General features: G+C 45.8%; 3 protein-coding genes and 1 long non-coding RNA gene across 4 annotated transcripts; 1 reads left to right on the top strand and 3 right to left on the bottom strand.

Moving 5' to 3' along the window:
- Positions 1 to 38265: 38265 nt before the first annotated feature.
- Smim20 (small integral membrane protein 20) lies at positions 38266 to 48243 on the bottom strand. Its single transcript, XM_021260208.2, has 3 exons — positions 48026 to 48243; positions 39684 to 39740; positions 38266 to 38922 (listed from the first exon to the last, which is right to left on the bottom strand). Exons 1-3 carry the CDS (start codon positions 48132 to 48134, stop codon positions 38885 to 38887), a joined length of 204 nt encoding a protein of 67 aa, XP_021115867.1. The 5' UTR covers positions 48135 to 48243; the 3' UTR covers positions 38266 to 38884.
- A 19742-nt stretch (positions 48244 to 67985) lies between these two features.
- LOC110349679 (uncharacterized) lies at positions 67986 to 99793 on the bottom strand. The gene is made up of 4 exons (XR_002395838.2): positions 99653 to 99793; positions 77613 to 77808; positions 70933 to 71011; positions 67986 to 68657 (listed from the first exon to the last, which is right to left on the bottom strand). It is a non-coding gene; the product is annotated as an uncharacterized LOC110349679 (long non-coding RNA).
- On the top strand, positions 98887 to 200758 carry Sel1l3 (SEL1L family member 3). Its single transcript, XM_004847190.2, has 24 exons — positions 98887 to 99066; positions 110794 to 111364; positions 123501 to 123627; positions 125234 to 125355; positions 126049 to 126164; positions 129520 to 129578; positions 138314 to 138446; positions 140061 to 140193; positions 141793 to 141933; positions 153502 to 153713; positions 155399 to 155578; positions 164595 to 164714; positions 166499 to 166639; positions 170288 to 170350; positions 173562 to 173738; positions 175926 to 176053; positions 178959 to 179042; positions 184861 to 184951; positions 185082 to 185166; positions 186228 to 186337; positions 191186 to 191313; positions 191900 to 192002; positions 192085 to 192157; positions 199662 to 200758. Exons 1-24 carry the CDS (start codon positions 98902 to 98904, stop codon positions 199799 to 199801), a joined length of 3402 nt encoding a protein of 1133 aa, XP_004847247.1. The 5' UTR covers positions 98887 to 98901; the 3' UTR covers positions 199802 to 200758.
- A 40858-nt stretch (positions 200759 to 241616) lies between these two features.
- Slc34a2 (solute carrier family 34 member 2) lies at positions 241617 to 262374 on the bottom strand. The gene is made up of 13 exons (XM_004847191.4): positions 262093 to 262374; positions 255217 to 255331; positions 254996 to 255130; positions 254096 to 254224; positions 252757 to 252900; positions 251249 to 251360; positions 249020 to 249215; positions 248208 to 248303; positions 247357 to 247477; positions 245898 to 246065; positions 244885 to 245001; positions 244668 to 244792; positions 241617 to 243096 (listed from the first exon to the last, which is right to left on the bottom strand). Exons 2-13 carry the CDS (start codon positions 255326 to 255328, stop codon positions 242470 to 242472), a joined length of 2082 nt encoding a protein of 693 aa, XP_004847248.1. The 5' UTR covers positions 255329 to 255331; positions 262093 to 262374; the 3' UTR covers positions 241617 to 242469.
- Positions 262375 to 288358: the final 25984 nt, after the last annotated feature.

The following is a 288358-nucleotide window of genomic DNA, read 5'->3' as shown; positions in this document are numbered from 1 at the left end:
TTAGGGCGGTGTCAAACCAGTCACTCACATGGAATGGTGTAGTAATCACAAGCCTTCAATCCTAGCATCACACATTTCAGATTTAGTTACCTTTGAAAAAGACTGCCTGAGGCATTGGGGGACATCTACACACAAGCCACAGCACTGGTCCTCCCTCCAGTACTGTCTTCTACTGCATGCAGCAGGTGGCCAAGCCTGGGGCTTCAATATCCAGGTTACTTCCTCCCACCTTCCCCACTCACACTTCCTCTCCTTGTCCCCTGGGCTCCCAGCCCCTCCATCTCTCCCTACTTCTGCTTGGTAGCCAAGCTCAGAACTGCATGCCCTGCCCTAGACCCAGTGCTTAGCTCTCAGGAGGGCTCATCTCTCCTTTCCCCACGTGACAGTGGACATGTTCCACATTATGTTCTTGTCCACCTGCAGTGGTGAGCAAGCACATAAAGTCCCAAAGACTGTACAGTCAGAATTCCAGTTTCCTGTGCCTAGAAGTGGGGTGCAAGAGTTGGCAAAGCGTTCCTGATGGGGAATCCCTGAGTGAATGATCAGGGGCAGAAGGCTTTGCTCCTGACCATCAAGAAAATAAAAAATAATCTATTACTGTCAACAAAAAGTAGAGAATTTGCTCAGCCATCATTTCTCTGAGGACATTTCCTGGGAGTCCATCACAGTCTTACTCTTCTTGTTTCTAAGAAGGTAAGAAAACTGGCTTAGCAAACATAGTGGCTATCAGGAAATGTTAGAAAATCTGTAGAAGGAAAGGAAGTAGAGTCAAGATGACACAAGACAACGTGTGCTTTGTGAGACAGAAAAGACTAAAGGGTCTGCATTTGTACACATGCACACACAAAAAGCACTAAAAGAACTGCATTTGGAGAAGACTGTTCCCACCAAATGAGAGAAGACAGCCACCAGCTAGACAACGGGGCAAAAATAGTCTACATCTCGAAGCAGAGCTGTGGTGAGTGTGAAGACTCCTAGAATGGAAAGAGGGAAGCACCCCAAGCTCTGTTAGGTTTCATCCAAGGGGAAGCTGAAAAGCCAGAGCCTAACCAGAACTTAGGCTCAGTGAAGCAGGGGAATAAGGCCCCCAGGTTCTTAAAGTCAGACATGAGGCCCAAGAGGCCTAAGAAGTGTGACTGGGTGCTGGGTCAATTCTTTTCACTCAAGAAAACTATTTTAGCTGGAAGAATTGCTCCCTGAGGCACACTGCATGCCCTGCTTCTTTGACCATGACAGAGCAAAGTCATCTCCAGGTGGCCCCAGTAACCAGAGACTCTCACCATGAGCTGGGGTCTACGCAGGAGTCGTCTCTTAGTGACAGCACACTGAAAGGACAGGAATGTCCCAGATTCTGGGGGCTAATTCTGCCGCCCATACTCCATGGACCCAGAAGGGCATGGGGCTGAGGAGGACCTTTGAGGCCAGGGACGGTCAGCACAGCCCAGCAGTTTTCATGGCCTCAGGAAGGCTCTGTGTCACTGCAACATTTGCTCAGCATCTGCAGAGCCAGGCAGGCAGCTGTGCTCAGTACACCACACCCTGGGATGTGAAACTGGGACTTGGTCCAGAAGGAGGCTCTGTGTGGGTGGGTGAGTGGGGCCACCGCATTGCCCAAGGTCAAGTCCTGGGCCAGGGCTTTTCAGTTGCCAAGCCCATCTTGGGGTTCAGGAATGCACAGGGACCTCACCCTGCAGGAGTGAGGGATGGGGGACCCCATCTCCTGGCAGGCACCGGGGTGGGGGACGAGTCAGGGCTCAGCCACAGGGCACAGGGACACGGCCTGAGTGTTGACCTTGCCATTGACTCCTTGGCTGAGCATAGAGCAAGTCACTTCCCCCTCTCGCCCTGGTTCTTCATTCCTACTCAGCAGGTCTGCAGCAGTTTCCTCAGGGAGCATCCAGCTCTGGTTTTTGATGATTTGAGTTTACGGTGTCCTGAGCTGTGGATAGCTTCTTGAGGAAGCTGTAGAGCACTGACTGGTGATTTCCCCCGAGAGTCTGGGGTGCCGGAGAGGCTCCTGCTGCAGTAGACAGCCAGGCCCTACATGGTAGCTGTCAGCGTAGGATTAGCTGAAATTTTGTAGAGGGGTCAAGATGAGCTCATTAGATTTACCTGTGTAAGTTGGTGCCTTTCACAGCTGAGTGTCCTGGGAAGGGGAGGGTTCAGAAGGCAGCTTGGCAGGGCACAAAGCCTCGTGTACCAAGGCCAGGCTGCCATCAAATGAGGCTATAGAAGCAGACTTAATGACACAGAAAAAAATGTTCAGTGATAAGGTGAAAAAAGCAGTTATAAAAAGCAGCATATGTAGGATGATCCTCTTATTACAGGGAAGAAATATTTGCCTTTAAAAATAGACACACATACACACACATACACACACACACACACACACACACACACACACACGGAAAGGCCCTAAAATTCAAGGAATGATGATCTCCGGGTGCTGAGATTTCATGTGGTGTTTATTTTCTTCTTTTGTGCTTTTTTTAGATTGCCCAAGCTTCCTGTAATCATGCAGAAATACCTTTTTCACAGAAAAGCTTGGGATACCGACCCACCGAATACACTGATTTTGTACACATAGTCCACATCCACAGCAGGAAGCCCCATCAAGGGGCCAGCTCTTAGGCAGCTAGATCTTAATTTAGACACACCCATTACGGCTTCAGAATTCCGGTATTGGAGACTTGGGGACAATAGGATTGGAAAGGAGAAATTGAAGCTATATTTAAAATAAAGTTGAGACCACATCAACTGTTCACGTAAGAGTGGGGAAGGGATAGAATTGCCACAGTCCTCTCCTTGGGGTCGGCCATTAAACTTCTCATACTCTCCTGCCTATCTCCTCCCAGGCACTGCTGATTGGATCAGCTGACCCAAGTGCAACCAATCCCTGGGTTAGTCCATGCCCTGAGCAAAAAAGATGGCTGGACCATCAAATTCCTCCCTGGTGATTTGAACTGAGAAATTAGCAAACAGCCAGGCAGTTAGCAGCAGGAATAGTAAATGAAAGGATATTTAAGGAGAGACTGTGAGGAGTTGCAGATGGTGCACATTAGGAGAAAAGAGAAGTGAGTATTAAAATGAATAAGTAAAAGACATGAAAAAGCAGTTAGAAAGTTTTTTAAAGGTGGTATACATTAGTGGAAAGGATAAGCCGAATCATTTGCAAAGAAGAGGACCGAGCAAAGCTGAAGAGAGGAGTTGCTGAGGTTCTTGGTTTGAATTCACTCTGGTTGCTGTCTCTAAGATGAAGACTCAGTGCAAGTGACTTATTTGGGAAGAGATCCTGGGAACATCCAGGAGAGGGGCTGGGGAGTGACAGGGGAGAGGAAACAGCCAACAAAGGATAAGTGGAGTATTACTGAACCACCCATGGAAGCAGGGAATGGGAGAGCTTTATTCACAGATGAAATTTTAACACGCACACTTTAGGCTTATCCCCAGCCAAGTGGTCAGAGAGTTGGGACATTGGTTCAGTGACTCTGGGGAGTCTTTGGTTGATGGCTGCTCCTGAAGCATTGGCTTCCCTGACACTAACCTCACTCTGTGGGAAGAGCTGCCTTCAGGGGGCTCTAGAAAAAAGTTCGCTAGATAGAGATGCAGACACTGGAGGCTGGAATTATGGATGCTCCTTGTACAGGCTGCAGGATAGAGACAAGGCAATAGCAAGAGAGGAACCACAGGGTCGGGGATTTAGCTCAGTGGTTTCGCCACCTGCTGTGCAAGGACCCAAGTTCGATCCCGGGTACCAAAAAAAAAAAAAAAAGTGAGAGAGAGAGGAACCACAGAGAGAGAGAGACACAGCTCGTAAGACAAGGTGAGAGAGCGATCAGCTCCTGAATGGGCTGTTTTCACCCAGCTTTCTCCTTCTTGGGCTTCATTGTAATAAGCTCCAAGGACTCAAACTAAATGTGATGAGCCTGACTAAAACACAACTGGGGAAAGAGGAAGAAGCCATCTCTCTTTTCCGGGACTCCAGTCCTCCTCAGCATTCCATGGAGAAAGGACTGTCCTATATTATCTAAGGTTTAGGAGCCATAAAAGATTAATTCACCTTGAATTGATTCTTAAATAATACAGAGTTTGATTACTTACATGATCCCTCATTCCCTCCCCTTAATTCCCAGTGACCATGCTAAGAAATTCCATAGCAGTTCCCTAGCTATGGGTAAAGAAGCTCTAAAAGGCTCCTATGCCTGTTTCCTGTCAACTGCACCATGATGGCTGCATTGGACAAATATCACTGGGCCTGCTGCAAGCCGAGCACTGTATCTAATGAGCATCATAGGACCTTGTAGTCTAAGAGGGGTGGAAAATGCACTAAGAATTCCTTCACAATGCAGCGAATATTAATACATAGCTGTGTCCCCAGTGATGAGAATCAAAGCAGAAGAAACAAATTCTACTTATGGGAATCCACAAAGTCTTCATGAAGGAAATGCCATTTGTATTGAATCTTGAGGGAAGAGTAGAAGTTCACCAGGAGAGAAAGATGGAGTTAGATTCTGGCAGGGAACATGGTGAAGCAAAAACAGCAAGCTAGGAGTCAATCCAAGTGGTTTGGCAAGACAGCAATGGCCAGATAGGGGATGAGAGTAAAGAAGACCTCATACTGATTGTCAAGAGCGTTGCATGTTTGAATTTCACTTGGTGATGACTGGGAACCCACGGAAGATTGTGCAGGGGACCACTAAAAAGCCAGAGCTCTAGGGGGTGACAGCCATCAGTTCTCAGAGACAATGAGTGTGTCACACCACTTTCCCAAAGCACCAAATGGAGCAGGGCACTGAGCAAACACCACTAAGAACCAACTACATGCCTAACACTGAATCCCACAGCACAGGGATGTAAACAGTTATCACGCGCCACTCCCTAGCTTAATGTCACTTCAGAATAATTGGAGAAACAAAACCCATAGGCCTAAGATTCAAGAATGGCTATGGTGAGAGGGAAATATGTTATTTGAAGAGCTAGAAATGGAATTCTTAGGTGAGGACTCATCTTTGTTCAGTAGAATATTATGTGACCCACTTATACTGAGCTGAACAACATTTCCCCAAAGTTTACATCCACTTAGAACCTTGCATTGGGACTTTATTTGGAAATAGGGTCGTTGCAGATGTAATCAAGTTAAGATGCGATCATAACGGGTTAAGATGGGCTCTGATCCACTGAGCCTCATAAGGACAGGAAGATTTGGAGACACACAGACTAGAAGTCAGGGGGTGGTGGAGGCAGAGATTAAAAGCCAAGAAATGGCAAGGATGGCCAGCCAACTCCAGAGTGAGGAAGAGGCAAGGAGGGTTTCATCCCTAGAGCCTTCAGTGGGGTAAGCATTGCCATAGCTTGACTGTCAGATTATTAGCTTCCAAAGCTGAGAGGGAATAAATCTCTGCTGTTTTAAAGTACTCTGTTTGTGGTAATTTGTAAACTAATACACCATTTGCGTGGAAAGAAAGGTCCTTGGACAACATCTGAAAGGAGGCTGAAAATAGAGAGGGCTGAACTACTGTGCATGGGAAAAGGAGGAGAACAGAAGTGGGGTGATGGAATCTGGGGGAGGAAGAAAGGGGGAGCACCACAGTGGGAGGGCAGCGTCTGAGAATAGAACACACTTGTGCACACCACTGGCAGAAACAGCTGAGGGACTTGAAGGGAAGCAATGCCTCACTTGTTTGCTGAATGTTAGATGGCCAGGTGGATGACGCTTGCATTCCCTTCTTTCTCAGGAATCACCTTAGAGCAAGAAAGAGGCTGAAAACTATATGTCTTGTGCCCAGCCTGAGGACACCCTGAACCCTGAACTGTAATATGTGCAAATGGAAAACAGATGGAGCCAATTGAAGGGGAGAAAATCAACATCTTGGTTGAACCAGAGAAGGTAAAGCCAAGGGCCTGAGATGGGGCTATTGCAGAAAATTGTATCCATTGCCTACTCTGCACACAAGACAATATGTGTGCAGAAGGAAAGGTAGGGCTGTGAGTTAAAATGTGACACTTCTTTGAAAAGATGAATAAGGAACAGTTAGACTTTTAGGTCCCTCTCTTGCTTTACCAGTTAGACAACCATCCCCACACCTCCAGGGTAGGTAGTTCTAGAAAAAATGAGAGGTCCTCGAATGGAGGAGGGTGGGGCTGAAATAGGAAAATGAAGACCTGTTGGATGTGACATCCTTAGCTCCTTCCCTCCCCCATCTCCAGAATGCAGACACTGACCTTAGACATTCCTCAAAGAGATAAGCAGCCAGCTCCTCAACCACCCATGGGTAAATCTCACTGGTTGGCAAACCATACCCCACTTTGAACACAGAGATTCCAATAATCTTTGACGTATAATGAACTTCAGAAAACTTTGATCTTAAGACAAGTAGCCAAGGATCGTCAGACCTTTATATTTTTTTAAAAAAGAGGTCTGGGAAATTAAAAATATAAGGCCAGAATTTAAAATTAATTTAAAAGATTATAGGAGAAAGTCAAATCTATTTATCAGAAAGTTTATAAAAAAATAAGATGGAAAACAAAATTTTAAAATTTTACAAATTAAAAAATTCAGCTGGGCACAGTGGTGCAAACCACCAATCCTAGCATTCCCCAGTCTGAGGCAGGAGGATTAAAATTCAGTGATGTAGTGAGACTCTGTCTCAAAATAAAGAATAAAAAAAGTATGGGAATGTTGCTCAGTGTCAAGGTCTTGAGTAAAATCTTCACTCCTGGAGCAAAAGAATAGAAAAGAAAAGATCATTTTCCAATGAATACAAGTTCCAGAAAAAAGAGGAAATAGTGAATACAGTATGTGGAAATTCCTGAAGAAATAATACAAGAAAATGTCATTAAACTGAAGATCATTTCCAAAACTTATTTTCCAAGCTGATTAAAAGGCCTCACTGACGCTGGGGATTTAGCTCAGTGGTTCCAGTGCCTGCCTCTCAAGCACAAGATCCTGAGTTCGATCTCTAGTACCAAAAAAAGGGGGGAGGGTACTCACTGAATGTCCTGCACAATGAATGAAATCAAAGGCATCTTCATGAAATGGCAAAACATGAAAATGCTAAAAGCTTTCTGAGAGAGAGATGGTGGGGGACAAAGGTAAGATATATAAAAGAGGAAGATGGCTAAGGACGACATTTAACAGCAACACTAAGAATTTAAATACAACAGATGAAGGGCTTCAGAATTGTGAGGAAAAAATTTCCAAACTAGAATTCTATACCTAGCCATACTATCAGTAACTGAGCATATTAGGAAGCAACTAGAAGATATTTCCTAGTCAAAATAAATGAAAAACAAAAAGAGGAAAATCTGGGAAATGAGCTCCACTAGACAGAGGCAAAGGAAATTTCTGAGAAGAGGGTGAAGAAAAATCCCACCTCTAGAGTTGAGCAATGTGTTTAGGGGGCAGGAAGGTGTCTGTGGGAAATGACAGTATGTTATCAGGCAGATGTGACCAAGTGGGAGTTTTTGTGGCAAGACATTGCATGGAGCTGTGGTAGGAAATGGGAACCTTAGTCACAGTTCCAAGGAACAGTCATCAAATGATGCAATTACAATTATAGAAATATAAAAAGTTTCACAACTGAATATATTATCTGAGACACAGAATATCACTGCATCTGTGGAGATTAATATAATAAGATGAATGAATAAGCACTTCAGAGATGGCACAAATAGTGAATTCAGTGCAGAAGGGGAAATTATTACAGAAATAATATCAGAAAATTTGTCCAAATGGAAAGGTCCAAGTTTCTTGCTTGTAAGGACACTCTGAATACTGCAAACATCAAACATTATTTTTTGTTGTTGTTTCATTTTTTTCTGGTACAGGGGATTGAACTCAGGACCTTGTGCTTGCACGGCAGGAACAGTGCCACTGAGCTAAATCCCCGGCTCAAACATTGATTGGATCAAAAATTATGATGACACTGTATTTAGAGAACATGCACAGGGGCAGAAAGGATTTTTAAAGAGCTATATGTTCATGTACCAACATAAGAAACCAAGAGATAAAGTCTAAAATTGATTGAATCAAGAAATGGTAGATCTCGGTTCATCTGAGAAGAGATACCTGAAAGAGTGGTTGTCTTTCCAGACAGAAATAATGAAGTGAACAAGGCACTACTATTGCTTTTGTTTTTGTATTTTCATTATTGTATCTCTTGGTCCCTATTGACCTTTAAAACTGTGATATGATATTTTGATTTAAAAAATAATTTAAAATATATTGAGTAATTTTTTTCTGCACAGTAGCATAATAACCAAAGGCCTTCTGTCTTGCATATGGTGCTGTGGGAAACTGAAGAGAAAGGAGGAGCTGTGTCAAGATGGGTAGGGCGGGGCCAGGGATTTAGCTCAGTGGTTCCACCACCTGCCTCGCAAGCGAAAGGTCCCTGGTGCCACAAAAAACAAAACAAAACGAAACAAAAAAGGATGGGTAGGACAGGAAGCACACAGCTGGAGGTGAGAGGTGGGGACAGAGCAGCAACAGAGGACATTCTTCCTGCACAGCCAATGTAGCCAGTTTTGGATTGACTGGCCCCAGTCATTGGAGAGTAGGTGGCAAAGAAATAGCTTAGGGAACATATCCCAAACTCTCACATGCACACTAGTTACTTCAGGAACACCGTAAAGAGGTGAGCGCCATTCAGTAGGCTCTTGCATCTCTCTCAGCCGCGCAGGTGATGCTCAGCTGCTGGGTTGCAGTCACACGTGGAGTGGCAGAGCTGTAGGCTGATGAAGTCTCAGAGGGGAAGAAGGACTTGGCCTGGGGCCTTGAGGAGAGGAAGAGTTTGAGGCAGCCAGGCTTGGGTTCATCAGACAAAGGCCCTGGACTTTCAGGCACTAAGGCCAGGAGGGAAGGAAGGTGAGATGCCCAGGGAGAAGGTAGGTGGGGGAACCATCATAGACACACCTGCCTCCTATAGGTTCCATCAGACCAGCCCTGGTAGCACTTTCAGTGTTTGTTCCGGGCAAAAGTGTCCCAGCTGGCTAGAGTCAACTTCTGGTAGTACCTTGGCCATCTGGCCTCAGCCACCATAAGGCGGATCTTGGCGTCCACAACATGAAGGAGTGGAGACTTGATTATCTGTACTGGAAACTTGATCCTCAGGTGGTGTGGGTCAGAGCTGAGCCTGGGGTTTCAAATGTCCTGCTTTCCCCTCCTCTCCCTACTCAATTCTCAAACCCCAGCTTGGCATTGGTGTCTCACATCTGCCCTGCAACCATCTGCCCTTCAGCAGTGGCTCCTGGGGCCAGAAACAGGCTCCTCCCCACCTTCACCCAGGAATAGTCTGCACAGTGATAAGACGCTCTGAGTCCATTTGGCCGAGAGTGTAAACAGCTCGTATTTATAGGCACTTGAGTGCTTCACACATGTTGACTCATTTATTTCTCCTAAAAATGTTATTGCTCTACTTTATGGATTAGGAGAGTGAGGCAAAGAGAAGTAACTTGCTGCCGTACACACAATTACGAAGTGGAACTCAGACTCCACACAATCATCTCGGAGGCCGCTTCAATTCTTCCACAAGGGTATGCTCCTGTGAAATAGTCCAATTGCATCATGTGTGAGTTTCCAAATTTATATCATGGGGGGGGGGCGGGAGAGACATTTAAAAATGCAGCATTTTGTGTGCCCCCCCCAAAAAATAAAAAATAAAGAAAAATTTAAAAAATGCAGGCAATTATCTGCCATTCTCAATTAGCCATGCTGTAGAGAAAGAGTACAATATCTGAGGGTCTCTTGGTCCATTTCAATTCCTTCTGGTTTCTCAAGTCTAATGGTGCAATATCTCAGTGCACTAAATTCCACTCTCGTTTAAAGACATGCATCTTTTCCTGCAGGACAAATCCTTCAGCACAAGCCAGCTGCTTCATCCTGTGTTCCACCAAGGAACAGTTATCTGTTCCAATGCTGGAAGAAAAGCTGGTGCGTGGGACTTACTGAAAGATGATGTAACTGTGGCTCTACTCGAGTATTATTTCCACTGTTGTTCCCTGCAAATGTACAGCATTTCTAGTCCATACTGGGTTGCACGGGCTGGTCTGGGCATCAAATCATCTTAGAGCATCATACCTCGCACCTTCACCTTCTCAGCCAGGTGCCTTTTGCTTGTTATGACTTCTCTTGTCCTGTTGTCCTTTGTGACCAGCTCAGCAGACATCAGCCCTCCTGGAAGCCTTCTTCTGCCTACTCTGGCTGAACTGAATGCTGACTCTGTTTTCCCATAGAATTCATTGCTCTGCAAGGTCTAACTTGTCTGGTTCCTGCACTGTTAGGGTGAGTGACTGGAAGGCAGAGTGGTTTCCAGCTCTATAATCTGAAAAGCTAATCCAGGTCTAGTTCCACTAGGCTTTCAACAATGTTTATTAGGGGAATGCAGAGACCATTCAAGCATGTGCTGTCGTCCCTGTGGGACTTCTGTTGTCTGACACACATGTGGGTGTGTATACACCCACCCACGCACAGGCACGCGCTTTCTCTGCAATCCAAACCACGTGCCTCCTGCAATCCTCAACTCAGCCACTTCCAGGTCCTCTTGCTACACACCCCCCCCCCCACCAAATCTCCCTTTGCTAAGACATGGTACTCAAGTTATATTTTTGGCATTTGTGTTCTTACCAGGCTGTGGGTCTCTTGGAGACAAATCTCTCACCTGTTGCTATCTTCAACACCTATCACAGCATCCGGCACCCAGGAGGCACTCAACATTGTTTCACAAACAAACAAATAAGTCGGGGAACAATTGCAGTTTTTTAAAAATTTTATTTTATTTTATTGGTACATTTTAGGTATACAATATAATGACATTCATCATTGGAAATTTGCACCTTTACATAAACTCTCTTGGTTCTTGTTTTTTCCCCCTTCCTCGGCCCTCCCTTCAACCCCTCTGTCCCTCCCTATTTACAAAGGCTTTGTTTCCTTTTTTTCATTTTCTCATATTAATTCCATTCCCTTCTTTTCTTTCCCCTACCCCTCCCACTTCCCCTTCCCCTTTGCCCCTTTTCTTTCTATTTCACATTACCTATTATACATTTAGTCCTTATTTACACTTCAGTTTCTCACATTAGAGAAACTATTCAGTATTTACACATGTGTGTCCTATTTATTTCACTTAAGAGTATCACCTCAATGTGCATCCATTTAGCAATAAATGTCTCTAATTTCTCATTTTTTATGGCTGAGTAGTACTCCATTTTATTAAAAAAACACCACATTTTCTTTATCTAGTCTCCAGTTGATGGGCATTTGGGTTGTTTCCAAGTTTTAGCTATTACAAACTGTGCTGCTATGAACATGGGTGCACATATATCACTGTGGTATGATTCTTTTAATTCTTTGGAGAAGATCCCCAGCAGTGGAATAGGGGGGTCAAATGGGACTGCCAGTCCTAGTTCTTTGAGCTATCTCCATATTGATTTCCACAGTGGTTGCACCAGTCTACACTCCCACCAGCAGTGGAGCAGGGTTCCTCTTTCCCCACAGCCCCGCCAGCATTTGCTATTGATTGATTTCATGATAGTAGCCATTCTTTCTGGAGTGAAGTGGAATCTCAGCGTTGTTTTCATTTGCATCTCTCGAATGACCAGTGATGTTGAACATTTTTTCATATATTTATTTGCTATTTCTACTTCTTTGTCTGAGAAATGTCTGTTCATTTCAGATGCCCATTTTTGGAGTGGGTCTTTAAATTTGGGAGGTCTGATTTTTTTTAAGTTCTTTATAGATTTGGATAGTAGACCTTTGTCTGAGGAAGAGCAGGTGAAGATTTTTTCCCACATTGTGGGTTGTCTCTTCACACTGCTGGTGGTTTCTCTTGCTGTGCAGAAGCCTTTTAATAAGAAGAGATCGCATTTGTTGATTGTTTGTGCTAGTTCACGGGCAACTGAGGTTTTGTTCATAAAATCTTTTCCTACACCAAAGTCTTCAAGAGTTCTACCTAACCTCTGTTCCAGCCGGTTCAACATTTCTATTTTAATATTGAGATCTTTAATCCATTTCGGTTTTAGTTCAGTGCATGGTGAGTGATATAGTTTTAGTTTTAGTCTTTGGCAAGTTGAAACCCAATTTTTCCAGCACCATTTATTAAAGAGGCTATCTTTCCTCCAGTGATGGTGTTTGGCTCCTTTGTCAAAGATGAGATGGATGAGTGTGTCTGGAGTTGTTTCTGCATCTTCTAATCTGTTCCACTGGTCCTCAGGTCTGTTTCTTTGCCAGTACCATGCTGTTTTTATCACAGTAGCTTTGTAGTATAATTTCAAGTTGGGGGTTGTAATACCCCCTGCCATGTCTCTGTTACCTAGAATTGCTTTTGCTATTCTGGATCTCTTCTTGTTCCAAATGAAGTTTTGAATTGTTTTCTCAAGGTCCATGAAGTATGCTGCTGGGATTTCAACTGGGATTGCATTGAATCTATGTAGCAGTTTTGGAAGTATGGCCATTTTCACTATGTTGATCCTTCCTACCCAGGAACAAGGGAGATCTTTCCATTTTCTGATACCATCTTCAATCTCTCTTTTCAAAATGCTATAGTTTCAGAGAAGAGGCCTTTGATTTCATTTGTTAGGTTGATTCCTGGGTATTTCGGTTTTTTGGATGCTATTGTGAAAGGAATTTTTTGCCCTATTTCTCTCTCAGTGAGTCTGTTGTTTGTGTGGAGGAAAGCTATTGATATTTGTGTGTTGGCCTTGTATCCAGCTACTTTACTGAATATGGTTATTAAGTCTAGGAGACTTTTGGTGGAGTTTTTGGGGTCTTCTATATAGTGTATCATGTCATCTGCAAATAATGACAATTTGACTTCTTCATTTCCTATCTTTATTGCTTTTATTTCTTTCTCTTATCTAATTGCTGTGGCTAATGTTGCCAAGACTATATTAAACAGGAGTGGTGATAGTGGACATCCTTGTCTTGTTCCTGATTTTAGTGTGAAGGATTTCAGTTTTTGACCATTTAGTGTGATATTGGCTGTTGGTTTTTCATAGATGGCTTTTATCAGATTGAGGTAGAGACCATCTATTCCAATTTTTGCAGGGTTTTTATCACAAATGCATGTTGGATTTTGTCAAATGTTTTTTCTGCATCTATTGAGATGATCGTATGGTTTTTGTCCTTGGCTCTATTGATATAGTGTATTACATCGATTGATTTGCATATGTTGAACCATCCCTGCATCCCTGGAATGAATTCCTCTTGCTCAGGGTGTATGATCTTCTTGATGATCTTCTGCATTCTATTAAGGATTTTTGCATCCAAGTTCATTAGTGGCTATAGTTCTCTTTTTCGGTTGGGTCTTTCTCTGCTTGGGGGATCAAGGTAATGCTTGCTTCCAGGAATGAATTTGGGAGTATTGCTTCCCCTTCAATTTCATTGAAGAGTTTAAACAGTAGTGGCAGTAGTTCCTCTCTAAATGTCTTATAGAATTCAGCGGTGAAGCCATAAGGACCCAGGCTTTTCTTAGTTGGTAAGTTTTTAATTACATTTTCAATTTCATTGATTGATATTGGGTTGAATAGAATTTTTAGGTCATCTTCATTCAACTTTGGTAATTCATATATATCTAGGAATCTGTTCATTTCTTCTGTGTTTTCCATCTTATTGGTGTATAGGTTCTGGAAGTAGGTGTTGATGATCGTCTGGATTTCTGCTGGGTCCATTGTAATTTCATCCTTTTCATTCCTAATTGTATGGATTTGGGCCTTTTCTTTCCTTTTTCTGATATGGTTGGCTAAGGGTTTGTCAATTTTCTTTATTCTTTTGAAGAACCAACTCTTGGCTTCATTGATTTTTTGTGTTCTCTTAGTCTCCATTGCATTAATTTCTGCCCTGATCTTTGTAATTTCCTCCTTTCTATGGGCTTTGGGTTTGTCCTGCTCTTCTTTTTCTAGAAGCTTGAGGGTCAGCATCAGGTTGTTTAATTGGGCTCACTTTGTTTTCCTAATATGAGTATTTACTGCTATGAATTTCCCTCGTAAGACTACTTTCATTGTGTCCCATAGATTCTGATATGTGGTATTGTCATTGTCATTTAATTGAAGGAACTGTCTGATTTCTCCTTTAATTTCCTCTGTGATCCATTGGTCCTTCAAAAGTGTGTTGTTCAATTTCCATGTGTTTATGAAGTGTTTGTGGTTTCTTTTGCTATTGATCTCCAATTTCATTGCACTATATACAGGGAATAACTTAAATTCCTTTGCACTTACCTAAATATGTTCTATGATCAAGTATGTGCTCTATTTTGGAGAACAACCCATGTGCAGCTGAAAAGAATGTGCATTCTGATTTTGTGGGGTGGAACACTCTGTAAGCATCTGTTAAGTTCATTTGTTCAAGAGTTTGATTGAGTTCTAGTATTTTGTTGCTTGTTTTTTGTCTAGTTGATCTATCTATTTGTGACAATGGGGTATTGAGGTCTCCCACTACTACTGTATTAGTGCTTATTTGATTTTTTCATGTCCTTAAGTATTTGTTTTATATAGTTGTGTGCATTAGTGTTTGGTGCATAGATATTTATGATTTTCATCTCTTCCTCTTGGATTGTTCCCTTTATAAGGATGTAGTGTCCTTCTTTGTCTCTCTTAATTACTGTGGGTTTGAAATCCACTTGATCTGCAACCAGGTTAGCTATTCCTGCTTTTTTTCGGGTTCATGTCCCATGGAGTATTGTTTTCCACCCTTTAACTTTAAGTCTATGAGTTTCTTTTTGAATTAAGTGTGTTTCTTATATGCAGGATATTGTTGGATCTTGCCTCTAGACCCATTCTGCCAGTCTATTTCTTTTGATTGGTGAGTTGAGACCATTAAGATTGATGGTTATAACTGATATGTATTGACTTATCATTGTCATGACCTTTTCTTTTTGTTGGATTCTCCCCCTTTGCTTTTAATTTCTTCTTGTGCCCGGTGGATTCATTCTGCTGGGCTTCCTGGGGTTGTGATCCTCGTTGTCTTTTCCTAGGATTTTGTCTATAATTTTTTGGAGTGCTGTTTTGGTATTCATGAAGTTCCTAAGGTGCTCTTTGTCACGAATGTATCTTATTTCACCATCAATTTTGAAAGATATTTTTGCAGGGTACATCAATCTGGGTTGGAGGTTATTTTCCTTTAGGGCTTGAAATACATCACTCCAAGCTCTTTTTGCCTTGAAGGTTTGCATTGAGAAGTCTGCTGTGATTCTGATGGGCTTTCCTTTGTATGTGATTTGTTTCTTTTCTCTAACTGCTTGTAGAAATTTGTTTTTCTGTTGGGTATCTGGAATTGTAACAATTATATGCCTATGTGTAGATTTTTTTTTTTGATCAAGGCTAGTTGAAGTCCTATATGCCTCACTTATCTGTATGTAAAGTTCTTTTCTCCTGCTTGGAAAGTTTTCTGCCATCACTTCTGTGAACAGTTTTTTTATGTCATCTGCACTCTCTCCTGTTTCTTCATTGACTCCAATCAGTCTTATGTTATTCTTCTTTGCATCATCTAGCAGCTGCTGGATTGATTTCTCATGGTCCCTTACAATTTTAAAGAAAATTTTCTTTTCCTGTTCACTAATTGCAATCTTATCTTCTATATCTGAAATTGTGTCCTCACATTGGCTCATTCTGCTGCATAGACCCTCAGTGGAGTTTTTCATCTCCTGGAAATCTGTTTGCATCTGTTTTATGGATTCTATTTGTTTCCTATGTTGGGATTCCATCATGTTCCTCAGCCTCTCTATTTTTTTTTATCTGTGTCTTCTCTAGATTTATTAATCACGTCTTGCACTTTGGGCACAATCTCTGCTGTTATGTGAGAAATTATTTCTGATTTAATTTTTTCCAGATCCTCTTTCCTTGCTAGTTCAGGGAGTCCAGGTGGTTGAGTATCAGAGTCTTCCATCTCGTTTCCCTTTGGGGTTGCTGTAGGTGATCTGAAAGTCTGGTTCTGAGGCTTGTTTATGTGTCTTCTCATTTCGAGGGGAGAGGGGGTGCTGCTGGTGCCTATGCAGCTCACCTCCTCTGTGTTGGGAGTGGTGGTAAGTTGGCCTGGAAGCCTCCTATTCTGCACTGCGAGCTGTGGCATGCCAACCTGGAAGCCTCCTCTGTGCTGGGAGCTGTGGCACGTTGACCAACAACTGCAGTTTTGAGTTCCCCAAGGCACTCTGCAGAAAATCAAGACTTCCATTTGTGCCCAAATGCTCTGATTTCATCCAAATAGTGGGGCAAGAGAAATTCCAAGGACATACAGTTTAAGAAGGTGGTCACCCTGAGAGTCGGGCCTTCTTCCTGTGAGCTGCTGTGTACCTTGCTTGCTTAACCCTAATCCTGGCCTGCTTCCCATTCCCTCCCAAAATAACTCAGAAGTCTCTCTGTGTAGGCAACAGAAACATAATGTCTGCTTACATATAGAATAAAACAAACTGCTTTTTCTCCTCTCATATGTATTCTACTCTGACAGTGCAACACAGGACACTTCTGAGATCAGCAAGCAAGCCATTGTGGGGTGGATTCTCAATCAGCACTAGCTGAGTGTCCTCTGATTCAATTCAGTTCTGACACTGTCTGCTCAGAGACATCATCAGCCCTCTCAGGATGAGGGCTGGGTCCCCCCAAACTGTCCCCTACTTCAGGTTGGTCTCTGGAATATTTCACCAATGAGCTATAAATTGGGATTTCCAAAACCCTCTCCTGGGGTTATATTAATTTGCTAAAAGAGCTCACAGAACTTAGGGAATTATTTTCCTTAGTTTACACATTTATTGCAGAGGATGTTTTAGAGGACACAGATGAGCAATACATCTCGAAAGCCAGGTGAGAATGGAGAAGGAGATTCCATGCCCTGTCTGGGGCCACCACCCTCCAGGGACTGCCATGCATTCAGAGCTCCAGAGCTTCTTACATCTTGTCCTTTTGGGATTTTATAAAAGTGTCACTGCATAGACAGCACTGGTTACCACTGACATTGGTGATTAGCTTAGCCATCAGCCCCTCTCCCTTTCCCTGGGGACTGAAGAATCCCCACCTTCTCGCTGAACCCTGCCTTAGTCTCTCTGTGAGCAGCCTGCTCCTGAAGCTACCCAGGGGCTGCCAGCCACCCATCCTCTCATTAGCACACAGGACACTCATCTCTCCAGAGATCCCAAGGGTTTTAGGAGCTGCATGCCAGCAAACTGGGACACGGAATATATATATATATATATATACATACACCTTATTCTAAATCACAGTATCACAACCTATTAAGCAAAAAGCTGGAAGTTACTGTCTCATGTAGTAAAACCACAGGAAGAGCAGGAGCAGAGCATGGCTTAGGGGCCTGGAGGCAGGATTCCAACATTGTTGGTGCTCTCTCTGTTCTTCTCTCCGTCCATGTCCCTCTTACATCATTCTCTCAGACCAGCTTACTTCATACAGCAGGAGACAAAGTTGCCTATAAACTCTGCACTCACATTCTCACACCTCCTTAGTCAGGGCAGAAAGCCATTTCTGTTTGCCAGCTCCAGGGCAAAAGTCCTGGGGGAATGACTGATTGGCTTGCCTCAAGTCACCTGATCAAGATTAGGACCAATCACTGCATCAGAGGCTCAAGGGGCTCTGGCTGGCTCAGTTTAGCTCTCAAGTGGTGCTTTTTATAGTCAGGGCCAGAAATCTGTTACCTGGAGGGAGGAAGTGGGGTAGCAGAGATCATGGCCGCTGGGGAAACTTGGGCAAGAGGCCACCAGAATCTGCTGGAACTACATTTCTCCAAACACAGAAAGGGGATGTGTGACTGTGACCTAATGGTAATGTCATTCCCTGGCATCCTTGGGTACCTTTCCTCAGGTGTTAGCAAAGTACCTCCTGGCCTCAGAGGGAGCACCTGCCTCTCCCCAGAGCAGCCCTTGCCAGGATGAGGTCACTAACAAGCTGCCATGTGTGATTTAGAGAAAGCACTGGCTCCCCCACCTATAGATCTACTGCAGTAGTCATTCAACCAGAAGCAATCCTTCCCGCAGGGGACCTGTGGCAATGTCTGCAGGCATTTTCATTGTGTGTGTGGAGGGGGTAGCACTGGCACCTAGTGGGTGGAGACCAGGGATGCTGCTAAACATCCTACTGGCCGCAGGACAGCCCCTACATCCAAAAATCATCCAGCCCAAATTGTCAATAATGTCAAGGTTAAGGAAGCCAACTTTGTGGAAAATCCTGTAAAACAAGATGTTAATTAATTGTATGTGTCAACTTGATCAAACCACAGAATGTGCAGATGTGGGCCAAGCACTATTTTGGGTGTGGCTATTTGTTTCTGGACCAGATTAACATTTGAATCAATGGACTGAGAAGAGCAGATAGCCCTGCAGATGCCAATGCACCTCCCCAGCAGCTGAGGGCCTAGAAAACCAAGGCTGCGAAGCAGGGATCTCCTCTTGCCTGACAGCTGAGCTTTTCCTGCCCTCAGACTCGGACTGCGAGACCAACTGTTTTTGGGTCTCCAGCCTGCTGGTTCTTGTGCTGGAGCTTCTACTGTCCACCTCTTGGCTTTCAGCCTTTACACTTGGTCTGAAATTCCACCCTGGCTCACCTGGCTTGCTGAGTGCACATTTTGGGATTTCTCAGACTTCATGATTGCACACATACCCCCTGGTCTCTGGAGAACCCGGATTAAAACAGTGCAGACAGAAGTTTTGGGAGAAGAGGGGATCCTAGCACCTCCTCTTCAGCCCCCTTCTACCATGGGAAGCATTCTGTGTGTAGTGAAGGTGGTGGGAGTCTTTCCCAGGTGACTCCTGCTCTGATGCACCATCTGTCACCTCCTTTCCCTCTCAGGACATGACGCAAAGACCACTGAGAGGACAAAGGGAGCCCTGAGTGCTGCGAAGGCATGGAGAAGTCCCTGCTCCTAGGACACCTGCTCCAAATAGCACAGGGAGAAGACATCGCGGGAGGGAAATTGCTGCAGAGATGAAAAGCAGCAGCTGGTGCTTTCAGAGGCACAGCGTTGGGAAGAGCAGACTGGTTAGTCATTCTTAGCAACCCACCCGAGCTTCATGAAGCATTGTGCTCTTTAGAGACAATGGGGTCCTGAGAAGAAGAAAACAACCAGGAACGCACAGCTGTTTCACCCTCTCCTGTCCTTGCACCATCGCTGACTCAGGGCATTTCCAGATCGTGACAGGAAACCAAGCCCCTGCCTCAGTGCTGGGACCACTGCAAGCTCTGGACAGACCCAGAAGAAAGATGCAGCTTCTAGTCCCAGCAGCTGGTATGCCCTGCAACAGCCTCTGGGAGCCTCAGTTCCTCCCTCTGGGAAATGGGATCATCATGGCTCCCACAGGGATGTGATATGAGGTTTGTTAGACAGACTGGATCCATATGTAAAGCTGAGCGCAAGGCCTGTTTCACCGCAGGTTCTCAGCAGCGTCAATGAGTAGCTCCTGAGCCCTGGCCCTGATGATGCAGTTAGAGGACACCAGTTGGCCCAGGGAGATAAGGGGGGCTCATTCCTCAGTGCGCCCGGAATCATCTGGTGACACTGGCCCACCCCAGGGTGTCTGATCAGGGGGTATGGAGAAGGTGTATTTCCAAGTCCCCTTCCTATCTGAGTCAGTGCTGACACAGGGTATCCTAGAATGGGGGGCTTAAAACTTTGGGGGCCAGCAGAGTCCACGTCTGGTGAGGGTCCTCTTTCTGTATGCAGACATCTGTCTTTTCATTATATCCTCACATGGCAGAAAAAGGGAGGAGCACATTTTTTGGGGGGGTCCCTTTTTAAGAATTCTAATTCCATTCATGAGGGCTCCAGCCACATGACTTAATTACCTTCTCAAAGGCCCCCAGTGTAATACCAGCACATTGGGGGTCAGCTCCAGTGTGTCAGTTTGGGGCAGAGTAGGGTGAGAGACACAACATTGGTTCCATAGCACAGCAACAGGCAGGCAGTATTGATGCCACTAACCCAGGGGCCACACTTTGAGAACATGGTCCCCATGCAACTGTGTTTTGCCCGGCTCCATGTTAGCATCACCAGAGAAACTAAACCTCCCACTTTGGACCCCCATCCTGATTGATATAGTTTCCGGTATGGCCTGGGCAGCAGGGATTGTTACAGCTTCCCCGGTTACCCCCATGTGCAGCTGGCCAGGCACTGCGGTTCCAGTGGGGTGATGAACAGTGCTCAGCCAGCCCAGTTAGGAGACCAGGGGCCCTGTCTGCCCAGCCACGCACCTCCCCAGAGAGGATCTACTCCAGGAGCCATGCTCAGCTGGACATCGTCCTCCTCTGGGTCGCTTCTGGCTTCTTGAAGCCTCGCCTCACTTTCTCCACTGTAGCTATTTCCAGCCACCATGCTGGGACCTGGAAATCCCCCAACCAAAGCCTCACACATACCACCCACCCTGGGGTCCAGGCCCAGACTGCCTGGGGTAGGAGGTCTTGTACTGACTGCATCTTGGGTGCTAGATTCTCTCTGTGGGGGTTTCCAGGCCAGGGCCCCCACTGCTAGCCCTGTGTCCCCCATCCCACAGGCCCTGACCTGACCTGGGACCACCTGTCCTGCTGCCTCCCATGCACCCAGCATGGTGTCTCCCGGCTCCGCCTTGCCCAGCACCTGCTCCTGCAGGCCCTGCTCATAGCTCCCACCTTCCACTGCTTCTCTGCACCTTCAAGAGGCCCGAGATGCTGTAGCCATTCATTTAAAACACTAGCAAGAAATTGCAAGGTAAAGCCTTACATTTAAATTGCAGAAAGGAATTGCCTTACCCTTGATGTGCTCAACACAGACAGATCGTTGCTGAGCATGATACTAACCTCGGCGCCACAGCTTAAAAGAAAAATGCTGCATGGCGGAAGTGCTTCCTTCCTCTTCAGACCCGTGCCAGGCTGAGGGCAGTGTGAAACTGTCCCCATCCCTCCAGGTCCTTGCTCAGACCCTGGTCCACTGCCTGCCCCACACCATCAGTCTGCTTTCCCCACTGCTGCCTCCATTGCTTCTCCTCTGAGACCCAGGCCTTCAGGTGGCACAGCTGGGCCCCTCAGGAAGCAGGCTCAGTCAGCTGCCAACTGTCCCGGGAATGGAGGAATGCGCAGTGATTTTCTTATTTCTTTTACTTTGTTCCTAACTTATTTCCAGCTGTTACCAGGGTCTTTTTTTCCCACTGCCAAGGACATCCCTGGCCCAGGCCATCTCCTTCTGCATCAATCAGGGCATCTGAGGCCAAGCTGCTCAAATACAGACCTCCCTGGAGGACCCAGGATTAACTTAATAAAGGTTTCTTCTCACTTACATTCTATTAGATGCAAACTGTGTATTCCTCCTCCAACTCACTGCTGTGCTACTGTTGTGGGAATCCAAGAGACTGGAGAGACCCACGGACTGAAACAGGAGGACTTTATTTCAGGTTGAAGGTGAACACCAGCTCAACGGACTCCTGTCCAAAGGAAGAGCGTTGAACAAAGAGAAGTTCCAGCTGGTCTGCATTTTGGCGAAGGGGGTGGTCTTTCTAGGGACATAGCAGGTGAGTTTACTGGAACAGGACAAGGGCAGACAGTTTTGTAACTTTGCCTTGAAAGAAGACAGTCTTATGAATCATAGGAGAGCAGAGTGTCATCAACTTTGTTTACAGGGCATAGCTGTTGTCGATTTCATCTGTACCAGAACAAGGAACGACAGGGGAGAGGAGGATGTTGGGGGGCTGCTCAAGGCTGGGAAGGACTTGTTTTTCTTCAAGTCCTGCTCCACTACTTCAAGACTGTGGCCTCCAAAGTCACCGTGTCACTGTGTTAAAGGAGCAATGGGACGGACAAGGCATGCTGGGTCTTCACTGCCCTGGCTAGCAAGTGACACATGCATTTCTGCTCACAGCACCTTGGTCTGAATGCATTGTGTCACCCCAGTCTGACTATGGGAGGGACCTGAACTCTGGTGAGTGCTGACTGCTGCACCTGCCTTTCCCAGTCAGGTGGCTTGGGGCACATTGTACCCTGCTTTCATGGTGCTGCCTGGATTCCACAGTGAGACCGGTGCTGGGGGAACGCTATGGTTTGGTTGTGGTTTGTTCTCCAGATTCCATGTTGGAAGCTTGCCCTTCAGTGTGGTGGTGTTGAGAGGTAACGAACCTTTAAGAAAAGGGGGTTACTGTAAGATAGTTATGTCGCTGGGGGAACTGCCCTGGCTAGGAATTAATGCAGTGCTTGTGGAACCCCACTTACTTTCCTTGAAAGTGAGTTGTTATCAGGGAGGGAGCTGAGCCCCTCTGCCTTTCCATCTTGAATGTGACCTGTCTTATACAAGCTCCCACCATGCTGCCATAAGCCATAATGACACACCAGCATAAGAGGTCAAACTAATGAAGATACAATTTTCAGAAGCTTAGGTGGGGAGTTAAAGGATGGTAAAACTGGCAGGGACTGGCCACAGCAGGAACCTGGGAGGGGCAAAGGAAGGAGGTGGGGTTCTGGTCAGAACTAATGTGGCTACTTATCTTGGACTTTCAGCCTCCAAAGTGTAAGCTAATCAAACCTCTTTTCTTTCCTAGTGTTAGGTATTGTGTTATAGTAACTGAAAGCTGACCAATATAGAAGTTGCGCTATTAATTTTCCACTTATCCCTCAGATCCCTAATTTGTCTGGGACCTGGAATCCACTAGATTCCTCTGTTCTCTGACCTCCATTGTGGTTTAGCCAGTGGAAAAGGACTCCTAGGAAGTCACCAGCAGGAAAAAGAAGTTGGAGGAGTGGGAAAAAGAAGGCTCTGTTAATCCCGCTCTCTCCCTGCTGAGCCTTGGTAAACCAGTGGCTGCTTCCTCTCCCTACAGGTGCAGCACTGGGAGAGCAGCCTCATTTCCCAAACTCTGACCAGAATCCCACCTCCTTCCTTTGCCCCTCCCAGGTTCCTGCTGTGGCCAGTCCCTGCCAGTTTTACCATCCTTTAACTCCACCTAAGCTTCTGAAAATCGTATCTGCATTAACTTTCCAATTTGCATTTAAATGAACTGCCTTTCTACTTGGGAAGAATCATCCTGGCAGGACTATTGCCCAGCCCTATGCCAAGAAGAATAACCACTAAGATCTGTAGGGTAGGCTTCAGGTACTGGCACCACTTGAATCTCTTTCTATTGATAAATTCATGATTACCTTGTGAGATAGTTCCTATTATCTTCTCCAATTCTCAGATAAAGAAACCAAAAAACAGACCAGCTGAGTAACTTACCTAAGACCATGCAGCCATGAATGATACCATTTGGATTTGAACCCAGGCAGTGCAGCTCCAGAGCTCCTGTTCTTACCATCTACCCTACAGCTACATGCCAAACCACTGGTCAGAGAAGAGACCCTCATTCATGTTGGAACAATGAGCCCTGACCACTGAGAGGGCTTGCCCAGTTTTCCCTGGTCCCTCATCTTCTGGTTTTATTGATGATTCACTTCCAGACCCTTACACTTCTAGGTTTGGAGAGACTACAGCTGTTTTGACTTCTGGACCTTTTCCCAGGATGTGACCTCAATTGTCTTACATTTATACATTTTTTTTTAAACTTCTGCAGTTAAGTAAGGTATCACCCTTATTGGGAGGTGAAAATGTCTTCTCCCCAAAATATGTAAAAGTCCTATTCCAAGTAACTCAGAATCTGGTCCTTCCTTGGAAATAGGGTGGTTGCAACTCTGACCTGCTGGAAAATGACCAAATTCTACCCTACAAAAAGCAATGTCCCAAATCAGTTTAAATGCAGTCACAGTGGAGTAGGCTGGGCCATCTTGCTTTTTCTGGGGCATCCTAGAACATTCCTGCCTTACAGTCTCTGAGTGGCTGGGCCATCTTCCTGTAGTGACCTCCCCTGTGTGCTCTTGTGTCTCTTTCCTAAGTGGCATCTTCCTACATGGTGCAAGTTTTAAAGAACACACTCAAGCAACTTTGTCACTCTGGGAAATTACTAAATTCTGTCCTATAAAAATTAATCCCTAAAAACCTCAGCAAACATTTGCTAGAAAAGGCAAATGCACAGCAAATATGCCACAGAGGGGCACACATCCTAGAGCCGCATCCCTCAGCTTTGCCTCCCTCGCTGTTTTGGATTCTCTGTTGCGTTTCTTCATGTCAGAAACCGACCATTGGGAATTGGAAAGTTTACAATATGTCTATCAGAAGAGTGCTCAGCCTCCAGAATGTGTAAAGAGAAGCCAATAACGAACATCACGGTACACTTGGAAAACACAAAACCTTTAAAAGACTGGCAGACTTGTTAAGGGCAGCAGTAGGAGCCCAGGATTGAAGACAATGGGTCAAGCCAAGGAAAAGAAACAGAACATTAGGAAAATGCAAATTAAAACCACAATGAGATACCACCTCATACCCATTAGAATGGCTTCTAAAAGAAAAAAACAGAAAAGAGCAAGTGTTGGTGAAAATGTGGAGAATTAGAACTCTTGGGCACTGTTGGGAGGAATGAGAAGTGGTGAACCTGCCATGAAAAACAGTATGGCAGGTTCTCAAAAGATTAAACATAGAATTAATATATGACCCAGCAATTCTACTTTTGGAAAAATACCAAAAATAACTGAAAACAGGGTCTCAAAGAGGTATTTGTACACCCATATTCATAGTAGAATTATTCCTAATAGCAAAAAGTAACCCTAGGGTCCATGATGCGTGAATAGATAAACAAAATGTGAATATATGGTGTACATACAATGGAATTTATTCAGCCTTAAAAAGGAAGGAAATTTTGAAACATGATACAATACACATGAACCTAGGGGATATTATGTGATATAAAAGTAAATTTCCCACCTACTCTGGCTCAGTCACCAGTTTCTCTCCTCTGAGGCAACTTCTGATTTCTTTTGCATCCTTCCAGAGGAAATAGATTGACACATGCACCCTTTTTTCCCCTCTGACTGGCACCATTCTGTGCCCCTTGTTCTGGCTCTCACTTTACCACTGGAAATGTAACCCGGAGCGCGCTACACACCACACACATGGATGTGCTGCATTCTCCCCCACCCCCCACCACTCCTAAACCTCCTTATCCCTCCTGCTCCTTTTCTCCTCTTTTCTTTGTAGAGAAATATACTTACTAACTCACAAGAAGGGAGCTATAAAGAGCCTGATACCTGTAGAGTGAACAGCCTTTAAGTCACCAGCCTTTTCCCTCTGCTGTGATGTGACTACGTTCTCCAAGGGAAACTGAGCCCCTAAATTCCTGTTAACAATGACTGGAGGTGGAACCTTTGGGAGCTGATTAGGATTAGAGGGGGTCACAGAGGTGGTGGCCCATGCTGTCACGAGTGGCTTCATAAGAAGAGAGACCCAAGCTTGCCCATTCCCTGCCCCTCACTATGTGATGGCCTCCACCATATTCTCCTAGTGCTAGAGACCCCCACCAGATGCTGGCCCCTCTGCCTTGAACTTCCCTTTCTCCAGAACTGTGAGCTAAGTGAACCTCTATTCTGTACAAACTTTCCAGCCTGGGGTAATGACCCATAGCAACAGAAAACAGAATAAGACACTTTTCCATTGTTTATTTTAAAACTTTTCAAATAAAAATAAGGAGATGGGTATATCGAAGCTCTGTATACTCACAGCCCCAGTGCAAAGATCACAATTCTGCTGATTTATCTTTATCCATGTAAAGCTTCTTTTTTTGGTTTTGGCAGCTCTATTTTAAGGCACATCCCAGACATCAGATCATGTCACCCTTACAATATGCAGTTCTGAAACATGTCAACATTATTTCCACAGAATTACAGAGTAATGATCACATCTATCAAAACTAACAATAACTCTCTGATATTGTCTTATGTTCAGTTCATAAGCAAATTTCCCCAATTGTCTCAGACTGCTCCTTTTTACAGCTGGTCTGTTCAAAAAAGATCACACATATAGTTCTGGAAACATTAGCCAAGGCAATTAGACAAGAGAAAGAAATAAAAGGAATAAAGATAGGAAATGAAGAAGTCAAATTGTCATTATTTGCAGATGACATGATACTCTATATAGAAGACCCCAAGAACTCCACCAAAAGTCTTCTAGACTTAATAACCAAATTCAGTCAAGTAGCTGGTTACAAGGTTAACACACAAAAATCAATAGCTTTCCTCTACACCAATGACAGACTCATTGAGAGAGAAATAGGGCAAATAATTCTTTCACAATAGCATCCAAAAAACCAAAATACCTAGAAATCATCCTAACGAAAGAAATCAAAGGCCTCTTCTCTGAAAACTATGGCACTCTGAAAAGAGAGATTGAAGATGATATCAGAAAATGGACAGACATCCCCTGCTCCTGGGTAGGAAGGATTAATATAGTGAAAATGGCCATACTTCCAAAACTGCTATATAGATTTAATGCAATTCCAATTGAGATCCCAGCAGCATACTTCATAGACCTTGAGAAAATAATCCAAAAATTCATTTGGAACAAGAAGAGACCCAGAATAGCAAAAGCAATTCTAGGTAACAGAGACATGGCAGGGGGTATCACAATCCCCAACCTGCAACTATACTACAAAGCTGCTGTGATAAAAACAGCATGGTACTGGCAAAGAAACAGGCTTGAGGACCAGTGGAACAGATTAGAAGATGCACAAACAATGCCAGACACTCTCAGCCATCTCATCTTCAATAAAGGAGCCAAACACCCTCACTAGAGGAAAGATAGCCTCTTTAATAAATGGTGCTGGAGAAATTGGGCTTCAACTTGCCAAAGATTAAAACTAGACCTGTATCTCTCACCATGCACTAAACTAAAATCAAAATGGATTAAAGATCTAAATATTAAAGTAGAAACTCTGAACCAGTTGGAACAGAGGTTAGGTAGAACCCTCGAAGACATCGGTGTAGGAAAAGATTTTATGAACAAAACCTCAGTTGCCCATGAACTAGCACAAACAATCAACAAGTGGGATCTCTTCTTATTAAAAGGCTTCTGCACAGCAAGAGAAACCACCAGCAGTGTGAAGAGACAACCCACAATGTGGGAAAAAATCTTCACCTGCTCTTCCTCAGACAAAGGCCTACTATCTCAAATCTATAAAGAACTTAAAAAGATCAGATCTCCCAAATTTAAAGACCCACTCCAAAAATGGGCATCTGAAATGAACAGACATTTCTCAGACAAAGAAGTAGAAATAGCAAATAAATATATGAAAAAATGTTCAACATCACTGGTCATTCGAGAGATGCAAATGAAAACAACGCTGAGATTCCACTTCACTCCAGAAAGAATGGCTACTATCATGAAATCAATCAATAGCAAATGCTGGCGGGGCTGTGGGGAAAGAGGAACCCTGCTCCACTGCTGGTGGGAGTGTAGACTGGTGCAACCACTGTGGAAATCAGTATGGAGATAGCTCAAAGAACTAGGACTGGAAGTCCCATTTGACCCCCCTATTCCACTGCTGGGTATCTTCTCCAAAGAATTAAAAGAATCATACCACAGTGATATATGTGCACCCATGTTCATAGAAGCACAATTTGTAATAGCTAAAACTTGGAAACAGCCCAAATGCCCATCAACTGGAGACTGGATAAAGAAAATGTGGTTTTTTAATAAAATGGAGAACTACTCAGCCATAAAAAATGAGAAATTAGAGACATTTATAGCTAAGTGGATGCACATTGAGGCAATACTCTTAAGTGAAATAAATAGGACACACATGAATAAATACCGAATAGTTTCTCTGGTGTGAGAAACTGAAAGTGTAAATAAGGACTAAATGTATAATAGGTAATGTGAAATAGGAAGAAAAGGAGCAAAGGGGAAGGAAGTGGGAGGGCTAGGGGAAAGGATAGACGGGAATGGGATTAATATGAGAAAATGGAAAAATAGGAACAAAGTCTTTGTAAATAGGGAGGACTGGAGGGGTTGAAGGGAGGGCTGGGCAAGGGTGAAAAAGAAGAACCAAGAGAGACTATGTAAAGGTGCAAATTTCCAATGATGAATGTCATTATATTGTATACCTAAAATGTACCAATGATTAGAATGAATAATGGATAATGCAAAATAGGAAGAAAAAGTCCAAAGGGTTAGGGGTAGTGGGAGGGGCAGGGGAAAGGAAAGAAGGGAAAGGAAAGAAGGGAAAGGAAAAATGATGAGAAATGGAAAAACTGGAAATAAAGTCTTTATAAATAGGGAAGGGTGGAGGGCGTGAAGGGAGGGCTAGGAATGGGGAAAAAAATAGAACCAAGATGCATCATGTAAAGGTACAATTCCCAATGAGAAATGTAATTGTGTTGTATACCTACAATGTACCAATAAAAGAATTTAATACAAAAAAAAGATCACACATTACATTCTCCCTCTTTTTTTTTTTTGTACCAGGGATCGAACTCAGGACCCTGTGCTTACAAGGCAGGTGGTGGCACCACTGAGCTAAATCCCCAGCTCTCTTCATTCTCTTTTAATCTTGAAAACTCCTCTATTTCTATTTCACACCACTGACTATAATAAATTTAGTTGTCCTATAAATTTGCCCATGCTCTGGATTTGTCTTTGCCTCTTTGTGATGTCATGTCCGGTATTTTCCCTGTTTCCCCATCCCTCCCTATTCCCTATGAATGGAAGTTCGCTCTAGGGACGTGATTGATATTTCGGCAGCATACCTCTGGGTGAGCCTGTACGTTGCTTATGGCATTAACATCAGAGAAACACAATGTTCTACTTTCAATGACATTAAGATTGATCATTGGTTCAGGTAGTGACACCCTGATCCCTCTGTGGTCAAGTTGCTCATCAACCTTTTAGCTGATGTGTTCTTCCACAGAGGATCACTGTCGGAATCAATTATTTCTCTAAGAGTTGAAAACCTCTGCTTTTCTGAGTCTCCCATTCTTTGTGCATATGGCAGGCAGAAGAATTCTGCCTGCTTTGGGTGGCCACAGGCTCACCTTTTCTGCAGGCCTTTGACTGAATGACTTAAGGCTATTTCTAAAACTCATATTAAACCCTGAAAGACCTCATTCCTCTTCCTTTGGGGAAACTCCCAAAACTGCCCGAGACTTGGAAAGCAAGACTGAGAGAGGAATTCTAAAAAATGACTATTCTGGGTTGGCCCTGCTGGTGTACACACTTAACTATCCAGGGGCCTGACCATGTGCCCACATCGCTTCTAAACATTCTGCTTAAAATAGAAGTCATGTGGATTATTTTATCATCACACACACACACACACACACACACATACACACACACACACGCACACACACACACAACAGATCAAGGATTACATTTTGATTTAATACAGGATTTACTGAATCCAACCTTGAAAATAACTTATGCTCCTAGTTTCTGTTCCTGGGGTTTCACCTGGAGAGGCCAGGTCAAATTGGTGACATGATGTCCTGCTGAAAGTTCTGAGAAGATAATTGTCAGAGCACCGCACCCCCTGAGGCAGTCTCCTCCCTTCAAAGAGGAAGTAGAACCTGAGTTTTAACAAAGCAGTTACTTAGAAATCTTTCCGAGATTTGTCTTGAGCCAGGCCCTGGTCTCACACAGGTGACTGGCCTGTCTCCTTTGCTAAAGGAAGCAGGTCTCAGATTGTCCCCTGCTGTGGCTGCCCTCCCTTCTATTTGTCTATTTGACACTTCTTTGCTCATCTTTGAGCTGCTGGCTTGGGATTAGCCCAATTTAAAGGAAGGTGTCATTTTACTTTTACTTCAGTTAAAAAAAATCAATCTCAGAAACAAATCGATTCTAAGTCCAATAAATCAGAGGATGTGAGAGTTGGAAGAGACATTCCAACTAGGCCGTGAACCTTGGAAGCCTTGAGCTAAAAGGGGCTTTAGAGGGCTTGTAATCAATTCCCTACTTGCAAATGGGAAACTGAGGCTCACAGTGATGGTGTAACTTACCCAAGATCCTACAGCAAAGTTGAGAGTTGAAACTGGGTCAACCGTGTAGATCATGAACTGCTCCCTCCCTTCATGTTAGGACGGGGTGCAGAGGCATCATGTGACTTGTCCCAGATGGGAGAGTTAGGCACTGAGAATCTACTATATGCCAGGTACCGTGCTAGGCATGTAATTACACCACACTGCTTCTCGAATGAGCAAGTGTGTCCTCAGTACTATTCTTCATATGCCATGCAGCTGTTTCCCACAGAGAAGCTCATTTGGTGTTGGAAATAGTCAGCATTTTTCAGCGCAGCTAATTTATCTCCTAATGGGTAAATTTTACTCACTGTGCTTTTTAAGGAAAATTTTGGCTCTATCAAAATATTCTTTAGATGAAACAGCAACTCCAGATTCCCCCAAAGTATGTCATTCTCCTCCAGGATAAAGTAACAGCATGAAACTGAGAGTCTAGAAGCCCAGGTTCTAGTCCCTGGGCCTTCAGCCCAGCTGAGCAAGTTGGCCAAGCCCCTGGCCCTCCCCAGCCTTAGATACCTCCTGTGTAGAATAAGGGGGTCAGAGAAGGTTCATTGTTTCCAAATGTGCTTCTACCAAAAGCCTTTGCTTGGAGAGTCCTTCAACACCAACACTTCTGATTTATCAATAAGTTGTCTCTTTTTTTATAAAATGTAGTCACATCCACAACCACGGTAGCTCTCAGTCAGAATAACATGCCATAAGGTGATAGACCCCAGCCCAACATTCAGCCCCCATGGTTATGGCAGAGTTCTGTGGGTGATTTCACAAAGGCTCTCAGAATCCTGGGAGCAGTTCCAGGATTCCCACCCTACCTCAATGGAACACTGTCTCTATCCTGCCCCAAGAAGCCTTGGGATCTCCTGGGCTAAAAGATTTCTGTAGTCCTTTGTTCTGAAATTCTTAAGGGGTAAATCCCACAGAATTCCTCAGGGTAAGTGTCTGAGGTTTCTTTTCCTGATCAATCCCAAAGCCTATTATTAGCAGTGTGGCTTGCATTTTAATACTGAGAATACTTGTGAATGTTTCTCTGAAACAAAATCTTTTTGTGTCGCAGGATGATGGCCTTGGCTAGAGGCTGAATGTCCCCTTCGCTTTCCTTTGCCTATTGCTCCCCTCCAGGGCCCTCAGTGTGGCCCCACTCTATCTACTCCTGGTCTTCACACCACCACTCCTCTGCCTGCTCCTCTCAGGCTCCATCCCCGTGCAGCACTTGTACAAATGCTCCCTTCTCACCAGCTCTCCAGGGACCTCAGTCATTTCCACACCTGTTTTGAATTTGTCCTCCACAAAAGGTTTCCCTGATCTCACCAGCCTGGGAGGATCGCTTCCCCCAGGTTTACGGGGCTCCTCTTCCAGGAGGTGGCATGGCGACCTTGGTGTGTGATTTATTACTGGCAGGCATTTACCTTGCACTTACTGTATTCCTTTGTTGAGGATGGGCTGCCAGAACAAAGGATCACAACAGAAATTTATGTTCTCACGCTTCCGGAGGCTAGAAATCTAAGACCACAGTGTTCGATTCCTCTGAGACCTCTTGGCTTGTAGATGGTGGCCTTCTCCTGTTGCTTCACAGGGTCACCCCTCTGTGCGTCTGTGTCCTAATTTCCTTATAAGGACACCAGGTTTTGGGGATTAGGACCCACCCTAATGACCTCTTCTATCTTAACTACCTCCTTAAAGACTGTCTCCAAATAGTCTCATTTAAGTACTCAAGGCAAGGCCTTCAACAAACTTTGAGGGGACACAGCTCAGCCCAGAACACCTACACACTTTTTACTGGGTTTTTTTGGTGCTGGAGATCGAACTTGTGACCTTGCGCTTGCGAGGCATGTGCCGGAACCACTGAGCTAAATCCCCGGCCCCTTCCTATGCCCTTTTGAATTGTGCTAGGCATTCTAAAAGCTAGAGAGGCAACTGCTCTCATTTGTCTTCCCACTGCTTTACTGGAAACACATGCAGAAGGCCAGGACCCTGGAGACCCGATGTCCCAAAGCCCCAACACTCACTGCAATTACTCACATCCTCCCTGGAAACCACTGCACTACTGCAGGGTAACAGGGAGCCAAGACTGAGCGAAGGGTCACACAGTCAGTCAGAGAATAAACAGGAGAGATTCTATTATCGACAGCTAAATTAGACAGAAATTAATATACAGTCAGAGAGGGACTGGGTCCTCAAGGAAGTCAGCACAAAAAATAAAGACATCAGAATTGTGGTTGGCAGTGCATCTGAAAAAGGCCAGACCTCAAGATGGAGACCAATGGAGAGGCCTGCAAGCCTCCTGAGGCATAAAGAGCCACTTGAGATTATGCTGTAATTAGCACCACCTGATGCAGGAAACCCAGCCAAGCATCAGACACCCAGGTGGGTGACCAGAAGAACATCTGGACCCAGCCCTTCTGCAAAATGCCTTTGTTCTTTCTATGTACCCTTGCTACGTGACTTGTTTCCCTATTGGACCAGTATTAGCTAAGTGGCTATACTTGTGATCCTATAGGTTGACTATAGCTGTACCCACATTGTGACTTGCTGTATAAACTACCCCTGACAAAGGGCCTTGGTGTTCACCCATTCGGGACCCCTCTTGGAAATCCAGGCGCTATTCTTCTCTCCTTATTTCCAATACAACTCTCCTAACTTCTTTTGGTTCTTGACTCCATTTCTCACTGTTGTGAGACCACAAACTCAGCACATTTGACATCTAACAGGTCAGAAGTTCTATTTTTCCTGTATCAACCCCTTTGGGACTCGTGGTCCCCTACAGGTCTAGCTTGTTCCCCCAAACTGCAGACCTAAAGGCAGGGGCTAACCCAAACAATTTTTAAATAACCATTTTAGAAAGCAGATTTTGTTTATGCCACAAGATAAATCACCAGGGCTGCCATTTTCCTAGTAATTTCAGAACCAGACACTGGTTTGGTTTTTGCTTTTTCTAAACAGTTGTCTCCTTTTGAGCTTCTCCGAGGGAGTGTGCCCCTTTGAGGCTCACTCAGGTCAGCAGAGCAGCAAGCTGCGTGCCCCTTACCCATGTTTACCCAATACTCCAGCATCGTGCTTATGAGGCTTAATGGCTCCGATGTATTCTGGGGTGCATTTTCTTAGCAGGGAAGTGCAGAAGTGGGCAATTCACATTTGCCCAAATTGATTCCACATCTGCCTTAAGTAAACCACAGGCAAACTCCCCACTCTCATCTTTGCAAGACAGTGTATGTTATTAGAGGGGGAAAAACAAAAGGCTATTTTAGAAATGAAGAAAAATAAGGTGAAGGTCAGCCTGAGGTTCAGACTATTGCTGTGGGTTATTGTTCCCTCTTTGAGGAAAACTAAATAATGTTGCTAAATTATAAGACATTTCAACTCTGGCTCTCTTGCTCCCACCGCACAATTCTTTAGTGTGAAAAATCTTATTAAAGAAAAAAAAAACTCAACCAACAGAAACATCAAGAAACCTCATCTATCCGGAACAATGCAGAAACAGAAAGCAAACAGTAAAAAAACCTTGGGGCAGCCAACACATCACAAAGCCATTGTGATTTATCCACACCAGAGCCTCTAATCCCACACTAAAGGCATTTGCTTTCATTTCTTGCCAGATTCCAGCCTTTGGGCTAACTGCTTTCCGGTCTCACTGCAGACAACAGAGGAAGTTGGAACCTGCTCCTTACAGCTGAGAGGCAGGGCAGAGATAAAAAAAATCAGAAAAGCCAGAAATCTCAGGGGTGCCCCAAGTCCCCCCACAGAAGGAACAGGTAACTGACCCAGGCAATCAGCCCCTCAGGCACAACTGTAGAGTAACACTAAGTCTGAGGGATGAGGAGAAGGGTAAATCATGTTTAACATTTTTTATTTAAAATGGAAATGATGTGTGGAATACATTTCAGAAAAATGATTAAAATAAGATATAAAATTGAGGGTTGGGGATTTAGCTGAGTGGTTCTGCCGCCTGCCTCGAAAGCACAAGGTCCCAAGTTCGATCCCCAGTACCAAATAAATAAAAATAAGATATAAAACTGATATGCCATATCAAGACTAGATTGATTTCAAGGACAAGGACCCAACCTAAATTGACACAAAAAGGGATATTACTTTACTAATACAGAGATGGCTTTGCTTTGGACACAAGTGAATCCAGGTTTGAATGGTATCATCAGGACCTGGCTTCGATCTCCTGCAGATCCCTCCTACTTCCAGGTTAGTCTCAGACTGGCTCTGTCCTCATGCTGTCAAGATGGCTGCCAGTAGCTTCCCATCTGATGAGACCCTCTTGTAAGTTGATCACACAAACCAAAAGACAAGACAAATACCTGTTCATCCTGAATCCAACCTCTGTGGCCAGAACCAACATGGACATCCTCGTGGAGCATGGGATGAAGTCAACTCCACCACAGCAGACAGAATGTGAGATGAAGGAGCAAAAGTGGGCATGGGGATGGGAGGAGATGATATCATGAGAGAGTGGATAAGATGTTGGGTAAAAGAGCAGCAGATGTCCACCAGCACAAGAAAACGCTGTCACTACCCTGTCTAGCACACCCAGCAGGGCTCTTTCTTGAGGTCTCTGGGCATACTTATCCTTACTGCTTTGTCTTGTTTTTCAGGTACACAGTAGATGTTTAATAAGTGGATGCGTAAATGGCCATTAACTGGCAGTTGGTAAAGTTTCAAGATCCTTAACACTGTACAACACACACACGCACAAGTAAACACACACGAGAATGGGTGTCATGTACACTCATCATTATAAGGAATGCATACTCATTAAAAAATATATTTAAAAAGTAAAATTTAAGCATTGCAAAATGAGTCTGATGACCATCAAAAAAGCTTATGTAGTTCTAAAATTGTTTCCAAAGTTTTGTTAAGAATCCTGTGAACATCTTTGTATATACAGCTTTTTTAAAAAAGTGCTTTCAATTATGGATTCACAGAAAAATCTCAGGAGAGGAAGTTAAATGTGACCATTTACAAGCAATTGATATGGTTATTTTTTACATTTACAAATGACTGGGACCATAAAAAAACGACTGTGACTTCCGAGTGTTCATTTACATTTGGGGTTGGTTTTCTGTCACTTGCAACCAAAAAAGCCTGGGCAATGGATTTTTGCTTTTAATCTTATTTCAGTTATTTGGGGTGACAGGCCCACCCTAGGAAGAAGTGACCGCTTTGTGGTCTCCATATCAAGAGTCCCCAGATCCTTTGGGGAGCGGCGAGTTCTAACTTCCCCGTAACCTAGGAGGACCTGTGGCTGAGTCAAAGCAGAAGACTGAGCTCCAGGCCGAGATTTTCTGCTCAGGGACAGAGCAGGAGAGCCAGACGAAGGACCCCTGCAGGGCCCAGTCGACGCATGCGCACCGCAGCCTATCCAGGTGCTCCCCCCCCGCCCCCCGCAGGGGAGACGCTAACGAGCTGCGCACAAGGTTGCCAAAAGGCAGCATCAACTGCAGAAGGCCTCGACGCCCTCAGCAGGTGTGCGCCAAGTCCCTGAAGCAGGGTAAATGCACCTGTCCTGCCCATGGGGCCCAGGGTACCTGCTGATGCTTTCCCGTGGCAAGGAGCTCTTCTCTGCCCCAGAATGGCTGCCTGGGGATCACCCTTTCCTATCTGTCCCAGGGCAGCGCCTAGACCTACCTCGCTGGGGCCAAATCCAGTCTGCGTTTACTCCTAATTGCCAGTGCATCGCAGATCACTGTAATAAAATGTAATTGTACTGGAAATCTCAAAACATGAGCAAAACGCCAAGCCCTGGCTTTTCTTTATCAGATTCTGTAAAGTTTCTAAATGTTCTTCGTTTCTGTAGGGACCTCACTGGGGACAGGAGACAGCCTTGGCTGCTCTGGCCACTTATAATGAGAACTGCTTCGCGAGTGCTGTGGCTTCAGTTTCAAGTTTTCAGGGAGCTTCCTGCTTAAATATCTTCATGTCTCCTAAGCGGAGTGAAAACCCAGCAGCTTGTCATTTCAGGGAGGGCACCACGGCCCTACCCACCGCTCCGGACCTACCCACTGCTCCCTTTGATCGGTAATTCATCCCTCAAGGGCCTTCAGCCCAGCAGGAGTAGCATCAGGGGGGAGGCCAAGCCAGGGCCAGGACAGGGATGGTCCACCAGAGGGGCACTGGGTCCATGCTCAGCATCTGCTGCTTCTTTAAAGGTCCAGTAATAGTCCACGTTATTTTGATTTTGTTGGCGAATTTGTTTCATCTCCCCCTACTAAAGGTTTTTCAACTGAATATGTGAATGTTATGCCCTGCTTTACTTAAACACAAGGGGTCTAACATACAAGAGAGAAAACTGAAATGAGAAAACAGAAAGAAAAATAAGGAAGGGGAAAGGTGAAATGAACATAGAGGCCCACATATGTTCCACAAGGCCATAGGCACTTTTTAAAAAGCTATAACACAAATGTGTTTGTTGAGCTTCCGGTCAGCTAATGCAAAGAGGGGATCAAGGTGCACCATTCAGTGTTCCCAGGATAAAAGCATCAACTGTTCAGCAATGCTGCTACTTCTGGTCTTGGAATTTTAAAATATCAATCTAAGTCTCCTTACAGAACACACCATTTGGCAATGGAAATGAAGGACCCAAACTTTTTTTCAATAACGGAAATGCCGTGCGTTTCTCCTCTCGCCTTAAAACTTCCTTCAATATGAGTGCTAAAACATTGCTCACTAAAAGTAACTCTTTGAGGGAGTTAATGTAATCCAACCACATCATTCTCAAAAGGCCTGGCAAAATCCAAAAGGGGTTGACACTGGGCAAAGTATGGTCCAGCAATCTCTACAAATCTCTGGAACATTTTCGGGGGTCTGCGTGGTCAAAACTACTTTTACAATACTACTTATGAGTGTGTAGACTGTTTTCCAGCAGCCCTGTAGAGATATCGCTACAGACTCCATGCAGACCAGATGTGAGAATTTAGCTGTCTTTTGTTAAGCCGGGCATGAGAGAGGTTTGCAAATTATTCTTTTGTCTTGACAAATTTTTCACATGAAAATATGTCCAATTAACTTACATGGGTTATTGATATTCTTAAAAGACACAACTTTTTAGTTTTGTTTAAATTTCTAATACAGTTAGCATCTATCAATATAACAGCCTATATAAACAGAATCACGGTGGAGTTCTTGGAAATTTTTAAGAGTATAAAACTGTCTTGAGTCCAAAAAGTTTAAGAATCACTGCTCTAAAAGATTTTCCCCCAAATGATGCTGCCAATCACAAAAAATCCACTGTGCAAAATGCTCTGCGATCCATACACTTGGGAAATGCTGTGTCTGTCCGGAAAGTCATCCAATTAGAAGCCAATAAACCTAACCAACATTCTAACTCTGTTCCCTGAGGTTCCTGGCTAAGATCCCCTTTCAAGTGCTTCTATTATTATCCCAGGGGGCACATGGGCACTCAGATGACTGGCAAGGCCCTCAGTCCGTCCCCATGACACCATCTCTCACAGCAGTCTTGAGTTACCCGTGTGACAACATGAGTGATCGCGTTACAAACAGGGAGGCGATGAGCAGGAAAGACAGCCCCTTTATCTCTGCAAAGAGGTGGACCCAGGACAAAGACCCCACTCTAGAGACAGAGCTGGACCTGTTCACTTAAAGACAGTCAAGTGAGGCCCCACGGAACTCAGACACTCAGATGCAGTCACTTTAGGGTGGACATGTTCCAAGGCAGACAGTGCCACACACTCGCCTCACTCATAAAGACAGCTCAATTAAACATCTGTAGAAGCCTGACTTTTTAGTTAATAATGGTGCCCCCTCCAAGGAAAACAGCGGGCAAATGTATCCCTAATTAGTCAACTTCCTCTACTGGGTTGTTAACTGTTAGTCAATTAAATGTTAGGGAATGCTTACCAAAAATGATGACTTTAGTTTCAGAACTATCAATCTTACTTCTTTTTGACAGTAATTACATAATTGGGTCAGTTGTATATTAAGAAAAGGCTAAGCTCCCAGTAATAAAATTACTGTTTGTCATCAAGCAGCTATATAAGGAGAGTAATATGCATGACACTCTGCTATAAAATGGAAAAAGTGTCTCTTCAGAAGCATATACTAGTAAGGGGTTGGGCCAAGTACAGGACAGGACATAACAGGATAGGAAAGTTAAAGAGGAAGAAAGGAAAGAAAGAAGGAAGGGAGGAAGGAAGGAGAGAAGGAAAGAAGGAAAGAGAGAAGGGGGGAGGGGAGAGGGACAGAGAAAAGAAGGAAAGAAAAAGAATTCTCACTCATCCTTGTAGCACCTGGTAAGGTACCTAAACTGACATCCAAAAATATTTGTCTCAATAAATGTACCATTTACCTTTAAGATGTTTACTTATACACAGATGTATACTACACAAATAATAGTCAAATATAATCTAGTCCAACAGTACTTCCTGGTTCTATAATCTACTTACCTTAACAAAAAAGATTTACAAAAAAAAAAAAACTGCGGCAAAATAAAAATAAATCATTTTAATAGACATATTTTCAGCTTCTGTTGATTCACCCCTGATTTGTACTGTATGCAGAGGCACTCGAGTGGTTTGACTTGCTTTATATTTATTTATTTTCCAGCATGGAGCAATCTTCAACAGGAGATGGTATGGCTGAACTGTTTATTCTTAAACAGCACAAAGTACCTTGTCCGCAAAGAGCTTTATCAATTTGAATATTTTCAAAGAGCCCTAGGAGGCAGCTCAGCATGGTGGTTCTTCACTGAAATCTGCTATTTGGAAGGTGGCAGGTTGCTTGTATTCCTATCACAGCTCAGGAGATGATAAAGACTGAATAATAAACATCTCCCACAAACAGCCCCGCAAAATAGCTTCATTTCTGGAAAGCCAATCAAATCATGCAAGTCTTCCTAATGGTGTAGTGTGTTCCAGGGTTCTTTTGATATTTAAGAAGGGAAATATTAATCCTGGTACATAGTCTTTTATACAAATACTCTTACTGATGGCATCACAGGGTTTTCTTCTCCAGCCACCCTCCCATAGTGAAGTGATTTATTGTGTTCGAAGCAGAGTCAAAAGCACGAAGATGTCTACTTTGGTAATCAGAGCTGATGACAGCCTTCTCATTTCCTGCCAAATGGATCAGACCACACTTTTAACCCTATGGAAAGAAACATGAATAAAACAGGATCCATTTTGAAATGCCCTAGTACTTCCCCCAAATCCAAACAAACAAAATGACATTGGAATTGAGTTGTGCAGTTTCCATGTGGCTGATAGTGAGAGCTGGCTGTGGAACCCTGGAATGAAAGGGCCGGGAAGCCACGGCAGCCGAGGGACATTTAAACGGCTCAGAAACTGCCCATCGCAAGAAGATATATATCTGGCCTAGTTAGAAAATAAATAAATAGAAAAGAATGTTGCCACAGATTCCAAGAGTTTTGGTTAATAAGCTGGAAACCTCTCATTTTGGGCCAACTTGGATCATCTTAAAGGAACTACGCATTCACCCATCAAGGGAGCTTTTTGAACTTTTGTAGAAAGCTGAATCTCACATCAATTAAAACAGCTCACAAGTAAATACTATTTTCTCATGAGGGTACTGTTTAAATGGGTGCTTAGTAAATAAGTCTGCAAAACAGCCATTCACACTTCATATCTAATTGCACACTGGTTACATTTTTATGCCCATTTATCAGGTGTTACAGAGGAATCCAGCAAATTTGCAAAAAGTACTCGTTGAGGGTGCTTTCATATTGAAATACAAAAATGAATCTTGGATGGCACCTATAAAATGGCAACTATTGTAAAATATATAGCAAAAGGAAGTTTCTAAGCATTCTCCCTCTCTCCACAGCAAAGCAAACACAAATTACACAACTGTACAAATGTGGTACTGTTTTGATTTTTTTTTAAGTTTACCTGGTGGTTGCACATCTTCTTGGACAATCCCAGCCCGATTGATCGCTTGTTCCTTCTCTGAGAAACAACAGAACAATTATTCTTTAGAATGGAGCAAATCAAAATCTTTGCAGTTATATGGGCCAATGACAGGGGACAGTTAGAAACAGTATTTACGAGTGTTTTAAATTCAGCGATGCCATTACTCAAAGCTTTTAGTTTGTGGAAGTTAGATCTTGTAATGCAAAAAGATTGGGTGTATTCAAGAAAAGAAAGAAAACTATACTTCAAAAGAAAAGCTCCCAACTAACATCTTTTTCCTGTGATCTCAGCATTTTGGAAAGGCAACAAAACAACAGAAAAACAACAATTTTGAAAGAACTGGTGGGCATGATATTATGAGAAGGCTGCTGACATGAAGGAACAAGCACAATTAGCAAGAAAATGACGAAGTTCATATGTCTGAAATGCACTCCGCTGAAGGCCTAGACTCAGAGCTAGAGATGCTATGTTTTTGATAGGAAATAGAGCAGAAAATTAATCTTTGGGTGGGTGGCTTTGGTTTTGATAATTGAAGCTTCCCTAATTGACTGCAGGTGCCATACCAATTAGCAAGCACACTGCAGCGCCAGCGGCTGCATCAGGCTCCCTGGAGATGGCCAACAGGCCAGGCCAAGAGAAACTGGATATTTTATGACTGTGGGCTTCAAGCACTCTGACATGTCTTTCTAAGAGGCTGAGAATAATCCCGAGGTCTGTGGCAATGAAGGCTTACTATTTTTAAGTCTCTTGACAAATGGCACTTTTTAAAAGGAAGACTTGGAGCCAGAGGATATTTATTCCTAGAGTAATTAAATGTTGTAATCAGACCTTTGTTTTAATCAGACTGACAATGTTTCCTTAAATCCACATTTAGCTCTTGTTTAATATTGGGCTGTTTACTTTGGCCTCTGGATTCTCATAAAGTTACACAGGCCTAAAGGTTTTGCTAACCCTAATATTCACTGCACTTGCTTCTCTAGCAATGTGACAGAAAGTCAATCTGAAATGACCTACTTGATAGTTTTGTCACTGCTAAATTTTGCTTGGCATGGAGATTACGGGAATCCTGATAGCCAATACTAAGAGGGAGGGACAAATTAACGAGGCCAATCTTAGCCAGTGGCCTGAGGTCTCACTGCAGCCCTCTGATCGAAGCAGGTGAAAAGCAACCAAGACCCTCAGGACCCAGACACTGCACACCCACTCCAGGGCACAAAGTGGAGCCTCTAAGGGGGCTACACTCTCCCAAATAGCTCAACACAAAAGGGGTCCCCATTTCCTGTGACAGTAAGTTCTTGTAGGAGTGAGCCTTACCACACTATCGATACATAGGTCTCAAAGTACATATGTCTCCAACAGGCTTGGAAAATGCCAAGTGGTGAAAGACACTCTTGGTCTTGCCAGGACCCAAAATAGATGGAATTTGCCAGACTCGAAAAGTCTATTCTCTGATATTATGAAAGTGGGAAGAGACGAGTTTTGAAAACTAATTGTCAGAAAGCATTTCTAGATGTGTGGGTTGAAGCTCATTCACCCTGCTGTACAGAGCACGTTCTCTGAGAGCCAGGGACTGCAAAGCCAAGGCGCCCGGCAGGCTGCCAAGCACAAGAGGAAGCTGACTTGGGGCATAGGCTCAGAATACCTAATTGTGTTCTGATCTCTCATGATGCAATGGAGAACCCAGGGTGAGAAAGGCTCCCTGTCTTCACACTTTCCTGCTAATTGCTAATGAGGTTGGAGAGAGGCTGGAGATTTGTCTCAAATAGACCATAATCTCTTTATAATCCTCATCCTCCTGCAACCGCCTCTACAGCATGGCTTGGACAGGCAACTTGAACCAGTTCCTACCGAGTGATAACCAGGTATTAGCGGCCTAGCTCCATTCGCTGGTTCTTTAATCCATTAATGTTTTATAAATACTCAGGCCAAAGCAGTCTTTATGTAAATTCATGATACCACACAATGACACTTTATTTGTGAATGCAGAATATGCTGAAAGGAAAAGAGAAGTAGTCTCTCAGGATTTAGTAAGTATATCTTGACGAGGCTGACAGGTTTCCACAGTATTTTGCTATCACCGGAGAAACAGCGAATGTACATAAACCTCACAGGGAGAAGGCAGTGGTAGAGCCAGGGGGTTAACTGCGTGAACGCTGAAGTTAATTGCCGACTTCAGTCGTGAGTACATTTCTAGCAGGAGTGAAATGATTAAAACCCAACCATGGCACCCTGGGTTAGACAATCCCCACTCCAGTGTCTAAGCAAGCCCGACTCTGCCCCCTGGTGCTAAGGCAGTGGCTTGATTTGTGGTTTTAATTGAGAGTCATTATCTTTAGTCAAAGGGCCAAGGTATATTATTAAAGCTGGTAATACATGAAGGAGGACTGATTCTTGTATGGAAGTAAAGAATTGACTTAATAATTTTTAAGTCTTTGAAAATGAAAACATATCCTTATAGCAAACTTCCGTATTAGGAAATAAATCCAGTGAGTGACATTTTCCTATAACAATGACAACCAAAAAAAGAGGCCACAGAGCTAAGTGCCCTCCCTTCTTGCAGAGGAGCAGCAGGTTGAAACCCAAAGTACACAAGCAGATGACACCAACAGGACCTTGGGAATCCACCTCCTCCACCTTCTCCTGCCAGTGAACAGCTGAAATGAAAGCAGCTCACATCTCGACGTAACTGGGATGAACGGCAAAATGTGAATAGATTATTAGATAATAGCACTGTATCAGTGTTAAATTTCCTAGACTGGCTGACTGTATTATAATTAAGGAAGATGGGCCGGGGATTTAGCTCAGTAGCACTGTGCCTGCCTTGAAGCGAAAGGTCCTAAGTTCGATCCCCAGTACCAAAAAAAAAATTATGGAAGAGAACACCCTTGTTCCTGCGAAATTCAGAAATGAAAGCTCCCCAAACTTAGACTTACACGTGTGAGTATAATTCCTTATGTATATATGCCTCTATCTCATCTATGGGTCAGAAGCCAAACATGGCGAATGTTAACAATGGTAGATCTAGGTGAAGGATATAAAGGAATTATATCATTCTTATGATACTATTCTTTTCTGTCAGTTTGTATTTTTTCTTTATAAAAAAATAAGTGACTGTTAAACATACACATAAGAAGGTCTAACAGTGTGACTGTTCCACGACTACTTCAAAGTATCTTTTTTACGACAGCAAATACCAATTTTTAGAGGAAAATCTTTCTGCTCCCATCTTTGCTGCTCTTGGCTGGAAACTTATTGGTTTGCCTATAGGGGAATACTGAACAAGGCAGCACTAGCGGCAAGTGTGAACCACAGGGCCATGACAGCAGGTGTGAGCCACGGACCGAGGAGGATACACGAGAGAGAACCAGCTGCCCAAGGGGATAAAAAGGCTGCAACAGCAAGTGTGAATCAGCCGGCTGGGGATAAGCAAATGGCCACTGCAGCAGAAATGAACCAGAGGCTGAGGAGAAGCCACACCAGCAGTGTGAACGAGGGGCTGACAGGACCCAAACAGCCGTAACGGCAAGTGTGAGCCGGGTGACGGAGGGAACCGAATGGCTCTAACAGCACATGTGAACCAGAGGTTGGGGAGAAGCCACACACCCCAACAGCTGTTGTGAATCAGCTCGCTGAAGGGGACAAAATGGCCTCAAATCACAGGCTCCTCCTGGAGCCGTAAACACAACCATTTTCTCAGCAGAGCGGCTGGGTGAATGCAGGGAGCTTGGTGATGCCAGTTAGAAAACAAGACTTGAGTCAGTGCATTTCATTTGATTTTATGGTAAACGAAATGAAAAGCAAATTCTAAGCACCGAGCATGTAATAGGGAAAATGCCCTTACAAGGTAAGAATTACTTCCACATCGAGTGATTTCTTGTAACCTTATTGCGCTGAGTGTACAACACAGATTCAGCTAGGGCAACAGAATGAGAACATGACGGAGCAGTAGAATGAAGTCTCCTCCCAGCATCCCTGGGTTCTTTCACTTTGCTGATCCTTAAATGTTCATAGCACTGTGACAGGGCATCAGGAGGACAAGGCCTGGGGGTGTCCCAACACCCCCTGATGCTCACCCCGCAATTTATGGGCTGGGTGACCTTGGACAAGTCACCTCCATGAGCGGAATGAATGAGCAGGCAGAAGTGCCTTACCCTGGGCCCAAGGTCTTCCTCTCCCGGTGCTGAGGCTCTGCCACCTCCCCGCTGTGGGCTGTCACCTCTCCAGCACCTGTGTCATCTGGAGTCTCCTGGCACTCCCAGCCACTCAGAAAGTAAACACATTCTCCCTAGACCTCTTGACCTGCTGCAGATACTGCTTTGCTGTTCTCCTCTCCAACAGCTCCAACATCTTCAGATCGTCAATTTAACAGGCTTTCTGTTTTGTTTACTCTTTAATCTGCTACACTTTGCTTTTTGTCCACATCCAAACCATGAAAAGCATTAACAAAATTATCAGTACTTTTTACCGTCTTTTTGCTAACTCCACTGGATATTTTCACTTATCCTCCTTACCATCCCTAAGCAGCCCACCCCCCCTTTCATGATGCGCTGCCTTGTGTGCTGGACCTGTAGCCCATCTCTCCACCAGCCTCCTTGGTCCTGTCTTCAGAGCTCGGTCCTGCTGCAGCTCAGGGCCCTATGTCTAGGTGCGCCTGCACATGCCTGCCTGTCCCTCCCCAGCTCTGGGCACTGCCTGGCCACCTGGACCCACTGCACTGACTCGGTGCACACACAGCTCCAGCTTGCTGATCCCAACGCCTCTGGGAAGTCCCCACCCCAAACTCCAGCTGTCCAGATGCGAACTGTCCTCTCACCCCAATGTTTCCCACAAGTGAGAAGAAGCATCCCGTCTCCCCAGCTGCAGGACCCATAGGCCAGATGCCCTTTTCCTCCTCTCCCTTCCTTGCCACTGGGGCTCATGAGTATCAAACCCCACAGAGGTTCATCCTCCCCTGACCCACGACTGCCACTCTAGTTTAGGCCAAGGAAACAGAGCCACCCTGAACCTGGCCTGCTGGGGACTGAACACTTCCAGCACACCCTCCTTCACAGAGTGAGGCTCATCGCCTTGCTCTCCTGGTGAACACATCTCAGTAATTCTCCACTTCTCAAAGAGCAGTGCTTTGTCGGAGTATGTCAATAATGCGAGTGAGATGATCAACTCGGAAGAATAAATGGAGAGATGGCAGGCTTTTCAACAGCCACAGCCGAAGATGGGGAAAGAGGGGTACATTTCCTAACAAATCAAAACAGAGGTTTCCAATTAAAAATTCTCACCAAAGAAACATTAATAGATGTATTTCAGGGGGAAAAAAGAGGAAATTAAAAAAGGATGAGAGGCAAGAAAGATGGGTAAGAATGTGTGTAAAAGCTGGGTGTGGTGGTGTACATGTGTAATCTCAGCACTCCGGGAGGCTGAGGCAGGAGGATCTCAAGTTGCAACCCAGCCTGGGCAACTTAGCAAAACCCTGACTCAATATAAAAAATAAAAAGGGCCAGGACGTGTCTCTGTGCAAAGCCCATGGGTTCAATCCCCAGTGCTGCAAAGGCGGGAGGGAGGGAGGAAGGGAGAGAAGGAAGATGGATGGAAGGAAGGAAGGAAGGAAGGCAGGAAGGCAGGCAGGCAGGCAGGCAGGAAGGCAGGCAGGCAGGCAGGCAGGCAGGCAGGAAGGCAGGAAGGCAGGAAGGCAGGCGAGAGAGTGTGAGAGCATAGAAACAATCAGAGACTGTACATAAACAGTGGCGGGTCCAACTGATTTGGGGAGTGGTAAAGACAGACAGGGCTAAACGAATGCAGATGTATGTGGCTGGGACAGGAGTGCAATGCAAAGACCTGAGCATCTTGTCTGGTCAGGGACACCCAGCAGCTAACAGACTCAGGTTCAGAGCGACTGCTAAACTCCAGGTTCTAAAAAGAGCAGCCAGACAAATGCTAGCTGAAATGAACTGAAGCTCGTTCCACAAAGTGGGATCTCCTGACCTCGTCGTGGACCCCAGTTTAGGGCCAGGCCAGCCAGCCTTAGATCTGTGCACTGCTTGAATCTCTCACCTCCCTGCCCCGTGGCTCCTTAATTGTGCAATGTTTTTATGGAATGCCTAACATAAGACTATAATGGGAGTGGCCACAACCACTACCTCCTTTAATTTACCCCAAACCTGGCCAATTCAGTCCAATAAACTCCACTGCTGCTGCTGAGGAAACAGGGTGGGCCCTCAGAAGTAAAGGAACTCATCTTAGTGATTCACCCCCCAAGACATGGAGAGGACCTTTCCCTGCCTCATTTCCTTTTCTGGGGCAGGCTGGGCAGTGCGGTGTGTCACGGTTTATGGATTAGAGGCACCAGCTCAATCCCAGGCTGACTCATCAATTGTGGGACTGTTTGTAAGTTACTCGCTGCAATTTGCCCACATATGAAATGGGGATGATTTTTCAGCAGCTACAGACTTATTATTGATACTAAATGCTTAATATTTGAAATGCTTAGATGTGCTTAGAAGACTACTAGATACAGCTTTCAATAAATATGAGCTGTTTACCATTACTTACCTGTCTAAAGAATCAGTTATGACTCTCGGCTATAAACTGGCTAAATTAATCAAAATAGAACCAGAAAAGTGAGCAGGCACAACTGCCTTCCAGTTTAAAATGCAGCTATTGTGGTTACACTCATGAAAACATTCACTCCAAGGGCCTGATTTGTCTGTCTCAAGCAAATCAGACAGCCAAGGATTCTGGATGTCCCTTGGAGACTACTGTAGGGGACACATGACACAGACCCACACCATGGTCATCTGATCACAGTGGCGTTCTCAACCAACATGTGAAGCTAGGTAATTCTGTGCACAGGGGACTGTTCAGTAAGGTTTATTCTGGCTTCTATCCAGAAGATATCTGTAGCACAGTTGCCTTCCTTTCTCTCTCCTACCTGTGACAAGCAAAAATGTCTCCAGATACAGCCAAATGTCCCCTGCGGACAAAACCATTCCTAGCTAAACACCCCTGCTAGGGCTTCATAACTGACACATTTCTAGTTGGACCCAAAGCAGACCCTTTGTTCCAAGTTCAACTCTAGAGACCACAGTAAAATAGCCTAGAACACAATCAGCCAGGGAAAGTGATGGAAATAGACCTCACAACCCCATCTTTGCCCCTACACATGGCACGGCAAGTGCAGACAGGCTGGAAGGAGGGGTGGACAGAGGCCATGTCAGCCTTAGCTGATGAAAATAAACTACAAGGAAATCTAAGTGTGTATTTAAAAGCTCCACCTCCAGAAACCAAACATTGTAGCTTTCAGAATGGGCAGAGCATTTACATGGAGCTTTCGCCTTCAAATTGCCAAGCTTTCAGCCTCAGCCAATATCCTCAGGGGGCAGGGTTGGCCCTCTTCCATCTTCAAGATGATTCAGGTTTCCTGGAGAACAAAATGAGTCTCTAATGCCTAATATTTTCTCTCTGACAGATGGTTTCAGATGTATCAAAGTGCTAATCCTTGCTGAAGTATAGGTCTCAAGGAAGGCGAGTTTGGCTTTTAGAATGATAGGACTTGAATGATTAAGGAGGAAAATGACTCCCAGGATATTCACCATTGTCATATGAGCAACCAGCTTCAAATGAAAGAAACCAGCAGAATCTGATAAATTATTTGAGGAAAACTCGAAAAACTCAGGTTAACAGTTTCAGCTTGAAATATTTCCACTCAAACACATCTTTGGGAGTGGAAATGAAGCGAAATAAAAACGCCTTTCAGCTCAGGATTATCAGGGTTTCATCTGCCTTCCCCTAGATCACTATGATGCTGGAAGCTCTGGAGACAGAGGCTTGGGCTGGAATATTTGCCTTGCCACCTAAATAGCTGTGTGACCTTGGGTAAAGTTATTGGATCTTGCAGCCTCAGTTCCCCATCTCTAAAATGGGTTATAACATCTACCTAAAGGGGAGGTTGTGCAAATTAACCGATCCAATTTATGCCTAAGCTGATGCATAAGCGCTCATACTAACTATGAGTGTTAGTATTCAAGTGTCGACCCACTATGTGCAGACTGCTTTCATATACATAGCCACCTGAGGCGCTCCAGGGGCTCCCGTTTTATTACTGATGGTGGTGCAGACATTGGTATTTATCGAGGGGACCTCTACGGGCCCGAGAGGGTGGGCCGCTGGTCCGCAATCACAAACATGGACACGGTAGAATTTGAACCTGGCTCTGCCTGACGCCTGAGCCCAGTTTTTCCACGACACCACGTGGAACTGACCGGGTGGGGGCTGAAGGGGGACAGTTCCCGGGGCCAGGCCACCGCGCGGGGTTAGAGGTCACTCACGGTACTCCTCCAGCCTCATTAGGGGCCGGAAGTAGATGGGGTAGAAGGCGGCGCCGACCAAGGAGAAGAAGCCGCCGAAAATGAGCGCGGTGCGCAGGTTCCGGGACATGGCGCCAGGCCCGGGGCTGACCTGACCCGCGGACGTCCCCGCACGCGCGGAGACTTCGCTCCAGCCAGCCAGGCCCGTGACCCCACTCGGAAGTGGAGAAGCGGCTTTCGCTTCCGGGCCTTGGGGGCGGGGAGAGAGGCAGGGGGCGGGGAGGAAGGCGGGGCTTTGGGGGGGAGTGTGCCTGAGGAAGGTGGGGGCGGGGCGGGGCGGGGGCGGGCCCAGGATGGTGGGCGGGGCCTCGTCCCTGCACTTCGCCTACTCCTCCCTCCCCCGCTGCGCGTGAAGCTGATGCAGGTGGCCGATTGCTGGGGAGCTTTTGTTCCGCTCTTTCCTGCAGGTCCTTTTTTGCGCCCTTTCCTTCTCTGGGGCTGATTCCTCTCTCCGCCGCTCCCGTCGCCACCCTCCAGACCTCTCACTAGCCCTCGGTCACCAGCCGCGCTTTCTTGTCCTTCCCTGGTTAATTTGATATTTTGTGACTGTAGCGAGCCGGCCGAGCTCAAAGGCTCTCTCACACAGTCCTATCAGTGGGCTCAAGTTACAGCCGAGGGGACCACGGCTTGGCTGCCCGGCTTGGCTGCCCGGCTTTGGATAAGATACTGGGCCTTTTTGAGGGCAGTTTGTGGCAATGAGAGCCAAAGGGACAAATCGCCTGGTCCGGGTGGCCTGACGGGTGTTTCTGAAACCCGGGCCACAAGAGCTTCTGGACACAGACTGGCCTGGGAGGGGTCCTGACCCCGTTTTTCCACCCTTTCCTCTTGCCCTGCGGTCTGTGCTGGGCTGTCAGGGATGCCAATAAGGATAGAAAGTGGACAGAAATCAGCGAAAGTCAGGGAACCAGGGGCCAATCCCACCGATGGGACCCCGGGGCTCTGGCTTATTGCCTGAGTGGGGGCCACTGAGGACAGACATCTGCTTCCTCTTTGTCTGATTGCCACCTTGCATCCCCTGCACCTTTCCTCCTGACAGGTGGGCTGTGCCTGAATATGACCTGCCCAGGGGGCTGGGCAGCTGGGACCAAGATTCCTTGGGGCTTCACTCCAACTCTTCGCGGTTTTTTTTTTGTTTTGTTTTGTTTTTGGTACCGGGGAATCGAACTCGGGTCTTTGCGCTTGCGCAGCAGGTGGCGAACCCACTGAGCTAAATCCCCAGCCCTTCACTCCAACTCTTACAAATAGAAATGATTTCCACAGCTGGGGCTGGGGAGCAGAGAGGACATTTATCTTGACGCTAGCAGCATTATTTAGTCCAGAAAAGATGTACACTCTTTCCGAAATGGTGTGAACACAGCTCTCCTCTTCCTTTCTTCATAGTTTTGTATTTGTAGTTGTATCAAGATAACCGTCTACCTCCGTTGCTCTAGAAGCATATAAATCAGTTGTTCAATCTGTCAGCAGATTTATGAACTATCTGCTGTGCCCCTACAGGGGACACAAGACGAATAAGAAGTGACCCCTGCTGTCCCGGATCCTGCCATGGAACATACACATGAAGAGATAACTGATGACCCCCACGGCCTGTTGCAGATGAGTGACAAGGACTGCCAAGGTGCAGAGGAGGAAGACAGATGACTGTGCGGTGAGGTGGCCGCTCCTCAGGCACCGCAAGCATGGACAGATAAGGAGTCTTCTCAGCAGAGGGAATGTGCAATACATGCTTTTATCACATGATAGAAAATTCCCAGGGTCAGTGTGCATTTGTCGTTTCAGCAGCCTACCATCCACTTCCCCTTTTCCTATTATTACCTTTTGGGAAACTGTACTCTCCTAATCTTGGTAAGCTGGGGTATCCTCTCCCACAAGGTAAGCTGGGGCTTCTGGCCCTCATCCCACTCTTCCCAGCTCTGAAAGTTAAGCATATAAGTAAGCCCAACCAAGCTTCCTTGCACAAAGATTGGTTAGCACAGGCTTAGGCCAATGTAGTTGCATCTTCTTGATCATATGACCCTGACTGAGCTGACCATAGTCTTATCTCAGCTCTGGAAAGGTACCATTGGAGAAAAGATGCTGGAGGTATGGGAGAGGGACCAGTTGGGGACTGAAAATGAGGTCAGCATAGCAGGAGGGGGGGGGGGCGGATACTGCATTAGAGCCAACCATACCTGAAGGAAGGAATATCTACCCCTGGACTGCTCAGTATGAGCCAATAAAGTCACTCTTTCAAGGAAGCCACTTTGAATTGGGTTCTGTCTTTTACAACAGAAGGAATTTGTCTTAGTTACTTTCTCATCTCTAAGACACAATACCGAACACCAACAACTTAAAGGTGGAAAGGTTTATTTTGCCCCACAGAGTTTGTAGAGGTTCCAGTCCACAGTCAGGTGGTTCCAAGGGAGGGTGGTATGGCAGAGGAGAATTAATTGCTCTTGGCCTGGCAGGCAGGAAGCAGAGAGAGATCAAGGGAGGAGGGAGGGAGATAGACCCTTCCAGGCCACGCCCCCAGTGACCCTCTTCCTCCCAACACTGCATTTAGCTATAAGCTCATTAAAGGACTAGTCCACCAATTATCACATCTCCACGGTCCAGTCACATCCCAGAAGCCCCACCTATGAGTGTGTGTGGCAGTGCGGGGAACTCCAGATATAAACATAGTTCCAGAATGAAACACCTGTGTATATGATTCTGCCTGCTTCACACTTCACCAGCTGCAAAGCAAGGATGACTTTTCTAGACATGGTCATGGAAAGCTCGTGAGGTGCACTTTCTCTGGGCACACCTTGGTGTAGGGCTTGTCTCTTAGGATTCCTGATCCCTCTGCGAGGAGCTTGGCAGGATATCTAGTCAAGCCACAGGCCTCTGCAAGCCAATATGGCAGATGCCAGGAGTGAGGCATCCTGGTGAGGTATGAGCGATGCATGGAAGCAAGGGCAAGACCCACATGGCAGATGAGGCATCCCTCACCAAGGTAATGTGACAAAAGCCTCATGGCTCCTCTGTCTCCTTCATGCTGATCTAAAGGCATTAGCTGTCCAGCAGAAATGATTAGCCCATCTCTGCCATTTGTCTAGATTATTAGTCTTATCACACCAGAAAACAGTGACTTGTCACCCGCCTGCCGCCAGGTCCCACCAAACACAGTTATCTCTTTGATCCCAGGGTACACCCGTTTCTGAGGAAACCACACTTGCCCGATTTCCCCCCACTATCCTGTCCATTCAATCAGCACAGACATTGTGGTTGTTGATTAGGAGCACAAAGAGGAGTCTTTCAACATTCTAGAATTCAGCTATGGTTCACTGAGCCAGGCTCAGGCTGCCAGACGCTTCTCAGGTGCTGGCAGATGTGGCAGTGAATAAAACAGCAGACTCTGCCATCCCCCTAGAGTCTGCAGTCTGGTGGAAGGATAAGATGTGGAACGTGTAGTAACTGCCTCCCCTCCCTCATAACAGCTCCTCATGGCCTTTGAAGAATGACCTCTCATCTTGGCATTCTTGGTTGGACTGTGTTTTGGTTTGGATTTTTTTCCCCCAGTACTGAGGATTGAACACAGAGCCATTGCACTGAGCTACATCCCCAGCCCTTTTCTCTTTCTTTTCTTCTAGCTGGGTGTGGTGGTTCATGCAGGTAATAATCCTAGCACTCTGGGAGGCTGAGGAAGAAGGATCGAAAGTTCAAGTCCAGCCTAGGCAATTCAGTGACTTGCTGAGACCCTGTCTTAAAATGTACTTAAAATTTTTAAAAAGGTTTAGAGATGTAGCTCAGTGTGAAGGCCCTGGATTTAATCCCCAGGACAAAAAAAAAAAAATTATTTTGAGACAAGGTCTCACTAACTCACTAAGTTGCCCAGGCTGAACTTGAACTTCTTTCTGTCTCAGCTTCCCAGGGTGCTGGGATTACAGGTATGAACCGTCATTCTAGCTCTGGTTTGGATCTTAAATGACCCCCAGAAGCTCCTATGTTAAAGGCTTGGCACCCAGCTGATGGCATTTAGGAGCCAGGGCCTACTTGGAGGAAGTAGGTCACTGGGGATGTGCCCATGAAGGGTATGTTGGGACTGTAGCTCTTCTTTCTCTTCTCTTTTCTTCCTGGCCACCACGAGGGAAGCAGTTTCCCCTGCCACAAGTCCCCACCATGATGGTCTGCCTTGCCACAGTTCTGAAAAGCAACAGAGCCAAATAACTATGAACTGAAACCACTGAAACCATAAGCCAAGTTGTTTATCTCAAGAATTTTGTTACAGTGATGGAAAACTAACTAACATAGACTCTAAGGGACTGTATGCACTCCTAAGCAATACAGCACTAATTAGGGACCATATGCACTCCTAAGCAATACAGCACTAATATCAAGACTTAGCGAATACTTGCATTGTGAGGTCACTATCATACTTTACTCATTTGCTGTTCACCATGCCTGTGAATAGTTGTCCCCACATTCAGAGAAGGAAGCTATGCATACTGAGAATGACTTGTCCTAAGTCGCATGACCAGTAAATGGCAGAGCAGAGATTCAAATCCACCCTGTCTGGTTCCAGAGTCCAGTTCTTCACCACCAGTCTAAATTGCACAGTAAATTCAATGAGCTTGTGTCACCTGGGTGGGGCTATGGTCCTGCCTAATCCAGTTATTCTCTCTTCTAGAAATAAGAATCATGAGGATCAGCATGAATCGCATGAAGATAGACAAACACTGTTGCAGTAGATTTCTTCCATTGCCAATGTTTGGAGATTACTGTATATCTCCCACTTGCCTGTTATACTGGCACTTCCCTGGGTCTAAACTGATTCTCAAGTGTTCTTTATGGCCTACAGGTCACCGAATGTGCTCCCTATAAACTCTATTTGAACTTTAGTTAGTCAGAATCGGTTTCAGTTCATGCCACCAGGAGCCCTAACACATACAGAAATCAGCATAATTACCTCCAACACATGGCACAGATGAGGGGCTTGGGGCTTCTCGGTTGTGCTAATATTTGGGAAAGCCAGAGGAAGTGTGGATGTGGGGGAAGGAGTTTGTGCAAAGGGAGAGAGAGCTCAAGGCAGGATGCAAGTCAAATATGTCGGGACCCCCAGGGTGCATATTTTCATCTCAATCACTGAAAAAAAATTGGTTTGGGCTCCTACCTGGCACCTTCTCCTTCTTCCCTTGGATGTGAAGATTGAATGCTTGCAGGGAGCAGACTGCCCGTGGTGTCTCGCACAGGGTGCCGACAGACATCAAAGTTAATCCACTCTCTGATCTAAGCAAAATGGTGATGAGGGTTTCCTGGGACAGTAGCTCCACTAATTGTGGCACTGCAGCCCAGAGGATGTATTTTTATCATATTATGGGTTCCCAAGAAGAATTGTTACTGGACACTCGAGGTGGAAAACAGAACCATCTCATGCAGAGTCCTCTGGGCCGGTGCTGTTGAGAAGGGAGGGAACAGGAGAGAGACTTTCCTGTCTCACTGGAGCTGTGACTCTCCTGCAAATCTGCTTATCTCTGTGTGCACTTCCAATTTAGATCACTTGGCAAGTCTTTCTCCTTCTGGCTACCTTTCCATGGAAGAGATCACCCTGGTGTCTGCCTTGGCTTTATCTCTTACCATGCTATGCAACCCCTTTTTACCTCATGTCATTATGACTTCCTAAATGTACTGACCCACCTTTCTGCTGAATTTGGCACGCATGCCTGGTGGACAACTTCAGGTTCGAAACCACTTTCTCCTACACCCTCTTCATGTCATGGACCCTAGCATGGTTTGTGGTCTCATCTGCTCTCCCTGGCCATGGCTTCCTCACTGGTCTTGTACATGCTCTTCTATCACTAAACCATCTCACAGGAGAGCTGCTTTTTCTGTGGTTGTGACAAAATACTGAAGGCTTGATACTTTATAAATAAAAGTGGGTTAGGGCCGGGGATGCAGCTCAGTGGTTCCGGCACCTGCCTCGAAAGCTCAAGGTCCTGAGTTCGATCCCCAGTACCAAAAATAAATAAATAAAAGTGGGTTATTTAGTTCACAGTTTTGCAGGGTTGAATTCCAAGCTTTCTTCACCCCACTGATTCAGTGAGAGCTTCAATGGTAAGAGGCTTTTGAGAGTGGTGACACAGGAGATCAGAGAGCAGGGATAGGGCACTCTCACTGATTTATAACCCACTCTCTTGAGAACTAACCCACTCTCTCGGCAATTAGCTCTTCTCTGAATTCCTAGTTAGATTATCTACAGCTGTACAACCAACTATTCAAACTATATTGCTTAGAAATGAAAATTAAAAGAATTTGTAATTCCTCCCAAGGGTAACACCTCAAAGATCCGATCACTTCCTCCCCTTAGACTCCTCCCCTTAAAGGTTCCTCCACCTCCCTACATGGCCTCAATGAGACCAAACTCCCAGCACGTGAACCTTTGAGGACCACACTCAAGTTGTATCCAAACCATGGCAGTCACTAAAATTAGCTTCTGCAACATAGATCTGTTCCATTGCTGCCTTACTCTGAAGCCCCGGTGCCTCCCTAGAGTTTGAGTTTCCCTAGTGTGGCCCTCAGGCTCTAGACAGCAGGTCCTGAAGGCACATCCCAGGCTTTTTCCTCGTATCTCTGCTGTGTAAGTCACGGTTCCCACATCTGATCACAGGTGATTGAATCCACATGGACCTCTGATCCAGGGCACAGCCAAAGGGCAAAACCTCTGGCTCTGTGGAGAACAGGCTGGCCTGGTCAGATTCCCTTCTTCTGGAATTTTACCTGGAAAGTCAAGGGGAATTGGGAGGTTGCCATGTGAGGGAAAGTTGGAGGAGGCACAGAGAGAGGCCTCAGCAGCAAACCGGGAGCCTGGGGTTGTGAGTCAGCAGAAGCTGGGAAAGAAGAGCCCTTCCTGAGCAGAGGGTGAGGGAATTCTCTGGGAATAGCAGGAAGCAGAGGACAGTGGAGGGGAATTAAAGTGAAGATCTACAAATTTCCGCCTGCAGAGGAGAAACAAGGTACCTTAAACCCTAGGCCACCTGGGATTTGCGTGTTCCTTCATTGTTTTCTACCATTGGTGCTGAGCACCCTCTGTGTGCTGGAAATTCTCCAAGCATAGACAAGGCTTTGCCAGGATGGAAGCTACATTCCTGTTGGGCAGGTAAATGGAAAATAGATATTTTTCAAAGGCAGTGATAGGAGTCATAAGTTCTGGGAGGAAACTAGAGCAGGCAAGAGATGGGAGGGGTCACGGGCAACCATTTTTAGGAAGCCACAGACCCCTGAGATAAAGACCTATGGGGGAAAAAAATCCAGATCGGGGCTGGGGGTTTAGCTCAGTGGTGCCGCCACCTGCCTCGCACGCGCAAGGTCCCGAGTTCGATCCCCAGTGCCAAAAAAATTCCAGATGGAGACAGCTATGGATGCAAAAAAGTGCTGTGCCTCCTTGGGGATTAGCAGGAGATCCTTGGGGCTGGAGAGGACAGAGGGAAGGAGACGCTAGAGAAAATTAAGTCAGCCAGGCAGCCAGGGCGGGAGCGCAGAGGGATTCAGGGTTTACTGTGTCTGGAACGGCAGATCCCCAGCAACCTTCCAATGCCCATGACTCCGGAAGCCCAGCCCCTTGAGGGCTTCTGTTATTCCTGCAGATTTCAGCCCTCTAACCCATCAGGTTCCACTGCTTCCAGTAAGACTCCTTCCCTGGGAAAACAGGAATGAGTTCTGGTTCCTGACAGCAAAAAGAGATTGTCCCAGGAGTCACCATGATTTGACCTGAACAACCTCCTTGGCTTCACTTTATCCTGCTGGCCCCCCTGTCCTAACTTTCTTCCATCACCCAGATCTGTTTGCTCACCCTTGACCTCCAGCTTTTTGAGATAGGATGTTGCTAAATCGCTAGGTTGGCCTGGCTTGGCTCAAACTTGAGGTCTTCCTGCCTCAGCCTACCAGAATGCTGGGATTGCAAGTGTGAGCTACCACACAGCTTAAAATTGACTCTTCTTTTCTAAACTCCTGTTTGGATCATCTACAGCTGCATAGCTAACTGCCCAAAACTTGCTGCTTAAAAACTATAATGTAGGCTGGGGATTTAGCTCAGTGGTTTCACCGCCTGCTGCACAAGCACAAGGACCCGAGTTCGATCCTCAGTACCAAAAAATTAAAATTAAAATTAAAAAAATAAAAACTATATATGTACTCGCTCTTGCAATTTCGTGGGCTGACCGGGCATTCTTGTGTGGCTGGGCGATGGAAATGCTGCAGCACTGCTGGCTGGACAGTACTTGGTGTCACCTGAGTGCCAGCTGCAGCACCCATAGGTGACACTTCTCGAGTGGCAGCTTGCTCTCAAGAGGGAGCACCAGGGAAGGTCAGCAGCTTCTTGACTTCACCTTGGAAGGCAGCCAAAGTGGGTTCAACTGCGTTCTAGGGGTCAAGCAGGCCACGAGACCCAACCAGTTTCAAGGGACAGGAAGGAGACTCCCACTCCTGAGGGAAACTGGCAAGGAATTTGCAACTCTGTTCAATCCATAACAGCTTTCATGGTGTCTTTGCCATATGATGATTCCAGTCTTTTGATTTCTGCCTTAAACTGCAATTATATAAGTGTCTCTCTGTCCCACAACATAGATTTTAAGGCCTGGGTGAGATATTACATCTTATTTTAACCCAGTGCTTTCAAGGTGACAACCATAATAACAAACATTAAAGAAGTTATGTACTATGATCTCTTCTAATGGAACACATGGTTATCTATCCCTAATAGGATAGGCATTATACCCATTTTACAGACTGGGAAACTGAGTGTTATGGTTTGTGTTTAGATGTCTCCCCAAAGCCTCATGCAGTCATAGGTGGGGGTTTTTCAGAAGTGGTTGGATCTAGAGTGTGCGATGCTGGAATTGATTCCCGTTGCAATGCTAGGCTCAAGGGCATTAAGATTAAGGGTGTGAGTGCTACCCACTCTAAGTAGCCTGGATAAGATATAAGGGGTAGAAAGGCACTATTAAGATCCCTTGTTACTTTGCTACCTTCTGTATACCATGAACTGTTCTGCTCTGTGACGCCCCTCTGCCATGTGCCACCCTGCCTTGGAGCAGCCAATTATGGACTGAAACCTCTACAAACTGTGAGCTAAATAAACCTTTCCCCCTTTAACTTTGGGTATTGGGTATTTTGCATCAGCAACAAGAAAAAAGTAACTAATGCACTGAGGCACAGTGTGAGTCAGCCTTGCCCAAAGCTAAAAAATTCAGAAGTGGTAGAGCTGGGTTTGAATCTGTTTCTCTGCATTCTGCTCTACTGCCGCCTCACAGTCTGGGAACTCTAGTCAGTCTGAGCTACAATAGCAAACTACCACAAATTGGGTGGCTTAAACATCAGACATTTATTTCTCACGGTTCTGGAGCCTGGGAAGTCCAAGGCCAAGGTGCTGGCAGATCCTGTGTCTGGTGAAAGCTGTCTTCTCATTGTACTCTCGCGTGGCAGAAAGAGGGCAAGAGAGCACTCCCTGTCCGTCTTATGGAGGGCACTAATCCAGCCATAAGAGCACCACCCTTGTGACCTAATCACCTTCTTACTATCACACAGCAGTTAGGCCTTCAACAAACAAATGCAGGGGGGGGCACACAAATATTCAGGGCACAGTAGGCACCAAGCAATGTACACAAGTCACTCTGTGCTGGTTGACTGAAGTGTCACCGGGCAGAAGAACAGAGAGGAAGGAGGAAGAAAGAACACAGAATGGAGAGTGTGTGACGGTATGGAGTTGTCGGCAATTGCCCAAGTGGCTCCCACCAACACATTGTCCATTGAGCACCCCTGGCAGCCTGGTAAACGGAGTGTGGAGACTTTTGGAGCTCAGTGAGAAATGACAGTATTTATTGGGTCTGGCCGTCTCATATGAAAATGTTCCTTCAAAATTCCAATTTTCTATCTGCCAAGATAAGCGATGGAGGCTCATGGTTCACGGGGCATGGTCACCTCGGCCAGCGCCCCTCCACTCTGCGTTTCTGGCCCACCCGCTTCCTCCCTGCTGGAAGTGAACCCGAATTTCCCTGCCATTAGGATCACGCATCCTGATCGTAGAAGACTCCATTCTCATCCAGGGAATAACAGCACACGGCCACTCTGTGGGGGACACAAGATTAGTGGAAACTTCACATCCAAAGATGTGGTGAATACAACCGCAACATATTTTACCCCGAACAACCTCTTCTGCCTTTGTCCTTTTATGAACAGAGGACACTGTTGGGCCCAAAATAACAATGTGAATAGGAGCAGTCAGTGCACAAAATGGAGACATAGATTTATATTTTCCTCTCTCTCTCTGCCTGCAGTCCCCTCTCCACAGGCCCGTCCCCTGCCCATCCACAGCATTCCAGAAGGACATCATCTGTGTGTGGTGGTCTCACGTGTGGACATCACTGACCAAGCATGTCCTCTGACCTTCAGGGCATGGTTAGACAGCTCCTGTGCCTCCCAGGACTTACCAAAGCCTTTCCCTGTTCAGCCTGCTCGGCCAACATCCCTAACTCTTTCTAGCCAATTCTCCTGGCTCCAACTTCCTTCTTATCCCTTAGGAGGCTGACATGGTACATTAGCTTGTCAAAAATACTGCCTTGAGAGCCTAGAAGGTCGCAGTGACTGAGTCTGCCATGCACTGGAGAAATCCATTCTGAAAATACCATTACTGGTGTATTTAAGGTCAATCAAAAATGTCACTGGGGCAATCAATCTCAAAGCAATGTCCTCTCACATGGACTGTTGTCCCTACCAAGAATTTTTGTCCCCTCCCTTTGCTGCTACCCCCCACCCCCAGCCCTTTTCTTCATTGCAGCCAGCATACACTTTTAGAAAATCTAGTCAGGTGATGTGGTTGCTTCTTCAGCTGCCCCAAAGCCTTCCCAATCTCTTCAAGGTGTCTTCAGACATCTTCCTACAGAAGACTCTTGGGGGTTTGTCCCCGCTTGCTGCTCCATTCTGCACCACTGCTAGGTCCCCCTACAAGTTTCCTGAGAGTCCTTGAACACATGGAATCTGTGCTCTGGGGCTGCCTTTACCCCTCACTTCACCGTCTGTTTAAGTGACACCGCTGCTGCTGTGGCTTGAGAGTCCTCGTCGAAACTCATGCTGAAACTTGGTCCCCACTGGGAGGTACTGGGTGGCTGGAAAATTAACCTGGCTGTGGCCTTTGGAGCTGGGACTCCGGGTGGTGACTGAGGTAAAAGGAGGACAAACATGGGCCTTGTCCAGCGAGACTGGGCTCCATAGGAAGGGGAGGAGAGAGCCGAGCAGGGATGTTCAGTGTCGCCATGCAATGCCCCAAGCCTCCAGGGTCCTCTGCAGAGTCCCCACCAGCCAGCAGGGCCTCTGCAGATGGGGCCACCTGGCTGGACCTTCCCAGCCTTTGGAACTGTGACCCAAATGAGCTGGTCTGTGGCATTCAGCTCTCAAAGCAGCAACAGACTGAGATGACTGTGTCAGAGGGCTGTCCCCAGCCACGAGGCTAAAGACGTCCTCGTCTCCCTCTGCTGTGTTCCTCTTCTTGCCTTTTCATTCCTGTGCCCTTGCACTGCCTGTTCACATGTTCACTGTCATCCCTCCCTCTAGAAGGCAAGCATGACGATTCTGCCTCCCTCCTGCTTCACAAGCGCCTTCCACAGCACCCAGCACACAGTAGTAGTAAATGAGCTTAGAGACTCATTGTTTTGGTTGTCCAACCATCCAAGAGATGGTATTGCATGGGGTGATACTTGGAAACTTAACCTCTCTTGAGAAGAAAGGAAAATCCCTGCTTCTCGTTAATTATTTAATTACCTTCAAAGCTTGGGCCTTCAGGGAGGTTAAAAATCTTCGCTATCCCAGCTGTCAGAGCCAGACACCCCCTCTCAGGCCTAATCACAGTGCCTGTGTCACTTACACTGATCACCCAGGCCTGGTCTTCCCGGAGGATTAGCATAGGAAGAAAGCATCTGCAGGTTGTTACCACGGGCATCTTTTGAGATTTTAATTAACAGAGTTCTTTTTTTTTCTTTCTTTCTTTCTTTCTCATTCACGGGCAGGATTTTGATGAACTTGTGAGTGGAAGTTTTGTCACTGAGAGGAGATGGAGGAGGCTGCTGAGGGCCAGGGAGAAGTAGGTGCCAGGGCTGCCCTCAGTCTCTGTGGACTAGGTGGCTCCCACCCCGCCCCATACCCACACCAGTCTGCACCCATACAGGAGGACGGGCACAGGCGGAGGTCAGAGCTATTGGCCACATTGCATGCTGGGACTTGTGGGGCCTTTCCCTCCTGTCTTCGGTGCCAGTGTGAGCGCGGGAGTCCCCAGGGGTCAGTGGGTGAGGCCAGCAGGAACAGCTCAGCGTGGCATTTTGCCAACTGGGGCACCTTCAGCTCAGCCTGTGGGCTTCCGTCCAGGCTTCAGCGTCATCAAGGCTAGGAACGAATTCCCCCCAAGAGTGGGTGGGCAGGTGAGGCTTCTCAGCCCAAGCAGAGGGGCAGATCTGACCCATCTCCACCCAGGAGCCCGCGGGCCCCCCACTTCCCACCTCTACCTTGTCTGGAGTACTGAGCACCAGGTGAGGTTGGGGACAGGTTCTCTGCTGAGATGTCACTCTGGGAGACACACCTGGGGCTGAGTGGGATTTAATCCTCTAACCCCGGTTTTATCTGTACATGGGAATAACCACTGTCGTCCAGCTCACAGGTTTCCTGGGGAAGATTAAATGAGGACACTGCATGCAGTGTTTAGGGCAGGAGATGTCAAGGGTTTTGGTTTGGGTCAGGTGATTTGAGTTCAAATCTATCTGTGGTATTTACTAAGCTTCTACCTCTCTCAGACTCAATTTTTGCTCTATGAAGTGGACACAAGGCCTCTTGTGACTGTATGACAATGAAATGAATACACCAGAGAAGTTGTCAAGCATCGTATAAATGCAAGCCAATTCCACCCAGACACTCACATCTACCTCTGCCTATGAAGTTGAATTTATTTATTTGTTTATTGCAGTACCGGGGATCAAACTCAGGACCTTGCACTTGGCAGGCAGGCGCGGTGCCTGCCTGGGCCAGTTGAATTTATTTTTAAAAATACTAAATATGGGCATGTCAATTGCCTCATTCATGAAAAAATCTGTAGAAATATAGAATGAGAGGGGCTGTATGCAAACATTGTTGGAATTCTTAAAAAAAAAAAAAAGAAGAAGCAATAGTATTAAGATGATTATTTCATGAATGACTGGACTATTGTCTCTCAGGGGAAAATATTTCCCAGTTTGCTTAGAGTAGCAAAAAGAGGGGAAAAAGATTTGATAGTTATTTCAAAGCTGTCTCCCCAAGGGAAATTAAACCTGAGTTATGCAGTATTTTTCATAAAACCATAGTAAAAAACTAACAAGGAAAAATCTTCCACGAGGGGCAGCTAGGAGGATCTGGACAGGTTCTCCTCAGTCAGGGCATGGGCACATCAGCCTAGTGCCGTGAGTCCCCTCCCACGCCCACCTCCCCTCACCAGTGCTGGGTGGGACCTCAGTGTCCTCCACCGAGTTACCTCACTAGGCCACGTTCCTGTCCCCCTTCAGGGACCTCCCACTGCTATCAGCGGATCCATCAGAGGCTCTCTGTCCCTGTGACTCCCACAAGGGCTTTCCATCCCTAGGCTACCAATACCCCTATGCTTTCCCTGACCTCAACCTCTGTACCTACACCTAGCACTACCTCTACCCCTACCCCTACCCCTATCCCTAATCTCACCTCTATTCCTAACTCTACCCCTAACTTTACCCCTAACCCTAACCCTAAACCTACCCCAAGAATTACAGAGTCAGCAAGGAATTTTCATATTGAAGCAACGCGTTATTGCTTGTCAGTTATGGTTTCTGATCTTAGTTTTTGAAAATTATACTCAGTACTTTTCCAGAAACATGATTGCTATTAGCCTGATTTATTTTCAGAACTATGGGCAGTTTCAAGAGTCAGGGCAATTTTTGAAATAGTACTCTGCTTTTCTGCAGGTAACCCATTGCACAGCAGCCTGACTTTGTTGTCCCCTATTCCTATGACCCGGAACGGGCCAATTCACATATTCTATGCTCCTGGCTATAGAGACTGATTCTAGGATAGGCACAGGATCCAAGATAAGAGAACCAGATTCTTCTTGGATCTCTTCTGACGCAATCAGAAAAGGCCATGGCTTTCTCTTGGGGTTGTGAGGCTGGTATGATTTTCTCCTGATAAGGGCCATGCACTAAAGGCCTGTCCAAGAAACACAGGGAGAACCCAAACAGCATTATTTGGAATTTGGATCAAGCCCTACCTGAAGCCAATATTATTGTAGGACATCATGTGAACTATGGCCTTGGAATGGGGGTTTATTACTGCAAACTAAAAGCATTTCTGATACATACAGTTAGCTTAGCCTAATGTGTATTAGGGTTTTTTTAAATCTTAAAGAATCAATATGATGAAATGAAAATGGAATAAAGAAAAAAATAAAGATATCATGTAGGGTTAAATTTAGAGTGTCCTTTTAAAATAACACCTCCTATTCAGTGGATACTTGCTGTGTGCGCGGCATTTTACATGCACTGTTTGTCTTCTCTTCCTACCACCCTGCATGTTCATTACACTCATGTTAGAGGGGAGGACAATAAGGCGCAGAGTTGCTAAGAGACTTGCCAAAGACCAGCTGATAGGAAGTAGTGGAGCCAGAATATGGCACTCAGGTTTCTTGCCCATGATACAGACCTGGATGAGATTATTGCTTTCTCATTCATTCAGCATTTATTGGGCATTAATTATTTGCCAGGCAGGTGCCAGTACCTGGGCCTATGAAATGAATAGATGGTATCCATCCTGTATCTGCTATCAGCCCAGGGAGTCTAACGGCCAAATTAGGGTTGTTATTATGGGCTGAATTGTGTCCCTTCAAAAAGATATGCTGAGGCTCTAATCTCCGTAACTGTAAATGTGGCCTTGTCTGCAGATAGGGTTGGTGCAGATGTAAGAAAGTCAAGGTAAAGTCATTGGGTTGGGCACACTGTTGGTCAGCTTTTCATTACTAGAACAAAAACCTAAGATTATCAATTTGTGAAGAGGAAAGTTTCATGGGTCTGTGGTTTCAGATGTTTCTGCCCATGACTGGTTGGCCCCATTGCTGTTGGGACTGTGCCAAGGTAGATCACCATGGCAGGAGCCCAAGGCAGAGCCAGGAGGCAAAACAGGAAGAGGAAGGCCAAGACCCACAATTCCTTGTGACAGCATGGCTGATGACCTCCAGACCTCCCTTCTTAAGAGCTTTCACAGCTTCCCCATAACCCTGCCTGAGGACCAAGCCCCCAAAACATAGGGCTTTGGGCAACACCACATGGGGTGTAGTCCCTTGCCTGTAGTCCCGGTAGTCAGGAGGCCAAGGCAGGAAGATCATCTCAAGTTTGAGGCCAGCCTGGGCTACATAGTGTTCAAGGCCAGCCTGGAATACTCAGTGAGATCTTGCATCAGAAAAACATAAAAAGACCCAAACTCTAGAGTCCTGATTTAAGAAGAGAGAAATTCAGACACATAAGCACACTGTTTGAACGCCATGTGAAGATAGAGGCAGAGACTGGAGCAACTTGTGTGCAGGTCAAGGAACACTAGACGGCTCCAGAAGCTAGGAGAGAGGCCCACAAGAAATGCTCCTAGGAGTGCTCAGAAGGAAGCAGCCGTGCCCACAGCTTGCTGTCAGACTTCCAGCCTGCAGAACTTCAAGACACAAACTTCTGTTCTCGGCAGCACTAGGAAACTAATGCAGCTGCCCACAATTAAGCCTCCCAGAGCCTAGCTGTTTGGATCTCAGCTAAGAGTGCATCCGGCTAGGACAGCGCCAGCAGCCAACCAGCGTCTGCCGTGCTTGCCTGCCAGACCTTGCACGTGGGGTCCTCTCTGCCACTGTTTGTGAAGCTTTGAGCCCCTGGCACACCTAGCACCAGCACCTACCCTCTGTGACCCCAGCTGTGCCCTGGAATCACACCCAGGCCCACTGTCAGCCTGAGTATTTGGCCAGGCCTGTGCCAGGGGCAGCAAGGCCACCAACACCAGGGTGCTACCCTTTCCTTACATTCTGAGGCAGCTCAGTTTCCGGGACCTGCATCTCCCGATTCGTCCTTTGTGATTCATGTGGAAGCCATTTCTTGATGCAGTGTCTTAGTAACATCATGAAGGCTGATAGCATTTGGGTGCAGACTGTGACAGCGCTTTTACCTGACCTGCCCTTGTCCCCCATCCTGTGAGGCATTAGGGAGCAGGCCTGCAGAAAGCTCGAGGGAGGGCACAGCAGCTCCCTGTTAATCAGTGATTTGCCTCAGGTAGTGATTAACTGCAACTTGGACCTGCCGCCCAGTGGTCTAGCAATGGCCTGCTTCCTTTTTTCCATTCTCTTTCAGTGTCTGTAGAATTCACCTGCCAATGTGCTCAGTGCACAAACCAGCTCATTAAGAATGGTGAAGTCCCCAGTAGCGAAGGGTTTCCCTGTGGGCAAAGTTAAACTTTTCATGCTCCTGAAGGAGGGGGCCATGCCTGCCATAATTATCCCCAGAGTGTGTCCTCTTGTCAGTGACACCATGCACAAGGCCAGGGCAGGTCTCAGTCTCGCTGCTTTGGTACTTTTAATAACTTCTACCGAAGTGGGTGCTTCGGGCCTGCTGGTTGTTGTGGTTAAGTACAAGGGTTGAATCTGGGTCACAGTGTCCCTAGCAAGCTTTTGTCAGTTACCACGGTGAGAAGTTGGGCTTTAGGGCTTGGTGATCAGACTGCATGGATTAGAATAGTGGCTGGCTGTGTGACTTTGGGGAGCTTAGTTAGCCTCTCTGAGCTTCGGTGTCTTGTCTGTAAAATGAGTTGCTAGAAGGAGTCAAGGGGAGTATGTATCTGAAGTGCTTAGCATTCAATAAAAAAGGCTATTATTACCTAGCAGCACCAGAACTGACCTATATTCATTTGGCTCCAGAGCCCATGACGGTGTCCTCTTTGGGAGTTCAGTGTGACCCTTCCGGGTTGCCCTTGTGGACTCTGCACCCTAGTGAGAGCTGTGTAAGGATGTGTAACACCAGCAGCCACATGCTGGACGATGTTCAATCCCTTCCACAGATCCCTGGGCTGAGATCCCTGCCTTGGTTCACAGCCAAGAACCCCCAAACTCCCACTTTCGTTGGTGACCCAGAACTCCAGGGAACAGCCTTGCTTCTTTGGAGCTAACAGAAGGTTTCCATACTCCCTCAGGCTTGTCGCCCAGGGCCCATCAGAGGCCTGTGGTGTGGCTTCCTGCAGCCCCCACCCTGGGCAGCTGCCTGGAGTCCCCAGTGAGACCCGTAACAAGGTGCCCAGCTAGGTGTCTGCATTAGTCCGTAGAGCTTGCGTAACAGAGTCCCTATGGCTGGGTGAGTGGAAACAGAAAACTCTGGTCCCACAGTCTGAAGGTTAGAAATCTGACATCAAGGTGCAGGAGGGCCACACGGTCTCTGCCAGCTCCCAGCGCAAACTTCCTGCCTCCCAGAATGTCTGGTGTTTCCTGGCCACCCTTGGGCTTCCTTCCATTGGAGATGCATCACTCCAACCCCACAGTCACCCCTCTGTGTGTCTTCCCAGCATCCGCCTCCTCTGTGTCTGTCTCTGCATCCACATGTCCCCGTTTTATCAGGACATCAGTTATGCTGCATTAGGACCCACCCCCAATAACTTCATTTTAATTTGATTTCCTCTGTGAAGAGCCTGTCTCTGAATGAAATCACATTCTGAGGTATTAGGGGCTAGAATTCCAGCATCTCTTACCATCTGTGATGGTTACTTTTATGTGTCAACTTGGCTAAGCAACAGTACCCCAAAATTAGGTTAGATATTAGGTTAGGTGTTTCAGTGAAGGTATTTTAAAAATCAGATTAATATATAAAATAGTAGACTTTAAATAAAGCAGATGATTCTCCATAGTATAGGCAGCCTTCATCCAATCAGTTGAAGGTCATAATGGAAAAGGGCTGAATTCCCTAGAAAAAGGGAATTCTGCCCACAGATTACCTTTGAACTTCAACTGAAACCCTCGCCTGTATCTCCATCCTGCCAGCCTACCTTGTTTTTGTTTTTGTTTTTTTGGTACCAGGGATCAAACTCAGGACCTTGTGCTTATGAGACAGGTGCCGGAACCACTGAGCTAAATCCCCAGCCCCTGCCAGGCTGCCTTGTAGGTGATATACAGTCAACTCTCGTATCTGTGGGTTCAGCAGTCATGGATTCAACTGACCACAGATCAGAAATATTTAGAAAAGCTATACATAGTGGTGCACATCTATAATTCCAGTTCCTCTCTGGGGCTGGAGGATCACAAGTTCAAGCAAAATATGAGGAAAGGAAAAAAGATGTCTAACAAACATGTACAGACTTCTCTTGTCCTCATTCCATAAGTAATACAGTAGAGCAATGATTTACAAAGCATTTACATTGTACTAGGCAGTATGAGCAATTTAGAGATTATTTAAAGTATAAAGGAAGATACACATAGGTTATATGAAAATACTATGCCATCTTATATATGGGACTTGGGCATCTGGAAGCTTTTACATTCCTCTTGGGTCCAGAAGCAACACCCAGATATCAAAGGGTGACTGTACAGCCCGTTGGTTATTTCTCTGAGATTCCTGACTAGTACAGCAGCCAGTGGCCCCAGTCACGCTGGCCCCAGGCCTTGGCAATGGTGCCACAGCTGAGCAGAGCTCATCCGGGCAGAGGAGGGAACCAGAAGTTGCCTCTGAACACATCTCATGCTCAGAAAACTCAGTCCCCCTTGAATAAACATTCCGGAGTCTCTCATTTTTATCATCAAAGGAAGGTGGAACGTTCAGTCTCAATGTGAATTGCTTTGAGAGGTGACGGGGAAGAAGTGAGAAGAAATTTCTTAGCTTTGTGAATTTAACACAGTCCTAGAGGCCAGTGTTCCATAGAAGGGGTTAGAGCGGAATCGCACTCTTAAAGCACTGGACAGAATTCTTCAGTGTCAATCACCCTGTTCATTTTCTCCTTCCCTGCTGCCGTGTAACAAACTCCTGCAAATTCATGTGGTTCAAATGAGAATTACTTGTTCATGGTTCTGAGGATTAGTAGCTCCAAACAATAAGCTTGATCGTTTCTGGAGTCACCTAGGCAGCAACTGTCACGGAAGACACAGCGGCGACTAGATGATCCAAGGTGGCGTGACAAGACTGGTGAGTGGGGCTGGCTGTTGGCTGGGCTTCTCTCTCCAGAAGAGAGACTTCCTTACCAGGAGTCCTGTGTTCTAAGAAAGCCAGAATAGATGCTGCAGTGCCTCTTAAGGCCCGAGATTGGAGGTTGCCAAAACATTACTTCTATAGTATTCTTGTGATCAAAGTGGTGGCAAAGCCTTCCTAGATTCATGGCAGAAAGGATTGGATTCCACCGCTCAACAGGAAGCAACCAACTTTGCAAACAAGCTACCAGATCCACTAACCAGACCAAACTGATGAATGGAGCATGTGAGTTATGTCTGGATACATCAGCAGAGGTGACAAACATGCTACTGATCAGATTAGAGATCAGAGGGGCATCTTGATGTGTAAGGCCATTGCTGTTTATCACACATTTGATGGAGAACCTGGCAGGGAAGGTGTTTGGATGCTGCCTGATTCAAAGACTAGTCTATAAATTTTTTTCCTGTGAAATTATATATTTGACTCATCTTTGTTATAGCACCACCAGAGGCATCTGGTTGGGCCTGCTAACTTATGTTCTTAGATTTTCCTTGGCAGAAATTAATTTTTTTCCTAAGAATTTTTTTTCTGTCCAAGGCTGAGTCTTTGGGTTAATATTGGAGATCTACAATTCATAAATTTATTCCTTTTGGTTCATTTCAAAATGAAACTTTTAATAGATTCCAAAGACTTAATAAGAGTGCTGCCTCGTCACATAATGAAGTTACAGTACACGTGGTTGACAGGTAGTAATTTATTGTTATCCTTATTTCTGAGAAAAGTCATACAGTGGGTGTCTAATAAATATTTAGCTATAACAATATAGTGATGGAAGAATATTTGTCCCTTTGTGTCTCAATCAACAATTCATAATGCATTCTTCTATTAATGCCATGTCTATTTTCTGTTAGTTTTATCAGTTATATGTAGAAGGGAGCTATAGCTGTATGTCTTTATTATTGTTAGTTTAAATGTCCTAATTTATCCCACTACTGTGTTTCACTTAGCATAGCAAGTCACAATATTTTTCTGTCCCTGCAGTGAAAGACTGCTGTTAGTTGATCTTGCTAACAAGGGATAATTATTAGCTTCCTCAAGACTGTCACCCTATATGAATTGCTAAGCATTCCAGGAGGATTATATTATTTCTATGAATTTCGGACAAGTTGAGGGAGCCGCAGAGTGAGATAGGGCTGTTTTAATATTTGTCCTTGTTCCATTTGCATATCCATCAGCAGTAATTTGTTAATGTTGCTTGTGTTCCTGTCTGTAGTCACACGGAGAATTAATGCTCCTGTACTGGCTGATACACCCAATTCCGAAGTGAGAACTAGGCAAGAAACCATGTTAGATGATTCTGGCAATCACAAAGTTTGCATTCAAGAGCAACTTCTTCTCAGGCTGATGCTTTTCTGAAAAGTGAGCAGTGAAATGGAAGATTTTAAGCACGGTTCATTGACACTGAAGGGTTTCTTCCTCAGATGAGCAGAGCTATTCTGGCACTAGGACTTGTAGGGTTTTTTTCTGTTTGTTTTGTTTTTGGGAACATGCACGGGTAAGGTAAGGGGATTTAAAATTCAACAGAGGATCGCTTCAAGTCAGAGGCTGGTCAGTGGGTCCTGGGGAGGTTTTGATTGTAGGGCCAAGGGTCCACATGAAATGCAAACCCAGAACCCAGGGCCCATTTGTACATTGACTATTCTAGACACCTTAACCAACCTCCTACACACCTGTGTGAGAAATGCTTAATTATTTTAATATATTCCCAGTGAATTTTCCTATTTAGGAGAGCTTTAGATAACTCACAAGGAGGCAAATATTGATATAATATTAAATTGGAGTTGGAATTTGGATGCTATTATGAAACATTTATGAAGTATCTAGTTCAATCATTCATCGGTTCAATTTCATCAATCAACAGATAATTACTGAAGGCCTCAGATGTACCAGATGTGTGGTGGGCTGTAAGAATGCCAGAAGGGTTTGCAGCCCTTGGGGAGAAAGGCAAGCCAGCTGGCGCTTTTAACATGATGGGATTGGTGGGAGGGTCTGAGGTCCTGGCCAGTGAGGGGAGCGTCTCTGGAGGACCTGATCACTCCAGTGAGGCGGCAGGTAGGATGGGAGGCAACGCTGGAAGGGGAAACAGTGCCAGGAGGACTAAGACCCAGCTCTGGCGCTTGAAGCCATAAACAGCTGCAGCTTGAAAAGCCTGTTCTTCATGTGGTGGATAGGCAGGTCACCAGTATGGTCACCAGTATGCCGAGTTTAGAACAGGGCTCTTGGCCAGCAGGTCCTTAAGGAGGTCCTTGAGGGTGAAACTTGTCAGAGTGAGAGGGAAACTTGAACAGGGCAGGCTGAGATGAGTCTAGCCAGCCTGGCCCATGGCTCACAGATGGCCCCTCATGGTCCCCTGTATCAGGCAGACATGTCTGCGGGCCGTGCCCAGGGTGAAGGCAGCCCTTCCAGGGATGTCCAGGGGAGCAGCGCTTTTCTCCAGGGCAAGTTGAAAGAGAAGGGAGCAGCTATGGGTGATTAGCAGGGACAACGTGGAGATGGGTGTGGGAGCCCCATTGGACGTACAGCCAGCATCTACTTCCAGAGGGAAAGAAGAGCAATTTAGGGGGCTCTTGACATCCCTGGCATGGGGGAGATTGCTTTCTGTTGCTGGAAAGGGAAGAAAAAATCAGTCCCTCTAATGGAAAATGCATTAGGCTTTCTAGATGGAGCACCTAAATCAGAGGCGGGAACAACAGGACATTACCAGCGGCTTGGCTGGGGGCAGGACCTACAAGGTATCTCCATCAACCAGGAAGGAAAGAGGTCCACAATGCAGGATTAATCAGAGCTAAAGGGAGTGGGATTTGAGTCACCCTGAGGTATGACAGGCAAGACGGGGACAGGGCTACGCCAGAATTCTAAAAATAAATAATTCCCTCCAGTTTCCTTCAGAGGCACTCAAGGTAATTTGCAAACATATGCAGGCAAGTTTTCACGGGGTGGAACTGCAGGCAAGGCTCCCACTGACTTCACTGGGATCTCCCAGGGGGACTCGAGGCAAGGTGAGGCCTTGGTTCTGGGTAATTAAGACTTATGGCACCCTTGTTAGAGAAGAAATCCTGGTATGCACAGTTGAGCTGCAGCAGCTCAGCAGCCTGCAGCCCCCAGGCAGCCTGTAGCCCACAGCCATTAGAAGCCCACTTGAACCATCATTAATTCTGCTATCCTGCACTTTCTGAAATCAGAGGATGACATCACTTTGATTAAGAGGGACAAAAACGTTACAATCAGGCGAGTCAGCTGGAAGGGCTGGAAGTGCCCTCAGAGCCACTTGGTGGAGGTGGTGATGGGTCTATGCATCACGGGGCAGCAGGGAGTAGACAGAGGTCGACTAATGCTGCTCTCGCCTTCCAAGCCAGTGACAGTCTCCCCCTTTCCCTCCTGCACTCCTTCCTTACCTCTCTCCTTTTCTACTTCCCTTCCTTCCCTCCACTAAGACACACAGGTGCTCACGAGGAGTCAGTGCTGGCCAGAAGATGTATGTGAGGAAGATGTATGTGGAGAGTCACCGCGGCAGGGTGCTGCGCCAGCAGCTGGGAGGGATAGCGGAATTCTGCAACACATTCCAGGCTCCAGAAGGGCTCCAGTCCTGCACAAGAGATGTCTGGCTGTTCAGGGAAAGGTACTCACCGACAGGGGTTAACAGTGCCCCTCAGGACCCAGGTGGCCTGACTTTGTACCCTGGCCCTCTGTGCCTCGGTTTTCTCATCTGTAAGATGGGAAAAGCAATAGTGACTACCTCGTGGCATAGTTGGGAGGAGTAAAATAAATGAAAGAGCTTAACACGTGGTCATAGCTCGATAGATATGGGCAAAGCCACAGACACTTCTAGAGTACTCACTGTGCTAAGCATGTTGTGTGCTTTCTTTTAATACACAAACAATGAAGGAGAAGGGTACTGTCATAGTCCCCTGCTATGCTTCAAAAGTCTCTCTGTTATGACGTAGATATAAGATGCACTGCAAAACTCATGTGTTCGGAGATGGGGTCTTAGGAAGGTGGCTGGATTGTGGGGGCCCTGACTTCATCTGTGGAGTAATCCATTAATGGCTTCATAACTTGATGTCATTATTGGAAGGAGATGGAGACTTAGGAGCTGGGGCCTAGTTGGAGGGGGTGGATCATGGGGACATGGTGACCTTGAGACTATTTTTTTTTTTGGTGGGGGCCAGTACTTAGGATTGAGCCCAGGAGCATTACCACTAAGCTACAGCCCCAGCCCCTTTTTTACTTTTTACTTTTGAGACAGGATCTTGCTAAGTTTTCCAGACAGGACTCAAACTTCTGATCCTCCTACCTCAGCCTCCCTCAGTGCTGGGGTTAGAGGCGTTGTCACTGTGTCTGGTGGGAACTGCTTCTTGGCCCTGGCACTTCCCTCTCTGTGTCCTGGCAGCTTTCCTCTACCATGCCCATCTGCCATGGTAGTTTTTCCTCACCACTGTGAGCCAAACCTCCTTTACATTGTTATTCTCTGGTATTTTGTGACAGCAACAGGAAGCTGATTAATGTACCCTCTACCACTTGTGTGGAAAGTTAGAAGCCTCTAACTGATGAGTAGACCATGCGGGTTCTGTCATTGTGGACAAATCAATCCATTATTACAGAACCAGGTTACTTATCACAGAGGTGGGTTAGTTACAAAAAGAAGGGAACCCCCCACAACACAACACCTTGTGATGCCTTTGCTGTGTTATGATGCAGCGAGAAGGCATTTGCTAGATGTGGCCTCTCGATCTCAGACTTCTCAGGCTTCAGAACTTTGAGCCAAATAAACTTCTCCTGTTTGTAACTTTCCCAGTCTGTGGTATTCTGTTACAGCAGCAGAAGACAGATTCCCATGTTCCCAAAAAAGAAATGGAGGCTTGAAGAAATTAAGTAACTTGTACAAAACCCAAAGCCAGGAAGCGGTGGAGCTGGGATTTGTGCCCAGAGCCAAGGCACTTAGTCATCATTCCATAATGTTTCTTCTCTCAGAAAATCAATGAGGGCCAAATGCTTTAGTTACTCAAAGAATAAAGAGCTCCCTGGGAACTGGGGAAATCAAGGAGGGTTTCTGTTGAGTCTTCCATTTGAGAGTAGGTTCATTCATTTATTTAGCCAGTATTTATTGAGTACATAACATGATCAGGCACAGGGTTGGAGAGCTCATGAGCAATGGATAGCTTCTACTCACAGGGAAAAAACAATAAACAACCAGATACTAGAGGAGCAGGAGGGGGCCCTCTACTCTATAAAGGCTCACACTCAACAGTTTCTTGAGGAGGAATTAAGTGAGTCCTTCAATGATGGTGTCTTAGTCTGTCTTGTGCTGCTGTAACAAGGCACCATAGACTGGGAAGTTTATAAGCAATAGAAGATTTTCTTGGCTCATAGTTTTGGAGAGGGTCTTCTCGCTGCATGGTAACATGGCAGAAGACATCACATGCAAGACAAAGACAGAGAAGGGACCAGGAGCATCCTTTTATCAGGAACCTACTCCCATGATAATTATTCCACTGCTGTGATAACAACATTAACCCATTCATGAGGGCAGAGTCCCCTCTGGACCTAATCACCTTTTGAAGATCCTGTCTCTCACCAATGCAGCATCAGGGATTAAATTTCTAGCACATGAACTTTGGGGGACACACACAAGCCACAGTATCCTTCTCTGGTCCTAAAATGTATTACTTTCTCACATACAAGACCCTTTCATTCCATCTCAATGGTCCTATTGTCTTAACTTATTCTACCACCAACTCAAGTTCAAAGTCCAGAGTCTCATCTGAATCAAGTATGGGTGAAACTCAAGGCATGGTTCATCCTGAAGCAAATTTCTCTCCCACAACCTGTGAGATGCATACTTCCAAATATACCTGTGCTGTTGGCATAGGATAGATATTTCTATTCCAAATGGGAGGAATAAACAAGAACAGTAGGGTAACAGCTCCCAAGTAAGAACAGAACCCAACAGAGAAAACCGCATGAAGTCTTAAGGCTGGAGAATAATCACTTTGGACTCCATGTTGCAGTCTTGGGCACTGGGGCAGGAGCTGGGCATGCACAGCTTCAGGCAGCCCTTCCCACATGACCTCACAGGACTTTGCCCATGCAGCAGTCCTGGCAGGTTGGCATCGTTCCTGCAGCTTTCCCAGGCTATAGCTGCACGTTGGTGACCCTACAGTCCGGCTGCCCCATTCCACACTCCCCTAGGTATCACCCAAATGGTACTGTGCAGTGTCGTACCCCTGTGGCTCTGATGGGTATTGTCCCAGTGGGAGCTCTCTGCCCTGCAACAGTCTTTGTCTGGGCCCCCGTCTGTCTGCAACATCCTTTAAAATCTAAATAAAGACCATCATGAGCCACAGCTTTTTCATTCTGTGTTCCCACAGCACTGTCACCATGTAGATGCTGCCAAGGTTGACAGCTTACATCTCCTAGACAGACAAAGCCATACCTGGGCCCACCTGTACCATGGCTGGGAGGGCGAGGGCTGCTGCACTGCAATTCAGGTAACAGAATCCTGAGATGGGACAGGGCAGTGATATTGATGTCATGGAGGTCCTGGTTTGCCTTGAAGATCTCTGAAATGACTTCAGCTTCATCCCCTTATTGTTTCGTTGAATAAAACTTGGCTCCCTTCTACCCCTATGAATCTCTTTATCAAACAGGCACTTGGCCACACCCTCAGTGTTCTCTCTTGGGCACATTTTCAAATTCTTTACATGGCCAGGCTGAGAGATTTCCAAACTGTTATCTTCTGCCTCCCTTTTAATTATAAAATCTATCTTTAAACCATTCCTCTCTTCTCATTTTACTGTACGTGGCTGAAAGAAGCCCATCAGCACGTTGACTGCTTTGCTGCCTAGACATTTCTTCTGCCGGATACTCTAGTTCATCACTGTTAGGTTCATCATCCCACAAAGTCTGGGAGCACAGACATAATTCTGCCAAGTTCTCTGCAACTGTGTAATAGGATGGCTTTACTCCAGCGTCCAATTCCTTGTTCCTGGGTTCCATCTGAGACCTCATCAGAACGGCCTTTGCTGTCCGTATTTCCACCAACATTCTGATCATAGCCACGTCATAATCCCTAAGACGATGTAGGGTCTCTGTGCAGCTCTCACCTTCCACGCCCTCAGGAGAATTGTCCTGAACACTCCATGTATGGCAGTGTAGGCTTTACCTAGCCTGCTCCTCCAAGTTCTTCCACCTCTGACCCTTTACCTCCCTTTCCACATTTAGCAACAGCCCCATTTCCTGGTACCAATTTCTATCTTAGTCCATTTTCTGCTGTTATAACAGAATACCACAGAGTGGGTCATTTATAGCTGGAGGGTGGGAAGCCTAAGATTGAGGGACTGCCTCTTGTAAGGCCTTTGTACTGCACCATCTCATAGTGGGAGGGATCACATGGGCAAGAGAACACACAGGCTGAGAAAGAGCAGAGAAGGGAGCCAGACTAATCTTTTCATTAGGGAGCCATTCCTGTGATAACAAACCCACTCCCACGATAAGCACATTAATCCATTCATGAAGGCTGAGCCCTCATGACTTAATCAACTTGTCAAGGTCCCACCCCTCAACACTGTTGCACTGGAAATTAAGTTTCCAATACATGAACTTTGGGGGACACATTCCAACCATAGCCCATGGGGAAATGTGGAAGGAGGGGCAGTGCTGGAGGCTTGAGGGCAGATCAAGGGTGAAAGCTCAGAGAGATGAGAGAGGTTAAAGAAATCCAAAGTATTGCTGTGGCTGAAGCCAATGGGAAGGTGGGAAGGATGGAATTACAACACCCAAGCCTTCTGGGTCCTCCTGATGTGCTGAGCACTTTGCACTATCTCTTTCACTGTTTAGAGTGGACAAATCATGGCCCATGGGCCAAACACAGTCCACTGCCTATTTCTGTACAACTGATGAGCTAAGAATGATTCTTAGAGGTGAGATCTGCAACTGATTTTGATGAGAGGGAACACTAAATTCTAACTGAGCAAAATGTTACCCTTCCCCAACAAAGAGAACTCTGTTGTTCTCATTAGTAGACCTATATTACCAAAAAATTATCCACAATTGTTATTACTTTTTCTGGCTTTATTGAAATGCAATTGGCAGGTTAAAATTTTATGTATTCAAGGTGCAATATGATGATTTGATTTCCGTACACACAGTAAAATGATGACCACAATCAAGTTAATACATCACATCACATAGCTACCTTTCTTTGTGTGCAGTGGGGAAGTGAGGACACTTAAGATCTACTCTGTTAGTTAATTTCAAGTCTAAAATATAGTATTATTAACTATGGTCACCATGCTGTACATTATGTCTCCAGAACTATTCATCTTACAAATGAAAATTTGTATCTTCTCATAAATATCTCCCGATTTCTTCTACCTCCCTTGCCCTAGCAGCCACTTAGTAGTATTCTATGCTTTTATGAGTTCCAAATATTATGATGAATTTTGTTAATAAAAATTTTGTGGCTGTTTATTTTTTCTTTATTTTATAAGTACCTGCATGATAGTCTCAATTTTGCTTCTTAACCACTTAAACCAGAAATATTTACTTTCTGACCCTTTATAGGAAAATCTTGCCAACTCATTCTTTCCAAATGCTCATAGGCATTGTTTTCATTTAAGGATGAGGAAACTGAGATAGGACTGAATGGTGTGACAGATCACACAGCTAAGATGCAGTACAAGCAGGCCTTGAACTGGGCATGCTGGTCCTGGGCCCAGTGCTCTGACCTGCACTTCCACTCGAGTTTTCTAAGAACCAGGAAAGACACAAAGGGCCAAACTGGGGTGTGAGGAGAGGGAAAGGAGCAGATCCAGATGCCCAGGTGTGGAGACCAGCAGGAAGGAGTGGTATCGCCATCCCCCTACCTCCCCCCAGCCCCACAACGACACTTCTCTGGCTAACCCCGGGTGCTGTAGACCCTAGTCACAAAGAGATTAAGACTTGTTTCCCTGGCAGAAGAGAATTCCTGAGTGAGGGCAGCTGATTTCTAGCTTGGATGACTGGAAATATTTATAATACTGCAGGAAATGCTGGGGGAAGAGCAGGTCCACTGGGCTGAAGGGTGGCAGAGGGGGTGCTGGACTCATACGAGCTGACCTGGGACCCAGGGGGTGTGGATGTGGATGTGACCAGCAGGAGGCTGGAGGAGAGGCCTGGGCTCAGGGTGCAGACAGAGCTGGGAGTCACGGCAGTGGGGCTGAAGCCTTGGGGAATGGGAATTATATATTCAGCACAGAAATTATTTCCCATGTTAACAGGAGTTAAAAAATCCACCTCCTCAGATGGGGGTGGAGGCAGAGGACTGTCTCACCTTTGAAGCTTTGGGGTGGAGGGGGGAAAGGGCCATTATCCTGGGCCACTGCATCCTAGAGAAGAAAGCGAGTTTTTTTGGTTGTTTTATGGGTTTTTGTGTATGTGCACATCTGCGTGTGTGTGTGTGTGTGTGTGTGTACCCCTGCTAAGAATTGAATTTGAACCCAAGGTCACACTCAAACACTGAGCTGCACCACAGCCTCAGTTATTTCTGAAATGGGTTATCTATGTCATTATATGATATCTCTTACACACACACTGCAAAGAATCACAAAGGATGTCATTTAAAAACCCCAATGTGTATATTAACTTACACAGAATTATCTGATTAGCTTCAGAGGCTGATGACTTACACAGCATGAAAATTTCCAAGCAAAAGCAGGGAGAAAATGCTCAGTACAACTGAGACCACAAGGAGAGTTTCCTTCCAGGAAAGTTTCAGAAAAACAAAGGAAGACACACACATCTTCTGATTACATAATTCCTACCTGGACAAATAAAAGTCTTTGTTCCATCCAAAGACAAGCCTAAAAGGAACTAATTCCAACCCCTTCTCCTTCCCCTTTTCTGGTGTTGCCATGGCCTCCCTACCTGGGAGGAGGTCACTGCGAGCCCTGCAGGTGCAAACAGATGAGGCAGGTTTGGGAAGAACAAATGAGGCTGGCAAAGGAAGCACTGAGATGAAAGGAAAAAGAAGAGGATGTTTAACTGGGACAGGATGGAGTCCACCTTGCCAGCTACGAAGAGTCTCATAAACCTAATGTTTCCCTCAAGAAATCCTGGGAAAAATGAGCCACGTGAAGTTCTAGAGGAAGCATGGGTTCATCAGGGTCGTGGGCATGGCGAGTCTCTGAAACGTTTGCTGCAACTTCATCTGGGTCTATGAGGTACCTGGGTGCAAGGTACAAAATGTTGATCCCACTGCCCCTGGTCCCCACCCCACAAGTCCACAGCTAGGGCAGTGGCAGGATAAGAGAAAATAGTCCCCCACTTACCATGTGGGTCGAGGCAGTGGGCAGTGCAGAATTGTACATTGCCCCCACTCCCAGGCTTGCTTGTCCTCTTGGTCCTGTTCGTTCATTTGTAGAAAGAGCGGTATCCAGAAAGTAAATGCTGCGGAAATCCTGATGGGGTGCTAGGGTTCAAGTAACTCCGTGCGTATTTATATCAAACACCAGTTCACTTTTCCCCCTGAATAAACAATGGAGAAGGCATTGTTTTAGTTGCCTTCCTGCTTCTGGAACACCCACAGCTTGAAGGAGAGGCTCATGGTTTCAGTCCATAGTTGCCTGGCTCCAAGGCAGAAACAGGATGGCAAAGAGGCACAGCACAGGAAAAGGTGCTCAACCCCCGGCTGTCAGGAAGCAGAGAGAGAAAGGAGGAGCTGGGGAGGAAGCGCACCCTTTAGGTTAGGCCGCAGTGACCTGCCTCTTCCAACCAGGCCCCACTTCCTAACAGCACATTCAGTTATGCACTTACAGTGGATTAGCCTGATGAATATCACACCCTCATGGCCCAATCACCTTCCAGAAGCCCCGTCTCTGAATACATGAGACTTTGGGGGGATGTTTTAGATCTACACCATAACAATCAGCCTGGAATGTCACGTCACACGCCCTGTTCTGGCCTGGATTTGATTCTGTGAAGCGTCATCCAGAAGGCACTTCGGTGAACTGCAGCCACACTTGGGGGCCACTGAGGTTCCATGAATAAATTACTGCTCTGTGTTCTAAATGGAACTGGAGATCAAATCTGTAAGCACTCAGAAATTTAAAAAAAGACGTAACATGGTCCCATATCCAACATGAGCATGAGATTTTCAAGAGATAACTTTGAAAGAGAAAATTCATGTGCAAAATAATGCACCACAGTGGTATCAACAAAAACAATTACTTCTTGTGGTTTGAAGGAAGCATAGGATGTAGGTGGAGGAGAGATTTATATAGTTACCTCTGAACTTGATTTGATTTTAATATTTCATCATTTATGAACAGTTCCCAAGTGCCTTGTCAGGAAGACTTGCTTATTAAGTCACTGAAACTGTCTTATGAAAATAGCAGACAATCTCAACTGTGACTCATTCCGCAGAGTCCCAGTGGCCTCAGCTCAACCAGATTCTGTGGTGAGTTAAACAAGTGTGGAAACATGTGCTCAGAATCCCTTTCCAGGCCAGATTCAGTGCTGACCCAGGAGTAAACAAGGATTAATAAGGCACAGCCTGTGTTTGAAAAGAGTTCACAACCAAATAATGCAGGAGCAGATTAACAAACAAAACTGTACAAGATAAGGTTAAACCATTAGAGGTAAATTAGAAGAGGGCCCTGAAGTTGGGTTGATGAACCATGGTTCTGTACAAAGTGCCCTGGGAACATGGAAGAGGGGAAATTAACCCAGCCTAGGGTTACCTGGAAAAATTCAAGGCAAAGAAAGACACTTGGACGCTGTCTTGAAGGACAAGTAAGAGTCTGGAAGCAGCAATGGAGTCTTCTCAGCAGTGCAGAGGAGGATTTGAGTCTGGTTCTACACCACCAGTGGGAAACAGAGAAGAGCACCATATGGCTGGACAGCATGGTGTATGTGATAGTGGCAAAGGGAAGAAGGTGGACTCAGTGTGAATTCGAGCCTGGAAGGGTACAAGAAGGGTCGCATTTAAATGGATTCTTCTGACGGGCTCTGAGCTGCAGAGCAGAGCTACTCACCAAGGTCCACCTTAAATACAACATGCAGTACTATCATGGTTGTTTTTCTCATTCAGAAAAGTAATCCATTTCCCAACATCCTTTGCTTAGTTTCAGGGAGCACTTATACCTCAAAACAGGGGTGTGCAAACTACAGGGGGACGCATGTCAAGCTTGGCCTGCCACTTACTTTTGTCAATAAAGTTTTATTGGAACACAGCCATGCCCATCTATCTGTCTGTATTCAGAAAAATACACTATTGGCTGTAGCTGGTAACTATACAGTGGCTGTTTCACAGCAGAGTTCAGTCGTTGCAATAGAGACTGGTGTACAAGACCTGAGATATTTGTGATTTGATATTTTACAGATCAAGTTTGCTGACCTCTGCCCCTGGGTTCCCCGAAGTTATCGCCACCTTTTCTATCAGACCAGAAACATCGGAGGTCACTTTGAAAGTCATCTCATTATCCTTTTTACTGCTCACTTCTGTCTTTATTAGGTATCTAAGTGCAACCACTCTCATCAAGCCAGTAGTGGAGCACAGGATGGAGGATTGTGTGCAAAAAAGACAGAGACAGTGAGCACCAGAAGCCAAGCAAATGTAGGCAGGACCCGAAGAGTGAGTCCAGCACCCTGCCACAGACACCTAGTCCACTGATTGTAGCAGAATTTGAGCAGTTTTTACTATATCCTCATGGATAGGACAGAACCAGTTAGGTGGTTGTGTTGTTGGTCACACAACCCCCCTCCAAAGCATGTGGATTAATGAGCTGTCAGCTTTAGGGGGATCTCTAACATACTACCACAAGACTGCAAACTTACCCTTGTCCTGTTCAACATTTTTGTTGGCACAAATGAACCATGTCATAGTCTGTTTTCTGTTGCTATAGTTGAAAACCACAAACTAGGTAATTTATAAAGAATCAAGGTTCATTTAGCTCATGGTTCTGGAGGCTGGAATGTCCAAAAGCATGGTGCTGGCATCTGGTGAGGGCTATTTGCTGCAGCATAACCTGGCAGAAGGGCATCACATGGCGAGACTGAACAAGTGTGCTAGATTGGGCCTCTCTCCCCCTTTTCCTAATGCTACCCATGCCCATCATGGGGTCCCCACATCCATGACCTCATCTAACCCTACCTGCCTCCCAAAGGCTCCAACTCCAAATGTCACTAACACAGTAATTTGGAGATTAAGACTCCAACACATGAATTGGGGAGGTGCATGTCCAAACCATCACAAGTCATTGATAAGCCATGCTTATCGATGTGGAGTTTGTACCTAGTGGGGATGGGGGAAGGCAAATAACTGGCATTGACATCTCAGAATCTATGTTCCACAAGACTCTTGCTAAGCTGGAGAAGTGGCCAAGACGTGCTTCTGGGAGTGAGGCAGTCTCTCCTAAAGGAGGGCCGTGGTGCTCTGGCAGGCATGTCCCTAATATTCTCAGGCCCCGAGGCAGTAGTACAGATGCAGGCCAGCCTGCCATATGTCCAAACATTTACAAGTTATAAATCAGGCAGACAAACTGCTCCATAAAAATGTGTCCTGCTGTCCCGCCTTGATAAATAACACACACACCTTCTTCACCACTTGCAAGCCTAGGTTAGGTTCAAGTTCAGAATTCTTGGATTTGGGCCAGGAATTTAGCTCAGTGGTGTCACGCCTGCCTCAAAAGCACAAGGTCCTGAGTTCGATCCCTGGTACCAAACAACAACAGAATTCTTAGACTCCTCATGCTGTAACTTGGCAGCATAAGGTGAGAAAGCCCCTACCCCCTTCCCCCTTCCCCCTTCCCCCTTCCCCCTTCCCCCAGCTTTCAACTTACTCTTCTGTTTTCTTTCTTTCTTTCTTGGTACCAGGGATCGAACTTGGCACCTTGCACTTGCAAGGCAGGCGGTGGAACCACTGAGCTAAATCCCTAGCCCCTCTCTTCTGTTTTCTAACCAGGTCCCAGACTTCTCTGCAACATAGCTCCAGCTGCTTCCTCCTTCCTGTTCCACCAGTTAACTCTGTGACTGGGTGCCACTAATCCAACTTTGCCCTCTGACTTCTATCCTGAACATGTATTCCCCGGCTTCTTCAGGCAAATACTGATCTAGTGCTTACATTTGGTACAATTCCCACGGAATTGTCCCTGATGAACACCCCAGCCCCCAGGCTGGGAGAGAGAACTGGTAAATTCCCACCTGCCTTCCAGCTCCTGGGTCAGACTCGGTGATCTTTAACTCCCACTCCTACCACCTGTGCCCAGGGCTCTTGAACTTAACTATGGAGTGTGAACACACCCTCCTGCAAAGTTGGGGCAGCTGGAGTATGGGGTAGTCCCACCCACAAGCAATCTATTTCTTTGATTCTCAGTGTTTTTATTTTCAAAGGTTTCCATGTTTTAAAAGAAAATGTTTTGATCCCTGAAATATACATACATTCCAAATTATAACATATATTCCAAAAAGTACACAAAAAGTGAACATACAGCTTAGTGAATTATTTCAAAATGAGTATCAGGTAAACAAATGGCCCAGCAGCCTCTGTTCTGCCTCAGTATTTTTTCTCCAAAGGAAACCAACCACTATTCTGGTCATGGATACTATTGTTTAGCTTTGACTTTTAAAAAATGTTGTATAAATAAAATCAAACATTATGAGTTGCTTTGTGAATGGTTTCTTTCACTCAGTACAATGTTTATGAGATTCATCTATGCTGCTGTGTGTAGTTCTAGGTCACCATTTTCAACGCTATGTAGTAATTAATTACATGAATACATCAAAGAATATTAATAATACATATCACTGCTGATGGGCATTCAGGTTGCACTCGGTTGTTGGTTATTTATCAACAATACAGCCTTGAATGTTCTCGTGAATATTTGTTGGTGCACAAGAATATGCATCTGTATATATCTAGAAGTGGACTGCAGGATGATGCAGTTTTGCATATTTAACTTAGTGGATGTTATCAAATGGTTTTTCAGAATGATCAAACCCATCTGCACTCTCATCTCCAATCCACGAGGGTTCTTGTGTTTCATCTTTTCAAGAGTTTCATTTTATTCTTCACCATGAGATAGTCACACCTATATAGAAAATTTACAAAATCTTTTGGGCAGCAAGGAGGATGATACTTGTGGATGAGCTGCCAAGTCTATCCTATGGCTTCACCTGTCACCCAGTGGAGAAGCTCAACTGTTTACTAACCAAGCTGACCTCCTAGAGGGTCCTCATTCAGTTTCATGGCTTTCTAATGTTCTACTGAACTCTCCTTCTCCTGGACCAGCTTCCTCCTCCACCCAGCACTGTACCTGCCACCATTATGGCTGGGCCTGTAGACCTACCGCTGATCTTCAGTCCTTTCTGCCAAGGTGGTGTTTGACCAAATAATCTTAGTTTGATTGTGGGTTCATCTTTTTTGTTGTTTTGGTTAGTTGTTGAGTCCTCTCCAGGTAATGGACCATGTACTTCCTTCCCATGTACCTCCGTCACCTGAAAGAATACTTGGGACCCTGCAGGGAGCAATCAGTATTTGCTGACTGACTGACTGGCTCAGTGTAGCTTAAAATCCATCTTTATTTTTATATGATACTTTAAATGATTTAATGAGTGGCTGTCACTGACGAGGCACTTGGAGGCTGTGCATAAAATGACACAATAATATAAAAATAAAGCTTTGCCCAGAGACTAATACACAGAACTGCCTTCTGTGTACGTATTGCTCTTATAGTGGAAGAAACAATTCTTCCTTTGGTCAACTGGAGTTGTTTCCTTGATAATAAATAAACCTACATTCTCTCCTTGTGCTTTATTCAAATGCTTACAAAAGCAGGCACCCTATATAATGTTCATTTTGGCAATGAATATGCAAAAAGTGCTGCATCTCTTTATTTAGAGATTTCAAACATTGCAGTCATGTTCATCACAGTGACTGTATGCTTGTACATCTAAGACAGATTCATTTCTCAAAGTCATATTTAGATGTCTCAAGCAGCAGTGCTGGCCTGGTGGATGCTGCACAACACATAACTGACGAAGAGAGGTTCACCTCGCTGGAGAAAAAATATACAGAAATGGCGCAGGTGTGCGTATTTTGTATTTAGGCAACAGCAGGGCCAAGAGAAGGAAGAACAGAGAATTCTAGGGGAGCCAGCTTTGTGTGAGAATCTGGATGTTGGCTTCATCATAGAGCAGAGAGTGGGAGTTGTTCTCCAAATTAATGACGTGCTAAGTGAGGTATACAATTTTTTCTCAGTTCCATGTTTTGTAGGAAGGTTTTTTTCTGTTCCTTGCAATGATCTAAATTCCAGTCTCGCTGACAAGCCAGATGCTACCTGGACCTCAGGATACACACAGCCTCTGAGCTATGACTCTGCTCCTGATTGGAAATCTCAGGAGGGTTCTTTTCATTCATTCATTTCTTTCATTCATTTGTTCATTTTTAAAATTAAATGGTGAGGCAAAAAACCTAGCACCTAGGCTATCTAGCACCTGCTCCATACAGAGTGTTGAACTTGGTGTTTAGGATACAGTGAGGTGTCCTCATCAGATTTTATTTCAGTATGAGTACTCATCAGTATCAGTACTCTGCAGGGAGAGTGCAATGCAGCGAAAAATGTGTATTGCAAGGATTCGATTTAGGGAGGCCTGGAAAGGGTCTTTGAGGAAGTGGTAACTGAGTGGGTATGTCTTAAGTGAGCACGTGAGTTAACTGGGTGAAGAATTAGAAAGGGGAACCTTGAGGGAATAGGAACAGCTTGTACAAAGGCCCTGTGGTGAGAGAGAGAGAGAGAGAGAGAGACTCACATGAAGACATGAAGGTCAGTGTGGCACAGGCAGAGAGGGGGAAAGGTGTGGACATGAGCTTGTGGGACCTGAAAGAGCTTTGTCCTTACTCGAGGGCAAGGTTGGCACACATGGAAAACTAGGCGGAGGACAGGGAGGGCTCTGATTGCAGCATGGGTTGTGGGACTGGGAAGCCAGGGGAGAGGGTGGTTGATCTCCTCACTTCTCCCTGTGCAGTCGGCATCTTGACTCAATTACAGGTGTCCCCAGACCACTGGCAGGCAGACCTCCCAGGTCTGAGGGGATAATAGGGGACTCAGGGGAGGCAGAGGCCAGTGCTCCAGTGGTCCAGATCTGCTCTCCCCTCCGTGCACAGTGAGCCTTTCGGGCTGCTTGCAAACCCAAATGCGTTTCTCCATAGTGGCCTGACAGGGAAGCTTGGTTTCGACTTTAATAGAACATGAGGTGTCCAAGCATCTGGTGTAATCTTGCCTGAAAAGTGATCTGTGGCCTTTGTGTGCTGGGCTTCAATTCCCAACCAAGACTCAATAAGACAAACTGAAAATATAACCACTCCTGACTCGACTTCCAATGCTAATAATAAAACACCTCATAATAACATTTCCATACTCCAGGTATTCAACATTTAGAGATTCCAAAGATCTGAAAAAAAATCTTTTTGTTTCAAGCTATTGTCGTGCATAGCATTGGAACAAAGTCTTGAACCTTGGAGGGACTGGAAGTGTGGGGACAAGGGAGAAAGTGGGGAGGGAGCTGTTGGTTATCATCTGTTCACTATGGTTGCACAGAACAGGGCTTCCCCACTTCAGCTGCAACGGTACCTGGAGTCAGCACCTCCTCCATTGTGGGTGCCGTGCTGTGCTCTGTGTCCCGTGATGTTAATGACAACCCGGCCGCTGTCCACCAGACGCCAATGGCCCAGCACCTCTGTACCTACTTGTGACAACCAAACCTTTCTCCAGACATTGCCAGTGTCTCGGGGGGGACCGAGCCTCCATCCCTTTGAGTCTTTGTAACAGAGCACTCATATTTAGTGGATCTGGTGTGGAAGTTTTATAAAATGAGAACAAGTATTGCTAGTAATTTGAGGATTGTTTTACATTACATTTTTTTTCTAGAGAACACAGAGTTTTTCAACCTAAAGTCATCTTTATTTCTCCAACTATTTAGACCACAGCATGTAGATGGAAAACACCCACGTCAGCCTCGTTCTAAACTCTCGGCCAGGGCAGGTCCCCCCTTCTCACTGAGTAAAGTCGAACAGGATTCTGCAGGTCAGCTTTTTTAATTTAAAGTTTGAAATGCAAAAACAGCCTTGCTTGTTTCTTCAGTCGCACAGAAATAAGAAAGGAAATGGTTGTTTGCTCTCTGGGCTCTTGAGACTTTAAGCATTTCCCCCACCTCCATTTTTGGGGGAGGTGGCAGAGTATTAAAAGCTATAATAGAATCATTTGGATGCTTAACTGTAGTCTGGAGGAATTGGAAAAGCTGTGTAAAATTTCCCAAGAGAGAGAAGCTCTGACAGGGGTCGGCCGCCCGGGTCCTCTGCTCCGTCAGAAATCATGGCCCTGCCTCAGCTGTGCAGCCTGTGGACCAAGGACGTTGGCTTCCTGCCTCTTTACCATGCTGGCCGTGTGTGACCTTGAAAAAAGGCTAAATCTCTTTGGAGCTTCACTGTCCTTTTTGGAAAATAAAACTAAAAGCTGTGGCTGGGGCCCTCACTGCTGTGTGTGAGGGGTAACTAGACTGCGATCAGGACCCAGCCTTGTCCTCTGAGGACAACTACTTTTCTCCCTTGGGTTTGCCAGGTCTTTGCTGGTATTTTGCCTATTTCTTTTTGTTGAGCTGGCTGGGTAAGCAGATGTTCCTTCTATGTAATTGGAAATGCAAGATTTAGAAGTGTCACAAAAGCACTGTTTACCATCATAGATTTAAATCTGGTGAGTTGAGATGAGGTATAGGTGAGTTTGAACCATTCAATAGGTAGCTATAGAGCTATTATATATTACAATGTTATATGTTATGTTATTCTATATATAACTGTATATAATGTAAAACAGATACAGCAAATATTCTCAAATAGATTCATAAAGTGAATACTAAAGTACTACCTAAACATATCCATAATACCATGGCTTACATAATTTGGAAAAGCTTTTGGTATCTCAGATTAGAAGGTATTAGTTATATTTATCTGTCTTGGCCATCTTGGGCTCAAGAGCTAAATACCATAGATAGGGTGGCTTATAAACAACAGAAGTTTATTGCTCAGAGTTCTGGAGTCTGGAAGTCCAAGGTCAAAGTGCTGGCAGATTTGGCTTCTGGCTCACCTGGTTCATAGATGACACCATGTACCATGCCTGGAAAAGGTGGAAGGGGCAAAGGAGCTCCGGGGCAGTAATGTGGTTCATGGGGACTCTGCCCTCATGATCCATTTACCCCTGAAAGTCTTCATTCCTTAATATCATTACTGTGGGGACTGGGTTCAACAGAAGGGGGTCCATGTGTGTGCATGTATTCAGACCACAGCTTCTAAAACTCTGAGTGCAGGTAGAAAACCGTAGTTGGTCTGAGTATAAGACAGCTCTAGAGAGAAGTCACCCCAGAAACAGAAAGAAAGTGAAAGAGAAAGAAAGAAAGAAAAAGAAAGGGAGGGAGAGAGAGAGAGAGAGAGAGAGAGAGAGAGAGAGAGAGAGAAGTTCTTGTAATCCCAGCATCCTGGATGCCTGAGGTAAGAAGATTCTGAGTTCAAACCCAGCCTGGACAATTTAGTAACTTAGCAAGACCTTGTCTCAAAATAAAAACAAAAGGGCTAAAGTGTACCTCAGTGCAAAGACACCTAGGTTCCATCAGCAGTAACACACACACACACACACACACACACGCACACAGGCACGCATGCACACACACACACATAAAATAAAATAGAATTTGAAAGCAATCATGATTCCATGTGGAGTTGGGAATCAATAGAATGGTTTTATTTGCTCTTTTAAAAAAGTTTTTTCCCTTCCAAGTCATCACCTTTCCTTCTTTTTACTTTAATTTCCTGATAGTCATCTTAGGGTAAAGTCATCTCTTGTTTTAAAATATGAGAAAATCTTTCTCCCTGTGATCAGCCCCTCTCTCTCTCTCTCTCTCATTTAATTTTTTGTAGATCGCTTGGCCACTTCTTAACATTAACTCCCAGGCAATGTATACTTGAACAAACGCAAGCTATGAGGCTTTTGTTTTTAGTCTGGGTATTGAGCCCAAGACCTTTGACTGACCTATCTCGCCATCCCCTTTTTAAATTTTGTACTTTGAGGCAAGTTTTCACTAAGTCACAAAGTTTCCCATGCTGGGCTTGAATTTGCTATCTTCCTCCCTCAGCCTCCTGAAGTGCTGGGATCACAGACCTGCACCACCATGCCCGTGAAGTTGAGTTTTAATTACCCTGATCTCTCCAAGGACTAGGTCTGTCCTACATGAATTCCAATCTCCTTGTTTTAAGATGCAGTGAACACAAGCCTGCTCTTGTGGTTGACTGAGAGTACTTGGCCCAGGAAGGTGAGACTCTGCTATTGAGTTCGTGACTCCCACTCCAAGACTCACCACTGTGTCTGAGCAGCTGCCACTTCCACTTCTTTGCCATACCTTCCTAAGTTTTGCAGTATTGTGCCTCTGTTTTTGCCCATCAGTGGTTTCGAAGATGCATGCATGGTTTCTGGAGAGAGGTTTAAACCACTTGGGTTACAGATATTTTTTAAAAAGTTGTGTCCTGTCAACAATGCATGAAGGATACAATTTTAGGAACTCAAAAGGTGTTTAAATCCAACTTAGTAAATGTTATTGGTCATTATGTGGCCTTTGGAATTTCTGTTGATCTAATGTTGTAATACATATTTTTGATTTGAAATACTTCCTTTTATTTTTTGTCTTAAGGCAGTATTTTTTAAAAAATGTATTCCATTTAACCTTCACAATAATACCCTCCCTTTAAATACTCTCGGTTTTTATAGTAATTCATACTTCTTTGTGCGTTTTTTCTATCTGTCTTGTCTGTCTATGTAAACAGAGCTGCTTAGTGTGGAAGGCACTAGAAGAAACACCAAAGTTGCACTCTAGCCCCCTGGAGAGTCCCGGGTCCCAGAGTCCCAGGTGAGTGGCAGAAGGGTTGCTTCTCCCAACCGAGACACATACTTGTCACTCTCCAATCCACTAGGGCCAGCTCTGGAGTTGTTTTCTGTCTCTCCTCTTCACTCAGATTTGAGAAAGTTAATTATTTAATAAGCTTGCAAAGCATATTGAGTTCCCTAGGGAAAGTGTGCCACATAAATATATATAAATGAATAATTAATTAAAGTTTAAACATATTACTTGGTGAGTTCTTCCTTTACTGCCCCATTTCCCTAATGAGGTGTTTTGAAGTGACAATCTAGTTTTGGTTTCTTCCCTCCTCCTTCCTGGGTCTTTTTTCTTTTTCCTGTTCTTTATTTCCTTCTGTTTAACTCTTTCTCCCTTCTGTCCATTCCAGCCGTGCCTACCCTATTGTGGGCCCTCAGTCCATCACAGTGATTGAGCACCAGATCTATAGGTAAATGACTTCATTAACTGCAACGGGCATCCTAAGCTCCTAAGAGCTCAAGGGTGAGATTAATAATTAGATGATGATTCTAATATGCCACAAAAATGAGAATCCAGTCTCAGGAAATGCTGAGCACAGCTTGGGTACCAGTGGTAGAGGCAACGCTTGTTTACTGACCCCTTTTCCCTGACTGGATTCAAGTCAAACAGAGATCCTGATCATCTAAAAATTAATATAAATTCAATCAAATCCCCCACATCCTTGACTTTTCTCCCATCAGCTAGAATAATACAAAGAGATTGCAAGTTAAAACTGAGGTCTTGGGGTTTGCTGGATTCTGTTGGAGGCAACAGTGGGCTAATTTAGATGGAGGATGAGGAACGACATTACTGCTTATTGAATGTTGAAGTCCAAATCGTAGTTATTCCTTCACTGGAGATTAAGACAAATTAGAGAACTGTTCACGTCCATCCCACTAAACCTGACCCAGTTTATTTATACTATAATCTTACTCTAGAGCACGAAAGGTAAAATGAGCTGCTCTTACCAATTAATAGCTGAAGAAAAATTTAGATTTCAAGTTCATTGTAAGAGCTATTTATTCCAAAGCACTAGAGAAATAAAGTGCTCTCCAGGAGGCTGGGGGTGGGGAGCAGTGGGGAGTGGAAGGGCTGAAGAGAATTTCTTCCCTTTCCTTCTTAAGAGTTTGAATTACTGTGAAATCTTGGGATTTTTCTAGTGACCTGTGTTAAAGCCCTGGGGCTAAAGCAGACCTATAATGGATCTATTTCTGAATTGTTCAGCAGTATTGGAGTTTAAAACAGCAGTCGTGGTACATGCGTATAATGAGGCCAGAGCTTCCTTCTGCATCTAGAAGGATATCCGTCACAACCTGCATGGCCCCTCAAAGCACACAGGATGGCCAGCTTCTCCTCAGCCCACTTCCAGAATTTCCCAGGGAGCCAGTCCTGCACTGAGCTGACACAGAAGTTGCTTTAGGGCTGTGCAACAAAGGATTAGTCCCAAACCCTGTCCTCTCTTCCCAAATTTCCATCTCCATTACACTTCTGTACCACATTCCACTGTTGGAAAGTCACTCTCTCGTAAGGTATTGTTCTCTACTCAAAGACCTCTGGGAGGTGGAACATGTTGTCTTAACTAGTCATTAATAATTTAATATTTATTTGGCAAACATTTGAGATTTGTAGAGTTGATTGATAACATGAATTAACACAGTCAGGGAGTGAAAAGATGTTTGAGCCCAATGCCACCTTCCTATCTGTGGCACAACCCTTTGTACACCTAGAAAACCAGGGGGCTGGTGAATCACCAAAGCTGCTTCCAGTCCCAACACCGAGTGTCTCTAAGATAGCTGTGGGTGGGCTGGGGATTTAGCTTAGTGGTTCTGCTGCCTGCCTTGCAAGCACAAGGTCCTGAGTTTGATCCCTGGTACCAAAAAAAAAAAAAAAAAAAAATTTCAAGATAGCTGTGGGCACAGGCACCATCCTGAAAGAAGGTAGGGGGTCCTTGGGTGTGAGGACATTGTGGGGAGCCTAAGACAGGGGAAAGCATCAGGAATCTCTGTGTGTTTGGTGTTAATGTGGAGCCTTGAGCCTGGGTTCCAGACCTCAGCACAGAGCCAAGGACATAGTAGGTGCCAATGACATTGGCTAAAATGGTGTGGAAAATGAATACCTAGCTATGTATTGGTTTTCTAGGCCTCCAGGAGCAAAGTGCCACATTCTGGGTGGGCTGAAGCAACAGAAATTTATAGTCCTGCAGTTCTGGAAGGTGGAAATCCAAAACTCTGGTACTGGGAAAGCCATGCTCCCTCTAAAACCTCCAGGGGAAAGCCTTCATGGCCTCTGCCACCACCTGATGGCCCCCGGCATCCCTTGGCTTGTGGCTTTATAATTGCAATTGCTCCTCTTCCCAAGAGTGTCCTCCCTCTGTCTTCACAATGTCATCCTTACCTGTCTAAGAACGGGACCAGCAGGCAAGGGGTGCCCATTCCCCAGAGCCACACCAGGGAGAATGGGAGTCACACATTCTCCTTCACCTTCATGCCCTTTGTCCTGCAGACTTTGCAGGTCACTTACTGAAGAAGGCTTCAGCAACACCAGGAGAGGTAAGCACCCAGAGGACTGTCAGACGTGCTTTCCAATCTCGCAGACACCAGCTCTGCAGGACTCAAGGACAGATGTGCATACATTTCATGTATTTTCTCCTTTTTCTGTTTGGGGTTGGCTCCAAGGAAGAGTTACTTTCTAGTTGATTAGGAAACTCAGGTCTAAATTTCAGTTCTGGGCTGAATAGTGATTTTTCCTGAAGGTTTGAATAAATCATCCAATCTCCTTCAGTTTCAACTATTTTCAGCATTTCTATTTTAATCATTAATCCTGCTTATGACCCTGAAGTCACTGAGATTGTTTGTGCTTAATTTGGGACAGGGAGAGGGCAGGAAGTACAAGACACACTGAGAACCAAACAGGAGAAAATGGGCTTGAACTCCACCCTGAGAGAGGTGGGCCAGGTACAAGGGACATTTTCTTCTTTGTGATAACTACAATTTTTTGGTCTGCTCTGGCAGGGCAAATTGCAGACTTTGTGTGACTGTAATTTTGGTAAAGACAGGAGAGGTTCTTTTGTAATGAGAGCTTAATTTTCATTCTGATTCAACTACAAGGAGACAGTAAGATGAGCTCTCCACTCAGGAAACTCCCAATACCTCAAGATAAAAAAATTTTGTATCATCTATCCAGGTCTTCTTTTCGCTTTGAAGGCTAGGAAGCTCAGAGCTAATGATACTGTTTAGTTAAAATACTAATACAGTATTAGCCAATGCATGGTTTCAGTTATTTACTGCTGTGAACAAACTACTCAGAAACTTAGTGACTCAAAACAACATTTTATTTTTATCTTCCATGGTTCAGCAAGTTGGCAAGACTCGTCTGAGCAGTCTTCGCTTGGAAACTCTTGGTGTTTGAGATGGTTTGCTCATTCCTGTGTCTGGCTCCTGGGCTGGGCTGGAGGATGGCTGTGGGTGGGCAGAGCATCGCTCTCTTTCCACTTGGCTAAGTCAGGCTTTCCCACAGCTCACATAGCAGGTGGCTGTTCTCAGCAGAAACAGCACAAGGGGGACTTCCCTCAGGGTTAAATGGAGAAGTGGTCATGGGTGGGGTCATCTTTGGAGACATGCTACTGCTGGTATTTATGCCTTTTTAAACTATTTCCCAGGTTCTTTTAGGGGGGCAGGGGGTGGTGGTACTGGGGATTGAACCCAAGGTCTTTGTACTGAGCTACACCCCTGGCCTCCCTTGCTAAGAGAGAGAGAGACAGAGAGAGAGAGAGAGAGAGAGAGAGAGAGAGAAAGAGAGAGAGAGACACACACAGAGAAAGAGACAGAGAGAGAGACAGAGAGAGAGAGAGACACAGAGAGAGAAAGAGACAGAGAGAGAGACAGAGAGAGAGAGAGAGGGAGAGAGAGAGAGAGGAGAGAGAGAGACATGCTAAGTCACCAAGTTACCCAAACTGGGCTCAAAATTACAATCCTCCTGCTTTAGCCTCCCAGTGTGCTGGGATTACAGTCAAGCACCACCATGCCTGGCTAAGACTCTTACAAGAGATGTATATTTCTTCGTGAGCTTTTTTTAGAAGTCGGCAAGTATGAATAATACACAATGCTTTCTTGTTGTCTAGTGCTTGACAAGTTGTCATGCACCATGCATCTTCACTATCTTATCTTACCTAGGCTTCACAACACTGTATAAATGGACAGATCAGCAACTGTATCCTCATTTTTACAGATGTTTCGACTGAGGTTCAAAAATGATTAGTGACTTGGAGTTGGAAGCCAGGCCCAGGGGCACATGCTTGCAGTTCTAGCACTCTGAGAGGCTGAGGCAGAAGGATCGTGAGTTTGAGCCCAGCCGGGGCAACTTAATGACTTAGACCCTATCTCAAACAATTTGTTTAAAAGGCTGAACATGTAGCTCACCGGGGGATTCAATCCCCAGTTAACACAGCCAGGAAGTGGTGGGTGGGCCAGAATAGATGTGTCTGTCATGATGACAGGCGTTCACAAGGATTCACTGATGCACTGGCAGAAATCCAAGTCCGAAACCCACGTGGGGGTCCCCAACACATGGTGTAACATGTAGTCAGAGACTCAATATAGTGGTGTGAGCACTAGCCTTCAGCGAAACTGCCAGAATAGGGGCTGGGGCTGTCTGTGCTGCTTCCAGGCCACAGACCTGGGACTTCTCATATGACTCAGTTTCCTTATTTATAAAATGAGGTTGGTGATAGTGATTATGCCTACCTCTCAGGGTTGTCATGAGGATTAAGTGAATTAATGTTAATGCATCACAGTGATACTGATGGGAGCTTTAAAAAGAAATCTCTCCATGAAAAGATGTAGAGAAATGAGTTACTAAGAGGATCAGGTCTAGATGTCCCTTTGCTATGCTGTTCTTGACTTCATGTACCTTACCAAGTGTCCAGTTGATCACAAAGTTTCTTTTTTGTGTGATACTGTTTCTTAATGGATAGACTGAAAGCCATGAGTCGATATTGCTGCCTGCCTAGGAGTCACTAGTTCTGCTGTGGGATGCAGTTGTAAGATATTGTCAGGACTGGTAGGTACAACTGGTTTTTCCTGACTTTCCAGCATACTTGCTCCCTCCCATGTGATTTATCCTGACACTCTCTCCTTGGGCACCCTCACTCTGTCCTCTCACTCCCTGTCCTGAGTGGATCTGCACATTCACACCCAGCTTCTCTCTGCTGTCCTCCTTCTTCACACACGTTACCAACAAAGGTCCCCTCTGACATATGCCCTTGACCGTGTACCATCCTTCCTCAGAGCCTCAGCTATTTCTGTGCTTACTGAGCCTGAAATTCCCCATCCCACCCCAAGCCCCCAAAATGATGGTGAAGTTTCTACAACCACGCCCACAGGGCAGGAAGCAGACCCATGTGCAACTGGCAATTGAGGAGGCTGTGAACAGCTGGCTGAACCTGCCGAGGATGCTCACACAGAGCTCTTCATCCGTGCTCCAAGAGGGCCAGAGAATGGGTTTCCCTGCTGCTCACCTGGGCACCGAACAGAAAACCACACACAGCCCAGGAGCTTCTGTTGGTAGCAGCTGCCGAAGGGCACAAGTGCTCCTGACACTGGGAAGATGGGCTAAGGGTTGCCTCTCCTTGGCTCGGGGTGGGGGCAAGAATTGAGCTGAATATGCACCTATTCCGAAGGGCAAAGAACCAAAAATAACTAGGAGCAACAGCATTTCATCTGACAGGCCCAGAAATAGAGCTCATCCCAGAGCATGCCAGGGCTGCAGACCCAGTGATTCTGAGACCTTTGTCCTCCCGTACAAACCGGGAAAAATCACTCAGCCTATAGGGCTGCTTCCATCACTCTTCCCTGCAGCTCACAGAGTCCCCAGGAGAGGCTATGGGTCAGCGACCCCAAAGCGAGAAGATGGGCTGGGGCTGGGGAGCCCAGGCTGGCATCTGAGGAATAGGAGGTGCCTGGTAAGTGCAGAGGATGCAGAACAAAGAGCAGAGGCAGGAAATGGGTTCAGGGAAGGTAAAATCTAGAGGTCACGATAAAATGGAAATAGTGAACATAAAAACTGGCACACAGGATTTTGCTAGATCCCAGAGGTCATTGTGGCAAAACAAAAAGATTTCAGCATCGGGATGGGGAATGTGTAGGCTGACAGCTAGCTTCCCTTCTATTTTGATATAAAAGGCAAATGTCGAAGTTCTCTTTCATTCTGAATAACTGAAATTAAAGGAAGGAGGAGGGGGTACGGCAGGCAAAAAGACTGCAGGATTCTAGACAACTCTGAGTGTGGACATAGATGGGGAGAGGACAGTGAATGGAAAAAGAAAAGAAAGAGGATGTTGGATTCAATTTTACTCTGTGACTACGCCTGAGAACTTCTTGTGCAAGAGGCATGGGGCACAGAGAGGACTAGAAACACCTGCTTTCAGGGCACTTGCAGGCTACTTGGAGAGCAGGCCAACCCACCGCCATAAGATCAGCGGAAATAGCCCAGGGTCTGGGGACAACTGGCAGATGGCACTTACGTTGCAGGAATCCAAGAGACTGGAGAGACCCACGGACTGAAACAGGAGGACTTTATTTCAGGTTGAAGGTGAACACCCGCTCAACGGACTCCTGTCCAAAGGAAGAGCGTTGAACAAAGAGAAGTTCCAGCTGGTCTGCATTTTGGCGAAGGGGGTGGTCTTTCTAGGGACATAGCAGGTGAGTTTACTGGAACAGGACAAGGGCAGACAGTTTTGTAACTTTGCCTTGAAAGAAGACAGTCTTATGAATCATAGGAGAGCAGAGTGTCATCAACTTTGTTTACAGGGCATAGCTGTTGTCGATTTCATCTGTACCAGAACAAGGAACGACACGGGAGAGGAGGGTGTTGGGGGCTGCCCAAGGCTGGGAAGGACTTGTTTGTCGTGAAGTCCTGCTTCACTTTGACCCAAGAAGCTCCCTAGAGCTGATGGCCTCTGGGCCCCAGCAATTTATGCAGGACAGGAAGGGAATGGGGAGAAGGGGGTTCTCCACTGCATGGGGTGCCTTCCCCACCCCTTCTTGCAAAGGGGTCCTGTGTCTCTGCGGGAACAGATCCTTTCTGCTGGGTGTTCTGACTGCCCAGAAAGTTCCCAGCCTGGATAGCGCCAGTTCAGTTCCTACTGGCCCCCAGCAAAAGGAGACAAAGACAAGCAGGGTGTTTTTCCCAAGCAAATTACATTCTGTCAAGGGCCTTTTAAAAAAATCATGATGTTGGGTCCTTCCTAATTTTTTGGTGATTAACCAGGCTTGGGGCCTATACCTATAGTCCAGCCCTCTAGGAGGCTGAGTGGCAGGAGGATCACAAGTTCCAGCCCAGCCTAGGCAACTAGGCCTTGGTGACAATCTGTCTCAAAATTAGAGATTAAAATTTTAAAAGGAGCTGGGGATATAGCTCTGTGTGAAGGCCCTGGGTTTAATCCCCAGTACGGATGTGGGAGTGGATGAAGGAAGACTGATTTAATAAAATAATGTTGATAGACCATAGCATGTTTTAGTTTGTTTTTTGAAAAAGCATTTTTACTTGGCAAGTTAATAGTTGGCCAACTGTGTTGGTCCCTGAGAGTTTACTGATCTTCAGCTATTTCAGAGTCTGAGGACACCTGGCCCAAGACACCAGGCTATACCCACCCAGGCTGGTATATTCAGCCAGGGCACCTGCCTCAGCTCTCTGCCCCAGGCCCGTGGCTCTTCCCCTTCAGATCTTGACCTCGCTCAAGGCTCTGTCACCTCGGTCGGTCCCTCTCACTGCTGGGATGTGGAGTGGTTCCCTTATCCTGGCTCCCCAAGGAGGCTCTCAAAAGGAGATGTGATAAACTAACTCACACTAAGGCAGGCATGGGAGAGCCGAGTTCATAGTCTCTCCTGGAGGCTTTCAGATTTTAGTGGCGTATTAAAACTTAATTCAAACCAATGAATAGTAGAATTTCAAACCCTTCCACAGGGCAAGAGGAGAAGTATATTTATTTTTCAATAAATGGCCTTCTTCTAAAATCAAACTACACCTCTCAAATTACTGACACAAAATGCTAGAGGGGAGACCCAGGTAATAAGCGACTCTGTCTTCTAGATCAAACCATCACACTCTACTGAGAAAAGAAATCTTGACCTTCTTGCTCCCCTCTCCAAACAGGATTAATCCAGCAATCTCACTGCCTGCTGCCCGAGGCAGCCAAACGGCTCAAAAGTCACTTTTGGAGAACCCAGTTTCCCAAATGCCTGTTGCTCCTGGCAGAGTGAATGGTCCTGCCCACTGCTGGATCCCAGGGCCTGGGTGGTGACGGCTGCCACGGAAGATACACAAGTGAGCCACTGGGTATACAGTACCAGGTTAAATATAGCCCAGCCCCTACAGGCACCTCTGCTTGGACACCACTTGGGTAAACGCAAATGCTCAATCCCTGCAAAGGTTTGAAACTGCGATTGCATGAATCCTGATTACAAACATCCTGAGGGCACCATTCCATTCCCTGAGGGAATCTGGGTGCCATGGGGAGGGAAGAAACTCCCAAGAGAGGCCCAGGAAGACAGGTGGAAGCCCCACACATACGGTGGCACCTCAGCAAGCCCCTTTCCGGAATCATCCCACAATTCTCCTTGGACAGGTGATGCAAGTATAGTCTGTATTTTGGCCTGATGGGAAAAATAAAGGCAGGACTTGGGACAAAGCGACTCAATCTTTTGTTCCCGGACACTTAGTACAATGAATAGCTTTCTGCATCACATGGGGAGACTTCTGAGAGCTTTGTTTCTGTGGAAGTGGGACAGGGAGAGTGGGAACATCTCCCCCCACCAAATGCTTTCATGTGGTAGCAGCTGGATGACAGAAGGTGGGAATAGCCCTGTTCCCGTAAGCCAGGGGTTCTGGGAGTTTGGTCTTTGGATCAGTGGCCACAGTACTACCTGGAGATTGTCAGACAGGCAGTTTCTCAAGCCCCAGGACCCAGTGAAACAGAAATTCTAGAGGTGAACTCCAGCTGCCTGTTTTTAAAGCCCCTGCAAGAGTTTCAGATCAGGCCGAAGTTTGAGAACCACTGGTGATAAGGCTTTACTTTGGAGTTTGTGACTGGGAGCCAGGGGTCTGAGACTGGGCCACAGCTCCTATGTGACCTAAAAAAAAGTCAGGGATGACTCAGCTGCCAGACATCCCCAGTTCGGCCAGGCCCGGAGGGAGATGGCCAAGAGCAGGTGCAGGACCTGGGGCTGGCCTGTCCATCCCTGGCATCCTGTCACTGCTGCCATCCTCAGCCCCATGTCTATCAGGACCTGACCCACAGTCGTGGCTCCTCCACAGGGAAAGGGCCGTGTCCTCTCAGACTCCCAATCTATTCTTAGTTCCAATCCGCACAAATCCACCCGCGCCAAGGGGAAGCTTCTGTGAACTTTCCAAGGTGGGTTAACTGTTTCAGAGCAGAGGGGTGGGGGGCAGCAGTTCGCAGAGCCGCTGGACACTGCCAAGCTCTTCCCAGCCCTCCAGGGCGCTCCCTGGGCTGGTGGTCCCGTCCCCCCCGCGGCCTGTTTCCTCCTGGCTGCAGAACCCAAGCAGGCGTCCCAACCTGCGTCCCCGAGGCTGGAGGAGTATGTGTCCTGATTTTTTAAAAAGCTGTTTGCGCACTTCAAGGGCCTCACCCCTTTCATTTGGGTCTTGAGTACAATGGTGCTGGCCTAATTAATTCATTTTCTTTTCGGTCCAAAGTGGAAACCCCAGAACAGGGATGCAAATCAAACACAAACCCACTCTGGACGCCAATACTCCGGACAATTAAAACAAAGAGCGCGGCGGCAGCGGCGGCGGCACCGCACAAAACCCTCGGGAAACATCCAGAACGTGTCGCCAATCAGCCGGCGGGGTGGGGCGCAGCCTGGGCCGCTGTGCGCTCAGGACTGCAGCCCCAGCCCCGCAGGTGGACAGGTGGAGGTGGGCAGGGGTCAAAATCCAGCCTTCAGGACAGGAAGCCGGGCGGCAGCGTGACCAACTCCAGGGGGCACACGCGTCCCGCGCCTTGCGGGAATGGCGCCCCAGCCAAAAAAGCAACCACACAAACCCATCGCCAGGGCGGGAACCGGGCTGCGCGGCCGGCCGGGGACACGGGTGGGTGGGAGAGGGAGCAGGCCAGAGGGAGGAGGGGAAGAAGGACAGGGGAGTTGGCGAGGAGGATGCGGAGGAGAGGGAGAAAGTGGAGAAAAGAGGGGGTGAGGTAGAGAGCTAAAGTGGGGGACGGAGGGAGAGGAGGATCGCGGAGAGCGAGAGCGGGGAGGGGGGCGGAGGAGGAAGGGGAAGAAAGGGCAGGGCGACCCGCGCGGTGGCGGCGGGGGCGGGACGCGGTCGGTCTGCACCTGCTGGGCGCCCCCGCCCCGAGGGGGCCGAGGGAGCGGCCGGGAGGCGGGCCGGGCGGGAGCCGGAGGAGGGAGGGAGGGAGGGGACGGGCACCAGGAGGCGGGGAGGAGCCGCGCGCGGCTGGGGCTGCGGGGGCGGCGACGGCGGGAGCGGCCGTGGCTACGCCGGCTGGTCCGGCGGTGGCGGCAGGTGGCCCAGCGCGCGGCGGCCGGCCCGGCCGGGGGCGGGCGGAGGGAAGGTGGCGCCTCGGGCGGGGGCAGGTCCCTGCACCAGGTGACCTGTTCCGGCCGGGAGCCGGGCGGCCTCGCCATGCAGCGGCGCGGCGCGGGGCTCTGGTGGCCGCGGCGGCAGCAGCCAGCCCCGCCGCCCTCTGCGCTCGGCGTCCGAGCCTCAGCCATGGCCCCCCCGAGCGGCGCGGTGCCCCCGGGCCTTGGCGGCCGCCCAGCCGGCACGCTGCTCCTGCTCTGCTACCTGGTGAGCGCCGGACCCTGCTCGGGGTCCTCCCCGCGCGGGGACCCGGGGACGCGGGTGGGGGCGGCAGGGACCCCCGGCACTCGGGGCGGGCGCCGCGCTGCTAGTTTTCTCTCTTCCCCGCCGCGTAGCCGCGGGCGCTCGGGCAACTGGATGGTTCCCCGGGCGCCCAGAGAGGCGCAGGCACCGGACTGGCCGGGCGACTCTGTTGCTCCAGTCTGTCGCTGTCGGTCCTGTTCTCGCTGCAGACCCGGGTGGGGTCCCCCTGGAGGCCCCTCATGCCCTCCGCTTCATCTGGCAGCCTCACCAGCCACCCAGCGTTGGCTCCTCTGCCCGCCGCGCTCTGCTCTCCACCCTTCCCGGGCTCCCCTCTCTTGCCTCCAACCCCCCTTTCTTCCCGTGCCCAACTTCGCCCTACGCACTTGGCATCCTCGACTCCCCCACCCCTTTAGTTTCTTCGGGGGTCCTCAGGCCCGGACGGTTTCGTACCAACGCACCTCGCATTTTCAGCGCTCCTCAACTCCTCCTTGGTCACTCCAGCTAAGTTGCGGATGCCAAAAAGAAATCTAGTTCTTTGTAACACGCTTACCTTCAGAGTGGTGACTTTAGCTGCATCTTGAACATTGTCATTTCAGAGACTGTGTTTGGCTTATCCGTGTCAGTTTGCGATTGGCACACTTTCTGGCTTCTGTTGTACTAGTCACCTAAATGGCAGTACCCTATTTTTCAGAACCAACTCATTTTAAATACAAGAGTCATTGGTACCCTCAGAACACAGTGGGGTAAATTTTCTCAGCTCCTTTCAGGGCTTGCTTTTTCCTGTTTTTGAATTCCCTTAAACAATAGTCAATTTACAGAAGGCGGCACCTTTACAGCCCAGCCTACCTTATGTTCCAGGATCCTGCAGAAACCTAGGGTTATCTTGCCATATATTACTGTAAATAAATAAAATGGAAAATGCTGAATCATGAAACTGATGTAATAGGAAATTCACAGAATACTAAAAAAAAGAAAAAAAAAAGAGCAGTGTCATTGTCCAGAATTCTCATTTATGTGACATTGTCATTATTTGGAGTAGTTTCTTCTCAGAAACTAAAAACTGCCTAGGGGATACTGGTAGAAATTAGATTTTGAGTCTACCAAAAATTGACACACAGCCCGAGTGTTTTTTTAAACACTCTTTACTTTTTGGATGTTGCATTTCTTGAAGCAAGAGAGTGTAAAAATGCAAATTGTAATTCTGCCTTTGCATCTACCTGTTGAGCAAGCCATTCCTTCACTTGAATTTCTAAAATTAGTCAATACCAAGTTTTGTGGTTGGGTTTACTTCATATTTTCATAAGAAGTTGTCAGTTGACATGAATGATTTTTTTTTCACCCAGGGGATATTATTATTTAATATTTATGCCATGGGGTTACAGCACACAGGCTCATAAATAAAACTGCCACAACACATGACGGCGGCTCAGTTTAAACCGATGATCCCTGCACACGAAGTGCTGCTGGTTCCCCATAGAAGCAGAAGTGATGTAGTAGAGCAGTACATGCAACATTCTCCTAGAGGTGGGCAGGAAAGTTCCACATGGGAATCTCAAGGCCTGGCAAGGGGGCCACTTCTGCATGGGCTGGAAAATCAGAGTGACAAGTAGGAAACCTAAAGACCTGTGTGCTGCTCTGGGGGAACAGAGAATGGAGCAAATACAGGGGTTCTGTACCGGCCATGGAGGATTCTCCAAAGCAGATCCTAGAGAGGAAACGACACTGTGGGAGCCTGGAGGGAGGTGGGGACGTACGAGGCAAAGCTCCGCAAAGAGATTATAGAAAATACAGTAATGTGGAAAATAAGTAGAGCATGGACGAGCGTCTGCCAACACAGGAAGGCATGGATCTTGGAACGTTGTCTAGGAGACTTGTCAGCGCTTCCTGCCTCTGGGTGCTTGTTCCTGATGGGCACTGATAATGCCACTGGAGAAGAAAGCCTTTGATAAGTGAGAGCCATTTTGCAGTTGAATCAGAAAGTTGTGTGTACCTGAGCATCGAAATCCTGGCTTGGAAGGTGGTCTCTGTGTTTTGATCTGAGAGTCCAGCCAGGTACTGGGAATTGTGCTCTCCAGGTATGTTCTACTGGAGATCTACTGAAGGAGTTGAAAAGAAGGGCTTCTTGATCTTGGAGAAGCTTAGTGTGTCAGCTTCTGTATGAAACACCTGAAAGGCACAAACAGTGAGAAACAGTGCAAACGCATTGTTGTGTGGATTCTACTCAACCAAAGAATACTTCCTGGAGGAAGTGATGGGGGTGTGGAGGTGGAGCAGAAGAGCTTTGCAAGATCTCAGCTATGGGTATACACTAGACCTGAAGGTCCTTCCATCATTTGGAAGCCTAAAGAGTAATCACGATAATAGCTTGATTGTGCTAAGTCATTTGTAGGCTTTATTCACTATTAATCTTAGAAACAACCTTGTGAGGTAGGAGCTATTATGATCAACACTGGAATGGGATAACAGGCCCAGAGAGGTTAAGCAAGTTGCCCTAGGCCACACAGATAGTTTGAGATTAAACCAAGTCTGTCTAACCTCAGGGCCCCAGCTTGAACCTGTGCTAGATTATTGCCTGCAGTATTCTGCTGCTTATAACCTATTCCACCCCGCCCCCCGCCGCCCCCTGCCCTGCATAAATGTACCGTCCGTTAGCAGAGCTCTCACAATTAGAAGCTACTGTGCAATTGGCCAGGATGTGAGGTCATGTCTAAAGTAACCTAAAATATACAAAGCAGGAAGCATGGGCCACAGAGTAGAAGCAGGATGTTAAAAAGAGAGAGAGAAAAAGGCAAAAGCAGAAAATATTTGCCATGGGTAATGGAGAGGTAAAAGATTGTGTCTTTATAGAGTCGAGAGGCAGCCTGAGGGTTTAGCATTTGAGTGTGTGTGAACATATGTCCCAAGTGTATAGTGAGTGTGCATTGGAATGCATTCAGAAGCCAAATTGTTCCTGATTTGGGGACCAATTCCTGTTCTGTGTTAGCCTGCCCAGACGGCTGGAGATTGGAAGTGGCTTTGGGCTGGTGCTCTCAGGGGGTGCATCCCCCCAGGAGTCACCATCCTGAGGAGAGAGGCCCCTTCCTTCTCCACTGGCTGGGACAGAGTAACCTTCAATATTAGCCCACGAGGAGGACTGTGACTGTAGCTAGGATACTGCCAAAGCATGAATAATTGTGATGAGGCCTGAAAGATAAGTCACGGAATGATGCCAAGCAGATTTCTGCAAACATGATCCCTGGTTCCAGTGACTGCCAGAAAATCTGGAGGTCAGCAAAGGTCAAGCTGCAGAGAGCCTTCTCAGTTCGGATGAGGGCCTGGAAAGCAAAGGGTAAAGAAATTGCTTCCACAGAGCTCACGAGAGCTCAGTGGAGCCCGAGAGCCCACTCCACGCAGGGTCACCCTGTTTCCTTGAGCCATGAACACTTACTTTGCTCTGTGCTAGGCCAGATCCAGCTGTGGCCGCTCTAGCCCATCCGAGACACTGGGGCTTCTACGAGGCAATCCGGTCTACTTGGAACTGATTTTTCCTTAAGTGAGAACATAAATCTCACAATGGCCAATCTTGATGTCAGCGATAATGCTGACCTATTCAAAGAGGACATTTGCACTTGTTAGACAACCAAGGGACAAATAAATAAGAGGATATTAGCAGCACAGAGATATGTATGAATGCTTGGCAGACCGTGGTTATGTGGGAGTCTCTAAGTAGCCACATGTCATCCATCACCCATCCAGGAGTATTCATCAGCCCCTCACTATGTGGGCAACACAGGGTGTAGGGCTCAAAATTAGCTAGGAGACTTTCAGTCATTCAGCTGGAGCAAGAGCAATTATGGCTATTTGAAATACAGAGTTAATCCTGAAACTTCATGGCAGCCAGTACCTTCCTTGTGCATCCTAATCATGAAATCTCCCATGCTATGTATGGTATGTGCCTTTTGCCTATTTCTTCTGGCTTCCTGTTAGCAAAAGCACAGGAACCAGAGCAAAGGTAGAAGGGGAGAAATAAAGAACCCAGGCAGTTTGCTGAGAAGATGGATAGACTCTTGGAGTCCATAAATAGCCTAAAGTGAATTCCGATCCTCTGTTTATTGGCTCGCCCCATCCCTCTGAGAGGGAGCGAGGGCAGGAGGGCTGTGCAGCAAGTGAGGAATTGCTGATGAAGTCCTGTAGGGCAGCCCTGGCTTCCCAGCTTCCCCGGAAGGGCTGCTCAGGCTGGCCCGCTGGCTCACTGCCCTATGTCTCCGCATGCAGTGACATCTCTTCCCCCACCCCGGACTTGAGGCACATGGGCAAGGTGGAATTTTAGATTCCCTTCCTCCGAGATGGGAATGCTTAAGTCTCAGGATTCCCTCACCTGTAGCCAGAGAGTGGTGACAGGTAAAGGCAAGTGGATGAGCTGAGAGCATTATTTTTGGTGTTTCTGGAAGGCACAAGGCCCACCATCTCTGACTTTAGGATCAGCCAATAAGGATTAGAATTTTGGTTCTACTTTAAGTGGCTGGTTCATCCTGAGCAAGTTACTGACCCACTCTGAATCCACTGTAGCCCCTCGGCTATAACACAGGAATGCTGACTGTCTCCCAGAACTGTTGTGTAGAGGTTAGAAGTAAGAATTTCTTTAAAGTTGTACGTGAGAGGCTGAGGTTAGAAGGGAGTGAGAAAAAAGATTTAACTCACTTGTCTCAATGGCCAGCACGCAGTAGGTCCCTAAGAAAATAAAACCAAATCATTCTTAGTTGGCTTTGTATGATTTGAGGTGGAAAGAAACAGCACATTGAACAGTGTTGGGGGTGGGCTGTAAACAGGCACGGGTATTGATCATTGCTGTCATGGTTTCTCCGGCCAGCTTGAGAAGGAGCAGCATTTGACTGGAAAATGTTTCCCAAGGCACACTTTGATTTTAAAGCCCTTATTGACATCACCGTTCGTGCTGCTTAATTGCATGCTTTGTTGACATTAACAGAATTTTTGCTTATATCTGATCAGCAGAAATTGGGGGGAAAATAGGCCTGTTAAGCCAGAACAATTACCTTTCTGACCTACGGAAAGTTTGATCCAGCCAGTTTGGAGAGAAGGCGCTCTGGAGCCAAGGTTTTCTTCAGTGACTGATGGGGCCGGGAGAGGCGAGAGTGAGAGTAACGGACACTCAATCGCTGCTCTTGGCTCAGGCCTGCCTGGGTACATGTGTAAGTGGAAATGAGCCTCCGATAGCGAGATGAGACTGATTTAAGATTTTTCCAATCTGTCCTTCCTTAAATACCAAGTGGATTATACAGAGAAAAGAACCAAGTTTCCCTGCTCTTTGGCACAAGGTTATTTGAATCGAGTCTCTCCTATTGATTTTGTTTAAAGGAGTCAAATGCAGTTATCCTAAAAGAAGTTTAGACTCTGTTGATAATGTTGGTTTTTTTCCATCCTGAAGATACATGAATTCATGTTTCTTGATTCCCAGGCTGAGTGGATGCATTTAGGTCTCCCGTCCTGAACACACATGAACTGGTTCTTTCCCCTTCTTTTTAAAAAACATGATAGTGTGCACACAAACACACAAAAGTAGAAGAGTCTGTGCTTTGTGACTGTGTGTGATGTCATCAAAGTCAACTTTGATTGAGGCTCATTTCTGCTAGAAACAGATATATGAGGGCCCAGGCATCTTTCAGCTCCACTCTGGGTGTGCAGAGCAGATCAGCAGCTTTCGAGATGGAACATCTATGTGGCTGCTTAATTGGAATAATTTGAGGAACACAGAAGTGCCCCTTTCACTCAGAATACCTTGCTTAGAGCTGCAGTGCAGGTGGGCTGTACTTTTAAGGCTTTATCTGCAAAGCTGGCTTAGAAATGCAGATATGTGACATTGCTTCTGTTTTTTCATTACCACATTAATGTAGATGAACCTGACAGATGAGCAGAGTCCAGCAGGAGAGAGAAGGATTGGAAATTTTAAAGTTTTTAATTTGTGCTTTTGGTGTGTGAAAATGGAAAAGTTCCAGACACAGAGGTGTTGTCTGAAAGGTCTGGGGGCACAGAACAGAGGGGAGAAGCATACTTCAAAGGGAGAAGGCAGGTTCCAGAGTGCCACCTTCTTATACCTCACAGTCCCTAGATCCTCTGTGACCCCCAGGAGCCTGGTGAGAGGCCAAATGGCAAGGGCTCTTCGGAAGGAGTTAAATGAGGCTGGATGCAAATTGCCCACTGGAAACGGGGTCCTAGGAGGGCCGCAATGGGCTCTCACGATTGGATCAGTGTTTTTGGTTCATAGGCAAGAGCCCCCGGGGTTGTGGGACATTGACATAGGACAAACCACGGAGGCATCTGGCAGGGATACCCATACCCAGGACTTTACTTCACCAAGAAATACTTAACTAAATTCTTACTGTGTGCCAAGCTCTATCCTAGAAGCTGGAGACATGACAGTGACATGGACTCTGACTTCATAATTTCTAGACAAAGGAATGGGAGGGTGATTTTTAGCTTATGTTAATGCAACCTGGCATGTGGACACACCTACAAAGGGTGGAAACGTGTCATGCCTGTAGCTGGAACTCTTCAAGTTAATTGCCTTATTTTCCTGGCAGGAAACAGCTTATAACCACACCCATGACTTGAGCCAGGAAATCAGCTTCAGCTTAATCAATATTTAGAGTGTGATGTGTTGCTAATCGGTGTTGGTTTTGTACATAATGGAGGTAGCCACAACTCATGGGGTAGCAGCTGCCCCTGGGTCTGCTCCAAGCCAGGCAGAGCCCGCTCCCTTCACTGCTCCCTTTTGGGGCAGAGCTGCCCCAAAGCTGAAGACTGTGAGGCCTTCTCAAGGGACTTAAACTGTGCTTTGCACGAGACACTTAGGTGATCTGAGAGGCTTTCTTGTCATCCCTGTTGTATGACAGAAATGTTGCCCAGTCTCTGAACTTGCTCCAAAGCTGGAACTTTGGAACTGTCACCTATGGAACTGTCACCTATGGAACTATCACTCACCTCTCAGTCCGTGAGTTTAAATCATTTGTCCAGACTAACCTCACGTTCTCGTTCAACTTAGATTGTTTCTAAAACAAGCAATAGTGAGACGTCAGCACCCACTGCCCGAGAACCTCAGAAGACATGGAGTTGAGCCTCGTCGGCTAGGTGTGTGTGAAGTCAGGCTGGTCACCCCTTCTCTGCACAGCAACTCCTTAGCAAGTGTATCTTCTGTCACTTTGTGTGCTTCAAAGCTCTATCTAGAATCAAAGCTTGATTAATAGACCACGGTGGCAAACTATGGCCCATGGGCCAATCCAGCAGCGGCTTATTTTTGTAGATAGAGCTTTGTGACCGTTGCCGTGTTTATCCAGTTGTGTGTCCAACCTATGGCTGCTCTCAGAAAGGCCACGGCAGAGTTTCCTAACTGAGACCGATAATTGGTGGCCTGAAACACCTATAAAGGAAGTTGGTCTTCCATCCGGGTAGCTTCTGCATCCTTAGCTGCAACCCAGGATTCCTTCCCCCAAATTGGATCTGTGCTGAACATGTACAGACCTTTTCTTATTATTCTCTAAACAACACTGGATAACAACTACTTAATAGCATTCACATTGTATTTGGAATTATAAGTCAGCTACAGATGATTTAAAGTATGCAGGAGGCTATGCATAGGTTATGTGCAAATACGATGTCGTGTTATAGATGGGATTTGAGCATCTGTGAATTTCAGTATCCTTGGGGGGCTCTGGGACCAATCTCCTGTGCATATCAAGGCATGATTTTATATACATCTGGCCATTTTTCACCAAAAAAGGCTGTTAACCTCAAATGTAGAATAGTTCCTTCCTGTAGACAATTTGAGCCTCATACATGATTTTATATTCAGTAGTTCCCACATTTAAAAAGTAAACAGCTAATTTTCATGTTTATCTAACTTGATGTGTCCAAATGTTATTTTTTAACATGCTATCTGTATCAAATTATTAATGAGATATTTCATGGACTTTTTTTCTTTAATACCAAGAATTTGAAATCTGCTGTATAAAAAAGAAAAGAAAAGAAATCTGCTGTATAGTTTATACTTCGAGTACATCTTGGTTAGGACCAGACACATTACAAGTGCCTAGTCTACACTGTGTTGGGTACATCAAGCAAAACCCAAACCAGGCCCCTGGTGTGTTTTTAGCAATCAGATGTAAAATAATGAGCTGGATTATTATTAACTGCATTTTGCAATGAAGTCTAGTGAAGTCAGATGTTCTTTGTTTAAAAGAGGTTTTCGCTGGAGCTTTTGGCATTATGAATGTGATGGAAAAAAAATCAAAGTGGGAGAATTAGGTCTGGGTGAGCTTTAAGGTAGACTTGAAAAGAATGAGGGAGAGGTGTGAAGTTATCCTTTGGAAAAGAACACAATTCAATATTTAACGCACCATGCCCAGTCCTGGACTTGGTGCCCACTTCGGCTCAAGAAATAAATTGATGTCCCCTTGGGTGGGATTTAGTGAGGAAGCATCCTGGTCCCTGCCACCCACCCTCGGCTTCCATGGACACTGCCATTACTGGCTTTGGGGGAGATGTTCACACCCTAAGAGTTGGGCTTGGTTGGGCTGCTTCCTGGTCATCTGGCAGAAGCTTGGGCACTGGCACTGTGGCCAGGCGCCTCTCTGTGCAGAAGTGGAAGGCAGCCTGGATTTCTGTGGTTCCCTCTGCTGGCTCTGCAGCTGGACGATGTGGGACTTGCACCCCTGGGTTGTCATTTCCTCATCTGGACAGTGAGGGAGTGGGCCAGGTGACATCCAGGGCTCATCCGCTCTACTGTTCCCCACTTCCAATTATGAAATTATTTTTATGTTTGTTTTCTCCCTGTAATTTGGCAGTATAAATGAGACCATAAAACAAATCTCTCCATGCAGGGGTGGACCGGTTAGACTGTACGCTCTTTACATATTTCTTCCCACAAGTTTCCCATGACCAATCCAAAGGAATATCTAGCCCCTCCATTCTCTCCCTGCCGTTTGCAGAAGCTACACGATCCATTTTCACTTTGCGGGGGGATTGAGTGTTTTGTTATTGTCTTTAAACAGATTCAAAAATGCCACATTGGGTCACACACACACACATACACAGAGTTTTAAAAAATTTCACCTGAATACACAGCATTGCCTACTCACACGGACCACATGGATGAGGACTCGGTGGCCAGGAGTCAGGGTAAGAGGGAGCTATGCATTGCACTATATCCCTATCTTTTGAATTTTGTACCACATGAATATTCAAAAAGTACTTGTATAGTACTCCAGGGGTGGATTTCTATCTTTTATTTAGCCAGCCCCGTCTCAATGGACATTTAAGCTTCCCATCTTCTGCTCTTACAAAGAGTGCAGCTGTGAAAAAAGCCTGTTCATGCACCATTTATACAGATTTGAGTGCTGTTTGTAGGAAAAATACCTAGAAGTGGGGTTGTTGGGCCAGAGGGTGGTGCACTTACACTGTGGCTGCATAGAGATTACTGCCCAGCGATGCGTACGCTCTAGCCATATGATGCTAACCTATGAACTCTGTGGGTGTCTGGGGTAAAATGGCAGCTTGGCATAGTCTGACGTTGCATCTCTCTTACTAGGAGTGAGAATTTACTCCTCAGTGAGCTGTACCATTTGCTCATTTTGCTAATGGATTGTTAGCTTTGTTTCTAGTTGATGACAGTTGCTTTAAAAGGGAAATGTCACCCCCTTTCAGGGACACTTTCATTGAGTATTTGCTGCCAATAGAGTGCCAATTCCTTGAGCTGGGATTCAATGCTCTCCGGAGCCAGGACCCTGCCTTTCTTTCTCCCCTCTTATGGCTGTGTCCATTTGTGTCTCCACCCCCACTCTATTCCCTGGTCAAACCAAGCTGCTTGCCTGGCCTGAGGATCTGCGTTTCCCCACTTGGTTGCCCTGCTTTCCCCTTGCATCTGCTCCTGAAGATCTTCTCTTCATCCCTCAAAGTCCACTAACATGCATTTTCTTCCATGAAGCCTGTCTTACCCCTGCCCCCAGTCAGTATTACGTTCTCCTGGCATTGTGCCCCTTTGACCTTGTTTATTGTTTGGCCCGAGCACTGGCCATGTTCTGTCTTTACTACTCTTTATGTCTATTTGTAGACAGGATTCTCTGATAGCAGACTTCAGGTCTCACCCACCTTAGTCTTCCCACAGCTCTTGCGTCTTTCTTTGGAGGAGACCAGACACTTTTCTCTTTAAACTTGCAGTAGAAATACTCACAATGTAAAACTTAGCATTTTAGCCATTTTAATTGTCTGGCTCAGTCGTGTTAAGTAAGCTACCACTGTTTGTACAACCCTTGTCACTTTCTGTCTCCAGCACAACTTCATCGTAACACTGGAACTCCAGACTTATTAACACAACCCGTCCTCAGCCCCTGGCAACCCCTGTTTGAGTTTCTGTCTCTGAGTTTCACTACTCTGATATAAGTGGATCATACGATGCTTGTTCTTTGGTGTCTGCCTTATTTCCCTTAGCATACCTACAAGGTTCATCCAAGTTAGAGCGTGTATCAGAGTTTCACTCGGTGGTGTCATGTGTGTGTGATTTTATTATCCAACTAATCACTGACAGACACTTAGTAGCTTTCAGCTATTGTGAATAATGCTGCTGTGATCATCGGTGTACAAAGCCCTCAAGTCTTTGCTTTCACCTCTTTGGGGTATATACCTACATGTAGAGTTGCTGGGTCAGATCATGTGGCTTTTAAATGTTGTGTTTTGTAAAGAAACTGCCATACTCTTTTTCCATAGCAACTATACCACTTGACATTCCTACCGGCAGTGCACAGAGGTTCCACTTTCTCTATATCCTTGTAATTTTTAATTTTTTTCTTTTTAAAAATAGTAGCCATCCTAATGGATGTGAAGTGATGCAAAGTAACCTTTCTGCTATTATGTTTTAGATACTGGAATCACAAAGTCATATTTAGAAGAGCTCTTAGCACCCATGTTTCAGGGCCTGGCTTTGAAAACGTTGCTTTGATTTCATAACCAAGCTTCCTGGAGGGCTTGGTCATTTTAAGAGCTAGCTAAGCAAATGCAGAGCTGAAATCTTTCTTGGCACGCGTAGCAGCATTCATGGTGAAAGAGACAACACAGTTCATGGTCCATGCTGCCTGCGTGTGGTTAGAGCAACAAGAGCTACCTGCTGGTCCATCATGCTGCTTGCCTGTCCGGGCTTCACGCTTAGGGGAGAAAAGGGGGTCAGGTTGGCATTCTCATTACTAGGGACAGTTCCCTCTGGGTGCCCTTTGAACTTTTCTCCTGCCTTTGATTTGGCAGCATCTGCCCGCCATTTGAAGTCAGGACGATAATTTGAAAATGTCTGAAGCTGGGTTCTCTCCTTTTCACTCTAAGGCAGGCTCGGTTGCTACTGGATTTGTTGTGGACTGGCTCCTCCCTTTGGAAGCGAGCTCTGGGATTATTGCCACATCACTTTGAAAGTCGCATTTTATCAGCAGATGCTACTGAGCCTGGAGAGGGAGTTTAATGTGCCCTAATCTTCATTTGTGTGTGTGTTGGTTTTTCTCCAATTGTCCAGTAGAGCTTTTGACATCTCTTCTCTCTCACATTTGTTCCTTTATATAGCTTGGTGTTTTCCCTCAGGAAACTACTGAGGCATTCTTGTGTTAATATGATGTGTTTTTTTAAACTTTCTGTATTTCTTATATTTTCTCTCCTTTTCAGAATTTTGTACCATCTTGGGGTAGACAGACTTCCCTGACGACATCAGTGGTACCCAGATCTGAGCAGAGCGTGACTTACAAAGACTTTATTTATTTTACTGTCTTTGAAGGAAATGTACGCAATGTATCTGAAGTCTCAGTTGAGTATTTATGTTCCCAGCCTTGTGTTGTCAATTTGGAAGCGGTTGTTTCATCCGAGTTCAGAAGTAGCATCCCTGTGTACAAAAAAAGGTGGAAAAATGAGAAGCATCTTCACACCAGCAGGACCCAAATAGTACATGTGAAATTTCCAAGCATTATGGTTTACAGAGATGACTATTTCATCAGACACTCCATTTCCGTATCTGCAGTGGTACTACGAGCCTGGATCACTCACAGATACAGTGGCATAGACTTGAACGTGAAGTGGGAGGAGAACTGGCCACACACCGTGGCAAAGAATTACACTCTGCTGAAGACCGTCCCACCTTTCGAGCGTCCTTTCAAAGACCACCAGGTGTGCCTTGGTTGGAACATGGGCTATATTTGGAAGCTTTGGGCAAACAGGATTCCACAGTGTCCTCTGGAGAACGGTAGGTCGTTTGCCGTGGTGGGAACCGTACCCTGGTCTCTTCAGATAGCCCATGTTGGGGTAGGGAGGCAGGAGATGGTGCTTGATTAGCAGCAAGGGGACAAGGAACGCAGAGGGCATCTGGAGTCTGTAATTTTGGTCCTTGGGGACAAAGGTAGAGAAAGGGGAAGAGAGGAGAAGCGTCAAGGGAGAATAGAAGGGAAGATGAAATTGTGGGAGGGATCAAGGGGCTGTGGATGGGCGCCTTTGAAAGGTTCAGATGTGCTTTCAGTTGGAGGAAGCATTAACACCTTGGAACTGAAGCCTGGGAAGATCTTCCTGCCATCCCTGCTTTCCCTCACAACCCCCGAATTTCTTTGTTACTATTGCAGTACTGGGGATTGAGCCTAGGACCTTTGCACTGAGCCACATCTCTAGTCCTTGTTTAATTTTGTATTTTGAGAGGGGCTTTCACTAAGTTGCTAAGTTGCTGAAACTGAGCTCGAAATTGGGACCCTCTTGCCTCAGCCTCCCAGAGTTCTGGGATTACAGCCTGCACCACCACTCCCAGCTTGAAGCTTCTGCTTTGAAGCAGCATGTTTTACCCCAGAAGGGTGGAGACCCTGGAGGAACCTTTGAGTCAGACAGGAAGGTTGTATGGTAACTACTGCCTGGCTTCCACTCCTGCTCTGCTGCTTTCTGTCTGTATTTGTGCACTCTCTGTGCCTCAGTTTTCTTATCTGTGAAATGGAATAACAAATGATTCCCTCAGAGCAGGATGGGGCAGATTATATGAGCCAGAATTGCTTAGCGTATCATCAGCATTTGATAAAAAGTAGCTGTGATGATGCTAGAGCCCAAATTCTGCATCTTACCTAAATGCCCCATGGTGACGGTGTCTGTGGGACCCCTACAGGAGGCTCCAGGCCCTCGAAGCCACCCTTAAGCTGCAGGGCTGGAGGTCTCTGTAAGGGTCCACTTAGGGGGGCTCTGATGTTCCATAGGCAAGAGGAGCACCAGCTCTGGACTCTGAGCTCCTGCCAGCTCTGCTTCTCTGTTGGGGTCTCAAGTCAGGCAGACCCCCCTGCCCCCACATCTGCTGTCATTTCCTAAAGAACAGCCCCAGGATCACCTGTGACAGAACACTCAGCACTCCTGCTGTGAGAGCAGATTCCCAGGCCCCAGTGCTCCTCTACTTGGGATCTGGGGGTCAGGGCGGCCCTGGAGTCAGCATCTGAAGCCCTCTCTGCTGCACCCTGACACTTGAGCCTCCGTCCCCAGGGCACAGCAGTGGGACTTTGAGCCTGTCAAGACTGTGGCTGGACTCTGTGACCTGGGGCAGCGGACCCTCCTCAGGACTTCAGCAGCCCCGGCCAGGGACACGGTGCCTCAGTGACACGCGCTCGGTGCTCTTCTGCTAGTGATTAGCTTCCTGTCACCTCTGGACACAATTTCTGGGGAAATGATGTCTATGCAAAGTGGCTCCGTGTAAGGAAAGCTTAAACCACCCATCTCCGTGAGTCTAATCTGCATGCCATCACACTGATACATTTGACATTTAAAAACTATTTTGAAATAATGATAAAGCCCCAGGAAGTTGCAAAAATGGTAGAGGGAGTCCTGTATATCGTCACCCAGATTCTGTCATTGGTACCTTCTATAACTATAATACAATAGCAAAATCAGGGACCTGTCATTGATCTAATACCACTAGCTAGAGACTGAATTCGCATCTTACCAGGTTTTTTTCTTTTCTTTTCTTTTTGGGCAGTGCTGGGTATTGAACCCAGGGCCTTTGTACTGGGCTACCTCCCTAGCCCTTTTTTTGTTTTTGAATTAATTTTGGTACTGGGGGTTGAACTCAGGACCTTGTGCTTGCCGAGCAGACTCAGAGCCACTGAGCTAAATCCCCAGCCCATTTTGAAATTTTAAGACAGGGTATCTATCACTAAGTCACTGAATTGCCCATGCAGAGCTTGAACTTTTGACCCTCCTGCCTCAGCCTCCAGAGTGCTAGAATTACAGGCATGTGACACTAGACCCAGCTACTAGATGTTATGTGTACTCATGTGTGTGTGTGTGTGTGTGTGTGTGTGTAGTTCTACACAGTTTTTGTATACATTTGGCCCATTTTCTGTAGCCATCTAGAAGAAGGAGGCAGGTTCCCCTTCTGTGTATGCGCGAATTTGGGTGGAGTGGGGTGGGTAACTAATGTCTGAAATAAGTCAAGCTGGGTGCATTTTCAAGATCAGTGTGCAGCCCTCCTCCAGGCAGAGCCCCCTGCTAGAACGCCTTGCACCGGAATGCCTAATTTGCTGAGTAGAGGGAGGCGCAGGGCGCACACAGCCACGGTTTTGCTTTGCCTCCGACTTTGTCAGGGCTTAATGATTCTATTTTGTGTTTGGCAAATCATATATTTCTCACTGAAGAATGGCTGAATTGCAAGCTGCAAGTTTCCAAATGAAATCATTTTCGAATGGTCTCGGTGGTTGGGGCACCTCGCTGGCCCTTAACATGGGGAATGTCTTTTCTTTCCTTTGTTGTTCCTTCCCACATGCATGAGGCTCAGGAAAGGCACCAGGAGATTTCTCTCCCCACCTGCTCAGAGCATTACGTTTGGCATGAGAACCAGTCTAATCAAATCATAACACAGAGGGAAACCTTTTCAGAGAATTAAAATCGTCAAAATGGAGGGGTACTCCATGCACCCGTAAAGGCAGCTCGGTTCTGGTTGCTGTGATTTGTTTACCAAGAAGTGGAGTATTTCCTCTCTTGTCCCGAAAGGACAAGTCACAGGCGCAGGGCCAGCTGCCCATGGAAAGCATCCCCCACTGCCACCTTTGCTCTGGGTGTGGGCCGTGGGATGGTAACAGCCTGGCCTGTGGCTTGTGCTTAGCAAGGCCTTCTTTATTCAGCTGTTGATGAATGAGTTGAGTCAGAACATCAAACAGCGTTACAGAGACACAGACCTGAGCCTTGGGACACCTGTCGTATTCCCTCCCGTCACAGTCCATATGCCCCACGGATGTGGGGCTGGGGCTGTTTTCTGTGTCAGGCACCTGGTGTCCTACAATGGCCCTGCCTCTGAACTGAAGTCACCCTAACTGGCTCTCATTTATGAAGAGAGAGCAAAGTTTCACACTCAGAGCTTGCAGGAGAAGGCTAGGATGCCCTCTGCGACCGCCTTGGCCTAGGACCCAGGCGCAGGCTGTGTGTGCCCAGGGGCACCCACGGCCACATCTCCTTTGCCAGCCTCTGACCAGGCCACTGGTCTGGTTTTAGGGAGGAATCTGCAGACTCTTGTCCAGCCCAGCTGAGTAAATACAAGATCTCGAATCGGCAGCCCTGCAGGACACGTGTCCTGGCTCAGCCGTGTGCTGCCATGCACCTGTCCTGCTGCTTCGTCCTGCCCTTGTGGGCCAAAGGTGGCTAGGTAGGCAACGCCCTCCCTCCGAGTATTGTTGACCGTTTCCCTGGGGGAGAGGACAGACGTTATCTGTGGTCCCACACAAGTCACATGTGTGCCTGACTCATGCACCAACTCTACGAAAGAAAATTAGCCACACAGGCTGGTGACTCGGACCCCAACCTGGGACCCCAGGTCGCACCCCATGCTGAGAACCAGTGCTGCTGGCCCCAGCTTCAGGATGTACATGTCATGTGCTCAGTCTCACCACACGTAGAGCTCTTGTCCTGGGCAAGCCCCACCCTCCTGGCCTCCCAGGCCCCCAGGAGAGAGTACAAGCTGATTGCATCACTCCCTGCTCCAAACCTCTCTTCCCCTGGAACTTATCACCAAATCACACCCCTCACCCCGGCCTACAGGCTCTGTCCCTGACCCCTTGTACCCATTCCAGCCACAGTCCTGCTCGCTCCTCCGTGGACAGACCAGTTTATTCCCACCGGAACTGCTCCTCCCAGATCCTGCCTGGCTTACTTCCTCCCGTTCTCTTTCAGACAGTGCTCAAATGCTGGCTTCCCTGGTGGCGTCATCTAAGGCAGCGACCTTGTTCCCAGCCGTTCCCGCCCCGTCACTCTCTGCCTTTAGTTTCCTTCAGAGCTTTACCTTCATGGGCGTCATTGTCGCTAAATGGACTCGATTGCTGATTTGCCTGTTGATGGTCTCTCACACCAGAACACAAGCTCTGTAGGGCCAGGGTCCTTCATCTGCTCTGTTCTGGCTCCTAGCACGGTGCCCGCGTACAGTAGGCGCTTGCATTCAGTCGGTGACCGTCCACCGAGGGGACGAATGCTCTTAGCCCAGGGGACAGTTTCCTCGTGCTTCTCTGGGAGCGTGCTTGCACGGCCACATTGGCAAGTGTGAGGAGGTGGGAGGTGGCTGTGGGCCTTGGGTCCTCGGCACCCACGAGACAGCTTCCCGGCTAGGACCCACCTGAGCACCCAGGGTGCCGACTGCAGACTGCTTCTCCTTTCCAACCCCATGCCAGCTCAGCTTCACCTTCACCAATGAGTCTGGTGCCCGCTGCTGGCGGTTACTGGGACAGCTCCTTTTATGTCCCAGATTCCCCTAAGTGACTCCAAGCCCATGGACCAGCCACCCTCTGGTGCCACCCTCTGTGACTTCCTGGCAAAATCACACCCATATTTCAATACCCGGCCCCATTTCCACCTTCCCCCACCCCTGCCCTGGAAACCTCTATGTAAATATGAATATGCACTTATCGAATTTTATTTCCATGACCAGAAATTAACCCTCCCTGTTGCTACCTCTCTGATGACATGCTTCATGTTCAGTCCAATGAAACAAAGATTGAGCACCTACTATGGACCGGTTTCTTAACTATGAGGCTGGAGGCGCGAGGGTGAAGACCCCCAGCCCTCTCTATAGAGTGGTTATGTGGGAGGTGGACACGGCTCCTACCGGTTATAGCCACTCTCACTCCTGAGTACTGCCCATGTGTCTGCAGCGTGTGAACCGCTTTTCCTGGGCATCTAATTAAATCTTCCTGAGATTCTCCTGTCATATTTACAGAGGAGGTAACTAGCCCAGAGAGGTAGAATAACTTGTCTAAGCTCACACAGCTGTAAATGATGGAGCTGGTGATTAAACCTGGATAATTTACTTCCCAAACTCCTCATGTACCTATTGAGCTCTTCTGCTTGATGAGGTTGTGAAGCTGTTTACTTATTAAGTCATTCACCATTGAAAAAGGTTGCTGAGCCATCTCTATGTGTTAGCTGGATGCCTTGCTGGGCTTTTTCATAGACGAGGTGACATTTGATCGGAGACTTGAAGGGTGGGCAGTGTTTGTATCAGAACAAGAAGGGAGGTGAGGCATCCAGGCAGAAGGGAAACCTGAGCCCCAGCACACAGCGGGGACCAGCAGCCCAGTGAGGTGCCGGATGGCAGTTAGGTCTTAGCTTGTGTGCCTGTGGGTGGGTGCTGTCCCCAGCGCAGAGTGGAGAGGGGATCTGAGAACGGGCCTGCATCTTGAGAAAGAGTGCAGTCATTTGATTACTGCTGTCTGCCGGAACAGGAGGTGTGGGCCACAGAGCCTTTGCTGTGTGTTTGTATTTGGAGGTGGACTCTCAGGACGCAGGCAATCCAGGTTAGGAGCATACTGCCAACATCCTTCTCCTGGTGTCTACCCTTATAGCCATTTCGCTGATCTTCTCTGTTAGATAAGAAACTCTTGGAGAACGTGGCCTTTTCCTTCTTTTCCAGTCTCTTTTCTTCCCCCCCGGCCCCCCAAATTCATTCTCATCCTCAGATTCCATGGAGTGGAAGTATGATTTCTTATAACAAAATTCCATGACAACAAAATGATGGAAAGTTAAGTCATATGTTGAAGCCAGAACAGGCTTGTCTTTGTAGAAAAAAAAAAAGGTTTTGCAGTAAAGCTGTTCAAACCAATGACGTGATGATGCTTTTCCTAATTATAAGCTGTATATTTGGCAGTTTAAAAAACCCATAGACCGAGCTCCCCCCCCACCACCCAGTTAATCACGGTAGTCTGAATTTTTCAGTAATAACACTAATTAGTGCCTAGCATCTGCATTGCCCTTTACAATTTTGAAAACACTTTTTCCATGCACATTGTGTCATTTAATCCTCGGAATAGTCCCGTGGGAAAGACAGTATTATTCTCATCCTCTCCTTAACGAAGGGGGAAACTGACACTCGGGAGTTTGTTTAACTAGGAGTCCAAACTGCTGCATTCCTTCGACTCTGCTATGCTGCCTCTCTGAAATATGCTAATACAGTCCTAACCCAGGTTCTAAATTAGAAGAGATCCTTTTTTTAAAGTTGAATTTTTATCGATGTGAATCATCCTGTTTCCTGCACCCACTGGACTTGGTGTCTTTGAAGCGGATTGGGCTGCGCTGAGCAGCCTCAGAGGCCCGAGGTGGAGACTGCTTCCTTCTCCTCGCCCGCACGGAAATGTTCAGAGCTTTTCTTCTCTTCTTTCTTCGCTGCAAAAGGAGTATATGTACCTGGTGAAAAATTCAGATAGTGTAAAAAGGTTTAGAGGTAAGAATTAAGTTCCATCCACCCCAGGCTTCTGGTCCTTTTCCCAGAAGCAAACTCGGTACGACAGCTTCTTATGCCTTCTTCCAGAAATATTCTCTGCACACAGAAGCCTCCAGTTTAGCCTCTCATCTTCATGCCCAAATGAGAAGATACAAGAAACTGCCTTGTACTCATTAGCAATGCAGTAGAGATTTTTCTGTAGCAGTACATATCGATGACCTTATTCTTTTCAACAGATCCGTGGCATTCCATAGCTCAACTGTCCATAATTTATTTAACTTATCTTCTGGCAGTGGTCATATAGGTCATTTCTAGTCTTTTCCTTCTAACAAAAAGGCTTCACCAAACACGTTTGTACAGGGGTCTCTGTGCATGCATAAAAATGTGTTTGGAGAATAAATTACCAGGAGTGGAATTTATTTTATTTTTAAGACTCCTAGTTGTGAATATTCCACAAGCTTCCAGAGTAACCATTCACCTCCCAGTATCCTTTTTGGTGGGACTTAAGTAGTTTTTGTTAGAAAATAGCATTTTTATTCTTAGGCTTTTGCTTTAAAGAAACTAAAACACTTGATCACCACTGCCTTTTTAATGCCTTGCATTTGGGAAGCTTTATTGAGTTACCAGTGTTCCAGCTTCACTCCTAAGGTTGAAAATTGGGCTTGCTTTTTCCCTTGGTTTCACTCACAGGCCCCAGTCACAGTGGTTCCTTGCATGGAGACCATGTAGCTTCTCACATGCGGGCTGAGGGTCTCAGTAGCACTCTTGGGGGGTGTTGGAAGTACACCCCAGGTAAGGTTTTGTTACACGAGGAGGAGCCCTTCCCCAGATCAAGGCATCTGGCCAGGGCTCTGGAACCACAGAACGGGCTATGTGATCCCCTCAACACCACCCATGGGGGATGAGATTCAAAATATTTTTTTTTTAATTTTTTCCTCTTTTTGGGGGGATTGAACTCAGAACCTTGCACTTGCGAGGCAGGTGGTAGAACCACTGAGCTAAATCCCTGGCCCTAGATTCAAAATATTTAACAAGCAGTAAGGGCCGGCCCCTGGCTGCTTAATCAGAGGTTAGCCTGATCACCTTAGTCAGGGTGGCCCTGGAGGACACAACTGAGCCAAGCTGTGGCCTACAGGGGGACCTGGGTGGGAGTTCCTATTAAGGGCCCTTGAAAGTTCAAGGCTGGGTTGCTTATCTGACCAATATAGGAATGCTCAGCGTTTTAGCAACCAATTCCCCTATGTAGGCATGCCACTGGACCTCAGCCATAGGTTAGCACATAGATTAACATAGGTTAGCACAGTTCTTATGCAGGTTCTTTTCACCAGGGGACTGTGAGACAGTGTTTCTCAGCTGTGATTGTACATTAGAACCATCTGGGAAGCTTTTTAAATCTTGATGCTGAGACCATGGTGAAGACTCACTAAACTAGGCCATCTGCAATTGGGGCCGTGGTATCTGTATTTTTTAATGTCCCACCATGATTTCACTGTTGAGCCAAGATTGAAAAGAGCATATGAAGAGTGAAACAAAGTGGGGAACTAGGGAGCACATTGGTCAGGCTTCTCTGGGAACAAAGCCAATGGGCTATGATTGGATAAATGATAGATAGAAAGGTAGATGATCTATTTATGGTAGGGAATTGTGTTTTGGAGCAACTGGATCTTAGCCTGTACCCCACTCTGTACCTTCTGGACTGCCATTCAAATCAAAAGGCTATCAAACCCAGGCTCTTGGAGTACCTGTGAGATGCAGCTAGTTCATAGTGGGAAAACCAGGTTTGAGTCATACATAGCTGAGCCTTTACTTAGCTACTTAGCTTTCAACCAGAACGAATGTTTCTTTGTCTCCAAATAAAGCCATTTGTACTGTTTAATATCCAGTGCCTCTTGCCTTAAAATTTGAAGAAATAAACTAAAGGGCTGAAAGTTTCAAACAAGCATTGCTTTGATGACTTTTTAAAAAAAATTATGACTTAATGATACCTTGCTTTCCAACTTCACTCAAGAAAAGCCAATGAAATGGATTTGGGGGAAGGATCTGAAAGGAGTGATCATATCTAGTTTTGCAGTGTGGTGCACATTATAGACTTGTAGAAAGTGTTGGGATAAAGAGAAACAGGTTTGAATCCTGACTTGGCTACAGTAACATTTATTCTTTCATTCACCAAATATTTATGGAGCCCCTCTCAAGTGCTGGGCACTGTTTAGGGTTTGGGAATGGGATAGAGAGTGAAGTAAGTTTTGTACTCTCATGAACATACAGAGGAAATTGGGCAAGCCATTTAATCTCTTTGGAACTAAATTTTCTTACCTATAAATTCTGCGATGGTGGATGACGCTAGTATGATCATTCCCCCATTGCTCTGCTGTGACAGACATCACTAATACATTACAGATGGTCCCTGACTCATGATGGTTTGACTAAGGGTTTTCCACCTTCTGATGGTGCAAAAGCATATCCAGATGACCATTCTCTTTTTCACTTTCAGTGTTCGATAGATTACATGAGCTGCCCAACACTATATTATAAATAACCTTTGTGTTTAGATGATACCACCCAATTGTTGTCAGATATAAGTGTTCTTAGCACATCTAAGAGCATATGAATGTCTTTTGGATGCTTAATCTTTGCCATTGACATTGATTGGTGTTCAGAAGTTGAGCAGTATCTGTATATGCCTCCCAGCAGCCATAGTCAGTTAGTAGACAATAAGTCTGTATGCTTTCCCAAGCTAGATGAATTTTGTAGTCCTTCCTGTTCCATAATTTCATTCTTGTTAATTACTTCTAGTTATAATGGAAAGGCATTATACCAAGGGAAAACTACAATAGAACGCCGAGCTGTAGAACTATGAAAGCTACAGATTTTATAAGAAAACAACCATTACTTTAGTTTGGTGGGTGCAGAAATACGAGTTTATGTAAATTATTTTAGATCTTTGGGTCTAAGATTTTCCTCTCTGCAGTCTTTCGCTGCAGTTTCTCTCATTTGATCTGCTGTGCTTGGATCCTCGATAAGGGAGGTGCTCACCAACATTGTTTCTAATTCCTTCTACTCTGGAAGCTTCCTTCCTGAAGTCTCTGTACTAGCATGAGGCTGGTCAGGATCAACTCCCATTTGCTTTGATTAGTGTTTCTGCCCTGCACTAGATAACAGCAGTCGCCCACAGAAGTCTTCCTGGGGTCTAACATGGCCATCTGGTCTCTTCTGCTCTGCTCCACACAGTGGAAGCCAAACCAAGGCTGAGCTGATGGCAACTTCTTTGGTAAATTTTTTCCTCAGATTCCAAAGATAACTTTGAAATATTATTTTCATTTTGATTCCCCGTTTTCACCCTTAAAGTGGACCAACAAGTCCACTGTGCCCAAATTGAGCTCAAACTGCAAAAACAAAACAAAACAAAAATGGAGGGAAAGGAGAGGTAAGTGTTTCTGGTGAAACTGATAACCTCACCTTTTGGTGTCCAAATGCACTTCCAGGTAAGGGTACTGGGGGGAGATTGGCTTATTTAATCCTACTAAATACACATACACACTCATACGCCTGAAATTCTAAAATCCGCTCTTATGGTTTTCAAATTTTTCTAAACCGAAGGTGCTTCTCTACTCAGTGGAACTTTTTGTTTCCTTTTGGGAAATGAGATCCAGAATGCTTGGCATTTCAGGATGATGCTCCCGTAATTTGTGCCAATAGGTGACTCTCACAGATGCCAGCTCTTCTGTCTCCAAGAAGTCCCTGGAAATAGACTGTTTCCACTATTTAATCATGGGGGTTTAAGCTAAGGTACATTTTAAGAAAGAGGAAAGTATCCATATTCTCCTCTTGGGGTAAATGAGCTCTCTTTTCTGGTGAGAGAATTGTGGAAAACAGAAAATTAGATCTTGTTGTGTTGAAAGCAGTATTCCACGTAGAACTGAAATAACTCAGTTTTCCCTTTAAGATTTGTTATGGACATCTGTGTTGTTCGCAGCTCAGCTGTGTTACGGTAGTAGAGTAGGTTGTTGAGATATCGAAGAAATACTCAGAGGCAGCTTGTAAGAGGTAGATTTATTAAGACTTACTAAGAGGTATGAGCAGTGGAGGATATGGTTAATTGGGAGGCACATCGGGGTCCAGAAATAATCCTTGGAGGGTCTGCAAAGGCTCCACACTCAACAACAGCACCGCTCTGGAGGCCCGGTGGCGACAGGCTGGACGAGCATTCCTGAGAAAGTACTTGAGTGTAGAGGGGTGGCCGGCTAGACTTCAGCTCATCTCCTGTCCACAGCGCTCTGTTCTGCATGGAGAGGGGTTTTGTAGATTGGGTTCTGAAAACAGTGGCACCCTTAGCTTGCTTTGTTCCATTGCATGGCCAGCATTCAAAGGAATAATTGACTTAGCATGTGGCCAAGAAGGCAGATCTCTGCGATTTTCCAGTGTCCAGTGTCCCTGAGATAACACTTCTCCGCAGTCCAGTCCGGGTATGCACGTCATGTCCCTTGACTTGGCAGAAGTCAGGGAAACGCAGAGTGGCATTCCAGACACATTGCACTAAGCGCCTTATTTTTTTCCCCCAGGGATGATTCAACATCCCCATGTTTTCTGGAGCCACAGAAAAGAATTCTCCCATGTTTGTGAAATAAAGGGGACCCCTCCCCACTTTTAAGGGGTATAATTAGTAATTTTGTGTAGGGTCATGTGTCGAGTTACATGGAAAGCCCATAACACACAAAGAAAAACAACAAACAGTGCAGTTTTAACAGCATGAATTCTGAAACCAAATTGCTTGAGCAAACTCCCAGCTCCACTTTTGTTCTTTGTTTCTGACAGTGCTAGGGATCGAGCCCCGGAGTGCTCTGCCACCAAGCTACATCCCTTTACTTTTTATTTTGTTTTTTTATTTTTGAGATAAGGCCTCACAAAGTTGCCTAGGGAGGATTTGAACTTGTGATCTTCCGCCTCAGCCTTCCTCAGTGCTAGGTTTACAAGGGTGTGCCACCATACCCAGCTATCCCCTTCTTCTTATTTAACCTTTTGTAAGGCTCAATTTTTCATCTGTTGCATAGGCATAATAAAAGCATTCACTTTATAGTTTATTGTGAACTTTAGTGAAATTATCCTTGTGTTGTTCTTAGCATGTTGCCCTGCGTATACTCTATGTTGGTTACTATTTGTGCAACTGTGCCTCTGTTTCTCCCTCTGTAGAATGAGGATTAAAATACGAAGATTATGTGAACTAATTTATTTAAATTGTTTACAGCAGTGTCTGAATCATCATGAATGCTAAGGTAGTGTTAACCCATCTTTGCAGCCCAAATTCAAAATGTTCTTCTTAATATTAAGAAGGCAGTACATAAAATGGTTGAGCCTGAGTTAGAAACCTGAAATTTGGCTTTACCACTCCTGAACTTTCTGAACTTAGCCTTGAGCTTTCCACCTGTAGAATGAGACTATTTTATAGAATCTCCTTTATAGGGTTTTAAAAATGAGTGGAGAGAGTCTCAGTAAAGTGCTTAGCATGGTGCTGGGCATACATTCAGTGTTCCATGAATGTTTGCTCATATCTTTAGGCTGTTGCATTTAAATGTTTGATTAGAGCTGGGCAGAGGGTGCCAGGAAGCGTGGCTGGGGAAGGAGTGCTTTTCTGGAGGTAATGGAAAGGTGGCTGTTTTGCTTTTTGCAGATGTGGTTGCCTTCCTCGACTTTCTCTATGCCTCCAGTGGCGAAAACACGGGCATCATGAAGAAGCTCCTGAGGTTTCAGAACCGAGAGCTGGAGGCCACTCGATTCCAGCGGACGGATTACCCAGTGTAAGAGTGGGCACATGCAGGGGCTGAGGGGCGATACTCGTGTTATCTGAGGGCTGGAGTGGGCTCTTTGAAGAACTCTGTCTGAGGCCTCACCTTCCTAAGGTGCTTTGCACAGATGTTAAGGTCTACATGGCTTAGACAGAATTTAAGGGCTGGAATCCAAAGTGTGCTTGAATTATTTGTGCACCTGGGAACTATCTATCCATCTGCCCGAATCTTCAGATGTTGGTCCCAGGCACGTCTCGGGTGGCAGCAAGGTGTGGAAGCCCCAGGTCTTGCAGTTCCAGGGGCTGTCAGCCAGAACCAGCACAGACTGCAGCTTTGGCTTCGCTTCTTTTGTCCTGGAAGATTGGATGAGCTGCTTAAAATCTCACAACTTCTGATCTCCTCCATTGATTTCAGCACAATCCACATACAGCTATTTTTTCCTCCTGCTGGATTGAAGATGCTACACATGGTTCCTAGTTCACCTCAGATCAGATGGATTTAGCAGAGTGATTTAATTCTTCCCATGCTCCTGGCGGTAGAGAGATCTTGAGTCACTTTACCGAGCGTATGTTCTTGCTAAGCTTCCTTGTAATAACTTATCTTCATGAGCTTGCTGTGCTGGGTGGGTCAGAAGGGAGCTGTGTGACACCATCTGCTTGCATATCCTGCCACTGATTTTGAGGCCAGATTATAAAGCCCAGAATATTCGAAAGGGCTGGTTCAGATATGTCCCCCAAAGAACCCAGGGCCACTGCCTCTTTAACTCAAGCTGAGAGTTGGTCATGGGGGTGAATGGAGACAACTCAAGGCATTTCTTTGACCTTGAGTCCTGTTTCATGTGCGGGGTGCACTCATTCCCAGCTCATCGCGAGCTGCTGGTCACTGTTACAACACATGGCATCAAGCAGGTGTTCAGCAAGTATTTTCTGATTGATGGATCATATAGCTTGGCTAAATGTGTCTTAGTGAAGTTGGTCACTATTATTTTATCCTCACTCTGCAAATCACAGTTGTACAATTTTTTTCAACTAAAATAGCCATAAGTCCAGGAATAGAATAATTAGATTAATTGTTTCATATCAGTCAGCCAGAACTGTGATAGTGAACAACCTGATATAAGTATTAAAATACTGTATGCGTGTCCTACTTATCACATAGTGATGTCATTGGCAGATTATTACATTTTTCTACCTTAGGGCTTTTTATTTTTGAAAGAAGCAAAATTATTCAAAAAACCCTAATTATGTTTTTTTCTTTTAATCATAGGTATTTGAATAGCTCCTTATCAAATCATCTCTTATTAAAATCCAGATTTTTATTCTACATCTGCCTTTAGAAGCCTTTGGAGATTCTCAGAGGCACCAAGTCAGTTTTTGGTGCAAGGTAGAACGTCTGCTGCTTTGGTACAATGAAGCTTAACTCTCATCTTTGCAGTTACTATAACTATATCCTTTGTCTCAAGAATCAGGCTTTGCAAGCTGATCTCCCATGATGAACACTAAGGCAAATTCATCCCTTCATTGGAAAGAAAGCAATTTACTTGGACATTGTTAACTATAATTACATGTTCTTGGATGATATCAATCTGCAGAATTTTTTTTCTCCCTCCCTCCTTTAGGTTTACTGTTTCATTGTGGCTTTATTTACTCCATTATTGCAAGGCAAATCTCTGTGGGATTCTGTACTTTGTTGATTCTAATGAGATGTACGGCACACCTTCTGTATTTCTTACTGAGGAAGGTGAGTATGAAACGGAACCTTTAAAGTGATATGGTAATTTTCTTATGTTCTGTCTATTGCCAAATACATCGCTCTAGAATAAGAAAGATATTGCCAGTGTGGCAGCTCAACAAGACTAAGACACGTTTATTCTCAAACTAGTCTGTGGCAACTGTAGGGTCATTGTAATCATGCCATTTACTTAAATATGTGATAAAGTAAAGTAGGAGTGGGGATGAAAGAACTTATTTTTTCTGTAAAAACAAGTTGATTAGTTTAGGTAGATGCAGTAAAGAGAGGTTAAAGAGAGGTTGTAGAATCAAGACACTGTAAAAAGTTGGGAAAATAAATCTAGATGGGTCTCAGCCTCTGATTGTGTTACAAGCTATGTGTGCCTCTGTGCGTGTGTACGCACGCACGTGCTTGTGCATGCTCATTTTTTTTTCCTATTTGGGAAAAACAGAAATTGGAAGTTGTTTATGCAAGAAAGACCACAGGGAGCCAAATGTGAGTTTCAAATTAAACTTTTTCCCCTAGAATCTTAAAATAAATGTCTTATTTCCAAAGAAATGCATTTATAAATGTATTTTTTGATTTCGCCTTGGTTTTTATGTGATTTAGTCTTGTAGTTGAAATTGTTGAAAAAGTACATCTACTTTATTTACTCCTTGGTATTTTTTTAATCATTTTCATGTGGTTTAATTTTCCTTTTAGGCCATTTGCATATTCAAATGCATCTTGTCCAAGGAGAAGACCTTGCTGTAAAAACTAAATTCACTGTGCCTCTGAAGGAGTGGTTTCGGCTTGATGTCTCTTTTAATGGAGGCCAGGTATCTGCATTTCATCTGTGAATCATTTTCATTTTTTCACTTAAGGTTAAGCATGGCTGTTATGCCAGCAACAAAATCTGCAAGCAAATTTGTGGTAAATGATAGACTCTTTGCAACTCTGTACTTACTAAATCAAACTTTTATAGATGAAAGTTTAAATCGTAAGAATCTCATCCCATTTAATTAACTTTTAAAGTGCTTCCTTTGGAGTATATTGTGAATGAGTAAATAATATAGCCAGCTCTATGGGCACAATTATCTGAGCAATTCAGTCCTTTTCCCTCAGGGAGATGGGCTTTGTAGAGATAAATGCTAAAACAGCCTTGGCTGGTTTGTATGGCATATTATCAGATCTACAACTTTTTTTTTTAAAGAGGAAATTTATTGGCTAGTTCAGCTAAGAAATGGGTTGACTCTGCTTGGCAGTTGAAACAATTGCTGTGTTTGGCATTAAATGCACTCATAATAAACAGCAAACATAAGTGATAATTCTGGTGGGATGAAAAGTCTTTATCTACTTTGTACGTAAAACATTGCACATAACTGTTTCAAACTCTCATAACACAGATTTTATGGATTATGGCAAATCTGTTGTTATAATTGAAGACAGTTCCATTTCTCCATACACACAATGCGAGTATACTACCTTTTTCTGCTTACTTTATTTTCCCATAAGCTTTTCTTATTGATTTGTGCCTTTCCTGTAACAAAACTGGAAGAGGCGTTTTGTTTGTCTTGTTCATTAGATAATACACAGTCTTCCCTTGATGTTTAGGTTGATCACGTTTCCTTTTCCTGAAGAGAAAATAAATCAGGTCAATTCTTGCTGCCTTGGTAAGGAGACTCTGCAAAATGTTAGCTGGGAGCTTTTCCATGTTTGTTTGTATCCTTAGAAATGTTAGATGATACCTGTGGGCCACATCTCTGCTTCCCATGTATGTGAGGCTCATGATGGCACCGAGCTTGGCTGCTGCTTTCTCCTGAGGAGGAGGTCAGCTCACTGCTCTGTGTCACCGAGACAGGCTCCGATCATTAGAGCATATTCACAGATCTTATTTTGCACCTGCTGTATGTAAGGCATTAGGCTCCAGTTGCTTATAGACTATTTATGGAAGTCACATTAAGCACGTGAAGAGAAGTCATAAAGCAGGCTTAATTGCCAAATGATTCACATTGATTTCTAGAAGGGAGACAACATTTCATGCTGCGATGCTTACGAAAGGTTTCGTGGAGAAAGTTTTCATGTTTGGGCAGAATTTAGATGGGGAAGAGAGGAGGGAACATTTTAGCATGGGTTGGGGGTTAAGAGATGAACTAGGCTGATGTCGTAGTCCATTTTATGTTGCTGCAGTGGATTACTTGAGACTGGATAATCTGTAACGAAAAAAGGTTCATTTCTTATAGTTCTAGAGGGTGGAAAAACCCACATCTCATGAGAGCCTTCTTGCTGTGTCATATCATGGCGAAGGCATCACATAGCAAGAGACTGCTAGCTTAGGGCTCTCTACCTTGTAAAAAGCCACAATGCCATCCTGGGGATCCCAAAGTCATGACCTCTGGTAGTGCTAATCACCTCCCAAAGGTCACACCTCCACATATCATCAACATATGCATTCACGGATTAAGTTCCCAACACGTGCATTTTGGGGGGACACATTCAAACCATAGCAAATGGAGTAGAAGAAATTTGCAGACTGTGGAAAACTAGAAAGAAAAAAGAATAGAAGAAAAAGTACATCTTTAGAGCTAGCACGTGCAGAATGTTGAATATCAAAGAATTTGGATTTCAACATGAAGGCAATGGGGTATCATGGAAGATTTTTGAACAGACAAATGAAAATTCTTTAAAGAGATTAATTTAAAGGCAGAGTACATGGTGGATTGAGTAGGAGAAAAATAGGAAGGCCAGAAAGATGAAGAGAAAGAAAGATTATTTTTTAGTGTGAATAGACTTTGACCATCGTCTTTCTGTCTCATTTAAGCCTCCCTCAGACACATTGGTCCAAACCATTATTAATGATTTTCCGCACAAAATCCACCTCCAGGGGGACTGCCATGCTGTCTGTTTTTACCAAATGGACAAGTCACTTTAAAGTAAATGATTGACTCATGGAAATAGCTAGATTGAATCATTTTCTTTTCTGAACCCATACGCTATACGGTGGAGCTGGGTTGGGTTTTTTTTTGGTACCAGGGATCAAACTCAGGACCTTGCACTTGCGAGGCAGGCGGCGGAACCACTGAGCTAAATCCCCAGCCCCCTGGGTTAGTTTTTAATGAGTTAGTCTGTCTTCTGTAAATGTTGTTTCCTTGCCTTTCTGATGCTAACACAGTTTTGCTAAACACTTTCTGTGGAAGTGTTGAGAGGGTAAAAGTGGCCCTTAAGTCCAGGGACTCATGCTGCAGTCCAAAACACAAGAAGAACCCATATGAGACAGTTAACAACATTCATGACAAAAACACTGTCTTTTGAAATGACTGATGATTCTTGTGGCTTAGGGAAGGGGAGGTGGGAGCAGCAGAGCATGAAGAACACAAGACACCATCTTGTTTTCCCTCCAGGCTTTCTTGAAATCAGAGTAAAATTTCAGAAATGCTTTGTGGAATTGTACACATTTCCTTATCTTTTTGTGCAACAAGCTTGTAAACATAAACATGTCAAATGAACGTTGGCTTGGAATTTGGAAGCATCTGAAGCCCACTTGCAGAAACTGCATTGTAGATATTTTTAACCACTTCCAGTCATTTGTGGGAGCTAAATGTTAATGGTTTAGATCTAAAATGTCCCCTAAAAGTCTCATGTGTTCAGGGGTGGGCCTTTTGGAAGGTGATTGGATCAAGGGGTGCTACCTTTACTCATCAGCGAGTTCGGTGATGAGTTCCTGGCTGAGTGGAAGGGGCTGATTGGAAGAGGTATGTCACAGGGACTGGACATTTGGAAGGTCTGTCTACCTCCCTAGCTCCTCCTTTTCTCTCTGCTTCCTGGCTGCCGTGAAGTGAGCAGCTTTCTTCTGCCCAGGCCTTTTCCACCATGATGCTTCTGCCTTGGAACCAGCTGACTATAGACTGAACCTCCAGGATCCCCTGAACAATAAGCCAAATTAAATCTCTCCTCCTTTGAGCTTCAGATAGTGGGTATTTTTTCCCAGTGATAGAACAGTGACTAATACACTAAAGTTATTAAGTCTTAAAATATGCACGTGGCTGGTAAACTGTTAAATTTATTTTTACACAAAGTGATCGATCAGGTGAAGACTATCCAGCACAGTTTCTGAGTATGTGATTTATGCCAAAGACTATATTTATCATGTGAAGGGTTGAGACATAACTCACCCTTGTATCTCTTCCAACACAGATAGTAGTAACCACCAGCATTGGACAGGATTTGAAAAGCTACCGTAATCAGACCATCAGGTAAGTGCTATTTTTCTTTCCATGCTAAATTTGGCTGGATGAGGGTTAAGGAACTGTCACACTTTAGGGTACAGCCTTAATGTTATTCCGCATCTCCTTGATGAGCTTTCCCAAGCATGGACCGCTCTCTGCCCTGTAGCTAGTCTTTATACTTTTTCTTTTTTCTTTTACCATGCACAAACTCTTCTGATTTCCCCCACAAGCTTTTTTGTGACTAAGCAAGGAAAACTAGTCCTCTCTTCACATCTCATTGTAAATTCTCTTTTTCATGGCCCTTCATAATTCATTTTCTTTGAAAATTATCTTCTGTGAAGGATTCAGAAAAAAGTAAATCAAAAGTATTAATGCTGCTTATTGAGACTGGTTGGTAACTTTGGCTTAGTATAAAGCATAAAAGCAGACAGTCTTCATATTTATGTTTGTAATCTAGATTGGAAATGTATGCAGCTATTGATATCGGTGTAACTTTTCATCCTTATGTAACCATTCTCTACAAGAGCTACAGAAACTGACAACTGTGTTTCATAATTTTTTAATTTGCTCCTATATCCAAATATGATAGTGGGTTTTATGGGGCCAGAACCAAAATAAAGCAACCTTCATTAGGAATTTGAGATACCCCAGCATAGCTGGTTAATATATGTATAATTGAATATTTAAGAACAAGTGTAAAGATCAGAGGTAAAAATTACCAGTTTTGTAATGTATAATTTAAAAAAAACATGTGTCAAGACAGCCAGGCACTAAGGAGGTGGTTTATTGCTTTGGTCTTCAGTCATTTCCCCACAGCAGGCAGAATGATGTCTCTCCAGACAGGCCCACGGTATCGCTCCTCACACAACACCAGTTCTCTTGGAAACTGATTATTAAGGAAATGAGAGCAGGGAGGGTGGAGACTGGAACGGAATCGTGTTCTGTTTCCCTTCTTAAAAGCCATTCCTGTTTACTACATTTAAATCAAACTGATTGTAGGCTCTGGGCACCTAGAACAATTCTTGGTTTCATGGCTGGATTAAAGGATTAGCGTTTTAGAGAAAGGCTAAGGAAGTATTACTTACCCTGCAAAGAGAAGGTCAGGCAGTGACTTAATAGCTATATCGAGGCCTAGGGAATGAGGCAAAGGATGGAGCACGAGAATGAAAGTGTACCAAGGTGGATCCGTGCCAGCCGAAAGCATTGAACAGATAGCAATTTTCTCTTCTCTGACAGTGGCCATGGGGCTTCTATGACACGTTCAAGAAGACAGAAGTTCAGGGTTATTTGAAGAAACAGACCTTCTGGGGCTCCTCTGGAGCGCTGTGTTCTGTGAAGTGAGCTTAAGATATGAGGGGCTGGTTTGTGTTTCAGGTCATGATGTCTAAAATAGAGGCTTTCTCCTTCTTCTCTGTCACTCACCCCAACTTAGGACAATTCTGACAGCTGACTGTCACCAGCTCCTTTTCCTTTTCTGCGTAAGGGCTTCCTTTTCTTTGAACCTCACCGCATGAGTGAGTTGTACCTAGAGGTCCTCGTGGGATCTCAGCCAGACCTGGGTGAGGCTCGGGAGGGACATGCCTTGAGCATAAGAATCGGGGAGGGGCCAAAAGTCAGGCGTGAGCTGCTGGAACCAAGTACCAAACTGTTTCACAGCAGAGCTCCATCTTCTCAGTTCTAGAGGCCCAAGGTCACCATCTGGGCAGGGCCGCGTCTCTCTGCAGGCGCCAGGGAAGGATCTGTCTGGCCATTCTCTGGACTTCCAACAGCTCCTGGCTTAGGGAGTGTAACTCCACCTTCGCAAGCTGTTCTCCCTGTGTGCATGCCTGTGTCTGAATGTCCCCTATGGTGAAGGACACTATCTGTGTGGATTAGGAACCCACCTGCTCCATGCTGACCCCACCTTACCTAATTACATCTGCAATGACCCTGTTTCCAAATAAGGCCACAGTCTTAGGTAGAGGGCTTCAGATTTCAACATATTAATGAGGAGGGGGCACAGTTCAATCCATCAGTAATCATGGTTTTTAAAAAGTCTTCATAAGATTTTTTTTTTGGTACTGGGGATTGAACTCGGGTCCTTGCGCTTGCGCAGCAGGCGGCAAAACCACTGAGCTAAATCCCCAGCCCATATGATATTTTTAAAAAATCAAAATGAATGCAAACAATCCATGATGAACAAAATACCCGCATGTTAATTAAAGACAGGATCAATATGATCATATAAAATATCAGGGATCCATACTGATTTTTGAGTGCGTAACAATTCAAATTCCCAGTTAAGGCATCAAATGACTCCTTACCTAGTGCTACTGGTGGCATCCAGACGTGGTGTGCTTTGTCGCTGCCTCAGTGGTCCCTCTGTGCTCTTGGGACCCCCACCAGGAGAACCAGGCTGTGCAGGATGTGCAGGTCTCTCCTGGGTCTCTGTGGTTAGATACCTGGAACCTCATTCTTAGAGGGAACCCCACTTTCATAGTGGGCCAAGCAATTGGAGAGCATCAAAGACTTTGGCCTTCCTGGTTATAGGTGTTCCAGGAAAGCCTCATGGCCCTCCTTCTGTTAATTCTTGCAATGCAAACATCGCCCGAGAAAATGGTATAGGAGGACCATGAATTAAGGAGCACAGTGCTATGTACAAATGAGAGGTTGTCAGTAATACGCGGTGACAGGTGACACCTCAGGCCTCTATAGTGTTGAATTAATTCATCCACTCAGGACATTTCTTGGTCATATATAATGTGCCAGACATAATGCTTGATTCTTGGAATATAGTGATAAACAGAAAGAATACAGTCCCTGACTTCGGGAAGCTAAAAAATATTTAGCAGAAGAGAAACATTAAATAAGTACATTCACAAGTAAATTTAAAATTATAAATTATGGTGATTGCTAGGAAGGCAGCAGAGAGGGTAGCTTCAGAGGACAACTGAAGGAGAGAAGGGTCAGGGTTTAGATTAAGTCCTGAGGACATCACACTGCAGATGAGAGTCACTATCAGGGGTGAGGGGCAGCCTCTGGATGCCCTAAATTCCCCTAGCAGAGAGACCTTAAACTGAGTGGAGCTGTTTCCTCATTTTGAGTGATGCTGACCTAACAACCTCGGTGATTCTTTCAGGCCACTGTGCTCTGCAGCAATAAACCAGAGCCCTCTGTGTCTAGATAAGAGTCAAGATAGTTTGCCAGCACACCTGAGGTTTTCCAAAGAGACGGGTTTGGGCTTTGGAACAGACTGGCTCAGCTTTTATGTCAGTGAAATTGATGACCATCAAGCAATGCACAGTACAAGGGATCTCTTGTGATCTTTGTGTAGACATTGAGGATGTCAGAGGGGAAAATGTGGAAGCATCAAGGTAGAGGTATAGATTGAGATTAAGCTAGACAGATGTCCTGACAGTTGATAATAAAAAATAAACTAGAATCTGGTGCCATAGGGACTGAGTAATTTATTATCAGTTGAAAAATTCAGTGAAAGCAGAGATTCTTTTAATAGATCTTTACCTTAAACATTTTATATTAATTAAAAAATATACAACGGTTCCCCTTTTTCTGAGGTTTTGCTTTTTTTTTTTTTAACTATGGTCAGTTGAGGACTTAAAATATTAAATGGCAGATTCTCAAAATGAACAAATTTTAAACTGCACGCTGTGCTGAGTAGCATAATGAAATCATGCTGTCCCACTTCATCCCATCTGCAATGTGATTTGTCTCTTGGTCCAGTGTTTCCATGTGGTATGTGTTACCTGCCTGTTAGGTATTTAGAATTTGGTTATCAGACCAACTATTGAGGGATTGAAGTGCTTGTGTTCAAGTAACCCTATTTTACTTCATAATGGTCCCAAAGAGCAGCAACTGTGATGCTGGGTATGCAGAAATGCCAAAGAGAAGCCATAAAGTGTTGTCTTTAATGTCCCCCAGCATTGTCACAGGAAAGTGAGTACAGGGACTGAGGATGTAGCTCAGTGGCAGAGCACTTACCTAGCATGTGCAAGGCCCTGGGTTCAATGCCCAGCATGTCACACACAAACACACACACACTGTAAGTACAGTAATATGATGTTTTAAGAGAAACCATATTCATATAACTTTTATTGCCATATATTGTTGCAACTGTACTATATTATTATTAGGTACTATTAATCTTTCAGTAAGCCTACTATACAAATTAAACCATATCACACCATAAGTGTGTATAAGAAAAATATAGTGTATATAAAATTTAGTATAGCTGAGACATCAGGCAGCCATTGGGGGTCTTGGACTGTGTCCTCCATAGAAAATGAGGACATCTGTAGAAGTGTGCATTCATTTGCCTATCTTTCTAGATGAGGTTTTTCCTTTGATCTGCAAATTGGAGTTCCCTGTGGATTTTTTTTGTTGTTGTGGCATGAATAACATCCAATTTCTATTTGTTCCAAAAGAAATCAAAGACACTTGTGAAACTACCTGAGCCCAAAACCCATCTAGATTTCTTCAATTTATTTTCCCAACATTTTTCAATTGTCTTAATTCTACAACCATTTTTAGTAACCTCTTTATTGATAATTTTATGAAAAAATTGTTTTTAAAGAAAGAATATTCTTTCCCAGTCCTTTTTTTATTGGGTTGCATATTTAAGTAAATAGCACCATTACAGTGACCATATAATTTCCATGGACTGACTTGAGAACAAACACATCTTACTTTTACTAAGAGTAATTTGAAAAATGAGACCAAAATTCCAAGGGGGGTCCAGATGTGGTGACACACGCCTGTAATCCCAACACTTGGGAGGCTGAGGCAGGAGCATCCCCAGGAGTTTGAGGCCAGCCTGGGCCACATAGTAAGTTTAAGGACAGCCTGGACTACATAATGAGACCCTGTCTCCCCCCCCCCCCAATTTTTTTACAGTCCAGCAGAGGACTGGGCAAATAATAATAACTGTAGCTAACAGTTATGGTACCTACTGTGTGCCCAGTGCTATTCTAAAAGCTTTGTTTATGTATTAAAAGTTAAGCATTTCTAATCAGAAAATTTGAAATCCAAAATGTTGTGAAGTCTGACAATTTTTGAACACTGTCAGATTTTGGAGCATTTTAGGTGCTCAAAAAAATTCAGACTTCAGAGCATTTCTAATTTCAGACTTTTAGATTAGGTAAGTACCATCTGTAAAAGTCTTTGCAAATATTGCAAAACCTGAAAACCTTCAAAATCTGAAGGGTCTCAAACTGGTCTCAAGCATTTTGGACAAGGAACTTTCAACCTGTAGTTTATTGAACCCTCACAGTATCCCTGTAGGTGGTGTCATCACCATTTCCTGGGGTCAGGAGCACCCAGTGTGTCCCGGGCATCTGGGAGTAGGTTTTGCAAGGAGCGGGGACTTCAGGTTGCTATGAGTTTGGTTAGTGGAGGTAAGAGAGATTCTATTGGAAGAAAGTGCTTCCCACCATCGCAGGCCAGGCAGTCTCATGAGAGTTGCTGGAATAGTCAAGTTTTTCCAGGGTCTTGAAAAACAGATTCAGTCCATACTCTAGGAGTTAATGACTTTGTGGTCTCTTCTGAAAAGAAGGGCAAAATCCTTCATCTTTTCCTAGTCTTTCAGGGCTGAGATTCTGAAAAGACAAACGCCATGGGACAGAGTGCTTCCTTTCCATTTGGGTAGTGTTTGCAGAAAGCTAATGAATTTGCCAGTGTTCACTGGCTGCTGTGAGTTGCGGTGGCTGGAGTGTGTCCATTTCTCTACCCTCCCTGCTTCCAGTCCAGCCAGATGTACCTGCTGGAGTTGGGGCTCCCTCCCCGGTCCCGGAATGACATGGGCTGCCTGGCTTCCATGGTCCGACTGGGGGTAGCTTACTCTGTTCAGATCACCCCAACCCTTGGCTTCCTGGGCTCCCCAGGCTCCTGGCGGCCTGCCTGACACTTTGTTTCCCTCCTCTGTGCTTCCATCTGCTCTCTGCGCTCCATTCCCTTTTCTTCTCTGCCTGGCTTCTCACTTGCTATGGCTTGACCCTTCCCTCACCCCCGCTGTTCACATATGCTCTGCTCACACCTCCTATTCCTATCTTAATTTTTAAACAGGTAACAATTGCATATGGTTTTAAAAATCAGAACTAAACAAAGGAAGAAAGGAAAAAAAAAAAAGCTAGATGAAATTGTAATTAAATTTCGGCTTCCGACTCTGCTGCCCCCCCCCCCACCATGGGAAGATACTTTTATTAGTTTCTGGTATTTACAAGGTATGATTGAAAATTATGGTGAATGTTTGAATTTTAAAAATTTATTACGGTAAAAGACACATTGCCAGGGGCCGGGGATTTAGCTCAGTGGTTCCGCTGCCTGCCTCATAAGCGCAAGGTTCCGAGTTCGATCCCCGGTACCAAAAAAAAAAAAGAAAAGAAAAAGACACATTGCCCTTAATCCCCTTCAAAATACTCCTCCCGCTTCATATACACTTATCCCGTCACTCGTGGCACTTTCTGAAGCAGTTCTGCAAGAACTCTTTCATGAATGTCTTTAGTTGCACTGTGTTGGCTGCTTCAATGTCCTGAATCTTCTCAAAATGTTTACATTTCATGGCCAGTTTGTCTTTGGAGAAGAGACAGAAATTTCATGGTGCCAGATCCAGTGAATAAAGTAGATGAGGATGTACTGTAATGCTTTTATGAACTGTCTTTCCATTAGATGGTGCTCAGCAATAGCAAGCAGTGTATTTTTTATCACACCTTGTAAAGACACTCAGGAAAGAGAACCTCCAGAACTGCTTCAGCAAGTGGCAAGAATGATGTTGTCAAGAAGTGTGTTCGCTGTGAAGGGGAGTGTTGTGAGGGGCACTGATGGCAATGTGTCTTTTACTGTGATAATTTTAAAAAAATGTTATTAGTACACGTTTACAGTACGTAAAGATTACATTTTTTGTGGGGAGTTGGTACATGTATGTAACACATCTTCATTCTCTTTTTACCTCTCCTTCCCTCACCCTTCCTGCCATTTCTCCATCCCTTTCCCTTTTGCAACAGTTCTATCTCAGGCAACCCACTTTCCGGTCCCCCTTCTGTCTCTCTTAGACAGAAGCTTTCTTTCTCTCAATAAATTTTTCCTACTTTAAAAAAAAAAGTTCTATCTGTTTCCCTGTTACTTTTTATTTTTCTCTTTAATTTGTTTATACTTTGGGTTTCTCAAATTTAAGCTGGGTACAGTGGGCCCTCGAGTTATGACAGGCCTGACATATGAACAACTTGGGTTATGACTGAAATTTTAGTTTTGACTTACGATCAAAGTCTTGAGTTAAGACCTGAATGCCAGCCACTTGTGCTTCCAGATGGTTTTAGATCTAGATCTAACCCTTAAAGAGTCCTGGAAAGAACATTACAGCATCCTTTCCGTGTGGGGTTAATTGAGAAATCCTGGGCCAGTGTCTCTCTAAGGACACTGAGATCTGCCTGTACACAGGAGACAGACTTTGAAGGCTTTGCAGGGACTCTAAGCCTTCAGCTGACCAACTTGAGTTACAATCAGCCTTTGGGAATGAATCGAGTTTGTAAGTCAAGGGTCCACTCTATCTGATTTATTTCACTTAATAGTGTGGTCTCAAGGTAACATTAATTTTCCTACTAATGACTTGTTTATCCTTCTTATGGCAGAGTAGTACTCCACTGTGTATAAATACCACATTTTCTTTTTTCCATTTATCTGTTGATGGATATATAGGCCACTTCCAAGATTTAGCTATGATGAGTTGTGCTATACACATAGATATGCATATGTCATTGTCATATGATGTTTTTAACTCTTTCAGGGAAATACCCAGAAGGGGAATAGCTAGGTTGAATGGATTACTGTAATAATTTTTAAAATTTTAAACATTCACCTTATATTTTGAACATCTCTAGTACTAACAGTTTATGCAAATACCAAAAAAAAAATCCATTCTTCTCTATCATAGGTTAAAAACTGTACTCTGTATTCTGTCTTTTATTTGTTTACCTAATATATTGTGGGGGTCTCTGAGGTCCTCCTTCCCTTTTTAAAGCTGCATGCCAATAAAGCTCATAGGGTGGCTGGGCCTGACCTTTCTGAGAAACACCTGGGTTTCCTGTCTTTGGTGAATATAAACAAAGCTGCCAGGACCTGGTTTGTGTTTCATACACACCACTCCACTTTTTCTCCATTTCTTTCCTGGTGCTTCAGAGCCTTGCGGGCAGTGTGGACATCTGACCGTTACCTGTGCTGCCCTTTTGTCTTTGGAAGGGCCCTTTATCCTTGCTGTGGCTTCCCCTCCCTAACTGAATTTACCTCCATCTTTCTCCATAGTCTATCTATCTTTCAAGTTCACCCCCACCACCACTTTGTGTTCCTTCAACAGTTTTTGTCCTTGAAAAGGGAACTATTTCCAGTTTAACCAACAATTCCAGATGAGTCCATTGATTCGAAGCAATATCACTAATATCAGTAGTCAACGCATCCTGACTGTTTACTGTAGGCTGGGCCTTTGGTGGTTGTTTCACATCTTTACCTAACCCTGACAGCCTCGTGAGGAACCATCATTTCCCAAAAGAAAACACGCTCAGCGAGGTTGAGGGACCAGACCAAGGTTACCAGTCTGGTAACTAGCACAGCTGGAACCCTACTCCCAGGCTGCCTGACCTCAGGGTGGTCTTTCCTGCTGAACCCTGAGAGGATTTGTGGCATTTGAGTTAAGCCAAGAAGGGTCAAAGAAAGAATAATCTTTTTAAGCAGTCTGTTTGCAGCCTAGGGCTCTCCTAATCTTTTTCATTCTTCTACAGCTTCTACGAAGATTTCCATTACAATGACACAGCTGGGTACTTCATTATTGGAGGGAGCAGGTACGTGGCAGGTATTGAAGGATTCTTTGGACCCCTGAAGTACTATCGCCTCCACAGCCTGCACCCCACACAGGTGAGCGGGCATCTGGGCACGAGTGGGAGAGGGCTGTGCCACTGTGGGGCTCCGAACTCTGTAAACAAAAGATTTCCCCAGATCAAACATCAGCCCTGCCACCGAACATAATTAATGTTGAGGCTCCCCCCAGCCAATGCGATAATAGATTTTTGTTAACGTTTGGTTCATTTAGTACTCATAAAATGGAAACCATTTACTTCCCCTGTTTTAATAACTACTAGCTTAATTATAGAGTAGATTTTTATCAGGCTGTTGCCTATCTAGTGATTAAGCTAATGAAAGGAGAGAATCTTAGTTATTTGGTAAAGCTTCTTTCTCTACGCTGTTATTTAAAGTATCAGGCGATGGCGAATTAGAATCTATCTCCGTTCTGTTCGCTCTGCCTTCTAGAAGCTGGCCTTCGGCTCCTGCTGGGTTGACTGTGGTTGTGCAGAGCCCGGAGAGCTTTGTGTTCCGAGCTGAGCCTGAACTGCCTGGTGCTCCAGGCCTGCTCCAGCAGGGCAAGGGGAGCCCAGGTCCCAGCAGGCACCTGCACCCCAGGAACCAAGCACCCACCTGACAACGAAGAAGAGCCTGCTTCCGTTCCCCGACCCTATGGACCCTGTGGAGTTTGTTCTGGAAAAAACAAGAGTCACTAGACAAAGTTGTAATTAGGAAAAATGGAGACCCTCCCCGTGGGTGATAGCCTAGGGGACTCTAAGAAAAGGGAAAAAGGAAATCCATTTATTCATTTGTGCAGTAAATCCTTACTAAATACCTACTACTCAACAGACTCTCTGCTAGGTGCTGAGGTGAGGTAAGTTAGAATGGCAGCTTTAGAAGTGGTTTGAAGATAGTCTAATTAGTGTCACGCACAGTACATATTTATATATTCACACATACAACTGAAACAAAAAGTTTACCAGGAATGCGTACGTACCCTTGCTATGTTCAATGGATTCCATTATTTTGTATTCCACTTTATTAAAACAAAAAATACCATCCAACCTGCTGGTCACAACCCACTGAAATAATTTCATGCCCTTTATTGGGTCCAGGCCTGCATTTTGAAACACATTGAGTTAAGATAAATCTCTTGACCCTGAGGAGCTCTCTTTCTGGGTCTTCAATCAATAAATCGTAAAAGAATACAAGACACGGTTTAATTCCCACAGCCTGTGCACCTGCCCCGAGGGAGGCGGAGGGGTAGGTAGGAAGCGTGTGCCAAAGCAGCGGCTTTCCATGCAGCTCTTGGAGGTTGAGTAGGAGCCCTCTGATCAGAGCAGAAGGAAATGGGAGGAGGGGTCCCAGGCAGCAGGCACAACCTGGCCGGAGTTGGCTTTCCCGAGTGAGAATTGGCGGTCTAGGGACAGCGACAGCCAGGGAAAAGGACAAGGTAGAGGTCTGGTCTCCATTTTAGAAGCACTGCGGAGAAAAAGATGCTGCACTAAGAAAGTGGAGGTAGTATCCCTGAATTAATACTACACAACCTTAGTGCACAGATCCAAGGCGAACAAACACACCACCTGATGATTCATGGGAGAATGAAGTCAACCCAGATGCGTCCTCAGAGAGGTCAATCAATGGCTATTTGATGACAGTTGTTTATTTGATTTTCTTGCTTTCTTGTAGATCCTTAATCCTTTTCTTGAAAAGCAACTTGCTGAACAAATTGAGTTATATTATGAGCGGTGTGCTGAGGTTCAAGAGATAATATCCGTGTATGCATCCGCGGGACAGCTCGAGGGCGAGGGGCAGGAAGCATGTGAGTATGGGGTGTCTTGGGTGCCATCTGAAGCTCAGTGCGTCTGTATTGCTGAGCATGGCGTCTCCCGAGGAGACTGAAGTGGAGTGTGTGTGACTGACGACTCAAAACCCAATGGGGACGAGTGTGACATTGAGCCCTTCACGGGTGGATGTGAATGAAAGTGTACAGTCCACCCGAATTCCCAGAAACCCTACCACCAACAAACAGCCCAGAACTGAAACACGCCTCCTAGCTCTCACCACACCTAATCACGTTTAAAAATACAAGTGACTGGGCTGGGGATTTAGCTCAGTGGCACTCGCCTGCCTCACAAGCGCAAGGTCCTGAGTTCGATCCCTGGTACCAAAAAAAAAAAATACAAGTGACAGAGTGTCTTGAGCCTTGTGTGGCATTATTCCTATCCATGAGGAATCAAAATGAAATTGGAAAAATCTAAGAAAATCAAAATGAACTGGAAGATAAATTAATCGTTAGGAATGTTTCCCCATCCGTGTCCTCTTGACTTGGGCCATTAATATCTGAATATTAGCTTTCAGAATTGTTGAACAATGACTTTGTTGTTTGGGGCTCAGCTTTATTTTTTTAAATCCTTGAAATTGACTCCTGGAAGACCTCGGCAGATTGCTCCGAAGGAATGGATTTCAGAGAGCCTGCTTTTATGCGGGCTCATACGTACATGGACCTTGTTTTACTCCATCCCCACTGTCGAGTTCTGAAACATGGTCCTGTCTCGTCTCCCAGTGCTGCTGCTTGGCATTGGCACCGATAAACTTCTCTTTGCTCCAAATCTCCTTGTTTGATATGGTGGCACTGGAGCCAGTCACATATGTTCCTTCTGGAAGAGAAATTCCTGTGGGGCCTTTGCCATCAGCCAGAGTGAATCGAGAATTTCAGCCCTGCCTGCATATCTCCCCATCCTCAGAGCAGGACTTCCCATTCCAGGCTGCAGCGAATGTATGTGTCGCAATCATGTCCCACCCAGCTCACATCATGACCAGAGGTGGTTGCAGGTGAATGCAGAGGGCAGCAGTTCTGCACTTTCACTCAAGGGTAGTCTGTCCTGGCCCTCAGCTGCTGCTCTGACCGCTGCGCCATCTGAAAAATACAGTGCTGTCCGAGTATCCCGAGCAGGAGAGAAACTGATCCTGGTAACTTTCGTAATTAGGAGAGACACCCTAAGTTGGGAGGCAGCCTTGTCTGCCGATCTGCTTGGTGGCCTTAGGGACTTTCCGAATACCTTTGGTCACCTTGCCTCCCTCTCTTCACTGGGGTTTCTTGGCCTTTGCTCTTCAACTCATGTGCCAAGCAAGTGACCTAGATATCAGCCTCCCAGGGACAGGGCAGAGGCCAGCTGCTCATTTCCCCAGAATTAGCCAGCAGCCACCCATGGCTTTGGCCTGTTGCCCCTGGCCTCAGCTCCCAATGATGACCTCAAGGCCAAGGCACCAGGGCCAATTTCAGATTCCTGAGGGACCCAGCCAACATCCAGTGGAGTTAGGTCTGACCTGTCATCCCTGGGTCCCTGCAGGAAGAGGGGCTTTGGAGGGGTGGGGACTTTGCCTCGCCTAAGGGTCTGGTGTCTGTGCTTCTGTGCAGGCGACCTCCGAAACTCCTACCTGGACTTCAGGCGCAGGTATGGGAGACCCTCGACGTGCAGAGCCTTCCCCTGGGAGAAGGAGCTGAAAGACAAGCATCCCAGCTTGCTCCAGGCCTTGCTGGAGATGGATTCGCTGACCGGTAATTGAGCCTTTGCTTTGACTTTGGGTGCCCATTAGAAAGGGTCCCTGCTTTTCTCTGTCTTGCTCACCCTCTTCGGTGATTTATGCCTCGATGTTATTTTTAACCCCAGTGTTCTAGCTTAGTTTCGCATTTAAATTCTGCCCTTGTATGTCCACAAGGCTCAATATATCTGTGCACATTTCCAGCGCTCAATACAAAACCTTAAATTTAGGAATTGCTCAAGTAATTCTTTATCTAAAGCCAAAGCCTCAAATGGACAGTGCTCAGTGGTTCTGATTCCCAAAGGCAGGTGGTTTGCAAAATACCTTGTTGTGTACTTAAAAAGAATTTAATTACCTTGAAAGTCTCTTGAAAAATCCAAAGTCCTGTTCCTCTATTCCCACGGGCACAGATCCTGGAGGTGAGGTTCAGGTCCAGGCACATTCTCTCCATCCACAGTCCGATTCCTGTTTCTCACTTCCTGCTTCCTACCTATGTGGATCTGACCTCTCAGGGCCTTAGGCATTTTAAGTTGGAACTCCTGGTTTGTGTATAATTTTTATTCATAGTGCTGGGGATCGAACCCAGGGCCTCCTGTAAGCTAGGCAAGTGCTCTGCCACTGGGCTGCACCCCCAGGCCAAGGCTCCTGATTTGAAATGCACAGTAAGCATCCTCTCAGGAATTTGTGTATCCCTTCCAAATGCTGCCAGCTTCCCTTTGTGCTCACTGCAATCTGAGTTTGCTTAATGAATTAAGTACTCACTGTCTAGCCACAGGGATCTTGAAAACATGCCTGTTAGGAAGAGCACACGAGGCCAGAGACGGGGGAAGCGGAGGAGGGGGGTGCACGTAGCTGTCCTCCTGGTGAGTGTCACCTGCCGTACTCCTGGGCCCAGATCCAGCACTTTAGTGCCAGTGATGTTGAAACCAACTTCCTGAGAATGGCAGTGCCCAGTGGCATAGAAGGAGTTTCTTTGCAGAGAGTGATGCTCCTGTTCTGGAAGAACACAAGCCACCCAAAATGTTTCATCTTTCACTCTTTCAATCCCTTGAGAGCCACTACTCAGTTCCTGGGCTGGACTTCAGAGATAGGAGAGATGACACAGGGTCCCTGCCCTGGAGGGACAGACTTGAAAGCGGAGACAAGTTGAGGTGCATTTTAATAAAAGCTATGGAAGTGAAGGCGCAAAGAAAGGAGTGGACAGTTCTGCCTTGAGGAGGCAGTGTTGGGGCTGCTTCGCAGAGGGCCGGTGGTGTTTACCGCTCAGTGAGGTGGAGAGGTGGAAATAAGACCGACCAGATGTCGCGGAGTACAGAAGGGGCTCAAGGGGCCAGAGGAGCCCTGGAGAGCGAGCTGCCTGCGCAGACTCTTGGCTGTGTCTTAGAGGAGGCCAGGCCTGGGGGGGCTTTAGATAGAGGAAGAGGTGTGAGCTGGTGGGTTTTGAGGTTTGGCTGACTGCAGTGGGGAAAGAAGGGGTTCACTAGAAGGCGGTGGAGCCCTTAGAGAGAGTGCATTGCTATGGTGCGGGAAGAAGGCATGCGGCTTTGGGTGGCCCGTGATGGAGACAGAGCTAAAGCAGCCGAGGAGGGTGGCTCTGAGTGACCTGTGACTGCTGAGTGTGGGCCCCTTGTGGAGCCGGGAGGCCATGTCGCTTTGTATTAAGTGACAGTGTGGCCTCTTGAGCCAGGTGGCCTGGTTCCAAGATTAATTAGCACTCTCTGTGCGCTCTTGGGAAAGTGTCTTAATTCCTCTGACCCTCAGTTTCCTAACCTGCAGAATAGGCAGATACTTCTCCTGGCCCACATTCAGAGTCGATGTGAGTGTGAAATTTTTACAACGGCCCCAGACCTGGGGAGCCCATCAGAAGCAGCCAGGGGATTCTGTGGTTGGGGCATAGGAGGACGCCTTAGCTGCCTTCTTGGTCAGTTTTTGCCCCCAGCCATACCCTGCTTCTCCCAGCCATGTCCCCAGACCCTGCCGAGTTCCCTGTGCCCCAGGACCCCAGGTGCCCCCTTGCTGAGAGTCTGTTGTCCATGTCTTTGTGCTGATGACTGGGTGGAGGTAATTTGAGGTAATTCAGGGCAGAGCTGCCCCCAAGACAGACCCACAGGAGGGGAAAATTCGAACAAAGTGCTGAGAAGTTGAGGTTAAATGGGCTGCCACCACATCCACCTCCAGATAGTTTCTCTGAGATCAGATCATATTTAAATATAGTTTTGCTGGTTGGGAGCAGGAGTGAATCATTTTCACAATCCGTTCTTTTTTAAGAAAATACTCTCAATAAGAATGTTTTCGTGTTATTTTTGCAGCTCAAAGTCTTGCTTACAAGAATTTAGGACTATTTTATTTTCCACAGAGGCCCGGCAATGGAATCTAATTAAAAACTAAATCATGAGCACTCCAGTCTGAAGACTTCCTGGACCTCAGTGCAGCAGAACTGTTTGGTTTCTTCGAGTTCCAGCGACCTTGGTTATGCTTGGAGGCCCCCATCAGTGGGAAGGATGGGGTCCTAAAGCCAGAGGTGCTGATTTAGGACCCGCTGTTTGTACCAGACCTGCCAGCTGGGTACTTCTGGGGCCAAATTAAAACAGCAGGAAGGAGCATATCCTGAGGGTCTCCCCTTCGACCGTGGCCTCTGTTGCCCTGGAGCACACAGCCACCTGCTTGCCTCTGCTCTGATGGGGAAGGGAGCACTGAGGGTGGTGGATGGATCTCCAGAACCAGGCCCCAGGCTCCATTCTGCAGCTTTTCTAGGTTACATGGAGAGACCAGGGAGCTTCCTGCAGAGCGAGGGCATACACTCCTTCAAATTCATCTCTCTGCCTGGCATGGTGCCCTTGCTTGGGGCCATAATAGCATCTTCCAGCTAACCCAGGAGAGGGATCGGTGTTATACATTGTACCCAGCTTCCTAACAAGTCTGATAAATATGCAGAAGCTTTGATTTTGTAAACTGAGGTTAAAAGACATGTTTACACTTTTAAGAGGTCTTTACTCTGGTCTGTAGAAAAGATAATAGCAAGACTGGCCTGACTCAATCTGTTCCTGGTCTCCTCAGTACCCTTCTTCCAAGGTCATAGTGCTGTTAGGGTCTCACTCATCCTGGCACACTTTGCACAACTCTGGTTTAGAGGAATTGGGTTTGAAGTCTGTTTTCCTGCTGATGAGCAGACCTTACTGGAACATCTTTTTGTGATAGTTTGGCTGTGGTTTGTCTCCTTGCAACCTAGTGTGGTGAGTTGGGAGGTGAAGCGGGCCCCGATGGGAGGAGACTCTGGCCTCAGAAAGGATTCAGGTCATTTCTGTGGGATCCTGAGCTCTGGAGAGATCTGGTTGCTTCAAGAGTCAGCCCAACTGCTCACTCACTCTCCAGGTCCTGTGTGGTGATGAGATCTCTCTTTCTTGAATGTGCTCCTGACATAAGGCCTTCACCAAAACCAGGCTGATGCCAGCACTGTGCCCTTGAACCTCCAGAACTGTGAGCCATACCAAACCTCTTTGCTCTGTAAAGCCAGCATGCCGTGGGTGTTTTGTTATAGTAATAATGCAAAACATACCACAATGTTCATCCTATTGCATCTTTCCTGTCTGAAATAAGTGATGCGAATGGACTCAGGAGTGAGATGTTTGGTGCTTGGAACTCTTGTTGTGGGAACTGAACAGGTGTGGTACCAGAGATGAGATGTTTAACTCAGTAGTGTGTTCTTGTCACTTGCGTGTCATTTGTTCGTTCATTCATTCATTCACTAAATGGTTATGGACTGAGAGCCCCCACCCCATGAGCCAGGATAGAACAAAGAATGAACAAAGGCTGTATTTTGAACAAGAGTTATTCAGGCCAAGCATCAAGAAGCACATCAGCCCCCTTAGTTTCCCTGGACAGTTAACTTGTGAGATAATTTTTCCTGGATTTTGTAACAGCCGCGATGGTCTGAGAAGATGCCCTGCCCTTTCTGATTCCGCTGTGAGGCGAGTCACCCTTTCCCTCTGCGGCACCAGACTTGAGAGTGATTCCCCCAGGACTCTGCTCTGGTCCAAGCCAACAGCTACTCAGAGGAGAGAAGGGAGCTCTGTGGGGAGGGGGAGCTCAGGTTCATTACCAGGTGGGAAGTGCACAGAGCCACCAAGTCCTCGTGTGGCGGGGCCAGAAAGGCACTATCTAAGGCAGAAGACAATGGCCACACGTTTACATCTGTCCTCTTTGCCATTTTGTATTAATTTTTAATTGTGGCCAAATACACATAAGATACAATTTCCCCTCCTACCCATTTGAACTATGTAGTTCAGTAGCGTTAAGTATATTCACATTGCTGTGCCGCAGACCTCCAGTACCATGAGCATCTTGAAAAACTGAAATTCCACTCTAGCTTCAAAAGTCCCAATTTCCTCCTCTTCCCAACCCCCAAAAGCCACCATCCTGTTCTGGGAGTTTGACTACTTCAGAGACCTCATGAACACGGGATTATCAGGTTTTATCTTCCTGTGACTGGCTAGTTTCATTAAAGAGTGTCCTCATTCATGGTAGAGCGTGTGTCAGAATCTCCTTCCTTTTTTTTTTTTTTGGTACTGGGGATTGAACTCAGGTCCTTGTACTTTCGAGGCAGCCAGCACAACCACTGAGGTAAATCCTCGGCCCTCCTTCCTTTTTCATCCTGAACGATGTTTCTTTGTATGTGTGGACCCCATTTTGTTTATCTGTTCTTCAGGGACACTTGGGCTGCCTCCACCTGTTGGCTATTGTGAATAATGCCGCTGCGAACATAGCAAATATCTTCAAAGGTATTTGCTTTCAGTTCTGTTGGACACATATCCAGAAGCAGAATTGCTGGGTTATATGGTGATTCTGGGTTTAATTGTTTGGAGGAACCTCCATTCCGTTTCCATAGCAGCTGCACGGCTTGCAATTCCCACCAACAGTGAGCCAGGGTTCCCATTTCTCCACATTCTCATCAACATTTGTTATTTTCTTTCTTTGTTTTTAATAGTAGCTGTCTTCATAGGCATGAGGGGTAGTTTATTTTTGTGCAGCAGTTTATATAATGGGGAGAGTCTGTTTTCCTAGGGATTAGAATGCAAGGCTCTGTCTATGAAAGAGCTTCCTGGACAGAAAGGCACCATGTAGGCAGGATCTGCCTTGCCTTAGCCCTGTGGGATCCTGTGTGTGTCTCTGTCACTCACTCAGCTGCAAGCAGAAGTGTCTAGCTTGTGTCCCCAAGTGTCCGCAGACCCTGCAAGAGCACTGGGCATGCGTCGTCAGATGCTTGTTGAGTCGATCCTTCGTCCTTGTGACCCTGCGCAGCACCTCTGTGACACATGCTCTTTAAAGACCACACCACCCCTACTTCACTCCCCTGCTTACCTGGCAGGCAAGCTTCCTGCGTGTCTCAACCCTGATACGCCTCTCGCATCCTCTCTCCTATATCCCAGGCCCACGGCTCCTTCCCCCATTCCCTCTCGCCCTTTTGTAGGAATCCCCTCTCCAATGACATCTTCCCACATTATGGCAGTCGATTTGTCCAGTTGCTTCCACACCAGTGTGTAGAGTCCTCAGACAGGAAGATTGCCTAGGCAGAAAGCCGGCCCTCACCTTAATGACTATAGAGCAACCAAACGCGCTCCAAATGAATAAGGAGCTCATTGTGCATACTATACTCAAACTTTCTTGGTGGGGTCAGTGAATCATGAAGGGATGAGGGATGTGACTTCCAGGGACAAAGGTTCAAGGTCTGCACTAACCAAGCTGTGGCTCCCCTCCAGACTCTTCGAGTACACTGGGCTTATTCTCATCTTTGTACGTTTTTCTCCTTTCTCCCACTCCTCCTGAGCCTGTGCCTTTACAAGAGCTGAGGTTCTAGCTCTGTCCACATAGTTGTTTCCCAGGTCCAGCAGCATCCTGTTTGCTAGCTTTCCACTGCACAAAAGCAGCCCAGAACCCTTCTCTGGTCTGTGCACACCCACTTACAAAGGAATTCCAGCAAATTAGCGCTCTCGGGCTTGCTCTTCTGTTATCTGTAATCTGGTGGCTGAGATACAGGTGAAAACAGCCCAAGGCACATGTGAACTCAGTTTCAAATCCAGGTTTTGGGTATCCCCAGCACTGTGCTAGGTCCTGGGGCAGTTGGGACCAGCCCACACACAGCTCGGTGCCAAGCGCCCCCGGGGTGGAAGAGGAGGCTTGTTAAGTGTTGACAGTTGATGCACTAACCTGGCACAGACTGCGGCCCTTCCCACCACTCTCTCATGCTGATGTATAGTGAAAAGTGTCCCTCACCTCCCAGAGTCTGTGAGCCTTTGAATTAAAGATGGCAGTGCTCTCTGGTGCCAGCTACAGGGCCGACAGATGCGTCCCCAGACCCTCCCTGGCCCTGGCATTCCAGAGCCAGAGCTGTTTCCTGATCACCTTGCTTGGCCTGGGAATTCTCCCACGCTGCTGCGTCCCTATCTAGGCTCTGGGGTAGCATCCACCAGGAGACCCTTGAGCCAGAACTTCATGTGGGGTTGTTTCCTGGGAAGCTTCTAATTTTCTAGGAAGATGACTCTTTCCTGGGCATAGAAATTGGCCTATTAGCATTTGGGTTTTTTTCTAATGCTAGTCCAGTAGTGTTTCAGTGCGCACATTTTTCATTATGTAAGAGTTGTACAGGCTATTTCATTCTTCTACCCTTCTGTCACACCTTCCATGTCAAAACTGAACTGTTTGAACTCGAAAACCCTTTGAATGGGGTTCCGGCTTGCAGGAAAGTGAGGTGACAGTGATGGGAGCAGGCTGGAGGGAGGGTGCAGGAATGGCAGTGGCAGAGCAGGGTGAAGGCTGGAGAGCTGGGGATGGCAGGGAGCAGAGAAGGACACAAAGGCTCCAGGGTGCTGAGCAGGTGACAGGGAGCCGGGGGCGGGGTGGGGGCAGGAAAGTGAGCTGGGTGAGCTGGCCAGAGCGCCCTTGGGACATCCACTCATCAACCCTGAGCTGGAACTGTTCACTTCCTCTCTCCCTTATTCCGGCACCAGGCACCGCTGAGCCTGAGGAACTGGTGCCTGTGGCCACAGGAAGTCCAGGATCTGCCAGGAAATGATTCTCTGGGAGGAGGCCAGGTTGGAGGCTCAGCTCACCTCCCAGCACTGCTTCCTGGAGCACGGAGTGTGGGGAAGAGACGTTCTCACACAGCACGTCCAGGGCCTGCTGGTGCCACTAGCAAAACTCAACTTTGTTTTCCATTTTATTTCTGCTCACAATTGCAGCGTTTATTTGGAAGCCCTAAAATGCAGAGCAAGGACATCATAGAAGTACAGTTGTATTACAGAATAACACCAGGATACCGTTTCCTTTTCAGACTGATCTGTCACTGTTGTTTGTTGAAGAATCATCATCTTTATTATTGTTTCTTCAAAGCGTACTTTTTAGTGTTTTAGAAAATGTTCAAAAGCATGATGAAGAAAACAAAGAATGGGCTACGATTTTCCCATCCAGAAAATAATAGTCCTGCAAGGGGTGGGGAGAGAAAGGAGGGAAAGAAGTAAAGAGAGAAAGAGGGAAGGAAGGAAGAAAGAGAAGGGAGAAAAATGACATACATAAAGCCAGAAAATTTACACGGTACCAAAAGGTGCAAATAATTTACTTTTGAGAGAGATATATAAGCCAGCTCCGTAAGCTTTGGGAGTCCCTGGGGCTTCCAGGAGCAGAATGCAAATGAGGAATGTGCTGTGTTTTTTAAACCAGTAAACTTGGTGAAGTGTACTCCTTCTAATGGTTAAGTGGCATTTTCTCCTTTTACTTTTTTTTCCCTCTTTCAAACTTCTACTTTGGATGCATTATACCCTTCGGAAGCTGGAAACTAAAAATGACTTTCTGTTGATGTCTCTGTCCCTTTCACAAGGAGTGAGGCACCGTTCACCTGAATTCCCAACCACACCCCGGCTCCTGCTTCGGACCTTCCACAAGGGGCTACCTTCGCCCATGGTGCTCTTGATTCTTCTAATGATGAGCACACAAATGGTGACCTTATGTCATTATTATAGAAGAGAAAAAAGAGCAAATAAACAATGCTGTGCTACTTGGAAAATAGCAGAGGTTAATTCATGGTGGTTGTGGCTTTTGTTCCTTAGCTCTTGGTAGAGAAAGAAAGAAAATGGGAAATGGCTCTTCTCTTTGTTTGTTTCTTCACTACACCATTAATTTCCTTAAACAAGGAATATTTTTAGTTACAGATCAAGTAAAAAAATGCATATGCTAAACCAGATGGGTGAAATTAACAGTTTCATTAAACTGACTTCAAAATCACCAGTTTTGCAATATTGCCAGATATCGTGGCTTTGATTTGAGGCAACAGTTGGAATTCAGACTTTAACAAATGGGCAAAATAAGCAATTTTACCTTAAAAATTAATTTTTTACTAAATTCACTAGGACAGAAAATTGTTTAGATTTTTGCAGAGAAAATTCTGATTGGTAATACTGTGGAGGAGTTCAGTATTGTAACATATAAAAGAAATACGAAAGTCCTTAGCTCCTACCCGTATTTCAATCTGCAAAGTTTTCAGTGTCAAGGGTTCAAGCTTGGTGAAGGGCTCTGGTTTTGTTCATTCTCCCGCAGTCCCAGTGACCTGGGCTGCCCTGCTAATGAGTTCCAGGGCTTTGTGCCAGGGGTCAGCAGGGCAAGTGTTTCATTTGGACTTTCATTTGGTTTGGAATCTCTTTCTCCTCTGGGTCCACAAAGCTCTGGTCGGTGCATACTCATACAAAACCTGTCATCTTAGGTAGGCATTTGGCGGAGCAAGTGAGGGAGAGATGAATTGTTAACAAAATGTTAGTGGTGCAGTGTTGGGAATATGCACAGAAAGGTTTCTGGAATGAGTGCATATTTAAAAGTAAATATATGAATAAGAAGCAGCAGAAGTTATGTCACAGCCTTGTCTGAAGGCTACTGTACTTATCGAATCCAGTGGAGAAGGTTCTTACTGTGGCTAATGGTTGAACAAGATGGAATCCTCTTCTCAACTGTGCAAAGGAAAATCCACAAGGAGATCCCCAGACTTCTGGTGGAAAAAAGATGTCATCATTCAGACGCATCCCGACAGGTGGACAGGGGGTGTCCAGGACATCCACTGCCATGCTCTTGGTTAAATAAAGCAAAATCCCCAAAAGCCACTCAAGAGTCTAAAAACTAGTTGGGGAAATGGTGCCGCAATAAAATGCAGTCCTCTATATTCCAGGGTTCTGTGTCTGTGGCTTCAACCAAGTATGGATCAGAAATACTTGGAGAATTAACTGGGGGTGTAACTCAGTGGTAGAGCCCACGCCTGGCACACACAATGCCCTGGGTTCAATCTGTAGCACCACCAAAAGAAAGAAAATACTTACAAAAACATTGCATCTGTAATGAACAAGTACAGACACTTTTCTTGTCATTAGTCCCTAAAACTACAGTGTAACATCTATTTTCATAGCAGTTACATTGTATTAGATAGTATAATAATCATACAGTGATTTAAAGTACATCGATGGATGTGCATAGTTTATATGCAAATACAATGCCCATTTAAATATGAGACTTGGGCTTTCGAGGATTTGGGGTATCTGGAGAGGGACTGGAAGCAATCACCCATGGATAGCAAGGAACAACTTACTGTTAAAACATTAGAAAGAATGAGCTCCAGCAGCTACAGAAAGTTGCTCATAATAGATAATTTTAAAAAGCAAGTTGAGAGAATTTGTAGTAGCATAATATACCATTTTTGGAAAGAAAATGTTTATGCATATATGTAAATAGATGTGTATATGAATTATTGTATATGCAAAGGAGAAGTCTCCAAGCTTCTATTCCAAGCTTTTAACAGTCTCTAGCTTCACTGTTAACCGGAGATTGGGGGAGATGGAGACTTCTGTTTTTATTTTACACATATCTGCATTGTTTGATTTCCCTGACAACAAACAGCTAATTCTTTAGGGAGCTAAAAAGAAAACAGAGGGGAAAAAAGAGCTGCTCCATTTGTTCAGTAAGCTAATTTTTTCACCCTCAACTGTGCTGGGTGCTTAGGATCAAAGGAGCCAAAGCAGGAGCAGCTGGTGGGGGAGGAGCCACGTAGTCCAGGGACCCCCCTAGTGCAGGCACAGCGTCCCCCACTGGGGCAGCAGGGAACCTGTGTCCCCCTAGGGACCAGCACCAGCTCACAAACAGTTTCTCAGCTTTCACAATTTCCTCCCAGAATCTTTCTGATCTTGACCTCTGTTTTTAGCAGGAACCTCTGCAAAGAAATTGCTCTTAGACAAACCTAATCCCAGACCTTCCCATTTTGGCAATTCTTCTCTGCTTACTCCTTGGTGGGGTGCTGACTAGAGCAAGTCTCTTGCTCCCTCCTGAAAGTAGTTTTTAATGACATTTTTATTTTGGATAGAATGAAGAAAATGAATGTGTTGGCTGTAACAATTTTTAGGCAGGTGAAATTTTAGTCTTAAACTGACATTTACCTTGACATTCAAGTTTACATTATTTATATACAACTTAAGTCCTCAATTACATGTAAATAACATCTGTTCAGTCCTGTATGATCTGTTATAACATGGCACCTGGGAAAGGGCCTTGCATGTTGTAAAGAGTAAACATTTGTTGGCTAAATTAGTAAATAGGAGAGATGAATAATGAAACAGACTTTAGAAGACTCTTAACAGTTACATTACAGGGCCATCAAACTTGATCATTTGCTCTCCCATCCAAATACTAACCAGGCCCGACCCTGCTTAGCTTCTGAGATCAGACGAGACTGGGAGTGTTCAGGGTGGTGTGGCCATGGATAAACTTGACCATTTGGGCTTAGATGTTGATGAGCTTGTAGAGTTATGGCAGGAAGCATCATCTGGCTTAAAGCAGCTGTGTGACAAGTCTGTCTCCATGTGTAAACACAGCAAACTGAATGCGAACTCTGGCTTTGGTGACCTGCAAAGTGAGGTTCAAAGGTTTGAATTTTGCTTCTTCAGGGCTCAGTCCCCTTCTGCGAAAAATGAATCAACTAATATCATTATTGACCTCATAAGACTTCTCAGATCAAATGACATAATTTGAATAAGACACTTAACCCAGTACTTGGCGTGTTGTAGGCTCTGGATAAATGTAGACTTTTTTATTATTGTATTTAGAGACCTATAAGAAAAACTAGAAGCAAAAGATGATGAGGAAGCATCTCAAAATAAGATTCTTTGCCTAACTTTTTAGAACAGCATCTAAGAACAATTTCTGGGATAAAACACATCCTTTTTCAGTCTTAGAGAGAAAAAGTCTCTCTGGAAATTTCAGTGGTCCTGAATTACACTGAGTAAATTACTCTCTTGGGGACTCTCTGCTGTGGGAGGCACATCTTCTTTGCCCAAGACACTAGACTGTCATTTAGTGCCAAAGAAAAAGCTGTTTACAGAATGACACCACGGCATCCCCAAAAGGTTTAATTTACCTCCCTGGAAGGTGGTATATTTGAAGGTACTGCAGGACCAACTATATCAATAACTCAGGTGATTTAATTGGCTTTCCCCTCTTCTTTCTAAACCCGCGTCGATCTCATGGTAATTAATTTTGTGTGCTGTGATTGTGTTATTTACAGTGTCAAGGAGCCAGAATGAATCTGTATTAGAAATCGGTGGGAGAATATTTGAGAAGGCTGTAAAGAGACTCTCCAGAGTTGATGGTCTTCACCAAATTAGCTCTGTCATCCCCTTTCTGATGGATTCCAGTTGCTGTGGATACCATAAAGCATCCTACTACCTCGCAGTCTTCTATGAAACTGGATTAAATGTACCTAGGGATCTGCTGCAGGTGGAGTATTTCGGGTTCTGGGAGCATCAATCACCTGCGTTATATTTGCAAATTATGCCCCTGCTAGGATGGACATGTTGCAGCTCCTTGGGATCCTTTAAAAATCCTTACATCCAAGATAAATATCCTGGGGCCGTGTAAAAACAGGATACCTGGTTTTCAACGTATTCTTCATTCATTTCTGCACAGTCTCGGGGGTATGTTGTGGACACCATGTACAGGACAGTTTGGGCCGGGTTTCCCACACTGTCAGCCCTTGGAGAATGGAGGCCTTCTCCCTGATTGGCGTAACTGCTCCGACTGTGAGACCATTGTCTCCTATTACTTTAGCTAAGAGAAGCCATTTGGACCTCTAAGTAAAGTATTGTCACATCCAGCCTTCCATCATCAAAATAAACACCATAGCAGACAGTTTCCTTTTTGGTTTTGAATCTAAATTGATTATGCAACTTGCCTAACATGTAGAGTCACATTTCCTAAGTGCATTAGTCAAGGTTCTCTGGACAGAACCAATGGGATTATATATCTTGGAAGAGATTTATTATGAAGAATTGGCTCATGCAATTATGGAGGCTGAGAAGTCCTCTGATTTATCATCTCTCTGTAAGTGGGAGGCCAGGAAAGCCAGGGGTCTATTTCTAGACCAGGCATGGGGGCCAGAGGCCAGGGGAGCTGATGGTGTTTATTGTAGTCCATGGGCAGGAAAAGACCAATGTCCCATTCAGGCCAGCAGGTGAGAAGCAAAAGGACAGATTCCTCCCTCCTCTGCCATTGGTTCTGTTTAGGATCTCAAGGAATAGGGTGCTGCCTAGCATACTGGGGAGGGCCATCTGCCTCACTCAGTCCAACAGTTCCAATGCTAATTTCATCTGGAAACAACAACCTTCAGACACCCCAAGTAATGATGCTTAAACTGGGCACCCAAATGTGCACTCAAGTTGACCCAAAATTAACCATCACAAGAACGACTAGCAAGTGGTCTCCGATCACTTTCAGTTTTCAGATTTGCACAGAAGATTGTTATCTCTGCTTTGGAGGAACTCATACTGTTCAGACCTACCCAGGTGGCACCGTGTTCCTTTCCAGTGATCCATTTGTAATGTTTCTGGTTTGTAGATGCTCCTGACTCATGGAATGCTTTCCTCAATTTCTGAACAGTCCTCATTAAGGCGTAATAGTGCAGAAACTTCTAGCCCTGTTTCTGCCACAAAATGGCTGGTTGACCGTGGACAAATGACTGCATCTTTCTGGCCTCTGTTTGCTCAAGCATGAAATAAGGTTGTTGATTCAACCCGTCTCTAAGAATCCTTCCAGACTAACTCTCTGAAAGTGTGAGGTTCGGGCGTGGACTAACATAGCTGATGCAGCACTGGAGTCTTTAGGACAATTGGCAGATACACAAAAATGTACTGAGAGAAGTCAGGGAAGGTCCCCATTTCTACCAAGAAAAGGCACAGGTCAGGACATTTTAAGTTATTAGACATAAGGAAGGACAGATACCCTGGAATTTGTAAGCCATTTGAAATTTGGGCTGGCTTTTCTAGTTTTATTTTAAACAGGAGCCAATTAACATTTCTGAGATGGCTAGGATTATACATAGGGATAGGCTGTATGACCTTTCAGTGTTAGGATATTATGACCCAACCTCCATTCTTGTGAACACTTTGCCAATTTCTTCCCAACAGGGCATGTTGTACAGTTTGGTCGGAGGCCAGGGCAGTGAGAGACTATCTTCAATGAACCTTGGGTACAAACACTACCAGGGCATTGACAGCTACCCCCTGGACTGGGAATTGTCATATGCCTACTACAGCAGCATTGCCACGAAGACACCCCTCGACCAGCACACGCTGCAGGGAGATCAGGTACGAAGGAGATGTTGGAAATGGTCACGGCCCTGTCTTCCAGGGCCTCTGCAACAGTTTTACAGCCCGCACCTGTGGCTGACTGAGTCCCTGGCCTCCAGAGGCAAGCATAACTGAGTGGAAAGGAGAGCCGCCTTGCACTTGCCAATTCAAATTTCCTGACTCTTTGCAGGCTGACTGCATGTATGGGGCCGAATCTGTGTGTGCAGAGCTCTTTGTGAGTGGGAGGGCTGGTAATGCCAAGGGGACATTTGGCTTTGGACAGGTTTTGATTTTGAAAAAAAGAAAAGTACACCAGAAACACCAGGTTTGTCCCAAGACCATGTGAGACAATGAGTTGTCTTTGGTGATGTTAAGAGGGCTTCATTGCAACTGAGTCAGATCTCCAAGGGCTCCTCCCAAAATGTAGTGAGCGAGTGAGTGCTGCAGTACACAGAAAGCAGCTCTGCACCCGGCTAGGCACTTGAGAAAAGCCTGTCCGCATCATACGAGCCTTGCTAGCCCAGGGCACCCAGGTGACCGACAACAGCGTATGATGGTGATGGTGTCTCACCACTAACTGCAGCCCCTTGAAACTGACTCATTGAGCAAAGAATGATTGCTGGTTCATGTCTGAAAAAAAAAAGTAACATGTTAAATTAGACTGATGACTTGTTTCTAGACTTCCTTTTGAAGACAGAGAACTAAAGGATCTAAGTAAAGACGGTAGTGTGAAAATTAAAAAAGAAAGCTGCTTCAGGATGAGGCAGGCAGGTCAGCATCACAGGAAAGGACACAGGGTGGTTGGCTTCGTGATTGTAGCTCGTGAGGTGGTGGAGTTGAAAAGTGCGCGCAGTCTCTTCTGAAAGTTGGCCGTCTTTTTCTACATGGCACCAGACAGTAAATATTTTCAGCTTTGTCTGTATGGTCTCAACTCTGCCGTAGTAATATGGAAGCAGATGGGGTGCATGGGCTTGTGCCACCATGGCCAGTACACACCTGAGTGGCAGGATTTGACCTTGATTGGTGCTGTGAACTTGACTTCCCCTTCCGCTGGAGAGCAGGCCTGAGGCATAGGCCTGGCTGGGCAGGACTGTTGAATCTTGGGCTTAGTGACTAACTGGAAACCAGACCACTGGTCACCAGCTGAGCTCCTGGATTGGAGCCACAAACCCGTAGTGTGAAAAACTTGCACTTCGATATTTGGGATAGCTGATTTCTGTGAAAGAAATCGATGGCAGCTACTGTATGGTTATGAAATAAATGACTCAAAGATACATGCTGTCCGTGGACATTAAATGTGAGTGAAGCTATAAAACACCAAAGCCCGTCTATGTAGAGACATTCTAATTCCTTTCAGAAATGATGATTCCTCCCAAATAAACTACACACCCTTATCATTTGAACATTATTTGAACTGAGTATTTGTATATAAACTATGCAGAATCTGACCTCAACATGGCAGGAATTGATTTATTAGTCATAAAGATCTTTTATTTTTTTTAAAAAAGAATCTCCCTGAAAGAATATTTTTCCAAAATCAAGCCACAAAATAATATTGCTTTTGTCTTTCCATGAAGCCCAAATGTATTAATAATGTCCTATATGTACATATTATTCTTTTAAGAATTCTAATTCAGCATAAATTAGCAGCAGGAAATGGTATGTTGCTAACAAGCTCCTTTTCTTTTGAAGATTTGGTGCATGAAATGTTATGATTATGAAAGAAAATGTTTAATTGGTTAGAACCAGAGGAGACGAACAGAAAAGATCCATCTTGCAGCTGAAAAGTCGTGTGATTAAGAATCGCAGATAGGAATTATACACTTAGAAGAGTTGTGTCATAGCTCATTTTCTTAAGAATGTGTAATTAATGGCTTCTTGAGAATTTAAGCAGGTGTCATACATTGATTTAAATGTCCTTTTGTTGAGATGTCTATTAATTCACCAGCATAATGTAGCAAATGAAGAGACTGAGAAAGCCAGACCTTTAATTAACAAACCAAGGATCTGTCAATAACTCCCTCCTTGATTCTTGTTTCATTTTCTCTTTCACGTAACTATGGTTCACATCATTCATCTTCTTTATTAATGCTCTCACTTCTTTGTGATTTAGTGGGACTCTGCTTTGGATGAAATAGAAAGATGAAATATAATGTCGCTAGTGTTTCTGTTTGTTTATTTGGTGGCTTAAACTGTACATGAGTTCCACTCATTCTGCCCGTTCCTTGGAAGCTGTTTTCCCTCTGGATTGGGTCCCAGCTTTCTCTTCCCCCTATCTCGTGGGAGGCGCAGGTGTCATCCACACCCTGCCTTTGACTGCCCTTGGAATACCATGGCACTCCAACCTTTGTCTCTGAGTTACAGCCCTACCTATTTCTATTTTGTATTTTTGAGACAGGATCTTGCGAAGTCACTAAATTGCCCCAGGTGGCCTTGAACTTGTGCTCCTCCTGCCTCAGCCTCCTCGAGTGCTGGGATTACGGTGTAGCCATACCAGCTGAGATCTTTCTTACCTGTCCCCCCCTGCAGTCATGCACAGTGCAAAGGGAACCCTCCGATTCCTCCTACTGCCTGCACTCATGGTCGCTAGTGTCACCATTGGGAACTGATCTCCGATCCCCCTCATCCTACATGGTAACAACCCCAGCAACTTTGCGTGCCAGTTTCTCTCCCTTCCCCACCCCCATCCCTGCTGCCAGAGATTAATTTTGTCCTTCACCTCTCCTCTGAGCTGCTGTGTTAGCCACCCCTTATGGGCTGGCTTGTGCCCCCTCAAAATCCCTGTGTTGAGGTCTCGATGGGATCCTACTTAGAGATGAGGTCCTCGGTGAGAGTGTTGCTCAGTGGTAGAGCGCTTGTCTGGCACCTGTGAAGCCCCGGGTTCCATCCCCAGAACCGGAAAGGGAGAGTGGAGGAGGAAGAAGGAGGAAGAGGAGGATGAGATGTTTCGATAGGTGATTAAGTTAGGTGAGCCTGTCTGGGGGGGACCCTAATCCAGTAGGATTGGTAAAAGAAGAGATTAGGACACAGACAACACAGAGGGGTGATCTCGTGAGGCCACAGGAAAAGGCAGCCACCTGCAAGCCACAGAGTGCTCCCTCAGCAGACACCAAACCTACTAACACTGTGGTCTTGGACTTTCAGCCTCCAGAACCGTGGGGAAAAAAAAACAAACTTCTTGTTAAACCACTCAGTCTGCGGCAGCCATGGGAAACAAATACAACTCCTCATGGGTCTTTCTGTCCCCATCTTTGCCTGTCCTCTTTTCTCCTCCAGGATGCCAGGTGGGCTGTGGACAGTAGAGGCCATCAGACACTGTCAACCTGCTGAGTGTCAGAATCACCTGGGGCTTGCGGAGCACCTGTGCAGCAAGGGGATGGAGCGGGAAGGGGGTCGGGGGGGTAGGGAGGATGGATTTGATCAAAGTGTGTTACAGGCATTATGACAGTGTCACAGAGAAATCAATATGCTGTAAACTTGATAGGCACTAAATATATATAAATATGTAATTTTACAGAATATAAGCTTTTTAAAAAGCATCACCCATGCATAGGCTCCACTTCAGATCATCTTACGGAAGTGCCAGTGGGTGACGCCCAGGCTTACGATGTGTGTACAGAGTTCACCCTCTGTGACTGTGGGTTCCACACCCACGGCTTCGACCAACCACAGCTTGCAAAGATTTGAAGAAGAAATTGCATCTGTACTGAACAGGTAGACTTCCCCCTTGTCTGTATTCCCTCTGCAGTACAGGGCGACAGCTCTGTGCACAGCACTTGCTGTACCAGGTGTCCTAAGTAATCTGCAGGTGATTTAAACTGTTTGGAGGATGCTCCCAGGTTAAGGGCGAATACTATGCTCTTTTACATATGGGACTTGAGTGTCCAAGGACTTTGCTGCCTGTGGATGTCCCGGTACTAATCCAAGTGGATGCTGGAGAATGATTGTGTGTGTGTGTGTGTGTGTGTGTGTGTGTGTGTGTGCATTTAAAAGCTCCCCAGATGACTGTGGTGTGTAGCCAGAACACACCAAGTCCAGCTGATCACGGGCAAGTACAGTGTCTCTTGGTCTGATTTCTCTCCACTACCCATCCTCAGTGTTCACCTCTCCCGACTTGGCCTGCCAACCCCGGCAGCACCAGGTCTTGGCCACGCCGTGCTGTTCACACCTGTCCTGGCTCACTTGCTTCTCACCCTATTTCCTGTGGTCCCCTCCTCCTGTAACACGTGCTCTGGAGCCTCACTAAGTCTCCTTTGCTGTCACCTCACATCTCTGTCATTGCTCCTGGGCTGGGTCTGCACCCAGGGTTACAGAACTGACTCTCTCCGTACACGTACACTGTGAGCTCCAAGGCAAGAGCCTTGTGGATTCACCTTGGGGACCCACATTGTGCTTGGCGGATAGCTAGCACCTGTGCTGACTGAGGGAATACTGGATGGGGTGAGAGCGCAGGCTCACCCCGGGTGAGTGTCGGGTGACTGGCTTGTCCTGTCCACGCCAGTGCTCTGTGATGTGACCAGCGTCTGATCTGATCGTTGGTGGATGGCGCCCAGAGTGCATGGCTCTGAACCCCATCTCTCCCGCCTTCAGTGCACCCTTTGAGTGTGACATCCTGCACGCGGGGTACCTAGCTCCCTTGTCTCTCTGCTGTCACAGTTGTTATTTCCTCATCCTTACCAAGGTTCTTAAAATGTAAAATTTCACCGAAGAAAACACCTCCCCCTCACTGGGAGCCAAACCTTGCATCTGATTTCAACACTGCTCCTGCCCCGACAGGCAGCCTGCTCCTGGCAGTTCCAACAGCCCTGGAGGCAAGAGAGGAGCACAGAAACGCAGGCTCCTCCGTGCAGCCTGGGTGCTGGGGGCGTGGATCTCGGCTGTGCAGCAGAGACCCTGTCCAGCTGAGGACTGGAGGGTTTGCATCTTCCTGGCCTTTCCTTCCTCTCTGTTCCTCCTGTCTGTCCTGTCTCCTTCCCCCACTGCCTTTCTGCTCTTTCCTTCTCTTTTGTCTTTTTCTCCCTGTTTGCCTCCATCTTTCTTCCTGTCTTTCTCTTTTCTACTCCCTCCCTCCCTGCCTCTTCTCTCCTTTTCTCTCGGTTTCTTTCCTTTTCCTTTTCCTATCTCCGTTTCTCTTCTTTTCTCTCCCTCTTTCTACTCCTGGCTCACTTTCTCTTCTCTCTAACCTTCCTTCTTTCCCTCCCTCCCTCTCTTCCTTTCTTTCTCTCCACCCCTTCCCCCTCTGCCCTTCCTGAAATCAGTGGTAACAGGAGTCTGAGAGGACCCTGTCTTGGCAGCCTGCAGGCTGAACAAAGGGCAAGGCAGGGAAGCCCCTGGCTCAGCATCCCCAAGACAGCATGGTGACTTCATGGTCCGGGGCTGGGGCAGTTGCCAGACCTTGGGCCTCCTGGGACCTGGCAGCAGGTTTAAACCTCACAGTGTGAGATGGGAACCCCTGACTTGCTCATTCTGGAGACACTGTTTTATAAAGTGGCTCAGTGGTAAAGCCCTTGCCCAACATGCGTGAGGCCCTGGGTTCCATCCCCAGCATAGCCATAAAGAAACAAATGGCAACAGAACAACCCTCAGGAGGCCATGGATGACCCTGAGCTGGCAGGCCTGGGACTCCTCATTGTTGCCAACATCCTCTGGTCTGCCCCACCCCTGTCGGTAACAGTGTTGCTTCTCCATGCCACAGCTTCTGTCCTGGCCACAAAGTGCTGTTGAATGAATGGGTAATGGGATACTCTTCTGCATGAGGTCATTCTGTCCCCAAATGTCCTTGTGGGTAATCTGTTTTCACCGAAGGCCCTGTGCATGGCTGTGTCTTGGTGCTACTTGCTACTCTGGTGACTCCAGAACTCTGGAGAAGCAACCCCTGTCCAGGTGCAGTGGGCAGTGTGGTATGGGTTTGGGGCCCAGGTCTGCCCCTCACTGGGATGAATCTTGGGTAAATTCCATTGGCTTCTCTGCCTCAGTTTCTCACCCACAAAGTGGGGGCCACAGTGGCGTGCAGCGGTGCGAATCAGTGGGTCCGTGTGCTGTGTGCAGCACAGAGCCCAGCTCGGTCTGGGCTCTCTCCAGTGTGTCTGCCCTGACATGCTCCATCACCATCATTTCCATTTTCTCAGCATCCAGTTCTCTTGAGTAGATCTCCATCCCTACAACATAAAGGCTTTGAGCTGCTCAGAGCTGTAAATAACAATAGGCTAATGTTCCAAACTGTTGTTGGTCTTTTATACTTTAGAACAAAATAAGGCCCTGAAGAATGGGATTTCTGTTTGCTAAGAGCTTGCATGTGCCAGGCAGGCTGCCAAGCTCCTGCATTCACATCTCATTTAATCCTCATGCATCCCTGTGAAGTCAGGATGAGGATTATTCCCAATTTACAGAAACGGCCGCTGAGACTCAGGGAAGCTAAAGAACTTGCCCAAAGTTGCACCAAAAATGAGTAATGGATCCTACAATCAAACCTAGGTCTTTCTTACTCTTTGGACTGCCAAAAAAAAGTGGGGGGGACTAGTTGGTTGAGTGTTTTTGATATAGCAGCTACTACGCTAAGCTCCATTTTATGGATGCAGGAAAGGATTATCAGATAAAGTAACTGGCCCAAGCCCACAGGTAGTTGGTGGTGAGTTTGGGTTCAAATCCCCTAGATCAGGTAGGAAAGGTTGTGCTCCTAGGGGCCCTGCCTTGCTACAGAGCTCCAGGCTCCACCCAGGGGCACGGGAAGGGGCTGGGCATTCCTTCCTCACCATTAGGTGTGGTTGCCCAGGAGCTGACTCCTAAATTTGAAGAACTAATATATAATCTTAGCTAACCTCCCTGGGCCTCAGTATCTGCATGTGTGCAATGCGGATATTGATATCAGCTGTCTTAGGAAGTCACAAGGACTGGATGAGACCATCAGGTAGGCAGCTGCAGCCATGCCCAGTGCAGTACGAGAGGGCTATGACGGTGTATTACCAGGGCCAGAGTGGAGCAGAGAGACCTGGGGCTGTAAGTCTCTGCAGGGTAGGAACTGTGTCTTCATGTGTGAGTTCTTTCATGTCAAGGAGAAGGAAGAGGAAATAAAATAAGAAAATAAAAAATTAAAACACCCAAATCATCCAGGTGATAAAAATCTCCCACTGAGAATCCCTTATCCGGGCAGCTAGAGCTTCTGCCCTATCCCAGGCTCATCGCAGGAGGCGAAGTGTCCCCTGGAGATTGAGCTGAAGGTTGCTGATGTGATGCCCTCCACACCACCTGGCCATGCACTTGGCTGAGAGTAGACCTGATGCAGTGTCCAGCTGGCCTCGGGACCTTGTCACCAGAGGCTGGCATCGTGCTGCCCTGGAGAGTTCTGTCTGTGGAGTCCAGCACCCCAGGCTCCGAGGGCCCGCTCTGGAGGGTGACCTGGACTTCATCATTCCCCTTTCTGGGCCTCTGTTTCTTTGGCTGCAAATTGTGGTCCCCTCCTCCTTTAACTCTGCTCTGGAGCCTCACTAAGTCTCCTTTGCTGTCACCTCTCATCTCTGTCATTGCTTCTGGGCTGGGTCTGCACCCAGGGTTACAAAACTGGCTCCCTCCGTACACTGTGAGCTCCTGAGGCGAGAACTTCGAGGATTCAACTTGGGGACCACACTGTGCTCGGCTCAGTGGACAGTTGGTACCTGTGTTGACTGAAGGAATGCCAGATGGGGGTCACAGCTTTGCCTTGAGGATTAAATGAAGAAATATTTGTTCAACACTCAGCACATAGTTGATATCAGTAAAAGATACTGGCCAGCATTACTGTGGTTTTTTTCCTTTTCTTTTTTTGTAGCCAGTACTGGGGATTGAACCCAGGGAGTGTCAAGCTACACCCCTAGCCTCTTTTTTCCTTTCTTTCTTTTTCTTTTTTTTTTTTGAGACAGAGTCTCACTGAATTGCCCAGGCTGGCCTTGAACTTGCTATCCTCCTCCGTTAGTCTTGTGAGTACTGAGATTACAGATGTGTCACCACGCCTGGCAGTGGCCATTGTTACTCTTAATTGTTGCGATTAGCTTGGAGTGTCCCATCTTGCAGAAATGGATTTCTGGGTTCTGAGCCTATCATGGTCCCCAAGTCTAGCCCCTTCATGTCCCTGAGAGGGACCCCTGGCTCCAGTCGGCCACAGTGCTGTGGGCAGTTGGTGACATTCGAAGGAATGGGGCTGTGGACTAGAGTTTGTGATGCCAAGCACTTTTCTTAACTAACAGTTGGAAGGGAAATCAGGCCTGGTTCCTGTTCTCTGAGGCCTCTCTCCCTGGTTGGTCCATCCAGTTTCTTACCATCTGCCTGTGGCTTGCACAAGGAGTGGAAAACCTTCCTCATCACCTTCATGGCACTGCCACATAGACTCAGTCACATGGAAGGCTTCTAATAAGCAGCCAGAATGAATGAATACACCAAAATGAATCTTCTTTTCTTCAAAGGAGTCAGGTACCTGGGAGGCTGTGTGCAGACTCAAAACGCTTTGTGAACTTTTCTTTGGGTTCATCTGCAGAGCCTCTGGAACATTCTCCAATTCTCAGAGTTAACATGCCCTCTTCTTTTCTGGGTAGATTTAAGATGTTTTGGAAACAGCTAAAAGATATTTGAAGCTGAGCCTGCAAAATAAAAGGGGTTAGTCATGCAGAATAGTAATACTTCGGGATAAAAAATAAGGTCATACTTAGAAAACATTGATTTGTTCTTTTGTGATGCGGTGTGTGTGAAATTGCTGGTACCAGGTGGACCTCCGAGTGATCCTGAAGTGGAAGTGGAAGTGGGGAAAGTTCTGCCTCAAAGCAGACGCTTTGATAGGAACAAATGCCCGTATAGATATGTGAGATGTGCTACATTCATTTAAAAAGAATTTGATCCTGTGCCATCATAGACGTGCCTGATACTTCAATTATTCACACAGTTTCTGCTTGAGCAATTTCTGGTTTAAAAATAACACAATGCCTTTTGCATGCCCATAGCACTGGATAGTTCCTTCCTTCTGCCTCCCTCCCTCCAATTCTCCTACTGATCCTACCTTCCTTTTCAGGCATATGTTGAAACCATTAGATTAAAAGATGATGAAATACTCAAGGTGCAAACCAAAGAAGATGGTGATGTCTTTATGTGGTTGAAGCATGAAGCTATCCGAGGCAACGCAGCTGCTCAGGTAAAAACGGGTCCGCTGTCTTGTAGATTCTGTCAGCCTTGATAAAGAGGTTATGCCTTGGTAATAAGACCTCCCAACGTCAGAGGCTCAAGACATTTCTGGCTCACATTGCGTGACTGGCAGGGGCTGCTGGGGACTCTGTCGCTGCAAACCCAGGGTGACCGCAGCCTGTCCACACATCCTTCCAAACCTTTGCAACAGGGCCCACCATCGCACATTGCAGAGTGGCTCTAACACTTCTGCTCAGAAGTGGCACAAGTCACTGAGAACATTTACTGTCCAGACCAGGTCATGTGACCACTCATGACTTCACATGGGCGAGAGTACAGAGCTGCCACCCACACAGAAGGACAGGGCCCCTCACAATTTGTGACCAGCCCTGAAGACTTGTCAGCTATTTTGGTGCAGCCATTGGATAGAAACAGGAAGTGTCTTGGGCCAGGAGAAGTTACATGGGCATTGAGAAGAAGGCCATGTGTTCAGCTGGGAGAACAATAGAAAATCATTTATTCATGAGTTTCAGACCAGAAGCACTGACCTTGTGTTTGAACACCTCTTGTCTTTTGGGTGGACTTTTGAAGGTGCAGGAAAGGGCAGAGGCTGGGAGAACATCCTCTGTCTGATTTCCTGCTTTGATTTCACAGCAGAGAAGCCCTTGATGGGGGCCTATTGAAGCTGATGGCACAGGGACGAGGCCTCCTCCCCAAAAGAAGGGTTTAGCTTCTGCTGAGCACTCCCAGGGAGCACGACAGTGTCAGGAGGAGCCTCAGGACTGCTAAGCAGGGAGAAGAGCAGAGAAGGGAAAGGAAAGGAAAAAAACAGAAACAAGAATCAGAGGCTTTGACAAAGCAGCCCATTCAGGGACTTGCAGAACTAGCCTGCCAGCCTTCCACAGAAGTCTTCCTAGCATTTCAGTGGATCCTTTGCTGGAAAATACATGTATTTAGTGAAAAGAAAAGATATGACAGGAGAAGTGGAAAGAAACAGCAAGGGACCTGCGTGGTTCACAAAGCTTGCCCTGCGCCCTGTTCTTGGTCACCTGGCCCCAGCCTGCAGTTTCTGCGAGATTGTATGTCTCCAAGCTTGCATTACCTTTCCTAGAAGGGACTCCCACTCCCTGCCTCTCTCCCTTGCTTCCCTCTGCAAATCTCTGTAGGGAGGCTTCTGTGAACTGGTACTGAGCTATGCTGGGTGGGCCCATGGGGATGGGGTAAAGACAAATAACATCTTGAGCTTCCTGCCTCCTGACAGCTCCCAGCTGTCCAAGGCTGATGGTGGATCCAGACGTGTAGACAAATGATGGGTAGGAGATCGGTGCTGTGGAGAAATGCCTAAGTGATACAGATGTGTAGAGACCTCCATGCTGATCACTGCCCCTGGCCTCTGCCAAAGCAAAAACAAAAAACAAAAAATCAAGCAAGCATTTGACAAGAGCAGAGAGATTGGATTGCTAACGGGGTCCTATATAGCTCTGTGATCATTGATCAAGTTCTATCAAATCCCATGGAGCTTCTGCCCTGGGTGCAGTAGACATGCACGCGCACACACACACACACACACACAAACACACACACACGTGTGCGCGCGCGCGTGCACCACTTGTACTGAGGCCTTGTGTTTATATAAATCCACCTCCAGCCTCTGGCCCACCATTGGAAGATACTATGTAATTCTTGGTTCTCAACATAAAACATCTTAACGTAGGTTTGTCCACTCACCTTTTAAAATCTTACATTAAGCATGACACAGTAAAGTCACTGTTATCAATTGTTATTGTCTTTTAGCAACGATTGGCCCAGATGCTGTTCTGGGGGCAGCAGGGTGTAGCCAAGAACCCTGAAGCTGCCATCGAGTGGTATGCCAAGGGCGCCCTGGAGACTGAGGATCCTGCACTCATATACGACTACGCCATTGTGTTGTTCAAGGTGAGGATCATGCTCCTTTGTGCTGAAATTGCGCAATTCGGTTAATAGGCTTTCCAGGCGGTTTCCTCTATGTGCAGTGCAGGCAAACAAGGAGTCTGTCCATGAAGAAACTTAGTGCATGCTTCTGTCACTCTTGATGGGTTGCATTTTTCCCAAATGTAATTTTTTTTGGTACCTGGGATCAAACTCTGGTCCTTGCACTTGTGCAGCAGGCGGCGAAACTACTGAGCTAAATCCCCAGCCCAATGGGTTGCATTTTTAACTGTTCATCTTGCATTTGGCACCTGAATTATCTGTGATTTTCAAGGACTGTGGCATTCTGAGGGGCAGGCCCTCTGGGTTGGTGCAGTGCCACGAGGCTCACCAAGGCTGCACGTTGGCCACTGGAGTCCTCATTGAGTTGCCGCTTAACAAAGTGCATGTTTGGGGCAATCCCAATAGTCCTGCTGATGAAAACAAAGATCTTGGTTTGGAGCCCATGGGAGAATAAGGAGGAGGGATTGGGAAGAGCCCAAGAGTCCCACTTCTGCAACCATCGTGGATGTCCTTGGAGTCATCTGATCCCCTGGGATGATGACCATGACCATAAATGGAGTGAAACAGTAACCAAAGGCTTTGAGAACTGTAAAATGTGAACAGTCATTCACACTGATTGATTGAACCCTTGTTCCCTGTATTATGTGGATTAATACATTTAATCCTCATGGCCAGTTTACCAGGTGGGAACCTCAGTGTACTGTGATCACTGCTTATGTGGAAACAGAGGCACAGAAAGGTTTTGACACTCAAGGTTGCCAAGCTGCTACATTTCTGATGGGATGAGGATCCAGGCAGGCTGGCTCCACAATCTGTGCCCCCAAACACAGACGTAAATTCACCAGTCTTGGAAAAGTAAAGAGCTTTGGCTTTGATAAGGAAACCCTTGGACCTTATGTCCATGCCCAAAGAATACAGCTGTCCCCAAAAGTGAGTGTCTTCAAACAAGTGTGTGTATTCATTTGGCCAGGCCCGTCTCCAGATCCGCAGCTGTGGCCACTCACTGATTAACAGCCATGACTTTGCTACATTCCTACCCTCGAAACCCCATCAAAGCCTGAAAACCTATTGGTTGTTATGGTTTCCCAATTGAGAGCCCAGACCTTCTCTTTCCAGGCATCAAATCAACATAGAAATTGTTTGAGTCTCTGCCATATGCCAATGCATCTGTGTATTTATTCAATAAGCATCTATTCCGAGCTGACAAAATGCCAGATTCTGTGCTCGGGGGAGGGACACATGGATGCGTGAGTCACATCCCGGGCCTTGGGGGCTCATACACTGGAGGGCAGACAGAGGACAGCGATGGCACAGAGGAGAGGCACCTGGCCACCACGGTTAGGGATGGTCTCTGGGCATTGTGGAGAAGATAAAGGCCTGAGTGAGACATTCTGGTCACTGGGAGCTCATAATCTAGAAGAAGAGGCACATACATAAACAAAGGACTGTCCAGATAACTTGTCTGGGTCTGATTTCCCAAACTTGAAAGATCTTTTTGTTTTCCAGCATTCTACTTAGTTATCTCTAGGTGGGGTGAAGGAAGCTTTTGGTCAGCATTTTGGAGGAGATTTTCACCTCTGACTAGGAGGTCTCTTCATGTATATTCCATGTGAAGGAACACCATGTGGAAAATGGTTTTTCCCAGTGTAAAGGCCAAATGTGTGATTTGGCTATGGGAGGACACCCAACTTACTGTCTGCAAAGATGGGATGATCTCTGTGTTTTGTCCCGGGCAGTCAGTCGAGTGCATCCACAAAAGGTTGGAGCTCTGACGTTTGACAACTGTCCTCCATCCATGTGTTCAAAAGATAGTTACTGAGCACTCACCATGTCCCAGGACTTGACATTTCTCTGTTTTGGGGTTTTTTTTTTTAACAACTTCAGATACTACTCAGATTTGTGCATAGTCTTTGTGCAAGAAGTTATCGTACTTTTTGATCAAATAGCAAGTGTGCTGGAAACATCTGTACCCTGTAACTCAGAGTGTCTAAGTTGTATGTTGCAGCCTTCACTGTGAGGCTATGACTAAGTCAACCTTTTGGGGCCCTGGTTTTACTCCTTCAAAACAAAGAACAGGAAAAAGTTCAACTGTAAGTTCAACCAAGCTCTCACATTTTATGATTGCCGTCTTTCTGATACTTGCTCAGCAGTCCCCAAAAGTTGTCTCATTCCCTGTGTAGTTATTCCTTCTATACCTTTCTTCTCCCTCCTTAATTAAATGAAGTAACAGTGCAGTTCTGAAGAAATATTTTTTTCATCCCCATTGCTGCAGTCCATCAGTTTTATTAAATAGGTAAGTTAAAGTCTGGCAAAAGCTTGGTAGATATAATTGAGCCTTCAGTTAGATTCATAATTTTATTTGGGGTCCTGAGGAATAAAGAATCAAGCACACTTGTGTGTTTCTTGTATACCGTGGAAGACTGTGAGTCCTTACACTCTCTCAGCACAGAACCGAAATGCTTTGGAGGAAACTGGATGTGGTGCTTACAGGCTTGGACTCGAGAGTCCACTTGCTGGAATCCAGTCCTGCCTCTGGTCCCCATGCACTGTGTGACTCTGAGAAGTTTCCAGGGCGGGGATGACAGTGGTTGGTACCTTTGATGGGTTGTTGCGATGATTATGTGTGATGGGATGGTGCTGTCACTGAATTCAGGAGTGTTTAGTAGTGCTGCTTCCATCCCCTAGAGATCTAAGCATTTAAACAGAGCTGATAGCAGCTGGCTTCTTGCAAAGCCTCTCAAATGCATATCCCATCTGATCCTCATGACCTTGACTGAGGCCCTTGGGGAGTGGCCGGTGCCAATAGTCTGAGATGACTTTGAAGCAGTGCCGTTCTCAGCTGGCTCCCCTTGCCTGGCATCTGCACTGTCAGACCTGTGTTAAGAGGCACTCGGGGTCCCTGCCCACCCCACCCTCAGATCCACTGTTTTTCTAGACCCTCAGTGGGGTCCCCAGAGCTCTTTTCTGTAGCCAGAACTCAAAGCTCATCTCTCTCCTTGGAGTACGAACTTCCTCTCTGGAAAGTCTTGATTTTGCTGAAAGAACCCTGTTAGTTTCTGTCACTTGTCTCAGAGGCACCTGATTTGGGGGGTTCTGTCTCCTTCACAGAAGGTTTTCAAGCTGGTCCTGAAGCCACAAAGTTATACCCTGGGGACTCAAGCCACGTCCAGGGGCCAGAGCAACAGCCTAACCACACTTGACTGTCCAAGACACATAAAGTGCTGGCAAATGAGATAATCCTGGAGCAAAGAATCCAGGATGACCGAACTCATTTAACCTAGTTCTTGGCTTCTCCTGATAGTACCTGTGGGGTGACAGGAACAGGATTCATGCAGTGGCCGTGGGGACTTTGTATCAATGCAAAGCTGGACGGCTGAGTGAGGTTTGTTGCCTCTGATCCATGAATGTGAGCAAAATGCTGATAATGCTGATGGTGTGCGGAGGCGGGTACTGACGTTAACAGTACTCTGCAGAGTGCTTAAGGTTCAATTTGGAGTTAAGAAGGCTTGAGGTTTATTCGTGTTTTATATGAAACAGTGGTGTCTGTGTGATGCTTGTGAGTGTATTCTAGGCTTGTTTTCCTAGTAATCACTGCTATTTATCAATGTTTAGGGTCAAGGAGTGAAAAAGAACAGACGGCTTGCCTTAGAGCTGATGAAGAAAGCAGCTTCCAAGGTAACACATGCGTATTGTCAGAGGGAAGCGGTTCCACTACCCACACCTACGCTCTCAGAAGTCTGCAAAGGAAGTGGGCAGCCTCTTTCTACCAAGCCCAGGTGGAAGTGGGGCAGGGAGGGGTCCCCGACATTGCAGTCATTAGTCATTTTTGAGTTACAACACATACAGAAACTTGCCACAACGGGGACAGCACAATTCAAAAGCTGAATTCACCTTTCAGTCAATAGAATTCAGGTTGATTTTGTTTGAAGGCTAAAATTATAATCATGAGCTGCCCCAATAACAAGCAGTGGGGCTCCTCGAAATTGAATGGGCCTAAATGCCTTTGAATTAGGGAAACCTTGGAAGGTTAACCCTGTCATGTCCAATTACCATCTTCTTCTTCTGCTTGGAGAATGGAGCTGTTTGCTGAGGTTATTACCAGGTCCAGGAATAATTTTGCTTTTATCACTATTTACACTTCAGTGGTATCTTCAAGTCAGCTGGATTCCAAAGATCGCTACAGGGTAGGAGCTTACAAGAGCACTTGAGAGGCGCACACACACGAATGCATACCCCCACGTGCAAACACTGCATGTACATCCCACATAGACATGCCCACTCCATGAACTTCGCACACGCATGCTCACAGAACATACTTCACACACCTACATGCACACTGAATGCACACACATACACACAAACACACACACATACACACACCCACTGCATGCACTTCATACACATGCACATGCCCACTGCATGCATTTCATACACGCACACATGTACTTCACAGACACACATACATGCCTGCGTATAGATTTGCAAATAAATAGATTTGTAGAAACCACTCTAATTCTACACTTGGGCAGGACATTATGTGTGTCTTTTGGGTCACAATGCACCTCTGACCCCATGGCTACTGGTGTTGGCCTTTTCATCCCTGGAGACTCCTGAGGGAACTCCACTGAGTTTTCTTGTGCATCCGTTTTTCTGGAGCTCCGAGGGTCTCGTTCTGTGCAGCAAGTGTTGGAGCATGGAGTAGGAGGCTCCAGAGGCTTCCCTCCACCTTGGTATGGTCGGGAAGCTGTAGGACCAGTAAGGGGAGCTGCTGATGTGCACAGATGACAGGGCAGACACATGCAGCTAGAAGTGTGGCACCCAGGGGTTTCTGGGCAGGGGTGAACTTTGCATCTTTGTGTGTCTGTGTGTCTGTGTGTGTGGTACTGGGGATCAAACCCACACTCTCAGAAGTATGCAAAGTAGATGGCCAGCCATAGGTGTTCACCCCCTGAGCTACATCCCGTCACCTTTTATTTTTATTTTTTAATTTTTTTAAATTTATGTTTTTATTAGCACGTATTTGTAGTACATAATGGTTGCACTCCTGGTGGAAAGTTGGTACCTGTACTTAACACATCTTAATTCTTTTTTTCTATCCCTCCCCTCGCCCCTTTTTTGTATTTTAAGACAAGGCCTCAGTACATTCCCCAGGCAGGACTCAAACTTGCCATCTTCCTGCCTCAGCCTTCCAAAGTGCTGAGATTATTGGTGTGAACCATAGCTCTTGGCTAAATTTGCATCTCTTTAGCTCCCCTACTGGTGAATTGATGTCTAGTGTGCTTCAATTCAATGAATTCTTTGCAGAGCTTACCTAAGTGTTGGGGAAATGCAGTTTTGTGGCCTGGAGTAGTCAGGTCTGACTTCAAAGAGTTTTGTGGTTCTCACTGTTATTCACTCATCAAGGACTTATTAGGCCCCTGCACTTTGTCATACTGTGGTGAAGGCTGCTGATAGCTTGATTTTCAGAATTAGTCAGAAGTCGCACTCAGGTAGATCTGTGGATGAGCTGGGTCCAGAACAAGATCTAAGAACTAAGAAGTAAGAATTTCTGGTGGGGGCCAGGGATTTAGCTCAGTGGTGCCCCTGCCTGCCTCAAAAGCACAAGGTCCCAGAGTTTGATCCCTGGTACCAAAAAAAAGAATTCCTTGTGGGCCCCTAACCTGAGTTCCAGTCCAATTCCTAAAGGAGCAGTTTGGAAAAGCTTCTGGCTGATGACAGGGGCATCTGAATAAGGCTGTGGCTTCTCAGTGCAGGTACTGCAGCAGCCATTTGGATGTGTCCTGTAGGCTTGTCCCGAAGCAGACTCTTGCCACTGTATAGCATGGTCTGGTTCCTTAGTTCATTAACATGCATTCTGCAGTTCCTCCACGCCCAAGGACACTCGTCCTTGGACCCATGTGCTTATATCCTCTGTCCTCTCAGCTGAGACATCCTGTGGGTGTGAGCCCTGCTCCAGATCCCAAGGGGGTCAGATTCAGTCCATTTTGCATCAGCATTCAGACCAAGGCTTTCTGTTCAGTCAGTACACATTTTTTGAATGCCTTCTCTGGGTTTGGGACAGAAACCAAGATCTGAGCCCTTGTGGAGCTTCCATGCTATGCTGGTTCCTTCCATGTTGGTTCCATTGCTAGTTTCTTCTCCAGGTCTTCCTGGCACCCAGATTACAAGGTCAAGCCTAGAAGGGAAACCCTGCTAGGAAGTGCGGAAGGGGTGGCTGGGCTGGGCTTTGACCTGGAGCAGAAGAGACAGCCCGATTGTGTTCAGTCAGAGCAAGGAGGCTCCAGGCTGCAGGCCTGCTAATAGCTTTCTCTGGTACCATACTGACCTGCACCCTACCTGCCTTCTCCACCCTCCGCCTTCTGGCCCCAACTGCAGCAGCACTGGGGATGCTGAGCAGCACCAAGCACTGGTGCTTGGCAAGTGGGCTGTCACAGCTAGGTCCCTTGGAAGGCTTGTGAGTGTTCAGGACAGAGGAATCAACAGATGTGCAGGCGGGTTACCTAGAAATCATCTCAGCCAGGGCAGGTTTCAGGCCACAGTTGATGTTCATGAACTTCCAGGCCACTGTTGATCCTGCGGGGCACTCAGAGGCCATTCGTAGGCAAGAGCATGGCAGGAAAACTCATGGCGCGGAGCAGTGATGAGGGCCTGCCTTGCTGTTGAGCTGGAAATTAGCAGCAGCTGGGCGAGATACACCTGGGGAGTCTCTTGGGCGGGCTCATGTCTTCTGGCATTTTGCTTTTCTTTAATGCCATCTGTCCCAGAAAAGAGAAAGGGAAGGTTTTGCTCAGATCCAGGCAGAATGCTTCCATGGCAGTTGCTTCCAGATCTCTTTAGATTACATTAAAAAAAAAAAAAGCAATTTCTTTCTCCTTCTAAAATCCAGGGATTACATCAGGCTGTCAATGGCCTGGGATGGTATTATCACAAATTCAAGAAAAATTATGCCAAAGCAGCCAAATACTGGTTAAAAGCAGAAGAAATGGGGAACCCAGATGCCTCGTACAATCTTGGAGTCCTGTATTTGGATGGCATTTTCCCTGGAGTTCCTGGAAGGAATCTGGTGAGTAGACTGTAGCCGATCCCTGTATCATGAAGTCTTTGTGGAAGGGGACTCTTTGCCGAGCCTGGAGAGCCCCCAGGGGTGAGGACACAGGGACATAACCTGAGATCCCGGCCCTCACAGAGCTCAGGGTCCAGTTAGGCAGACAGGACAGTGGAGGGAAAAGGGTGACACTTAGCCAAGGGCCCGGAGTGGCGGATGGCAAGACCTGAGAAGATCTGGGCAGGGGACTCAGGGAAGGCTGGTGCAGCCAGGAAGGACAGACGAGGGAGCTAAGTACAGACAGGGCTGCCGGGCGGGAGACCAGACTGAACACTGATGGGGGGGGTGACAGTCCCAGGGTGGACTGAGTGCTTCCTGTGTGGCCCCTGCTTTCCCAAGCAGGCTCATGCACCCTGACCTCCAAAATAAATACCTGCTAGGGCTCTTTCCCATCACAGAGCAGGGGACCGAGGCTCTGAGAGGTTAAGTGACTCTGAGTCACACTCTTGGTGGAGTCAGGGCCTGGGCCCCAGTGTGACACGGAAGCCTCTCTGTTAACAGTAACACTGATGGCAGCAATAAAATGCTGAGTGCCATCAGCACCTTCAGAGCTTTTAGTGAGCACCTTCCTATGCCAGGCACGCTCCTGGGCACTTCGGGCACAGCAGCAGACAAAACAACCCCCGCTCTGATGAAGCCTACATCTCAGTGAGGGAGAAAGGCAGTAAGCACATACCTGCCCCAAGGGCAGCTGGAGCTGAGTGGTAGGGAAATACAGCGGGACAAGAAGCGGGCAGGAGGTTTCGGGAGACCAGAGAAGGCCTCTGATGGGTAACATTGTGCAGGCTCCTAAAAGAGTCTCACAGATATCTGGGAGAAGATTCAGAAGGAGGAAATAGCTGGGACAAAGAGGCCAGGAAGGAAGCAGCCATGGTGCATTAGAGGGAAGCAGGGAGGCCAGGGCAGCAGGGACAGAAAGCGGGAGAGATGGGATGGAAGGTAAGACGAGGAGAACGGGATCACTGAGCAGATCATCAGGAGACTCAGCTTTTGCTCCGGGGAGATAGGAAGCCACCCTCTGAGTGTCTCAAATGGGACATCGATGAGCCTCACTGAAGCAGCTCTCCCTGGATCCCTGGGGACACTAACTGCAGGGAGACGAGTGGTGACAGGGTTAGCAGAGACTCCAAGTGAGAGACCTGTGGCTAAAACAGGGCAGTAGCAGTGTGGGGTTGAGGTGTGATGGGCCCCAAAGGTGCTCTGAAAGTAGAAGTGAGTCAGGGTATTTGGCGCTTAGGAAGGTGGAGGAACAGAGGCAGCATTTGTCGGGATGAATGGGACTGTAGCGGTGAAGAATTAACATTCTCTTCTGTGAAGCCAGGGTTAACCTTGGAGAATATGACACCTCACTTAATCTTCACCCCAAACTTTCCCACTAGGGACTATCAGAAGCCACATTTTGCAGCTGCCGAAAATGAGGTTTGGAGAGATAAATTAACATGCCCAAGGTGCCGAAGTTTGGTTGGGACCAGAGCTAGGATTTGAACCCAAGCCTATCTGCCTGCAAAGCCCATGCTTTTAGAAACAGTAGTTAACTGCCTCTGAAAACTAATGGTAATCAGTGGAAGTATATATATACCCATCTAAGTGTTTGTTTTCATTTCTCCCTCCGCCTCTCTCTTGATTACACGCAGTGCTGATATTTTTATGCATTGCAAATGTCTGGTAACCCTCCCACACATCTGTGAGTGTGGATTTTTTTATTGTCATATTCTAATTCTCACCTTCCTACTGGAAATGCTGTTTCGTGCATGGGCTGGCAGAAAGGTATTAAGCAAGGTTAGGAAAGCAAATGCTTGAATTTTCACCCAGTGTGACTTCTGGCCCAGTCTTTCTGTCCAGCGTACAGGGGTGACGTGGAGGATCAAAGAGATGTCAGCAGTGCTCATGGTTACAGGTTGTTGTGTTTATCGGGCAAACTTAATCACAGAATAGCTTTTAGCAAGTTCATACCTCCCAGAGGCTGGCTTCCGGCCTGAGCTGTCTTTCTGGTGCTATTACTTGACCTGGTTTCCTTAAAGATATCAGAAGTTCTAAGCCTGTGATAATATCAGGCTTAAAGGACTCCACCACAGTGGCTGTGGGAAGCCGAGCAGCCAGGCCCTGTGCGCTAACAGGAGTGACGGTGTTCATCTTTCTCTGCAGACGCTAGCTGGTGAATATTTTCACAAGGCTGCACAAGGGGGACACATCGAAGGGACCTTGTGGTGTTCTCTCTACTACATCACAGGCAACCTGGAGACCTTCCCTAGAGATCCCGAGAAGGCCGTTGTGTAAGCATCTGACAGATGTCGCATGTGATGGAAAAGCCATGTCCTCTATTCACCATGCCTGAGAAACCCGGCTTCTTTCTTTTTCTTTTGTATTTTAAAAATCAAGTTTTTTCTTCTATCATTATATGCATTTAGGTCAGAAAGCCAAACAACTGACAGAGAAAAAATGATTTAATTTTTAAATTAAAAATTAAAAAAATAATTTGACAAGGAAAAACAGGAGAATGGGATAAAATAAAATAAAATAAAATAAAATGTATTAAAAAAAAACAAAGGAAAACAGGAAATCTCTGCCTTCCACCTCCCCACCCCAGGCTCCATTTCCTGCTCCCTAGAATAAATCACTTTCAATCTTTTAATTATTTCTTCTTTAGTTGCCTCTGTCTCTAAATGGCATGCTTATACCACTGTTCCTTGGTACTTTCATCACGAACTTGTCTGGAGATGTCCCCCTGGAAAAGATAAAAGTATAGTTCTCCTTTCTCTGTCACCTCCCCCAGCCCACACAAGAGCAGTTCCTGCCCACTGTTGTCCTCCCAATGAGTATCTCATTTCTATTAGATTAGTATCCGCTTTGCGTGGTTGTGACCACTCACTGTTATTCACAGACGAGCCATGTAGCATACTATAAGCACTTTTTCTTTCTTGAACAACTTTTCTAGGGAATGATAATTATTTTTATTGTTTAATTGCTTAGGTTTCTCTGTACTTATCATTTTCTGTATACTTTTATCTCCAATTCTCCTCTGTATCTCTAAATCTTCTCTTAGTATGTCCAAACCCATGAGGTATTCTGTTAATCTTCCTGGTGACACTTCTTTTTGGGTCTTGTGCAGGACAATGCTGTCGTCTGAAGACGAGCTTTGTCACCATCATAGGGGTTCCTTCCCACCCCCACCTCTCTCTTTTTGGGTTTTGGGCACGTTCTCTTTGTTGGACTCCTTTCTTCCCCTTCCTCATGTGCACCTCCCATTTGGTAGAACACATCCTACAGTGGTTTTCTGAAGAATGGCAAGCAAAGGGCACATTTTGAGCTCTTGCACATCTGGAAATGTCCCTTAGGGGTTGTCACACTGTGACCCACAGCTGAAATGTGGCTCACTCCCTGTTTTATGTGGCTCCAAGAGCTGAGAGTGCTTTTTACATTTTTAAAGAGTTGTAAAACAAAGAATATGCAACAGAGACCAAAGTTTAAACTGTTTACCATCTTGCCCTTTACAGATAAAAAAAAAATCACTGAGCTCTGCTGTGGGCCGCTTCACGCCTATGCCTGGCTGTCCAGAAGAGGGTTTCCCATAAGACATCTGGGATTGAACCCACCCTGATCTACACTCCGTGATAAAACATAACTTAGATTGACTTGAAGTCTTTTGTCACTGTTATGTAGGACATTTGGTGTGAAAATCCTTGTTTCAGGAATTTTCTTCTTATCCTTCTGTTATTGATTTCTAGCCTAATTTCACTGTGATCTGGGAACATATTCTTTTTTTTTTGTTTTGTTTTGGTACCGGGGATTGAACTCAGGACCTTGCGCTTTCGAGGCAAGTGGTGCAACCACTGAGCTAAATCCCTGGCCCAAGGGAACATATTCTTAATGACTTCAGTCTTTTGTAATCTGCTGAGGCATGAGGCATGCTTGGGGACCAAAAATGGTCAGTTTTGGTTTATGCTCTCTGATCTCCTGAAATGTAATTTCTAAATTTGTTGGGTACAATGTCTACATGGATGTATCAGTTGACTCAAGTTCGTTAATTTACTATATCATTTACATCTTCTTTATTCCTTCTGAGTTTTTTGGTTCTGCTTGTTATACCAGATATTGAAAAAAACATGTTAAAACCTATGTGTATAGACTTTATCTATTCTTCTCTTAGCTTTGTCAATTTTGCATCATATATTTTGAATTTGTGTTACTGGGTCATACAGAATTAGTATTTTTTGCCTTTCTGTTCATAGTCCTTGCCTTAGTCTCTCTCTCTCTTTTTTTTTCTGGTTTTCATATAGTTACACCACATCTTATTGTTGGAGTTTGTGTATCTTTTTTTGCATCCTTTTATTTTCAATCTTTCTATGGCCTTTAAACTTTAATGCACACCTTTTGAAAGCAGCATATAATTGGAGTTTTGATCAGTATTTATTCAGTCTATAATTTTAGCTTTTAATTGGTGTATTTAGTCCATTTACATTTAATGTAACTATGAATATATTTGGTTTTAAAATCTACCATTTCCACTATTCATTTCCTATTTGTCTCATCAGGTTTATTTTGTACCTTTTTTTCCCTCTTTTCTTGACCTTCCTTTGTATTAATCAAGTGTTTGTAAAAATTATTCTACTCCCCTTCTATTAGTTTGTTACATATTTTTACACTATTCTTTTAGTGGCTTAAGTCTAAAGACTACAACAGACCAGTTCATTATTAATTTTTTTTTTTTCTGGTATCAGGGATCGAACTTGGGACCTTGCACTTGCAAAGCAGGCACCAGAACCACTGAGCTAAATCCCTGGCCCACCAGTTTATTATTAATTAACCCCTCTAGGATGCATTAGGGGACAAAAACAAAGTATAGAAACCTTATAGTAAGTCAGTAAACGTTTTAGTGGTGAGAGAAACAGAACCCTTGGTAGAGATTGGTTTTTTTCATGTTGGTAGATATTTTTTATTATGCATGTCTTTGTTTCCATAAAAAGCAACTACTAAGCATTTGTAAGAAAGGCACTGAATGAAAAGTTCTCAAAATGTATTTTCTTTACCTTCTTAACATTCCGTTCTGCTTTGTCGCTTTATAAAAATTCTAACAAGCAAAATATTCCCCGAGTGGGATTTATTGAGATCATTGGAAGAAAAAAGTGATTATTTAATTTGCCACAGTTTGCATATTTTGCTCTTCCTTTTCCTTTTCAGATGGGCAAAGCACGTAGCTGAGAAAAATGGCTACTTGGGCCATGTCATTCGCAAAGCCCTCAACGCCTACCTGGAGGGCTCCTGGTAAGTGTGGGTCCCGCACTGCAGGGAACTTATCCACCCTTACCTTTCAACCTGTCAGTACAGACTTAGGAGATGGAATCTTAAAATACAACTGAAAAGGCAATTTGCAGGGAAATCATAGCTTCCCAGTAATGATATTCAGAGTTTCACAGGCTGATTGGCTGTTGATTGGAAAATATAGCATTTCCATGTTTAATTATACACAAAAATGAGTTCGCTGGGGGGAGTGTCCACACTCATGGAGGTGAGAGACACACAGGCTCCTTGACTTCGCTTTCCTTTGAGCTAGTTCTCGTAGTTTTAGAGTCTGGAGATGGCGCAGGCGATCTTGGGTGAGACCCTGTGCCTCTCCTGCCAGGCCACTGCAGGGTCTCACAGTCTTCACCTGGCTCAGGTGAAGAAGAGACATCACTGTGCTTAAGCTCAAGCCACCTCCTTTCACAGACAGTTCACTGCCTCTGCCAAGACCAGGGGCTGGCACTATTCAAGTCACTCACCAGTGTCCAGTGTCCCAACCGAGCAGATGCCTCCCTTGCTTGCCTTGTTGTGGAGCCGTGTGTCTTATCCTGTCTGCTATTACTGGGTGATCTTACAAATAAGTGGATACCTCTCCAAACATTACCTGACTTCCTTTTCTATTTGTTTCTTCTGTCAGTTCTAGTGCTCCATCTTCATTTTCCCTCGGGCCACATTTTCTTGGCCAGTTTATTGCCCAAATGATCTGGGTCTTTCAGTAATAACTAAAAAGGATATGCAAATCTGCAGCAGTCCCCTCGGTCCACTGCCTCAAAGACATTAAACCAGACTGAGCATCGATCTGAACCTTAATTAAAATTAAAATTAAAATATAAGTCCAAAAGAACCCCGTTTTCTCTTTTGGTCCATTGCTGCACATGTAACCAACAGGTAACATCTCAGTGAGCAAAAATCTTAAAGCCTAATGGGGGAAAGGGGTCAATAAAAAAGGCACCAAATACAAATATCGGTTATTATCATACTGTGAAAGTTCTTTATCTATGGCCTCACTTTGCACAATCAGAAAGAAATTTCTTTCAATGAAACTACTGTTTCCCAACTGTAAATATACCTTACCACTTTGGTGGTGCTTTATCATGTTTCCCAGATAAACATCAGTATATAAAACTCCCAAATTTGACTTTAACTCATTCTCTTCCAACCTCCCACTTTCTCTTCCTCACTGGCTTCTTAGAGTGATCTAAGCTTTCAGATATCCAGTGTGGGGTTTTCCCAAAGGGAACCACATTTGTACACACACACACACACACACACACACACACACACACACGATATCTGACCTTTTTTCTATAAACAGAATATGTGTTAATAGCTTAGCTTTGCCTACTTTTGAATTTAACATCACAAAACACTTCAGCTGGCACATTTAAAAATTTTCCATGAAGGGTTAGATGAATTAAACTGTCTATAGCTGTTTTCTTTGTTAGAACACTTAGCCACAATGCTGGGTTTTTTTCTGGTTTGGTAGTGGGGAGGAGAATTTTAGCATATTTTGCATAGTGTATGTCTTTTATTTAGTTCTACAGATTTTATTGCACACACTGAAATGCAGGACACCTTTCCACAAGCTGCAGGGAATGTCACAAGTCAGGCTTAGCGACACTTGCTGCTCTGTCCCCTACATGTGCATTTTCTTGAGTGGCCCAGGGTGTGGACTCTGACCTAAATCCCCGGCCCCTATTTATACGTTTTGATGTCTGTACCTATAGGTCATTCATACAATTTATCAATTCTCATGCTAATTCATGTTAATCCAATTTGCATTGTTTCCTTGTTGTTGCTGTTGTTATAGTTTTTTGGAGGAGGTTGTTTGTTTTGTTTTGTAAGACAGGGTCTCTTTATGAAGTTCAGGCTCACCTTGAACTCCCTGTGTAACCCAGGCCTGGCATTGAACTCACAGTGATCCTCCTGTCGAGGCCTGAGTGCTGGGATTACAGGCATGTGCCCCCATGCTCAGCTTGTATTTTTGAAGATCAGTGTAGCCATGAATATTTTTGCATATCTCCTGGCACGCATTAGAGTTGCTTTAGACTATACACTTAACACTGGGAGTCGCGGGGTGACAGGGTAGACACCCGATCAGCTCTACAACACAATGCCAGTTGTTTTCCAAAATGATTTTACCAGTTTACTCTTCTGCCCACCACCTATAAGTTTGTATTTCTCTACATCCTTGCCAGTCTTGATACTGAAGGTTAAAGATAAGCCTCCACCTGGCTTCGAGACCTCTCTGTTTCCACAAGAAGAAACACATAGTACCCATGACAAAGGGAAGATCTTTGTCCAGATATATTTGAGGCAAAGTGCTTCTATTGCTCCCTGCTCGCCAAGCCTCTAAACCCTCCACAGGGTTTGGATGGAAACGTATGTGTGCTGGCCTTCTCCAGCCACCACGTGGCTTTTTTGGTGACATCTGTTTTGCTGTAATAGAACTAAGGCATCCATCAGTGCCACCCGTCCACCCCCTTTTTTCATTTGTGTGTTTGTGAATTTATTCTGGACGCTATTTTCAAATTGCATGTGTCAGTGTGATGAGCTTGTAGCTTTCCGTGTTGTGCCAAGATTTATTGGGACAGTTCAGAGGAGAAGGTGATGGAGTGAGGGGCTTTCTGCTGTGTTGGCATAATGTGGGAGATAATGTCACGCCTGAGGCTGTTCTCGGACACAGACTGAGTTAGCAGGGAAGACCGCTGTCCTGTTTCATTTCTCTCTGCCTTAGCCCGATGCGTATTCCATCTATGAGCTACGAGGTTCAATGTCCTTTGTCTTAAATATGACCAAAATACTGAGCCCCAGAGGTGTATCCCCAAGTATAGTGGGTTGGAGACAAGACAAGAAGACGTGCAAAGCTTCAGGTGAAAGAGATTCATCTTTTTGCAACAGAGCAGTGAATCCACTGAGACCTCAGATTTTTTTTTTTTAATCTTTCTTGTCTGAGCTGCTTCAGGCACTGGCAGAAAAAAGCACTCAAGAAAGAATATAATTGTTTGAGAAACTGCTCAGAAGGACTCAAAAGTCACAATTCACAGCAAGCAGCCAAAGAATTGATGATTGAGATGTGGATTGTAGAAGTGCTAGAAATGTGTGTGACAGATCTTAAATGAGAGATAGCAAATATGACCTTGAACTCTGAAAATCCCCCATTTCTGCACCCACTGCCCCCCTGCCATCTCCGACAGTGTGACTGCCGGCAACACTTCCACTTCCTCATATTGGGAGCAGAACTTGAAACTCTGGTCATCTTTCTAAACCTTGGGGCAATTCATGGGAGGACAGGAGAGCTTCCTGCAGTTAGCAAGTGCTGAGTAAATGTTTGTTCCTGGGTGTAAGCGCAGTAATACCTGTAATTAATACTTTGAGATGGTTTCTGTTGAAACGGGAGGCTGTGTGGGTAGGACCCGTGCAGAGGCGTCATGTCTGAAGAGATTTAATAAGCCGGGGAGGCTGAGCTTACATGTCTGCCCCCCTTGGAGTATGTATGGCCCCGAAATACATGACACGGGTGGAGGTGACAGCAGACGCGGGCGCTGGGTGATTGATTCTGCCAGGTGGAAGACAGAGGTGGATTTCTGTCAGTGCTTCTATTAACATCAATGTTTTCAGATATCTCATTTTGATGGATTTCAGTTCTTCCTTGATGAAAATGCTTGAGAGTTCTATAAAATTTCCTCCCCATTCATATAATCATTGGATAGAAGTTTTCCTGTAAAACATGTCCCTCCCTTCTCCCCCCAACCGCCCCCCCATCACTCAGGTAATTTTAGAGGCAAGAGACTGTCCTTATAAAGTTGCCCACAGTGAGTCTTCTCACAGTATCAACCTCACCCCCCTCATGCCCCAGTTCTGACAGCCACCTGGTTTCCTGCTGTCTGCAAAACTCATTGATTTCGTTTTGATGATGTGAGCAAACATTCCCGTGGGTGTGGCAGAGGGCGCTGGCCCCACTTGACCTTGGTCTACACCATCTCCTTCCCTCCTGCATCCCTGATGGAATTGGAGGCACTGGTAGCAGCTCGGGTGACTCCGAGGAAACTTGAGGTGCTCAAACCTTAGGAACAGAATCTTGTTGCAGACCAGTATGGAGACTTCCTGCCAGGCTTCCCCCTGGTGTGCCCCTGAACTGAGTGTACTCAGAGGATTATGGTTCCCAAATCAGAGTTTTGCAGGCTGAGTAAGAAAGCCCCCAGGCCCTTTGGTGGTGTTTGTGGCTGCAGCAGCGGGCTGATTGTCTGACTGCCTCGCAGGGGAGACCTCGGAGCGACCTGGTCTCTCTTAGGCATGAGTAACAGCTAATGGTCAGCTGTCCCAGAACGCAGAGGTGGAGACTGGGCTCGCTCTGTAGTGACATGGCCTGTGACCTGACTGAAGGTCTGACTGTCCTAATTTGGTTACCCAGCTGCCTCCCTGTATCAAAGAAATGATCAGCAGAAGCTTTGGTTAGCAGTTTAGGAAAGATGATTTCCTAATGTGTTTACCTTCTTTTCCCTCCCCAAACCAGCCCACCCTCCCCTACACTGGTTCCTATGTGAAGCTGAAATTTAAAAGTGCCATTAATGCCAATTACTTAAAATGAAAAATAAGCTTTAGAACCAACTATTTATGCTTAAAATAAATTTTTCGCTCATAAACTGGCTAACACTTAGAAAATTGAGCAAATTAGAAGAAAACTAAAACTACTTGCATTCAAATTACATAGAGACAAGTATTGTGAGCATTTGGTAGATAATTTTTAGGGTGTTTTTCTCTGCATATATGTATTTGTGTGTGTGCATTTGCCTGTTCAATTTTATTTTTGTTTTCACAAAAAATGGGGCACACTGTTTTATATTCTTCTTTTTCTTCACTGAATGGAAAATTTTGTGTAAAAATCTTTTGGTGGCTTTGAACACTTTTCCATCATTTTAATGGCTGCGTCTGAAAGTGGCTGTACCACAGGTTATTTGAACTTGTCACTGATTTTCAGATATTTCAGATGTTTCCAGTTTTCTTTGTTGTGGTTGTTTGTGTGAACAGCTCTGCCGTGAACTCCTTGGCCAGAGAATCGTTGCATATCTCTCCGATGGTTCCTTTAGAATAACCCCGAAGGGGAGAACTGTAGGGCTGGGTGGGGTGTGCACTTAAAACCCCCCACATTGGTGTGGAAACCCCCTCCCCCAAAATCGTTCTGCTAACTGCCCCTCCCCCTAGTTGGGGTAGGAGTGTGTTCCTGTCCCCAAACCTTGCCACTGCGCTGTGACTGCTGTGCCAGCCTCTCACAGATGAGAAGTTGTCACTGTTTTGCAGGTATTCAGTTACTCGTGGTGTCCAGCACTTACCTAGCCCCTGTAAATTGCCTCTCCTTTGCCAGACTTCTGATGCACGACAACCGCTGAGCTCTAATTAAGCTTATTTAGAATCCTGAGCCCTACCAAGCCTTTCACAAAACAGGACTGTAAAACCAGGGTTTTTTCTTCTGAATATCACTTACTCCTCTAAGTGAGGAAGGAAGAATTCAAAAACAAGAGCCTGCTAGACAAGTACCAGCTCAGCGCGCCATTCCGCCAGTAGAGGTAGCTGTTGTATCAACCGGCTCCCGGCCTTATCGGAGTTCAGCCTTTCAGATAGAAAATAAATCAGTGCATGCAGTATTTTTAACAACAGTATTTATTTAAGAAAAAAAACCTCATGATTTTGTGGTTTTAAAAAACTGCTTATTTTGTGCCCTCTTCTGTTTGAATATAAAGCTCTCTGAATATTAGTAAGAGCCACCATATGAAATTTATTATTAATCATCTATTTTTAGGCATGAAGCCTTGCTGTATTATGTTTTAGCAGCAGAAACTGGAATTGAAGTGTCACAGACAAATTTAGCACACATCTGTGAGGAGAGGCCGGTAAGTAAATGTATTCTTCTCCGAGTAGAAGCTCTAAGGTTAAGGATAATGAATCGAGTTTTACAGAGACACAGTTAGTCACTTGGCTGAAATAGTCATGAATTAACTTTTTCTCCCCTTTATCTCTTAGGACCTGGCTGGGAGATACTTGGGTGTTAATTGTGTTTGGAGATACTATAATTTCTCTGTTTTCCAAATCGATGCTCCTTCATTTGGTATGTATAGAAAAACGAGTGCTAAATTGAAGCATTGGAGGCTTTTAATCTTTAGTAACAGGACTATCTCACAGCTTTGGGGGAAGTGTGATATTTCTAAACAATTAGGAAAGAAAGTGAAAAATCTTTGCTATTAAGGTCATGGCTCAATGGCTCCCAGCCTCCAGCAGTGCACCCTTCCTGTCTCCTCTCCACAGTGTGCTGGGACCCTCTTTTCTTCCAAAGCAAAAGCATTCCCAAGGGAAAGCTGTTTCAGAGTAACTCCCTGCACTAGTCCTTTGACTCTTGCCCTGGGAGGTGTCTCCAGGTCCTCCTGCCCTGCTGGGCTCTCTATGGGAGGGGTGGCCCCAGTCCCCAGGCTCCTCTGCGTCTGGTGAGGCCCAGCCAATGGGAGGCTCTGGTGGGTGACTTTGAGGTGGGAGCAGAGGAGAAGCCCAGGTATTTCCCCATCTCTCTCTGCCTGGTGCCCAGTTTCTGGCGGTGGCTGCATTTACGAGGCTCTGGGAATGTCACAGCTGTCCTCTGGCCCTGCAGCCCTCGGGATGACAGTGGTTTCTTCAGTGCCAACCTCTGACCACCCACTGTCTCCTATTTGCCTTCCTAGTGCTTCCAACACCTGCAACCACTTCTCGTGATGAAGCCCCTCTTTGGGGCTACCTGAGCTGGATTCTGGTTTTCTGATTAGACACTGGCTGATAGCAGTGCTCTCAAGCAGATGTTTTTCCTCCAAGTAAAAGCAAAATACATGGTTCAGACAGAATGGAGAGATACAAGAGACATCAAACAAAAGCAGCAGATTGCAGATGTGAGATAGAGGGCCAAAGACAACCTTGGCTGATGGGCCGGGAGTCTCACTAAGCAGCCGAGCTGCTCGGGGCAGCTACCTGTGCAACCATGTCTAGAGATGGGTGTGCTTGGGCACAAACAGACACAAGGAAACATGACCATGTTCTGTTTCGTGTTGCGATAGGAAACGCTTACCCATGAGTGGATGGGCCTGTCATTTAAAGTGCTGGTAAAGCAAGTCCACTTGACATATGGATGTGTTTTGTGCTCTGCAGCATATTTGAAAATGGGAGACCTTTACTACTACGGCCACCAAAACCAGTCCCAAGACCTGGAGTTATCCGTGCAGATGTACGCCCAGGCAGCACTGGATGGAGACTCCCAGGTAAACAGCAACAAAAAGCAGCTGTTAGGGTCTGAGGACCTCGCCACCTTTCCTGGGTACCGTACACAGGCTGCAGAGTTTGCAGTCTTTGTTCGTCTGTGTGCACACGCCCTTCACAGCAGCTCCATGAGGACAAGAACACAGTGGGGAACCTCGGCTGAGCTCCTGCTATGTTCCACACACTTTTCTCACAGCAGTCCCAGGGGCTGGAGATTTTTATACCAATTGCATAGTCCGAGATACGACAAGGTTGATGACTTATTCAAGGCCAGATAATCAGGTTATAGGCAAAGCAGTGGAGCCTAACCCTAGGTCACTGGCTCCAGCCCTCGGGGTGTCTCTACCAGATCCCATCAAATTAGCTCACAAGATAGAAACTCAAGACCCTAGAAGTGTGGTCATGGTGCGAAGTAGTTTGCATGGACAGTTGAGATAGTACTTAAGTGACAAGACTGTATTCTCGGTGACTTTTTTGGGAACTTCCTATTTTGAAATAATTTTGGATTTATAGAAAAATGGCAAAAAGAATTTAAAGAGTTCCTGTAGCCGCTTCACTTGACTTCTTTTAATGTTGTCTCACATAGCCACACAAAACCATCGACAAAGAAATTAACATGGGGACAGTAGCATTCCCTACACTTCAGACTTTCTTTGGGTTTCACCAGTTTTTCCACGAATACCCTTTCTCTGTTTTAGGGCCGAGTGCAGGATCCCACATTACATATTGTTGCTATCTTTCCTTCTGGTGTTCTCCAGTCTGTGACAGCTCCTGAGCCATCCCTGGTTTTCATGACCTTGATGCTTTCAAAGAATCCTGGTTGAGTATTTTGCAGAATGTCCCTTGGTTTGGGTCTGTCTTCTCTGTCTTCTCATGAATTAAGTGAGGTTATATATTTTGGGGCATGAACACTACAGATGCTGTGTGTCCCTGGCGTGTACACTAGGGCCACGTGATGGCCCTTTGTCTTAACATTGGCCAGGGAAATTTTAATCACCTGGTTAAGAGTTTTCTATTGGGTTAAGCAGGTTTCCATTGGACAGTTGGTATTTTCCCCTATCTAATTAAAAAATATCTTGAGGAGATGGTTTGCAACAATGGAAATATTCTGCTTGTCCTCAAATTTTTGCATGGGGATTTTAACAAATCTTACCTGCAACAATTATTAGCATGGCGTTCTAGTGAGAATTCTCTACTTCCCCCATTTCTTCTCCATGTGATACTTGCAATTCTCCTGTGAAGATCTTGAGGTCATGGTTACGAAGGAAGTTGGAATAGTTAACCACAGATACAAGTTTCGGGGGTCTTATGCTTTGGAATCTGATCACAAAGCAAAAGCTGGAAACTCATCCCTACTTCAGTCTTTTGTTGTTGTTGTCGCTGCTGAAGGTGTAACATCAGAGTGGTTGTGTACATGGGTTGAAATCCCACATCCCTCCCATTCATAGCTACTTATTCATGGCAAGTCACTAAAGCTGAGTCTCCACTTTCTCTGCTGTCAATGGCCGTAATAATAACACCTGCTTCATTGGATTCATGAGGTGCTTGGTGTAAAGATCTGGGCCCCATGCCAAGTTCACTCAGGGAACATCATCTATTCTGTTATTATTTCTTCTGCCACAAAGGTGTTACTACTAAAGGGTTTTGCTGTAGAGACAAACTCCCTTAGAAGATATCCGTTGTCGTTTAAAATTAGGCCTGGATAATTGGATTTTCAACTTTGATCGTTATTTTTTAGGAAGATAATGTTACAAAAGCAATGTGGGATAATGTTAAAAGAAATCAGACTGCATCCAGAATTTCATGGCAGGGACTTGTACTCCTTCCTGTCCTCAAGTTGCCTTCCAGGCCCTGTCCACTGGCACACGTGTCTGTCACGGGATGTACAGTGCACGTGCCACTCTCAGAATTTGTCTTACTGCTAACTGTAGCACTGTGCGTCTTTTATTACAATCTCTTTGCTGTCCCTCTTGTCAGCTGCCCGTATTCCACTGAGCCAAGGGACTGGAGCTTCTTAAGCTTCACCAATTGGCTGGTGATCGCTCTGTCATTTGCTAACTTACTCGCTGATTCAATGTGTGTTTGTCTAATCCTGGACAGTGCTTAGAGGTGGAGACATAAGGTGAAAAGGCAGTATTCTGGTTTTTTTTTTTGGTACCGGGGATCAAACTCGGGAACTTGTGTTTGCGAGGCAGGCGCCAGAACCACTGAGCTAAATCCCCAGCCCCAAAAGGCAGTATTCTTGCCTCTCTAGGATTTGTAGTCTACGGAGGAAGACTTGGAGGTCATTTCCTATCGTGTAGCGACTATCGCGAGCACTACCGTGAATGTTTCCACGTCTCTGTCTTTTCTCTTCATTTAAATAATTTAATTCTATTCTGGGAGATAGCATTACTGACTCACTGTCAGAGGTCTTATGAGCGCACAGAAGTGTATTTTTGATCTGCTTTCTGAAGGGGTTTTCCAGTTCATATCCACACAGCAATGGCTTAGTACAGGAAGGTGACTGAAATCTTGTCAGCAGTGGATGATTTAATTTCACTAATTCAATAACTACAAGTTGTTACTTCCTTATTGTTTTAAATGACATTTATTTAATTACTAGTGATGATGAACACTTTTACCCATACTTGTTGATGATAATTACTCTTCATATTTTCTTTTATGTGAATTCTCTGTTCTTATTCTTTGCTGGTTTATCTATTGGAGGCTTGATACTTTTTCATTCAAGTCATAATTAGCTCTTCATATATTGGCCTAGTAGATAATGAAAAGTAACCTATAATATTGTATACAGCCTACTGTTTTCTCACTTACTTTGATCTTATTTTTCCATTGATCAGAACCTTTAAAATTTTAGTGTTTATTTTACTTTTTTATTTTTATGTAATACAAATAGATATTAATAAAGAGAATATAAAGCCATTTTATGAAAAAAAAATTTTATAACAAATATAATTAGAGAATAACAATGGTAAATACACTGTGTATCATGATCTTAAAAGAATATATTTTCATTTGCTAATCTATCTCTCAACTCATTTCCTAATAATGCTATACCTTTTTTGCATAAAACATTTTAATTATTAACAAAGTATCTCACACTTGGTAAAATTTTGAATAATTTCTTTCTTTTTCACAATATCTATTATACTTTTTGGTCCTTATTTACACTTTCAGTTTCTTATACCAGAGATACAATGCAATATTTACACACATGTGTCTGATTTATTTCACTTAAAAGTATGGTTTCAAGGTGGTACATCCATTTACCTAGAAATGTCTCAAGTTTATCCTTTTTATGGCTGAGTAGTACTCCATTATAATTTTTAAAACCACATCATTTTTATACATTCATCAGTTGATGAGCATTTGAGTTGTTTCCAAGATTTAGTTATTACAAACTGTGCTGCTGTAAGCATGAATGCACATATATTGCTGTGGTATGATGCTTTTAAATCTTTGGGGAAGATGCCCAGAAGGAGAATAGCTGGGTCAAATGGAACCTCTAATCTTAGTTTTTTCAGGAATCTCCTACCTCAACTTTTAAATGTATCTTCCTTTCAGTAGAAGAGAAACAGTCTGTGTTCTGTTACTGCTGCTGCTGTGTATATGTATGTGTATGTGTTGCATGTACCTCTTAAAGGTACTTAACATTCCAATCTATCGAGAAGTTATTTAGGAGCATGGTGGAGACTCTGGACCCTGTCTGCTCACATTTGAATCCCAGCTCTGTCACTTTCCAGCTGTGTGATCTTGAGCTAGTTCCTTAACCTTCTGTGCCTCAGTTTCCAATCTGTAAAACAGGGAAGATAATAGTACAACTTCCATTCATCATGAGGATTAAGTGAGTATGTATAAAACAGACCAATGCCTCACATAGAGCAAGTTCTTAGAGACATCAGTTTAAATTGTATTCATCATGATTGCCACATAGGATGGTTACGTGATCTGGTAGATGGTGATTTTCATTTAGATTACTGTCACTGGCAACTGAAAGGCAAGGTGGGAGGGAGGACATAAGCCATGAAAACATGACCATGAATTCTTTGAGCCCGTTTCATTGTCAGGCTCTAGTGGTAAGTACCACATTGCTTTCTGTTGGCCTCTGGGTCTGGTCACATGCTCACGTGACTGACTGCATTCCTCTGTGTGGTATAAATGCACGTATGACATGTGACATAAGATGTATAAACGTCCTCTAGGACGTGTCCCTATGGTCGGGCTCCTGAACTGGGCTTTTCAAATTGGACCTGCATAGCCTGGTAGTAGGTAGATCCTACCTCTGAGGGTCTAGAAGGAAGGGGAAGGAAAATGTACCATAGTGGAGATTTGAGCCAGAAGGAATTGGAAAGGTTCCCATGCTGACCCAGGGAAGCTGAGGAAGGGGCCTGTGCGTTCTTGTGCTCAGGAGAGACGTTAGCACGTCAGTCATCGAGAACACCCAGCCACGGAAACACACTGACAGGCGATGGTGACCGGGACACAGCCCAGAAGTGACAGGCTGGCCTTCCCTCAGTGTGCTGGTTTGGTAGATGACCCCAGAGCACATCTTCCAGCCAGTTCTGCTTTGAGAGCAGCAGAGGGAAAAGGACAGATCTCCCGGTTGACTGGCTGCTGAGCAGATGGCATGCAGTGGCCTTTGAAAGCCTCCTGGTTTTCCTGCAAATAAATTTCTCAGATGGATATATTCAGGGAAACAGTTCATCAATGGAGGTGACAAAACCATCTGGCTTTGGGGACTGCAAAAAAAAATAAATAAGTTTGTAAAACTTTACATTCTGATGAAGGGTGTATGTCTGGCTTTCATTACAAGGAGTTCATGGGTTCTGTCTGTGTCTTGATTTTAGGGATTTTTTAACCTGGCCCTGCTAATTGAAGAAGGTGCTACAATCCCACACCATATTTTGGATTTCTTAGAAATTGACCCAGCACTCCATTCCAATAACATCTCCATTCTCCGGGAACTGTACGAAAGGTGAGTTCAGAGCCTCTTTAATCCTGATAGGTCTGGGGGGAACCCAAGAGAGGGGGTGCTGTTTGCGTTTTGGTACAAGTTAGCCTTCCCCTTAGTTTGAGATGTCAGGTGTTAGAAAAAGGGCCCAAGATTTGCATCTATTAGAGAACTCTCAGCCAGACACAAATTCTCTTTTCTAGTAGCCAAGACCCAACATATAGAATGTGCTTGCTCTGAAGTTCAAGTGCTGACCAGGATTTTCCTTGAGAATGGAAAAAGCAGTGCGTCTGATTAGCCCATGCTCCTCTGAAAGATAGGGAGGCCTTCCCAGGTCCGGACTTCGGACCAGCACTCAGACAGAAACATTACCCTGGCAGGCCCTGTGCTGAGCCCTCCTTATAATTAAGGACACAATGAAAGTAACCTTTTTCCGAGATTTTGGCCACGATCTCAGAATTCCAGGTCAGGCCCAAACCCCTTAGACCTGGCTTTCGGTCTCTGCTTTTCATCTGAGTGTGCTCATTTGTGCAAAAGCTGAAGAGTGTAGGTTTGGGGATCTGAAAAGGCAAGTCATGAGTAGGGCCACAGAGCGTGCGCTTTGTCACAGGTGCTGGAACCACAGTAACGAGGAGTCCTTCAGCCCCTGCTCCCTGGCCTGGCTGTACCTCCACTTGCGGCTTATCTGGGGTGCCGTCCTGCACTCTGCCCTGGTAGGTGTATCATCCCCCCGGCCCTGCCCTCGTGCTTCCTGCCCTTTGTCAGTCATCTGATGCATGCCTTGGATGTTTGCAGATCTACTTTCTGGGAACCTTCCTGCTCTCCGTATTGATCGCCGGGACTGTGCAGTATTTCCAGGCTGTCTCAGGTAAAGACTTATTATAAAAGGGCAAGCAGGTTGAAAAGCTAGGGATTCTGGTTCCCTGCTAGGGAAATGATACTCTCTCTCCTCGAACCCTTTGTCATATGCTACTTCCTTCTGTTAGGCCATGCCCTAGATGGGCCCACTCCAGGTGACTCATAATCCTTGCCTGTAGGGAGGCCCAAAAGCTTTGAGATTTTTCAAAGTAAGATTTTTTAAAAAGAGTTTAAGAAATTGAACTAAAATGTCTATCAAAACTCCACTTCTGTGTGGCTGAAAAGCCAGCTCCAAGCCCCCTCCTACAGGAAACCTTCCCATCCATTCTGGCCAAGGAATCAAATGTGTGAAAGGACAAACGCTCATCATAGTGAATAAACACACCAGACACGTGGCCTCAGAGTCCCCCGAGGGGGACTGAGTCCAGCTTGGTCTCCGCTAATCCCTATTGTTTTCCTGAGCTAGCGTCGGGTAGTAATTAAGGAGATCGTGCCCTAGTTGCTTCTATTTGAGCTTAAAATCCAGACTTGGTTACTCATTACCTGTGTGATTTATGGCAAGTTACCTGTGCTTCCTGATCTCCCAGTTTCTCATCCATCAAACGAGGTTCTGATGGTAGCTTCTTGCCAGGAAAATAAAATGAAAAAGTTAAGTGAGAAAACAACACAGAAGACACTAACCAAAATGACAATTATTGTCAAATGCTAGCTATTATACTTAGCTGGTATATAAAACCCTTTCCATAAATGTGAGCTATTATGTTTACCTCCCTGTTACACTGTAGTTAGTTCTGAAGGCTTTAGTCCAGTCATTTAGGGTACCTCACACTTAGTAGGTGCTCAAGCCTGCTTTTGGGAAATTCTTGTTTTCCACCATCTTGGATAGCTAGCAAAGACCAACAGCGGCATTTACAAATGGAGCAGACACGGAATTTGAGCTTTCAAATGGTGGTTATTTGGGTAGGAGATAATGAGAAGCTAAAGGAATGCAGCCTGCCTTTTCTTCCCTCAAGAGAAGGGCATCTCTGTTTGAGAGGCAGACTGGGAATCACTTCTTCTGATTTACCTGAGGAGCTTTACGGGGAGCCAGCCAGAGCCCCTCCAGGTGTGACTCCTCCTCTTTGTCCTCAGCCAGTGAATAAATCTCCTTCATGCAAATTTCATCCTGTCCCTAAATTTGTTGCCAGGTAGAGCACATTTATTTTGCATCTTGTCAGTGTTTTCCATTTCAAATTATCGGTGTCATTTTTGCTCTGTAGAAATATTGTCATGATTATTACAAATGCACTTCCCTTAGAGGAGCTGAAAATTGTCTTTATGATTTTATGCCAGCTGGTAGCCATGAAAATTCATGGGCGGGTAGAATTGCTTTTATCAGAAGTCGCCACGTTTTCCTGTCTTCACGTCTTCATTATCAGTCCCTCTGTATTCTTGTCTCCCTGTCCCTCTTGTCCTTTAGTATATTTTTCCCTTCCTGTGTCTCCTTGGTTTTTCCTTGTTTTTGCAAACTTTTCCAGCACCTGCCTTCTTCCGCTCTAACCCGCCTAGAGAAGGTTCTGTCTGTATAAGATCTTACAACCAATTTCTTTCTGCAGCCTTCCTTTGACAGATGAGTTGCCTGGCCCAGTAAGGAAAGAGAAGGCAAGACTTAGACATAAAATTTCAAACTGCCTTTCAGAATCACGATCTTTTAAAACAGTGGCTGTTAGGGCCAGGGATTTAGCTCAGTGGTTCTGCCACCTGCCTCGCAAGTGCAAGGTCCCAAGTTCCATCCCCGGTACCAAAAAATAAATAAAAATAAAAATAAAACAGTGGCTGTTGACCGTCTTAGACCCATTGTCCCTCACATGAGGAATATTTTGTCACACTTTGTTTCATACCTTGAAATGATATTCATAATTAATCTGCCCACACACATATTTTAAAAATGCATGTAGGGCCCTATTTCTCCTTAAGGACAAATAAAAAGAAACAAATGGTAAAATAGTATCTATTTCCTTATGTAAATTCTAGTCCAGTGCTTCTTAATGTCAATATGTGCACAAACCCACAGGGATCACATTAGATGCAGACTTTGATTTAGGCATTTCTAATAATTCCTCACTTTGACCAGGAAGGGCAGTCTTCCTCATAGGGTGAAGGTGCCGGTCACTTTGAGGGAAGAAGGTCCTCCCTCAGCAGAGTGGTACAGGGGACAAGGCACAGAGCCCTGGGGGAGTAGATGCCAGTCTGCCTGAGGCCACAGCTTTTGCCACTGCTGTCTCAATGAGCAGATGGTGGCCGGGGTCTGTGACCTGCTGAGGGGAGGACAGTGGTAGGTGCTGCAGTAGCTGTGGTGTCCCGCAGCAAGCAGGTGCTGGCTCAGTCTTTAAAAAGGACTCAAATTTGCTAGTTAGGAGCCTCCCATATGCAACGTGGGATAAGGATGTAGCTAGAAGTTAGGGATCTTTGTCATTGCATTTTTTCCAGGCAGTTGTTCTTAGAATTGATGGTGTATCTTCAAGGCTTTCCATTGGCCTGTCCATCCAATATTCATTCAGCTCCAACTTCCTTCATTTTCCTCCTGAGTTCATGTGCTCAGTGACATATTGTCAGCACATCACAGCCCTTTGCCATATTAAACTCTCCCGTGTCCAGAAGGGCAGCAGTGAAAGACAGAAGTCAGCAGCACCAGTGGAACAAAAGTCGGGCTGCCAAATGCTGGCCCTGCCACTAACTGTATGACCAGGAGCAAGGAAGGGATCCTGTCTGTGTCTCAGTTTCCTCTTCTGTAAAACAGCACAAATCATAGTGCACCTACTGCCTCCTGTAATTGAGAGAACCAAATGTGATCACGTGTTCAGCCCTCAGAGCTCCCCCAAATGCTAGCTGGGAGCACCCCAGGACTGATGGCCAATGGAGGGTTTTACCTGCAATTACAGCCTGCCGCCCCCAGGGGGCACCTCACTTAAATAGTTTGAAAGGATTACCAGAGCCTCCCATCCCACGCTTTGCTATGCTGTGAAACTTAAAGCCTGAGATTCTTTTTTTTGGTACCAGGGATCAAACTCAGGACCTTGCGTTTGTGAGACAGGCATGAAGCCACTGAGCTAAATGCCTGGCCCCATAAGGTTCTTTTTAAAAGCATCTAAACAGAGGCATTGACTAATCTATCAAAAGTACCAAGATGGTGCATAGCAGATATTGCCTGTCTTTTTTATTTCCTTTAGGGAACTTGTTTTGACTTCTATCTGGCAACCCGCCAGACAGCACTGTCTTTCTGAGGCTAATGCCTCCCAGGCTCCTACAAAGGGTCACTTGGTTGTCACCAGTCTGAGAGCAGAACACACAGCACCCAGGCTATGGATTGGATTCACAGCTTCAGGGTTACAGGGCAGCTCTGTCCTCTTTGCGAAGCCGAGCACCGTGAACTTCTGGTCCTCTTTCCCGTTGCTTCGGGGGCTCCAAGGGCTCTGAGCAGTGCAGTTCCCAGACAGACTCAGCCCCTCTCCCGGACTCCAGAAAGCTCTTTCCCCTGCCTCACTGCCTCTCAAAAGCACTTGCCCTCTCGCTCCCTGTCAAAGATGCCAAGCATAATTACCTTAATGGAGCAGACTTTTGAAAAACAAAAACTATCTCAAAATAAAGTGTGTCTAGAGCCACCTCCACTTAGCCTCAGCCACAAACCTTCCCTGAAACAAAGGAACAAACAAAAAAGCCTAAGCCCAGCTGGCTGCCTGCCTGAAGGGAGGTAAAAGGAAGAACAGAGGTAGAAAGCAGGAACCAGTGTTGCAGAGGAAGAGTCCGGTCCCACTGTGGGTTCAGCACCCCTAATCTGAAAATGCAAAATCCAAAATCTGAAACGCTTTTGAGTACCAACATGATGCCACAGATAGAAAATTACACACTCAGACTCATAGGATGGGTTACAGTCGAAATGTAGGTGCACTAAAAATATTGTATGAAATTACCTTCAGGCTGTGTGTATAAAGCGATTATGAAACAAGTGAATTTCACGTTTAGACTTGAGTCCCTGTTCATTATGTATAGGCAGATATTCCAAAGCCAGGGGAAAATGTCTGAAATCTCTGATTCTGGAATACTCAACTTGTCACATTGGTGCAAACTTCCTGTCTCAATGCAACACACAGCGTACTCCAAGATCTGCAGGCTCCCACTCCAGGTTATAGGTCACCCTTGCTAGGCCAGCCTGCCGCAACATTGGTCATTTATATATAACCGTGTCCTCCTCTCCAGCTAAACGGTTAGCCTGCTGTTCTTTTTTAAAGAGTAAGATCTTATGAGCAAGATTAAGTAAATCTTTCTCTACTCTTTTCCTGTCTTCTACATTTCTAGTTAATGAGGTTTCTACTAAAGTACAGTAAAATGTCACAAAGTCGTGCTCATGAAAAAAACACTAGCCTGTAAGTTAGAGAGATTTCACGGTGAGACCTCATCCTATCTCACCCCATCTCATTGCCCTTGGCCCCCACCAACATCTCCACCGGGAAGATATGTCCCAGGGACGGGGATCTTGTGCCTATCTTGGGCCCTGCTACATCCAGAGGCCAGAATGAAATAGGCTAGATCTTATTCATACCATAACATTTGAACACCTTCCTCCCCACCGCCTCATTCTTAAAAACATTCTACCATTTCAGGATTAGCCCAGTATATGCTCCAGGTGTAGTGGTGCATGCCTGTAATCCCAGTACTCGGGAGGCTGAGGCAGAAGGATTGACACTGGTTTGAAGCCAGCCTGGGCTACATGGTGAGTTTGAGGTCAGGGTAAACTACACAGTGAGACCCTGTCTCAAACAGCAACAAAAGGATTTACCCAATATATTCCCCTGTATATTTATTTTATACTCACATCTGGTCAGCTGGCAGCAGATGTTTTTCCTACAGTGGTCTGCAACAGAAATCAGTAAACTTTTTCAGTAAAGGGCCAGATAATAAACATTTTGTGCTCTGGGGCTGTTGCAAGTCCACTCTGCCAACGGAGCTTGGAAGCAGCCATCTGTGGTTGGGTCTCTAATGAAACTTTACTGTGGACACATTTGAATTTCACCTGTTTCTCCCATGACACAAAATACTATTCTTTTGGTTTTCGTTCAGTTATTTAAAATGTGAATTCTCAGATCATGAGCCAAACAAAAACCAGGCAGCGGCTGCATTGGGGCCAGCTCCTGCTTATTCTCACTAATGTACAGAAAATGGTCCCCGAGGCAGCAAGCAATCCACAAATCACTTCTGTTTGGCTCTGGAGCGTACTCTGTAATTCTTTAAAGCAGCACGCTGATTTTCCTGGTTACCTTGATTGTAGTCCAGTAATAAAATTAGCACGCATTCCAGGTGAGCAGAAACAAAGAGGCCACTTTAAAATTAAGATAAGCAGTGGTGGGGCTGGAGCAGTGATTGCAGAGCCCCACCAGAGGGACAGGGTTCTTGGGCAAATAATAACAGTGACTGCAGAAATGGTCAGTGTCTCTGTTGTACACTTACCAGAAGGTTTAAATAGTGGTGATGCTAATTAGCCATTCCTTCTCCATTTACACACTGGCACTTTTTGTTTTAATCAGAAAACTGATTGCTGATTTATCTTGTTACCATGGTGACTTAAACATCCCCTGAGATTGAAAATCCATGCTTAGTGCTACATTAACTTTTGCACAGGTTCCCAAAAAGAGAGGTCCTTGGGTCACAGGGAGTTGGGACACCATCTGCTCCAAGCCCCTCAGGGGAGGAGACGGAGGCACATGAGACACAAGCTCTTTGAAACTGCAACATCCACCATTCAGTATCTACACCAAGGTCACCTGTTAGTGGCAGATAAATGAAACTTGCCCCACAGGCAAGGTCTGGTGACTGCAGCAAAATGGTCTTTGTACCTCGTCACCAGGTCTCCAGTCACTGAATCACCAGCCAGGGTGATGACTGTAATGACCCTGGAAATATCACGTTATTCCATGATTGCCTCCTACCCTATCCTGTTCTTTCCAGTCTCTGGGCCACATCTGCTGCAGGTGTGGAAAGGGTGCTGAGGAAAGACCTGTCCACATCCAGGAAAGGCAGGGGCTGTGAGGCCCCTTCTGAGACTTTCTGGAGGTGACCTTAAATATTAGAGGTGTAAAAGTCAGATTTCATATAGAAATCAGATGTCAGCATGGGAGCATCTTCTTAAAGTCTACACATTTCAGGATGGATATTTGGGAACCTTCAAAAATGGCTCCACTTACCAAAAGCTGCACAAGACATATTACTGTGCTTAATAAAGGTCACTTATAAAAGACAAACTGGTGATAAGGCTACTGAGCTGACTATACATCACACAACTGCAAATTGCTAGCTCCATTTTGCAGATAAGCCGTAGTTCAGAGAAGTTAAGAAACTGACTCAAGATTACCCAGCTGGTAAACATTGGAGCCCTTTGACCCCTAGTCTCTCTGGCTTTGAAGTTTGTGCTGTTTTCTTAGACGACTGGGGCCAGAAAGCACTTCAGGCCTCCCAGGAACAAACACACCCACTCTTGTGTCCACTCTGAAGCCATGCACCTGAAATTAATCAGTCATCACACATTTCCCCATGACCCGGCTCACTGGTGGTGCTGAGATCTTCCCAGTACCAGGCACTGTTCTAGCACTTTTTGAGCATTAACTCATTTAATTCTTAGCAAAACTCAATGCAGTAGAGATACTTTTCTCCAGTTTGTGGAGGCAGAGGGGGGATAGGTAACCTGTCCAAGGTCACACAGCTGTTAAAGAGCAGAGAAAACAGGTTCCAGAGCCAGTGGTCCTAACTGGGGCACTTTTCAGTCTCGGGGTTTATCAGCCCTAGCATGGTTGACATTTGGAGCTGAGTCCTTCTTTGTTGTGGGGTACCCGGGACATTGTAGGGTGTTGAGCAGCTTCCATGGGCTCCACCCACTAGATACCAGCAGCATCCCCCACCTTGGGGTTATGACAGCCAAAATTGTCTCTGATCCCTGGGTGCAAAAAAATCACTCCCATTTGAAAATCACTGATATAAAGTTTAAAACTGTGTCTCTACCATTGGTGGTCGTCCAATCCCCTTACTAAAGAGAGATTGACAATTTAGCCTAGTAATTATGTTTTATAGCCCGTATACACATTTATTTAAACAAAACAACTGAAACTAAATCTGGCACATCATCCAAATGAAATATGAACATGAATAAAACCAACACTCCTTTCTTAGTGGTTGCTATGATCTATGGTTTGCATTGCATCAATATCATGGGGGTAAAAAAAAGATATGGCTACAGCCTGTGAAACAGATCGGAAGTTTTTTTGGCCTAGAAATGCTGGTATAAATGCAGTAACTTAGACTCCTAGGATGTCAGAACCGTCAGAGATCTTTACATATCCATTCCAACCTGCCATTTGCAACAAAGTTCAAAGAACCTAGATAAACGGTCCAAAGTTGCCTGTCTGCTTTGCCTGGGGAGCGGAGCACCTCTCCTGGGTGTGGTTGGACGTCCTGCAAGCTCAGTGCTGTTGTGCCTGTCTTTGCAGCCAGCGGATCCCCTCCAGTGCCAGCCCAGGGCTCCCCAGACCGAACTGCAGCCACTGCAAGTCCTGCTGTGACTCCAGCCACAGATGCCTCCGACCCCAACCAGCCCATGGTCACTAGTAACCCAGAGCCACGTGGGTGAACTGTGCACTCCGGATCTTTCGGGCCGAAGGGAATCCTTCCAACAGCGGTCATCAAAAGGTTGGGGCCAGGGGATTCTACTGATAAACACCTTAAAAATCTTGTCAGCTGGATGCACATTTTGCCCTCGGTGTCATTCCTTTTTCAACCGCATTACAGGGACCAGCCCCGAGCTGACAGTCCTTACACCAAAGGTCATCAAACAACCCCAGAGGAACATCTGGGTCTGAGGGCGTGTGGGGGAGGTCTGCTGGTCACCACAGGCTTTGTTCCCGGGGGGACTGGTTTGGGAGTCACAGTTCGCCTTGTGGCACATCCGGTTTCTTACAAACGGAGAGGTGTTTTAAAGAGTCTTTGTCCTTTGTTCGTTCTCTTTGATCCAAGAACAGAAAATCGTGACTTCTCTATAAGATAGATAATGTCAAAATATCCATATTTGCCACAGCCTGCTCTTCAAAGCCCCGCTGGCAGATTTCTGTCTGACTTCCAAAACCCAGCAGTTATAAAGCACCTTAAAATAAATAGTTAATCGATGAAAATGCAGGGAAGGCGACGGCTTTGTAAATTGGTTTACATTTTTCTCCTTGGATTTTTCTAGGGTTGTAGTGCTTCCAAATCATTTGATAACATTGTTGGATAACATTTATGTTTCAATTGCAATCCACGAAATGACATCTAGACAATTCTTAGTATTTAAGTGTAGTCTTCTCCATGAATTACCCATTAGAATAGACTGGCAGCAATGGAATATGCAGAAAACAAGCCTTTAGCTCATAGTCTCATCTCGGTCTGGGTAGGGGAGCGTGTGTGTGTGGGTAGGAGGGCAAAGAAGAGCAGAATGTCTGTATACTGTGAGCTGCTAGCGTAGTAAATACCAGTAATGCAATATCATGGGTCCAAACTACTCTTTGCACTACTTTATTTACAGTAGTAAATAAAATTATTTTTGTACAGTTGACTCTTGGAAAATGACTTTTTCTTTTTCCTAGTTATTGTAGTCATCATACAGAGTGCTAAGTTCCATGTATTCTCCTTAGGAGGGAAAAGAAATCCTCCTTTGGATGGGATTATCTCTGTAACCCATTAACGCCTGTGGGTAGGAAGGCGGAGCGCAGCTCCTCTGCGGGGATCCTGGGCTCAGGCCTGGTCCCTATAATGTTTGCCAAGTGTCACACATTGTTTCGGGGCTTCTTGCTGCTCTGAGGCTGGCTTTAGATTAATTCTAGGTTAAGCCCATAGTTTCACCCTCTTTCTCCTATGTCTGCTGCTTTGTCCCGTTTGTGAAAGAGCCAGACTTTGAAGCCTAGGAGTCCTGGGTACAAATTCTGGTTCTATAACTTACCAGCTCAGTGACTGTGAGGAGTAATTAACCCTCTCTGGATCTCGAAGTCCTATGCTTTGAGGTGGGGGTGAGAAAATCCGTACCTCTTGGGCTTCTCATGGCGTTTAAATGTGATCACATATGTAATGCCTGCAGAACAGGTTGTTATTTCTATTAGGAAGAGAAATCTCCCAGGCCAGACAGTGGACCCCGCTGGGCCCAGAACCTCTCTTCAAGCCAAACACCCACTCCCCCACTGCTGGGAATGTTGGCTGCTGACGACTCTTAGCTGCCACCTTCCCCAGAAATCGCCCTCAGCTGCGGGGCTCTGGCCAAGGTCATGCCCTTGCCACTGGCTCATTGGTGTAGGTGGGAGTGTTCAGTGTGAGCACTGTTGGCATTTGGGCTGGAGGATTCTTTGTTGTGGGTGGGCATCGTGTACATGGAAGGCTGTTAAGCAGCAGCCCTGGCCTTGACCCACTGGATGCCAGCAGCACCCACTCTCCCACCCCTGTTCCTCCCATTGGTGATGGCCGAGAATGTCCCCAGGCATTGTCAGATATTGTCTTGGGAGTAAAATGGTACCCCCACGTGAGAATGAATGACGTAGGAAAACAACGTCCCCTTGCCTCAGTTTGAAATAGCCATGAAGGGTGTCGCAGCTCCAGAACACCACCTCAATGCAATCCTGCTTCTCATTCTGCCCATTTCTGCCCTTCTCACCTTTTTTTTTTTTTGAAAGCAAGTATTTTATTTAAATCAGTTGTCAAATCACAGTTTATCCAAATGAACATAATGCAACATTGTAAAAGAAGGGGCACAAATATGACACAGACACAATCCAGTATCTATCAGAATCCCTACTCACCTTCCTATAGGGTCCCCCGACGCTGGTCACCATCAGCCTTCACACCCAACTCTGTACCTTGAGTGTCCAAGAAAATTAAATATCTAAGTGTGGTAGGGCTGAGTAGCTTAAACAATAGAAATGTATTTTTTTTCACAGTTCTGAAGGTTAGAAGTCCAAGATCAAGATGTTGGCAAGCTTGGTTCTTTCTGAGTGCTCTCTCTTTGGCTTGTGAATGGGCTTCCCCTACCCTCTTTGAGACAGGGTCTTGGTATGTAGTCCAGGCTAGCCTTGAATCTGCTGCATTGCCCAGGCTTCTTATAAGAACATTAGTTATTTGGATTAGGGCCCGCGCTTTGGGCTTCATTTTATTTTAATCACTTCTTTAAAGGCTCTACTTCCATATATAGTCATTCTAAGATACTGGATCTTAGGACTTCAACATATGAACATTGAAACATTGAGGGGGCCAGAATTCCAGCCATTACACTAACCTGAGACAACATGAAAGGGTAGTTCAGGTCCAGAATATGGACTCAGGGCAGCATTTTGATCTAAGCTGTCCAAACATCACTCACTCCCAGTTAAAGTTGGAAAATGCTGGTGTTTTTCCACTTTTGGTGAAGCTGGTAGACTGTCAATTCATGTCTCGTCTTAAATATCTGTTCCTTGGAGACTTCTCAAGGCTTATGTTCTGTATCTCTAGCCTCAACCTTCCTCTTGTCCCAGAAAGGTGTTGCCCTAGTTCCCACCAGGCCAGTGTCCAAGCTGGCTGGAAGAAAATTGCATAGTGAGAACAGTGTGGAGTAGGAGAAGGGAAAAGGGAACGGGAAGATGGAGACAAAGGTAAAATCTAGTTACTTCCCTGTTGTCTCCTCCACTCCAGCATTCTTAAACCAGATGTGTGAAACAAATCTAGCCCAAAGATGTGATAAAGCCATGACTTTAGTGATATCCCAACCGAAGTCCTAGTTTTGTGAATGTGGTAAGGAACTGACAAAATGATTTTTAAATTTATATGAGAGAATAGAAGCTCATTCATAGCTATGGAAAGTTGGAGGGAAGGCAAGTAAAAAGAACTGATCTAACACCATTAGACTATGAAACCATAGTAACAGAAACAGTGAGGAGGTAATACAAGAGTGAGTAAATAGTTTAATGGAAAAACATAGAAAGCCCAGGAGCAGATGGATAGAAATTTGGTACATGGTAAAGAGGAATCACAAATTAGCAGAGCTAAGAATGGAACATTTAGTAGATAGACAGTAAATTGGCTAATCATATTTTGAAAAATAAGACTAAAATTATACCTTATTTATATGACTCCAAATATATATTACATATAAGTTATATGTAGTAGTAGTAACAGTGCATGTATATACTATTACATGTATATATAGCATGTACTATGTAGATCGCATGCTGTATATATTATGTAACATACTATTAAGATTATATGTTATAGATCTATATGGAATTTTACATATACATAAACTACTTCAAATGAAGACTTAACTATGAAGGTAGAACTACGAGGCTCACTGTGGAAAATGTTAAGAGGCTATTTTCCACATTTTGAATGAGAAAAAATTTTCTTAATATACAAAAATGAACAGATTTCCCTTCTTCAAAATGAAGGATTTCTATCAAAAAATACAAAAGACTGGGACTGGGGATTTAGCTCAGTGGTTCTGCCACCTGCCTCTCAAGCACAAGGACCTGAGTCCGATCCCCGGTAACAACAACAACAAAAAACAAACCAAAAACACAAAAGACAAAGTTGAAGGTAGGTAACAGCTGGGGAGAAGGTATATGAGACATCCAACACCACAAAGGATAAATATCTAGAATAAATGAAGAGTGCGTATTAATCAGCTACACAACAAACAGAAAACCTGGGAGAAAAAGATACTCAAAGCATATGATCAAGCAATTCATGGAAGGAGAAAAAAGTCTTATGACTTGCAATGCAAACTAAAATAAAAAGATAACACTTCATGGCTGAGGATTTAGCTCAGTGGTGCCACACCTGCCTGGCAAGCACAAGGTCCTGAGTTTGAACCCCTGAACAGGAAAATAAAACTTCATTCCCTCTTATCGGGAAAAGTTAGAGATACAGATAATACTGTAAGGAAGAGGCCTGCTGGTGGTGGGCACAGTGGGGGGATTGATGGCAGCACTTAGGGAGATGGCGTGCCTGTCACCCTGGCCAGCCCTCTCCCAAATACTGGCTTCACAGACCTCACAGACCGAAGAAGGAGGGTGTGTGAGGGACGTGAGCGTCCCGCACTGTTGGGGGGTGAGGACACTGAGAAGGCTGGAGCCCAGGTGTCCATAAGCAAGGGAGCACGTACGGCAGATAGACAGGACAGAAAGTGACAGCAGTCAAAGTAAGAAGTAGATTTTTTGGTTTTGGTTTTGTTTTTTGAGACAGGGTAGTTCAGGCTGTCCTTAAACTCACTACATAGCACAGGCTGGCCTCAGATTTGAGGTGATCCTCCTGCCTCAGCCTCCCAAGTGCTGGGATTAGAGGTGTATGCCCCCAGGCCCGGCTTGGAACTAGATTTATAAAAATAAAGATGTTAAAAATGTTTAAAAACTGATGATGAAAACAATGAGTCATTGAATCAGGTGTATATACATTATCTGTTCAAATTAAACAAATCCCTAAATAATACTATGTATGTGTATATACACACATATACATACAGATGTATGTACATACATGTGTGTGTGTATATATATATACACACACACACACACACACACACACTATATATATAACTATATGTATGTAAACACGCTTTTCTTTTTTTTTTTTTTTGGTACCGGGGATCGAACTCGGGTCCTTCTGCTTGCAAGGCAGGCGGCAGAACCACTGAGCTAAATCCCCAGCCAAACACACTTTTCTTTCAGGATATACATGTAGCTTTCTCAGCCTTGGTGCCATTCACATCTGGAGAGTCCTTTGTTGTGAGAGGCTGACCTGGGCATTACAGGATATTTAGCAACAACCCTGATCTCTATGAGATCCCAGTAGCACCTCCTCATTGTTACAGCTAGAAATGTCTCAGACATTGCCAAATGTCCCCTGGAGTGGGCAGAGCAAAGTTGCCCTGGTTAGGAAATACTGACCCGAATCATTTGTCATATATTATTAGAGTGACTGGTTAGATATTCGGAGGCAGAGCTGGGAGAGGCACCATGTGAGAAAGGGGAAAAAAGGTATTAAAACCACAGTGGAGTCTTACACAACAGTGAAGATGTGCGGTGGACCGAGGAGAAGAATGAACTCAGTGTGGGTGCCTGAGGTCCTGGCACAAGGAAGACAGAAAAACAAAGCAAACCACCTTTGGCCTCAGTGCTGGAACAGGGCAGGCATTGGCTGGACGAAAGTCAGCCACAAGCTGAGCAGCCTTGAAAGCAGAGAGTTGTCTGCATATACAACATCTCTTGCTTTTTGGCTTTCACATGGTGCTGAAGGATACTTTCGAAGGTTACAAAGCTCTAGTATCGGAAATGTGCTTGATTGGGCAACAGACAGAGCAAACATGAGCTACAGCAATCAGCAACACAGAGAACACACTAGGAGAAAAGGTCCGAGTTGATGAACTTAAAAAAAGAAACCTTAGTATATATGTGATGTCTTTGTTATGCACGCAGTATTTATGGCCCCCACCCCCATTTGTTTGTTGAAGGCCCAATCCCACTGTGATTGCTCTTTGGAGATGGAGCCTTTGGGAGGAAATTAGGCTTAGATGAGGCCATGAAAGTGGGGCCTCATGATGACATCAGTACCCTTAGAAGGGGAGATGGGAAGCTCCCAGAATCATGTGCATAGAGGCCATGCACACCCAGCAGGATGGCAGCCACCTGCCATCCAAGAAGAGACCTCAGATTAAAATGACCTCGCCATTCCCTTGATCTTGAACTTCCTAAGTTCAAGACAAGTGTAAGCAATAAATAAAGAAATAAATCTGTTATTTTAGCATCTTAGTCTCTGTTATTTTGCTAGGATAGCCTGAGCAGATTAATACAGTTATCAAAGAATAACATATCAAGAGTAACATGTATCATTAAAACGTGTAAAGAGTGAATAAGAAAGCCACCTTTGCTTTATGGCTCCACCCTGGCCTGGTCCCTCCCCTCTCCTGATCATGGCCTGGCCCAAAGCAGCCCCATCCCAGCACCCTGATCTGCCCCATTGTCCTCTCTCTTCAGACCCAACCATCCCCTTTCCTGAATGGATGATAATACTCTACTGCTATAGTGTCTCTAAGAGAAAGAAAAAAGAACATCATTATCAAAATAAGGAAATCAGCAAATGTTGGACGAAGGAATTCTTGAGACAAAATTAAGAAGTGGAAATGAAAACTGTGGATACAGTTCAGGTGAACCAGGGAATACACAGAATGCTTTTCTCCCTCCTAAATTCAACAGATTCAACATTCCAGCACAACATAGCAGTGGCCCTCCTCATCAGGAACCTGACAGACATTCACCCAGCCCAGCATGTTAGCCACAGGTTTACTTTAATGTTGCCAGTACTTGCAAGGTCAGGAATGTAGGTTTATATAGTGATGACTTGGGTTGCTGGCACCGTTTGTTGGAGAGGCTGTCTTTCCTCCAGTGTATTTTTGGCCGCTTTGTCAGGGATTCGATGGCTAAGTGTGCCTGGGGTTGTTTCTGCATCTTCTGTTCCATCTCATTAATGCACATGACTGTTTTTGTGCCAGTATCATTTTATTTTTGTCACTGAAGCTTTGTAATGTGACTTGAAGTCTGGAAGGAAAAAAAAATGGGTGTTATGAAACAAAGATCAGCAAATTAGGAAGATGAAAAAATTAGAAATATATGTTAGCCAGGTTTTTGCTGCTGTGACCAAGGACCTGACATAAGCAATTTAAAGGAGGAAAGGTTTATTTTGGCTCATGGTTTCAGAGGTTTCAGTCCATGGTCAACTGGTACCATTGCTGTTAGGCCCATGGTGATGCAGAAATGCCATGATGGAAGGGCTTGGCAGAGAAAAGGAAAGCTGCTCACTTCATGGCAACCAGGAAGCAGAGAGAGAAGGAAGAGCTACAAATGAAGGGGTCAGATATAGTCCCCAAGTTCACACCACCATGCTTCGTTCGACTAGGCCCCACCCCTGTTCCCATCATCCCAATAACGCCATCAAATTATGATTTCAGAGAAGGACTAATCCACTTGTAAAATTGGAGCCTGCATGATCCAAATATTTCTCTAACCCCCACTTCTGAACACTGCTGCAATTAGAGATCAAGTCCTCATCATATGTCTTTGGGAGGGCCAATTATATACATATACAAATGTCATATATATATATATAAATAACTAGTAACAAAAGTATGAAAAACATATGAAGTAAAGCGACATAAATAAGGCAAATCTGCAGTCAAAATTGGAGATTTTAACACATTTTTCTCAATACTAGAACAACTATTGTATATATGTATATATACACGTACATGATATACATATATGTATATACATATATATGATCTGAATGACATATGTACATATATAGATATATATGATCTGAATGACATATGACATATACACATATATAGATATATATGACATATATACATATACACACATACATATATAATACAGATATATATATATATACACACACATATATGTATGATCTGGATGACACTATTAACCACCCTATATACATATACACACATACATATATAATACAGATATATATATATATATACACACATATATGTATGATCTGGATGACACTATTAACCACCCTAACCTAATTAACATTTATGAAATATTATGTCCCCAAATTGTCAAAGATACATTTTTTAGGACAATGGAATATTAAACAAGATAGACCATGTCCTGAACCATAACACAAGACTCACTAACTTTCAAAATATAAAAGTCTTATGAAATATATTATCCAATCACAATAGAAATAAAGTAGAAATCAACAAAAATAAAACAACTATACTAGTAAGAAAATAGAAAATTTACTACTAAATAATCCAGTGGTCAAAGAAATCACAAAGGAAATGAGAAAACTAAATGATAAAAAAAATCAACATTTGTGGAATTTCATAACATTAAATGTTTATTTTAAAAGTAAAGTAGGTCTCAAATCAGTGATCTGAACTTCTTCTATATGAAAAAAAGAAGACCAAATGAAATTTGAAAAGCCATCATTGCCCTGTAGTCAAAATCAGATTATAGGTAAAGGAAACTAAACTTAAATCAATACCCATAGATAGAAAAATCTTTAACCAAATGGAAAATTAAGACAAGCAATTAATGAAAAGGATAATACAGTGCATCATGATCAAGTATAATCTATCTCATGAACACAAGGTTATCTAACATTTGAAACCAATCAATATAATTCCTCTTATTAACAAATTTAAGAAAGGTAAAATATGTGAACATCTCAATAGATGCAGAAAACACATTTGACAGAATCCGATATTCCTTTTTAATTAAAACACAACAAATTAGGCAGAGAATAAATATAAAGTATCTACAATAAAACCTATGGCTACATTGTATGACAAAAGACCTTAATGACAAAAGACCTAATGCTGTCCCTCTAAGATGGACCTGTGTTCACCTGCTGTCCATCACTGTGACAAAATACCTCAAATTCCTGAGTAAATCAGCGTATAAGAAGGAGCCCACGCCTGAAATCCCAGCACTTTGGGAATCTGAGGCAGGAGGATCACAAGAGTGAACCCAGCCTGAGAAACTTAGTAACTTAGCGAGAGCCTTACAAAAAAATTAAAAAGAACTAGGGATGTAGCTCAGTACAAATGTGGTGGGTTCAACCCCCCCAGCACTGAAAAAAAATAAGTCAACACAAAGAGGGTCTTGTAAACCATGTTTAAAAATGATTTGGCAGGTGTGGTAGTGCATAACTGTAATCCCATCACTCGGGAGACTGAGGCAGGAGGACCACTGTGAGTTTGAGGCCAGCCTGGGCTACACAGTGATTTCAAGGCCTGCCTGAACTACATAGCGAGACCCGGTCTCAAAAAAAAAAAAAGGAGGAAGATTTATTTTGGCTCATGTTTTCAGAGGTTGTAGTCCATGGTCTCTTGGGCCTATTGCCTTTGGGCCTGGGGTGGCACAGTACACCGTGTAGATACCTGTGGCAAAGGAAGACTGTTCACCTCATGATGGCCAGGAAGCACAGAACACAACTGACTGGGGTCCCATGTCCCCTAAGAGGCATGCTCTCAATGACCTAACTCCTTTCTACCAGGTCTCCCAGTGGGTTCCCCCACCTCCCAGTAGCACGGCAGGCTGGGGCCAGGCCTCAAACACTTGGTCATTTTTAGACATTTAAGATCTAAACTATACAGAAAAAAAGCAAAGACACAAGACAGGAGGATTACAAGTTCAAGCCCAGCCTGGGCATTTAGTAACTCAGTGAGACCTTGTCTCAAAGTAAAAAGTTATATAAAGAGCTGGAGACGTAGCTCATTGCAAAGGCCCTGGGTTCAAAAGAAAGAAATAAGGATGTTCATTCTCACTATCTTTTTTTTTTTTTTTTGGTACGGGGATCAAACTCGGGACCTTTCGCTTGAGAGGCAGGTGGCAGAACCACTGAGCTAAATTGCCGGCCTGATTCTCACCATCTTTATTCAGTATTGTATTGGAAGTCCTTTAGAGAAATAAAATCCTAAGGAATATATATAGAAGATACTATAACAAACTAAATGAGTTATCAAGGTTGCAAGATCCAAAGTCAACATGAAAAAGTAAATGATGTGCCGGGCGTGGTGGCACATTCCTGTCATCCCAGCACTCAGGAAACTGAGGCAGGAGAATTGCTGACAGTTCAATGCCAACCTGGGCTACATAGTGAGTTCAAGGCCAGCCTGATTTATAAAGCAAGACCCTGTCTCAAAACAACAGAACAAAAAAAGTTATGTTTTGATATAATAGCAATAAACTACTGAAATTTTTAAAATTTAAGAAAAATATTTACAAAGTGAAAAATAAGGAAAAACTAAATAAAACCAAGAGCTGTGTGCTCGCTTCGGCAGCACATATAATAACCAAGAGCTGTACCACATTCATGAATCAAAAGATTTAATATTTTCAAGATGCAAATCCTCTCCAAATTGATTTCATACATTTAGTGCAATCCCAATCAAAATCCCAGCAGGATTTTGTTTTTTGTAGAAATTAGCAACCTGATTCTAAAATTTATTTAGAAGTGTAAAGAGTCTTGATTAACAAAACCAATGCTGGAGAGGAAAACAAAAATAAAGTTGGAGAACTAATACATTTGATTTCAAGACTTAGTATACAGAGCTGTGATTAGGAAGAGAATGTGGTATTGTCATAAAGATGGACATAACAATAAATGGTACAGAGTAGACATTGCAGAAAGAGGCCTATACACATTTGAATCTAAATGCTCAGACCCAAATTGTAAAACTTCTAGGACAAACTATTACCCTCAAACTTGGCCAAGATTTTTTAATGGGACGCAAAACATCATTAACCATAAAAGAAAAATATCAATAAATTGGACTTGATCAAAAGACAGAGTTACAAAATAGACAAACCACAATCCTGAAACTGTATCTGCAACACATACATGTGACAAAGGACTGGTAAATAAAATACATAAAGAACATGTACAACTGACTAGTAAAAGACTAAAAGCCCATCACAAAAGATTTTAAAGTGGGCAAATAAACTGAATAGCCTCTACAAAACTAGCTGTAAGAATGGCAAATAAGCATGTTGAAACTATGTGCAATATCAGCTGTCATTTTGGAAATTCAAAGTAAAACCGTACTGGGGTACCGCTGCATACCTCCTATCACACCTGAAACTGAAAAGACTGAGCATGCTGAGTGTTGACAAGAATATGAAGCAAAAAGAACTTTTGTTTATTGTTGTGGGAAAGTAAATGGATACAACAACTTGGGAAAACACAGTTTGGCAGATTCTTCAAAAATGGAGCATAGACTTCCTCATTTAGTGTTGCCACATAAATAAAAGAAACACTATTAAATCTGAATTTCAAACAGTAATTTTTCAATATCAGTCCTAAATATTCCACAAGACATATGTATTCTAAAAAACACACTTACAGTTTGTCTAAAATTCAAATGTAATTGGGTGCCCTGTGTTTTTATTTGCTAAATCTGGCAACTCTACTTGCCATATAATCCAGCGGTTCCACTCCTGGGTATTTACCCAAGAAAAATGAAAGTACATATCCACTTGTATACCAGTGTTCATAGCAGCTTTCTTTGTAAAAAGCCCCAGACCAGAAACAATCCAAATTTCCATAAACAAAGAACTACATAAACAAATGATGATAAGTCCATACACTAGAATGCTTCTTGGCTTTAAAAAAGAGTGAGTATTAATTCACATGTACTGTGGTGAAGATATGGTTTGTCCCCACAGTTCTTGTGCTGGCAATGTGGTCCCCAGGGTGGTAGAGTTGAGTTAGTGGAGGCTTTAAGAGGAGGAGCCTCATGGAAGGGAATCAGGCCAACACCTGCAAATGGGATTAAGGCAGGTTTCACAGAATTGGATTGGTTCTTGTGGGAATGGACATCATCCATGAATCTCTTCTTTCTGTTCTCCCGTGTGCTCCCACCATTCTGATAAAGTCCCCAGCACAGCCAAGCACAAGTGGATGCCATAGTCTTTAACCTCCAGAACTGTGAGCTAAATAAACCTCTTTTCTATAATGTACCAGCCTCAGGCATGTGGTTGCAAGACTAAGGGGAAGAGCCTGCGTTTGCTTTCCCTGAGACTTCCTAGCATTTTGAAGAGTTTGAAGCTTTCCAGAAATCTGCATGTGCCCTGAAGGAGATGTCAGAAGTTTCTGAGAGTAACAGCTGTCAAGACTAACAGGAGCTGCACTTATCAGAATCTTCAAATGCTAATAAGAGCCAGAAGCGGGAGCCAGCAGTACAGGGAAGGGGGTGAGGGTGCCCAAATAAAGAGAGGAGACCACAGCAGGTACTGACATCAGAGAGGGGCCCAGTGACTATGCATAAGAACACATCATTCCCAGCCCCTGGGTCAGCCAGCAGGCTCTGCCATGGCACCGATTTATAGAGGAGCAGGGCTCTCTGAGAGAGTAGACATTTTGCCTTAAGAAACTGAACATTGCCCAAAGACACTGAATTAGTTCATTATATTGGACTAAATAGTTTCTTTACCCCACTCTTCCATCCACCCCCATCGATATCCAGAAGAAACACACTCAAAAGAAAAACTAGATTGTAGCCAAAATAAAGAAAGTACCTTCCAAATACCCGAGTGTTGTGTAAACAAACCTGCAATCCCCCCACCGAGACAATACAAGAAGTGTTTCAAGGTGTCCAAAGGGCGTCAGCGATTGGTGGCCCTCAGGTGCAAGATTGGAGCCAGGCAGACGGGAGAGAACACATCAGATGGGCAAGGGCATGGAGGGGGGAGGGGTGTACATGGTACTCAGGGAACAGTGAGGGACAGTGGAGCAGAGGGCTCCCTTAACAAGGACGACCTGTCATGCCCCAGTTGGTTCGACGACCCAGAAACTCAGCCTAGCATGAGCTCAGTGAAGGTGGCCTCTCCATGTGCCTGGACTTGCCTCCCGGAAACTTTGCAGAGAAAGCCAGAGAATGTGACCGCCAAATGTTAGTTGGTCTCTGCACGGACCAGAAAGCTGAGAAAAGTGGCCATCTAATATCTTGCAGAGTCACGAACAGCTTTACGGAGTCACTCAGAGAAACTGAGATTATTATTTGGGGGTAAATCTGAGTCACTAGAAACACCAAAGTCCATTCTCTTCTTTGTAAGGTGATGTAAGGAAACCAGGGTCCCAGAACCACAACTGACTGGCATCCCATCAGGAGAACTCCAACTTTCCAGGTTCTTGCTCATGAAGGCAGGCTGGATTGGGTTTCAAGAACCAATCTGACTCATTTCATGTCCCTTCTGGTGACTGGGCTACTCCGCCAGGCATTGCCCCTTGCTGGGAGGCCATGGAATAAGGAGGGTGCTGGTCAGTGCAGCTCTGGGGCCTGGACCCAACTTGCCCTTCCCCACTACACTGCTGTTTTCACTAAATTGTCCCTTTCAGGCACCCGTCTTTCTGTCATGGGGTGCACACCAGACCTCTTATCTGCACCTGGAAAAAGGCGTCATGTGTCTCTGAGATGACAAAGCCCACTCCTCCTATGTCCTCCCAATGCACCAACTGAGGCTGAACTGCAGGACTCACAGCTGTGAGAGAAGCAGAATGTCGGCCAATACACACAAGGGGCCTGGTTTAACCCCCAAATAAAAATAGAATGAAAAACAGCTAGTAGTGGACTAATAATTGCTTTAAATGAAAATGTTGATCAATATTTGAAGAAAGTATCAGGGGCTAAACCGTGTCCCCTCAAAATGTACGTGTTGAAGACTTCACCCAGTGCCTCAGAGTGTGACTGTGTTTGAAGGCATGATTCAGTTCAACTGAAACTGTTGGGGTGGCCCCCGTTGAATGGGACAGCCTCCTAAAAAGAGGGAGTTTGGACACAGAGAGACACAGGCAGGTCGTGATGACAACAGGAGGACACTGAGGCAAGGAGTCAAGCCAAGACCGCATGGAGAATGGCCCTGGACTGCTGCAAAGCTGTGTGACAACCAATTTCTGTTGTTCAAGGGTCCTCCCCTCTGGTATTTTGTCACATCACCCCAGCCAGCCAATGCAGAGTCACAAATATGAGAAAAGCAGTGCTTAATAGGATTTAGGAGGGTGGTAGGGGTCTTAGCGAGCTTTATCCTAATTCTGCCACATGAAAAAAGTCTGAAATCACCCCCCACAGGGAACACAGTTTGTCCTGCCATCCTGCAACCCGGAGGCCAGCATGTGGGCTCACTTTCTGATCTCACTCTTCGTCTTGGCTCTTCATCAAGGCCTGAAGGGCTTGGGCTCCCTGCCTCCAAGAGACTTCTGGCCTTCCCTTTCTCATTTAAATGCTCCAGAATGCAGCTCCAGCTCCAGTCCTCCTGGAAGTGAAGAGAACACCTCTCACCCATGTGGGGCTTTCCACATACTTCTCTTAGCAGGGAGCTAGCAAAAACCCCTGTAGGCATTGGGATGACCCAACCCGCTCTACCTCTCCAGGGCTGATTGTAGACTCTGATGTCCACAGATGCAAAACATCCTGGGAAAATATATTGACTGCTCTTCACTGCTGGGACTCAGATATGCCCAGACTGTTTGGCAGAGCTGAGGGCCTCTGGCAGGGGAGGAGTCACCCAGCAAGGGAGAAATGGATCCTAGGGCTCTGTGACCCAGGTTCAGGCACACGCCCTAAGAGACTGGGGCTGTCTTTGGTCACTTTTCTCATTGCTAGGACAAAATACACCCACAACTAAAAGGAGAAGAGGTTTATTTTGGATAGCAGTTTATAGAGCCCATGGTCAGCTGGCTCCAAGACAAGTTGGCATGGTGGAGGGGCACGGCAGAGGAAGCTGGTCAGGGCATGGCAGACAGGAAGCAGAGGGAGTGAAGGGAGGAGCTGGGGAGGGGGATGCACCCTTCCAGGCCACATCCCTAGTGATCCCTCTCTTCTAACTAGATCCCGCCTACGAATAGCAAGTCAGCTGTAAGCCTTCATAATCCAATCACCTTCTAAAAGCCCCACCTATGAGCACATGAGGCTTTGGGAGGACATCTAAATGTAAACCATGAGAACCAAATTCAGTGGCGTAGCTGGATACAAAGTCAACACTCAAAAGTCAATAGCTTTCCTGTACACAAATAACAGACTCATGGAGAGAGAAATTAGGGAAACTATCCCTTTCACACTAGCATAAAAAAAAATGAAATACCTAGGAGTCAATCTAACAAAGGACATAAAAGACCTCTACATTGAAAACTACAGTACTCTCTCTGAAAAAGGAGATTGAAGAGGATATCAGAAAATGGAAAGACATCCCTTGTTTCTGGATAGGAAGAATCAATATAGTGAAAATGGCTATACCTCCAAAATTGTTATATAGATTTAATGCAATCCCAATCAAAATCCCAACAGAATATCTCACAGAATTAGAAAAAACAATCCTAAAATGCATTTGAAACCAGAAGAGACCTAGAATAACAAAGGCAAATCTGGGCAACAAAGGCAAAGCAGGGAGTATCACAAAACCTGACTTTAAATTATACTACACTACAAAGCTGCAGTGATTAAAAAAAAAATAACATGGTCTGGCAAGAGAACAGACTTGACAGCCTAGAGGATGCAGAAACAACTCAAGACATACCCAACCACCTTGTCTTTGACAAAGGAGCCAAACACCTTCACTGGAAAAAAGATGCCCTCTTTAATAAATGGTGCTGGGAAAACTGGCTTTCTACATGCCAAAGATTGAAACTGAATCCATGTCTTTCACCATGCACTAACCTAAAATCAAAATGGATCAAAGATCTAAATATTAAAACAGAAACACTAAATCTTCTGAAAGAGAGAATAGGTAGAACGCTTGAGAACATAGGAGTAGGCAAAGACTTCATGAACAAAACCCAGACCACATGGGAAATACTATAAAGAATCAACAGCTGGGACCTCATCTTATTAAAAAGCTTTTGCACAGCAAGAAAAACCACCAACAGAGTAAAGAGACAATCCACAGAGTGAGAAAAAAATTTACCAGCTATTCTGATAAAGGACTATTATCTAGAATATATAAAGAACTCAAAAAAATCACACACACACCCAAATTTAAAGACCCAACGCAAAAATGGGCAGCTGAAATAAAAAGACACTTCTCAGGTAAAGAATTTGAAATGGCAAATAAATATATGAAAAAATGTTCAAAATCACTGGTAATTCGAGAGATGCAAATTAAAACAATGCTGAGATTCCATCTCACTCCAGAAAGAATGGCTGCTATCAAGAAATCAACCAATAACAAATGCTGGAGGGGTTATCAGGGAAAAGGAACCTTTCTCCACTGCTGGTGGGAGTGTACACTGTTGTAACAACTGGGAATCTGTGGAGATTTCTCAAAAAAATAAAACCAGATGTTCCATTTGACCCAGCTATACATCTTGGTATCTTCTCAAAAGAAATGAAAGCATCACACTACTGTGATATATGCACATCAATGCAGCACAGTTTGTAATAGCTAAATGTTGGAAACAGCCCTAATGTCCATCAACTGACAAGTGGATAAAGAAGGATGAGTTTCAGACATTTATAGCTAAATGGATGGACCTTGAGACCATACTCTTAAGTGAAATAAATTGGGCACACATGTTTAAATACTGCATTGTTTCTCTGGTGTGAGAAACTGAAATTGGAAATAAGGACTGAGATGTATAATGGATGTTGGGAAATGGGAAGAAAATGTTCAAATGGGAAGAGGAACAAAGGAGGAGGGAGGGAGAAAGGAAGGAAGGGATAAGAAAAAAAAGTGAAAATAGAAGGAAAAAAATGGAAACAAAGCTTTTGAACATCGGGAGGGGAGGGGGCTTTAGGAGTGATGGGATAAAATAAAATAAAATTCATTAAAAAGAATTCATAAAAAAATGTTTAAAGGGAGAGGCAGGCTGCTTCTGCTGCTTCCTTGCTACTTCACTGCTTTGCTGCCCTCCTGCTTCTGCCCACCATGAATTATTTCTCCTCTGCAATGCCTCTGCCATCTCACCCTACCTTGGAGTCAACCATGAACTGAAACCTCTACAAACTGTGAGCCAAAATAAACCTTTCCTTCTTAGAAAAAAAAAAGTGTAAACCATACCACGGAGAAACTCATTTGAGTTTACTGTTGTCACAACATTTCAAAATGGAAACTCACTAAATTCTGACTCTCTGGCCAATGGACCAGGATATAGAGTTCACTACTGAGTACAAAGGAGGAAGCAAAAATTTTCCTCTCATTCCTCTTATCAAAGCAGTTATCATAAGTCCTGAGTGTGGCTTAGTGCATGCCTCACATGCTGCTTGGCACCTGGTAGGTACCAAGTCAAGCTGTCCTGCATGGGGACACCCCAGTCCTCTGCTGTCTGTTGGTGACTCTCCACTGCAGCTCCTCCTGAGGACCAGTCTGGGCCCATCAACAGGTGCAAACCCAAAATTCAAGTGGTGCCTTGGCAGAGTTGTGAGAACCAGCAGCTGATGGCAGTGGTGATGGGGATACAGTGATACTGAGCAACCCCAGGACTATATATGGGTCCTCTTCTGGGAAGAGAATTTCCTCATGAACAAAGCACCACTGCAAATCAATACTGATATTAATGTGACCACAGTTGTGTCCTCAGAAGGTTGCAATCTGAGATAGGAGGCATGTATTTCCCTGAGCTGTCACCACTGTAAGCTAAAACACACACTTCCCCCATCTTACAGATGAATAAATTATTGTTCCAGTAATATTGAGTAACAGCCCACCACAAAATCTCAGACACACGTAACCATGGGCATTTATTTGTCACCCAAGCACCTGTGGGTTGGCTTTGGGTCAGAGGACCAAGGCTGGACTCAGCTAGGCTCACTTCCAGGCTATATGGATGGGTTAGGCACGCTCTTTGTGTCTTTCATTCTTCTGAGATCAGAGGGCAACTGGGGCATGTTTGTCTTAGATGGAGTCAGGATATGCCATGTAAAAACATTCCACTTTGGCATAAAGATTACTGAGAGTCACTAGAGGCAACAGAATTGAGGTTCTTTCCATTTCTCCTGAAAGCAGGGCATAAATTGCTCTTGAGAAGGTGTCTCCCTCTGCCATACCATGAAAATGAGATACAGACAGCTCTTAAATGAGCCTGTGTAAATAAGCCTTACTAAAGTAATCCTTATCTTCCATTAGTTCCCCTATAATTCCTGGTAACTTCCCCATGATTCCTCCTTTCTTGAAGCCCCAATCCTTTTTCTTTGTTAAAATGGTACATAAGGCCCCTCCCAATCCAAACACTTGCATTTCATTTTTTCCAGTAAATTCCTATACATGTAACATAGTCATAAAAACCATGGTTTTTCTTCTGTTACTCTTCTGGTCACTTTTAATTCACAAGCTTCCAGGAATAAATCTTAAGAGGCTAGAATACAAGTTTTTCCTCCTCAGTAGTCTCATGGGAAAAAAAAAAGCTCAAAAGCACAAGTGTACATGCACATTTGAAGCCTTTGTTCATGTCACTTCTATTAATGCTGCCTTGGCCAAAGCTGCATGAGCAAGTCAAAGGCAAGGCATAGGGATGTGTGTGCCTCCCATGGAGGATGGAGGGATTTTGTATATAGGTTTCATTTGTCAGGCACCAAAGGTAAAGCTGTTTGGTTTGTGGAAATTCCCCTGGCTTATTGTGTTTATAACTCAGTGAAGCAATTCATTTTGTACTTTTGTCATGTTCCTCAGGTCTTTGCTCTTTGGTATTTCCTTTGTCTCTCCCATGGCATTGTTGAGTTATTAAGGCGAAGGTGTTTCTGGGTCACCCCCAGCACTGCACAATGCTAGCAGAGAGAAGGCATACAGTAAGCAATTATAATGGCAACAGTACTTTTCCCTTTTTCTTATTTTCTTGCAATATGGGGGGATGAAAACAGGGGTGTGGTATATGCAAAACACACACATTCTACTACTGTTTAATCCTTACCCTCAACCCATATTCCAAAAGGGCCAGCCAGGTGTATTTTTCCAATATTCTTGCCAAGAAGCCTAAAGGAAGTGCCACTGTGGGTACCATTGTGGTTACATGAAAACAACCCCAAAAGAGCTGAGCATGTTACTGGGGCCCCCCCATGCTGGTCAAGTTGGACAGTTCTTCATTATTTTGCAGGATCTTCCTCCAGCAAATACATGTAGATTAATCAGCACTGTTTCCTCGAAGACTTCATTAGCACTCAGCTTCTTAATAAAACCAGAGTAGAAAGCAATGAATGAAAGAATTGTTCTAAACTTAAGTAACAGTTAACTTACATGATTTTCAACTTGATTGGCTTGAAAGCCACCTAAGGGATTAGTAAAACAAATATGTGGTTGTGTCTGAGTGGGTCATGGAGAAATGACCTTGGGAACGATGTCTGGTCCCTCACCCCTTCCTCTCTGATGCTTTATCCTTGCTCTGCTTTCCAGCTGTCATGAACTAAGAAGCTCTGCTCTACTAAAAACCTCTGCCGTGATATTCCTGCCTTGGAGCCAGCTAACCATGTACTGAACTATCTGGAACTATAAGCCAAATAAGCCTTTCTTCCTTTAAGTTGTGGGTATCAGGTATTGTGTCCCAGAGATGAAGATGCTGACCAATACAGCTTGTATAATTCTTTTCTCACCAAATCCTCACCTGAACAGAGTCAAGAGATGAGAATCAAAGTGACTCAGGGATGTCCTTCCCCCACTCAAGTGGAGATAGATGATCCTAATATTGTTTCACACTTACTAATCACTATGTACAGGGATCATGCACTCACACTGCCATTTAATCTTTATCTTACTTAATCTCCTAGCTGCTGCTGTATAATTATCCCCATTCTGCATCTGAGGAAAATGAAGCTTAGAGACACAGTGTGACTTGCCCAGGGTCTCAGTGCTTACAAATACTTGTGCTGCAAAGTAAATCTGGAAAAGTAATCTGTGTTCTTTAGTTTGCTATGATAAATTCTTACTATGAATATTTAAATTTTAGTGAACTACTTCAAACCAGACAGTTTTAAAAAAATGTGATCTATTTTTTTCTCAATGATTGCTTTTCAAAAATCAAAATATAACAAACAGGCCAGGGATTTAGCTCAGTGGTTCCACTGCCTGCCTCACAAGCGTAAGGTCCCCAGTTCAATCCCTGGTACCAAAAAAAAAAAAAAAAAGTGAATCAAAATGTAACAAACAGAAAGAATCCCATAACAGTCTTCCTTAATCTTATCACTCTCCTTCTATACCCAGAGGTAAAAATTTCTTGAATTTAGTATTTTTAATTTAGTGTAATTAAATAGAATTATTTGTCCATTTCCTGTTGATTTTTGTTAGTAGAAAGACTATGTTAATAGATACTTTCTGTACATGTCTATGCACATATAATATTTACTAGAAGTTGCCTAGAATATTTACTAAGAAGTATAATTACTGTGTCAGAAGCATGCACATTTTCTACTTTATTACTATGTAGTTCTCCATTGTGGTAATCCCAATTTACACTCTACCTGTGGGACATGACTGTTCTCCTGCTGACCTGTATCTTCACCAGCACTTGAGATTGTTAGAATTTTAAATATTTTCCAACCTACTGGCAGTAAAATAGCAGCTCATGTTAATTTATGATTTCATGATTATTAAAATAAGCATATTTTCTTGTGTTCACTGGCCATTCGTGTTTCTTCTTGTGTGAATGTTTTAATCATATTTTCTGTAATTACATATTGGGATTTTTCTTGCTGATTTAGAAGGCTTGATGCTAATCTTCTCTCACAGGTATTGAAAATATATTTTCCCAATATGTTACTGACCTTACCTTTTAAATAATGTCTTATTGTGTGGAAAATTTTAATTTCAATGCAGTCCACTTGCTAAATTTGGATCCACTACTCTTTCTTTCCAAATATAACACCCACACTTAGCTCAAAATTCAAGAGGTGCAAAAGAGCCAGGACTGAAGTGCCTCTTTTCTGACTCTTCCACAGCCCCATAGTTGCCCTAGAGTCCTTCCAGAATCACTTTACTCACATAAAAGCAAAATATACACATTTTGACTTTTTTAACCCAAATATTAGCATATTGTTTAAAAAATACATCTTTACTATGTGTCCTGGAGATTATCATATATAAATACTATATTTGGGTTTTCTCATTATTTTTCTATCTCCATAATATCCCATGGTATGGACATACTATATATTTAACCAGTGCCTTGCTGATGAGTATTGGTGGTTTCCCATCTTTTGCTGTTACAAGCAATGTTGCACTGAGTAACCTTGTACTTTTACCACGGTGTACAAGTATGCACATGTCTGGGGAACTCATGCCTATGTATGGAAATGCATTCCTGGGGGTATGTGCAGCTGTAGTTTTTTTTGGGGGGGGTACTGGGGATCGGACTTGGCACCTTGTGCTTCCAAGGCAGGCAGTGGAACCACTGAGCTAGACCCCTGGCCCAATGTGCAGCTGTAATTTTGATAAATATTGTCCAGTTCCCTCCAAGGGAGTTGTTAAAATTTGCTTCCCACAGCATTATAAAAGTTTATTTCCTACATTGTGGAAAATACCATCAGCCACACTTCTGGATTTTTACCAACGTGATAGGTGAAAAATGGGATCTTGATGTGGTTTTAATTTGCATTTGGGTTACTATTAGTGCAGTTGAACTCATGTTACAGAAATCTAACATTTTTAGATCTTTAAGACAATTTATGCATGCTTTTCTGCCTGTTCATATCAAATTATTAGTATTTTATTAATTTTCAAAAGTTGTTTATTTGTAAAATTAGATCTTTGTCTGTGATATGAGTTGTGAATTTTTTTCCAGGGGGGTTCATTGGTCTTTTTTATACCATGGTGGTTTTTCTCATGCATATCATCACTGACCATCTTGAATTAGAGTAGGATCTTATTTCAGATAAGTTTTCACTAGAATAGTTTGTGAATAGGTTTTGAAAACAGTAAAATACTATAATTTTCAGCTTGAGCAATGTCTTTATATTTGAAGGTATTGGAAAAGTAAATGGCAGAAGTAAATTAGTCAAATGACAAGAAATCAAATTACCTCTCCTACACAAAGATTACCTTTGTGTGGGGTTTATTATACATACTTATTATTATACATACATATTTGGATATTGCTGCAATGGTTCACATCATTTATCCTTCCCACTGAATTTTAAAAATTAATTTATTTGAAGAGGGTCACTCAACTTATGCTTGATGAATCATAAACAGAGAGCAGTCACTTATGTGGAAGGCTGACGCTCTACACATTTTCCTCCCTTTATTTGGCATGCTGAGCAACCTGTCCCAGAATCTCTTCTTCCTAGACCTAAGCTTGGCATAGCTGGATTTTCTTCTTGTCTTCATGTTGATCCCAGAGAAATCACAGTCACTTGGGGAAGACCATTCAGTGGAGAAAGAATAGTCTCTTCAACAACTGATGTTGACACAGCTGAATTTCCACATGCACAATAATGAAGTCTGACTCCTACCTCACACTTCAAGAGTAACAATTTAAAAATAACAACCAAAATCATAAAACTCTTACAGAAAAATAGAGTAAATCATCAAGTTGGATTTACAATCAATTTTTAGGTGCAACATCAAAGTATGAGCAACAAAAGAAAAAAAATAATAAATTGGACTTCATCAAAGTTAAAAACTTTTGTGCATTAAAAGACATTATTAATAAAGTCAAAAGACAACCTATTTGTCAAAGAAAATACTTGTGTTGAGCAAACATTTTAAAACCATGTATAGGATAAGGGACCAGTATCTAGAATATACAGACTGACTTCAATTTATGATGATTCAACTTGAGATTTCTTTGGCTCTACAATGGTATAATAACAATTTGCATTCAGTAGAACCATACTTCAAAATTTGAATTTTGATCTTTTTCTAAGGAAAAAACATATACAGTATGGTTCTTTCTGGCAGTGCTGGACAGCAGCAGTAACTTCTTAACAGCAAGATGATCATGAAGGTAAGCAACTGACCTTTCAAAGTAGAGTCTTGCTAAGCTATGCTACTTGGTAGGTTAGGTGTTGAATTGCATTTTTGATATTTTTACCTTATACCAGATCTATTGAGCCATAATCCCCTTATAAGAAGAGCATGCATAAAGAACTCTTTAAATTTAACAAAAAGACAGTCATCTGTGGGTTGAATGGCCCCTCTGAAACTCACGCTGAAATGTAATTGCCACTGTAACAGTGACAATGCTAGAAGTGCGACCATTAAGGAATGATAAGGTCATGAGGGATTTGTCCATGTGTATGGCCTAACGTGGGTATTTCTGGAGTATGTTAGTGACCTCGGGAATGGACTCCTGATAAAAGGACATGTTTGGGCCCCATCTTCTCTCTGTCTCTTCTGCACATTTCTTCACTGTGTGTCACTTCCCATCTTGTCATGAAGGCCCTTGACAGATGCTCTTAGACTTCCCTGTTTTCAGAACCATGAGCCAAATAAATTTCTTTCCTTTATAACTTACTCAGTCTGTGGTGTTCTGTCACAGCCATGTCAAACAAAGACACAAACCAATTCAAGAACTAGGCAAGGACTTGCATAGACATTTTTCCAGAGTTGCCAACAAGAACATGAGAAAATGCTCAGCATCCATCATTAAGGAAACATAAATCAAAACCACAGTGAGTTATTACTTCATACCCATTGTGATTATGTTTTGTTTTTGTTTTTGTTTTGGTACTGGGGATCAAACTCGGGACCTTGAGTTTGCAATGCAGGTGGCAGAACCACTGAGCTAAATCCCCAGCCTGCAATTATGTTTTAAAAAGTAGAAAATGACAAGTGTTGGCAAGAATGTGCAGACACTGGAACTCTCACACGTTACTGGTCAAAATTAAATCAGGTTCAACCTGTGTGGAATCAGTCAAAGACAGAACTACTGCCTGACATACAATTCTGTTCCTAGGTGTAAACCCAACAGGACAGAGAACAGCACTCTAACAAGTGCGTGTTTGTACCAGCATAACTCATGATAACCAAGAGGCAGGAACAGTGCAAATGTCCATCAGCCGACAAATAAGTTGTGCTTTATACACACAGTGGAGTTTTTATTCAGCCATAAGGAAACAACTGATGGATGCTACAATGTGGATAAACCTGGAAAACATGCTAAGTAAAAACGAACAAACAACAAATCACATATTGCGTGATTCTGTTTGTGGGCAATATCCCAAGTAGATAAATCAATATGGACAGAACTTGGACTGGCAGTGGCCAGGGTTTGGGGGGCAGAGCTGTCACCCTTATCTCCCCTCTGCCTCTGCTCTGTTGGGCTCCTAGGGCTTCAGCAGAGCTCACAGCCAGAGTCTGCTTCTCTGTTTAAAGCGGCAAGGCAGGCATCGAGGGCAGGACTGGAGGAAGCGCTTGCAAGATGAAGAATGTGCACCTCTTTACATTCTGCACCTCTTCCTAGTCATCCCTTTGCGGACCCTTAGCCATGTGAGCTCAGAAATCTGCCGCTGCCAGCTAAACACACAGAGAGAAGATCCGGCAGACTCCCTCTAAGCCAATCCAGGAGGCTGGTGGTCAGCACAGGGAGATCAGTTTATTAATTTATCAAGAGATGTGGAACTATGGTAGCAGCCAAATTCCTCAACAGTGCCATCAGGATATTCTTGCCCATCACAAGCAACACTGGAGCCAGAGTGGCTGGATGCACCTTGGGAACCGGGATGTTGGGTCCAGTGAGTTAGGGGAGTAAGATAGTTCATCTCTGCAGTAAGGGTTTCAGAATTAGCAGCCAGGCCCTCTCCCTCCTGGCAGTGCTGGGATGGTTGCAGCCAGCTGCGGCTGATGCACACACTGTGGATGCAGCAACTCTTTCCCTTGGCTTTTCAGCCACCTTTTGACACAGAAGCATTCTGCCCTTTGTGAGTGGCTGCATCTGCTGGCTTCAATTTCCTTTTGTATTGATCTGAAAATTTCTCCCTCCCGAACAGCGGTCATGTTTCATTACTTCCCATGCCCGAGGAAGAGACTGATCTCACAGCCCCACTGGTGTCTGTGTGGTTCCTGGTGGTGATGACAGCGGAGACAGAAGCCCCATAGGCCATGCTCAGGGCTTGGCCTCCACCTCACTGGAAATGGGGCACTACTAAAGGATCGTGAGCCAGATGGTGCACGGTAGATTTGCATTTTCATTTTTTTTTATTAGTACGTGTTTGCAATGCAGATGTGCCCAGGGATGAGACTGCTTGGAGACCACTCCAGAGCACTGAGGCAGAGGTAATGGGGAGGGAAGGGGGCCCAGAGGGACAAGATCTGCTCAGCACTGCTCACGCCCTGCTGGTGCTGGTGTGCTGGAGGAACAGGGAAGAACTGAAGACAGCCTGGTGTTCTGGGTTTCCCCACAAGGTCAGTGACGACAGCTGGAATGCCCACAGCTCCTTGAGACCATGGAAGCCAGTGTCAGAAAGGAAGCGCTCATTTCTGCAGGAATAAATTACTAGCCCCCTAAGGACTGACTTATTTGGAAGCCTGGGGGAAAGAAGAAGGGGGAAGCACACGAGGGGAGAGCGGGAAGCTTGAGGTGTTTTTACAGACAGATCAGCCTCATCCTGAGCCTCTCACAGCATCCCGAGTCTCTTGCGCCTGTGCCCACCAGGATCGGGTCCCAACTCCTCCGAGAGCATGCATGCTCTGCTTTATCTGGTGGGAGCTTATCTCTCTTGCTGGGCTGAGCTCGCACCCACTTCCCCTCCTGCTGCCACCCAGCAGGCAATTCCTCGAGCGTCCTATGCTCTTGCCCTCTCTCACCTCCTGTCCTTTGCTCCCTATCTAGGAAAGCACCTGCTCTCTCTGCCTCGTCCCCAGCTCAGGCTCCAGTGCTGCACTTAGCTGTCACTGCTCTGCTGAGCCTCTCTTCTCCCCAGCCCTCCTCCTACAAGGTGGGTTTTCTCCCATGCTACATTCACCTCTCAGGATGAAAGCAATCGTGTGTACTCTAGCCTTGCCAGCACCCAGTTCTGTGCCAGCTGCTTCCATGATTGACCTCAGTCCTGCATTTGCACCTTGGGGCACATGGCAGTATTCTAGGTAGGATCCAATTGAACATCTAATATTCTAATAACTCTACATTTGCTCTAATCCATATTAGAACAAGTAGGACTTGCACACCCACCCCATGATTTCACTAATATTGTTGCTTAGGCAAAAGTAGGCAGTGATGCTAGCAAATTAATTGTAAGGGTTGCAGTATGATAGAGCAAACCTTTCGAAGGAGAGATGCGAGATGCTCATGCCTGAGGTTTGATGAAATCTCATTTCTTTATAGTAAAATGAAATAGTGAAATAGAAATGTTCACATTTTTGAGATAGAAATCTAAGAATCACAAAGATGGATAATTTGCCTAAGTTGACGGAACAACAATGAGGTTGAGTGTATTAGTCAGCTTTGAATTACTACAATGAAAAACCAGAGGCAGCTGGCCTTACAAAGAGAAGAGGTTGGTTTAGCTCATGGTTTTGGAGGGTCAAGTCCAAAACCATGTGGCTCATTGATTTGGCCCCTGGTGAAAGTGGCACCTATGGGAGACATACAGGTAGGAGCAGTTATATCTCAAACTGGAGGGAATGAGGAGATAGAGGGAAGGGGGCAGAGCCCCATGGTCTCCATGAAGGGCTTCCCTTCAATGACTCGGATCTCTTACTAGGCCTCACCACTTACTGTCCCGCAGCTTTTCCAACATCACCATCTGGGGACCAAGCCGTTAACACAGTGGACCCTCCAGGACACAGAAATGACACCCAGAGTATAGGATGGAAGGTTTGCTCTCAGGCTGGCCCCAAAGCTCACAAAGCTCACACGCTGAGCTCACCCCCACCCTCACAGGTGAAAGTCCTTGGCAGTATGACTGTGTCTTGATTGCCTGTATAGCTCCTGCCTAGTGATACACTGTCAGACTCACCATGATTCTGTGGAAGAATGAACAAGCTTGGGAAGTGGACAAGAACTCACGATGCAGAGTTGACAAAGCCCTTTCCCAAGCATGCAGCAGAGTCAGACTGACCAGGATGCCACAAAGCCCCCAGCCAGGATGTTGGGGAAGGGTGCAAGGGGGCATGGCTTATGCAGATCTGGGAGCAGATGACCTTGAACCTTGAACACGTTTCTCCTTTCTAGGTCCAGAGGTCAGCAGCCTGAAGCCACAGGAAATAGCTATCCTTGGCATGCTGTGTCATTCAGGATGCTTCTTTGGAATCCTAGATACCAAGTCCTGATTACCTCACTAAGCTGGGAGGAGATGAGGCATTGTCAAACAAGAGGAGATTCCCGGCCAAACTCAGCTTCCCGTGCTCGCTTCGGCAGCACATCTACTAAAACTCAGCTTCCCAGTTGACTTCGGGCCAGGGGACCACTTGAGGTTTCTGTTCCTAATTATATGTTCTTACTAGTGAAAAGTAATATAAATTTTTAGTGAAAAAATTGGAAGGAGCACCAAAAATATAAATAGGAAAATAAAAATGGCCTGTAATCTCATTGCTCAGCAATGACTGTCAACGTTTTGGTGTTGTTATAGCAAAAAGAAGGAGAAGGTAGAAATGGAGGAGTGCAAGAAGGAGTCAAAGAGAAAAGAGACAGATGAGGAGAAGAGTAGAAAGGAAATAAAGGAGGGAGGAAGGAAGGAAGAAGAGAGGGAGGGCAGATAGAGGAGTGAGGGCAAGAGGAGGAAGAAGAGGCCTGGGGAGCTGCACATTAAAAGCTTCTAATTTCTGCCCGTTGCTGGGTAAGAGTTCGAAGCATGGCTGATGATCACCTGTACCAGAATCACCCAGGGCATTTTCCAGCTCTCAACCCACTGAATGGAGTCTCTGGGGTGGAACCCAGGGTCCTACATGTCCACAGCTTCTCCAAAGTTGCGAACACTACCCATACAGGTGGCCTGTGGACCACTTCCTGGGGGCAGACAGCAACAAGGTGAGTAACAGCCTGTCCTGGGGGAAAAAAAGCACTGCAATTTCATGCCAAGACCTGGCCAGGACCTCAGCAGTTTTGAAGAAAAAGTTCAACCACCACTCAGAGAAGCATGCCTACCCTGGCCTGCTATGTACACTGTTAACCAGTCACAACCAGGCTGACCAACCCTTTCAGAAAAAAAACGGAAATTGAGAGGAGAGAACCGGAAGTTCTGGTATTTTAAAGAGAGGGTGAATTTTAATGGAAACATCTGGAGAATGTACCACCACTTAGGTGAACACACGTAGTCACACACTCACCCCTTATTCCTGTCTATCTCCCTATGATATTTTAGACCAACAGTTGTACCTAGAAAAGTGGAAAAAAAAGTTGGCCAGAGAAGATCCATTCTTGTCTGGAACTAGGACAGTGCACTCTAGAGAGCCATAGTGAGAAGAGTTGGTCCTCAAAAAGGCCTAGAGCCCAACACACCTGCTATCTGGGGCGGAGGACTTTAGCCAGTTGGAAAAACTTCACACAACCTGCTTTCCCTCTGGGATCTTTAACACCCATTTAATTGCTGGAAAGTTTCCTCTTGACTCACTGAGGAATTTGAACTCCAGTGTTCTGAAGAGAAGCGATCGATAGTATTCAGCTCTGGGCTGTGAAAAGGTAAGCTGAGGCACTACGCAATGTTAGCATTTATTTGAGCAGGCAGTGCTTCATGAATTGGGCAGCTCCAAAGTGGAAGTGGCCCAGGGGCTCTGTAGAAGGAACCCGAGAGAGGCTTTGCAGGACGGACCCAGGGTAAAGCAAAGCAAACATTTGATTGGTTGTAGTTGTCAGTTTCTACCCTGTAGGAAAGTCCGTAGTAATATAATTATAGTTTGTTGGCTACTGTTGATTGGTGGGGCTTAGGTTCTGTGTTTTCTTTAATGTTCGTATTTATAAGAAATAGCTTAGGACCTGAGGATGTCAGTGGTGGACCATGTGCTCAGCATGAATGAGACCACCAGCACCAAAATAAATACATAAAGACATAGATATAGAAGCACAACTCATAATAGCTAAAGCTTGGAAGAAGCCTATATACCCATCATCAGATGAATAGACAAGGAAACTAAGGTATTTATACCCATTGGAATATTACTCTGCCATAAAGAATGATAGGGTTGAATCATTTGTAGGAAATGGATGCACCCAAAATGGGTGCATAATGTTAAGTGAAATAAATCAGACACACAAGCTTAAATATTACATGGTTTCTCTTAAATGAGAAACTCAAATTATAAGTAAAGAGCAAAATGAAAGGTAGATAGGACTGGGGATTTAGCTCAGTGGTGCCACGCCTGCTTCGAAAGCACAAGGTCGTGAGTTTGATCCCTGGTACTGAAAAAAAAAAAAAGAGGTAGGTAATAGGAGGTTGAGAAATAGATCTTTCTCAATAGGAAAGGTATCAAGAGGTGGAGGGAGAAGGGAGGGAGGGAAAGAGGATGAGAAAAGGAGTTAAGATGTGTTGTGTACACGTACCACACACCAACTCCCCACAAGAAATGAAAACGTTACAAACTATAAACACATACTAATAAAAATTTTTAAGAACTACTAGAAAAAAAGGTGTACTAAAGTTAAGTTCTGCTCATGTATACAAATCAAGCAAGGGTTAGGCCACTTTTGAAGCCCAGTAAGTTGTGACTGCTCCAGGCTTGACTTTAAGAGTTTCCACATCGTGATCATCCACTCACCACACGGGAAAAGCAATCGAGCAATCTAGTGTCTTTCTTGGTTACCACTATTGACCTCACCACTGGCATGGAAAATCATATGGACTTTATTATCAACAGTTAACGATGTTATCACCCACAGGTGCCCTGAAACATAGGTCACCCAGGTGTTGTTACCAAAATTACATGATCATCGAAGGCTTGAGTGAGAGGGTCATTAAGTTCTTCTAACCCTAATGGCAGTCTTCTGATAAGAAAGGCAGGAAAGTGTTTAGAACCTGCGTTACAGTTTCGTAGGGAGGTAAATACAGTGACTCTAAGGAAAATAATGACCAAAGAATGGAAAATTTTCCTCATCAGAGAATCCCAAGAGCCAAGATTTAACCAAATAAATAAATCAACAGAGGGAGATTGCACCTCACTGATGAAAGATGTGTGTTAGTATTTTAAGAGGCTTTAAATTATGGGCAATAATTTCAATTTTATTAATAGAAGCATTTTTACGAACAAATTCATAAGCTACACATTGTTAAGCTGTTGAAGTCTATTTTGGAGTACTGGTGAGGCTAAATTGTTCATTTCATGTTGTGTTGCTTAAAGGGAATTCCAGATGAAAACAATCCCTCTGTGAAAACAAAAGAAAACAAAGATTAATATTGGGAGCAAATTATGATAGTTTTTGAGCCAGGCATGGTGGCACACACTGTAATCACCAGCATTTGGGAGACTGAAACAGGAGGACTGCAGTGAGTTCCAGGCCAGCCTGGGCTACATAGTGAGACCCTGTCTCAAAAAACAAAAACAAACAAACAAACAAACAAAAACAAAAACAAAAACAACCAAACTAACTAAAAAAGAATTATGTTAATTTTTGAGTCAACGACTGTCAGCTAGTTGAGATTTCTGGCTGTGAGTTTGATGCATCTTTCTTTCTCCACCCCCCACCCCCATTAACTTTATTGGTACATTTTAGGTATAAAACACAGTCACATTCATCATTGGGATCTTGTACCATCACATGAGTCTCTTGGTTCTTTTTTTTTTTTCCCCTTCCCTTGCCCTCCCTTCACCCCCTCCACCTCTCCCCATTTGCAAAGACCTTGTTTCCATTTTTTTCCTCTTCTCATATTTTTTCCTTTCCCTTTTTTCCCTTCCCCTACCCCTCCCAGTTCCCCTGCTCTTTTAGACCTTTTCTTCCGGTTACACAATATCAGTTATACATTTTTTAAATTACAATATTAAGATCTAGGAGACATTACCACAGACTTTACAGAATTTAAAAGGACATAGAAAGCATACTACAAAAATCTTTTTTGAAATAAATTTGACAACTTCTAAGAAGTAACTTAGAAGACTAATGAAACTAACTCTGGAGGAAATATAAAATTTGAATAGCACCTATTAAAGAAAGTATATTCCTAGCTTGAAAACCTACCTATATGACAACAGCAGGCTCATAAACATTTTAGCTGATAAATTATATCAAACATTTAAAGCAGAAAAAGGAAGGAACACTTCTCGCCTCATTTTAGGAACTCAACATTGTGCTAATCCTAAAACTGGATAAAGATAATAGAAGAAAAAAGTATGAACATAGAAATTTGTTTAACAAAACAAACTATTGGAAGTCAGATCTGGCAGTATGTAGAAAGTGGTTTTATTATAAGGATGGCAGTGTTGGTTCAGCATTGGAAGATCCACCCCCAAAAGTCATCATTTTAACAGAGGAAAGGAGAAAGCCATATGATCCTATCACTAGTTGGAGAAAGAGTATTGGACTAAATTCTACAGCTGTTCATGGTAACAGCTATCAGGAGACTAGAAGTAGAACAGAACCTTCTCAACAGATCAAAGACATGTACTCCATACTTCCAACAAAAACTCCTTCTATGAATGGAGACAATACAATGCTTTCTCCCTAAAGTGGGGAACAAGGGCATATATGCCTACTCTTCATCTGTCCATTAGATTTTGAAACATAGGTCTAACCCAAAATAGTCTGGCAATAAAATGACACAACTAGGATAGGATTGGCACGGCAGAAGCAAAATCTTTATATGTAGATGAAATGATCACCTACAGAGAAAATACTGAGAAATCTCTAGGAGCCCCTAGAACTTGTACTTGAATTTAGCAGGATTAGAAAACACAAGGTATATATAAAAATGCAGGTCTGTGTATACTTGCTATAAATGAAGAACTGCATATTGAAATTTAAAAGTTATGTAGGAGTACAAAGGACCCAGAAAAGCCAAAAACAAAAACAAAAACAGTGTTGGAAGACGTTTAGCACCCAATTTTAAGACTTCTTCTAAAGCTACAGTAATCAAGGCAGTGTTGGCGTAAGGAAAGACATATAGATCATTTGAATAAAACAGAGAATCTAGAAATAGAACCACACATATATGGTCCACTGAGTTTTGAAAGATTATTTAACATTAGCATTTTATAGAATATAAACTCGATTCAAGAGCCGAGGAAGAGAGAGTGTCAGCAAACGGCAGTAGAACACCTGGTATCCATATATAAAAAATTAACCTCAACCCTTTTTTTCCATACATGAAAATAACTTGAAGGGATCTATGAACCTAAATAAGAAAGCCTAAAAGTATAAAACTTTGAGAAGAAATTATAAGGGAAAATATTTATGAATTCAGGGTAGGCAAGAACTACCTAGGATACAAAAAAACATGATGTATAAAAGAAAAAAAATTGATAAATGAGATTCCATCAAAATTTAGAACTTTAAATGACATCATTAAAATGAAAAGTAGTCCTTAAACAGACCATATTTACAATGCATATAACCTATGAGCAGAATATATAAAGAGTTCTTAGAGTTCATTAATAGACAACCCAATTAAAATGTAGACATACGAAGATGATAAATAGCCAGTATAGCACAAGGAGTGGTGTGCAATTCTAGAATCAGAAAAATACTAATCAGTACAATAATAATAATGAATTATACACTCATTAGGGAGATGAAGTCAAAAGTTTTAAAAGCCTTGTCATGACTTTTTCTTTTTGTTGGATTCTCCCCCTTTACGTTTAATTTGTCACGCCCAATGGATTCATTCTGCTGGGTTTCCTGGGGTTGTGATCCTCATTGTCTTTTCCTAGGGTATTGTCTAAAATTTTTTGGAGTGCTGGTTTGATATTCATGAAGTTCCTGAGGTGCTCTTTATCATGAAAGTATCTCATTTCTCCATCAATTCTGAAAGATAGTTTTGCAGGGTACATCAATCTGGGTTGGAGGCTCTTTTCCTTTAGGGCTTGAAATACATCACTCCAAGCTCTTCTTGCCTTGAGGGTTTGCATTGAGAAGTCTGCTGTGATTCTGATGGGCTTTCCTTTGTATGTGGTTTGTTTCTTTTCTCTCACTGCTTGTAGAATTTTATTCTTCTGTTGGATTTCTGGAATCCTAACTATTACATGCCTATGTGTAGATTTTTTTTGATTAAGGCTAGCTGGAGTCCTATATGCCTCACTTATCTGTATGTCAAGTTCTTTTCCCCTCCTTGGGAAGTTTTCTGCCATCACTTCTGGGAACAGTTTTTTTATGTCATCTGCACTCTCTCCTATTTCTTCATTGAGCCCAATCAGTCTTATGTTATTCTTCTTTGCATCGTCTAGCAGCTGCTGGATTGATTTCTCATGTTCCCTTACAATTTTAAAGCAATTTTTCTTTTCCTGGTCACTAATTGCAATCTTATCTTCTATATGTGAAATCCTGTCCTCACATTGGTTCATTCTGCTGCGCAGACTTTCGATGGTGTTTTTAGTCTCTTGGAAATATGTTTGTATCTGTTTTATGGATTCCATTTGTTTCCTATGTTGGGATTCCATCATGTTCCTCAGATCCTCTACTTTTTTATCTGTGTCCTCTCTAGATTTATTAATCATGTCTTGCACCATGAGCAAAATCTTTGCTGTTGTCTGAGTAATTGTTTCTGATTTCATTTTTCCCAGATCCTCTTTTGTTGCCAGTTCAGAGAGTCCAGGTGGTTGAGTATCAGAGTGTTCCATCTCATTTCCCTTTGGGGTTGCTGTAGGTGATCTGGAAGTCTGTTTTTGAGGCTTGTTTATGTGTTCTAATTTCCCTAGGGGTGGGGTGCTTCTGGTGCCCACTTGGCTCACCTTCTCTGCCCTAGGAGCTTGGGATGGTGGCAGGGGAGCTTCCTTCTGGGTGCTGGGACTGGCTGAGCTTCACTGCCCTAGGGGCCTGGGATGGAGGCAGGGAGCTTCCTTCCGGGTGCTGGGACCGGCTGAGCTTCACTGCCTGCATTTTTCAATTGTAGGATGAGGTGGCAGGGATGATCAGATGGATTTTCCTGGCTCACAGTGTAAGTGTCTCTTTGTCACTGGTTCATCCTGCTGAACACCCCAACCAATTCATGCAGCAGCTGTCATGAAGGTTAACTGTACGCGATTCCAAGAAGTGATTTTTTTAAAGCTTAACATCATCAAATTTCAACTTGGATGGGTTGGGAAAAGAAAGTGTTTTAGTAAAACTAGAAAAAAAATTAGGACCCAATCTAGTTTACAGGGAGATAATAAATCCTCAAAGAAAATGAATACTCTTAGAATTTGATGATGGATACCCTACAGTTTTCTATTAAAATGCAATCTCTTTTATAGCCACCTTCATTTTTACCAAACAAAATCACAGTTAAGACTTTTTTTTTGCAAAAATAAGTCCAGTCTCATTACTCTTGACCTGATTATTTACATAAGCAAAACAAGAATAGCTATGTGATATAATGTGTGATATTTCAGTGAGCACTTTGGTAATATCCAAGGAGATTTATTGACTTTGTATCAGTCAATTTTAGTTTTTAAGGCTCTCAGATCCTGACATTAGAGCGTTCAAAACTCCTCTAGGCCAAAAAGCCATGCCAAGGACTTGCTGAGTTGTATCCTGTTATAAGGAGAACAGATTCTTGCTGAACCTCTGCAGATATACATATTGCAAATAAGACTGGTCTTTTTTATGTGAATATCTTAAAATTTTGAATCATGACTGTTTTCAAAAGCCTTCAGGAAACATCTGAATACAACAATAATTGTGGATGAAAAAAACTTAAAATAGCTATGGTTAAAGATCCAATGAGACTTTATTGTGATGCAGTTGACAAGAAAATTGGGTTGTTTCTGCAGCTGACAGCATTTTAACATAATGACTGAAATTTTGACTGATAGCAAACATTATAACAGGACAGATCAGACTTTTAGGGATTTCATGCAATTTCTGGGACACTCATGTGAATGAATAGCAAGTATAACTTTAAAAAGGGTTGCATGACTTATTTAACAATGGCATCCATGCAATTCAACACATCAAATATGCCTAAGGAGTTTAACATCACTTTGTTTATAAGGAGAAAATAAGTTTTTGAGCTATTTCAAGGACCTTCTAGAAACTCCTAAAGTTAATGTGAGATTTAAAAAAAAGAAAAAAAGACTGAATTTAGAGTTTAGTTTTAGGAGGTGAAGAATATTTGAGTTGAAAACTATTCCAGGGGCAACATAACAGCTTCTTAAAAGAAACAGAGTAGCTGAGTACAGTGCAACACTCATAATACCAGCACTTTGGGATCTGAGGCAGGAAGATCCATGAATTAAATCATAGCCTGGGCAACTTAGTGACTCAGCAAGAGCCTGTCTCTAAATTAAAAAGAAAAAAATTTAAGGGCCAGGGATTTAGCTCAGTGGTTCTGCCACCTGCCTCACAAGCACAAGGAGCTGAGTTCAATCCCCAGTGCCAAAAAAACAACAACAAAAAAGAAAAAACAAAAGTCAGGGTCACTTGAAGTTGGAAGTACAGCGTGATACATTAAAGATGGATGCAAACCCTTAGCCATTCTTTCTGTCAAAAAGGTCTATTTCTCCACCCCTTGATTTGGGACTCGCCTAGTTTTAAACAATAGGATGTGGCAGAAGTGACATTTAAGAACTCCAAATCCAGTGTTTAAAAGGTCTGAACCTCTTTTTGTGCTCTTGGGACACCCCCTTTTTGCACCCAATGGCCATGCTGGATGGTACCCAAGGCACATGGAGAGACCACACGAAAAAGGATGAGGGCGACCTGGCTGACAGCCTGCACTGAGCCCCGAGGCAACAGCTACGTGAGTGTGCCATCTTGGATGTCACTCAGCTGGCTGCCAAAGGGACGGCAGTTATTTCTCACACACCTTTTCCTCAGACACAAGTCTGGTAGTAGTGGCCCCTTCTCTCTGGCACTGTGTTGAAGCCACATCACTGGACCCGGGTGAGGGAGTGAAGCATGCACTTCCTGGATTGGCATTGTCGTGGTTGGTTTATATCTAGATGTCCCTCAAGAGCCACTCATAGATAGGGCTGTTAGAAGGAGATTGGATTATAGGGTGTATAGCTGACTTGCTGTTAGAGGGTAGGGGCTGGTCAAGAGAGAGGGGTCACTGGGGCTGTGACCTGGAAGAGTTTACCTCCTCCCTGGCTCCTCCCTTGCTCTCTCTCACTCTCCGCTTCCAGTTTTCCCTTTCTTGGAACCAGCCAACTGTGAACTGAAACCTTTACAAACTGTGAGCCAAAATAAACCTCTCCTCCTTTAATTTGCCAGAGTTGAGTAGTATTTTGTTCCCAGTGGCAAGAAATGACTAAGGCAGGTAACCAGATAGAAACACAGGGGTGGGTGGGGACAGGAGTTTAGCAGTGACAGCCAATACCTCAGCTTTAGCCTGGGCCACCAACAGCTTCCACCCAAACTTCTTATCTTATCTACGAACATCACATGTCAATGTTTCTCCCACCCACTGCACCTAGATTCTTAATATTGTCTTTCCTTTCTCCTTTTTTGTGGGGAGCAAGAGTGAGAGCGACAAGAAGATCAAAGACATGTAAAAAAGGCAAAGCTTATCACATTCAACATTTTCAGGAGTTTATTTGAGCAGACGGTGATTCATGAATTGGGCAGCTTCATACTGGACGTAGTTTTAGGTGTCTCCCAAAGGGGCACAAGAGAAGGCTTTTATAGGGTGAATGTGACGCAAACCCCCCCCCAAAGCATTTGATTGGGCCAGGGGTTTAGCTCAGTGGTGCTGAAGCCTGCCTCGTAAGTACAAGGTCCTGAGTTAGATCCCCGGTACCAAAAAATAAAAAATAAAAGAATAACTAAAAATGAAAAATGAAAAATATTTGATTGCTCAAGTTGGAGCAATTAGGTTACTTGAATTATCCCAGTGGGAAGTTGAAGACCATATAGCCAATGCCCAGTTAACCACCCATGATTGGCTGAGCTTAAATTTGTCTTCTTCTATATTGTGAGTCAGGTTTTGGTTCACCTAGGCAGAAGGAACAAGATTTCCTTACTGTTTTCAGACAGAATGATGGTGCCCAAACCAGTATCAGGGTGAGGAACAGATGCAGATTCCTAATCAAAGTTCCCTGTTGGCCCTACGGGACTGCAAACTCAAGGGGAAGACAGGTGAGGCTGTCCTCCCTCCCATGGCTAATCTCAAGGTCCTAATCTCAAGGCTTCCCTGCGGTCCTGAGGGGTCATGTGGTAAAAACCTAGCTCCCTTTGCCCTCAGCCTGATATTCGGGAAGTACTTTTCCTGCTTTGGTTCCTGCTGCATCCCACACATACTTCACTCAGCGGTGAGCAGCAAGGACTAGGCCACCCATGAGGACCAGGAGGCTGGCCTTGGAGCTCGGTACAGAACGTGCATGAGCGGGCCAGGGATGTAGCTCAGTGGTTCCGCCCCCCTGCCTCGAAAGCGCAAGGTCCTGAGTTTGATCCCCAGTACCAAAAAGAAAAAAAGTGCATTAGCTTATTACATTGTCGTGGGTTCATTATATTGGCTAAAACTCGGGTTCCCTGCTCATTATCCCTCTGCCTGGCTTGTTCCACCCTCTCCTGAGCTTCTGGCTGCGGAAGCCTCACGTTTCACCTCTGCTGGGTCTGCCTGCTCTGTAAACTTGCTATCTTGAGATCACTGAGTCACAAGCAGCATGCTTTAGAAAGTAGGGCACTGGGCTTGGAATTCTAACCCCATCATTTTGAGACTGTCAGCTCAATTCTTGGAAACCTGTGTTTCTTTATCTATTAGGTAGAGATAAATAACTACTATCTCTTCAGGCTATGGTGAACTGATGGAAATGCCTGTCTGAGGACTCATCTGCCATCCAATCAGAGTGTGAGAGGGAGCCCTGCACCTCCCTCTTGTCTGCTTGCCAACTTTGGGAGAAGAAACCGCATACCCAGCTCTGGACCTGGCCCTCCCGTGGCTCTCATTGAGCTAGTCAGCTATGGTGAACACCGGCAGGTTTCCCCACCCCCTCACTTGTGATTGGATAAGAAAATTGGTTCCATTCAAGGGACAGTGTTAGCAAGTCACCCCCTAAATCCAAAAGCCCCATCAAATAATCAGCTTCATCAAAAAATGAATATTTCCTCTTCATCTTCTATGTCTTATTTTTAAAAACTGATATCAAAGTCTGTAATGGAGAAAAGAGGTCATTTGTTGACTTCCTAAGACTCCAACAGACTGAAGATTGCAAAGCTACATCCTCAGCACCAACAGCTGGGTCCTAGAATCCTTTTGTACCCTATGTAATTAATGCGGGGCAAATGAGCAGGCATAATTTTACCTCACATCGGCCTAATTTATGCTGTACTCACAGGCCGTATGTTAACCGGTGCCTGAGGAGGTGATCCGTTCTCCTAACATGACATCCTAATGACATTATGCTAAGGCTAATGATTAAATAATAGGCCCTGGAGGACCTGTGGATTGCTCTACTACTCAGACAGGAGAGGAGGCTTGTCCTCAGAGGGAATTAAACCAAGAAGCCATGAGACAGACAAGAGGTGGGCCATGAGGTGCAGGAAGTGCATCAGAGCTAAGCCAATGTCCATTCTTTGAAGAATTGAGTTCTGTATTGGTTATCTTGTGCTGTGTAACAAACAATCCCAGAATTCGGTACCCTAGAAGTAATCTCCATGGGGGGGGTACTGGGGATTGAACTCGGGACCTTGCACTTTTGGGGCAAGCGCCACAACCACTGAGCTAACCCCCTGGCCTATAACCTCCATTTTATTGTTTCCCCTGGTCAGCAGTTTGGAATGAGTTTTGTTGGCCTGTTCACAGGCTGGGGATTTAGCTCAGTGGTGTGGTCACCTGCTTCGAAAGTGCAAGGTCCTGAGTTCGATCCCCCAGTACCAAAAAAAAAAAAAAGAACCCTCCTGTCTACCTGGCCTCATTCGTGGGTTTGGTGATGGTGCTGGCTCTCTGCCAGGCCTTTCTCCCCTTGTGGCCTCTTATTGCCAAGATCCTAGATGACAGGGAACAAGGCCTTTTATACACACAGGCAGCAGTTTTCACATTAGCAAACAGGCACAAAGCAGAAGTGTCTCAGTTACTTTCCTGTCTCTGGAACAAAATGTGTGACATCCACTAGTTAAAGGAAGAGAGGTCTATTTTGGCTTACAGCATGTAGAGGATTCAGATGTACCCTTTCTCAGATGCTCAAAACAAAACACAAAATTAAGAAAAAGAATTTAAAATCAAGAAAATAGGGAATTTATCCTAGAAGAGTGCACAGCTCAGAATGATTGATTTTCAAAAGGCTGGCGGAACCACCAGACCATAATGGGACAAGAGGATAAAGGAGAAAAAGAGGGATAAAGGAAAGAAGGAAAGGAAAGAATGAAGGGAGGAAGGGAGGAAGGAAGGAAGAGAGAGAGAGAGAGAGAGAGAGAGAGAGAGAGAGAAAAGAGAGAGAGAGAGAGAGAGAAAGAAAGAAAATGGAGGAAAGAAGGTGTCTTAGTTACTTTTCTTGTTGCTGAGACAAAATACCTGATGTCCAAAGTTAAAGGAGGGAAGTTTTATTTAGCTCACAGTGTGTAGAGGTTTCAGTCCATAATCGGCTGGCTCCAAGGCAGAGTGGATGGCAGACAGGCATCACAGATGAGAAACAGTTCATGGTGGGCAGAAGGTAGCAAAGCAACAAGGGTTAACCAAGCTCTTTCTGTCCCTTTTACCTTCTCCAGGCTGCCTAGGGAGGGTAGTACCCACACCCTTAATCCCAGGGCCCTTGATTCTAGTACTGCACCATGAATCAATCTCAGCATCACACACTCTAGATTCAGCTACCTCCAAAAAGCCCCACCTATGACTGCATGAGGCTTTGGGGGGACATCTGGACACAAGGCAGAGCAGAAGGAGAGAGAAAAAAAGAAAGAAGAAAAGAAGAAAGAAAAGGACGGCAAGCACAAAAGAAAGAGAAAAGAAGGAAGGAAGGAAAAGAAAGAAAAGGGGGGAGAAAGAGAAGAAAAAGAAAGAAAAGTTCTATTTATGAGCATTTGGAGAAAAATGAGTACACAACAGCACTGATAAAGACAATCAGAGGAAGAAAACAGTGTTGGTGCCTGTTCAGTCTCAAGTCACTCATATTTACGCAGCGGTGACAGTGCAAAGATGGACAGGCTTGGAGAAGGGCAGCAGGCGGCCGTGGTGGGGATGCGGCCAGAGGGAAGCCTGGTTGCAGAAGCCAGAGCAGTGGGTGGTAGGGAAAAGGGCACTGTGCACCTCTGATGTGGGCACAAGGCACCCAGGGGGAAAGGGTTGCCCTGGGGAGCCAGGCTGGGGGATAGGGAAGCGACAGTGTTGTGTGTTGTCAACTACAGAGTTAACTTTCAACCTTGACAAAAGGCATGTGAACACAGAAAACAGCATCGCCTGCCTCCACTGTGGCTGGGCCTGGGTACCAGAGGTCCTCAAAACACGCAGTGCTCCCCATATCCATCTGACCCGAGTTGCAGGGCACTTGTCCAGCCCATCTAACCCTAAACCTTGGGCCAGTTCTGGTGTGTTCCCTGGTTCACAGCAGCCCTGACTTCACCTTTCACTCTGCAAACAAAGTAGGAAGCCACTGTACTAGGAGCTGCAGGGGGCACACTGCCGAGCACTTCCAGTAACCCAACGGGGCTAAATATTCAGCATACACCCAGGGCTCTATGCTCACACCATGCCTGCCATGTCCGCAGATCAAAATATCTTTTTAAATTGCCTCTACACTGAACATGTACCCATTTTTCTTGTCCTGGGATGTGTGCAGGTCTTACACAAATATTCTATTTTATATGAGATTTGAGAATCTTAGATTTGGTATCTGCTATTTTTGTTTGCTTCTGTGGTTTTTTGCAGTACTGAGGATTGAACTCTGCCTTCACACTGAACTGCAGCCTTAGCCCTTTTTTTGAGACAGGATCTCTCCAAGTTGCTTGTGACCTTCCAGAGTGTGAAGATTACAGGTGTTATCTGCAGCCAGGAGCAGGGCATGACTGTACTAGAAACAGTTTCCCCTCCCCCAGAACACTCAGGGCCCACGGTACTTCATTTTAATAATCACAGTGGTACTTCATTTTAATAATCACAGTGAGTTGAGTCACTGCCCCATATTCCAGATGAGGGAATTGACACAGAAAATAAATGACACAGCCTGGAGTGGAATCCAGGTTTTCAAGAGACCAAAGTGCAAATTTATCATCCTTCTACTGTGTCAACTCCACCCTGAGCGTGGACTTCAGCTGCCCTGAGAAGGTGCTGCTAGCTTCCTTGCCTGTGCATGTTTTCTTATCGCAGATCAATTTTTTCTTAACACTTCATTACCTTGACTGGCCCAGGTGGGCAGGGCACCAATGGTGCCATCTGCGTTCCATTTAAACCAGATCTGCTTTGACACAGCCACTGGCATTCTGAGAAACACATTTGACTAAGGACCCTGCCATATGCTTTCTCCCTGCAGCCAACCAGGTGGGTCACAAGGGAGGATGCAGAAGGCCTAGAGTGGCCCCTCGCTGCCTCTCCTCGGCGCTTCCTGACTCATCGGGAAGGTGGTGTTGGGAGAGCGTGCAAAGAGAAATCCACAGTGGAGCTGGTTACAGTTCTTTCTGCTCTGCTAGGAACAAAATGGGTGTCTGAGCTACAAACCATGAGTTAGGTGAACTCGAGGATTCTCCTTTGAGCTAAAAGGTTTGCATTTATGGTTGTGTTTAAATCTGGGATTGCACAATATGAAGATGAACTATAACTTTTATATCAATACCTTAAATTTTAATGTTTTGCTTAGCACACCCCTCCATAGCAAATCTCCATGGCCAACCAACAGACACCGGGAAAGCTGTGTTAGTGCCCATTGTTGTATTTTCCCTCTGGGTTTTTGAAGAAGGGACCCCACAGATTTCGTGGCTAACCCTGGTAGCAAGTAGTAAGGTTCAGTGAGGAAGAGGTCTCACATTTGTTAGCAAATAATTCCAAGGAAGCCCCTATTTCCCTGTGATTGAAGGCAGCATACTCCTTTGGATTTGATTATCCCTTTTATTTCCCACAACCGGTATAAAAAAAAATACAATCAATGCAGGTACAAGGATCCTAGTTTTAAAAAAATCAAGAGTGCAAAGATGGCCACAGCCACTGCCCGGGTTTTACTTACATATGTACACTGAGTGGGGTGGCATGGCCTGGAGGTGTGCTTAAAAGGCCATATCCCAAAATATACAAAGGTCCTCATTGTGTCTTTACATTTCATAGAAGAGCCCTGCCTCATTTCCAAATGAGACACTAAAAAACAAAACCAGACTATTCACCACATAACTTATGAAAAATGCTGTACAGGTGCATGACTATAAATAGCTGTTTGGGGGTTGGTATCTACATGGGGGGGTCAGGGAGGGTTCGGTTTGGTGCCCCAACCTGGTAGGATGGAGAGGATGCTGGGGGGACAGGGTCTTGGGGCACAGCTGCATCCGCCGGTTTCCTAGATAAGGCTGAAGTTCCCTTGCCGGGGAGGAGTTGAGGGTGGGAGCCGAGGTATGAGCAGAACAGGGGCTCTGGACGACGCAGGGAAGGCATCTGGGATGTGCAGGGGCCCACACTTCCGACAGATGCCTCACTGGAAGCCTTCCCCGATCGCTCCGCGGGACTCCCCAATTGGAAGGCTGGGCTGGGGGGCCTAGAAACTGGTGCTATTGCAGCTGTGCATGCGAGTGGCCGGGTCACACTCTAACTCTCCCTGTGTGGCCCTGTCAGGGGAAGAGCTGGGACACACATGTGACTGTTTCCTGACAGGGAACACATTGCTATGAGGCAGTGGAAGGCTGCAGAAGCAGAAGGGTGGAGCCCTGGACCCCGGGGTCCACAGCCTCAGGCTGCCGCTAGAAGGCTGTGATGGTGAAGGTGCTCTTTGTATCCAGGGCATCGGGGTGGGCCTTGCCCTCACCCCGGACATCCTGGCTCATGGCTATGCTGAAGACCTCGGGCCCCTTGATGGGAACCTCTGGCTCCTCCTTCTCCTCCAGGTCCTCACAGCATTTGCTGCAGTGGCAGCACTTGGTGCAGCCACACATGAGGCAGCACACGCGGCAGCACATGCGGCAGCAGCAGCAGCAGCGCCGCTGGCAGCAGCTGGTGAGCAGGGAGATGACACGGTCCCAGGGCTCCAGCGAGTGCAGCCACGAGGGCAGGAAGCTCCAGGAGCGCAGCTTCTGAGGCAGGACTCCCGGGCAGCGGGACTGCAGCAGCCGCAGGCACAGCACCAGGAGCAGCAGCAAAGCGATGGGCACCCCTACACCCACCAGCACCGGCCAGCCGGCCAGCGAGAGGCCAAACACCGCCAGCGGGGTCAGGAAGAATAAGAAGATGAGGTAGACGATGGCGAACCAGCGGTACTTTGAGGAGATGTTGCCCAGGCCCTTGGCAAGGCGGATGGGCAGGCGGGTAAATGGGATCGGGTACCACAGCAAGATGCCAGATATGTTGAAGAAAAAGTGGCACAGGGCGATCTGAAACACAGGAAGTCACACAGGTTGGACAGGTTAGGGGTCAGGGAGGAGGAAGTTAGGTTCCTGGTCTAGAGCTTGCTCTCTGAAAACCTACTGTGCTTGTGTGTTGGGGGGAGGATGAGGCCAGCAAAGGGGACTGGATCACAGTCAGCTTCCAGGGCCTGAATCCATCTAACAGTGAGCTTGCCCCTTCTTCCCTGTCCCCGGGGCCCACTGCCTCCAGCTGAGCTTCGAGTTGATAGCCAAGGTGGGCCAAATGGCACTCGCCTGCAATCCCAGCATTCTGGGAAGCTGAGGGAAGAAGATGACAAGTTGGAGGCCAGCCTGGGTAACTTAGCAATAGCAAGATGCCATTTCAAAATTTAAAAAATGAAAAAGGACAAAGGACATATCCTCAGCGTGAAGCCCCAGGGTTCGATCCTCAGTACGGCCCCCCAAAATGAGTTGATGGGCAGAAATGAAGGCTCAGAGCAGCACTGGCCATCTGCTCAGTGGCTGTTCTAAGGCTGGGAGAAAGGTAGGCGGTTACAGCAGCAGTGACGGGTAGTGTTTGCCACATGTGGGGTGACTTTTACATGGTTTATCTCAATCCTCAAAACAACACCCCCAGAAACACCAACCAGGGTTACTTCCCATGAGGTTCTGCTACTTTGCCAGTCACACAAGTGGGAGGTAGAGAGACAGGAGCCAACCCAGACACTTAGCCACTTTCTCACGGGTGCCACGAGGCACCATGCGAGGAGCTTTGGGTCACCCTTGTCCGGTACAGTAGCCACTGTAGCCACCGGTGCCTGGGGCTGGGGTAGGGTGATGGACCCCAAGGGTAAAATCCAGGAACGGGACTTCAACAGCTCAGCCCATTGAAATAACGTTATATATCTCACCAGTACAAAAATGATAAGGGATTGAATCAAATACATTATTAAAATGAACTTCCCTGTTTCTATTTCCTTTTTAAAAATGTACTGCTAAAACATTTTAAACTGCATATGCAGCTCCAATTATATAATATATATTTCTGGCTTTCCTAATCCTAATAAGATAGGAGTCATATTCTCCATATTCCAGATAAGGAAACTGATGCTAAGGGGCTTCGGTCACCCAGTGAAGGTCGATGAGTGTGTAAACAGCTTTAAATCCCCAAAGTCTTTCCTGGACGACAACGTGGCTGATCCACGCCAGGCAGGAACCCTGCTTCACCTTGTAATGCCAGGCCCCGTTTCTCTAACCACCTCAGGCCATACCCCAGCAGTTTCCCAAGAGGAGGTGGACGATGGTGTCCAGGCTTCCTGCCCACTCTTTGCAGTTCTCTATTAGGAGGCCCCTGCCTTTAAGTGACCACCAGGGACAGGAGTCTTGCTACCATTCTAAGGTCCAGATAGCTTTGGCTGTTCTCACACTGAGCTACTCAATTCCATCTCCCTGTGGTTTTCCCAGGACATCTCAGTCCCATCTTTTGGACTTAACAGAAAACCTGGCCTTGTTAGAAGCCAGTTTGCAAGGCCATGGATGGGGCTGCATCCCACCCCCCGGCCCTGGCCCTGACCGCGGCCCCAGCAGTGAGTCCTGACCTGGAGTGAGCTCATCAAGGTGTTGCCTGGGCTGGCCAAGGCAGCCATGATGGCGGTGGTGGTGGTGCCGATGTTGGATCCCAGCGTGAGTGGATATGCCCTCTCGATGGTTATCACGCCGATACCTGGGGGTGGAGGGGACCATGAAGCACATGGCATTGGCCCGAGGATGACAGGAAACAGCAGTGGTGGCCCAAGAAGCCGTGCAGAAACTCACCAATCAGCGGGGTCAAGGCAGACGTGAACACGGAGCTGCTCTGCACGATGAAGGTCATGCCGGCCCCCACAAGGATGGCCAGGTAACCAGTCACCCAGGAAAAGGGGAAGGGGAAGTCTGCAAGACAGAGGGAGCAGGGCGTTTCACAGAAGGCAGGAGCTGGGAGCCCAGTTTGCACCTCCTTAGGTCCCCGGTAGGCAGGGCTGGGCTGGAAGATGAGGTTGTGGCTGTATGTGGACCTACTACCCTCCACCACAAAGTGCACAGGGCACTTAGACCCCACTTCCTTCCTGTGCTGGTTCCCCAGGCACTTTGTACCTCTGTCTCCACCTAACAAAGCATTGAGAAAATGCAGCGGCTTGGAACAACATCGTGAACCTGCCCTCACCGCATCTGCACCACTGGATTAGGCCCTGTGTGCCTGGCCAGTGTCCACAGTCACTCAGTTCAGTCTTGGGACAGCCTGGGGGCGCAGGTGTTCTTGGCTGCATTTCAGTGAATTTCAGGGGTGACGTCATTGCTCCGTAAGCTCTCATTGGCCAGGAGCCCTTACTGGGTGAGACCTCCTCTTGGACAGGAGCCTCATTGGCTGCCTCAGGAGGCTGGTGTATTTATCCGGAACCACATTTACTTCTGAGACAAAAGGTAACTGGTGCTGAGGGGGGATGCATGTCACCCTTTGCCCATCACCTGAGGGCTCCTGATAGACCCAGGAAAGCCTTTGGAATATAGAAAACCTGCCAGGATGGAAGGCTCTACTCATGCCCCCCTGAGTGTGAGCTGGCTCCTTCTCTGGGCCTTGCTGACCTTCAAAGGAAGCTTGTGTCTGCTCCCCAGATGCACCCAGGACAGAGAAGAATTCCTAGGACAGTGGCATCTTAACTTCTGCAGCTTAGCAGATCCAAGAAAGAAACTCCAGGAGGCACCCATTGCAAGATGGAAATCAAAGGATCCCTTGGGGTGGCCATAGGGCACCATTCCTAAGCAGGCCAAAGTGGGCGGAGGGCACCTACCGGTGTTGATGGTCTTCTTGATGATGGTAGCCACCTGGCCCTTGAGCACAGAGCCCAGGAGCTTGACGATCATGATCAGACAGCCGCAGAGGACCAGCAGGGAGATGATGAGCAGAATGATGCCCACAGCAAGGTCTGGGAGCTGGGCATTCACAAAGATATGCTTGCCTGAAGAGACATGGACAGCCCACTTAGGACAGGGAGCAAACAGAACTGCAGATTCCCCCCAACATTCTTCTCATAGGGACAGGATCTCAATCAGTAACTGGACACACAGCAGCTCGTAATGAAGTCGGCCTTCCCAGCAGCCTCCTTTGCAGCTAAGTGTAGCCCTGGGAGGAGCATGTCTGTGGCCAGTTGGCCCTCCTCACATCACAGTACATTGGACATCCAGCCCACTTTGTTTACCTCTGAAACCCATGCTGCTTTTCATAGCCACCCAAGCTCTGGAGCTGTTGCCAATTGTAAGCCTCGTTTTCAACATCTTAATATGTCCCCATGGTAATTCCAGAAAAGCATGGTTTGATCTATGGATGTACAGCCCTTACAATATTAGAGCGTGTGTGTGTGTGTGTGTGTGTGTGTGTGTGTATGTGTGTGTGTGTGTAGGGGGGAAATGCACCCAGTGTTATCAAGGTATGCTGCTCAGAGTAACTGTCTGCTCAGAGTAACTGTCGTCGGCAGGGCCAGGGGAGAAGCAGAGATATGTAGAAGGGTGTATGAGGGAAGAGGGTGTATAAGGAATAATTAGATAAACTAAGTAAGGATATGTGAGTTGGAAAAGATTCCAGGGGTGACATGGCAGCTTCTTAAAAGAGTCAGAGTAGCTGGGTACAGTGGCTCACACCTATAAATCTAACTACTTGGGAGGCTGAGGCAGGAGGATCACCAAGGTTGAGGCCTGCCTAGCCAACTTAGTGAGACCCTCTCTCAAAGTAAAATAAAGCAGAGATGGGGATGTAGCTCAGTGGTAGAGTGCTTGCCTAGCATATGTGGGCCTCTAAGTTCAGTCCCTAGCACTGCGAAAAGGAGACAGAGAAGAGATGAAGAATCAGAGCTCCTGCCTTGTCAGTGTTACAACCTGTGCCCTGCATGGGACCTGCTGCATAGATAGAAGAGACCCATGGAAAAAAACGTTTATGGACCTCACATCATCCTCCCAACTGGCTGTCATCTCCCCAGAGTCGGTGACATGGAGGGAACTCCTGGAATCAGGTGGACTACCGTGGTAGAGGACTAAGTTCAAATTCCAATTCTGCCACTTCCCATGGGACCCTGTGCCTGTCACCTTGCCTTCCTCCACCATGGCAGCACATTGCTCCATGCCTGGGCTCGGCTGGGTGTTCAATGCCTCTTGGGGCCTTCTTTCCTTCCCTTACCGGGTTCCACACAGCTAAGAAGCCCGCCTTGTGTCCCAAGATGGCCCATCTCAGTGGCCAGCACAATGTGTTCCACTCACACTTAGCAATGTTCTCCTGCTGGGTCACATTCTGCAAGGTCCAGGTCAAGGCACCATCCGTCCAACAGAATGAAGAGGAGGTGCAGTTCTCAGATGAGGGGACAGTGACATTTTGCTGTGTCTAAATGACAAATACAGGAAGTGTCCACAACACTGACTGGTAGCGGGGAAAGCAGGCGGGGCAGGGGGCAGAGGAGACACTGGCATATGCGGTGGCTGTGTCCCTAACCCTCCTTCCCTCTCTGGACTTATTATTCATCTTTATGGATGGATAGTGCTCTTGGAACAGCTGAGACAAATGAAATCAGCCACCACCATTTAGAAACACCTAGTTTTTGTGCTTTAGTCTCAAGCATTTAGCACCCCCAAAAAAACAAAGGACATATACACCCTGGAGGTACAGATGAGCCATATCTTCCTCCAACACAGCAGGCTGGGTCAGTTTCTCATGTGGGAGGGCAGAAAACTGCGCACTTCCTGAGAGGGAACATTCTAGAAGAGTCTGGAAAGTGCAAGATGCCACCTACTGCCAGCACCTGTATGGTGTGATGCATGGATCCCAGGGACCCTTAAAAATGGGCAAACAAGCAGCCAGGGATCTGCCTTTTTCGGGAGACACAAAAGTAGCAAGAGACCAGGAATAACATAGCTGCAGCATGGCATGGTCCTACTGCCTAAGCCCAGCCCGCCCTCAAGGACTTGTTTCCAAAAAGACTCTCGCAGTCCAGTTTTGATTTTCTGGGAGCCTCCACTTTTTCTTCCCCCTGACCTTCTCTTTTCCACCATGAGTCAAAGACTTAGGGTTTACATTTCAAGATTCACCTGCCAAGCAGCATTTCTTGGAAACTTACCACATAGGTAATGGACTTGCACCAAATCTTGATCAGGCTCTTGTTTTGGGCTTCTGGGTCACTCATTGCAATCTGGTTGATAAGTTTTTTGTCCAGCTGAGGAAGGCAATGAAGATAGTCAGTACGTTCTCAGGACAGAAATGTCAGTAGGTGGTTGCTGCTAAAGGGTCTCTGGGAAGATGAACTTAACCATGAGCCCCTGTAGGCATCATCTGGGACCCTTCAGGGAGCAGCGCCAGACAGTGCCAGACCTGAGCAGGTGCTCCACACAGGGATGAAATGTTTGGACGAACAAAGGCTTTGGTCTCTGGGAAGCAGGCTGTAGCTACTCATGGCTTACCAGAAGACAGGAAACCAGAAGGTATGAGCAAAAGGTCAAGGTCCCAGCTAGCCTTTTCTCCCCACAGAAACATCCACAATGCCTTCTTCCATTTCAATATAGTCAGCCATGAGAGACCAGAGAGGCAAGGTGGGCCCTGGGGAAAGGCAGTACCCTTCTCTGGCTAGGATTGGAGGAATACTGTATCAGGGAGCCCACGCAGGGGACAGTAAAAGATGACACCTCTTGATGTTAAGAAATACTGAACGTGAATTGCACTATCGAGTGTCTGTGGGCTGGGGCTGTGGCTAAGTGGAAGAGCACTTGCCTAGCATGTGGGAGGCTCTGGCTTGGATCCCCAGTAGCACACAGAAAGTGTCCTTGAAGGGCTGGCTGCCTTCACTCCTGCTCCAGAGGCAACCCCCAGTGTTCACGGCGCCCTCTGTGTGCATAGGCTCAGGGGTGGGGCTGGAGGAGGCTGGGGAATGGTCACCTGGACAATGAGCTTTGTGAAGGGGTCTGTGATGACTTTCAGAAGGGCTGGGGCATCTTCTCCGTTCTGGAAGTTCAAGGTTTTCACCATGAGCCCGGTCAGCCTCTCCAGGTAGTGGGTGATGGCCTCCAAGGGCAGTAGCACCAAGACCGACAGCCAGTTGAAGAAGTCATGGACAGTGGCCCCTGCAAAAGCTCTATGGGAGAGAAACCCACAGCCAGGTCAGTCGGTGAGTTGGCATTAGTCTCTTTGTTGCCACCCATCTGTGTACACGTGGGTGTACGTTCCTCTCTCCACCCTCACAGCAACCCTGCAAGTGCTCGACGTTAATATTTCCATCGGGCAGGTGAGTCAGGTGAGGGCCAACCGGCAAGGTCAGGTTGGAGTATTTAACAGCCTTGTTCACAAAATCTGCATCAACATGGATTCTGAATCTCATACACCTTTCTCTTGGAAAGGTGGAGATCAGGAGGCAGGTAACCAAAGCGCTCTACCTAAATGAATTCTTAACCTTTAAAAAAATTCTGAGAGTCTGGTGAAGCATATGAAGTCTCCATAGGAAACAAGGCTGCTATTTGCTACCCTTTGCATCTGTTCACAACTTCAAAGACTCTCTGAATTCCATCCTGTCTGCAGGTTACATTTTCCTTTAAAGAACATCTGGAGGTCAGAAGGCACCCCAAATCATATGGAATGTGGGAGATGAACAGATAGAAGAAGCAACCATTACGTGGGAAAATGCTTAGCTTCAGGAGTAGTAAGTTTATTTGCAAGTGCAGATTTTCACCTGTTAGATATTGCACCTATTTTCATCACATTGGCTAATATTTTTAAAGCATTCTTATTCTTCCTGGAGAGGATGATCTAAGACACTTTCGTACACTCCTGATGTATATAGTGATTAAAATATTTCAAATATTTCATAGTAGTTTGAGAAAATATTTTAAAAACCTTATAAATGTTTAAGACAGTAATTATTATCCTAGGAATCCAAGGAAATAATCTAAGCCATTATGATATATATCCCAAGGAATTATTGAACAATGTTGAAGCATATTGAAATATCCCAAACGGGGAGTCAATTGTATTCCTATAAGCAGGTACCTCCATAGATCTTAAATCTATGTCTCTCAGGTTACCTGGAGGCAAACAGTGTATCAGTGTAAAGTACCCCAAATCTCAAACAAAAAAACAGCATCCCAGCTACATCTCCCAGTGAAGTCACCTGGCCTCCTTTAATTTCAGCATGAATACAGTGAGGCATGGAAAAGCCTGCTTGGCTTCATGAGTTCAAATTAGAAAACGCCCATTTAATGTGTATTATTATGGCCATCAGGGAATTTCATCAGGAACCAGGGGAGTGGCTCAGGACAAACGACCAGCTGCCATGATATCTCCCAACTGCACACTCACCAGCAGACCGGGGTGACGTCTCCCCACCAGTCTGTTGGAATGCCAGCAGCCTGACCACACCAAGATCACATCATAGACAACCTGAGGATTGCTTCTTTCTGCATTTTTTTGTTTTGTTTTGTTTGTTTGTTTGGTACCAGGGAATTGAACTCAGGACACCTTGCACTTGCAAGACAGGTGCCAGAACCACTGAGCTAAATCCCTGGCTGCTTCCGCGTGTTTTTATAAACTCTGGTAAAAATCCATCACCAGTTAGGAGAGAAGCCTGAGATGCATTTAATTTTCACCTTTTTGGAAGAAAAGGGTTCCCCTTGCTTATTTATATTCAACCAGCTCTATCTTCAGATCCCCTCAAAATTACATTTTGCCTTTTATTGAAGTACAAGTAAAGAAAAAAAAAAGTGGAACAGGCCAAGGTGATCCAAATATATATATAGAAATTTTCTGAAGTTATAATTATTTATGACTAGGCAAGATGGTAAACCCTACCCTTCCTGGCTTTGTTTCAACCCCACCACCCAGCAGCTGAGTTTCCAGCTAGAGCTCATGGTTAGTGAGCCCTGTCTAGGTGCCAGGCATTTGCCAGACACTTGGTGTGTGACTATGTTTAATCCCTAAGATAACACGGGGGTGGGAAATGCTGTTATTATCCTGGTGGTGCAGACCAGGGAGTGGAGTTCCATCAACTGGAAAGTATGTGATTCCCAACCTCAGCTGCTCTCCCCTGTGGCCACTTCCAGGAGCTCCAGGAATGAGCCTGGCCATGATTCAAACAACAGAGCCACTGATGCCCAGGGCTGGCCCCGAGCCTCCTACCTTCTGAATTCATTCCGGTCCCCCGCCTGCATGAGCGCCACAATGGTGTTGGTGATGGAGGTCCCGATGTTGGCCCCCATGATGATAGGCACGGCAGCCCGCACGGTCAGCACTGGAGGGGGAAGAGCCATTAGCGAGCTTAGCAAAGCAGGTTCTGACATGGGCCAGGCAGGCCCAGCTCATTCCTGCTGCAGATGCCCTAATGCTCCAGTTCCTAACCTCTTGGGGGTCATGCACTTCACCGCATAGCTGAGGACAGCCAAGGCAGGTCACCTTGGAGTTCTGTGTGTGTGCCACCCCCAAATCCTGCACACAATTTTGGGGAACCCATGGACCCCCTGAAGCCCTCCTATGGACCCCGGCTTTAAATGGCTTTCTAACACTAAAAAATGACTTTCGGTAGTAGTCCCCTCTTCTCTACTACAGAGGCCAATTGTAGGAGACAAGGAACCAGCCACGAGTACACAGGTGAATGAGTCTGAAGGGTCACGGATCACAGGTACTTGAGAGTCCATAGAACACAGCAGCACTTAGTCTTTGCATCTAAGGGGCCATCATCCACTTGCCAGACATCTAACACTTGGATATTTGTAAGACAAATTCCTGGCAGGATCATTTCTTTTGCTGACAAAATCACCAGGTTGCCACAATTTTCTGACATGTGAAAGTAACATGCTTTAGCCAGGCATGGTGGTCGGGGCTATAATCCAGCAGGCTGAGGCAGGAGGAACAGAAGTCCAGCCTGGGCAACTTAGCAAGACCCCATCTCAAAATAAAAAATATTTTTAAAAGGTCTGGAGACATAGGTAGCTCAGCGTAAAAGCCCTGGGTTCAATCTCCAATATCAGAGTGAGAAGGAAAGTAACATGTTTTGAAGAACTAATCTTTTTCTAACCTGCCTCAGAAAAATTTCAGTTTATTGACTAAAACTTGGTTAAAGATGAAATCTGTTCATGCTGACCTTTCCTTTCACCCCAAGGTCCATCCCTAATTACTCAGAACAAGCAACAGGCAGGTACAAGTTTGGAATGACATCTCCCCAACCCAGCTATCTGAAACCACGGGGGATGCGGTCAGGTATCTCTGTGGTTGGCTCTCAGAGTGGCCTTGTCCGAGGAAACTTGCTACACTGATGGGACTATTCCATGGGTACAGGGCAGTATGGTAAGTGCCAGCCACACGTGGCTATTCGGCCCTTGAGATGTAGCTGGTGCAACCGAAGGATTGATTTTTACATTTCAAACTTATCAAAGTGAAAATGAGATTTGATAGCCACATGGTTGGTAGCTGTCGGACTGGACACTATAGCTCTGGAGACTCCAGAGCAGAGTTGTAGAGTGGGAATCATTTTCAGGCTCGGCCATCCAATCAGAAACAGGAGGCCGCTGGGATGGAGGGAGGAACACACTGTGTGGTGGTTGGACAGGACGGGAGTGTTGGAGTAAGGTTGAGGCCCCCAGGTGGACAGGGTGGCCGGGGGCACATGTGCCCATGATGCCCAGACTCACATGAGGAGGCCACCATGCTCACGACGATGGACGAGGAGGTGCTGGAGCTCTGCACCATGACGGTCACCAGCACGCCGATCATCAGCCCCGCCACGGGGTTGGACAAAATAGAGTTGTTGCTGAAAAACTGCCCAGCCATCTTTCCTGAAAGGCAAGCCAACATCTATGCGTCAAGGGGCAGTTGGATGACACCAAACACAGGTCTCCCCAGGCTGGCTGAGCAGCCGGTGCCCAGCCTCCAGCTGTGCCGGGGTCCATGGAATCAGCTTCTCCCTGCACTGCCCTGATAGGTGGGAGCCCTGCAGGCTTCCTCCTGTGCCTCTGCTCTGCCTGACCTGGCTCCCAGCCTCCCACTCGCCCTTGCTCCTCATGTCCCTTCACCCTGCAGCCTCCCACCCTTAAGCTGCTCCTCCCAGGAAGGAATGTGAGCTGCTCAACTCCACTCCAGGCCAGGTGGGTCTCCTGATGCCCAACTCCTCTGCCTCGGAGATGTGCTCCCATGCTGAAGAGTTCCCTCCAGCCTTAGCCCTAGCCTGCCACTGATGTTGGAGGTGCCATGGTGGGGGCGGGGGGTGAGCCCTTCTCTGCTCCCATGGATCCAGGCAAACAGAAGCAACAGCAGGAAATCAGCGGCCCTCACACTCCCCCAGGAGTGCCCCCTGCGGAGTCCTCTAGATCATGACACCCTGATGGGGTGCGGGGAAGAATCCCACCCAGCTCACCCGGGCTGAGTCTTGGGGCTGCCTCAGGATCTGGGCCCAGCCCTCTGCTCTAGATGGGAGGGGGTGTTTGATGGGGCCCCGGGAGGCAGGCCGGGTGTGCCTAGGGAGTCCAAAGGTAGCAGAGCACACATGGTGACCTCGCTCCTGGGTCCTTCCATGCTGCGTGGCCACTCAGCCCTGGGAGGTGTACACTGGGGGCACAGGCTGGACCTGGCTTTGATCTTTCCTACTCGTTTTGGTTTAAGGGAACCTTCTTTCTCCATCAATAATCATCTCGGAGCAGAGAAGTCGAGAGACAGCAGGGACCCCTCTGATCAAGTCTGGAGGTCAGACAGCTTCCTGCCTGGGGCTTGTGAACAAAGGCAGGAGGCTGATAGCTGGGGATTGGCTCCAGCCCCGGCCTCTGACCTAGGGTCACTGAGCCAAGCCACAGCTCAGCTTCAGGCCTTGGTGTTCTCCTCTATACAATGCAGGGCGTGGACAGCACAAGGTGATTGGAAGTAGACTCCTGTCCTGACTCAGAGGGCTGCAGCTCGAAAGGAGTTGACTTGCTGTGACTGTCTGATCCTACGTGGACCACAGCACCCGCACCCCGGCCCCAGATCCAGTGTCCCTACCTCCAACCAGCTGGAAGGCACTGCTGAGGACATCCAGGGAGCACACGAAAAAGTAGAGGAATCCCAGGAGCAAGATGAGCTTCCCAATCCCCTTGAAGATGCAGAGAATCTTCCCCTTGGTGTCTCTCTCTGCCGGGAAATGGGGAGGCCACAACGTTGTCGGAGAATGTGACTGACATTTCGGGAAATTCCTGCAGCGAGCTCACAGCACCCCCCGCCTCCCCTCCGGGCCAAGCCGCCCTGGAGATGGAACACGTCCATCAATCACTGCCATGTTCAGTGGAGCTGCCACTGCGGCCCATTCCATGGAACCCACTCAAAGAGATGTACACTTGGGAGGAGGGGTTCAGGGCAGACGGGCAGACAGGCGCCATGCTTGGCTGAACCACAGCGCAGCCTGCAGAGTGCAGAGTCAGAGACCATGGCCCTGCGAAGCACCTTCAGGTATTTCCTAGATGGGGCTGCTCAGTAGCAACTGTAGCCTTGACGTGTGGAAGGCTTGGCCTCTGCCTGCAGCAAGGCCTCAGCCTCGGCTACAGCTTCCTCCACTAACTTTTACAGTGATGCTCACCCCCTCCCTTCCCTCATCCTCCCTGCCTATCTACCTGTCTGGCCCACTGGCTGACCTTACACCCTACACTTGGAAAGCAATGCCCACAGCCCAGCTGTCTGAGCTGTGTGTTCTGTCTTCCAGAGACGGGCCGGGCCTCATGCACACTGACTGAATACAAGATCTCCCAATCACCAGCGTGTGGACACTAACTCTCCTACTGAGGTGCATCCCTAGCCAGGACCCTGCTTCTCAAGGTATCAGAACAGTGAAAAGGGACAGTGACCCAAAGAGGGTATCAGTGAACACCAGGCAGGGCCCCTCCCAAGGCCCTGGGGCCTGGCCTTTACCTGACCACTTGATGCCAGTGTCCTGGAGCTCAGGCAGGTCCCAGGGGTCTTCCACTGTGGGGGGCTCCTCTATCAGTGCCACGGTGGAGTAGGAGGGCAATAGCTCAATCTTGGCCACTGAAGTCCCACTGGCATCTGCTCAGAGAAGCAGCAAAGGCCGTGAGGATGCTGATGGAGTCTCCTGGGGGCCTCACAGGGCCCCCAACCCCAGTGGCACTTACTTTGGTCCGTGTCTTTGCCTTTGGCATCTGTGCTGGGCTGCTGACTTGTGCCCCCTTCAGTGAATTTCTCAGGGTTAGGCTGGGCATTTTCCAACTTAGGCCAAGGAGCCATGGTCTGTGGGTGGAAAGTCAGAGCTTAGAGACGCAGCCACCAGGGGAGGTGTCGCCAATTGTCCCAAGAGAAGCCTCTCTCAGGAGGGTGGAAGGAAAGGGTGGCATGCTCAGACCTCCCAGAGTGGAGGCTGGAGGGCCCTGTCCCCAACCCCAGCTGTCCCTGACCACGTCCTGCAGTATTTGCCCCTTCTGGCCTCACATCTAGATAAGAAGCCCCGCCTCCTCTGGTGTCTCTAACTTGCCCGTCTGTGTGTACTGGGGGCCTCTGAGCAGAAAGTGTCAGTTTTCTGTCTATAAAATGGGCTAATTCTTCATACCCCACAGGGTAAGGGGAGATTACTGTGCGATTCAAGGTCTGGACAGTGCCTGGCATGGAGCGGGTTTCTGATGAATAGCGATTACTATTCCCCAGGCCCTGCCACCTGGCTGAATGACCACTCATCAGAGCCACCCTGTTCACAGCCTTTGCCAGAGATGTCCTCAAACCCGCTTTCCCCACAAAGCCATTCTCGGTGACAGGGCTCAACACACCTGACTGCCCACTCCTTACACACCCTGTCTTCTGACGCACCTTATTGAAATCCAAAGAACAGAAAATTCACAGAAAAGGAAGTACAAATGCCTAAAAATCTTATTCAAAACTAAGAGTTCACCCTTGTTTTTAGTAACATATGTCCGAGTTTAATATGCTGTCCTGGAGACATCGCTGTGTGATGAGCACTAGGTCGGATGCAGGTGGGCTTCTGTCTGTCTCTGGCCCAGTAATTTCACTTCTGGGAATTGGAAACCTAGAATATTTGCTCTCAGACAAATATCTGTCTTGTCCCGATCATTTTTTCCAAGAGTTCCCCAGAACTTGAGTCAGTCTGATGTCTTCTTTTTCTGAAATCAATCTATTTTACTTTATCTTAGGGCCCAAAGGTCTGCCTGGCAAATTGATGGAGCCCAGGAAGCCCCATCCTGAGGAGCATCGTGTGCGAACACCTAATTGAAGGAGCGACTGAATCAACAATCAATGAGTCCAGCCCTGGAAGGAAGTGCCTAGCAGTGAGCTGGTTCTGATGAGAGGCCCTACAGTCTGCAAGGGGGGAAGACGCTTCAGGGCTGGGAGCACAGAGCTACCATCCCATGGCCCCTGCGGCCAGCAGGGCCCATGGCAAATGTGCAGGAGCCACCACTTCAAATTCACTTCAAATCCAAATTCACTGATGTGTCACCCTTTCCCCAGCCACCTCCTATACAAAGCTTTCCTGTTGGTGTCTCCTGTCACCATTGCCTGGACTTTCTGAGTCCTCTCTGATGGCCTCATATCCCATCAACACAAGGATAAGGACCTGTGGGCCCAGCAGCAGCCTGTCTGCCTGCCTGGCTTGACTCCCCACACGTGAAACGCACCCCTGGCAGGGTCTGGAGACATTTGCTTTTTGGTTAATCGGTTAGTAGGAACCATGACCATTTAATGAGCACCAAAGAGCTGCCAGGCGCCATGATAGGGCTTGACATACATTATCTCAAGACAGGAGTCATGACCACACCATTGCAAAAGGAGCCCAGAGCGGGCAAGAGCAACCCTTACAAAGCTGCCAGCAGGAGTGAGGAGTGGGGTGGGCACAGAGGGCAGAGAAAGCCAGCTTTGCCCATCAGGGACACTGGGGCCTCATCCACATTGACAAGCTGGCATCAGCATGACTCATCTCCCCACAGCACATATTTTACCCACGGAATTGGGGCAAGAATGTTATCCACTCAACACAGTATTGACAAGGAGAAGCCTGTTTACTACTCTTGGCAGTGCAGATATTCTGGGGACACCCTCCCCACACTCCAGCTTTGATAACCAAATAGGAAATATCTCCAGACCCTGCCAGTTTATCACTTAGGGGCTGAGCACCACTGTTCTGGAGGTTAAGGAACTGGACTTTCAGATCCCAAGTCCTTGGTTCAAAAGTCCCAGCTTTGCCTCTGTGTCCTGGCCCTTCTCTATCTCAGTTTACCCATACATAAAATGAGGACAAGGATACTTAGGAGGGATTATTGAAGATTAGATGGGTGTGGTAGCTCATGCCTATAAGCCCAGTGTTTGGGAAACAGACAGGAGGATCCTGAGTTGGAGACCAGCCTGGGCTACATCTGAGCTCGAGGCCAGCCTGGATGGCAGAGACCCCGTCTCATCCCCAAAAGAGAAAAATCTAAAAAGCAGGGCACAAACGCACACAAAGCTCTAAGCTTATGTTACCTACAGATCTGCATGGGTCTCTGCTCTTGGAGGCAAATTGATGGAAATTTTTAAAATTATAACTCTCTGCCAGTTTTTTCTCTTAGAATCTTAGACTCCAGGGTTGCTTTTCTCTCTTATCCACATGTCTGCCTTCTAGAAGGTCACAATGCACTTCACTTGGTCCTTGGCGATCAGAACCAAAAACCAGCCAAGTCTTCCTGCTAGGCCTGTCCCTCATCACCAATGCAAAATGCACTGGAGGGAGCAACTGGGAAACACCCGTCTACAGTAAAGTCTAAGGAGGATGATTATTGGCCTGCTGTTTAAATTATGTTTTCGGTGGCTGCTTAGCATCCTTTTCCTTAACAACTGGACAAAAAGGTGCCTCGTGAATACAGAAACATCCAGGGCCCAATAAAAAAGGGAAGAAAGGACTAAACCATCCAGGGCCCAATATCACAATCACCGCCCATTTGCAGAGAACAGACCAGAAAAGAGCAGAGAGCCAGTGGCCCTGCCCTCACTACCTCTGTGACTTGCAGGACCTCGCTCACCATTTAGTCACTGCCACCAGAAAGCAAAGACACATTTCTATTGAATGTCCCTGCTTCTCCTTCTCAGAAGTCTTTCTTTTCCCTATTCTGAACCCAACTATCGGTTATGAAACACTCCCCTGATGAAGCAATGATTTCCTGCACTGGAGGCTTCCGCTTCAGGTACTCTCCCCACCCCCTCCACGGCAACAGACCCTAGCAGACCCAAGGCAGCCAGAAGCCCCACACCTCGCCACTGCCCCCTCTCGGGGGGACACCCAGCAAAGCCATCTGACCCGGCCCTTGCTCAGACTCCTGGCCACTCCCTCCTGACCCTTCCGCCCCCACAGCTCCAGCTGCACCTAGGAAGTGGGAATGTAGGGCGCCTGGCAGCCACCCAGCCGCTCTGCTCCTCAGCTCAGGCACACAGGCCCCATTCACCAGGTGCTCCTGGCTGTTTGCAGACTGACCCAGAGCACATGGGCCTGCAGAGTCTCCAGCGGGGCTCGGGAGCAAAGACAGCCATCCTGGGGCCCGAACTCTGGAGTTGCCACCTCCGCTGAGACCACGGTATGTGGCACACAGCAAGGAGACAGAGCCACAGGGTGGACAAAGCCGCTCTGCCACAGCCTGACCCTCCCGAGCCTCAGTTTCATCATCTCAGAAATGCACCGGTACCATCCCGAGAACTATGTTCATGTGGGGCTGTGGAGAGGCCCTGTGTGGGAGCTCTGAACAGAGTCAGCTCTGCTTTGCCCTAGAGGACTCATCCTCTCCAGCACATAGCACAGTAGGACCCTCGGCAAATATTTGTTCATTAAAATGAACCCAAAGCATGTGAGACAAAGGTGCTAACGTTTGTCTTGTGATGAGGGCGTGTCCTGGGTGGATTGGTTTAGTCTTTTCTTCCCTTTTTTCTTTTTCAGGCCAGGGGATTGATCACAGGGCCTAGCCTTTGTACATGCTAGGCCAGTACTTTATCTCTGAGCTGCATCCCCAGCCTGGTTTTTATTTTGAGAGATAGGATCTCACTAAATTGCTTGCCTGGCCTCAAACTTGCAGTCTCCCTGCCTCAGCTTCCCAGTAGCTAGGATTCCAACCACTGCACTCAACTTCACTAAATCTTTAAGCAAGCATGGGGGTTCTTCTTCCTGGAATAGAAAACACATCTGAAACACCAAGAAATAAAATTTGCCTGAAGTCCCTCAGCTGCCTGGGGATGGTGTCAGGATCCGAACCCACGAATGCTGGTTCCAGAGCCTGAGTTTTCCCACAGAGCTCCCTGGCAGGGGGTAAAGGAGGAGGAGTGACCCTCCAGCCCCCATCAAGCACCAGGGCACAGGGGTCTAGGCTGGGCTCAGCGAGGGCTCTGGGAGCTTCTGGGAGAGGCAGGGTGGGCGGGGCCGCTGGTGACCCCCGAGTAGTCAGGGTGATGACCAGAAACACTGGCCGGCTGTAATGACAGGGTGTGAATCCGCAATGGCTTCAGGCGGCCCAGACACCTGGACTCAGCAGATCTCAGCCTTGTGGGCGTCTCCACTGAGCAGAGAGGATGTGGCCCCAATCTGAGGGCACTATTCCCAGTCACTGCTAACACCAACCCTGCTTCCTGCTTCCAGGGGGTCCCTGGAGCCCTTTGTCCCACCCGAGTCCCCAGGTGCCCCTGTTCCCTCCCTCCCTGCTCCCCCAAGGCCACACACCAGCACCTTCCTGCTACCTGGCAGCAGCAGGATTCTCTATGCAGTGGCATGGTCCTAAGGCCCAGGAGGAAGCTGGCATCCAAGATGGGGCCCCAGGCCCAGCTAATCACATCTGCCCCACCCTGGCCCCCACGGGTCTCTGCTGCTGAGCTGGCTGTGACCCTCTTTGCTCCACTTCCTGCAGCCACTGAGCTACCCAGTGCCAAGGAGTCTCATTCTTTCTTTGCACTTCGCATTGTTCAGGCCTCTCCAAGTACCTGTTCTGGGCCACTGTGCTCAGGGCAGCAGCTGCCCACAAGGCCCCCTGAAGAGGTAGGGAGGAGGCCCAGGGCAGTGACCCTGCAGAGCCTGGGCCAGGCTTGCATGTACCCCAGCCTGTGGGGCAGCGTCTGGCCCACATCGTCACTGCACGCTCATGCAGCACACGGTGCCAGGCCCTACTCCTCAGTCCTGTGCACAAACCAATGCATCCCATCTCACAAGCACTTTCTCAAGTATTCCTCCTTTACTACCAACCTTATCACCATGCCAACACTACGCTTTCAGAGACAATTCAAAGGCATGTAGCCCCAGTGTTCTCAGTACACCCAAGAAATTCTTTTGTGCTTTGTTAAGAATGACCCAAGACTACAAAAATTCCTAACAGGGTGACGTCTACTTTACAGCTTTCTTTAGCCATCACAAGGAAAAACAATCCCTCCAAGGCCCTGGAGGTGAGATGACAGGGGGTGTGAGACAGAGGCCAAGGACCAACTGGGCCAGCCTCACGGTGTGAGCAGCGTGAGCAGCTTTGCTTCCCTTTCTGTGAAAGGCCCTGGCCCAGTTATAATAGGACGTCTGTCCTGTCCCTCTACACTGGAGCCCATTCCCGAACCATACTCTCTCCGTGCACTTTCAACTCATGCTTATATTTCAAAATAAATCGTGTGATGAACCTGTAACTGTATCAATGTCTTGCATTGTTTGGGATTAAAAGGGCCACGTCTGTAAATATAGAACATAAAGTATTGCAGTCTTTTTTGCAGCCCTTTTCGTTCATTTGCATGTAATTCACTGAAAATTCCCTGGGATGGTTGCCTGCTCCTTGCTGCTGCCCCTGTCCTGTCCCTGTTCCTCCAGCTCAGAGTGGAGGCAGCAGGGGTAGGTGGGGCTGACTGAGGACAATGGGGGAATGAGGGTGCAAATGGTACTGAAACCCAGTTTGTTCCAAGTCTCCTGTGTGTCACAGCAAAAATCCAGAGGTTTGCCTTGATGCCCCTGGGGACTTGGACTCGCTTCAGTGAGACAGCTGAACGATTCGGGGAGGTGTGGGGTGGGAATTTGTTTAGCACCCAAAACCAAAAACTTTTCCAAAGCATGTCCCCCTTGCCACCCATTTACAAGATTTCAGAACCTAGAAAAAAGATCATAATCGGCTAGCATGGGACAGAAGATTCTGTCAGTCAGTCTTTAACAACTGGAAACAATGGCCGCTGTTGAGGGACACTTTTCTAAGAATACCCGACAAAGGACAAGTTAAAGAGCTGGCAGAACAGGAGGGGAAGGGAAAGAGTGAGAAACAAGGCCCAGAGCAATCAGTGCTAACATGAAAACCTCCTGGGGAACCTGGTCAGAAAGAGAACTGAAATCCACAAGCTGTCCCCAGAAACCCACAAGGAAGAAAATCCCAACTCTCCTCCCTTCAGTGCCAGCTACCTGTGGCCTCAGGGAGCCTGAATTAACTCCGTCACAAAAGTCCCCCTCTTTCTGGCCTGAAGGCTCTCAGTTCCCAACCTAACCACCCTGCCCACATCTCAATGCCTCCTGCCTGGTACCTTCTGCTCTCCAAATAGACAACTGTGGGCTTTGCTTGTCCAAGACAATGGAAGGATAGGCCCCCAGCTGCTGGCCTGTAAGGATAGGAAATGCACCTGGTCCAGGTTTGGTCACCTCAGATAAGTAGCTGCAAACAAGCCTGGTAGCACAAGGAAGTCAGGCCAGACACATCGCATCCCCCAGCAGTACCAGGAGCCTGGGGCTGTCAGGCAGAGAGCGGCTGCAATGGTCCTGTCACAAGCTAGTCAGTGGCCTAACCAAAAAGCCAGGAGGCAGGCTTGACAGGTTAGTAACACTTCACTAATAGTGTCGCAACAGGACTTGTCACAAAAGCAACCACGGGGACAATAAGATGAGAAAAGAATCTGAAAACTTCGGGAAGGTTTGTTATTATTTTCTCTTTTGCAACGGTCGGCGTCGAGGGGGGTGGAAAAGAATTGAGGAGAAGTAGTCAAGGTGCTTGGAAGAGGAGCTGGCGGCAGGGCGGCATACTCACCTCCGCAGGTAAGGGACCCAAGGCGGCACCAGGTAGCACGCCGCGGCTGCCCGGCTATATATAAGGAAGGTGTTGCGCAAAGCGACCGGCCCCGGCGCTGTCATCACGCCCCTCGCACATTCCAGGACCGCCTGCTGCCGCCGCAGGGGCACTGCCTACCTGCAGGCGTGCGGCGCGCATGGTGACCTCGCTCGCTCGCTGCGCCAGGGAAGGCGGGCGGCGCGGCCGCGCAAACGGCTGGCACCGCGCGCCTCCCGACCTAGGCGCTCCAGCTCGGTCCCTGCTCGGGTCCCCGCGGGGAGCACGCGGGGCGGGCCTCGCCCAACCCCCTGCCTTCTCCCCCAGCCAACCTTCCGTCTCCACCTCCAGGCCAGGAGAGGAGGGCAGAGTCGCTGAGACAGATAAAAGCCAACTGGAAATTCAGGGACAGACTGACACAAAGCCGGGATTGTTGGAAGTGTCTGCAGTCCGGACGGGACGGGCGCATAGATGCTGGGCCAGCTTGGCTGTGGGGCTATGCCTGCCCGCCTGAGAAGGGCCGGGCCTGCTGAAGAAGGGAAGGGGCTGAGACGCACTCCTGGAGCCAGGCCTGCCTTTCGGGCCCTCTCCCCTGTGTGTCCATCTTTCTCCTTCCTGGTCTGAGGAGGTGACCTGTCCTCCCAGGAGGCCCATCCTGGTGCTGTCCTAACAGCTCCCATGGTGCCAGGTGCTGCTGGAGCCACAGTGACCCCAGCCTACACTTAGAAGCTCTTCCTGGGGCTGGGAGGAGCTCCTTTCTAAAAGCCTAGGCAAGAGGAGTTGGGGGGCACAAAATGACCCAGGACTGGCCTAGCAGGGCCAAATCAGGGTCTTATTTTGAAACCCAGGCTTTTCCTCCTGCCTTGCATGAGGCTTAGCCTGTTTGCTAGTTGCAGGCTGTTGGCAACCAATTGTAGGGCGCCCTACTGAAGCGGGTGGTTTCGTTCCAAACCAAGAGGCCTGAGGAGTCCAGATCGCTGGTGATTAAGCTCAGGCACTTGGGGCCAGAAGGCCTGAAATGAATCCCTCTTCTACAACTGGCTTTCCTGCCTCCATTTGCTCGTGTGTAAAAATGGGAATAATGATCTCTGCTAAAATATAACACAGAACAGCGTCTGCCAGGTAGTGCTCAGGACTTGTTAGCCATCCTGGCTTCACAGGGAACTTCCGGTGTTGGAAGAGATGGGTGGGGAGCTTGGGCTGGGCTGAACCGAAGCTTGGGGCTGTTCCCGGCAGCCCCAAGGCCAGGACTCAGTGCTTGGAAAGTGGCCACTGGAGAAATCAAATCAGCCTAGTGCCTGTGAAAGGGGTGGGGTTTCCCTAGTGGGCACTGGAACTCAAAGCCAACTCTGAGTCAATGACTTTTAAAGTACACTCTGCCCGTGACAAGAATCTACCCACATGGGACGGAAAGGAAGGTGGCTGTCCCTCTGGCTGTCCCTCTGCGTCAAAGTGAAGGTCAAGGCCAGGTGTGGTGGCACACGCCTATAATCCAGCACTTGAGAGGCTGAGGCAGGAGGATCACTTTAAATTTGAGGCCAGCCTGGGCTACACACTGAGTTCAAGGCCAGCCCAAACTACATTGCAAGACCCTGTCTCATCAAAAATATAGACCAGTTTTCCCAATTCATTTCAACATTCTTTTTTGTCCCTACTGCTGTGCTATAAGGTAGAATTTGATAGAGTAAGCATCATTAATGTAGAGATTGAGGCTCAGGCCACTTTGCTGAGTCTTGTCTAAGGCTACTTAACCAGTTCCATAGAGTCGAATATCACTGATACGGGATCAGAATCCCTCGGTTCAGAAATAGAGAACCCAGGACATGCATGGGCACCAGAGGTACAATATCACTGCAGAGAAATAGTGGCAAAGAGCACCTGAAATCAATGGATGTCCTTTCGGAAGGCCTACCTCACACCGGACACATGTGTATTTAGATGTAAAAAGCAAAACAATAGGAACTGGGGGTTTAGCTCAGTGGCACCGCACCTGCCTGGCAATTGCAAGGTTGTGAGTTTGATTCCCAGAACCAAAAAAAGAAAAAGAAAGCAAAACAATAGGACTTCCAGAAGCCAATGCTGGCAAACATTCGCGAACCCAGGGTACAACAAGTCTCCCTAAGGGCATAAGGTTTGGTGAGATACACCCAGATCATAACGTATGCTCCTTGTCACAAAATTCAATTTCATTCACAAGATCCAAGGTGCACTCAGGACCATAACCGTAAGTGAAATAAATCCGACACCAAGTTTCAATATCACATTGTTTCTCTTGTGAGAGACCCAAAGTGTAATTAAGGAGCAAAGTAGAGGATGGCTTTTGAGAAGTAGGAAGAACTTGTTCAAATGGAAGGGGAATAAGGGAGGGCAGAGTGAAGGGGAAAAGGGATTTTAAGAGAATTAAAGGAAAAAATGGAAACAGAGCTTTTGTAACTTGAGAAAGGAAGAAGGGTTGAAGGGGAGTGGAGTGGGGAAAAAAGATATATTCTGAAAAAGTACAAATTCCCCATGATGAATGGAATGTGATCAATATGTATGCCTAACATGTACTAATAAAAAATTAGTTATCTGGATATAGTGGCACACATCTGTAATCCCAGCACTTGGGAGGCTGGGGCAGGAGGATCACCTCAGATTTGAGGCCAGCCTGGACTACACAGTGAGTTAGTTTGAGGCCACTGTCTCAAAAAAAAAGAAGAGAAAAAGAAAGACAAAAAAGGAATAGGAGTGGCATGAAAATCCACTCCTGAGCATTAACCCGAGAAATGTATACACATGTTCACAAAAACAACACCTGAAACTTCGAAGCCTCGAAAAGGTTCCCGTGCCCATATTCACGACAGAATGGAATGTTAATGGGGAACACAAACAATAGTCAAAGGTGACCAGATAATACATAGCAATGAATTTGCCACCTGCACCTAAATGGACGCCTCTCACAAACAAGACGTTTTCACAGAAGCCACACATGCTGTTCAGTAACATGGACATGGCATTCCCAAACCAGCCAGAGCTACTGGAGGACCACAGGAGGAGAGTAGGCACCAATCAGGTCCTGGCTGTGGCAGGCCAACTACATACTCTACCACTGAGTTATGTTCTCAGCCCTTTTCTTTCCTGTTTTGTTTTGACATAGAATCTCACTAAATTACCTATGCTAGTCTCAAACTTGAGATCCTCCTGCCTGCCTCGAAAGCAGCTAGGATTAGGAATGTGCCACTGCGTCCAGCTCTTTGTCCTTTTTATTTTTGTACTTTTAAAAATAAATGCACACTGCTGCTCTGTGCCAGACACTGTCATTGATGAGCAAATTGAGTTACAGAAATTAACTCTTGCCCTAGGTCACATTAAGTGAGTGACACAGCCCAAATTTAAACCCATATAGTCTGGCTCTGCTGTCTGTACTACCTAAAGTCTCAGCAGCTTCTCTATGTCACCATGTTTACAATTTTATTTGGCTTCCTATTGGTATATTCACATTTAATTGAAACAAAACTACACAAATTTTTAACCCATTATGTGATGTTTAAAATTGAAGCCAGATGCTGTGGCACACACTAGTAACGCCAGTTACTCAGGAAGCTGAGACATGAGGATCACTTAAGCCTAGGATTTGGGGGCCAGCCTGGGCAACATAGGGGGACCCCATCTCAAAAATCAAACAAATAAAACTGAGGCCTGGGAGCAATCTGAATTTAACCTCTTGATGATCTTTAATCATTTTACAAACCTCATGACACCCCCATAGCTCCATAGTGTCTCAGAACTGTATTTCCATTCTACGTAGCCCCAGGCAGTGCTGTGCTTGAATGTTTCCTGTGTGAGTGACTTTTGGAGCAGTTTTCCTGCTTCTTGCTTCATGGCATTAGCAATGGAACTGTTCTTCGGCACTTGACCCATCACCGTGTAAAGTGACAACTTCCCATGGCATCGTCTGATGTTGGCTTGCTAAGCAGTCTAGTCTTTTGTGCAGTAAGAAAAAGAGCTCATCTTACTTACCCATCCAACTACCCAACCTTAAAAGTGCTTGTAAAGGAAGAGTGACCCTGAGAACCATCTTTTACTGCCAAGGCTTAACAACACCTACTTTAGCTAATCAGAAACTTTCTTTACTACCTAGGCCTGGGCTAGGCTGTAAATAGTAACTCCCAGTTTTCAAGGACCTACCACTAGTGCCCCTGTATTACAGGCTTGCTCCAGAGAAATATTGGCAAAGGCCATCTGAGATAAATGGCCATCCACATGAAGCAAACACAATGACGCCCTACCTGTGAACCAAAGTAACTTTCTTCATGACTGCCCTGTAGAGTGTCTTGGGCCATCGTGAAGACAATCATGATGGACCAGATTCGTCACTCCAGGCCTCACAGCCTGGTGGTGGCCAGGAGTCCAGGGCAGAGGAGAAAAGTGGCTTCGCCTGCCATTCTGACTATCTCTCTCCTTCCTTCCTTTACGCGTGCCCCAGGGCCTTTGCCCAGGCTGTCCTGTCTTCCTGAACTCTCATCCCAGCCTTTCACATGGACACTATTCCTCATGTCCACCCTCGAGCTCCTCTGAGTGTTTCCTTGCTTCCTGCACTATCACAATGTCTTTATCTCTAGTTGATTACTAGGTGACTTTTTCCCACCGCAGACCTCTAAAGAAATGGCCTTCCAGTCCAGCAATTAGGATTTGGGGTCCAAAGTGCTCCCCAATCCTTATCTCACTCTGAACTTGAACAGTGTTGACCCTGGGGATGCAAAGCTGGCCTGTATGCCTTTTGATCACATTTAAAATTCATGAGGACAGATCAACTCAAAGGGCCAAATGAGAAGTGGAACTCAGGCTTTCTGTTCAAGTCTGGGTCCACTCAGCCTGCACAGAAAAACCTCTCAACAGCCTTCAGGGCACTTGAAAAAGTGTAGAACCCAATGTGGCTGGAGCTATGAAAAACAAAAAGGTGTTGTGTGTGAGATCTAAGACAGTGCCAGCCTGCGAACAATGGGAAAAGTGGGTCTCCCCGCCATGGCTCCTAGGTACCTCATGACCCTCCCAGAAAGGGATCTGTATGTATTTAGATGCTGGAAGAGGCAATACTTACAGAGACAAACAGTTGGAAACTACTTAAGTGAATATACAACTTCAAACTTCACAATCTTATTCACACTAAGATAAATCACAGCGCTGTAATGTAGGTGCTTCAGTTTGTGTATCTTTTTTTTTTATGCTACCAGGGATCAAACTCAGGACCTTGCACTTGTGAGGCAGGAGGCAGAACCACTGAGCTAAATCCCCAGCCTCAGGTGCTTCAGTTTGAATACAGTTTGTTCCCTCTGAAATTCATGTTGAAATTTAATCCCCGTAAAATAAATCAGTGGGATGAGGTGGGAGCCTGCGAAGTAATCAGGGCTCTGCCCTGTGGAATGAATTAATCCCTGAAATTAATGGATTAATGGTTAATGGTCTATCTCCAGGACTGCAATAAAAGCCCGTTTGGCTTGGGGTTTGGCTTCACCTTGCTTGCACTTCCCGTCTCTCCCTGTGATGCGTGTGACATCCCTTATCACCTGAGGACTGCCGGCGTGGAGGTAGCCAGGTGGGTCCAGGCCATCATCTTGACCTTGGGCCAGAGCTATGAACCAAAGTAGCTTCCTTATGACCGCCCTGGGCCACGGAGTCATGTTATTAGCAGTAGGATGCAGACTAGCACAGCAGGCTGGACAATGTACCTTTCCTATTCACAAATACACGCATCTTTTTATCAAGCTAACCACGAACTGTGGGAGGACCATTGATAAAGAATAGCTAGCTATAGGTTATAGCGACTGAAAAAAATCATCTGATAGATGCCAGCCTTGAAGATAACTGAGGGTGAAAGGTAGTATTTTCTTATTACGGCTGAACATATCCACCATAACTGAAATCAGGCAGATTTAAAATTATAATGCACCTGTGCATCCATTTAGTTACAAGCCAGCTAATCTCAGCCTCAGGGTTCTCACCTGTTAATCAGGGGCAGTAATTAGACCTAGGGCACCTAATAGATAGATGAGGCTTCGGCTATGGGGCTGGGGAAACCCAGGAAGTCAATGTGGCCAGACAGGCTGGGCCTTGGCCTGTTCATTCCCAACTCTGGCAGAGAATCTGCCAGCTGCTAAAACCAGAAAAAATGGCAGGGTGCCAAATACGACCCACTCAGCATTCCGCTGTACAACTGGGTCTGAGAGGGGCAGCTTCATTCGGTCCCCACCTGCTCAGTTCCCTCCCCAGAAACCAGTGGGCAAAGTGCTTGGTTCTTTTCCTGGCCACAGCCACTGGGAGAAGGGCACGGAGTGGATAAGACCATAAAAGCCTGAGGCTGCGACACCTGAGCAAACCACTTGGCCAGGGCCTGTCTGGAGCTCGGGGCAGATGATAACCTTAGCGTGGACTGGTCAGGCTACAGACACAGGAGTCTGTCTTACCTTTGGCCAAAATGCAGGCAATGTCAATGCATACAAAGCCACAAGAGAGAAGACTGAAAGAAGCAGGCTTCCATGCAGAAATGGAAAAGGGACAGAGAGGACTGACAGTGTCATGGGCTGTTTCTGACCCGCTTAAATACCTAAATAGGCAGAGAAGAATATTGGAGAATATGCAAACCATTCATTTTTGGGGGGGTGGGGTGGGTACCGGGGATCGAACTCAGGTCCTTGCGCTTGCGAGGCAGGCGGCAGAACCACTGAGCTAAATCCCAGGTCCCTTACAAAAGCATTCTTAGTAGTGACTTCTGGTAATGGGAAATAGGAGATTATTTCCTATTGTGTGCTGCTCCAAAATGGATTTATGGCATCTTACAACTGATCCAAAAATAAGATGAGCCAGGTGCAGTGGCATACACCTGTAATCCTAGCACTCAGGAGGCTGAGCCAGGAGGGTCACCACAAGTTCCAGGCCAGCCTGGACTGCATGGGGACCCTGTCTCAAAAACCAGGAAGTGGGAGGACCAGAAGAGGCAGGGGCTGCTGATTGGAACCATAAGAACCTGCTGTTTTTAGATAGATATTTTGCAAATGAGAAGAGGACCCAAAAGATGGGGAAGGGAACGGGAAGTAAAATGTCGTGTACGTGTACCAACTCCCCATGATGAATGTAATTGTTATATACTGCAAACATGCACTAATAAAAATTTTATGAGTTGAATAGAACCAAGTTCATAAGGTTCAATCTAACACAAAATGTACATCTACACTTGCTGGTGTTAAGCCAACCTTGGCTCTTCTACTCTTCGGAGGTTTTCTATTCACCAACTAGAGGAAGGAAACAAGACCAGTTACAAATCCATGGTGCCCATCAGGTGAAAGCCAACTACACATGCAAAGTTGTAAATGTTCCTCAGCATCCTCTGCTATCCTCCCCTTTCACTGTGACTAGTTCAATCACTGTCAATTCCTCTTCCAACTATCAATTCCTATCAATTGCATTATCAGTTCTTCTTCCACCCACTCCTGGGTGAGATATTTTCCTTGGAAACTGAGGTTTCCCCTGGCCAGGGTACAAGCACCAGCAGTGCCATGTTTGCACTGGAGATAGAGACCCAGCATCTGCCTTCATGGAGCTTACAGTCCAGTGGCCTGTCACAGGGAGTAAACTTATGGGGGAGCTGGGCCTGCTGGTACACAGCTATAATCCCAGTACTCGGGAGGCTGAGGCATGAAGCATGCCACAAGTTCAAGGCCAGCCTGGACTGCATGGAGACCCTCAAAAACCAGGAAAGGGGGCAGCAGAGAGAGAGAGAGAGATCAGAAGAGGCAGGCAGGGGCTACTGATGGGAACATAGGAACCTGTTGTTTTTAGATAGATATTTTGCAACTGAGAAGGGGACCCAAAGATGTGGGAGAGCAGGGGAAGGGAAGGGGAGGGAACGGGAAGTAAAATGTTGTGTACGTGTACCAACTCCCCATGATGAATGTAACTGTTATATACTCCAAACATGCACTCATAAAAATTTTATGAGTTGAATAGAACCAAGTTCATAAGGTTCAATCTAATACAAAATGTACATCTACACTTGCTGGTGTTAAGCCAACCTTGGCTCTTCTATTCTTTGGTGGTTTTCTACTCACTCACCAACTAGAGGAAGGAGATAAGACCAGTTACAAACCATGGTGCCCATCAGGTGAAAGCCAACTACACATGCAAAGTAGTAAATGTTTACGTTGTAAATGTTCCTCAGCACCCCCTGCTGTCCTCCCCCTTTCCCTGTGACTAGTTTAATCACTGTCAATTCCTCATCCACCCACTCCTGGGTAAGTTATTTTTTTCTTGGAAACTGAGGTTTCCCCTGGCCAGGGCACAAGCACCAGCAATGCCATGTTTGCACTGGAGATAGAGACCCAGCATCTGCCTTCATGGAGCTTACAGTCCAGTGGACCATCACAGGGAGTAAGTAAACTTACAGGTGAGCTGGGCCTGCTGGTACACAGCTATAATCCCAGTACTCGGGAGGCTGAGGCAGGAAGAATGCCACAAGTTCAAGACCAGCCTGGAACAGTGAGGCCTTGTCTCAAAACAAAGCAGGGCAGGGGCCAGGGATTTAGCTCAGTGGTGCTGCACATGCCTTAAAAGCACAAGGTCCTGAGTTCGAACCCTGGTACTGGCAGAAAAAAAGTCTCAGGAAGAAACATCCCTAGAGCCCATCTGGATGCAGACCGGGGATCCCCATCTAAGCTCCCCTGAACACTACTGCACCCACTGTAGCCCAGCCCAGAAGCGACAGGGAGGGGCATGTCCAGAGGGTGCCGTGCCTGGCCCAGCTGCCAGCCTACAGGGCCCACACAAACTGTGGCCTTAAAGAGACTCAATAAAACTGGGGTCTCTTCCCTACCGTGGCAGGGCTCTGTATCCCTGGAGAAGCCTGCTGTTTGTTCTTTCTGCTCTGCAGGGAGTAGGACCCTCGAACATGACTCATGAGAACACACCCCGGAAGCCAGCGAAATAGATGTGAGCTAGTCTCACCCTGCTACAGGAAGTGGGCCTCTCCCAACTTGGGGTCACTGCACAAGTCCCGAGGACCCTCCCGCTCACAAATTGGATCAAAGTTTAGTTTGTGCCAGAAGCTTCCTCACAGCCCTTCCAGACCCAGACACCGGAACCAGTGGGACACTTGCTTCTCTTTCTGGCCATGGGATGAATGCGATTATCTTTGTTCAGATAAAACCACAGCGCTGCAATCATCAAGATTTATAGGTAACACAGAATGTTTAAGTTGGACCAAGCCTTGAATCATCTGACCCAAAGTGTCTTTCAGTGCAAAGAGATAAAAAAATAAAAGCCAAAGTGCTTGGCGGACCCTCTCTGCTTCTCCTTTCTGCCCCAGGCAGGGCAGGGCAGGGCAGGGTGCAGGGAGGGAAGGTCCTTTGAAATCTAATCCAATCCATACACCTAGGGGGAGGAAAAGTGTTTACTGAAGATTCCTAGACCAGGAAATTATAAACAGGAAATTGTGAAATGTCCAAAAACAGCAGAGAATGTTACTATGGATGAATAGTCACTATTAGCATTTTGGTGAATTTTAACTTTCAAAAGTGGAAATAAGGAGTAAAATGTATAATAGATGTTGGGAAATAGGAAGAAAGTGTTCAAATGGGAAGGGGAACACCAGAGGGGGAAAGAAAGGAACAAGAAAAAGTGAAAATAGAAAAAATGGAAACAGATTTTGTAGGAGGGTGTCAAAGGGAGGGAGGAATGGGCAGAGAAGAGGCGGGACATATCATGTACGGGTACAAATTACCTGTGAGTGTCATCATTATGTGTATCTAAAATGTACTGATCCATGTTTTGACTCAGAAAAAGACTTGGTACTTGTTTGCAGCATGTAGTGATTCCACTCACTGTAGAGGACTGGTACCTGTACTTTAGATTGGTCTTGTACTTACTATGTAGCCCAGGCTGGCCTTGAATTTGCAGCAATTCTCCTGCCTCAGCCCCCTGAATGCTAGCATTACAGGTGTGCACGAACCATACTGTTTTTTCTTTCTGATTTTTCAATTTCTCTACACAGGAGTCCTGCTGTTTTGTACCTGAAATTGTGCTCAGCCAAAATCAGAGGATCTCCTAAATGCTGCAAAGCCTGAGCTGGTGGCAGTGGAGGATCTTGCAGTTTGTGCCAGGCTGCTGGCACTCTCTTCATAGCCTTTCTGTTGACCTCACTTTAGTGCTGATTAAGCTTAAGTGGCAGGTGCAAGGCCCTGGGAAGACCCTGATGGAAAGCGGGTGCCGCTGGGCCACCACAGAGCCCAGGAGCACCCCTCGCCTCCCGTCCTCCACATCTAACAGCCCAGAAAGCCCTTCCAGCGGCTCTGCAGCCTTTCCAAAGCCGGGGGCTTCTCATCCTCCCTCACCTGGATGATTTCTAGGGTCACAAGCAGTCTCTCTCCATCCTCTCTGCCCCTCTGCTGCTCTCCAGCAAACAAAGCCAAAGGACTGACAGAGACGTAAATCACGCCACTGCCTTTCCCATTGATTTCCCATCGCACTTACAGCACAGCTGAGTTCTCTCTAAGCCCACACAAGGCCGATCTGCTCTGATCCCTCCTCAGTCACTAACTAGTGCCTTCCTGCTCTCTCAGCCTCAGCCAGTGCACACAGCCCAGGGCCCTTGGCCTTGCTGGCCTCTCCGGATGGGCAGGGATTTGCTCCAGCTACTTCTGAAGCTGAGTTCAGGTCTCTGCTCAGAGTCACCTCCCGGCCAAGGGCCTCTCTGGCCCCTGGGAGCTGCTCAGACCTTTATTTTGCCTTCCTTTCCTTCAAACTTCACACCACCTCACACTGCTATGTAGTGTTACCTTTCCATAGCCTGCAGACGTAACCAGACTCCTCCCACCACAGGCTATCAGTAACCCAGGCTGGCCTCAAACTCCCAGGGATCCTCCCGCCTCAGCCTCTAGTGCTGGGATTGTAGGTGTGTGCCACCACTCCCAGCTGAGATGGGAGTTTTTGAGGCCTTGAAGAGGCCAAAAGCAGATTGCTGAATCTCCCCTCCTGGGCACTGCCTGGTGGGACTCTGGAGGAACTTCCATCTGGAGTGACAGCGCTGAGCACTTCACTCACCCACCACACCTCCAACTGAGCTGAATTTGCCATCAAGAGGCAAAGCTGGCTTCTGCTAACATTTCTACACTTAAAGGCAAGGTGGTATCTAAACTCCAGATGCAATGGGGCATTCTGTTCTCAGGTTCCCCTTCAGCAGATCTGGGAGACTGAGCTGATAAGTTAACCACCAGATGGGTGTGGTGGTATACACCTGTAATTCCAGCACTCCCAGAAAGCTAAGGCAGGAAGATTTCAAGTTGAAACCAAACCTGGACAAATTAAAGACCCTGTCTCAAAAATTTTTTAAAAATTCTATTTAGGGGCCGGGGATTTAGCTCAGTGGTTCTGCTGCCTACCTTGAAAGTGCAAGGTCCTGATCCGAGGTACCAAAAAAAATTTTTTTTAATGGACTGAGGCTGCAGCTCAGTGTGAAGGCCCTGGGCTCAATTCCCAGTACCAAAGAAGAAAACAAAAAGATTGCCCAGGTGAGGTGGTGCATGCCTAGAATCCCAACCTTCTGTAGTCTGAGGCAGGAAGATCCCATGAGTTCGAGGCCTGCCTGAGCTACATAGTGAGTTTAAAACCGGCCTGAAACACATAGCGAGATCCTGTCTCAAAAAACCAAAAAAGAAAAGGAGACTGGGCGTGGCACATCTGTACTCCCAGCAGTCAGGAGGCTGAGGCAGGAAGATTGCCATGAGTTCCAAACCAGCCAGTAAGAAAATGAAAAGAAAAGAAAAAACAAAAGAAAAGCAAGGCACTGGACTAGGGACTTTGCCAATAAGGGTTATTTGGGCATCGGGCATGACCAACAGGGGAATGAGATGGCTATTAATGGAAATGTTGATAGAATTGCTATGGAGACTTTACATAAACTTTGATTTCTCCTTGTATTATGAGCTTTTCCACTGAACGACCCCTGAAGTTGACTGTGAAACTTTCTGTTTTATTCTTGAGACAGGGTCCTGCTACAAAGTTCAAACTAGCCTTGAACTCACTATGACTCCCAGGCTGGCCTCAAACTTGTGATCCTCCTGCCTCAGCCTACAGTGCTGGGATTATGGGCATGTATCACCACGCTGAAAACTTACAACTTTCAAACGCTTCCCTTTCTTGCTGAGAGCTCCAGAGAACTCCAGAGAAAGGGCGGCATCATCACCCCACAAAGTTCCTAGATGGGACTGTGTCTTTCAAAGAGTTGTTAAAAGGGGCATGTGGAACGTGCCTCAATCCCAGCCTTAGGGAGGCTGAGGCAGGAGGGTAGGAGTTCAAAGGCAGCCTGAGCTGCATAGCAAGTTCAAGGCTGCAGAAACACATGCCGGCCGCAGATGAACCGGGTTCGTTCGTGCCTGGAACCTGCGCGCCTCCCAACCTCGACACCACCACCACCGTCGTCTGCGTTTCGCAATCACCTACCTCACACGACCCACGCGGGACGCCAAAGCCTTGCTTTTCATCTCCAAACTTTGCAAACCGCAGGCTCATTGTTTAATTTCTGTAACAACCATAAATTATTCAGCAAGTTCTTCTCCATTTTGCAGATAAGGAACGCAGGCACAGACACGCTCTTCAGCCCAAATTGCAAGTTAGCTTCTAGTCTGGGCAGGGCTCGGACCCAGCTGAACCAACCCGTCCGCTGTGGAGGAGTCCCCATGGCCCGAGCTCGCCAGCCCTCGGGGTGGCCACAGCCCCACACACAGGACCTGATGTGGCGCCAGCTGTTGGCCGGGTGCCCTCCGGCATCCCCTGCCACACAGGGACCCCGGTCTCTACCAGGCCCACAACCTCCCCTCCAGGCTGGGCCCCAGGTCCCTGAGAGCCCGCAGCAGCCCTCTTACCTGGGACAGATGCAGTTAGCAATTGGAAGCAACTGGAAAGCGCTGCTGTTGTGAAGGGGAAGATGCCAGGCTTTATACCCCGGGCCAAGACCAAGTGGAGCCGCCCACAACCCACCCTGCTAATCTACTTGCTTGTGCTCCCACCTTAGGGCGGAGAGGCCCTGCCCTTCCAAGCTTTCTAGTACCGGCTCTTCTAGGGCTGGTTCAATCCTCTCTCCTCCTGTTCTGCTCACCCCTGCCTTGGGCAGGGAACCTCTCGGGGCCTAGAGACCAGGACCCCCGTCATCCCTTCCTGCCGCCCCTACCAGGTGAGAGGGTACAAGCCCCGGGAGAACTTTTGTTTTCTTTGCTATACTGGGGATTGAACCCAGGGCCTTCCCATTAAGCTATATCTCCAGTTCTTTTGGGACAAGGTCTCACTGTCACTTCATTGGCTGGGCTGGGCTCAAACTACTGCTGGTGACTCCCAGAGCCTTGGGAATATAGGTGTGCACCACCACGCCTGGGTCTAAGAAAGACAATTCTAAAGCTCATCAAGAATCCCAGCACTCAGGAGGCTGAGGCAGGAGGATGGCCTTGAGTTCAAGGCCACCCTGGGCTACACAGCGAGACCTTGTCTCAAAACACCAAAAACCAAACAAAATAAACAAAAATACTCCTCTAGAAGAACAGAAAATCATAATTGGACGTGGTGCCACATGCCTGTAATCCCAGCAGAATCCTGAGGCAGAAGGATCGCTGCTAGTTGAGGACAGCCTGGGACATGTGAGTTCAAGGCTGGCTTGAACTATGTAGCGAGACCCTGCCTCAAAAAATTAAAATCAAACAGTGAGATGAGGGGCTAGGGCTGTAGAACACTTGCCCCTCACGAATGAGGCCCCGTGCTCAGTCCTCGGTGAAAACAAACAAGCTAAGATTCAACTGTTTTGGTTGTATAGCTATGTAAAATTAAACAAATACAATGTGAAAAAATATCCTTACAGAATATAATAAACAATGGATAAATATCTTTTTTTATTTGTAAAACTCATTCAAATTAGTGAGGCAAAGTCTAGGACTTCAATAAATAAAAGGAACAAAATCCTCTGGAAAAGTTATACATCTACTATTCCAATCCTGAAAAATGTCATGCCCCAGTTTTTTTGAAGCACATATCAAAGCTGCTGAAAGGATACTTCTCCGGAAAATAATATGTGAGAATAATTTGTTTGAAGCATTAAAGTCTTTTTTGCTAGGTGTGGTGGCGCATGCCTGTGATCCCAGCACTCAGGAGGCTGAGGCAGGAGGATTGCAGTGAGTTCAAAGCCAGCCTGGGCTACGTAGTGAGACCCTGTCTCAAAAAACAAGCCTTTCTGTAAATTTTGTTTTTATGGTACTACGTATTGAATCCAGGGCCTTCACCCTAAGCATCTTACCCCTTTATATTTTCTAGTTTTGAATGGTTATTAGTACATTATGATTACATTCACTGGGACAAGTTGGTATGCGTACATGATGCATCATAATTTTTGACTCCTCCTTCCCCTCCCTTTCCTCCCCCACCTCCATTTCTAGTCCCCCGCCCTTTGCAGAGGATCTATCTCCCTATTTGTAATACTGTCTTTTGTTTCACTCTTTAAATTATTCATTCTTTGGGTTTCTCATATAAGAAAAACCATGCACTATTTGTGCTTGTGTTTCTGATTTGTTTCACCTAACATTATGGTCTCAAACTGCATCCGTTTTCCTCCAAATGAGTCACATTTATCCTTCTTTATCCTCAGTCCTCTATAGTTTGCTAAGCTGCTAAGTTACCCAGACTGGTCTTGAACTTGTGATCTCCCTGCCTCAGCCTCCCGGAGTGCTGTAGTTACAGGCATCCACCACCATACCTGGCTGAAACATTAAATTCTCATGGCAGTGAGGAACCAGTGAAATAGTTATTTTCTTATGTTACTGATAATTCAAGTCAATCTATATTTTGAGGGGAAACCAGAAATATGTACTCACTAAGAAACATAAATCGTTTTTATCTTTTGACTTAGTAATTATACTTCTAGGAATGCCTAGTAGAAAAAGATCCAAGGGCTGGGGATTTAGCTCAGTGGTTCCGCCGCCTGACTTGCAAGTACAAGGACCGAGTTTGATCTCTGGTACCAAAAAAAAGAAAACAGGAAAAGAACCAAACCAGCTTCAAAATACTCATTACCAGCCGGGTGTGGTGGCACACACCTGTAATTCCAGCATTCAGGAGGCTGAGGCAGGAGGATCACTGCAAGTTTGAGGCCAGTCTAGGCTACATAGTGAGTTCAGAGCCAGCCTGAACTGCATAGTGAGACTTTGTCTCCAAACCCATCCCCCCAAAAAATGTTCATTACCAGGTTATGAAATGATGAAGAAGGAAGCAAACTGTGGGACCAGAATGAGAGAATGACCCAAGTAAATTAAGATATTTTACCAGATAAACTAGACCCTTTCCAGGGGCTTTTTAAAAATGGCATTCAGAAGGTGAGTGTGGCGGTGCATGCCTATAATCCAGGCACTCCAGGGAGGCTGAGGCAGGAGGATTACCATGAGTTTGAGGCCCACCTGGGCTACATAATGAGTTCCAGGCCAGCTGGAACATATAGCAAGATCCCGGCTCCAAAAAAAAAGGCATTTATAAAAAATAGAAGAAAAATTTTAAAAGACAAAATTTTAAATGGCATTTATGAAAACCATGTAGCAACATAAACATGTTTATGATATAATATAATAAAGTAATGCTGAATTCAAAGCAAAATTATGACATCCAGGAAGAAGGAAGAAAGCCCCGATTAAGCATGGAGTTTTCCAAGATTGGGAGTCTCTAGTAATCCCACCACTCAGGAGGCTGAGGCAGGAAGATTGCCATGAGTTTGAGGCCACCCTGGGACATACAGCAAGACCTTGTCTCAGAAAACAAACAAACAAACAAACAAACAAAAAGAAAAAACAGGGAAAGGTGTTGCTGTCAAACTTTAGACATAATACTATATTTGTTCCTGTTTTAAATTTGAAAACTCTTGGGGCCGGGGATTTGGCTCAGTGGTTTCGCCGCCAGCTGCACAAAACCACACAAGGATCCAAGTTCGATCGCCGGTACCAAAAAAAAAAAAAAAAAAAATTGAAAACTCTTGAGGGGCATGGTGACACACACCAGTAATCCCAGCACTTTGGAGCCTTAGGCAGGAATATTGCCGTGAGTTCAAGGCCAGCCTGGGCTACATAGTTTCAAAAGACCAAAACAAATAAATTAATTAATTAGAAAACTTTTATGGTTCATTAGAATTCATCTTCAACTTCTATGGAGAAAGTATTATGTTTCTAGTCTGAAAGATGAAAGACATTTCATTTTATTTATTTATTTATTTATTTTTTGTTACCATGGATCAAATTTAGGACCTTGTGATTTTGAGGCAGTCAGCAGCACCACTGAGCTAAATTCCCACCCCACTATTTCATTTTATTTTGATAAATGAAGAACTACTTCAAACCCAGGTGCGGTGACTTGGAATCCCAGTACTCTGGGAAGCAGAGGCAGGAGGATTCCAAATTTTAGCCCAGCATGGGCTGCAGAGTGACTCAGTAAGACCCTGCCTTTAAAAGACAACAAGCTACAAAACCATGTGGGGATGGAGCTCAATGTGAAGGAGACCGACCTACTTCTAGGTCGGCACAACCAAAACATTTCCTATCTGGGTTTCTGAACTCACAGGAGAGCTGTTGCATTCATGGGCTGTGATCTGGCTGAAATTTAGGACCAGATGTGGCCCTGTAGCTGGAGACCAGTCTCTAAAGATGACCAATAAATAAATGAAAAAATGTGCCGGCCGGGGTGGCCCATGTCTGTAATCCCAGCATTCGGGAGGCTGAGGCAGGAGGATCATGGGAATTGGAGACCAGCCTGGGCTACATAGTGAATTCAAGGACAGCCTGAACTACACAGTGAGACCCTGATGCAAAAAACCAAAACCAAACCAAACCAAAAATAAATAGAAATAAATTTTAAAATATTAAAAAATGCTCAACATCGCTGACCATTTGGAGAAATGCAAATTAAAACAACACTGAGATTCTGTTTTATGCCAGAGTCTGTCTTGGTCTTCATCAAGAAATCAAATAATAACAAATGCTGCTCCCAGGCCCGGAGCTCCTTTATTTATAATACTATTCTATGTATTTTTGCTCTCTTCTTTTTTTCTTCATTAGGTTTGAAAGGAGTCTACCTAATTAATTGGTTTTTTAAAAGAATCAAATTTGTGTTCATTTATCTTTACATCTTTTCCACTTTTCTATCTCATTCTTTGCAACTTTCACCTTTACCAATTCTCTCCTACTGTGCATGTGTGTAGATGTGTTTCTGTGTGTGCGTGTCTTTTCACATTGTTCTTTTTTAAAATTTCCTAAGTTAAATACTTAAGTGAGGTTTTTCACTCTATTTTTTAAATAACAAAAGAGTATATTTACTGTAAAATTTCCTCTGAGTGCAACTTTCCCCACATCTTAAGGTTTTGGTGTGAAATCTTCTCCTTAATTCTTTTCATCAATCAGTTATTAAGGGGGAGGTTTGTTTCCTTAACAACTTGGCAATGGCAGGTAGGGGACAGTGCTCCCTGTTTTCACTGACATGTGACCAGAGACGGTGAAATGCGGTGTCTCCACTTCATTGAGACGGCCTCAGGCTTTGCTTGTGGCAAGAAGATGTTTGAGGACTCCGAATGTCCAGGAGACCGAAGAGAAGAACAGATGTTCTTTGTGGACAGAACTGTAACAATTAAACGAGAAAAAAAAATGTGATCCAGGCTTCAGGGGAAAAGGAGCCCTTCCATGTTGCTGGTGGGAGTGTAAACTGGTGCAACCACTATGGAAATGTGTACGGAGATTCCTCAAAAGCTAAGCCTGGAAATTCCATTTGACCCAGCTATCTCCTTCTAGGAATATTCCCGAAAAGGTTAAAGTCATCATATTACAGCGATGCATGCATACCCGTGTTTATAGCAGCACAGTTCACACTAGCTAAATCTTGGAAGCAGCCCATAGGTTGTCAACAGATGAATGGATAAAGAAAATGTGATATTATTACACAATGGAGTACTATTCTGCCATAAAGAAAGATAAACTAGAGTCACTTGCAGAAAAATGGATGCACCTTGAGACCATAACGTTAAATGAAATAAATCAGACACACAAGTTTAAATATTGCATGGTTTCTTGTGTGTGTGTGTGTGTGTGGTCTTTTTGTGTACGTGTTGTGTGGTTTTTGAGACAGGGTCTCGCTGTGCAGTACAGGCTGGCCTTCAACTTACTATGTCGGCCAGGCTAGCCTCAAACTGATGGTGATTCTCCTCCCTCAGCCTCCCAAGTGCTGGGATTACAGGTGTGCATCAGCATGCCTGGCTGGCACGGTTTCTTTTATATGAGAAACCTAAACTATAAGTAAAGAGCAAAATACCCCAGCATGACGGTGCATGCCTGTAATCCCAGCACTTGGGAGGCTGAGGCAGGAGGACCATTGCAAGTATGACCTCAACCTGGGCTATACAGTGAGTTCAAGGCCAGCCTGAATTACATAGTGAGACCCTGTCTCAAAAAACACAAAAATAAGGGCCCAGGGATGTAGCTCAGGCACCGCACCTGCCTGGTAAGCACAAGGTCCTGAGTTCAATTTCTGATATGGGGAAAAAACTCAAAAATGATGATGATGACGATGAGAGTGACGATGAAGGTGATGATGATGACAACAAAGGCCCAGCCCAGGCGTTCCAGACCTAGCATCTCTGTCTTCTCCAGAGCTAACAGGGGGCTGTTTGCACCTTCTGCCCCAACTCTGGGGTGCATCGACTGGGTGTCCCTGCTCTCCGCTCTGCTGGGTAAAGAGCAGTCGGTTCCTCCGCCCAAGGGAGACAGGAAGTGACCCGGGAGCGAGGAAGGGAGTCCTGGGTGTCATCATGCAGCCCAGTGAAGAGACGCCCCGGGGACGAAAGAGGCGCACTGGCCTTCGGGAGTAGGAGGACTCCGAGAGGACACTGCCTTCTGCCTGCGTTCAGGGAGGCTCCAGCCCACGGTCAGGCTCAGAAACCAAGCTCCTGTAATGCTGGAGCCTTCCGCTCTTTCACAAGTCCCTTTAGGTCACGCTTTCTGTAGTTAGGAGTTTTTGTGCATACGTGTGGTACTGCGGATTGAACTTCACACTCACCTACATCCCCAGCCCTTTACAATTTTTGTATTTATTTTGAGACAGGCTCTCAGTAAGTCGTTAAATTGCCCAGGCTGGGCTCAAATTTGCAATCCTCCTGCCTCAGCCTCCCAAGTGCTGGAATTACTGGTGTGAGCCACCTCACCCAATTTAGACATTTTAAAACATCCTAAGAACAAACTAAAAGCTCACACAATCAAACCTAACTCAAAAAATTTAAAAAGGAAAGTGTAATCTTCTAACTTTATAATCTCCTGGGTGACACGCAGACTTTTCTGTGAGTAAACTAGGGACAGTGTCTTTCAGAATTCTGGAGCCCTGGACAAGACTAGAGAAAGGCTCCGAGCCAGCATGGAGGCACTTGCCCGAGATCCCAGCTCTCAGGAGGCTGAGGCAGGAGGACTGAAAACTCAAGTCCTGTCTGGGTAATTTCACGAGACCCTGTCTCAAAATCTCAATGATGATGATGATGATAAAGGGCTGGGGATGTGGCACCGTGGCCTCTGGATTTGATTCCAGTGTGGACAGAGAAGAAACAGCGTGAGCATTGAGGTGACACAGTTCTGTCCTCTGATGGGCAGCAATAGTGACCCAGGGAAGATTCAGAATTAAGGAGAGGCCGAGGATTTAGCTCAGTGGTTTCACCACCTGCTGTGCAACCGAAAGGACCCGAGTTTGATCCCCAGTACCAAAAAAACCCCCAAAAAACAAAAACAAAAAAAAAACCAGAATTAAGGAGAGCTGCAAAGTAAATCAAACCTAGGACATGAACTTGTTTTTAAAAGCAAAATATTTATTGGTACATTTTAGATATACAGAATGATAACACTCATTATAGGAAATTTGCACCTGCACATGACACATCCCACCTCTTCTTTTTTTCCCATTGCCCCCACCTCGACCTCCCTCCACTCCATATATATATAAAAGCTTTCTTTCCATGTTTTCCTCCTATTTGGACTTTTTTCTTTGTTCCTTGTTCCCCTCCCCATTTGAACACTTTCTTCCCATTTCCCAATACCTATTACATATTTCAGTCCTTATTTCCACTTCCGGTTTCTCACACCAGAGAAACAATGAGCTATTTAGACATGTGTGTCCAATTTATTTCACTTCAGAGAATGGTCTCAAGGTGCATCCATTTAACTATAAAGGACATGAACATTTTGGGGACAGTTGGGCATGGTCGTGTGCATCTGTAATCCTACCATTCTGGGAGGCTGAGGCAGGAGGATTACAAGTTTGAACCCAGCCTGGGGAACTTAGTGAGCCTTGTCTCGAAATAAAAAGTAAAAATAGTCAGGTGTAGTGGCACATGCCTGTAGTTCCAGAACTCAGGAGGCTGAGGCAGGAGGATCACTGCAAGTTCAAGGCCAGCCTGGGCTACATAGTGAGCTCAAGGACAGCCTGAGCTACATAGCAAGACCTTGTTTCTAAATACATTAATTAGTTAATAACAAAGCTGGGCATGGTGGCTCAGTAATCTTAGCACTCTGGCAGGAGGATCACAAGTTTGAGTCTAGCCTGGGCAATTTAGCAACCCGGTAAGGCTGAGTCCATCTTACTCACCGATGGATGAGATGGAAGAAAAAGAAAGAAATGTTATGGATTTAGCCCGACTTGGGGGCTTGAGAATCAATATGTGTACTCACCGATTCGCCGGTGTTTGTTCTCTGTTGCAGACATACACTAATACAAAAAGAAGCCGGTTGAGCTCCATCAGCTGAGGGGATGGAGGCGCTGTTAACTGGGCAATAGGGAACCGGACCGAATCCGGTTCAGGGCGAACATCCAGAGCTCGGCTCTCCCAGACCTCACGAGAGAGCCACAAATCTCGGCCAAGTGGCAAGGCCATGGCTCTAACCCAGCCTTCTTTCAGGAGGACGGAGCTAAGGTGGCACAAACAGGTGTCTGAGGGCAGCCAGATCCCTCCGGCTCCGGGGCTGCCCGCAAGGGGAGCGCTCGAGCCCAGCTTCCGTGACAGCCAAGCCCAGGGTAGGTGGGAGTCTGCGAAGGACCCCCTAATTCAGGGGGAGAGTGGGGGGAGGGTCCACACCCCACGCAGTCACGGCAGAAGCGTCCTGTCCTCCTGTTGCTACCCCTTCCTCCACGCAGTCCTTTCCTTGGGGGTTCAGCGGCTGTCCCCTTCTCTGACCCACTGCAAGGAAGCGCTGGGTCTGCAGCCTCTGTGGCAAAAGGGCTTCTCAAAGCATTTGATGGCCAGGACCTGTAATCCCAGCACTCAGGAGGCTGAAGCAGGAGGGTCGCTGTGAGTTTGAGGCCAGCTTGGTCTGCACAGTGAGACCTTGTCTCAGAAAACCAAAGCTTTTCGAGGCAGGGCTGGTCCTCTCTCCTGCAGATGCTGAAAGAAAAGACTTGCTGCCTCTCATGCTGGCCTTCCTGGACCTGTTCCGGGTGAGCCACACACCTCCCTCAAAGGAACCCCCCTCCTGTGTCTGCTGCTCCCCCTCCCACCGCAGCTGCTCCTGCTACCTACTGATCCAAGCTGAGGAGGACCAGAAGGTTCTCTGAGGCAGGATGGGGAGGAGAGAGGAGGCCAGTCCTCCAGCCTCCCTAACCTGTTGGACACTGCCCGAGCCTGCTATGTGCATGTCTGCCTCCCTCCACCTGCCCATCCAAACTCGCTGGGGAAGCCAGGCCTGGTGGCCCACAGCTGTGATACCAGCACTCAGGAGGCTGAGGCAGGAGGATCCCCACAAGTTCCAAACCAACCTGGGCTACACAGTGAGTTCAAAATCAGCTTGAACTGCACAGTGAGACCCTGTCTCAAGAAAACAAAAAACCATGCTGGGGAAATCATGACATTTTATTTTGCTCATCATAGATTTTTTGCATTCACTTTCATTACTTTTTAACTATGCCATTAAAATACTCTTTCTCTCGATTAGTGAGTACTTTGGCACCCCTTAAATTCTGTGCTGGAAATAAGTGACTCACTTACTTTGCCCTGGGCTAGGACCTTTGGTTTGCCCTTGCTAGGAGGTGGGACTTTCAGATCTAAAACCAGGATAGTTCTGGGAAAACCAGAAAGAGTTGGTCACACTAAGAGTGGCTGGGCACAAGTGCCAGACAGCCAGAGCAGAGCAAGGGGCACACACCTGTGGTCCCAGCACTGAGGGAGGCTGAGGCAGGAGGACCCCACAAGTTTAAGGAAAAATTGGGCAATGTAGAGACCCTGTCTCAAAAAGTAAAAAGGGCAAAACAATAAGAAAGAAAACATGCAGTATATTAAATATTTCCAAAAATAAAAAATAAAAAGGGCTGGGATACAGTTCAGTGCAAAGGCCCTGAGCTCAATACCCAGTATCCCCCAAAAGGGAAGAAAAATTAGTTGGCTAGAAATCAGTGGTGGCATCGCTGCTCTCTACCCAGGGACATGCTCTCTACCTATCTGTGCAGCGAGCTGGGGGAACAGGAGTCGCATGAGCTCGGGACAGTGCCTGACACAGCGCCTCAGCAGCAGCCTGGACATGAGTGTGGGTGCCTGTGCCAGGTGTCTAGGGGACAAGCACCACGGTGAACAGCGAGAGCAGGAGCAGGTGTGGCCCTGGCGCCCTGGGGTCCTGGCACTAGAGCCTCTTGCGCTCTACCCTCCTCGAGGCTGGGGCTGATCTGGGATCCAGCCCTGTGCCGGCCTGCTGCCCCGGCCTTGGAGGCTCAGGAAGGTGCCCAACGGGCCAGGGCTGCAGAGGGGGAGCTCGGGGCGCAGATCCCCTCACGGCAGCCCTGGGGTCCCAGGGTGTGTGTGTGCAGCCAGCTTCCCCCACAGGAACCTCTGTCTGGTTCCCACCGGCTGCCCCACTGAATGACCCATCGCACTTTGGAACTCCCCATCTTCTGCGAATCTTCATTACCCATAAAACCAGATGCTGAATTTTCAGGGATTTAGCTCAGTGGCATAGTGCTTGCCTCACAAGTGCAAGGTCCTGAGTTGGATCCCCGATACTGAGAAAGAAAAAACCAGATGAAAAAAAAAAGAGAAAAAAACAGATGCTAAACAGCTGGCAAAGTGGTGTATGCCCATCCTTCCAGCTACTGAGGAGGCTGAGGCAGAAAGATAATAGGTAATTTGTACCAGTACATAATATATCTCGCTTGTTTTCTTCCCCATTCTCCCCTCCCTTATGTACAAAAGCTTTATTTCCATTTTTCCTTCGATTTTCTCTCTTTTTCAAATTGTTTATTTAAATGCAGAATTTAAAGAATAAAAGACAAACCAGCACTAGGACCCACAAACTAGGCGGCACTGGGCATGGCGGCACACGCCTACAATCCCAGCCCTCTGGGAGGCTGAAGCAAGAGGATCACCCAAGCAAACCCAGGCTGGGCAATTTAGTGACCTGGTGAGACTCTGTCTCCAAATAAAAAATAAAAAAGGCTGAGAATGTAGCTCAGTGCAAAGGCCCTGGGTTCCATTCCCAGAACTACTCACACACAGCTGGCCATAGTCACTTTCACCAAGGTCCTGGTGGGACCCGGGCTCCCCTCCCCCACAGGGCGAGCCCACCCCCCAGGCTCATTCTCAGATCCGCATTGCAGATTTCTCAGATATAAGACTTTCTGGCCAGGTGTAATGGCTCACACCTATAATCCCAGCACTTGGGAGGTTGAGGCAGGCGGGTCACAAGTTCCAGGTCAACCTGGGGTACAGAGCGTGTTCAAGGACAACCTGAAGATCCTGTCTCCCAAAAAAAAAAAAAAAAGGCTTTCTGGCAGCCTCAAGGCCAGAAGGGCTTCCTGGGGCCCCATGGTGTGGAGCAGCTCCGGGAATGCACTGAGGGGAGTCTCGGGCCTGAACACGGGCCCTCACTCCTCCCTTGGTCCACTGGAGGGAAAAAGGCAGTCACACCAGCTGCTGGCATGTGGGATTAACTGTGGAATCCAGGGCGCATCCAACCACAGCCATTGGCGAGGAGCCAGTCCCTCCCTCCCTCCCCAGGCTGGGCCACAGAACCAGAATAAAGAATCACTAAAAACGAGGAGCAGAGTTGGGCATGGTGGCACACCCCTGTAATTCCAGCACTCAGGAGGCTGAGGCAGGAGGATTGCATTGAATGGGGAACCAGCCTGGGCTACATGGAGAGAGTTCAAGGCCAGCCTGAACTGCATAGGGAGACCTTGTCTCAAAAAAAAAAAAAAAAAAGGAAGTCTGAGAGAGCCAGGAATTCAGTACTCACAGGGCTTTGCAGAGAGGAAAACAAAGAACTTCATGGACTCATTAGGCCGGAATCACGGCCCAGCACAATGACCAACAGTCAGGATGAGACACCCCCCACACCTGGCAGGTTTAATCTGCTGGTATCCCCCCTGTGCGGAGGTCACAAAATTCATCACCGTTTTGTACATTTCAACCCAAGTGTCTCACTTCGAAAGAATGTAAGAATGTGTGGGACTCAAATGGTTCTCGCTCAGTACATTCATACATCATTCATTGCTTTGCTTTTCTCTCTCTCTCTTTATGTTTTTTGGTACTGGGGACCAGCAAACTCAGTACTTTGGACTTGGGAGGCAGGTGGCAGCACCACTGAGCTAAATCCCCAGCCCTCTGCTTTTTTGAGTGGGCACATTTTACTCCACATAGTAAACTGGAATCACTAGATGTAAACTAGTATCACTAGATGTAAACTAGTACATATCATATTACTTTATGTCCTGGTAAAGGTGATGTAAAGAAAGAACAAGTTGAATCTATATGCATTGTTCTTGGAGGACATTTATGGTATTGCATAAGGATATATTTTTGCATGAAAGAAGCAAATTTCTAGGACAGTGAGTTAAGATAACATTTTTGTTGTTCAAAGAGAAAAAAAGTGGAAAATGGTTATAAATTTTTGTTTTCCAGTCCTCAGGATTGAACCCAGGGCTTTCGCACTGAGCTACATCCCCAGCCCTTTTTGTTTATTGGTTTGGTTTTTGGCATTTGGCTTTTTTGAGACAGAGTCTCACTATGTAGTCCAGGCTGGCCTCAGACTCTCGATGATCCTCCTGCCTCAGCCTCCTGAGTGCTGGGATTCCAGGTGTGTGCTACCACGCCTGGCTTCTATATTACTTCAAAACAGCAGGACTGGAGAAAACAGCACAGACTGCTTAACAGAAAGAAACTGGCTGGAGAATGGGGTTCGTTCATTTCTTCATTCAACAACTGCTTACGGAGGACCCCTCCAGACTGGGCCCTGTGTAAGTGCCCAGTGTGGGCTGAGCAGGCAGATGAGGTCACTAGAGCCCACACTCTACACTGGCCGAGCAGATAATCGGACCGAGCACACAGGCGTGGTGGCACACACCTGGAATCCCAGCACTCGGGAAGCTGAGGCAGGAGGATCACCACGAGTTTGAGGCCAGCCTAAACTACATACATAGTGAGTTCAAGGCCAGCCTGAACTACAGAGCCACCTTGTCTGTCACCCTGACTCAAAAACAAAACAAAACAGGTCTTCTCCTCTGAGATGTCCCTCTGCCATGCCACCCTGCCTTGGAGCCAGCCAACTATGAACTGAAACCTCTACAAACTTCTGAAGGTGATAAAGAACAATTAAAGAAACTTACTGAGTTAACAGAATCTCTGGAATATACTTTGGATGAAGAAAAGAAGAAAAATGGTGAATTACAGAAAGAGCTAACTGGGTTGATGATCTTGCAGCAAAACCGGAAACTGCATCATCCAGATGTCTACATCTGGATAGAAATAATGATTTTCTCCAGCAGGAGTTATTATCTATGAAAAGTATACAAAAGAAGTGTGAGACATTAGAGAAGAATGAAAAGAAGGTGGAAGACGAAGTAGTTAACTTGAGACGTCACATAGAAAAGAATGGGGTAGAACATGGCCAAGTAGAACAGCATAATAAGCAGGAGATTGAAGAAAGAGCCAGGTGGAATTAGTAGAAAAATTAAAAGAAGTCAATCTATTTTCACAGAGACAAGCAGCATCTCAAGAATATGTACAGCAATTAACAGAGACTAGTAATGCTTCATTGAGAAGTCAGATGGAACTCAGAATTGCAGACCTGGAATCAGAAAACACTCAAATGAAAACTCAAGAAGAGTACAATAAAATACTATTGGAAAACTATAGGCAACGCTATCTAGAAGAATTGGATAGAAGAACGTCATTGTCCAGTGAACTAAACGATCTTCACGG

Source organism: Heterocephalus glaber, unplaced genomic scaffold (genome assembly GCF_053883595.1).
Source record: "Heterocephalus glaber isolate CG9 unplaced genomic scaffold, H.glaber_assembly_v1.0 deba00001509, whole genome shotgun sequence".
Lineage (NCBI taxonomy): Eukaryota > Metazoa > Chordata > Mammalia > Rodentia > Bathyergidae > Heterocephalus > Heterocephalus glaber.
This window is presented reverse-complemented; position numbering and strand designations above follow the sequence as displayed.

Bases quoted from the DNA above. Each gene is read 5' to 3' on its own strand.
- Smim20 (XM_021260208.2), bottom strand. From the start codon at position 48,134: ATGTCCCGGAACCTGCGCACCGCGCTCATTTTCGGCGGCTTCTTCTCC. The intron at 39,741-48,025 runs GTGAGTGACCTC...GTTGTTTCTCAG, and splicing joins AATGAGGCTGGAGGAGTACC to AGAAGGAACAAGCGATCAAT. The intron at 38,923-39,683 runs GTAAACTTAAAA...TTCTTTCCATAG, and splicing joins AGAAGATGTGCAACCACCAG to GGTTAAAAGTGTGGTCTGAT.
- Sel1l3 (XM_004847190.2), top strand. From the start codon at position 98,902: ATGCAGCGGCGCGGCGCGGGGCTCTGGTGGCCGCGGCGGCAGCAGCCA. The intron at 125,356-126,048 runs GTGAGTATGAAA...TTTTCCTTTTAG, and splicing joins TGTATTTCTTACTGAGGAAG to GCCATTTGCATATTCAAATG. The intron at 129,579-138,313 runs GTAAGTGCTATT...ATTCTTCTACAG, and splicing joins TACCGTAATCAGACCATCAG to CTTCTACGAAGATTTCCATT.
- Slc34a2 (XM_004847191.4), bottom strand. From the start codon at position 255,328: ATGGCTCCTTGGCCTAAGTTGGAAAATGCCCAGCCTAACCCTGAGAAA. The intron at 248,304-249,019 runs GTGACCATTCCC...TGCCTTCCTCAG, and splicing joins TCACAAAGCTCATTGTCCAG to CTGGACAAAAAACTTATCAA. The intron at 247,478-248,207 runs GTAAGTTTCCAA...TTTGTCATTTAG, and splicing joins GCAAGTCCATTACCTATGTG to ACACAGCAAAATGTCACTGT.